The sequence below is a fragment of the Schistocerca piceifrons genome, chromosome 2 (genome assembly GCF_021461385.2).
Source record: "Schistocerca piceifrons isolate TAMUIC-IGC-003096 chromosome 2, iqSchPice1.1, whole genome shotgun sequence".
NCBI lineage: Eukaryota > Metazoa > Arthropoda > Insecta > Orthoptera > Acrididae > Schistocerca > Schistocerca piceifrons.
In genome coordinates, this window is record NC_060139.1 from 472,465,968 (window position 1) to 472,716,960 (window position 250,993).

General features: G+C 40.9%; 2 protein-coding genes across 4 annotated transcripts; both read right to left on the bottom strand.

The window, feature by feature from the left end:
- Positions 1-1,696: 1,696 nt before the first annotated feature.
- LOC124776967 (enoyl-CoA hydratase, mitochondrial-like) lies at positions 1,697-61,945 on the bottom strand. 2 transcript variants are annotated; one of them, XM_047252206.1, is made up of 8 exons: positions 61,757-61,945; positions 40,058-40,258; positions 33,929-34,053; positions 31,131-31,335; positions 23,802-23,921; positions 23,448-23,515; positions 9,979-10,078; positions 1,697-1,994 (listed from the first exon to the last, which is right to left on the bottom strand). In XM_047252206.1, the coding sequence occupies exons 1-7, from the start codon at positions 61,848-61,850 to the stop codon at positions 10,013-10,015; spliced, it is 879 nt and encodes a 292-aa protein (XP_047108162.1). In that variant the 5' UTR covers positions 61,851-61,945; the 3' UTR covers positions 1,697-1,994; positions 9,979-10,012. The 2 variants fall into 2 exon arrangements, with proteins under 2 accessions (XP_047108162.1, XP_047108163.1); XM_047252207.1 differs by lacking the exon at positions 61,757-61,945 and adding an exon at positions 61,611-61,694.
- A 13,143-nt stretch (positions 61,946-75,088) lies between these two features.
- LOC124776893 (probable enoyl-CoA hydratase, mitochondrial) lies at positions 75,089-158,820 on the bottom strand. Of its 2 annotated transcripts, none has more exons than XM_047252080.1 (8): positions 158,710-158,820; positions 156,375-156,575; positions 118,714-118,838; positions 115,734-115,938; positions 101,825-101,944; positions 87,670-87,737; positions 86,404-86,482; positions 75,089-75,223 (listed from the first exon to the last, which is right to left on the bottom strand). In XM_047252080.1, exons 2-7 carry the CDS (start codon positions 156,466-156,468, stop codon positions 86,417-86,419), a joined length of 678 nt encoding a protein of 225 aa, XP_047108036.1. In that variant the 5' UTR covers positions 156,469-156,575; positions 158,710-158,820; the 3' UTR covers positions 75,089-75,223; positions 86,404-86,416. The 2 variants fall into 2 exon arrangements, with proteins under 2 accessions (XP_047108036.1, XP_047108035.1); XM_047252079.1 differs by lacking the exon at positions 158,710-158,820 and adding an exon at positions 158,394-158,595.
- Between the last annotated feature and the right edge of the window lie 92,173 nt (positions 158,821-250,993).

Here is a 250,993-nt window from a genome sequence, read left to right on the forward strand (position 1 = left end):
TTCATAGGAAAGAAGATGGCTCCTGGGTCACAGTGTTTTGTAAAACAACATGTACCAACCTATACATATGAGTTATAATGCTACTCTGTATTATGAACACGCATTCATAGGACTTGATTTGGAGAGACTGCCAGTAAAGTTCAGCCACATCCACTGCATGTTTGTCTAGAACAGACACGCCAGTAGGCAGATTCACAGCGCATTCTGACCACCATGCATTAGATCTCCAGAGCAGCCAGAAAAAAATGGAGAAATCGACTAGGATGGTTTCCCTGCCTTATTTTGGCAGGCTGCCCTTCAAGACTGGAAGGCTTTCCACACACACACACACACACACACACAAAGGCTCAAGAGATGTTGATTAGCTGCTGCCATTTGGCCTCAAGTCATGCAGTTTGGAGGCGCATACGGTCAGCACACCACTTTCCCGGCAGTTCTGACTTTCCAGACCTATGAGCCACTACTTCCCATTCAAGTAACTCCTTAACTAACATCATGAGTCTGAGTGCACTCCATGCCAGTCCCTTCATCAAGCAAAAATCCTGACAGTACCAGGGATTGAATCTGGGTCCTCCGCTTGGCAGCTATCTACGCTGACCACTCGGCTATGAAGGTAGACCACACAAGACTAGGTCAGCCAGAAAATCTAGAGCTGCTGAACACTGTGTTGATAAAGAACAAAGCATGAATTATGGAGAGATCAGGATTCTCTCACCCTCCTTCACACACTGGTTTTGGTGAAACTAATGCATGGTTGACTACAGACAATGGAATACAGTGAGAAAATAATGATGAGGAATCAAAGCCAGGAGAGCTAAGCTGGCACCAACACCTTACCCATGTACATTCACTGATGTTGGCAGCTTGCACCCGAACTTGCCTGTACTGTGTGTGCAGTGTCTGTGGCTCACTTCTCCAACACTGCTCCACCTATAGGCATCTGTGTGTTTCTAATGGACCAGTGTATAATACTGGTGAACCACAACAGCTAGCTGTCACAGCTGCATGATGGAGATATTGTGCACCTTAGACAAAATGGTCCAACAATACTCCTAAGAACCTTTCAAACAGTAATTATATTGGAAGAGTGTCAAACATCTAAGCTAGGATAATGCAGTTTCATGTGTATATGAATGTTTGTTTTTGTTAATCAATTTTGCTGAAAAAGAACATTGTCAGAAAACTCATCAGTGTTTAAAATCTTATTTGTCTGTCTGTTTTTCACTTGATAGGTCAGATACTCAGTGGATTGTTACCTTTACTCTTTCCATTGTTAGTATTCTCAGTTTTTTCGTAAATATAGCTAGCTGCTCAGACAAGGTGGATAAAGTTTCTCATATTACCCATGAGCAGCAAGTTGCAAATGGTTTTTGTATTTCTGGAAGCCTGAAAAGTGTTATACGAAGCATATAGGTACCTATCCTATTCTTCTTTTTTGTCCCATTGTATAATGGGAGTGTCAAGCTTGAGATCTGATGCCTTATACTGCCCCTGGAACAGTGGACCATCTGCTCCATCTGCTGATCACATCAGTGCAATGCTAGTGTTCTTATGGTACCTGCTAATTTTCTTGTTGTGTTAGCTGCTGCCACAGTTTCAAGAACAACGAATCAATGAATACACACAGTTAAGTGCATGCTGCCTCTTTGTTAGATTCCTAGGATTAGGGAATATACAGCACCATCTTCTCTGTGTCTGCACTTGAAAAATATTTTTTTATTGTTATTATGATCAGCCAGTTTGACAGAGCACCTCTCATTACCATTAGATGATGAAGTTGAATGTCAGTAGATGAGGAATTTATGTTTTCAAAACCTCATCTTTTACTTTTTAGAATATTATGAATAATTTTTGTTGTTGTTAAAGGACAGAAAATGGACTCAGTATGCTTCTCATTGAAGATGTAAGAAGACATGAGTGCTATGCCCACTGAACTGTTCTTAATGGCTGACGAATGAAGAAACTCTGCAGTCATGTTTCCCACCATCAGGACACTGCAAAAAGAAAACAGTAAGAGTTATATTCTGCAGAAATACATATTACATGCTACTAAGACTGCAGATTTAAAGCTGTGAAAGAAAACAATTCATTATGTTCTATAAATGTAATAGGCATTTCTAATTATTTTAACAAAAACCCTCTTCTGTTTTTGAGACTCATGTTGGTATCAGAGCTCTTTAAAAAGGGTGTTGAGAGGGTTTACACTCTTGCTAAATGAAACAGTTCACAGGCAATAAACACAAAGTTTCGATAATACACTGTTCCATGACTGATATGTTATTGTATGGTGAAGTATCATGGGCTGTGAAAAACGCTCTAGTATCTAAAGGGATTGTCATAAAAGCTTTCCGTACATGCTCTGCTAGTAATCAAGTGCACATGATTATCAGAGTCTGTAAATTATGATCTATGTGTGAAATAAGAGGATGTCTGTTGGTGCTGATGTGCTGTATAAAATTGGCACTATAACAAGAATATTACAACTAGCAAAGCAATTATCAAACAGTGCATCAAAGTATTTCCTAACATCATGCATAATATGTGTTGCATCGCTGAGATGACACCAGCCTCAGAATTTTTAATCTCACTTAATTTCAAATGTGTAAGAGTACATGTTAAAAAAATCATTCTACAGACAGTTTTATTTAATGTCTTAGGAAATGCAGTTAGTGGAAATAAGCCTTTGAGAACCATAGATATCGTGTTTTGAACCTCAACAGAAACTTTTATGGGCAGCCTCTAAAAGTTAGCGGTACAATTCCAGACCACCTTCTACTGGCCAGTAATGGTACCTCTGCATCACTGCACTGCAAGTTGATAGCTTTAGTAAAAAGTACTGCAACTCCCAATTTACACAGATCATGGATGATTGGCAATAGATAAGTAGCAATCCTCATGTCTTAATGCATGGATTACTGTCTTTTCTTAGTTCAGTGACTAAACTACTGAAGAATATCTCAACACAAACCACAGACATTATAATACATTGTAGTTTATGCAGGTGCATGGTTTGCATATGCAAATGACTCACTGTTATGTTAAGTGTGCATACAGAAATTTAAACTCTTGAAATCATTGATAATACCATGTGGTTGCAGTGGGGGCTCTCTTAAAATATCTATCCATTTTTAATAAAAATGATTCATTCCTTTATTCAGTTCGCTGTGGCAGCTGGTTGAGTGCGGGTCTGTTAGGGCTTGTTGCCAGATTCTGTCTGTGTGAAAATGGACGTAAAAATGGAGCAATGAGTTTGTGTGAAATTTTGTTTTAAAATCAGAAAATCAGCTTCTGATACTTATGAACTATTAAAAACGGCTATTGGAGATAATTGTATGAGCCAGTCAAATGTTTTTGTCTGGTTCAACATATTTAAAAATGGTCGTGAATCATTTGAAGATGAAACACAGACCGGCTGTCTTTCCGCCTCAAAAATGAATGAAAATGATGTGAAAGTTTGCAAATTAGTGCACTTTCATCATAGACTTACAGTTAGGGGGACGACTGATGAACTTAATTTAATTTTCTATGCAGTTCAGTCAATTTTAACTGAAAATCTGAACATGCATCGAGTGTCCACAAAATTCATTCCAAAAGTACTGTCAAGTGAACAGAGACAATACTGACTTGAAGTGTGCCAAGAACTGATTAATCTTACTATAAATGACACAGCCAGCTGCTGTGGCCGAGTGGTTCTAGGTGCTTCAGTCCAGAACCGGGTTGCTGCTACAGTCACAGGTTCGAATGCTGCCACTGGCATGGATGTGTGTGATGTCCTTAGGTTAGTTAGGTTTAAGTAGTTCTAATCTAGGTGACTGACGACCTCAGATGTTAAGTCCCATAGTGCTTACAGCCATTTGAACCATTTTTTTAATAAATGACACAGATTTGTTAAATAGGGTAATTACAGGTGACAAATCATGGGTATATAGATATGATTCTAAAACTAAAGTGCAGTCTTCGCAGTGGAAGACCAAAAAAGGCATGGAAAAGTCAGTCAAAGGTGAAGACAATGTTGGTGATTTTTTTTCCATTTAACCAGTATTGTGGATCATGAATTTACCCCTGGAGGCCAGCCAATTAACCAGGAATACTAAAAACGTGTCCTTTAGCGTTTGCACAAAAAAGTGTGGCAGAAAAGGCCTGCATTGTGGAAAGACAAGAGTTGGGTGCTACACTATGGTAATGATCTAGCTCATCGAGCCTTCTCCATCATAGAGTTTTTCACAAAATTCAAAATTTCTGTGCTTCCACAACCACCATATTCCCATGATCTGGCCCCTGCAGATTTCTACCTTTTTCCTAAACTGAAATTTTCACTGAAAGGGAAGTGATTTTACTTGATTGAAGACATCCAGGCAAATACAGAGAGTGTCCTTAACACACTTCAGGAAAAAAATTCCAGGAATATTTCCAAAAGTGGAAACACCTTTAGAGTCAGAGTGTTCAGTCAGAAGGGGACTATTTTGAATGAGATGCATCACAGTAGCATGTAAGCACCACCATTGTATGATTACAAGCCCATTCTTAAAACTTTCCAATCACATATCATATAGGCAGCAATACAAAGACTTGTTTTATTTATCACCTGGCATTAAATCAAGAAAATCAAATGAAATTAAAAATAAAATATCTTTAGACATAGATGAAAAGCCAGATTGTGAATTTAAAGACTGCTCAGGGTATATACATCCAGACTAAACTAACAAACAATATGTGCCCTTTCACCTCAGATAATTTTTGAGGGAATTATACCTATACCTATACCTACACCAAAGAAAGGGAATGAAGAAAACATGAACTTAAAGGCTAGCATCTTTGCTGTCATCTTTCCAAAAATAAAAAATTAATCCTGACTGCCAGACTAGAGAATTATCTTGAAAAATACAATCTCCTCAAAATGCCACAGTTTGGTTTCCAAAGTAGTGTGTTCTACAAGATTGGTATATGATGGACTTTGTATGTATAACCAGCATCTCCTCCAAAACCCCTGGATTAATATCAACAAAATTTGGTACACACACACACACACACACACACACACACACACACACACATTTGTACATGAACAGGTCAGCCCCTGCTATGTAGGCTACTCTGTACAACAGGTGTACTGTGTGGGAATAGTATCAACCTGCCTTGTTGACCTGCTTTGCGGGGCAGCCTACATGTGTGGGATATGAAAAGCAAAGAGAATAGTCAAAGAGAGTGGGGAAGGAGGAGACAGTCAGATAGAGAGGGTAGGAGAGGATGGTCAGAGAGAGGAACATGTTGTGTGGGTAGTATCAACATTTCTTGCAGGTGTTACATGCGCAGTTGGACAGGTCTGATTGTGAGCCATGAGAGAGGGGCAAGGATACGCATAGCTAGACAGAATAAGGTGAACAGGGGAAGGGAGGAGGAGACAGACTTCAAGAAAAGGGAAATAGGTGATGAAAAGAGAGAGGGGAAGGAGGGGATGAACAGAGAGAGGGGAAGAGGAGATGGACAGAGAAAGAGGCAGAAGGGAGATAGACAGAGAGAGTGTGGAGAAGGATTGGATGGACAGAGAGAGGGGGACAAAGGTGTTGATATGTGGAAGGGAAGGAAGAAAGTATGGTCATAGAGAGGGGGAGGAAGAGATGAACAAAGAGAGGGGGGAGACGGAGAAACAGAGAGAGTGGGGAAGAATAGATGAACAGACAGAGAAGGAAGGATGTAGTAGTCAGAGAGACCAGGGGTGAGGGGACGGGCAAGAAAAGAAGGATACAGAGAGTGGGTAGGAAGAGATGTGTGCAACATATACATTGAACACATTTTTGAATAAAGCTGTGGAGGAAAAGACCAATCCATACAACTATGTAAAAACAAAAAATATTATAGAAGACGCCGACCTAAAAGGAAAAATGCTGCGTAGCAACGACCTTACATTTTGTGTAAGTGGTGCAAATGACATGGGAAGAAATGAAGCTGAATCTGCATTGAAGCCCTGAAGAACTTCCTTGAAGAAAATAAGCAGAAAAATACAATTGTCGCTACTGTTCCGCATTGGCACGATCTGATCTACAACTCGTGCGTAAACAAGGAAATACGAAAAACGAATATTAGAATTAAGGCACTATGTTCAAACTATGGAAATTGTTCTATTCTAGATATAGGAAAGTTGGATAAAGGTCAACACACATCCCACGGATTGCACTTAAATTACGCAGGTAAACGCTATTTGTGTGAAAAATTAAATTTAATCATAAAAGAAAGAATCGAACTGAAAAACTTAATATATAAAAACAGTTTGTCCACAACTGAAAGAAGTTCGACAGAAACGTTTTTAGACCAACTCAGCCTTCACCATATATACGTGAAGGCGAAGTACTTGACAGCATCGCAAATCACAGTAAAATCAAAATAATATTGCAAAATGTCCAATATATTACCAATAAAATTGAACAAATTGATGAATTTCTTAGTGTTAGTAGCTCTCATATTTATCTCGTGAATGAACTAGGGTGCAAAACTGAAGAATTATGCAGCATTAATTTAAGTAATTATAAAATTGTCAGTGTCTATTGTAGGGAACAACATAAAGGTGGTGGTGCTGGTATTTATGTCAAAAATAATGTCCACTGTGAAAAAAATTGATTGGATAGATAAACTTGCATGTGAGATGGTCTTTGAAATAGCTGCCATAAGAATAAAGCTCAGATATAGCAGTTTAACAGTAGCTAGCCTGTACAGATCCCCTAACAGTAACATGGAAGAATTCTTTTGCCATTTAGAGGAACTTATTGATAAACTCTCACCTCATAAAAAACAGATTATAATAGTAGGGGATGTGAACATTGACTCCTTAACTAATAGTGTAAGTTACCTTAGATATACTGATATATTACAGTCCTATAATTACAACCACATGAATTCAACACCAACAAGAATTACAGGTGACTCTCAGACATGTATTGACCATGTTATTACAAACTTAAGTAAGGAGGACCTTGTAGTTGGAACTGTTGAGAACCACATTTCAGATCATAGTGCATTAGTCCTAGAGCTTCACACTGACAAAGAAATAGTATCTCATAAGGAACAATTTACTTATAAAAGAAAGCTTGACTATCATGCATTAAAGAAAAACTGGCACACACAAACTGGTATCAGATAGGCCTATATGCAACAGAAGACATTAATGGAAAGTGGGAAATATTTTATACAACATTAACCCATTGTCTAAATCAAGTATGCCCAAGGGTCAAAATACTAAAGAAAACTGACAGTTCCAGGAATCTTGAACTCCCCCATAATGTGATGAAATTAAAGAATGACATGAATGATCTATATATTCTTTTTAAAGACACCAAACTGCAGTACTTTCAGTCTAAATACAAAGCCTGTAGAAAAACTTATAGGGAAGCACTTAAGACATTAAAGGCACAGAAGTATGCTGAACAGGTGAGTCACTCCTGTAATGTTAGCAAAATAGCATGGAATATAGTAAAGAAGGAAAGTGGGGGGAATGACAAGGCATTGTGTAACGACATAATAATAAGGGGCTATGAAAAATTGGTTAGTGACCCAAAAGAAGTATGCGAGAGATTCATAGATCAATTTAGTAAGATGAGTAAGGAGGATGTGATCAACCCACTGCAGGTGTTAAATCCCAGTAATGTCAGTAATTAGTTCTTCCTGAGGTGTGTTACAGAACAGGAAATCCTGAGAACCATTTCCAACTTAAAAGCAAGTGCATCCAGTGGCTAGGATGACATCTCACCCAAATTTCTGAAAGAATGCAGTAATGAGTTAATAATGCCACTGCAACATTTAATAAACAGCTCTTTCAGACAGGGGTCATTTCCTGACTTGTTAAGTCACTGAAATAAGACCAGTGCATAAAAAGGGAAAAACTACTGATGTACAAAATTATAGGCCTATTTCATTGACATCAGAACTTAGTAAGTTGTTGGAAAGGCTATTTATTGATCAAATGGAATCATTTTTCTCTAAGTACAATATATTAAAAAGTTCTCAACACGATTTCAGGAAGGGCAAGTCTACAATAAGAGCCATAGCCACATTTATTCAAGCAGTATTGAATAAACTTGATGATGGAAACGAAGTTATTCGCACCTTTCTAGACCTGTCTAAGGCTTTTGATACTGTAAATCACTCCATTCTTCTACATAAGTTAGAAACTTATGGGGTCAGAGGAGTGGCATTAGATTTGTTAAGATCGTACCTTGCTGACAGGAGACAATGTGTTAAGTTGTATCATACAACCGGGGGACTTATAAAAAACAGTAAAATCATCTTATAAAATTCTTAACTGTGGAGTCCCTCAGGGAAGTATTATTGGGCCTTTTCTGTTCATTGTGTACATCAATGATATAATAATTCCAAAAAATGCAGACTTTGTGAATTACGCCGATGACACCTCCTTCATAAGCTGGGGCCCTACAAAATAGCTAGCAGTGCAAAATAATATGAAGAACACTAGCCTCATCACGGAATATATGACTGAAAATAAATTGGCATTAACTAAGGAAAAGAGAATTCTAATGGAGTTTATGCTAAATTACAAATCAAGACAAGTGGATACAGAGCCAGAGTTATCAATTGAAACAATTGATAAACATAAATTCCCGGGTATTATAGTTGATGAACATCTTACATGGAAGGAGCACATCAGCTACATGTGTAAAAAAATCTCGTGTAATACCTACCAGCTACATGTGTAAAAAAATCTCGTGTAATACCTAGCTGTTAAAATGCCTTTCTAGCATAATAGCATCACCAGTCTTAAGACAAATCTATTTTGGTATTATACACTCCCACCTACAATATGGTATTGAGATTTGGGGCGGGGCACCAACGGTATACATGGAGAGAGCAATTAGGATAATAGCGAATATTAGTAAACGTCAATCCTGTAGAGAATATTTCATTAAGTATAATATTCTACCAGTGTTCATTATATGTTCTAAGGACTATACTGTTTGTAAAAGAAAATATGGAGCACAGTATAATAAATAGTGATATCCATAGTTATAATACAAGGAAGAAAGAGGATTACCACATAAAATTCAGAAATAAGAAAGCAACCGATCATAATCCATTTTCTGCTGGAAGATTTTTTTTACAACAGACTACCAAATACCATAAAAAGGTTAAAAGGAAACATATTTAAAATAAAATTAAAGCAGCTGTTAATTGCTAAATGTTTGTACTCAAATATTTTTTAATGTTGTATGTACTGTATTTCTACTACTAAACTATTATTATTGTTCATGTATGTACTGACAGACTATGTCCATGACTGTAAAAGTTATTATGGACAAATAAACCATTATTATTATTGTTATTATTATTATTATTATTATTATATAATAAAGCAGACTGTAAGTATGAATGTTCATGATCTGCCCCTCTCCCCTATTCAGTGTTATTAATTAACTTTACATTTCCATCTGGGATATTTCTGCAACACGATTCTATTACATTCATTTTACTTTTGTGAAGCATGTAAATCAATATATAATGCCACTTTTAAAAGTGTGAAATATTTTATTCCTTTGCTATGCTCCAACATAGGTTTACCCAAATGAAAAGAAATTTTTACAATGAAAAAATAATTTAAACAAGGCTTTGTTAGACTTCTAACAATGGCCACAGTTAGATAAACAAGATGTACTTGAAACACTTATTTAAAATAATTTAAATGGGATTATGTTTTCACATTATGAAACAACCAATTTTGGATCTAAGACAGTTGCAAGATTTGAACCATTGTTCAGCATTGATGGTGGTTTATATTATTTTGTGAATAATAAATATTATGAAAACAGTAGATGATAACATAAACCAAAAAAGCCTTGTCATGCCATCACAAGAAGAATCAAATGATTTGCTGCATATTTTAATATTTTTTCTCAATAAATATGGCAATGATCTTTGCCACAAATGCATTTGATATTTATTTACTTTTTATCGATCAATATAACATACACTTACCTTATCTCCGTTGCATACATGTTTTTCGGACACATTAGCTGTTTTTGAAATTTGGTGCTCGTTTCTCAACAAAAGCTGTCATTCCTTCCTTTCGGTCATTCTACAACAAAGAATTTGGTATTCAAATATAATAAGTGATCTTTGATCTATTATTTAAAGTTCAAAATCAATAATAATTACATTTCAGTGAGTCATAACAACAGATTTAAGTTTAATTACTTAATGCTGAAATAAAATATGTAATTTCATGAAGATAGAAAATAATTTGAACAGTTACTTGTCCTGAACCATGAGTACACAAGAAAATTTGAAATTTATGACGCTATATTTACAGCCAACTCATTATAAAACTGAGAGAAAACATTAAAGACAAAACTACTTATGAAAAATAAATTGTTCATTAGAAGGAAAGTATCGTTTGTTGCTCTTTTTGTACTCAGCGGTACACACCTAAACAGCTGCAAAATTATCAATCCATAACAAATGAAGTAAAGTCACCTCTTATTAATTACAACTGCAGTTTTAAAAGTTCAAAATAAGCAGACAGAAAATAGGCATGGACATGTCTTACCCACTAGTATTTGGAATATCCCTATAGACTTTTTACTAGTGGTTAGCTTTGATCTTGGTAGCTATGTATAAATAAGGAGAAGCCATTAGTGTAAATTTTTCTCCCAGATTGATAATTGCAGCCTCTGGCTCCATGTTAAGAATGTTAGAAGAGGTATGTAGATGAAATGTGCCTACATACCATAATAGTTTTTTATTTCATTGTGTTGAAGACTGTTAGCATTGTGAAATGAGATTCCAATCAAATTCTAGTGCCACAATTGTTGTTTATTTTATGTTAGGTTTACAGTAATCTCTGAGTGACAGTGCACCCTTGAAAATAGATTCATATCTGAATTCACAATGTATCTCTCTGTATTAGAGGAATATCAGTTTCTGAACTGTTTATTTGTTATTGCAGACACCCATGCCTTAGAATGATTTTGCTGCACTTTGCAGAATAATTTTAATATTTTTCTTTCTTGTCTAGTTGTCTTGGGTTTTCACAAACTAATCCAGTATGCTCATTTAGCATTAAAAAGTTTTTATTATCTTTTGAGTCGGATTTATTGCTTTACATGCTAGTTTGAATCAGTAACATTGGTAATTTCTGTTGCATCAAACTACCTATAACCAGTGCTTTTTTTTGTTGGGAAAATTGTGGTGATACCCACAAGCAAGATGTCATTCTAGCAACTTCCACAATTTTAGCATGTCCTCTGGTGTACACTTACTGTTTCCAGATCACTTCTTGCTTCTACTGTTGACTCATTCCTCTGCTATTTTTACTGCTGGTGTTTATTTATTAATTCATTTTAGTCCAATATTAGATTGAGCTTGGAGCAGCCATGACTCTACATATTTGTTTTGTTTAAACTGAGTGAGAAGAGGCTCTGCCATCTTGATGAAGTGTGAAAGTTGTTCATACAAGCATGAACGACCTAGATGAAGTAATTAAAAGATTCATTTGGAATAAACCTCTTTCGCATTTACTGGAAGACATGGAAATTGTGCAAAAGTTGTGGACTACTTCCTAATTTTGGCTTCATCAAATATCCAATGCTTTCTCACCAATATTTGCAATTTAAACTCTGGTGTATTCAAGCAAATCAAGGCCATATCCTTGAGCAGATGTTTTCCAACAGCTTCTTTCAGATTTTTATAAAAATCATGATGAACTAAGTACAGGACAGTGACTTTCATTTTTATGAAGCTCATTTCTTTTGAATTTCATTGTCTCCTTACTTGGAAGGGAGATACTGTAGTATGGGCCAGAGTTGTCAGTTCTTCCTTCAAAAATTTAGGTTGTATACGTTGTCCTTCTGTGTGCTTTGCACAAGTCAGTATTTCTCTTTTGTAGACTAGGTCATCCAGGTAAATGAACATTGTGTTGAACAGCTCTTGGAAGGCTGCACTACAATAGTGAGTCATGATACATACAAGTTAGTAGTACTAGAAGGCCAAGAGCAGCAGCAATTACTTCCACAGCATACAATGAATTTACTAGTGACCAATCAAATACAGAGACATTAGATTTATAATGTGGATACAGCATATGCTACCAGCAGACAATAATTTCAAACATTCAATGCCACAATATTTGAAGTAAAAATAATTTCCATGTAGGCTACACATCTCTGACTGGAGTTCACAATAGAGTTTTATGTTGGTTGGTTGCTTTTGGGGAAGGAGACCAGACAGTGAGGTCATCAGTCTCATCGGATTAGGGTAGGATGGGGAAGGAAGTCGGCTGTGCCCTTTGAAAGGAACCATCCCGGCATTTGCCTGGAGCGATTTAGGGAAATCACGGAAAACCTAAATCAGGATGGCCGGACTCGGGATTGAACCATCGTCCTCCCGAATGCGAGTCCAGTGTCTAACAGAGTTTTATGTTCTGGTGGTACAGTCTATAAAGGTTGTTGGCAGACATCATGCATGAAACTGGAAATCCCCTGATATTAAAAAAAAACAAAGCACATATTCTCTCATTTCATAGTCGACGAACAGACTTCTCCCCTTATTACAACAGCATAAGTCGAAAATTTATCCGCTATATTCTCTGTGTTTTTTCTGAAACATTCTGCAACTCCAGCTTCTTTTGAAGTGTGTTGTCCATATAAGTGTTCAATTACAATGTTTGATCCACCTTTAATTTCTGCCGTGAGTCTGACTATTTCAAATACAGAGTCTGCAATAACCCAACTTGATGTTATTGTGTCCTTTACAGCAATAAATACATGATAGCCATTGTATCTAGCTAACCTTCCTATATATATTCCAGTCTGAATTTAAGATTTTGCTACTATTCACTTCCAACTTGGCCAACTTTTATTTTAGTACAAATGGTCTCTGCTAATTTACTTCTTTACCTACTTACATCTTGTTATTTGTCATCTAGTCTCTTAGATATTCCTTTAACCTACATAAAATCCATGTGGATGGTACACATACCCAATTTCACCTGCTAGTGGACTTTAATATGGAGTGTAACCCCCCACCCCCCACCCCTTGGCCTTCTTCTAGCTTGAACTCTGCTGGGATATATCGATATCTTCGGAGGTTAGTATTAGTTTAGGAGCAGGCTGGAATGTACATCGTGAATTGACAGCTGTGAAAGGCCAGCACATTTGGCAGAAATTTCAAGTTTGGCTGTGCAGGCCAAATAAGGGCAATTGGAGTTGGATTAGAGGTATGCTGTGAGTGTAAACAGCTGACCTGTCATGTGACTATTAGTGCAAGACTGTGGCAGTGGATGTCTGTATGTTTGGCTGAGCAGTACTGAGGTGGCAACTGAGACTGGGAACTAAACTGTGTCCTGTAGCTCTCAAATTTGAATTAAGATCTGCTGACTGAATGTGCTAGGGATTCATTCATGACTGTACTTACTGGTGAATGACAGACATGGAGTTTTAGTCACTCTTTAATGATTAACCATTGTGTTCATCAGGAACATTATTGTGTACATTGAATACAGAGGGTGCATAGCCCTTAATGTTGTTGCAATACAATTTTGCTTTCATAATAGGCTCATAATTGTAATGGGTGGTTAGAGTGTGTGCATATGTGTATGGTGTTTACATCAGTTTCAACAGTCAATTTCCACTAGTTTTGCATTGTTTCTTTCATGTGTGTAATTCATCTCATGAGTATCACGCAGTTATGGCATTAATTTCTGAACCTCCAGAACCTTAACTGGCACAATTTATACTTAGACTGCATTTTCTGTGGAGATCTTGAATGAGTAGTTTGGCTGATTGTACATTTGCAGCTATTTATCTGTTGTGGCTACTGCTAGCTCAAAAGGTGAATGTTTCTGTAGCATTTACTATTAGTTAATCTTGTATGTTTAGGGTGGTCCTTAGGTAGGTTTTGAAATAAATTACTAGCTTATTTATGTGACTAAACCATTTTATCTCCAGCGGCTGTGTTTTCATATGCAGGTGCTGTACTAATATTATTATTAAATGTGTTTGCTGTCAATGCCATTAACTGCTTATATTGACACAAGTTTTCCTTCAACTAACTTGTTCATATGCTATTGTACCCCTTTAATTTCAAAGATTGACTTTTTAAATCTTGTGTTGGTGTTGTTATCAACTGAAATCTTACTTACTGTGTCATTAGCAGTAATTTATTACCTTGTGGCTGTAACTGATTCTGTTGTTGCTTTTGATATTGGGTCACTTACTTTTTTTCAAACTTAGAGCTGGCAGTTGGCCGTTACTGTGAATAAGGGGTTACATGACTGAAAATTACCACTAATATCTCTCTGCTTGAAGTAACCAATGTTATGATGCTCATTTAGTTGGTGCCTCCAAAAAATAAAATTTTGAATTGTTCCCATTAAATAGTGTAAATAGATATAAATTTTTGACTGATTGTTTACTTCCTTTTATTAGCAGTTGTTAGGCCATTATTGTTACGTGGCTATGGCACTCACTATTTGAAGTTACTTGCATCACATTTAAACCTCAGTCCTGTTTAGGTTTACATTACATAAGTAAATTTAAGATTTGTTCTAAAGATGGCTATTTGTCCTGAAAGTTCTTTCTTCCGGTTCTGAAATGAGCCACTGGCCATTAAACAATTAACCATTACTTGTGAGATTTTTCTATAACTTGACTATCTTGTAATTGAATTACTTTTTTTTATTTTATTACTGTGATACCTTTGATACAGTTTGGGGGCCCAAAGTAGCAGTGGTGTGGCTGCATTATGCTGACTTGCTTTTCATATTAGCTAGTTTTAAATTTTCCATCTGTATCATTATTGGTCAAGTGTACTTTAATTAATGTTTTAATAAAGGGTGTTAAATTATTTTTTGGATTTAATGTGTCAAATACCCTACCTTTAATCTCACCTGCTTCATACCAGAACTCTCAATGAGGTGTCTGAGTGTCTGTGGAGGAATAGCAGCCCGTTTTTCCTCAAGAGCCAAAACCAGATAAGGTAGTGTTAGTGGATGCTGGGATCTGTAGTATGGTCAGCATTTTAACTCAACTCCAAAGGTGTTCCATTTGGTCAAGGTCGGAACTCTTGACAGACCACTCCATTTCAAAAATGTTATTTTTCACACATCATTACTTCACAAATACTGCTTTATATCAGGCTGTATTGTCATGTTTGTGCAGTCATTGTCTCCATACTGTTTCTATATTGAATACAGTACTCAGTGCTGTAAAATGTTTTCTTATGCTTTTCCATGTATTTTCTGAAGTGTGATAAAGGGACCACAACTTAACCATGAAAAAGTTTCAAGAACTGGCTTTAAATAATGACTCTAGGAATATGCTACAACCCCACACATATCACTTACATAGGGATCATGGGGATGAGAGTAGAGTAATTATTGCATGCACAGAGGCATTCAAACAATCATTATTCCCATGGTCCATATGGCACTGGGACAGGGGGAAACCCTAATAACTAGTACAATGGGATGTACCATCTCACAGTGGTTTGCAGAGCATAGGTGTAGATGTAGATGAAAAACATCCCTGTACTGTAACACCACCTCCTCGTACTTCACTGTTGGCACTACACATGATAGCAGGTAATGATCTTGAGGCATTCATCAAACCCAAACGCTTTCATCAAATTCCTCAAGGGTATAGCATGATTAATTGCTTCAAATCACTTATTTTCTGTCATCCATTGCCCAGTGATGTCATTCTTTACACCATTTCAAGTGCTGCTTAGCACTTACAGAAATGTGTAGCTTATGAGGGCCTACTTGATCACTGTACCTCATTCTTTTCAAGTCTCTTTGCATGGTCACTGTGTTAGTTGGACTGCTGCTAGCACTATGAAACTCACAAGTGATTCCTTTCACAGCACCTTCCACAATGCTGAATGGTCCTTGTTCTTCAGTACGTGATGTCTGCCTTGTCTTGGTTTAGCTTTGGTTGTTCCTTCATGTTTCATTTCACAGTCGCAGTCGACTTAGGCAACTTTAAATTGTTAAAATGTCCCTTATGGATTTGTTGCTAAGATGACTTCCATTGTCTAGTCCACATTCAAAGTCACTTAGCTCTCCTCTCTGACTCATTCAGCTGTTACTGCATCTCTAAAGACAACACAATGCTCACTGCCTCCTTTTATAGTGGTGGATACACCTCTAATGTTATCTAGAGGTCAATTCTGCATTAAATAAGGATGTCTAGATACTTCTGATCAGATAGCATATTCTGATATATGAATAGCCATTTCTTTTGTGTTATATACTCCCAAACTACTGAACAGTGCACTACAATTCTCTGTCCAATCACAGAGATCAAGAAAGCCATATACGAGGTGTGACAATAAAGCAGTGAGACTGAATTTTCTTTGCAATATGTGGCAACCCTGCTGTAGTAGCCACCAGAAAGATCGCGGGAGGCGCACATTGGCACGGCGCGTCACGGACGGTAGTTGCCGCAAGTAGAGTCCCGTCCACCAGAGGGCAAGCGAGAATTCGGACGCGACCTCTGCCGGCATGACAACAACAACTACTCCGGCAGCACGGGCCGTGCCCAGTCAGTTAACATCGGGCATGCCTAGGACACAGTCCCGGTCTACGCTAAGTGCAGTGCGACGTAAACGTGAACAGTGTTACTACACAATTGGCTACGAGTAGGGTCGTTCTTTCGCGTGTTGCGTCGTTGTTCCGGTTTCGCAGCTTCTCCACGGCATGGAGGATTTGGTGCGAGTTTTGGTAGCGCAGCAGACGGAACTCATGGCCACCATGAAACAAGTGCTTCCAGCGTTGCTCTCCACACCGTCTGCTCCGGCACCATTCCCTCCTCCCTTTCCCCCGTATGACGAGACGGCGGAGGATTGGGACGCATATGAACATCGCCTTCAGCAGCATTTCCAGGCGTTTCATGTTTCCGATGCGGAGGTATGTCGTGCTCTCTTCTTGTCTTGGATATCTCCCTCGCTGTATCAAGTTTTGCGGCAGCTAGCGCCGTTGCAGGAACCCTCGTCCTTGTCTTTTGACGCATTGTGTTCATTGCTGTCTTCATATTATCGCCGCCGCACGCATGTTGTGGCGGCTAGGGTCGAGTTCTATCAATGCAAGAAACAGCCCCATCAGTCTTACCGGGCGTGGGCCGCTACCCTGCACAGTCTTTGTCACAAGTGTCATTTTGTCACGGAGCAGTCGCGAGAGTCGTACGCCCACGTTATGGTACGCGATGTCATTGTTCGTTCGGCCCCTGATAGGGAGGTCCGGCAACGGGCCCTGCAGTTAGAAAACCCTTCCCTCGAGGAAGTCCTGTCCATTGCTCAATCGTATGAAGTCTCTCATGCAACAGGTCAACAGCTGGAAGCGTGGTGCGCCGTCGCGGAGGTTCAGGGCGGCGCGGCCGCGTCCACTGTGTCGGGGGTGGATGACATGCGAGCGGTTCAATCCGGCCGTTACGGCCGCTCCCGCATGGCGCGTAAACAGAATTCCGGCCGCCAGCCCCTGTTGCCATCCTGTGCGTTGTGCTATATACATCATGATCGGTCAGAGTGCCCCCAGCATTGGGCCGTTTGTCGCAAATGTAATAGAACAGGTCACATTGCTAAAGTTTGCCGCTCCGCCTCAAAAGAATCGAAGGAAGCAGGTACAGAGGACATAGACGCTGACATTCAGGAAGTTTCATTGGGCCAGGCTCCCGACGCATCGGCACGCAAACTCTTTATCGAGGTGTCGGTTCGGTCGCGCCAGTTACAACTGCAAGTCGATACGGGCGCGGCAGTTTCGTTGTTGAATGCACAAACTTATTCCGACCTTGGATCGCCCCCGTTGGCGCCAGTTTACCGGCGTCTACGTGGTTATGGTAAACAGTTCATTCCCCTACTGGGTCAATTCACTGCCGACGTGACTTACAAATCAGTCACTCGGCCTATTACTTTTATTGTTGTCAGTGATGCGAGCTCCGCTAACCTTTTTGGCCTGTATGCCTTTCAAGCTTTCGGTTTTTCTATCGCTGACACCATACAGTTGGTCTCCGAAGACGTTCCCTATCAATCATTGGAATCTTTGATCTCCGACTTTCCAGATATTTTTGAGGAGGGCCTAGGGCGTGTTTCAGATTTTGAAGCTCACTTAACGTTGAAGGCGTCGGCTCGACCGCGTTTTCTACGTGTGAGGCAGATGCCCTTGGCTCTCCGCCCTCAGGTAAAGGAAGAGCTAGACCAGCTGACAGCCCTAGGGGTCGTTCTTCCCATTTCTTCCAGTGAGTGGGCTTCGCCCCTCGTTATTGTAAGGAAGCCCTCGGGAAAATTACGTCTTTGTGGCGATTTCAAGCCCACCATTAATTCCCAATTGGTGGTGGACACCTATCCTTTGCCTCGTGCTGATGAATTGTTCTCCTCCGTGGCAGGATGCCAATATTTTTCGAAAATCGATCTGTCGGAGGCTTATCATCAGATACCACTTGATGAGGACTCCAAACGGTTGGCGGTCGTCAACACCCCGTTTGGCCTTTACCAATACCAGCGGTTGGCCTTTGGAATATCCAGTGCCTCGGCGATATTCCAGCGTTATCTTGAGCATGTCACGTCGACAATTCCTCATTGTATTAATTACCTGGATGACATAATTGTCACAGGCCGCGGCACGAAGGAACACTTGCACAACCTTCGCACCCTCTTTCTCAAATTCAGGTCTGTGGGCTTGCGTTGCAACCTGGCTAAGTCAACCTTCTTTCAACCATCCATTGAGTATGTGGGCTACACCATCTCTCGGCACGGTATCCAGCCACTAGGAAGTTTGGTCCAAGGTATCGTCAACTTTCCTCGGCCCGCTTCGCTGAAAGAGTTACAAGCTTTTTTTAGGCAAGATAGCCTATTACCACCGGTTCATTCCCAGGGCTTCCACTATAGCCCACCCCCTGTACTGCCTTCTGCACAAGGGTGTTCCTTTTGATTGGTCGCCTGCATGCGAGCGAGGGTTCACCTCGTTGAAGGGCCTCCTCACGTCTGCCCCTTGTTTGGCTACTTTTGATCCCCGTAAGCCGTTGGTCCTGGCTACAGACGCTTCGCAATATGGGGTGGGGGCGGTCCTGGCCCATCGCAACGCAGATGGTTCCAAGCAACCACTGGCGTTTGTGTCTAAAACACTTAGTCCCGCACAGGCCCATTACTCCCAGGTGGAAAAAGAGGCTTTGGCCATCGTCTACGCTGTTACAAAGTTTCACCCTTTCTTGTATGGCACGAAGTTTCAGTTAATCACTGACCATAAGCCGTTAATATCGTTATTTGGCACCGCCTCTCAGATTCCGGATAGGGCGGCCCACAGACTACAGCGCTGGGCCTTGTTCCTCTCTAAGTACCATTATGACATTCATTTTCGCCCTACAGGACAGCATGCCAATGCCGACGCTCTTTCCCGTCTTCCGGTGGGCCTGGATCCTACGTTCGATCGAGAGGAGATTATGTGTTTTCATTTGGATGTGGCGTCCCGCCAAGCGGTTGATGGCTTCCCGATCACTAGTTCTCTAGTCGCCAGGGAAACGGCAGCTGACCCGGTTCTCCGGCAAATAGTTCGCCTCATTCAGCAGGGGTGGTCATCCCGCCCTCCGGGCCGGGCCTCAGACCCTCTTCGTAATTATTTTCTTCTACGGGACCGCCTCTCGGTCTTGGAAGGCGTTCTCCTTGTGGCTACCGATGATACAGCTCCTCACGTGGTTGTTCCTGCAAGTTTACGACGGGAGGTCCTCACGTTATTACATGCGGGGCACTAGGGTATTTCCCGTACTAAAACCTTGGCTCGCAGACATGTGTACTGGCCCGGTATTGACAGAGAAATTGAGCACTTGGTGGCCGCCTGTTCCCAGTGTGCGAGCCAACAAGCATCTCCCAGGGCGGCATTCTCTTCATGGCCACCGGCAACCCAAGCATGGGAACGTGTTCACATCGATTTTGCGGGCCCGTTTCTCAACGGTTTTTGGCTCATTGTCATTGGTGCTTACTCCCGATTCCCATATGTGGTTCGCTGCTCCTCAACCACTTCCGAAGTTGCAATCCAGGCACTAGCAAAAATCTTTTCTGTGGAAGGTCTGCCAATCACCCTGGTCTCGGACAATGGACCGCAGTTTATTTCGCAGACCTTCCAGGATTTTTGTAGGCGCTTCGGTATTCGGCACGTTTGCTCTCCCCCCTTCCATCCACAATCGAATGGGGAAGCTGAGCACATGGTGCGCACATTTAAGACGCAGAAGTATGTGCACGAATTTCCTGCGGAGGAAGCATTGACGTTTTTCTTGACGGCATACCGGACCACACCAATGGGAGACCGCAGCCCCACAGAGCTCCTCCATGGGCGTCAACCTAGGACTCTGCTGCACCTCCTCCGGCCTGGTCCTCGCCAGTCTTCACAAAACGGAGTACCTGGTTTTCCACTGGGTATGTCGGTCTGGGCCCGTGGGTTTGGTCGCAATCCACGTTGGCTACCAGCGGTGGTCCTGTACTGAAATGGCCGCCGGCTCTATACCTTGCAGGCGGGGGACCGGGTGGTACGTCGTCACCAAAATCAGCTACGTCCACATTCGGACACCCACCCTCCGCCCTCTCAGACACCGGCTTCCGCATTGCCGGCACCTGTGTTGGTTTCGCAGGGGACATTGCCTCCTCACCCCGCTGTGCCTCTGCCGCACTGCGATGGTCCTCAGCCTTGGCAGCCTCCAGTAGCTCCAGCACCGGCATCGCCATCGTTCGAGATGCCCCAGCGAGAGCCGGCCCCCCTAGCGGGCCCGGTTTCTCAGGAGGTTGGTTCACCTGTGGTCGTCCCTTCCCCTTCGTCCCCACCCCTGGGTCTTGCCCCTCCCGGGGTGGAACAGGATCTGGAGTTCAACAGCTTGTCGCCCGTTCTGTCCCGGGCACCAGTTGTGGGACGTCGGGGGCCTCTTCGTGTGGGTCACTTCCAGCTGTATTCGAAGGTTCCAGCTCGAGGGTTGGCAGATCGACTCCGGCCATCCAATGGATGTGGAGATCATTGCTCCTGCCCGACGCTCCACCTTCCGATGCAGTGGATCACAGTGGCTTCACCCCCCGAAGGAGGAGGAGTGTAGTAGCCACCAGAAAGATCGCAGGAGGCGCACATTGGCACGGCGCGTCACGGACGGTAGTTGCCGCAAGTAGAGTCCCGTCCACCAGAGGGCACGCGAGAATTCGGACGCGACCTCTGCCGGCATGACAACAACAACAACTCCGGCAGCACGGGCCGTGCCCAGTCAGTTAACATCGGGCATGCCTAGGACACAGTCCCGGTCTACGCTAAGTGCAGTGCGACATAAACGTGAACAGTGTTACTACACCTGCAGGCTTGTGTAGGCACAATATCTTTGACCTTTGTCTATAAGCTGCTTCTAGTCCAAGCGGCACATCGATGCAACTGCTCATTTGTGAGTTGTGCTGCAATAAGTTAACAAGTATTTGTGTCTCTCGTCATGGATATGGAACTGCATAATACTGCACAACGGTATTACTTTTTGCATTAAACTGGGTGAAAACGCGACGAAAACTTATGGTAAGCTTCAGACGGCTTTTGGAGAGGACATTATGTCAAGAGCTCAAGTTTTTCATTGGCATAAAATGTTTAGTGAAGGCAGAATGAATGTTGAAGATGAAGACCGCAGTGGACGGCCATCAACCTCATGGACGGATGTCAGCTTGGCCAGGGTGCGTGAACTCACATGATCTGATCGAAGATTATCCATGAAAATGATTGCAGAAAAATTGAACATCAATCAAGAAACAGTTCATCTAATAATAACTGAAGATCTTGGTATGAGAAAGATTTGTGCAAAAATGGTCCCCAAAAATCTCACACCACAACAACGAGAAACACGGAAAAATGTGGCAGCCGATCTGTTAGAGCAAGTGGAAATCAATCCAAAATTGTTGAGCCATGTTATCACTGGTGATGCAAGTTGTTTTTTTTTTCAGTATGATCAAGGGACAAAATGCCAAAGTTCACAATGTTGCTCAAAGGAATCACTCAGACCAAAAAAAGCTCGCATGTCAAAGTCAAAAGTGAAATGCATGCTTGTGTGCTTCTTTGATTCCAAGGGAATTGTTCATAAAGAGCGGGTGTCTCCTGGACAAACAGTTAACCAATATTACTACAAAGAAATTTTAGAAAGACTTCGTAAAAGAATTCACCAGATATTGCTCCGTACGACTTTTTTCTATTTCCAAGAGACGGCGGTCAAGGGACACCATTTTCAAACAACACAAGATGTCCAAAAAGCTGTGACGAGGGTCTTGGACGATATTACAGAACATGAGTTCCAGAAATGTTACAATCAATGGCAGAAGCACTGGAAAAAGTGTGAGCAATCAGAAGGGAACTACTTTGAAGGAGACAACACTAAACTTGACTAAAAAGGTAAGCAACTTTTTTTTCACATCAGTCTCATTACTTTATTGTCGCACCTCGTATAAGTGCAGTGCAGAGTTGTCTGAGCCTCAGGTTTAAGTCTTCACTTTGGCACCAATTTACAGGGCTGCAACTGGTTCTGGGTATGATGCTGCCTCAGAGATGCTGCCTCAGAGGTGCTACCAAAACTGTACAGAAACTAATACTTGTTGCTGAGGTGACAGTCATTTGAAAAGTTCCTACATTGCCTCCCACAATTATGAGTTCAAAGTGATCAGATGTAGTGCATCAACAGATGCTAATGTCTCAGGGTTTCCAGGGAAGTCCAGAGGCACTAGAGATGTTCAGCTGTTGCCGCCCACTGCAGCAATCCAAAAATTGTTGACTGTGGACTATGCTGGCTGATGATGAACAGGAGTGAATTCATCTTGTTATTGCACAAAATATGCACATTCTCTGTCCGTTTACTACTAGGCAAAACTATACAATAACTGGAAATAATGTACCAATGAATGCAGCCAGAGCCTAATACTAGAAATAAACCACAACTATGACCAAACAAGAAGACTGTTGGTGGCTCTAAGTTACAAAACTGAAATTATGGTCTACTGAGAATCAGAACTATCCATGGCATCTGTTAAATTAGGGGCGAGGGCCATACTACTAAATGCTTTCACGAAACAAAAGTGCATGAGGACTGACTTATTAACCACTATTATTCTCCACATGGTCTGAAAAATAAATTCCCTGTCACAGAACATGAAATAGCCTGCTCACATCTTCCAGATTTGATATTCATGAAATGTTCTCTACAGAGAGAGCTATACTAATTCATATACTGAAATTATATGCGAGTGCAACTCAAACTTTCATAAAGTTTCTTTCACCTCATCCCATCTGCTAGATCATTCAAAGAATAGTTGTAGTCAGGACCAAAGTATGTAGCAATTTATAGTGCTAATGATTGATATAATTTGTTGTGTGTAAATTTGTCTTACTTAATAAAGAGCAAGTTTCTCAAGTTTCCTAAAAGCAGATGACCATAATATCTCTCTTAATTAACTGAACTTACTGTTGCAAATGTTGCATGGAATGTCCTCTTTTCAAAGTGAAGGCCTTCCTGAAGAGTTGTTTCAAGAGCTGAAAAATATCAACATTTTTGTTTACTTGTTACATGTCTCCCTCAAAATTATTTTAAAACTCTATCCAGTTTCTGTTTAAATGAGAATGTATGTAAAGATGATAATGATTTTCATCAGTTACTATTTCAATATGATTACAACTGTGCCTAAATAATAGGAAACATATCTGTATTCTGGTTTTATAAGATCTTCGTATTTCATTTCTCATAATCAAATACTATTTTAATAATGGTCCATTTCATTTTAGTACATTATTATCACACTTCCCAGAAGTGTGTACTTACCAGTGTTTACTGCTTCTTTGCACAGAGACACAATCAAAGGTGAATGTGAAGAGATCTTCTCAGCTAATTTGATGGCTTCACTCATAAGCTGACTGGCAGGGAACACTTTGCTCACAAGTCCTGTAAAAAGTCTCACATTGTGCATTGTGTCCCTGATTCAGTATTTATGATACAAATTATGTCATCTGTAAAAGAGCAGCTGTGCATGTCTCACTTAGGATAATAAATGCACAAAACTATTGAACATACAAATAATGGAAACTCTAGGTTGGAATGCCAACAATATTAGGAAAACGATAGATTGTTACTCACTTTAAAGATGACCCACTGAGTTGCAGACAGGCACAACAAAAAGACTGTTACACATTATAACTTTTGGCAAAAGCCTTCTTTAGCAGAGAAAACACATCCACATCCACACAAGCAACCACACCTCACATACGTGACCACTACCACTGGCACTTTGATGGGAAATACCGGTGAGAGGTGCTTGTGTTTGTGTTCATGTGTGCGTGAGGGGTGCTTGCTTGTGTGAATGTGTGTTTGTTTTCTCTGCTGAAGAAGGCTTTGCTGAAACTTATAATGTGTATTGGCCTTTTTGTTGTGCCTGTCTGCCACTGAATGTGTCATCTTTCCTAATATTGTTAAACATAAACACAAGCTTAACAGTAATTATTCATATGAAAAACAGAGAAACAATTCTCACTCTATCCTTTACATTGTCAAAATGCAAGACATAGGAAAAATATGAAGGAATGGAACAGCTATTCTCTGTCAAAATCAGCACAGCTCATGCAGTTATTTAATTCATGCAGTGAGAAGGACAAGACCAATCTAAAGTCATTGGACACTTGCCACAACATAATCTGCAGAATTTCTTTAATGAACAAAGAAAGTATCAGCTGAATCACAAATTTCAGGCATATAACTGTGGATGAAACTATTAAGGATCTTATATTTAAGACACATGAATTCTGCATTGCAGTGGAATACCAAGTAAGATATTAAAACATCATGCAGGCTTAATTATTATACTAGTTGGTAAAACAAGCTGTACACCATAGTAATTTTCAGTATGCTGTGAGCTTTTTGTATAAAATTTACTTAAACTTATATTTTTTGACCATACATTCGATGTATTACAATTGGTACATGTTGTGTCATTACATATGAGCCTTGACATTTTGATTCTGCTATGACATTTATATAGTGTGCTTTACAATTTAGTTCACATATAGAACATATTACAGGATAATAAATATTTGCTTTTGCAGTGTATTAAGTTCTTGTTTAAAGTTTATGACTAATTCCTTTACATGTAAATTTACATAGGTATTTATTACATATCAAAACTAAATGACAGTTACTTTCATTTTCTTGCTTTGTGTCTATCTTCTTTTTGGATTTACCTTCCAATGATCAGAAAATTCATGTATGGAATAAAATGGATCTTTATGCAATATTTCTCTGACTATGTGCTTGAAGGCTTTAATGCTCATTATTTGGCTGATATTGTTTGAAAGACAAATGAATAGGTCCATCCCCATATATGTTACACATTCCTCATAACAACTTGTCCTATGCTGAGTTGTTTTTAGTTTCCACCAGTTTCTTGTTTCATGTTGGTGCAGTTCCTCATTTTTCTTAAAATGACTAACGTTTTTCTTGGTGTATGCTAGTACTTTATAATGTTTGTTACTGGTAAAACATTTAGCAGTTTGAATTTTGGTCTGCATTTCATCTGACATTTCTCATTGGTCATTATGCCAATAGACCTTTGCTGTATGGTAAGTACCTTCTTTATATTTACTGAGCGTCCCCATGGTTATATTCCATATTACTTAATGGATCAAAGAGTCAAAAGTAAAATATTTTGAGGACTTCAATATTAACAATTTTGGCTAACTCCATTAACATATAGTAGACTGAATTTATTTACTATTTCTGATATGCATGTGCTCTGTCCATGTTAATTTATCATAAAGTCACAAACCTACAAATTTTTCCATGGTACTTGTTCAGATTTGTTCTCATCGATTTTTATAATTTTGTTTATGAAGTCCATAATTTTTTAACTATCAGTTTATTATTTCTAAACTATTTATTTAGTCTACATAAAAGTCTTTCAGCTTCATTGTGGCTCCTTCTAGATTGATCCCTTAGTTAAAGTGTTGGTGTCCTCTGCAAATAGGCTATATTCCTGTTGGATATCATGAGGTAAGTCATTAATATACAATATACTAAAAAATCTCTAGAACACTTCCTTGAAGCTTACTGTTAATGATCTTCCCCACGTCTGAGTAGTGTTGCCTCTCACCCCATAGAATTTTAGCTTTTATAGAAAAATTTTGTGATCATCTAAATCAAAAACTTTTGATAGGTCACTGAATACATCAATTGTTGATTCTTCCATGTCCCTGTAGTACACAGCCAACAAGTTATTGTGTTGCTGAAGCAATGGATTAACCTGTCTGGAATCTCTGTTGGCTTCTGAATAACATATTTTGTGATGTAAAGAAGTTCCTTGATCCATAATACAGAATATGTTTGAAGATTTTTGACATTACTGGTATAATACTAACAGGTCAGTAGTTTTCAGGTTCTATAGAATTGACTTTTTTGTGTAATGGTGGGAACTTAACAATTTTTAAACTCTCAGGATATAGTCCATCCGTGTGAATTCATTAATTCTGTTGATCAATGGTTTAACAATAAATTTAGATGACAGTTGTATTTGAGATATGGTAGATGTTCTGAGTCTTGATGTTTTCTAATTAATCTATTATTCTGCTTACTTCTTCCTCACTTGTTGGAAACAGATATATGGATTTCTTAGTGGACATGAAACATTTATATCATTTGTTCTCGAAATTTGAGATATACTTTGTTAAATATTTGCTTGCATTTACAAACTAACCATTAAATGCTTTGGCTTTGGCTGTAGTTTCTGGGTTTCTCTGTAAAGAATTGCTCCAGCTGATCTCCTTGGGGCTGCTTCTGAACTTATGGTCATTCACATTGTTTTTGGCTTCTTGTCTGAGATGATAATTACCTACCCAATAGCAATTTTCATATATTTTGGGGTTATGGTGTAGATTTTTTTAATTTTTCTTATAGTGCCATAAAAATGTATGCAATTAGTTTTATATTTACTAATGCTGTGTGTCACTTTAAACCTTTCTCTAGTAATAATGATACCCTATGCAATCCAGTTATTTCATCTTTACATCTACTTTTGATGGGAATAGTTCATCAGTATATTCACAATATCTGGTTATGAAGAAACTAAAACTGTTTATTCAGCCTTTGCCATTTTGGATTTCAGTCCAACCTTTATTAGCCAGATTCTGACAGTAGGTATTTATGTTGTTGACATACAGTTTTTGTATTTAATATAGAGTTTCCTAGGCTTCACATTTTGTTCTACAGGGATTACTTATTCTTCCTGATCAGGCAGATAATTTTAGTTGCTGTTGCTATAAAGTTACCTCCTGATTGTTGGTGATAATACAATTCATAACAATACCACTGGCCATAATAATTCTAGTATAGTCATTGGGTATATTGTGCAAATTGTAAGAGATGAGTAGTGAGCAAACATCCTATTTCAGTTTGGATACATTACTATAATCAGTATAATCACCGCAGTATATTATTTTGTAGTTACCTTTGTGACTACTCACCTAATTTAAACAATTTTTTTTCAAAAATTCCTCAGCTCCTGTTACCCTTTCCCAATTCCTGTCCCCTTCAAAGTGTGCTGCTCCCAACTGTCTTCGATATATCATCACATGCCTAGCCTGTCTACCTGCCACCCTTCCCTCCTGCATTCCTAGCCTAGCAAGTACTGTTTCTTTTTGTCTGTGTCTACCAACGACGCAAAACTTCTGCTTTTTGGTAAGACCAAAATTATATAACTTGAATCATGCCATAAACCAGATCTATATCAATTAACTTGGCAATAAATAGTTTAGCAAAAATTGAAAAATAACAAAACTAAAGTTCACATGATTCCAAGACTATAGTGTTGAACTACTCCTTAAACTCAAGTTAATGCTCAAAATAATGATGAAACCTCATGCACTTACGGGCACCATTATTGCCTCTGAACCCTTTGACATCCTTTCACCTACTGTACATCTTTCTCCACTTTTATCACATTTCCTTCCTTCCTTTATTTCTTTATGTTTAACATTGAGAGGTGGAGGTTCAGTCCACTTTTTAAATTTATATTTGTCTACTCTAGTACAATTGCTCCTCTTTTGGGGGCTAGTAAATACAACTATAAGATAAAAAAGAAAAAAAGAGATTCACCATGGAGGAATAATCCAAATGGGATGAAAATCAGCAGATGTGATGCACATGCACACACAAATAAATGATTACGGTATCAGAAAGAATGGATCATTTAATCAAGAAAAAGGGCTTCACAAATCGAGCAACTCAATGACATATTGATCCACCTATGGCCTTTACGCAGCATTGATCTATAGAGTTGCTGGGTGTCTTCCTGAGGGATATGGCACCAAATTCTGTTCATTTGGTGTGTTAGATCATAAAAATACTGAGTGGTTGGAAGCACTGCCCATAATGCTCCAAGCATTCTCAACTGCGGAGAGGTCTGGTGACCTCACTGATGAAGGTAGGGTTTGGGAAGCATGAAAACAAGAAGTAGAAACTCTTGCAATATGCAGATGCATATTGTCTTGCTGAAATGTAAGCCCAGGATAGTTTGTCACGAAGACAATAAAATGGAATGTTGAATATTGTTGACATACCACTGTGCTCTATGGGTTCTGCAGATGACAACCAAAGGGATCTTGCTATGAAATGAAATGGCACCTAAAATCATCACTCGTGGTTTTCAGGCCATATGGTGGGCAACCGTTGTGTTGGTATCCTATCAGGTCCAGGAGGTATCCAAACATGTCTTCTCTGGTCATCAGGGCTCAGTTCGAAGCGGGACTCATCACTGAAGACAATTTTACTCTTGTCAATGAGATTCAAGGCTGAAGATGTATCTGAGATGCTGCACAGCAGTAGAATACCAGTGTGAATGTCAACCACCACATTGCCCATCAGCCAGGAGTGATGACCTGGGGTTACATTTCCTCTCATAGCAGGACCCGATTGGTTGTCATCCACAATACTCTTAAGCATGGCAGTACATCAGTGATATTCTATGCCCTGTTTTGTTGCTTTTCATTGCAAACCATGCTGGGATTACATTTCAGCAAGATAATGATCGCTCCCACACAGTGAGAGCTTCTACTGGTTGTCTTCATGCTTTCCAAATCCTACCTGGGTCAGCAAGTTTGCCATATCTCTCCTCAATTGAGAACTTTTGGAGCATGATGGGCAGTATCCTCCAACTATCTCTGGATTTCAATGATCTAACATGCCAACAGGACAGAATCTGGCACAACATTCCAAGACATCCAACAACTCTATCCATCAATGCCAAGCTGAATAAGTGCTTGCGTAGGGGTCTGAGATGGACCAACATGTTATTGACTTGCTCAATTTGTGAACCTCATCCTCTTGAATTGTTGTTGTTGTGGTCTTTAGTCTTGAGACTGGTTTGATGCAGCTCTCCATGCTACTCTATCCTGTGCAAGCTTCTTCATCTCCCAGTACTTACTGCCACCTATATCCTTCTGAATCTGCTTAGTCTATTCATCTCTTGGTCTCCCTCTACGATTTTTACCCTCCATGCTGCCCTCCAATGCTAAATTTGTGATCCCTTGATGCCTCAGAATGTGTCCTACCAACCGGTCCCTTCTTCTTGTCAAGTTGTGCCACAAACTCCTCTTCTCCCCTATTCTATTCAATACACCCTCATTAGTTATGTGATCTACCCATCTAATCTTCAGCGTTCATCTGTAGCACCACATTTCAAAAGCTTCTATTCTCTTCTTTTCCAAACTATTTATCGTCCATGTTTCACTTCCATACGGGGCTACACTCCATACAAATACTTTCAGAAACGACTTCCTGACACTTAAATCTATACTTGATGTTAACAAATTCCTCTTCTTCAGAAACACTTTCCTTGCCATGTTATATCCTCTCTACTTCGACCATCATCAGTTATTTTGCTCCCCAAATAGCAAAACTCCTTTACTACTTTAAGTGTCTCATTTCCTAATCTAATTCCCTCAGCATCACCCGACCTAATTCGACTACATTCCATTATCCTTGTTTTGCTTTTGTTGATGTTCATCTTATATCCTCCTTTCAAGACACTATCCATTCCGTTCAACTGCTCTTCCAAGCCCTTTGCTGTCTCTGACAGAACTACAATGTCATCGGTGAACCTCAATGTTTTTATTTCTTCTCCATGGATTTTAATCCCTACTCCAAATTTTTCTTTTGTTTCCTTTACTGATTGCTCAATATACAGATTGAATAACATCAGGGAGAGGCTACAACCCTGTCTCACTCCCTTCCCAACCACTGCTTCCCTTTCCTGCCCCTCGACTCTTATAGCTGCCATCTGACTTCTGTACAAATTGTAAATAGCCTTTCGCTCCCTGTATTTTACCCCTGCCACCTTTAGAATTTGAAAGAGAGTATTCCAGTCAACATTGTCAAAAGCTTTCTCTAAGTCCACAAATGCTAGAGACATAGGTTTGCCTTTCCTTAATCTTTCTTCTAAGGTAAGGCGTAAGGTCAGTATTGCCTCACGTGTTCCAACATTCTTGAATTAATCATACATTTTTTCTGAAATTATAATCATATATTTTTCTGTACATGTACATCACATCTACATATTTCTGATCCATTCAGATAATTCCTTCATAGTGCATTTTTTTTCTTTTCTTTTTTTCTTAGAGTGTAGATACTCTTTTATGAATGCATAAGAGAGGGTAAAGACAACAGAATGGCACCTTCTTGTGATTTTAGTTTCTGTCACATTATTATTATGATAAGGTACAACCCAAATGCAAATGAACCTTCTGGTGCTAGATATTTTCAAACAGGAATGGCGACACCATTCTCCAGAATGGAGAGGACAGAAATGATTGTAAATGGGAAATAATTTTTGGAGCAACTCAGGATATACCATATCATTTAACAACATTTGTCATGTGGAAAACTTGATTAGTTAAATTTTTATGCTCATGTAAATCAGTTTATTGTTGTTGACTGATGAAACAGTGCACCAACGTAAAAGTAATAGAAACTCTTAGCTATATTCCTGTTGTTACATAACAATGCTGATGAAACAGCAATACTAAGAAACACATGCAAGAGCACTATTTAGTTTTGTTGCAATAATTATACATCCATTTGTTTCAAATAATAAATTTTTGGTGAGAAATTTACCCATTTTCTCTGCTTCTTCTGCAGAAACTGGAGTTCCAGTTAAGCATATTTCCATAGCTTTTGATTTACCAACGGCTCTTGTTAATCTCTGAGTACCACCAGCTCCAGGTATTGTACCAATTATAATTTCTGGTTGTCCAAAACGAGCTTTATCACCAGCATAAATAATGTCACACATCATTGCCATTTCACATCCTCCACCAAGCTGAAATATTATTTCAATCTGTTTATTTTTTTCTGCGTATGTCCTATAACTACAGTTGTTAAAGAAACATTTGCAATCATTGTAATCTAAACAGAAGGATATAAGATGTTTATCAGTTTGTAAAAGATATAGTATGACATTCTTGATAAGATGTCCATTGAGTTTTTCGTGCACTTTTGATGAAACCCACCAGTGAAAATACAATATTGAGGGTGAAATTTTAATAAAATATTGGAGAGCATAACAAAGTGATATAAACTGATCTCTTCAGTAATTTCTTCGTGCAGCCCTGATAAACTCAATATGACTGATAACCAGGTCTACTCCCTTTATCACCCAACACCGAGTAGACTAATAATTAAATGAAACTCTATGGTTCTGTAGATGTTTTCAAGTCTCAGACATCTATGATGTATATAAACAGACTTAAGCTACTTATGAAAACTTCTACCAAGGCTGGGATTTGAACTCCTGCTCACTAGGCAGATTTGCTAACCACAATGCCACTCTTGATGAAAGCACATATGCCTTGGTTTCAGGCAAGCTGCACCATTTTGTTCAATGCTGAGGTGCTATTCCAATACAGTTGGAGAGCCTCTGCAATGCTGTTTACATTTAGGAGGAGTACTAAGAGGACTGCAGCATGAATGGGAATTTTGATTGAGGAGGTGAGTGTGCTAGGGTAGTCCATGCAGTAGTGCAAAGCCATTGTGCCAGGGTGGCATAGGGATAAGCACATCTGCCTAGTGAACAGGAGACCTGGGTTCAAATCCCAGCCTTGATAAAAATATTCATTCTTCACTTTAGTTTGCATATATGCATTAATAATGTCTAATATATTTAATTTTATTCATGCAAAATTTGAATGGTCAAGTCCTTATATTGCCTCATAAGAAATCTAACATGACATTTATGTATTATGTCATATGCAATTGCTTGTAATAGTGACCTAAGTCATATCAATGATTACTATGCTATAATTACTTATTCAATGTTGAGAATCCAATCTCCTGGTTATTTACAGATCAACTGTTGTAAATATCTGATTTCATTGTGTGAGCTGATCCATAGGATATCACATTGGATAACAAAGTGAAGAGTTCTTATCCCAGCACAAAAATGACAATGATAACAATGATATTTTCTTTTTTCTGGGTAAACTTCAGCTCTCCGCCACTATAAAATTCTGTAGTTTGGAAAGTTTATTCCCAAAGCAAATTCATTAAAAAAAGGAATGAGAGGCACATTTCAAATGTGATAATATTTTTCTTGAATATGATCCAATAAAAGGCCATCCAAAAAATTGCCAGCACAAACAAAAATTCAAACTGGATGATTGACAGTAGAAGCTTTATAAAATAGCTGACTTCATAGGGATGTCCAAAGAAAGGCAGTATATACACTACATTTTACAAAAAGGACTGACTAAACAGATGCACAGTTTGACATTTGTTGAGTGCTGACCAAAGTCAAATGTGGAAAAAATTGCAGCAAAGTTTGGATCATTTTAAAAAGAATCCAACAGAGTTTTTGAACTATTTTGTGATTGTGGATGTGGTGTAGTCCCACTGCACCATGCCACAAATGATATGGCAAGCAAAGCAGCAGGTGGAAGCCAGGGATCCTGCATCAAAAATAAAGTGAAGTCAATTTCATTTGCCAAAAAGTATGTGATCAGTATTTTTTAGGGTGCAGAGGGAATTCTTGTCATTGATCAGCTTGCAAAGCATAAAACAGTAGTTAATGAATAATGCATATGTTTAGTGGCTTAATTGAACGAAAATGTCTAAGAAGAAACCTACACTGAAAAATGGGAGAAAACCAACATTTATTACGATAGTGCACCTGCTAACATAGATCCTTTGGTTGTGAGAAACTGAGGCATTTGAAGTAAATATTATTAGAGCATTTACCCTAGTCTATAGATCTGGCACCTCCCACATCTAAAGAAATTTGCTGGAAAACATTTTGCACCCAGTGAAAAATTTATGGCAGCTGCAGACAAATATTTTACAGATCTTCAAGAATTACTCTTCAGGAGTGAATCTAGTCAATGGAAAGATGGTGGAGGAGTGAATTTACCCAGTAGGGGACTACATTTAAAAAAAAAGGCATTTTTTAATCTAAATTTCCAGGCTTGAGTGACTGTCATAATTTTCACCTCACCATCATAGGAAGGTACTTATTGTTCTCTGTTTCATCTGTCACTGTTGAGCTGCTGGGAACTATTCATTCCATATCCAAATCTGGATTAAAACTAAATTAAGGTGTCAATTGTTTCCAGCATTTTAAGGCAGAACAAGAACAGAACCAAAATTATGAAAAACGTTTGAGTTATGACGTAGTCATTTCTGCTCATCTTTCAAGATTAGAATCAAGTGTAAACATTACTTATACCAACAACATTACAATATATTCCTTACAAATTAGATATATGTGTTAAGGTGTGAAGCATAAACTGCTTTAAGAGAAAGAGACTTTACTAAGTATGACATTATCATCTAAAATTAAAAATGGGGGCTATGATGGTCAGTACACAGCTACTATAAAGACAAACATGGACTTCCAAAACAATGACTCAGAAAAAACTTACCGCATATCCATTTACTGCTGCTATCACAGGTTTGGTACAGTGTGAAATTCTTTTCCACTCCCCAAATAAGCTTCCCCGCATGACAACAGAATATGTTTGGTCCAGCATTTCTTTTATGTCAGCACCTGTTTGAAAGTTCACATAAAATGTTGAGTTGAGAAATAGAAATAATTCTAAAAATATAAAATAACAATTATTTACCTTAACATATATTTCAGACAGTGGAAAATCCAGGAAGGCAGTGTGGTTTCGGTTCTCTGAGACTGCAGACATGTGTGCAACTTGCGTTTGCATGAGTGAGTGTGTGTGTGTGTGTGTGTGTGTGTGTGTGTGTCTACTACTGACAATGGCCTCAATGGACGAAGCTGTAATTGTGTGAATCTTTTTGTTGTGCCTATTGCGACTCAGCAATTCCGCTATATGGTGAGTAGCAACATTCCTTCTTTGGTACTGGTATTGTTAACACATATTTGATCTTTGAAATGGAGTTGTAGGCATCTGGCAATTATCTGTGCTTCTGTATACTACATTAAGTACTATAAGCTACTTTTCAGAAAGAAGATGTGGAAGAAGAGACTTCGTGAGGGACAAATGAATATTAGATGTAGTCTTTACATGTTTGGTTTAGGGCAATAAAAGCAGAAAATACTATAGTAACATTTTTCATTGGTCTTAGGCAAAGATGTAAGAGTATGAGCACAATAGCACTAGTCATAATGTGTTTTTACTATGATTTAGAGAAATTGTCTATGATGGCTGTCTGTCTTTTAATGTATAGTAGTAGTAGTAGTAGTAGTTTATTCATCCAGAGACAATTTACATTGCATGGATTTCGTCAAAAAATACATAGTATATATATACACACATATAGGGTGAACAATCTATACAAAATACAGATGTGCATAGTGGACTACATAACATCAGACCACATTGAAATAGCATGTACAACTTTGATTATTTACATTGATGTATGAGAAAGAATTTTTACATGGAATACACAGTTGACATTTAGATATAACACATACAATTCTAGCACTTTTGTACATATTATTTATTTAGATTATAGCAACAGTCAGATAAAAATTACTATTGGCACAGAGTACATCAAAATAATTGTTTAGTATGAAGCTATTCCAGGTATTCTTTTACACTATAATAGCAGTTGGTCATTAAAAATATGAATACTGCTTCTTTAAATGAAGACAATTTTTTCATTTCTTTTATCTTTACCGGTAGTTTGTTATACAATCTGCTTCCTTGTATGTTTGTTTGTTTCTGCGCCAAAGCCTTGTTAACTCTTTTTATATGAATGTCATTGCACTTTCTTGTGTTGTAAGTATGTAGATCCGAGTTGGATTGGAAATTGTTAATATTTCGTTTTACATTAATTACGCTTTTCTGTATATAGAGGCATGGTAGGGGTAGAATATTCAGCTGTTTAAATAATTGCTTTGAAGGAGTTAGCCTTGAACTGTTGGTAATTATTCTAACAGCTCGTTTTTGTAGAGTGAAGATGGTTTTGAGATTTTTCTTACTATGACCCCAGAATATGAGGCCATAGGTAATAGCAGAATGTATATAAGCAAAGTAAACAGCTGTGCTACATTCCCTACTACATACAGAGCTAATAACGCGTAAAGCAAAGCAAGCAGAGCTTAAATTATGTGAGAGATACAGGATATGGGATTTCCAGTCTAAATTTTCATCTATATGTACACCTAAGAATTTTGTGTTTTTGAAACTCTCACAATTTCCTTATTTTGTATTCTAAGATCTAGATCAGAGTGTGACTTTGCTTTCCTGTAATGGATATAATTAGTTTTAGAGATATTTATGGTTAATTTGTTCACTTCAAACCAATTTTGCAAATATTCTATAACTCTGGTTGCAGATGTTGGCAATACCCGGTTTATGTCAGTTACTACAATGTTTGTGTCATCCGTAAACAGGGTTATATGAGTACCATTTACTGGAATCTTGATATCATTTATGTAAATAAGAAATAGGAGAGGTCCTAGAACACTCCCCTGTGGTACCCTTATTGGCACAGTCTGAATATCCGATCTGTAAACAATACTTTGGTTTTTACTGTTTGTTGTTGCAATTTCTACTACCTGTTTCCTATTATGGAGATATGACTGAAACCACTTTTTAGCTACTCCTCGTATACCGACATATTCTAATTTGTCTACCAGGATATGATGTTGGACAGTATCGAATGCCTTTGAGAGGTCCAAATTTATTCCTATTGTACTGTTGTTCTTATCTACCCCCGTTACAATATTTTCAATGAATTGGGTGATGGCTGACTCTGTACTCATTCCTCTGCGAAAGCCGTGTTGGTTTACAGACAATAGATTGAATTTCTCGAGGTAATTTGTAATTCTGTTTTTCATGACTGTCTCTATTACTTTTGAAAATACCGATAATAAAGCTATTGGTCTATAGTTTCCCACTTCATGTATATTGCCCTTTTTATACAATGGTTTTACTTTTGCAATTTTTAATCGTTGTGGAAAGACACCTTCTGAAAATGATATGTTTATGATGTGTGAGGGTGGGTCTGATATGACACTAGCACATCTCATCATGACTGAGCAAGGTATCTCGTCAATCCCTGAGGACATTTTATTCTTCATTGTTTTTATTATTCGATTAAATTCCAATTTGTTTGTGAGAGGTAACAATAATGAATTAACACTTTGTTCTTCTGGGATTGATGTTCTGCTAATCTTAGAACAATTTTTATGCAGATTGATTGGACTATTTATGAAGTAGTCATTAATGTAATTTGCTAAAGTACGATTTCTGACTAGCACACCTTGATCATCTTTTAAAACAAAGTCCTCTGGATTTCTAATATTTTTGCTTGTGCCAATTTCTTTTTTTACTACATTCCATATAGCTTTTGATTTGTTTGCTGACCCAGCAATTACACTGTCATTGTGCATTGTCTTGGCTTTTTTGATCACCTTCCTGTAAATTTTCTTGTATGTCTTAACATAATCTGTGAAGTGTTCATCTTTGTTATCTTTTTTGAGTTGACTGATATGTTTTAGTGTTTGACTAGATACTCTAATAGCAGGTGTTATCCAGTGGCTTGTGTTCCTAGGCATGACATTGATCTTTGTGAGCTTTTTTGGGAAACACATCTCAAATAGGGACATGAATGTACTAGAAAAAGCATTGAAAGATTCCTCGGTTGTTGTTTGTGCAAAGACATCTTCCCAGGTTTCATTAGCTAACAACTGGATGAAACTATTTACTTTTTCTGTATAGAAGTGCCTTTTGTATCCCCACTTATAATTTACTGCCTTGGGGATAGAGTAATTTATGTATGTTAATAGTGTATTGTGATCCGAAAGACCTAAGTTTACGTTTAGTGGCTCAGTGATACCATTCTCCATATTTGAGAAAATATTGTCTAAAAGAGAAGATGACAGTTCTGTTATTCTGGTGGCATCTGTAAAGAGTGGTTTCATGTGGAAGCTGCTGAGTATACTCAAAAGCTGTCTTTTTTCATCACTTTCAATTAACAGGTTAATATTAAAATCTCCACATAAAAATAATTTCACTTCATTACTATAGAAAGTGGTTAATGCTGCTTCTATTTTTTTGAAGAATATGTTTTTGTCACCCAGTGGAGATCTATATACTGTAATGACAACTAGTTTTTCACTCTTCTCCTCAGTTTTTAACTCTATGGCACATGATTCAAAATGTTTTTCTATATTTAGATGGGCCAATTCTGTTTTCACTTTGAACTGCAGTCCTACTCTAGAGTAATTGCATACCCCACCATTTTTAAAAACACTTCGGCAATAATGTGTTGCTAAATTAAACTTGCTTATATTTATGAGACTTAATTCACTAGCCTTGCACCAGTGTTCAGATAAACAAATACAAGAGACATCAGCAAGATTATTTAAAGCTACTTCTAGATCTAGTACTTTGTTTCTGAGGCACTGAATATTCTGACTCATTATCCTGACTGTTTTGCAAGTATTTTTTCTTTTGTCATTATCTGGTAATGTGCTGCTTTTTCCATAGTATTTGTGACTTATCTGCAAATTTTCTTGCTGATTTGTCACAATCTTTTCCATTTCTTTGTCTGAAGCCATAAAAAATCCTTATTTAATGATGTAGATTTACCTTGTCTTTGACTCCTCCTTAGGCAGTGTTGTGTTGCTGCAACTGTTGTTGATGGTTTTGTTGCTGCTGCTACTGATGTTGTTGGTTCAATTGCTGCTGCTGTTGTTGCTGCTGGTGCTTCTGTGGCCGGAGGTGGTGGTGGTGGTGGTGGTGGTGGTGGTGGTAGTGGTAGTGGATGTGGTGGTGCTGACAGGATTCTTCGTGCTGTTGCTGCCTTTGATTCTTTTATTGGCACTGTTTCTGTTGGTGGTGGATCTGTTGTTGTAGTATCTGTTGGTTTTGCCCTGTAATTACTGACGCCTGTGGTTTCCTTCCTCTTTTCTGCCAGTAACTGTAGTGGAACTGCTACAGTTGTTGACACCATTTCTGCTTCTGTTGCTTGTGCTGCTGCTGTTATTGGTCTTGTTGCTTGAGCTGGTTCAGATGTTGCTGGTTTTGCTGGTGCTGCAGTTGTTACTGAATTTGATCGTGCTGCTGTAGCAATTTGTGGTTCTGCAGGTGCTTTAGTTGTTGTCTCCAAGACAGATTCACTTCCTCCATGGTTGCTTCCAGTAATGTATTGGTAGTTAATTACAATGGCTGGTACTGACTCATAGATACTTTGTTTTTTATATGGTTCTAACGTTTCGTAAATTGCTTTTCACAGAGATGACTTGCCTTTTCTATTCAGGTGCATGCCATGTTTTGTAAAGCTGCATCTATCCAGGAAATCGATTGATAGAAATCTTATGTTTGGGTACACTTTACACGCTGTTTGTATCTGTTTATTTGCTTCCTTAATTTCGGCGCTCACACATGAAGCAGATATGAGGTCATGCCTATGTGGTATACCAATAACAGTTACTTTTTGGTTTTTTATCGAACTGAGGGCACTTTTGAGACTGATAATAGTTTTACTTCTTCCTCGTCCCTGGAGGCTCCCTTCCATTTGGGATTTATGAAACATCACATGCAAATGAATGAAGAAGGAAAACTATTTTCCCTCTTTCTTGAATGTGTCAGATCAGCTCATGCTCTTTAGTAGTAATAGGGAATTAACTATAGCTAATAATAATGTGCATATATGTGAGTGAGAATAGGGGAGGGAGTGGGTGACAAGTAAGAGAATGGGAGATGTGTGGATATGTATGCCCTCTGAGGAACACAAATTCAAAAGAACTACATTATTTCACTCCCTTTTTACATATTCATCAGCTGCTCATTATACAATGAACAGTTGTCTTTACTATTAAACAATGGAAGGGAGTCAAAAGTGAACAAAAAACATCAGTATTTTAACCAAAAAAGCCAAAATTATAAAAACATATAATAATATGTACCAAAATCAAACAACAAAGGAAAATATAAAATATTAGCAAAATCATAAACCAGGATGGCATATAACAATATTATGAAAAGAATAGTTGCTACTCACCATATAGTGGAAATGCCAAGTTGCAGATAGGCACAACAAACAGACTGTCGGAAAATGAGCTTTTGCCCAACACAGCCTTTGTTGAAAATAGAAAACAAACACACACACTCATGCAAATGCAACTGACACACACATGGCCACAGTCTCTGGCAGCTGAAACTGCAGCAAGAATAGACTAGTCTCTTACTACGACATAAGTATTTTTAGGGAATCTGTTTCGAATGTCATGTAAGATTTTTTTGCCTAGAAGCCAATTTGATACATTTATAATCAATAAATTTATACAAGATTCTAAACTGATATTATGTAATCAGTTCACCAACCTCTTACAGCACAGCAGATATTTGTTAGAGGAGTACCCTAAATTTAAGGATGAATAAAAAGTAGCATCATATTTTCCATTTTGCTGTTTTTGATATGAAATAGGCAAATTACTTTTTGTGATTAGCATTAATGAAGCAAACCTTGTCCATTGTAAATAAGAATAAAATATTTGTATTTCATTTATATTCATTAACAACAGAGATAACTATTGTGCTTCATATTGATTCACAGTTACTAACCTGCAGCAAAGGCTTTTTCATTCCCTGTGATGATAATAGCCCCAATTTTATCATCCTTCTCAAATTCAGCAATAGCTTTATCCATTTCCAGTATTAAATCAGTACATAAAGCATTCAGTGCTTTTGGCCTATTCAGCTGGACTAGACCAACATTTTTCTTTTCACCTAAAGTGTCAGTTAATATGTACTGGTATGATGCACCTGAAACAAATGAGAAGAATGTAAATGTTCCACATTTGATTTCATTGCATATTTCAAGCTGATGTAATCTCTTGTTTAATACAACAGAAAACAACATATTCTTTGAAATGTACATAACATTTTCAAAATCTATGGTAGCCAAAGGAGCTTTGAAATAATTTTCTTCACATGTAAATGTGTGTGTGTGTGAGAGAGAGAGAGAGAGAGAGAGAGAGAGAGAAGCTACTTTGGTATGTATCATATATACACATAAAAAAAAAAAAAAAATTCACCACACCAGTTCCCAGAACTCCTGAAGATTGACATTGACTGTGGATATTGTATCAAAGACACAGTCCCTTTGACTGTTCAGAGCTATCACTAAACCCACCCAATGATGTAAACAACCATGCATGAGCATCACCTATTAGATGGAGGGGGTCCGACAGGCAATCAGTTCCAGTCATTCCGCCAGGAAGTACGTACACAGGTCACATTGTCTGTAGTTCAACCATGCCTAGACAGTCAGTCCCGCGGTTCAATTGCATCTGCATTGTTACTTTGTGCAGGAAGGGCTCTCACCAAGGGAAGTGTCCAGGCATCTTGGAGTGAACCAAAGCAATGTTGTTCGGACATGGAGGAGATACAGAGAGAGAGGAACTGTCAATGGCATGCCTCGCTCAGGCCACCCAAGGGCTATTACTTCAGTGGATGACTGCCACCTACAGATTATGACTCAAAAGAACTCTGACAGCAACAGCACCATGTTGAATAATGCTTTTCATCCAGCCACAGGATGTCATGTTATGACTCAAACTGCATGCAATAGGCTGCATGATGTGCAGCTTCACTCCCAATGTCCATGGTGAGGTCCATCTTTGCAACCATGACACCATGCAGCGCAGTACAGATGGGCCCAGCAACATGCCAAATGGTCTGCTCAGGACTGGCATCAAATTCTCTTCAACGATGAGTGTCGCATATGCCTTCAGCCAGACAATTGTCGGAGACGTGTTTGGAGGCAACCTGCTCAGGCTGAACACCTTAGACACACTGTCCAGCGAGTGCAGCAAGATCTACATCTACATCTCCGTAACGCTTTCGTGATTACTAAATGATCCTGTAACAAACCGCACTGCTCTCCGTTGGATCTTCTCTATCTCTTCTATCAACCCCATCTGGTACAGATCCCACACTGCTGAGCAGTACTCAAGCAGTGGGCGAACAAGCGTACTGTAACCTACTTCCTTTGTTTTCGGATTGCATTTCCTTAGGATTCTTCCAATGAATCTCAGTCTGGCGTCTGCTTTACTGACGATCAATTTTATATGATCATTACATTTTAAATCACTCCTAATGCGTACTTCCAGATAATTTATGGAATTAACTGCTTCCAGTTGCTGACCTGCTATTTTGTAGCTAAATGATAAGGGATCTATCTTTCTATGTATTTGCAGCACATTACACTTGTCTACATTGAGATTCAATTGCCATTCCCTGCACTATGCATCAATTCGCTGCAGATCCTCCTGCATTTCAGTACAATTTTCCATTGTTACAACCTCTCGATACACCACAGCATCGTCTGCAAAAAGCCTCAGTGAACTTCTGATGTCATCCACAAGGTCATTTATGTATATTGTGAATAGCAACAGTCCTAAGAACTCCCCTGTGGCACACCTGAAATCACTCTTACTCAGGACTGGCATCAAATTCAAGATCAAGATGGAGGTTCCCTGCTGTTTTTGGGGTGGCATTATGTGGGGCCAACGTACGCCGCTGATGGTTATGGAAGGCGCCGTACCGGTTGTATGATACATGAATGCCATCCTCTGACTGATAGTGCAACTGTATCGGCAACATATTGGTGAGGCATTCATCTTCATGGATGACAATTCACACCCCCATCATGCACATCTTGTGAATGACTTCCTTCAGGATAATGAGATTGCTCGACTAGAGTGGCCAGCATGTTCTCCAGACATGAACCATATCTAATATGCATGGAATAGATTGAAAAGTGCTGTTTATGGACGACATGACCCACCGAGCACTCTGAGGGATCTATACTGAATCACCATTGAGGAGTGGGCAATCTGGACCAACAGTGCCTTGCTGAACTTGTGGATAGTATGCGTTAGTGAATACAGGAATGCATCAATGCAAGAGGACGTGCTAATGGGTATTAGAGATAGCAGTATGTACAGCAATCTGGGCCATCACCTCTGAAGATCTAGCTGTATGGTGGTACAACATGCAATGTGTGGTTTTCATGAGCAATAAAAAGGGTGGAAATTATGTTAATGTTGATCACTATTCCAATTTTCAGTACAGGTTCTGGAACTCTCGGAACTGAGATGATGCAAAACTTTTTTTATGTGTGTATATGGTTATTTTAATGTGTATTTACAATTCATCTCCAAACCCCTCAGGGTGTGCTACTGCTCGTGTTAAGCTCATGACACTGGATCATTGTGGCTCATCTGTGAAGGGTAGAGATGATGTGATATCATCAGCAGGTAGCTATGGGTTGGGGTGGGTTGTTTGGGGAAGGAGACCAGACAGTGAGGTCACTGGTATTAACAGCTCCACTAGATTAGATTAGATTAGATTAATACTAGTTCCATGGATCATGAATACGATATTTCGTAATGATGTGGAACGAGTCGAATTTTCCAATACATGACATAATTAGGATAATTTAACAACATACTTAAGTTAATATAACAACTTTATTTTTTTGTGTTTTTTTGTTTTTCTTTATTTTTTTTTATTTTTTTTTTCTTTTTTTTCTTAATTTATATCTAAAAATTCCTCTATGGAGTAGAAGGAGTTGTCATTCAGAAATTCTTTTAATTTCTTCTTAAATACTAATGCACTGCCCTTTCATACTTGGTGTACACAATACTACCACCATCTGTATATATGCATGTCACTATACCATGACTTTTGTCACCTCAGCCTCTTGGCTTTTGTCTTGAGTTCCTCAGCTGAAGTTTGTTTAGCAGTGTTGTGTTGACCTGGCTGCTTACATTCTGGGTGGCCAATCCTAAATACAGAAAAAACAGTGTGACATCTGGCTAATATGGCACCACACAATTCCTTGATGATGATCACTTATATTGCATCTTGTAGCTTGGGCAGAGTGTCAGCTATCCATATGACCTGATGGCAACATCAACAGTCATTGCATCCTGTGAGCATAATGGATGCAACCCTCAAGAATGTAGGTATCGGCTGTCAATGTAGAGGACTCAGTGTACATCAATGTAGGTAATATGAGGCCAGCTAAAGAGTTCAGAATCCTGTTTCATCTCCTGGAGTGTGTAATGCTACCATTCAATAATTTTTGAAAAATCATAATTTTGAAAAGAACAGGTAATTCAGTTGCTAGTACACATCACCAAGAGACAAAGACATCAAATGGTAAAGTACAATTGAAATAAATTTTTAACTGATTAATATTTTTCTGTGGGAAGTGTAACTGCAATATTTGTCTAGGTACTTTGTATGTATTGTAGTAAACAGAAAACTTTTTGTCCATTCTTATGTTTATTAAATGCAGTTTATGAAAAGAGATCAGTACAACTGATAATGACTAACATAGAGTTACATGGAGTTACAGCAACTGGTGCTACTCACACTCAGAATTGTTGGTCATTACCAACGAACTATAAATAACATACAACAATTACAATATTTCATAGCATTACTATAACAAATGCATAATTCATCTTTTAACTACAAGTTATAAATATTCACAAGTCTTAATACAGAGTTAGGTTTTAAAACACCCCCATGAACGATGGACCTTGCCGTTGGTGGGGAGGCTTGCGTGCCTCAACGATACAGATAGCTGTACCGTAGGTGCAACCACAACAGAGGGGTATCTGTTGAGAGGCCAGACAAACTTGTGGTTCCTGAAGAGGGGCAGCAGCCTTTTCAGTAGTTGCAGGGGCAACAGTCTGGATGATTGACTGATCTGGCCCTGTAACACTAACCAAAACGGCCTTGCTGTTGTGGTACTGCGAACGGCTGAAAGCAAGGGGAAACTACAGCCATAATTTTTCCCGAGGGCATGCAGCTTTACAGTATGATTAAATGATGATGGCATCCTTTGGGTAAAATATTCCGGAGGTAAAATAGTCCCCCATTCAGATCTCCGGCCGGGGACTACTCAAGAGGACGTCATTATCAGGAGAAAGAATATTGGCGTTCTACGGATCGGAGCGGGGAATGTCAGATCCCTTAATCGGGCAGGTAGGTTAGAAAATTTAAAAAGGGAATTGGATAGGCTAAAGTTAGATACAGTGGGAATTAGCAAAGTTCGGTGGCAGGAGGAACAAGACTTTTGGTCAGGTGAATACAGGGTTATAAATACAAAATCAAATAGGGGTAATGCAGGAGTAGGTTTAATAATGAATAAAAAAAATTGGAGTGCAGGTAAGCTACTAAAACAGCATAGTGAACGCATTATTGTGGCCAAGATAGACATGAAGCCCACGCCTGCTACAGTAGTACAAGTTTATATGCCAACTAGCTCTGCAGATGATGAAGAAATTGATGAAATGTATGATGAGATAAAAGAAATTATTCAGGTAGTGAAGGGAGACGAAAATTTAATAGTCATGGGTGACTGGAATTCAACAGTAGGAAAAGGAAGAGAAGGAAACGTAGCAAGTGAATACGGATTGGAGCTAAGAAGTGCAAGAGGAAGCCGCCTGGTAGGATTTTGCACAGAGTATAACTTAATCGTAGCTAACACTTGGTTCAAGAATCATAAAAGAAGGTTGTATACACGGAAGAAGCCTGGAGATACTGACAGATTTCAGATAGATTATACAGGGTGATTCAAAAAGAATACCACAACTTTAAAAATGTGTATTTAATGAAAGAAACATAATATAACCTTCTGTTATACATCATTACAAAGAGTATTTAAAAAGGTTTTTTTTTCACTCAAAAACAAGTTCAGAGATGTTCAAAATGGCCCCCTCCAGACACTCGAGCAATATCAACCCGATACTCTAACTCGTTCCACACTCTCTGTAGCATATCAGGCGTAACAGTTTGGATAGATGCTGTTATTTCTCGTTTCAAATCATCAATGGTGGCTGGGAGAGGTGGCCGTAACATCATATCCTTAACATACCCCCATAAGAAAAAATCGCAGGGGGTAAGATCAGGGCTTCTTGGAGGCCAGTGATGAAGTGCTCTGTCACGGGCTGCCTGGCGGCCGATCCATCGCCTCGGGTAGTTGACGTTCAGGTTTCATAACTAACGTTTTTCGTAGGACTCTCCATACAGTTGATTGTGGAATTTGCAGCTCTCTGCTAGCTCTGCGAGTCGATTTTCCTGGGCTGCGAACAAATGCTTGCTGGATGCGTGCTACATTTTCATCACTCGTTCTCGACCGTCCAGAACTTTTCCCTTTGCACAAACACCCATTCTCTGTAAACTGTTTATACCAACGTTTAATACACAACCTATCAGGAGGTTTAACACCATACTTCGTTCGAAATGCACGCTGAACAACTGTCGTCGATTCACTTCTGCCGTACTCAATAACACAAAAAGCTTTCTGTTGAGCGGTCGCCATCTTAGCATCAACTGACGCTGACGCCTAGTCAACAGCGCCTCAAGCGAACAATTGTACAACTAAATGAAACTTTATAGCTCCCTTAATTCGCTGACAGATAGTGCTTAGCTCTGCCTTTTGTCGTTGCAGAGTTTTAAATTCCTAAAGTTGTGGTATTCTTTTTGAATCACCCTGTATAATGGTAAGACAGAGATTTAGGAACCAGATTTTAAATTGTAAGACATTTCCAGAGGCAGATGTGGACTCTGGCCACAATCTATTGGTTATGAACTGTAGATTAAAACTGAAGAAACTGCAAAAAGGTGGGAATTTAAGGAGATGGGACCTGGATAAACTGAAAGAACCAGAGGTTGTACAGAGTTTCAGGGAGAGCATAAAGGAACAATTGACAGGAATGGGGGAAAGAAATACAGTAGAAGAAGAATGGGTAGCTTTGAGGAATGAAATAGTGAAGGCAGCGGAGGATCAAGTAAGTATAAAGACGAGGGCTAGTAGAAATCCTTGGCTAACAGAAGAGATACTGAATTTAATTGATGAAAGGAGAAAATACAAAAATGCAGTAAGTGAAGCGGGCCAAAAGGAATACAAACTTCTTAAAAATGAGATCAGCAGGAAGTGCAAAATGGCTAAGCAGGGATGGCTAGAGGATAAATGTAAGGATGTAGAGGCTTATCTCATGAGGGGTAAGATAGATACTGCCTACAGGAAAATTAGAGAAACCTTTGGAGAAAAGAGAATCACTTGCATGAATATCAAGAGCTCAGATGGAAACCCAGTTCTAAGCAAAGAAGGGAAAGCAGAAAGGTGGAAGGAGTATATAGAGGGTCTATACAAGGGCGATGTACTTGAGGACAATATTATGGAAATGGACGAGGAGGTAGATGAAGATGAAATGGGAGATATGATACTGCGTGAAGAGTTTGACAGAGCACTGAAAGACCCAAGTCAAAACAAGGCCCTGGGAGTAGACAACATTCCATTAGAACTACTGGTAGCCTTGTGAGAGCCAGTCCTGACAAAAATCTACCATCTGGTGAGCAAGATGTATGAGACAGGCAAAATTCCCTCAGACTTCAAGAAGAATATAATAATTCCAATCCCAAAGAAAGCAGGTGTTGACAGATGTGAAAATTACCGAACTATCAGTTTAATAAGTCACAGCAGCAAAATACTAACGTGAATTCTTTACAGACGAATGGAAAAACTGGTAGAAGCCGACCTCGGGGAAGATCAGTTTGAATTCCGTAGAAATATTGGAACACGTGAGGCAATACTGACCCTACGACTTATGTTAGAAGCTCGATTAAGGAAAAGCAAACCTACATTTCTAGCATTTGTAGACTTAGAGAAAGCTTTTGACAATGTTGACTGGAATACTCTCTTTCAAATTCTGAAGGTGGCAGGGGTAAAATACAGGGAGCAAAATGCTATCTACAATTTGTACAGAATCCAGACGACACGAATGGGAAGCAGTGGGTGGGAAGGGAGTGAGACAGGGTTGTAGACTCTCCCCGATGCTATTCAATCTGTATGTTGAGCAAGCAGTGAAGGAAACAAAAGAAAAATTCGGAGTAGGTATTAAAATCCATGGAGAAGAAATAAAAACTTTGAGGTTCGCCGATGACATTGTAATTCTGGCAGAGACAGCAAAGGACTTGGAAGAGCAATTGAACGGAATGGACAGTGTCTTGAAAGGAGGGTATAAGATGAACATCAACAAAAGCAAAACGAGGATAATGGAATGTAGTCGAATTAAGTCGGGTGCTGCTGAGGGAATTAGATTAGGAAATGAGACACTTAAAGTAGTAAAGGAGTTTTGCTATTTGAGGAGCAAAATAACTGATGATGGTCTAAGTAGAGAGGATATAAAAAGTAGACTGGCAGTGGCAAGGAAAGCGTTTCTAAAGATGAGAAATTTGTTATTATCGAGTATAGATTTAAGTGTCAGGAAGTCGTTTCTGAAAGTATTTGTATGGAGTGTGGCCATGTATGGAAGTGAAACTTGGACAATAAATAGTTTAGACAAGAAGAGAATAGAAGCTTTTGAAATGTGGTGCTACAGAAGAATGCTGAAGATTAGATGGGTAGATCACATAACTAATGGTGAGGTATTGAATAGAATTGGGGAAAAGAGGAGTTTGTGGGACAACTTGACCAGAAGAAGGGATCGGTTAGTAGGACATGTACTGAGGCATCAAGGGATCACCAATTTAGTATTGGAGGGCAGTGTGGAGGGTAAAAATCATGGAGGGAGACCAAGAGATGAACAGACTAAGCAGATTCAGAAGGATGTAGGCTGCAGTAGGTACTGGGAGATGAAGCAGCTTGCACAGGATAGAGTAGCATGGAGAGCTGCATCAAACCAGTCTCAGGACTGAAGACCACAACAACAACAACAACAGGTTTTAAAAAATGAAATAATAGTTTTTACGTTACTGGAAATTAGGTAAAAATAAATTTCAAATATGAAAATTACTGAAATTGTTTTTGTAAACAGTTATGCCAAATTAATTTTAATTTACATTTTAATTACATTATTAGTTTTGGTAAGGTACTAATATTATCACTAAATCTCATACTAATGCTGAGCAGGTTAGTGCTTTGAGATATTTGATAAATGCTTCATACATTTTTCTAAGCAAGTTATAGGTTATGTTGTGTTCTCAGTTGTTCCAAACAGTAATTTTCTGTAAAATAATAATATTATTGGATGCAGCAGTATACTTTTTAAGCATAATAACATTTGTAACCTGATAAAACATTGAAATTATGAATGATAAATAGTTATCATTAATTTCAAATATTGCCATTCCTGTGACCTATGTATCAGGTTGTTCATTAATGTAAGGGACGGTATTGTGCACTAATCTGACATATAAATGCCTCACACATCTGCATCTTGAAAATCAAGGTGTGCCATTTGATGATGGATGGAACAGAATTAATATTCTCTAGTCAATAAAAGTATGTGAATGCACAAACCTGTAAATCTGGCCATGAGTCAGAAACTTTTACCCAATGTGTGTGTGGGTTTTTGAGTAGGATGTGTTGGACATTTGACAAGTGACTTATCTTACAATGGTCTTATTCATTACTGCTAAATAGACTTATTTATTTGCAGTTATTAGCAAGTTATTACGAGGTGCATTCAAGTTCTAAGGCCTCCGATTTTTTTTCTCCGGACTGGAAAGAGATAGAAACATGCGCATTGTTTTAAAATGAGGCCGCGTTCATTGTCAATACATCCCAGAGATGGCAGCACTGTACGGCAGATGGAATTTTACCACCAGCGGCGAGAATGAGAACTGTTTTAATTACTTAAAATGGCGATGTTTTCCTTACTTGAACAGCGTGCAATCATTCGTTTTCTGAATTTGCGTGGTGTGAAACCAATTGAAATTTATCGACAGTTGAAGGAGACATGTGGTGATGGAGTTATGGATGTGTGGAAAGTGCGTTCGTGGGTGTGACAGTTTAATGAAGGCAGAACATTGTGTGACAACAAACCGAAACTACCTCGGGCTCGCACAAGCCGGTCTGACGACATGATTGAGAAAGTGGAGAGAATTGTTTTGGGGGATCGCCGAATGACTGTTGAACAGATCGCCTTCAGAGTTGGCATTTCTGTGGGTTCTGTGCACACAATCCTGCATGATGACCTGAAAATGCGAAAAGTGTCATCCAGGTGGGTGCCACAAATGCTGACGGATGACCACATGGCCGCCCGTGTGGCATGTTGCCAAGCAATGTTGACGCGCAACGACAGCATGAATGGGACTTTCTTTTCATCGGTTGTGACAATGGGTGAGACGTGGATGCCATTTTTCAATCCAGAAACAAAGCGCCAGTCAGCTCAATGGAAGCGCACAGACTCATCGCCACCAAAAAAATTTCGGGTAACCGCCAGTGCTGAAAAAATGATGGTGTCCATGTTCTGGGACAGCGAGGGCGTAATCCTTACCCATTGCGTTCCAAAGGGCACTACAGTAACAGGTGCATCCTACAAAAATGTTTTGAAGAACAAATTCCTTCCTGCACTGCAACAAAAACGTCCGGGAAGGGCTGCGCGTGTGCTGTATCACCAAGACAACGCACCCGCACATCGAGCTAACGTTACGCAACAGTTTTTTCGTGATAACAACTTTGAAGTGATTCCTCATGCTCCCTACTCACCTGACCTGGCTCCTAGTGACTTTTGGCTTTTTCCAACAATGAAAGGCACTCTCTGTGGCCGCACATTCACCAGCCGTGCTGCTATTGCCTCAGCGATTTTCCAGTGGTCAAAACAGACTCCTAAAGAAGCCTTCGCCGCTGCCATGAAATCATGGCGTCAGCGTTGTGAAAAATGTGTATGTCTGCAGGGTGATTACGTCGAGAAGTAACGCCACTTTCATCGATTTTGGGTGAGTACTTAATTAGAAAAAAAATCGGAGGCCTTAGAACTTGAATGCACCTCGAAGTTTCTCCATGTCAAGATGATGCTCATTCCACAACTGTTGTTCAATTAATGAAAAGTCATTCCAGTTGCTATTTTAGAGCTTTATTAAGTTCATATGACACATTATCATGTGTATCTGAAACAGTTTCAGATAGACTTGATAATGGCCTAATATAAAGGCTGAATCTGGTCATGTGCCCTTTATAAACTTCTAAAAAGCAGATGGAGCGGCTTTTTATTAATTATTTACAAGTCTTTTGGTCTGTGACTTTCTCCAGCACCCCTTAGGAGATTAGTAAAAGCCCAGACCAGAGAATTATGGGGATGATAACCTAGTCACTTTTGCCTGACAAGATTGCCTTGATAAATCTTTGAAAATGACGGAGGGAGAAGTTCTTCTGGCCTGGATGCCTTGGGTGGAGCTTGTAAGGCCAGTCTGCTCTCATACAGTTATAAATAGACTATAGGCTGTAGTCCCATGCTGTTTTGTCTGTCAGGTTTTAGTCATTTAATGGAATGTTAACGAGAGCTGGAGGAGGCTGATTCTCTAATTCACAACAGAGGCTGAATGAGGAGTCAAAATTGTCATAAATCTCACTGGAAGGTGAGATTAGGCATCAACATGGGATGTGGAGTCAAAACCCATTCTGCAACATTACAGTAACTCAGTGCCAACACCTGACACTGTTGTCACTGTTTATGTAGACATCTATAAAAGTAAACAAAATGTATTTGTGCTTTGTAACAAGATGTAAGGAAAACACTTAGAGGTAGTCTGGAAAATTATGGGCACTATAAATATGTTGTTGTGATGATTCTTACTCTGCTTAGGAACTATTATTTTGACCTTCAGATATGAGCTTTGTTTTGATCCATGTGCTGCATAGTGCAATGTCACTGCACAGAGGCCATATGTTGATACAACTGTTTGGGTAACCTTGTGTGATGTCTTTGAGGCAATGTTTCAACTGACTGAAGTCCTTTTCACACTATACAGTACAAACAAATTATGCACTAACTTTACAGAACTCATTGAGAAGCTCTGTGTTTGTGACGTCATCCAGGAGCAATTTCAGATAACAGTACATCTTCCTGAGCAGAGATTGTAATCTAATGATGTTGCAAACTATCAGGAGATACTGGATGGCTTTCAGATAAGAAGCTGCTGGTCATACCTTCCTCTCACTGAGTAAATTTACCACATAGTCAGTTTCTGGTTGAATGAGCAGACACTTCTATAGACTTGCAACATAGGCCTGTCTGTTGCAAGTACTGGCAATTTGTGCCACTGTATCACATAAATTCATGTTACAGATGATTGAAATGATTGTATACGTCCCCTTCCACCCACCCCTTCAGCCCTATTTTAAAAATACAGTGGAAGTAACAACTGAAACCACCATCATAATGAACATAATCAGGTCAGTCGCAGTTGTTCACATGCATGGTTTCAGTTGTAATTTCCTTTGGATTTGCAAAGTAGGATATCATATACCATGGTTCTCATCAATTAAAAAGTGAATTTGTATTGTCCTACAGCACAAATTGATGGTGCATAAGACTGACATTTATGTCGAAATTCCATTAACACTTAATAAAGAAAGACATATTGTACTGACTGTGGGCATTTTATCAAGAGGCAACTCATGCAATGGTAAAGGCATATAGAAGCTATAGCAGAGATGACTGAAAAACAATTTCCTCACAAGCCAGTTTAAATGAGAGTCTATAATGTTGATATGATCTAAATGGGGTCTTCATCACCACTGATTTTTGGGATTTGTCAATAGGAATTGGAAAATTTGCTTCTGTAAGATCTGTCTTTGAAAAACAAAGACTACCTGTCAGGTAACTTTTCTCGACATGTTGACAAGCATTTATTGATGACAGAGTAACAATGACTGATTTCAAGAAGCCGTCATGGATTAACAAGTAGCGTTTGGACTCATGAACCACAATGATGGAGCCTTCATAAGTGCCAAGTGCCGAACTACTGTTTTGAATTGGAATGCTGCATGCCAGCCTTGTGTAGTCCAAGAATGATGCTATCTCACTACATTATGGCAATGTTGACACAAGGCAGCCATGATGAAAATGTTTCGCCACCAAGACTAGGTCTGGGCTAAACACAACACTGGCATTTCTGGTGAACTAGGTAGCAGACTCTAGCAGAATATTGTGGGTCAGAGCAGTGAAACAGGGTCATGTTCATTATGTGACAAAAGAAAGGCTAAGGTGAGCATGGAAGAAATAGAACTACTGACGCCTTCATAATAGCTAGCCCTACACAGTCATGACAAATGATGTTGGTAAAAATTAGCCACTAATTGGCTCTTGGCTCCATGAATACCCAGCATTTTAGATTGTAAGGCAATTGGTCAGACGGATCGAAGGCATACATTACATTTGCACTCAATTCCATGACTGCAATGAAGTGATGTCTTGCACAAGTCTGTTGCAGATTCCAGCATGCTACAGACAACAACAGCTGCTAATGGGAGAAATGGATACCTCACCATAATCATCAGTTGCACAGTTCAACACCACAGTCTGCCTCTGTCATAGATGAGAGGATCTAGAGGTTTTTTGTGCCCATCCGGATCAGGACACAAGTATTCCTGACATTCTGATGAACTGGATAGGGTCTGTTTGGATGGTATGCCAATATCGTCAAACTCCATGACTACAAGGCAACCCTCATCACAGTATGATGGATTAGAAAGAAGGGTGGTGAGTGGGAGGGGACAGAGCACGTCCCAAGTCACCATGTGTAAGTTCAATACATGTGACACTGCCACAGCGTCAAGGTACAGCTGGTGCCAGGGTCACCGCAAGCAGCAAACCACCAGTGGAGCAGCTGGCTGGAATGAAATGTGTGTGGTGTCAGCTGTCTTGAACGGGCTGAAGGCCACTTATGGAACAATTCCTCTGCAGGCATTGACAGATGATGCTAAGACGCTACCTGTATTTTTATGGAAATAAATAACTAATTCTGAATCTTCTTTCACTGCACGTACCACCGACCACAGGTCACTACCATCCTTCCAAGGATTATGCCCTCCCAATAGTTACCTCTTGCAAAAGTGGTGTCAGAAGTGCTCATGCTTCTGACACTTGCAGTATCTATATCAGAAGGCCCTACAATGTGTTTTGTACAGAGCCACACTAGCAGTTACAACAATTGTGGAACAAGTCACCGAAAAGCTTTGTTTCTCACACAAGTATGTTATGGAGATGATCATGTCCAGAATAAGACACAGTGAGTTCAGAGTTACTTGTTGCAGAACCTAATATCTCAGTTTAAGAGTAATTATAGTAAAGTGTATTTTTTTCAGGTCGATTGAGAAATTTGTAATTTGTCTAGGCACAGAGCACCTTGAGATAGGTTTACTCCTGTAATATATTCCACTTACAGTATGGTCATGGAAAAGAGAGCTTTATTAAGTGTCATAAGATGAAGTAATAAGTAAATTTTGATATTCATTATAGTGTATATTGTTTGCAGTGTATAAGGCTTACTGTGATAGAAAAGGGAACTGCACAAATATGGCACAAATGGAAGCATCTACTACAGTAGACATGGTACCAGCTCTGACAGAACAGGTTAAATCATTAAAAGGACAGAATGAGCAAACAGCACAACAGCTATTTAGTCAAATGGAAAATTCTATACAATCAGGTCCTAGTGAAGTTAAATCAATACTGGCGGTACCTTCCCCATCAATGTATCCTGTAGAAGCTAGTCTTATTTCCCTTTCTTCTGGCAAAACATCAGGGGATGTCACTATTTTTATCCAGAACATGTTATCTGCAGCCAGCTTGTGCAACTGATCTGAACAAACATGACTGCAGATGGCCAAATTGTACTTGTTGGGTGAGATTAAGATGTACATCACATACTGTGAGGTTTTGAGTAAAGTACCAACATTTACAGAGTTACTAAATGGCTTAAAGCATTGGTTCAGAAAACAAAATAGTGCTTGTTTCTTTCAAGAAAAGTTAAGTAATTTGAGAGAATTGCCAAATGAGACTGTCAAAGCATTTTTGGACAGGATACACAAGATGAATGCCAAAACTTATGAATTGACTAACAAACCAGAGGCTGATGTAGTTTTATTGAGAGAGGCTGAGGACAGTGTTCTGGATGTGCTCCTAAAAGGGTTTCTCCAGAATTTTCTCAAAGAGTGAGAATGGATCATCCACAAGATGTAGCAACTGTGCTGCAAGTAGCCAATTGTCTGCAAGAGATGGATATTGCTACTAAGTCTCAGAATGATCAGATAATGATTGTGTCAAACAAAGAATGTTATTACTGTGGAAGAAAGGATCATTTTAAAGCACTGTGTCACCAACCACAAAGTTTTAATTGTCAACAAATTGGTCATAAGGCACAGGAGTGTAGGTCAAAGGAACAGGGTAACTATAATGAGAAAAAGAAATAGTTAAATGACAATGGGAACCTTTCTTCTGTTGAGAAGCATTGCCATTAAATAGAAGTGCATTCAGTATGGACACAGAAAATGGATTGTTCATTGATGTCTTCCTTGAAAGGGAAACAATATGAATTTTTGGTAGTTGCAGGGGCACACATCTCAGTTACCAGTCTGGACGCTATGGATAAGAGCAGACTACAAGAGTCAAGGTATAGGTTGTGCACAATAGGCAGCAATGCAGTTGATTCAATCAGGACAACAGGGCTCAGGATTAAAAGAGGAAACACACGGTTTCATGAGCAAATGGAAGTGTTGCCAACTGTGGGACAAGGTGTCACTGCGATACCTGGGTTATATTTTCTGGCTAGGCATCATGCTACAATAAACCTTTGGCAATGGACAATTGAACTCAATGGAAAATTATTTCCATTGGGTGCAACAGTTGCAGATGTTTCTATATCACACGATGCACCTACTGCAAAGGTGTCATCAAATAAACCGTGTACAAATGCATTAAAAATTGTTTTGAATGACAGAGTACCAACAGGTACAGGAAAACTAATCTGGGTACCAGTAGATAGTAACATTTCACAGAATGCAGTGTGTTTGGTGGAGCCACTAACGAGTAATAATATGTTGGATGAGTAACATTGTCTTGTGTGTAGGTGTATAATGTGTACAAATGATGTTAATGGTCAGGTTATAGTACCAATAAGCTGGGATAATTTTGGGCAAGATGAAGTGAGTCTTCTAAAGGGATTACTGATGGCCATGTTAGATGTTCTTGAAGATGAGGATATTGAGGATTCTAGGGCACAAGATAGAACAGAGTGAACTGTTGTCATATCTGCACTGCGAGAAAAAGTTAAACACCTTCAGTGTGAAGACAGGTTATAAATGGAATCAGTGTTAATACATTGTAAGGATTTGTTCAGTTCACAATGAGTGTCACCTGCTACACCAATCACACAGAATACCAACAGACAGCCATCTGCCAGTATTTAGAAAACAGTATTGGCTACCTAAGCATTTACAGCCTTTAGTAGAGGAAATGGTGTATCAGCAGTTACCAGATGGGATTATAGAACACAGTAATAGTCCAAGTCAGTGAGTATCAAGATTGTGGGTTAGAACTCACCTGATGGAACAAAGAAATATTGGTTTTGTTGTGACTGCAGGTTCTTAAATGAAAAAACAGTAACAGATGGGTACCCAATCCCTAATGTTACTGACACATTAGACAATTTGGGTCATTGCAAGTTCTTTTCAACTCTAGATTTAAGAAGTGGTTATCATCAAATTGAGGTACACCCTGAGATTAGGCCTAAAACAGCATTTACCATGACTTCTGGTCGCTACCATACTGTATGCCTTTGGGCTGAAAAATGCACCACCTACATTTCAACACTTATTTGATGGAGTCCTCAGAGAATTAAAACAAAAAAATGCATGGTGTATCTCAACAATATAATTATATTTGCAAAAATCCTGGAAGAGAATGTTCAGCATATTTGACAGGTTGAGAAAGGCTTGACTTACACTTAACATTGATAAGTGTCACTTTGCACAACCACAAATAATCTGCCTGGGGCATATAATTAGCCAAGATGGAGTAAGGACATATCCACACTTTTACAGCAGTGGTGTATGACTTTCTGATCCCTCAGACAGTTAAACTATCACAATCTTTCCTTGGATTAGCAAACTGCTATAGAAAATTTGTGAAGAGGTTTGCTGAACTGGCACAACGACTAACAAAATTGTAGCAGTAAGGTATTATGTTTAGCTGGACACCTGAATGTCAGACAGCATTTCAAAATTTAAAAGACATTAACTTCAGATCCAGTGTTGATTTTTCCATGTTTCACAAAAGAATTCATATTTTCATGTGATGCAAATGGTACAGCTCGGGGAGCAGTTTTAGGGCAAATCATTGATGGGAAAGAACACTCAGTTGGATACGCATCTCGTCAGCTTACTGAGGCTGAAAAAAATTATTCTACCACTTAAAAGGAGATGTTAACATTAATATACAATATTTCTTATTTCAGATGTTATCTATATGGACATAAGTTCACAGTGATTACTGATCACACAACTTTAAAAAGCGCCTTCAAATGTCTTAAAAGTTGGTCTTTAAGTGAATTTCAATACAATGTGATTCACAGATCGGGTGTTAAACACACAAATGAAGACACACTTAGTAGGCAGACTGGGCCATTGCAAGTCTCTGGATTTGATCTAAAAGATCTGAAGAAAGCAGAATCACAAACAGCCACAGTTTGTCATACAAGATGGAGTTTTGTGTAGATCAACCAAGGGTGGACCATGTGCTGTAGTTCCAGCAGCTTTGCACACAGGATGTGCAGCACAGAATGTGACAAACAATACATGACACAGTACAATAATGCATTTTCAGCCTAGAGTGACGTAAACACCTATAACAAAGAGAACGGCACTTATCAGATCAAAGAAAAATAAGCAACCCATTCAAACCAGACGAAGCACACCTGACGCATAGCAATGGCTACCTGGTAAAGCTTAACTACTAAGCTTACGACTCGAACCAAACTACTGTAGCTGTATCGTCATTTATTCTACCTAAATTGTGTCTCATATTACAATAGACCAACTTTGTTTAGATTTGGAGGTGCGGCCTAAAACTTTTCTCTCCCCTTGAATTTCGAGTCTCAAATTTCAGGTGCGGCTTAGATTCGGGAAATTTTTTTTTCCTTGATTTCGAGTCTCATTTTTCAGGTGCGGCTTAGATTCGAGTGCGGCTTAGATTCGAGTAAATACGGTATCATTTTGCATTTCAGGCAGGGGACACATTCCTGGGTCAATGAAGGGCTTTCTGCATGCCAAATCATTGCGTCTCCAGTGTCAAAATAGTGTGGATGACTTAATCCATGCAAAGACTCAAATTTGCAATTACATAGCGAACAGATGTGTTTGGCTGCAGCTGACCTGTGGCTTTGTCATTGTTCCATGCTAAATCAGCACCCTGCCATGGTACATACTACATTTGAAGACCATCATGCCACACAATAGGTCCTTGTTCTGTGTTGTTGCCAGATCATTGAATTCTGTTGGCTGAGATATGATGCTAACTCTGGATGGAGCTGCACTATCAATGGCATCAAGTGATTTAGTTGGTGATATTCCCTCTGTTTTAGGCCATGACACTCGCAATGTGCAATGTATTCTAAAATTCCTTAGAGGAATAAAACTTATCCTTAAACTCTAAGGGAGGCAAATATAGTACATTTCAAAACTGGTTGTAACTATCTAAGCAGTATGGTTTGTATGTTTTAGCTATATTCATTTTTTATTTGAAACACTTTTGTGCTGTTAAAATGACTTAATCCTTTTGTTATACTTTACCTTTCTTTGTGATTTTCTGCTGCTTAACTAAGCAAGTTTTATTAATGTTGAATTCCAAGATAAAGATCTTGGTACTGTGTTGTCAGCCTTGCCCAAACTGCTGTTGACTGTTAGCTCCCTTTGGCAAAATCAGCTGTTGCTGTAAAGTGAAGCTATGGGCAATGTTCAACTAGCAACATGCTCCCAAATGCAGTAAGCAAGCAGATGCTGCTAATACCGTCAGGCTGCCTCCTTGCAAGATAATTTCTTTGTTTAGATTGTCTATTTGGATACATCTACGCTACATGCAGTCTCTTCCTTTCTGTCATCTCGAATAGTGTATTCCCCACATAAAGTTTATTTTTTTGATCTGTTGTGCAAAGAGTTTATTAAGCACATGCTAGTATTATTCTCTGAGAAACCTTAAATTGCATTCAGATGACTTGAATACTTCTGTCTGTGTGATGTGTAGCGTTTTTCTGGCTCTTTGTCAAACATTGCATCTGCTTTTTTTCATCTGCTTGCACTAAGTACATTAATTTAAAAGTATGTTATGGAGTCTCATATTTTAAAGGTCATTCAGCTCCCATCTGATTATGAGCCTATGAATATCATGTACCAACAGAGCAAGTAACATAAGTCTGCTTTATATAAACTAGTTGCCCCTTAACATAAATTCACTCTGTTTTATTCAACGATGATACTTCCGCCACTGTTGAAAGCAATGACACACAACAAATTCCCTCAACTGTCAAAAATCCGTGAAGCAGTTTAGAAAACTGATGCCAACTAAATTAATTGAAACTCAATATTGGAAAGATGTATTTACTGCAGTTTAAAAACAAAAACCATAAGATAATTAAAACCCACATTAATCATAGCAACCCAGAACTGACAGAAGCAGACTGTCCTTCATTTTTAGCAACGCAACTGCACCTAAATTTATAATAAATGAAACAGCCTGATCTTTGCAATGGAGGTTCTGTGAAATGAAATGATCGTACGGCATTGTTGGCCGGGAGACCCCATGCGAGGTTTTCAGCCGCCGAAATTGCAAGTCCTTTTTAGCTGACACCACTTCGGCGACTTGCGGGTCAATGATGATGAAATTATGACGAAAGACACACAACACCCAGTCATCACGAGGCAGAGAAAAACCCTGACCCCACCGGGATTCGAACCCGGGACCCGTGCGCGGGAAGTGAGAACGCTACCGCAAGACCACTTTTTTTTTTCTTTCCGTTTTAGATCGTTGTGTTTGGTCATTGCGGACGTCACAAGACATCCTGTTCAAGTTCGTTGGTTGATCCTTCCACTCAGTTTTTTATTACAGAGGCCAACCGGCTCTCAGACCGAACACGCTGAGCTACCGTGCCGGTGTCAACGAGCTGCAGACGGGGGTTCTGTGATAGTCAACTAGCACAAGGACAAGAAAAGGAGTTTACTGCAGGTGTTTTGAGTTAGTTATAAGGAATGGCACTAACTGTTGGGGTAACACAAGCAAAATGACTAGGATATTAAAATTACAGAAATCAGTTGTTACAAATATGTGTAAAGCAAAACCAAAAGAATCCTGTTGCCAAGTGTTAAGAAATTTAAAAATATTAAGTGCCCCCCTTTTGTACGTTTATGAACTGATTACTTTCATATACAGCAATTCTAAGCTGTTCATATGCAACAATTTTAAACATCAGTGCAGCACTAGGAACAAGGAGACGTTCATGCTTCCCACTCATAGATTAAAGTTATTCTTTTTTTTTCCCCTCATAGAACTTATAAACGAAGTTAAAATAGATGTGCCCTTTTTTTTTCCTCGCGTGTCGTCAACAGCGCCATCTAGTAGGAACTTTATCTACCAATTTGTCAGCCTCATCATTCATCTGTGCCGTGAGTTCTGCAGGTATTTTGACGTCTCAGGTTAAATGTCTCACCCAACATTTTGTTCAGTAATTATGGGAATTTTGTAAGGCAATTTTTCGCAAAACGCAAAGCGTGTTAGATAATACAAGCACCGTGATCAACAATGAAACGACTGAGCTGCTGGGTTTTAATCAGAGGTGCCAAACCCACAAGCCGCATAGCGGCCGAGATAGTGTCATTGAGCCCGAAGAAAGGAGCATCTATCACACGATCGGTAAAACAAATAAAAAATTCATAAAATTCCATTTATGTAAAGTCACGATAAACAAAATTTTCCTCCTTTCACACGAAGCTATTCTCTCATTGGTCCATTCTGTTCTTTCTTTTTTGCTCAACGGTTATTGTTAGTGTTTATTATATACTCGCCTTCTTCCAATGTGGCCCAAGTGCACTAAAAGATTGGGCATTCCTGCTTTAAATGTTTTATGTTATGTTAAGTTGAAACGGTGACAATAACAATTGTCTCATAAATGCAGACTAATGACAGTGCGAAGACATATGCAATATTGTGTCGAATGATTGCTAGCAAAAAAAGGAAAAAGGTTTCTCTGGTATACCAGAAGCATCTCGGTTTGCCTACACACACACACACACACACACACACACACACACACACACACACACACACTGATTAGTGACCGGCGTGTTAATCAAACGTGTTTATGGAACTTCAGCCAGACATGAATGCACAGTCTCTCTTCCATCGACAGAAAAATATACGTTTATATTTATGATTATGGTGGCGCGGAAGTTTACAGTTGATTTGCGGGACTGTCCATGCGGCATTTGCTAGATGGAAGGTAAATGTCAAACCAGCGGAATATGAACGGCCAACTCTGTAATATGAACAACCAATTCTGCCAAAGTGCAAGAGTCTTTAGGCTGCTAGAAATGCAGCTCTTATTTTCGTCATCTTAATCAAGGTACCGGTACATCGTAACGACAGTCGTAAAAAATATTTTTTCCTTTCTCCCAGACCCACATAAAAGCAAACTTATCGACAGAGAGATTTTTTAACATAAGCGTTTATATTATAAAAATTATACAGATCTGAGATTAAAGAAGTGCGGATGTTCTGAAAATTAAAAAAAATCATGGATAAATACTGGAGAAATAACAGCAACGCTTTGGTTTCTTTAAAATATTGGATTTCTTTCATTCAGGTGTAGGGATAACGTCAGCAAAATGCACTGGAATATAGTTGGAGAACAGGAACAATTTTAAATTTATACGTTAATGTTTCTATACCATGTACTCGTCAAATTGATGATAATGGTACAAATATTGTAAATGAGAAAGCAAATTTTGAAAATTTGTTTAATAGTCACGTCTGCGAAAGATCTACTGCACGTCTATCTGCAGAAACGCTTCTCTAACATTTTCTGCTTCAAATAATTGGAAATACATATATTGAAGTTACATAATGGAGTAGGCTCCTACTGTGATCGCGTGTGGGCTGACGTAGCGAGTTTTTCTCTGACTGGTTACGCAACTTCCTAGCGACGTTTGCTTTAAGAGCACTCCGCAATGTAATCGTCTGTACTAGCAGACGGGCCTACGTGTGATTGCGCAAGACGATGACAAAACAGTATTGCTTGGGCACATATGTCTGATACTTACTGCTCATACATTTCTGCGCCGTCGCAAGACGATGACAAAACAGTATTGCTTCGGCACATATGTCTGATACTTACTGCTCATACATTTCTGCGCCGTCGCAAGACGATGACAAAACAGTATTGCTTCGGCACATATGTCATACTTACTGCTCATACATTTCTGCGCCGTCAGTAAGGATCCTCTGCTGCTGACATGTCCTGCCTGGAACAAAAGCCGAGATATTTTAAGTGCGAGGACCATTTCGGCTAAGTCCGCTTGTGACCACTGCAAAGTGAAATCTGTGCTCCGCTGTCTTCACTCCGTAAAGATACCTAGTAGTGTTATCACTTTACAGGTTGCTCCGCACGTTCCACGGGCAAAGTCCATATTCTCGCACGTTTTGCAGAAGATCCAGTCATGACTGTGAAAGGATGTCCAAATCTGGTCTTACCGTTTCCCCGACTAGAATGTAGGCCTACGTCTGCTAACTTCCGTGAATATCATCGGTGAAAACGACGGTACCATGAATCACATGCAAGCTAGAAATAACTCATTAGAATAAGTTAATTACGAGCGGAAAAAGAATATAGACAAAAGGCAAGGGCGTACTTTAGCAAATAGTAATATACTGTGGTGCCCGGTCCATATAATAATAATAATAATAATAATAATAATAATAATAATAATAATAATAATAATACTATATTGAACATCGAATGAAACACTGCATATGTACAAACACAGGAAACGTTACAATTCTCGATAAATAATACGTTCTTCTGAACATTAACATAAGATTACAAATAAATGGTTCGTTGCTATTTACATTTTTTTAAAGCACTTCTTATCTATGAGTAATGATCTCGTTGCCGACTGTATGCCGAGGAGAAGGAGGAAAAGCAAGAAAACGGGAGACTCTTTCTGTTAAATGACAACCAGGAACTTAAGCAGATGACTTACACGGATGACAGACGCTATTGTAGGCCGCGAACCGCTCACTGCGACTATTATAAGGACCACAAATCGAAAAATAATGTGTCGTGAGACAACGTATTATTATTCCGAACTGTGATCCCCAACGCCAGTTAGACTCACTAGACTCGGCTCAAAAGACCACATCATTTGTGAAGAACATTCTAGGGAACAGAGATTAGCTTGTTGGTAAAAATCAGGATGCTTCCACAAAAATAGACAGAAGTCGCAACAGCATACAGAACATTCAGGCATAAAAGTAACATAGAAAGATCATTACAGCAGGGATAAAACTTAAAATAAGTCACCTGGCCATATTAAAGCAATACAAAATATTAACCGCTTTACCATATCTCTCAAAGTGTATTTTCTAAACAAGTGCTCTTACACCGTAAATGAATTTTTAATGGCGCACATTGTGGTGTGCTAGAGTCTGTCCAATTGTTACTGATCCCGACATTTTAAATACAGCGCTTTGTACTCACTTTGTGTTTACGTGTAAAGTAGTAACATTTTAGGTCTAAATTTGCTAAGATGTACTGTATATATTTTAAAAAAAGTTTGATTTTCGCAATTCACTATTGCGAACATGCATTCATAAAGTCGTCAGGAAATAAGTACCCACAGTATCATTATCACTTGATTTGTAATACATCTTACTACTCCTGCGTTCATAAAAAGATGAAAGAGGACCATTAAAATAAAATGGTATGCTATACTATAGAGCAGCCTGATCATCCATGAAGCTACAGGAAGTGCTGACTTTGCGTTCATGTGACATTGTTAAAAAATGTGTTTTGCCTGGTTTGATTGCGTCCTCCGTCTGTCCCTACATCATGCCAATATCTCCACCCCTACACATCTACATAAGCAAACACACTGCATAATCTGTTCGATCTTCATTTGACCTCTCAAATCTGCGTATGTTACAGAACGATTTTAAAAAGGAAGAACACATGTAAAGTGTATAATGAAGAGGTACCGGAAGCATTAGACGAGAAAATAAATCACTGCAGTGCCTTTAACAGAAAAAGAGACAGTTTAGTGGAATTTACAGGGTCCAGCAGAATGTGTAGTAGGATCTGAGTCATATAGGACGGCGTCGTTGCTGCGGCATTGATGATTGAGGAAGGACGGCATTTGTAATTATGACCTTCTGGAGTTCATAGTTTCGAGCATTCGCCGTCAAGGCGTCTTTGAAAAATAATGAGTCTGCCAGCACTAATTGGAAGTCTTCATCGTTCTGTTGCCAGAAATGCCTTGGCGTTAACAATGTCAGATCGTTCCCTGCATGGCATCATCCCTGGTAGCCTACATTTCCAATTACAAGTCGTACAGGAACCAAACGAAACCAGATAAAGTTGCTCGGCGAACGTTTGGCTTGCTCTTCCTGAAACTTTTAGCAGCCGACGCAAAGATGCGAAACGACCTACTGATGTTGGATGAGGCCCGTTTTCATCTTGGCGGTGGTGTGAATAAATAGACCTGCACGTACTGGGCGCGTAGTGCGGTGTGGCTTTATTTGGCATCATTAGTCAATTCTCCCTTCCCCCCACCCCCTTTTCCGTTTGCTTTAGGATCGTCATGGCCGTGCAGTAACGATTGCTATGTTAAAATGTTACAAAATTTCCTCCTTCCAAGACTGAACGACTACTTATGGTTGCAACAGCCCATACGGCCCACCAATCCAGGAATGTCTTGCGGCATCAGGCACCATTTCCCTGGTCGAATGGAAAGACGTTCATTGGCCGGCACGGTTGACAACCCCTGACTTCTTCTTATGGGGATACTTGAGGAGTCCATTGTAAGCTACACATCCTCATACCATGCCTAGACTCGCTAAAAGGATATGTACAGCTTTCGAAGAAGATCCTATTGAAAATATTGAATTGGGTGAGCGAAGTTACCGTTCGCCACCTGGGGGAACACTCAGAGCGTCATAGTGACCATGTGTATGGTGTTACATTCAAAACCAAGTAAAGGCCGCAAATGATATGTAATGGCATATATTTTTCTTGATTTTTAGTGTGTGTCTCAATAAATTTGTTTCGAAGTTCTGTCCTTTTTATATCCTACTATTCATTCTGTCACACCCTGTATATTACTACATGGCTAACCCGGTAACAGTTACAGGTTGCTTATATGACGGCTGCCAGGGGCAACAAAAATTTGATTTTCGAAATTTCATATAATTATTGACCGAATTCAAAAATTTAAAATTTTGTTATAATCTACTCATTGAGGGGTGTAATCTTATGTTAAAGGTTTAACACGGTAAGACAAGTATTGCAGTTCGAAACTATGCATGTGTGTTGAGGCTGCGTAGTTCACCATGCACAAATACTCAGACTGTATTTGTACGGTACTTGATGATGAGAACACTTAGCGACTTCCAACAAACTTGACACATAATTTCAAATGTATTATCTTTATGAAATTTTCTCACTGACATCCCCCACAAAATGATGAAAGGAAAAACGCTTACTACATTTTCACCATTCTCGGAATCAGGCATGTCGTTTTAATTTATTGTTTCTTTACTAGGAACCCTATTCGCAACACTTTTTGCAGGCAATGTCCACATAAACCACTGAATGTATGCGCAAAATTATATCATTGTATGACTCCTAGTTAAGGAGATACTTACGTTATAAATATTTAAATGCGTGAAAAATAGATTTTGCTTAAATCAGAGCGCAAAATTACCCGGACTACACACTCATACAGTGTTTGATAAGGACAACAGCACCTAGCAACTTCCAACAAAGTTTATACGTAATTTCAGACCTTTTCTAAACTTTTCCTAGCTTACATATTTCATGTCAAATATTTAAACATTAACTCATTTGCAAAGTAATCGGAAGTTTGAAACTGTTTTATACACGGGTGTTCGATTCCTTACAGTGTCAGGTGTAGAGTTACTAGTATGACTTAAGGTGTTAAGGAATAGTTAATTAGACGTGAAAGGGGCGCCAGACACCGCAGAGAAAATTCGAAATTGTGTGAGCAGAGAAATGTGAGAACATTTAAAACATTACAAACCACAGAGCAGCAGTCATCAAACCGCGGGCCGCTTGTGGCCCAAATAAAGTATTCGTGCAGCCTGCGATTCTCAACCGTATTTTATAACAATTTACATGTAGAAACTAACAGCTATATCTGCTCAATAACAAACAAAAATACTTGAAGAGACTGTAATATTTCAAGATGCGCTCAGTTTTAATTGACGTTGGTGAATTTGGCTCTGAGCTAAGGAAAGTTGGCCGCTCACCTCAGGGGCAGAAAGTAGTGATGCCACTGCGAGATTGGTTGGTTGATTTGGGGGAGGGGACCAAACAGCGAGATCATCGGATTAGTGAAGTATGGGGAAGGTAATCGGCCGTGCCCTTTCAAAGGAACCAACTGTCGTCCTCCCGAATGTGAGTCCCACTGAGCGAGGTGCCGCAGTGCTTACCACACTGGACTCGCATTCGGGAGGACGACGGTTCAAACCCGCGTCTGTCCATCCTGAAATAAGTTTTCCGTGATTTCCCTAAATCGCTTCAGGCAAACGCCAGGATGGATCCTTTGAAAGGGCACGGCCGACTTTCTTCCCCATACTTCCCTAATCCGATGATCTCGCTGTTTGACCCTTCCCCAAACCAACCAACCAACCAATGCGAGTCCGGTGTGCTAACCACGGCGCCACCTCGCTCGGTCAGAGGATGTGAAAGGGGGGTTGTTTTATTATTTGTCTTCTAGTACTGACAACTCACGGGTGTGCGTGATTCGTAGAAATCAGCTGCCATGGTATAAATTTAGACACGGAAAGGACATGTATTCGTGAATGCACGCTACAGATACGATCATGTTGAAGTGCTTACTTGTTTGTAGCAAGGAATATGAAAATAAATTAGGGCTATTGTAATAAAGCGCAATGAGTAGAAGAGAAATGACCTGAAAACATTTTGCGGACTGTACACTGTGGAAGGCGGCCGCGTCCTTAAACAAACGAGAAATTATCTTGTCCGAGGAGAGAGGATTGGTGCGGGGGAATACGCTTCAACGAAAGCAGAACTGGGATAGCGGTCGTTGGTATCGCTGATTCCTTTTCTTGTGGTGAGAGTCTCAGTCGAATTCCTTTATGCACCAGGATTAGTCTCTTCTCTCATTTCAAAATTAGAAAAAGGCAAAGGAAACTGGAGCACACAAAGCACTTGGTAGTGGCTACAGCGCAATTGTTTGCTGTTGTTGGGAATCGTAGTTCAGGCCCGACCTCTACCGGTATCTTACCCAACCATAGCTCAAAACGCTCCCCACCTAGTGCAAATATTTGCGATCGTGTCTCAAATTACTGAATGCGTTTAAATGTAAGTGCAGTACTGTTATTACCCAATTCATCATGCACCTAACCCCCCCCCCCCCCCCCCCCTCACAACAAACGACACAAGAACACTTCGTCAGGCAATTACCCAACTTTGGGTTTGCTGAGGGCGGCAGCAATCTGAAACAGAACAGTCGACGCAAAGTGTTATGACCAACTTGACACGCCCTCACTGTAAGCTATTGGGTTCACGTAGCATATCAATTTATGTGGTTCACCAATTAATAATAATAAAGACCGGTACATACGCGGCCCGATTACCACCACACAATGTCAGCATTAGCTTTTCGGCAAAAGACGTGTGACGATCACTGTTGTAGAGGGTATTGATTGCAGTAGGTATACAAATGTAGGAGGACGTGGAAGAGAGGCAAACATGCACAACACTAATTGTGTATAATCTCAGACTCAGAAAAAGCGTTATAATCAAAGACTGATAAATTATTATTTATTTATTGCTTTCTTTGCATAGAGTCAACAAAGATGATGACTTTTACAAACGTAAGTGTTGTTTTACATCATCTTGAGAATTTCTTTTAAAATACAAACAAAACAGGTAGTTGATACAAATTAACAAAAGTGCAATCCAAGTACACAAAAGAGACTGTAAAGCCTGAAAAGTAGGTATACAAATATGTCTAATTTCCAATAAAAATTGTAAGATCACATGTTTTCAACTGAAAACCCAAAAAGTGAGATAAAAATTTCTTTGTCAGGAATAATTTAAGTTTCCTTTTGAAGCTATTTCCATCAAGTGCATGTAAGTCTTTTGATTTGACCACTGATATATGAGGTAAGGGTTGTTATTTTTTCTTTGCCTAAAGTAGTTATTTTTATTTTTAGTATTGAGGCCATGTATGTCAATCATTTTCTAAAACCTTTTTGACGACATACATAAAAATAAAATTACCTTATATAAATACAAGGAATATACTGTAAAGTACTTATGTTGCACAAAAACCTCTCTACAAGAATCATGATTACCTAAACCATGCATTATTCTAATTGCCTTCTTCTGCACCAACATTTATCGATTAAGGTATCTCCAGCACAGCCCCATAGTTCAGTTCCATAATTTAGTAAGGGATGAACTGTTCCATAGTACACAGTCTTTTTTATAGGATTTGTAATTATTTTTGCTAGGTGACTTAGCAGGAATGTCGCCGAGTGGTTCTAGATGCTACAGTCTGGAACCGCGCGACCGCTATAGTCGCAGGCTCGAATCCTGCCTCGGGCATGGATGTGTGTGTTGTCCTTAGGTTGGTTAGGTTTAAGTAGTTCTAAGTTCTAGGGGACTGATGACCTCAGCAGTTAAGTCCCATAGTGCTCAGAGCCATTTGAACCATTTTTGAGCAGGTATAATCCACCACTAATCTTCCCACATACATAGTTAATATGTTTTGACCATTGCAAGTTTTCATCTAAGTATAGGCCTAAGAATTTGCAGCTATTAGTTCCCTTTGCTTCAACTCCACATATATTATTTGCAGAGTTATGGTTAGATCTGACTAGGCACAATAATTCCACAAATCTTTTATGAATTACACTTTGTTATGACACGTTTCTTACGCAGTTTTCTTGGTAAACTTTAGTTGTCAGGTATTTCATAGCAGAGTATTTCCTTTACATGCTGACATCATGAAGCGGTATGACGTGCTTTCTGGAAATAATGCTGAATTTAAGCATGCATGCATTGTGTTGTACAGCTGCTGGATGTCAGTTTGTGGTATGGAGTTCAATGCCTGTTGCACTTGGTCAGTCAATACAGGGATGATTAATGCTGGTTGTGGATAATGCTGGAATTTTTATAAGATGTCTCATACGTGCTTGACTGGAGACAGTCCTGGTGACTGAGCAGATCAAGACAACATGTTGACACTCTGTAGAGCATGTTGGGTTACAATAGTCGTATGTGGGCGAGAGTTATCCTGTTGTAAAAGCCCCCTTGGAATGCTATTCATGAACGGCAGCACAACAGGTCGAATCATCAGATTGACTCCCAAATTTGCACACAAGGTGTGTGGGATCACCCGAAACTGCTCTTGCTGTTATACAAAATCACACCACAGTCCATAGCTGTGATTAGAGAGATTAATTGCATGAGAAATCCAACATAAATACAGTAGATAATATCTGCCCCTAAGTGTGATTTGAGAGCAGTATTTCATTTGGACAAAATACATCCCTCAATATATGCTCTCAGATAATGTTCATCGAAGTCGATATATTAAAATTCAGAGATTTTTCAGTAGCAGGTCTACTATAATAATACGGTGATTAAAGTGTGATCTAATTTGTTGCCAAGAATCTGGGAAACAGGACTTCCCAATAACTGTTAAAGGATCTGTCTTAAGTTCCTACACAACATAAGATGGTTCCTTTAACAATTACAGGATGTATGTATAGCCAACTCGGTTGCACAAAATTGTCAAATTGACCATGGTTTCAACTGCACTAAGGCAGTCTTCGTCAGAATAATTTTTTTTTTTTTTACATAGGATTGCCTAGAAAATATAATGACATCGCTTGAAATACAATATACCTTGTATTTCATAACAGCCTTGAATACCTTGGCAGGTAGGAATCGTGAAATTTTAAATATTTTTATTGGTTGAGGTCAGCCTGCTGAAGAGATGTAGTGGCATAAGGAGGGCACATTTGGTCATAACAAACCAAGCTCTCTGTCATAGCCTCACACTAGATCCCTTTAAACAGTCCAGCTCTCCAACTCTTGTCGAAAGTTGGTCATTGGGATTGATAGCATTCACAGCAATAGCACTCAATTCCATGATTATGATACTGCAGTGATCTATGTCCTAGATGCTCCAGCACAGTCTATGAACTAGCCGAAGATGTACTCAAGATGATGCTCTTCACCTGACGAAATTCATGCTGCTCGCTGCTTAGTGTCTACTGATGGAGAAACTGACTCATCTGACAACACCACATTGCAGAGTGCTGCCAATACTGCACTTCAATGTGGAAGCCAGCAACAGTGCATCCTGGGATGTTCCTGTTCAATGCTCAGGTACTAAAACCTACCAGTGGCAGAGAGATCAACAGACCACACGACCGCCAACACAAAGTACAGTGGTTGGGTCATCATCAAAGGTCATCACAGAATTCAGAGTGAGACTGAGTACTCCGCAGCCAGTGTGAGAACCCCTTCGTGCTGGGCAGCCGCCGCCCCACCAATGTCACTGACGTCACCTCCTGAGCGTGCAAATATGAAGCAGTTTCCAAAATGCTCATGCTGAGCCTCTGGGCCATCACAATTCACCTGCAGTCAAACTCAGATTGTGCACCTTCCTCATTCTACACAAAGACAGCATGCTACTGATACTACCTGCACCGTGCACGTGTGAGTAGCAGTCATTCCTTTGTCAGGTGGCGCTGTTATTGCCTGGATTGGTTTATATCAATAGGTCGGTGGTCACAATGTTCTGGCTGATCGGTGTAAGTGATTAGCATTTCAGTGCAACCACACAAACTAAGTGGAAGTAATGTTGTTTTCATTCTGAGTATAAGGAAACAGTTACACAATTGGTTTTCAGTCAGGAACCCGATTTGAACATTGGGCATTTGTGAGAAGACCAGGTGATGCCTTGGAGAAGAAGAAGAAAAGTCTACCAACATGGTTCGGTACTGGACAGTGGTAGGATCGTGGCCTATCGAGACTGTACATTACCGTTCTGTGATATGGCCGCTCATGTTGGTCGATACCTCATGACTGTCATGCAAACATAAAACTGATGTGGCCATACTATAGGCGATGCCATGCAGGATTGCAATGGTCCCACGTGGCTAGCTCTCAGGACGACAGTCATATTGTTCATTGTGCTGTGCAGGTTCATACAGTCATGTCACACACCCTGAGTCGAGAAGTGAGCTTGTATATAGCAACAAAAGTACCCACAAGGACAGTGCAACAATGTCTAGAGGAAGGAAGATTAGAGTATAATATACCATTGACAATGGGGTCATAAGCTCCGATTAGGAAATGATGGGGATGGAAATCAACCTCCTGGCACTAGCCTTAAGCGATTTAGGGTAATCATGGAATACTGAAATCTGGATGGCCAGAAGGGGATTGGAACTGTTGTCCTCCCAAATCCAAGTTCAGTATGCCAATCACTGCATCACCTCACTGAGTGAACAGGCCTGGAGCACCACTGACTCTCAGCACACTGGTCACTGTTGTGAATTTCACCGAAGGGACAACAGAGAGAGGTATGCAGACAGTCAAAGTTTCATGATGTCATGAGCGAATGAATCATATGGGCACGGCATCTTGTATGATGGTATGGGCTGCCATTTGGTACACAACACTATCACCTGTGGTTTGCTAAGCAAGTAGTTTGAATGATAGTTGTTACATATCTTGTGTGTTAAAGGCAGTGGCTGTGCCCTATCTTTGAGGTCTCCATTATGTTATTTTTCAACGAGATAACACTAGAGTGCATGTTGTCCACACTGCCATGACCCACCTCGAGACAGATGGTTTTAGACTGTTGTTCTTGTAACCAAGTTCTTCAGATCTTTCACCCACTGAAGACATCTGGTCATAGGTTGCCAATGGACTGACATGTTCAGTCATCAACCTTACAATTGATGACTTCTGAGGTAATGTTGAAGCAGCATAGAATGACATATCCACACCTGCCACCCAAATTCGGTTCAACTCAATGCCCAGCCAAGTCAAGTCATCACTGCTGCCAGAGGTGGCGGTTGTGTGTGCTGTATTTCACACCCTCTACACTCTATAGTTTACACTACATTTGTCCATCCTCTTCTGGAGTATTGTTGCATGGTGTGGGATCCGCATCAGATAGGATTGATGGATGACATCAAAAAATCTCAAAGAACGGCAACTTGTTTTGTGTTATTGTGAAACAAGGGAAAGAGTGCCACAGATATGTAACCTCCATCCAACAATACAGCAAAAATTACATGCCAACACACACACACACACACACACACACACACACACACACACACACACACACACACACGGCAACTTGTCTCCAGCCAAGCTACAATATGCACACCTTGTCCACTGGGAGTAAACTACTCTATACTGGTCTCTAAATTGAAATTGAGACAGGTCCACAGGCTCCTGTGGCTTAATAAATGATACTATCAATTTTATATGACACTCATGACCCTCCAAGGACATAAATTAAAAAGAAAGGCCAACACAAATGACAGTCACTTGCCACATCATACTGCTGACACCAGCTGAAATGCCTGTGATACCAGAGACTACATTGGGTGGTGGTGATATGTCGTTGAGCTCAGGATCTTGAGGGACCACCACTCTGGGCACGAGTTAAAGGCAGCTACGTGTGACATGGTCTGTCTGGCACCCGAAGGTGCCAATGAAACATCATTAACAAAATAAACATGTACTATTCAAATATACACAACTGTCTTGATTCATGTTAGGCTGGCAGCGACAGCAGGGCGGAGATGGCACAAGCCGTGCCGAAATGCGTCGATGCCTTTGTGTGGCATGCTGCATCGGCCATGGCAGCAGAGGGAGTTGCAGAGTCAGTGTCCAGCAGTATCATGGAGTCATTGGCCAGGCTATATTGGTGTTGTCTATGCTCCCTACAGTTGCTGGCAGCTACAGAAAGAGGGTAAGCAAGGCGCACTCGATCACACCATGGACAGTGCCGCAGCTGGCACCTACCATCTCTACTGTAAGTGCAGGACATTGCACTGAGTTATGCTGGGGCCTTCCAATAGGAGAAAGGCCTGCAACATTGAAGTCTGACTGCAGAACAGAGAGAGCAAGAGGCAATGGCATGCCCCCATGGACAACGATCTGCACCATGGAGCCCACTGGCTAGACCCCTGGAAACTCCACTGGAATACAGCACCTACAGCTCCTATCAGTCTTGACTCAAATGGCAGCACTGCAGTTCGTGGCAGCTATGTCCATCTGGTGGGACACATTGTTCCATCAAAGATTGTAGATGGTTAGACAAGCAAGAGTTAGACCAACATCGATCCAACTTCCAGGATGGACGACTGCGAACTTACTAGAAGCCAAACCGAACAGGTCCCTACTCTGGGGTCTTTAACTGCAGACTAGCATACTTTCACTGGAACAGGAGTAATATTTGTACACGGTGGTCTCAGGTGCTTTGCCACTCTGAGGCAGCTATGACATCACCTGGGCAGTTTTTCTTGTCTGGTCAGCTTCTCTGGTCAACCCAGCTGCAGCTGAAAGGTGTCTTAACTTCAGCTTTCCGAAGTGATGGCAGGCATATTTTTGCAGTAATATACTGTACAGTTATTCTTATGTCCGAGTTATGCTTCTTTACTCCACTCTGCATGATCAACACGAAACAGCATCCTCCTCTCTCTGATATTATTCTGCTGAGTTGGTACTCTGGACACAAAGCTTTTACAGTGTGTAGCAATTAACATTATCTTGTGGCTGTATTACAAGCAGTATCATATTACATGCTTACATTCCAGCCAGTTGTTGTGTATTGATCTGCTTTGCTAGCGTCTTCAGTTACCAATTCAAGACTTCAAAATTTTACTCAGCTACAATTCTGTGGCACTTTATAGGACTCAAATCAAGTCAGTAATACATCAAGGTTTTTTTTTTTTGTGAACTAGATTTAGTTCAAAATTAAAAAACCGCATGACACAGGGGCACACTTACTCATTCTACAAAGGCCCAGAAAAGGACATTAGGCACGAATAGCAACTATGTAGCTTTCCTCACAGGCCCTGTCCTTTTCAATTTACTGTCTCCTTGGGCTTTAGGTCAAGTAAGTGTTAAAACAGCATGGTATAGCAGTAGCAGTAGATATATATATATATATATATATATATATATATATATATATATATATATATATATATATATATATATATATATATATATATATATATATATATATATATATATATATATATATATATCAGACTTCACAGCTGCAAGTGATATTTAAGCTCTAAGTTCACAGTCTATTTCCACATGCAAGTAACTAAAGACTGTGGCACTGAACTACAGTGGTACATGTTCAACTAATTCCTGTAGGAAATTTTTTTTAAATTGTTGTAAATTTTCTTCGTCAATGATGACAACAGAAGTGCTTAGACAAACTAACTAGCTAATATTGGCTGTACTAAAAATATTATAGAGATTAACTGAAGAGAGGTATTTCATGATTCTGACACCACTGCTTGGAACACACTTTGATTTTCAGAAATATCTCTGAATCATAATGTTAGTTGCATCAGAAGCAAAACTCATTAGACAAAACAATAAAATTACAAGGAAACAGAAAGCCTGACCAATAGTTGCCTTCAGATGTGTCTCCCTTCATCCTCAAACAGGTGAGCCCCTCTCATAATGTATATCCTTCCCCAATGGGTCCCTCTTTTCTCTGAGAAAGAAATTAATATTTTCAAAACCTAGAATAGTTTTTTGTACTGTTATGTGGGTACTGGCAGAACTGGAAATTCACCTCATAAATGTAAGTACTGGCCAGACATGCTGACACCAAGCATTTTTTAACTGTCATATTACGTCATCTGATAGGCTGCCTATTTATAATTGATTCATAGTTGCTAACATTTGTAATTATATGTAAGGGCAGTATTGGCCTTACAGAACATAGTGCTGGTCTTCTGAAGACAAAATGTGCACTGTAATCCACAACATTTTGTCATGTGGAACATTGGCCACACCTACATATTCTTTGACATGAGTGTTCACAGCAGTCAATTTGTTACAGTTCATTAGAGCAAATTTTTGAGTTAAATGTTGAATGTGTCATCAGAATGTAAATCGACCCATACCACTCTTTATTATTTTTCTGAAGTCGAGAGTGTGTTTCTAAAATTATGCTACAATATTACTCCATAAATCACAAAAAGCTGTGCACTATTCAAAGAGTTTTAAAGAGAACAATAAATTAAATTCAACAATTAAAAGATAAAATTTCTATAACTGGAGAAAGAATAAGAAATATCAAGAAGGAAGACAGAGTACACAAGTGATACCTATTTTCTGTGAACCATGTTCTTCAATGTTAAAAAGCATATTCCAAATTATTTCTGAAAATTAAGGAATTGGTATAACATAAGAAAAATGAGTTGAATTCACGTATGAAGGTACGTATTTGAATTATAAAAGACATCATGGCAAAAGGACTTTATTTCATAACTGACAGTTGATTAATCAATTACAAAAGTATAAAAAATATATTTCTTGCATAAAGTTCCTCATAACCATTCTCAACAGTCTTCAGCAGTCAGGTGACATCAAAAAGCTCTGAAACAATACAAAAAATGTTATTTTAATTAAATGAAGCACATAATGTGGTGGAGTAGTGAAATGAACAAGAATGCAGTAACGAAACAGAGGGCAAGGGCTGAAGGGAAAATGAGGGAGGAATAGAAATAAGGTACACCACAGGAAGGCTGTCCTTGTGCAGGCAGATGGTGGCAATTAATGGTGAAGTATATAATAGTGTAAGACCACTGAGAGAATAGTATGCATGAAAATCTATAGATGCATATGACTATAAACTGAAACAAAAGGAGATAGGAGACGGTAGGAAGTTGGGCAGGATGAAACAGTCTGTCAAGGAGATTGATGATAGGTGGAAACAGGGCCCGAGATTGGTGTGGAGATAAGTGAACAAAGGAGGACTGAAGGATAGCCAGTGTTGCAGAGAGGTTACAGAGGCCATAGTTTGTTGCACTGGGTGGACAATCTCAGTTGGACAGCTGTTTAACAATGACCACTAATATGGATGCACAGGTGGCAGGTATTATGTTATTTGTCTGCTTTCATTGGTATCTTTTCTTCTGATCGGATATGATCTACCAGTGATATGATCTAAACAACATTTGGCAACTGTGGGCATGAAACAGGATTTGGATCCAGGCCTTTCAAACGGACATGACCCAGAGGCAAGATGACAGACAAAACAATCTTGCTGATTGGTTACGTAAGTGTGGTGCTCATGATACAACTTTGCAAGGATATGGTATCAGAGATCTGGTTGGTTGGTTAGCTTAAGGTTTAAAGGAGATGAGGTTTTCAGTCCCTCCTACCTGGAACAGGCAAGTCATTGAAACTGTACATCAAAGAAGGTCCTAGTGTGCAAAGCCAAAGGAAAGAACACGCCAGGGTCTGCTGAAGGTCAACGTCGCCTAAAGAAAAGAACAAGAAAGTAGGAAAGGAAGAAAGGTGGGTGAGATGCCCCATCCAGAGAGCAGCGGGAGGCCCTCAAAGGCAGACAATGCGATGGGGGACACACCCCCGCCACTTACATACACAGTAAAGACTAGTGACATGGACACAGTGGCAACATGGACAGGGTGAGAGAAGTGCAGGAAAACAGAGGCGTAACACCAAGTCAGAAGAGTAAAAGAACAGGCAGGATGAGACAAGCCTCCAAAGCCCAGACAGCCATTGCCTAGTCTGGGCAGAGGAGGCAACAGGGCATCCTGCCAATGTCTAAATGGGCATGGGCAGACAAGGTTGAGGTGCTCTCCCTTATATATATATATATATATATATATATAAATCCCCTTCACAAATAAACTGTAAAACCAGATCAGTCACTGAGGCATCATCTGCTAACACCAGGGGTAGAGTCACAAAGAGTAAGAGTCCACTGTAGGGCCAGTATGTTAGGACATTCCACCAAAATGTGGAACAAACAGCACAATGACCGTGGGGCAGATCCTTGTGAGATACCTGCATGGAAGACCTCCACAAATTCATGGCGCCCCTTAATCACCTGTAGTTTGTTCAGCGACAACAGAGTATGCCATTCTGTATTCCACATACTTAGAACTTGACAGCATAATATCAATTGAAAACCAGTGACAAAACATCAATCTCAAAAGGCAACTTGCCAGTATCCACTTTTGCCAGCCTATCAGTGAGTTCATCCCCAGGATCCCAACATGACCAACAGTCCAAAGACCACCGAATGTTGACGTTGTTTGAGAGCAAAAAGGCAATCCTGGATAGTCAGGATCAAGGGATGGGAAGGGTAACATTGGTCAAGAGCTTGTAAACTGTTCAATGAGTCGCTACAGGTTAGAAAGAACTCATCAGAGCAGGAAAAGATATGCTGAAGAATTTGAGACATGGTTCTAACTTCACAGTGAAACCATTGCAGCCATCCGGCAAGAAGCAGAATTCATTACATACTGCATGAACACATGCAAAGCCAGTGCGACCAGCAACCATCAAGCCGTATGTATAGGAATGGAGGTGAACTGGCAGTGGAGGGCCTCAGGTGGAACTGAGTCTTTCAACCTTGTTATAGGTCAAGACAGAGCTGTGGACGAAGGGTGCGCCAAGGAGGTGTATGTGAGCAGGCCCAGAGAAGAGGTGGTACAGCGGAAAGCTGAAGTTTTGAAAAAAGGGTCCAGCTGTGGATGGAAACTAACCCCAGATCGGGGCTGCCATTGCTGAAGGCAGATCTCTGTATCTGGAAAAAGGGAACAGTAGTTTGGGTGCTCTAGGGAGCAGTAGATGCATTATGTAATGCATAAAAGATCAACTGTTGTTGGCACAGAACCCTCTGTAGTGAAACATCTGCCTCCACTAGGAGGCTGATCACAGGGAAAGTCTGAAAGGTGTAAGTTGCCAGTCATACCCCACAATGGTGTATTGCCTCTAGCATCTGTAACGTCGAAGGTGATGCTGAACCATATGTGAGACTCCCATAATCAAGATGGGACTGGACCATTGCTTTGTAGAGGTGTAATAGAGTAAAGTAGTTTGCATCCCAGTTGGTACTGCTGAGAAAGCGAAGAGCACTGCAGTATGACCAACATGTTTTATTTAGTTGAAGATGGGGAAGCCATGTCAATCGAGCATAAAAAACAATAACAATGAAAGTCCACCACATTGAGGGGCTGGCCTTCAAGGTACAGATATGGAGCAGATGTAGTGTACAGTGATGACAGAAATGCATAACACATGGCTTCCATTTTTTGGCTGCCAAGACATGAGTGACAGCCTTTGGTTGCGTTTGGTGTACTGCCCCCTGCAGTCTGTGTTTAGTGATGTCCATTGCGGACGAACAACAAGAAATGCAAAAATCATCAGCATACAAAGAGGAGGATACCATTGGTCCCACAGCTACCACCAGATCACTGATAGCCACTAAACAGAACAGGACATTCAAAACAGAACTGCGCAGAGCCCCATTTTCTGGCAGAGGAGAAGTGGTATGGGAGGCTATACCTGCAAAGTGTGACAAGAAAGAAAGTTCTGGATAAAAATCTGGAGTGGGCCATGGATGTCGTGGTGCCATGTAGAATCATAGGCTTTATGCAAATCAAATGAGACTGCTACAAGGTGTTGATGCTGGGCAATAGCTGTCTGGATAGCAGACTCCAGATGGTCCAAATTACCTGCAGTAGAATGGCCTCCGCAAAAACCGCCCCAGTCTAAGCCAACAGGTTCTGGCATTCAAGGATCCAGTACAGCCTTCGATTTGCCATACAGTCTAGTAACTTGCAGAGGCCATTGGTTAAACTGATCAGATGATTGCACTCCATCCGAAGAGGCAGTTTACCCGACTGCAAAACTGGAATAATGACACTTTCTCACCACTGGGTAGGGAATTCGCCATGCTTCAGAGATGGTTCATAAGGGCAAGTCTATAAGGTTTGTTAGCCACTGATAAGTACAGAAGGATTTGGTTCCGCACCTAGTCCAGTCCATGAGCCATGTCGGGGCAGGAAGCAAGGGTGTTGGTGAATTACCACTCACTAAACAGGGCGTTATATGCCGCCAGGCGACAGGGAATGCAACATAAAGGGAGTCTTTCCTGATGTGTCTGAGGAGACAGAATGCCGGTGAATGTGGACCAATGCCGAGTTCTGGATGAAATGCCAAGCAAAATGCTCAATCACAGAGTCCGGGCTTGTGAGGATAACACCATTCAGGGAAATTCCCAGGATGTCTGCACGATGATGGCAGCCAGAAATGCACCTGATCTTTGCCCACACCTGCAAAGATGGAGTATATGACTATGACAGGGACATATTGTTCCCAACAAATCCGTTTCTGGCATTTAATAAGATAACGGGCCTGGACACAAAGCTGTTTACAGGTCAGGAGGTTTTTTTGTTTTGGTTTTAGGGCGCAAAACTGCTATGGTCATTAGCGCCCGGTCTGTGAATTAGGGAATGGTAAAAAACGAAAATGGATAGCAGCAGCAATGGGAACGAAACTCAAAAAATTGGAGAAACTAAAAGCAGAAGGAAAGCTAAAAAATCCACTGCAGAAAGGGGTTGGTTGTCCCCAAAAAGAGTTTCAAATGACTGACGTCATCTCACTGGCACTAATAAACTCGAGAACGCGATTGGCTGAGCGCGTGTCATCTGTTAAAATGGACGATATATCAGGCGACAGCTGTAGACGCGCACGTAACGGAGTAAAATAGGGGCACTCAATTAAAAGGTGTCTTACCGTCCACAGCTGAGAGCAGTGGGGACAGAGTGGGGGAGGATCACCACTTAAAAGATGTCGATGGCTAAAAAGACAGTGCCCTATCCGGAGTCTAGTTAAAATTACCTCCTCCCGACAACACGTTCGGGAGGAAGAGGTCCAAGCACAGGGAAGAGCTTTCACGTCCCGCAATTTATTATGGGGAAGTGTCGACCAATGTGCATGCCATAAAAGAACAACACGGCGACATAAAACGCTCCGTAGATCGGTGAAGGGAATCTATCGAATAGCTGGCCGAAGAAGAGAGACTGCAGCCTTGGCCGCTATATCGGCCGCCTCATTGCCACAGATACCAACGTGTCCTGGGAGCCCAGAGGAACGCCACAGAGACGCCCCCCAAATGGAGCAAGCGCAGGCAGTCCTGAATCCGGTGGACCAGAGGGTGGACAGGGTACAGAGCTTGGAGACTGAGGAGAGAGCTGAGAGAATCTGAACAGATAACATACTCTATCAGCTGATGGCGGCGGATGTATTGGACAGCCTGGAGAACAGCGTAAAGCTCCGCAGTATAAAACGAACACTGGTCGGGAAGCCGAAATCAATTTGGGGTGTCACCAACAATATAGGCACTCCCTACACCTAACGATGTTTTCGAGCCATCAGTGTAAATAAATGTGGCTTCCTTCATTTGTGCACATAGAGCAACAAATGCCCGACGATAAACAAGTGAAGGGGTACCATCCTTGGGAAATTGACAAAGGTCACGGAGCAGGCAGATCCGGGGACGGAGCCAAGGCAGTGCTGGAAAGCGGAAGGAAAGAGAATGGAGCAGTTGACGGAAGCGGACTCCCGGTGGTAGTAGGGAGGAAGGGCGGCCTGCATACCCTACATCCAAGGAGGCGTCGAAAAAAATGTCATGGGCCGGATTAGCAGGCATGGAAGACAGATGGCTAGCATAACGACTCAGAAGGACAGCTCGCCGACTGGACAGCGGAGGTTCAGCAGTCTCAGCATAAAGGCTTTCCACAGGGCTGGTGTAAAAAGCTCCCGACACTAAACGTAATCCACGGTGGTGGATAGAGTCGAGACGCCGAAGAATAGACGGCCGAGCAGAGGAGTAAACTATGCTTCCATAGTCCAATTTCGAGCGCACTAAGGCGCGATAGAGGCAGAGAAGGACCACTCGGTCCCCTCCCCAGGAGGTACCATTCAGGAAGAGGGTGTTGAAGGATCGGAGACAGCGAGCCTAAAGATAGGAAACATGGGAGGACCAGCACAGTTTTCTGTCAAACATAAGACAAAAGAATTTAGCGACGTCTGAAAACGGGAGGTTGACAGGTCCTAGATGTAAGGAGGGTGGAAGAAACTCCTTACGTCGCCAAAAATTAACACAAACGGTCTTACTGGGAGAAAAACGGAAGCCGGTTTCAATGCTCCAAGAGTGGAGGCGATCGAGACATCCTTGAAGACGTCGTTCAAGAAGGCTGGTCCGTTGAGAGCTGTAGTAGATCGCAAAATCGTCCACAAAGAGGGAGCCAGAGACATCAGGAAGGAGACAATCCATAATCGGATTTATGGCAATGGCAAACAGTACAACACTCAGCACGGAGCCCTGGGGTACCCCGTTTTCTTGGGAGAAAGTACGGAAGAGTGTTCACCGGCACTCTAAATGTGCGCTCTGCCATAAATTCGTGAAGAAAAAGGGGCAGCCAACCTCTAAATCCCCAAGAGAACAATGTGCGGAGGATGCCTGTCCTCCGACAGGTATCGTATGCTCTCTCCAGATCAAAAAATATTGCTACTGTTTGGCGTTTCCGGAGAAAATTGTTCATGATATAAGTGGAGAGAGCAACAAGATGGTCAACTGCAGAACGATGCTTTCGGAAACCGCATTGGGCAGGTGTTAAAAGACTGCGGGACTCCAGCCACCAAGCTAAACGGCAATTCACCCTACGCTCCAAAACCTTACATACACTACTCGTGAGAGAAATGGGGCGATAGCTAGAGGAGAGATGCTTGTCCTTTCCAGGTTTCGGAACAGGAACGACGATAGCTTCCCGCCATCGTCTGGGGAAAGTACTGTCAGTCCAAATTCGATTATAAAGGTGAAGGAGGAAAAGCAGACTATGGTATGATAAATGCAGCAACATTTGGATGTGGATACCATCCGGTCCTGGGGCGGAGGAGCAAGAAGAAGGGAGTGCATGTTGGAGTTCCCGCATGGAGAAAAAAGTATTGTAGCTGTCGCGATTTTGAGAGGAGAAAGCAAGAGGTCACACTTCCGCTGCACGTTTCTTCGGGAGAAACGCTGGCAGGTAATTTGAAGAGCTCGAAATCTCAGCAAAGTGTTGACCCAATGAGTTAGAAATTGCGACGGGGTCCACTAATGTATCATGCGCGACAATGAGCCCAGAGACCAGGGAGAAACTAGGCGCACCTGAGAACCGTCGAATCCGACTCCAAACTTCCGAGGAGGGAGTGAAGGTGTTAAATGAGCTAGTAAAGAATTTCCAGCTTTCCTTCTTGCTATCGCGGATGACGCGACGGCATCGCGCTCGGAAATGCTTATAGCAGATACAGTTGTCCAAAGTAGGATGGTGGCGGAAAACGCAAAGAGCACGTCGCCACTCACGTATTGCGTCACGGCATGCCGCATTCCACCAAGGAACTGGGGGGCGCCGGGGCAATGTGGAGGTGTGTGGTATTGAACGTTCCGCAGCTGTAAGAATAACGTCTGTAATATGTGTGACGCATCGTCGACGCTAGGAAAGTGACAGTCATCGAATGTCGCTAGAGACGAAAAAAGTGTCCAATCGGCTTGGCCAAACTTCCAGCGTCGCGGGCGCATATATGGCTGTTGGGGCTGCAGTCTAAGGACACATGGAAAGTGGTCACTCGAGTGTATCATCAAGGGCGAACCATTCGAAGTGCCGAGCTAGCGGAACAGTACTGACCGAAAGGTCCAAATGAGAGAAATTTGTCGTGGAAGCAGACAAAAATGTAGGGTCCCCAGTGTTGAGGCAAACTAGATCCGCTTGGTGGAAGACGTCTAGCAATAGTGAGGCACGCGGACAAGGATGTGGAGATCCCCAAAGTGGGTGATGGGCATTGAAGTCCCCAACCAGCAAATAGTGGGGGGGGGGGGGGGGGGGGGGTGGAAGTTGCCCAAGAAGATGGAGATCAGCTCGTGCCATTGGTGTGGACGGTGTAATGTATACAATACAAAGAGAAAAGGTATATCCAGAAAGGGAAAGACTGACAGTGACAGCTTGGAAGGAAGTGTTTAAGGGGATTGGGTGATAATGGAGAGTATCATGGAGAAGAATCATGAGTCCTCCATGTGCTGGAGTGCCTTCAACAGAGGGGAGATCAAATCGGACGGACTGAAAATGGGGGAGAACAAAGCGGTCATGGGGATGCAGCTTTGTTTCCTGAAGACAGAAGATGTCCAGCGAGTAGGATCGTAAGAGGATCGACAATTCATCCCAATTGGCTCGAAGGCCGCAGATATTCTAGTGAATAATGGACATAGGGTGAACAGAAAATGGAGGAATGTGACCAAGGTTGCCGTCAACTCAACGACTGCTCAGAGTTTGCGACCGACAGCATGGAATGGCATTCAGCCGAAGGCAGAAGATCCTGATCCATAGGTTGTTCAGGAGCAGTTCCTGCCACCAGCGATCGGCCGGTTGATCGGCCACCAGCAGTGTGCCTCGGCGACACAGAAGACAGCCGAGGGCGATTACCGCCAGGTGGTGCTGTAGAGGAGACACGCCTTGGCGGAGAAGGAGATGAACTGGGTTTCTTACTAGCCTTCTTGGAAACATGATGTTTAGATGAAGGAGGAACCGATGGTTGTGAAGTTGGGCTACGTAAAAAATCTTCATGAGTATGCTCTTTTTTCGAAGTCTTGGTGTCTGACTTTTGGGCTCGAGATTTAGGAGAACCTGATGTAGGGTGAGCCATAGATTGGGCAGGCGAAAGTGGGGAGGTTGAACGGGCGATCTTTGTGCTGGCCGATCTGACGACCATGGCACTAAAGGTAAGGTCACAAGTCTGCATGGCTGCCTCCTTTGTTGGCCAAGGAGAGGCAAGGACAGTGCTGTATTTTCCTGTCTGAGGCACGGTGGGGCTGTCGACTGGCGAATAATTTTAGAGCAGCAAAGGTCGACACCTTTTCCTACACTCTGATTTCCTGAATGAGCTTTTCGTCTTTAAAAATGGGGCAATCTCGAGAGGAAGCAGCATGGTCACCCATACAATTGATGCAACGAGGGGATGGAGGTGGACAAGCACCCTCATGGGCATCCTTGCCACACTCAACACATTTGGCCGGATTGGAACAGGACTGGCTGGTGTGATTGAACTGCTGACACCGATAGCAACGCGTAGGGCTTGGGATGTAAGGGCGAACGGAAATTATCTCATAGCCTGCTTTGATTTTCGATGGGAGTTGAACTTCATCAAATGTCAAGAAGACAGTACGGGTTGGAATGATGTTAGTGTCAACCCTTTTCATGACTATGAACTGCCGTTACGCCCTGGTCAGAGAGATAGTTTGAATTTCCTCGTCGGTCAATCCATCGAGGTAGCATGTATGAACGACCCCACGTGATGAATTTAAAGTATGGTGCGGTTCCACCCGAACAGGGAAGGTGTGTAGCAGTGAAGTACGCAGCAATTTTTGTGCCTGGAGGGCACTGACTGTTTCTAACAACAAGGTGCCATTTCATAATCTGGAACAAGACTTTAAAGGACCTGCAATTGCGTAGACACCTTTCTGAATAATGAAAGGGTTGACCGTGGAGAAGTCGTGACCTTCGTCAGACCGAGAAACAACAAGGAACTGTGGCAACTATGGAAGGACTGTCTGTGGCTGAGACTCATTGAACTTACGCTTGTGAGCTGACATAGTAGAATATGAGGAAACCACTGCGAAAGTATCCCCCATGATTACCGGCGTCTCCGATGGCGAGCTCCTTCCTTGTGGGGGCCCTCTCTGAGGGCACTCCCGCCTTAGGTGATTGTTCACACCTCAGGTCACACCTCCCGACAAACGGACGGAGGGACCAATCGGCACTTTCGGAAGGTATCAGCTCGGATAATCACCCCTCCCTGGGCCTGGCCGTTACCAGGGGGTACGTACGTGTCCTACCTGTCTACCCGGGGCGGGGAATTACGCGTTACCCCGTCACCGGCTATGCATGGAAATGTGTGGGTCGGCCTTGAGACACGCACAGGGAGGAAAAAAAGAGAAAGGGAAAGGAAAGAAGAGAGGTCTCAAACGCCGCAGTGGAGAAAGCAAAGAATTTGTTACAGTTTCAAGCGTCCGTCTCCGGACGTAGGCACAAAACATACTCCCACAGGGGGAGAAAGGGAAGGAAAGAGGCGGAGGTGGGGGGGGGGGGGGGGGGCGAAGATGGGGGATGGGGAAGGATGCGGAAAGGGAAGGTATGCAGCCCGGAAAGGAAGGAAGGCCACATTAGCTCGGGGTCCCGTGCTCGCTACGCACGTATCCACAAAAGAGTTGTGGACCCCCTGGGGGGAGGTCAGGAGGTGGTCGAGAGATGGGTGCTGTTTGTAGTGCTGGAGGGCATGATGACTGTCTTTAATAGCCAGAGCAATTTCGGAGTTTGACCAGGAGACAGTCTTCCACTGAGGAGAATCTGAGGAAGAGGGACTCGCTGAGGCAGCTGCCGAAAGGATGGCACTGATCAAACATTGTACGGACTTATCAACGCTGCTGTGTGGTGAAGCAGTTGGGATGGCAGTCAAGGAAAAGGCATCCCAAACTGCATTAGTAAAGACCTACCTGGAAGGACATTCAGGTGAGTGACGCTGAAGAAAAGGTAAGACAACACACAAATCGTCGTGAACTCCCCAATGAATGGAGGGGAGAAATCCAGGGCTACAGATGGCTGAGAAAGTACCGCACTAAAGGATGTGGGAGCTCCAGGTTGAGGAGGCAGAGATCAAGCCCTGACAGCAGGTCTACAACAATCCTGCCCCAGTCAGTGGTCGCATTACCACCCCACAGAGCATTACGGGGGTTAAAATCTACTAGGAGATGGAAGGGGGTTGGGGAGGGAGGGAGGGATCTGTCAAAAGAGGTAAAGAAGGGCTGGAGGACAGTCTGGGGGAAGGTAAAGATTCTATATTACCACAGAGTCTAAATGGATCCAGCCACTGCTTCCTGTATGGTTTGAAGAAGACCCCAGGAACTAACACTGTCCATGCAGACCAACATACAGATGCGGAGGCTCCCAAAGGGCTGACCCAGTTTTGGCTGAAGGCTAGGAAGCCATGAAGAGTTGGTGAATGAGTATCCTGAAAATGAAATTTCTGCAATATGACACAAGCTACAGAGTAGAGAAAAACAGGAGACAATAGTAACTATTACAGTTCCATTGGAGGATAGTAGTACAACAGCCCCAAGAAGTGAGAAAAAGGGGAGTCGGAGAGTGGAAATGTGTGACAAGACAGAAAAGGAATAGCAGAACTAAGGGAACAGCCAGGTCGAGAAAGGAGAGTGGGGGGACAGGAAGGAGTTGCAGCTAGAATGGAAAGGAGTGGATATGGCGAAGAGAATGCAGCCTGTAAGAGAAGAGAGGCTGCAATAGCTTGGGCCCCATGCATGCACCACATGTACCACAAAAGAGCTGGGGGGGGGGGGGGGGTATGGTAAATCTGTTTGTGGACAAGGTTTGGAGAGTTGTACCTTCTGTAAAGACTTCGACATGATGTTCAGACTATCTGTGTACTTACTTATGGTTTCTCATGCTTTCAGGCGATCAAGATCAACCACATTAATTTAGTGGTCAGTATATCCACTTAATTCTAGGCAAGAATATTATGAATAAACTGCAGTCTGTACAATTTGGTGTGTGTGTGTGTGTGTGTGTGTGTGTGTGTGTGGTGTGTGTGTGTGTGGTGTGTGTGTGTTAACGGATGACACCAACGGTTTTCCACTGTGTTCCACCCATACTACAAAATAGATATGAAAAGAAATTTGTTAATTTACACACCTTTTATATCACCTTAGTTATTTGTGAACTTTGGAGGGCGCTTTTCAACAAAAGCTGTCATTCCTTCCTTACGGTCAGCCTGCAATGAAAGAAAAACAAGTAAGTTATTTATTTCCGAATTCAGCAATCTTTTGTGTAGTTGCAGAACAACATTTACTCTTATCTCTGATATATCCACACAAAACCAAAGTGTAATATAGTGAATTTAACAAGCCTCAGTATATAATTGTGGACAATGCAAAGCTATTTTGGCCTGCTCCTTTTAAGTGTGTAGCTAATTAAGTTCATATTATTCCATACAAATTAGGCAATTGTTTCACCCTCATGTAGTATCTGGTTCCTACTGCATCTCTCAATTATAGTTTCAACATATATTACAGAAAAGGGGTCCATAAGTAAAATGCTGTCAGGAATTTCTTAACTTACCAAAAATGTAAAACCGATATTAACAGTCACAGGGCTTTGATGTTTAATATTTCTGGTTAACTTCAGGAGCAGCAAAAGGAACATTTTTAGAATATCTCTTACTTAAGTCACTAGAGATGTGTCCTTTGCCCATCTGAGTTAAATAATTTCTATCAAGATTGTTTTAGCTACAAGTTAAAATACACGAGTATCAGTTAACATGAATGAAGCCAATCACACTAACTTTCCAAGTATTGTGTGGTTGTTGATTAATGATTTAACAGTCAAGCTGTTGTTTTACAATATTCTCAAAAACTGAAATTGGCTGATGCTGGCCTTGACCCAACTAATTACCCTCCCTCCACCTTCATGACATTTCATGGAGACTGATTAAGAACACAATCTTCCACACCAGTCCTCAAACAATTAACTCTATTGTCAATGTGCACTCCGACCTTTCCCATGTAACTTCATTTCAAACTAGCAATGCCTTTGTGGAATGTGCTTAGCACTCTAGACAGCCACAACTGTACCTGTTAAGGTTATGAGTCCGACACAAAATTGTACAATCTTTTACCTTGTGGCTCCTATTTTCCTTACCTTCACTTTCTGTAATGTTATATCTAAAAATAAAGTCCTTTAGCTTTTTTTATTTCAGTTTTCCTATGACAACTCACCTCCGTAGTTTATCCTTTTGACTACTATTCTCTCAAAGGACACTACAGAAGTTCATGACATATTTCATTCTGGAGAGCTAATCTTTAGCTCAGAACATTAGTTTCTACTTAGAGGCTGTTCTGTAAGCTGCAGCACGATAGATCATGCATAGTATAGTTTCTGTTCAACATATTTGATACTTACAGTTGCAAATGTTGCATGGAATGTCCTTTTCTCAAAATGAAGTCCTTCCTGGAGGGTAGTTTCATAAGCTAGAAGGAAAAGGAAACTTATTAAAAACTAATAGACTCCTTTGTGAATTACATGATGCATAATACATGACACACACACACACACACACACACACACACACACACACACACTAAAGCGTTCACACCCATTATCAAACTGACAAATAAGAGATGATGTTTGAAGTAATAGCTCAAAACAGATAGTACAATGATGAAAGGTAGTGATGAAAGATACACTCATGACTTTTACAAAGCCAGCATTACCGGTATCATAATAAAATTAATTAGTCCAGAGAAATGTAATCAACTAAGTTTCTCCAATTGCCTACTTTTATTGATCTCGTCATCTTTGTCATAAAACAGTCATATACACAAAACTGCTTTGAACATATATAAAAATCTGCTGTTTCAAAGAGTTACTCAGTGATAATCATTAAGACAAGAAGAAAATGACTATCAAAACTGTATCTGCATTCTCCTATCACAATTATTCAACTTGCAATCAGCTAATGTTATGTCACAATATAATCATGTTGGAGGAAATTATGTATGATGTAATAATGCTATGTGAAATTTGCACAAGATATAAATGCAGAATGTTTTGAAAGTGTAAAAAATGATTACTCCAACACTACCTGGATATGGTGTGTGATGTTTTTGGTCAATTTCAAAGTGCAATAATATGCGAAATTGGTATATTTCAGCATTAAACATGGAAATGTTTGTTAAGAAAGTGGCAAACATACATCTGTTGCTTCAGGTCTGGAAGGGCTGTTTTCCTCTATCTGCTGCTATATTCATTACTCTTTACTTTTTGTAATTATGGAATAAGAGTTTCTAAAATATGAGTAACACTACCATTTTTTCTTTCTTTTTTCTTTTCTTCTATCTATTCCTTTGGGAAAAAATTTTGTCAGATGGATATGGTATCACACTCTTAATTAACTGTAACAGTGTAATGTTTTGTTAATTCGTGAACATTGTTAAGTGGTTGTAGTATGCTAAAAAACAGGTAGCCATAAATTCAATTTGCAATGCCTATCTGAATGAAGAAGGCTTTTCTATTCCAACAAAAATTCTTTTACGTGTTGCTTATGTAAAGTGAAATTCAAATGGGAGGAGGACAATTTGGAAAAATACATTAAAAGTGCTAATCATTCAATTTTTCAGATCATTGGAAAACCAAACTGCTGTTATTGTGCTCATTCTTGATCATTTTAAAAAATGAAGCTGCATCAGATTTAGCCTTCTTACAGTGTAAAATTTGTAAGTGACATGTGCTAGCATTGTCAGTTTCATCACAACACTAGAAGGAATGATTTACCTATTTGTACATTTGTTGGAGGGGAGAGGGGGAGAGGGGCTTTAGAGTATCAAATTCAATTAAAAAGGAATTCTGAAGGTTGTTTTTCAACGGGTACTATAACTTGTTTTGACACATTCCAACAAGAGGCACAGAAAGCATCTGCAAAAAAAATGTCTGATATCTGCTGCTATGAAAAATTTACAAAAGCTATGTAAACACATAACACAAGACCCAGCTAAAACTTTTTGGGCGCCTGTCAATATTGTGGATGCAGAGAGGTACTTCTCAACGTATAATATACACTCCTGGAAATGGAAAAAAGAACACATTGACACCGGTGTGTCAGACCCACCATACTTGCTCCGGACACTGCGAGAGGGCTGTACAAGCAATGATCACACGCACGGCACAGCGGACACATCAGGAACCGCAGTGTTGGCCGTCGAATGGCGCTAGCTGCGCAGCATTTGTGCACTGCCGCCGTCAGTGTCAGCCAGTTTGCCGTGGCATACGGAGCTCCATCGCAGTCTTTTACACTGGTAGCATGCCGCGACAGCGTGGACGTGAACCGTATGTGCAGTTGACGGACTTTGAGCGAGGGCGTATAGTGGGCATGCGGGAGGCCGGGTGGACGTACCGCCGAATTGCTCAACACGTGGGGCGTGAGGTCTCCACAGTACATCGATGTTGTCGCCAGTGGTCGGTGGAAGGTGCACGTGCCCGTCGACCTGGGACGGGACCGCAGCGACTCACGGATGCACGCCAAGACCGTAGGATCCTACGCAGTGCTGTAGGGGACCGCACCGCCACTTCCCAGCAAATTAGGGACACTGTTGCTCCTGGGGTATCGGCGAGGACCATTCGCAACCGTCTTCATGAAGCTGGGCTACGGTCCCGCACACCGTTAGGCCGTCTTCCGCTCACGCCCCAACATCGTGCAGCCCGCCTCCAGTGGTGTCGCGACAGGCGTGAATGGAGGGACGAATGGAGACGTGTCGTCTTCAGCGATGAGAGTCGCTTCTGCCTTGGTGCCAATGATGGTCGTATGCGTGTTTGGCGCCGTGCAGGTGAGCGCCACAATCGGGACTGCATACGACCAAGGCACACAGGGCCAACACCCGGCATCATGGTGTGGGGAGCGATCTCCTATACTGGCCGTACACCACTGGTGATCGGCGAAGGGACACTGAATAGTGCACGGTACATCCAAACCGTCGTCGAACCCATCTTTCTACCATTCCTAGACCGGCAAGGGAACTTGCTGTTCCAACAGGACAATGCACGTCCGCATGTATCCCGTGCCACCCAACATGCTTTAGAAGGTGTAAGTCAACTACCCTGGCCAGCAAGATGTCCGGATCTGTCCCCCATTGAGCATGTTTGGGACTGGATGAAGCGTCATCTCACGCGGTCTGCACGTCCAGCACGAACGCTGGTCCAACTGAGGCGCCAGGTGGAAATGGCATGGCAAGGCGTTCCACAGGACTACATCCAGCATCTCTACGATCATCTCCATGGGAGAATAGCAGCCTGCATTGCTGCGAAAGGTGGATATACACTGTACTAGTGCCGACATTGTGCATGCTCTGTTGCCTGTGTCTATGTGCCTGTGGTTCTGTCAGTGTGATCATGTGATGTATCTGACCCCAGGAATGTGTCAATAAAGTTTCCCCTTCCTGGGACAATGAATTCACGGTGTTATTATTTCAATTTCCAGGAGTGTAGTTAGAAGTGACAGGAGGTGGTCAATGAAGCCAGACACTATTGAGACAACTTCAATGACTGTATTCAATAGATAAACATTTGTATATAAACCTATAATGCATGTTAATTTGAAAAGAAACTAACATTATGGTGTTGTGTTAAAGAAATAATCAGTTTTTTTTACTGAAGAGTGAAATAGGAAATAATCAAACTGCGCACACGCGCGCGCGCGCGCACACACACACACACACACACACACACACACACACACACACACACACACACAGGGTGAAGAAAAATTCACACACACTGACTTTGACTTTGCAGCACAATTCCTCACATACCAGCAATACAAAACTTTGTGTCACAAAATTGTCCTGTGTGTATTTCTGGTAGTAAATGTCTATTAAAGATTGGAAATCCGACAACACTGTAATCATATGAATGGTAACTACATCTGTGCAGTTGGTGCAGTGGATAGCATTTTGGGTTAGCATGCACAAAGTCGAGAGCTTGATTCTGGGTTGAGGTGTATTTGTTTTTATTTGCTAATTTCATTATACACCAATTCTTAAGCCACACTTATCCAACATTTACATAGCACAGTCTTTTGTAATGGTGAACATAAGAAAACCATGGTCAGACAAGTCAGAAATAGATAGTTGAAACAAATGACCTGTCATAGTACAGAGTAACTACAAAAACAATATCAATCAACAGCTAGTCACTTATACTAGATGCAGTACATCAGCTCAGCCAATGGCCTTGCTGCAGTGGTAACACCAGTTCCCGTCATATCACTGAAGTTAAGAACTGTCAAGTTTGACTAGCACTTGGATGGGTCACCGCCCAGGTCTGTCAAGTCGTGTGGGCAAGTGGGGTGCACTTGGCCCTTGTGAGACCAATTGAGGAGCTACTTCACTGAGAAGTAGCGGCACCGGTCATGAAAACTGACAATGGCCAAGAGCTGTGTGCTGACCACATGTCCCTCCGTATCCACATTCGATGATGTGTAAGGGCTGAGGATAACACAGCAGCTGGTCGGCACCTTTGGGCCTTCAAGGCGTGTTCAGATGGTGTTTTGTTCTTCTTCTTCTTCTTCTTCTTCTTCTTCTTCTTCTTCGTGCATCTGCTCAGATGTAACACATTAGCAACCAGTGACAATAATAATGTCAATATTAATTACTTCATGACTTTACAAAAGAATACATTATCCTTTGAGCAGATGCTCAAAGTGACCTCCTGCAGGTCCGAAATAGTGCGACCCGCTGCATGACTAAACACTGTGTGACTCACTGGGCCATACAGCTCAATACTTTTTGCGACATTGCTGCATCCACAGATAGAAGAGCAGCATGAACATGCACTATTAATTCTTCCACACAGTGGTGGAGTAAAATACACATGCTCCTTAAAGTATACCCACAGGAAGAAATCCATGGGATTTAGGTCAGGTGAATGCAGAGGCCATCAACTGGACCTCATCATTCATGCCATTTCCCTGGAAATGTTCTGTCTAAATACCGTCGCACATTAATTCCAAAGTTTAGAGATGCACCATAATGTTGGAACCGTAATCTCTGCCAAACATGAAGTGGAACATCTTTCAAAGTGTCAGGCAAATAGATTGAGAGGAACACCTTTGTGCAGTCACCCAGTCTGGCAACAAGCAGGAACCAAAACTACTACCTCCCAATATTCTGGCCCAGATACGGACGCCAATATTAACTTGATATCCACGGTCATGGGTAACAGGCAGGTTAATGTCACACCAATGGTGGACATTGAGCATACTGAAGACACCCTCAGAAGTGAATAGTGCTTCATTTGACCATATTACAATGTTTATGAAGTTTTTGGTGGGTTCCTGTTGGTGGAACCCTTCACAGAATTGCATCCAGAGATGGCAGTCTACAGGATCCAGTTGTTGTGTTAAAGAATTATGATAGGGGTGCAGCCCATGTCTGTGCAGCACGTCAATGAGCATGCGATGTGAGTCATGCAGCTCTGTTGCTACACTATGTGTATGTTGCTGGGGTTCCTGGTGTATGACCTCCAGAATAGCTTTCACAGTAGATGGAGCATGACGAGGCCAAATAAACAATCTCTGTCACGTGAAGGTGGAAGAAGAAAACTGGTCTCCTGAAGGCAAAGCTCGAGACAACAAACCACATTTTTATCTGGATGACATAAACCAGGATACCTAGGAGCATATTCACAAACAGCAACACTATCCCATTTATTGGACGCACCAAGGACCAGAACCATATCCACATATTTATCGTTTGTGTGTGCTGTACAAGAAACTATGATGTGTGTATGAATGTACATGGAGTTAGTCATGGCCACATTATTCTGCTAGCAACTAGTCACTGTCTGGTGACTAGCACATATTGTATAAACATGTGCTGAGTTACAGTGGGCTGTTCCACCTTCCGCATGTCACCACTATTACAGGTTTTGTTCTTCACAATTCAGCCCGACACTGCTAATTGTGAAATGTTCATTTTCAGATTACACTTTTTCCCGCATGATAATGGACATGATGTTTCAATATTTCCATCAATAATAATAATAATAATAATAATAATAATAATAATTAGTAGTAGTAACACGTGGAGATACAGCATGTGCTTATCAGACTCAATGTTTAAAGTCATAATTAGTGGTTCCAAGGTGATAACACATACAAACGATAATAGAGTTTGGAAATTATTTGCCATACATGTTGCCAGCCCTAATGGGATGTAAGGCCCTAACGAAATTTAATGGACCTGAACTCGGCAAGAATAATAGTTGGCACTAATAGACGGAACTATGGAGGGAGGGTGCACGGAAACAAATTTTGAATCTATTACATGCAGTGGTGCTCATTAGTGCTCACTAGTGACAGTGGGGTAGCAACGTTTGGTGCCGAATCACTGGTACCCATATTGTAGGTCCCTATTTTTATCAGGGAACATTAACAGGACAGTGATATGCATAATTCCTGCAAGACACACTACCCCTTCTCATAGACTGGATTGGAAACACATCAATGTGGTTCCAGAGTGACATGCACTGCATGCATTGTGTAGCTGGAGGCAGCCCGAACACATAGGGCTCATCACATCTTTCATGCGACCCCAGTGTCAATGGAAAGCTTCAGTTTAAAACAAAATTATGTTTAAAGCAGAATTTAATGTCTACATTCAACACAGCAGTCCCAGATTAGTGTGATATTTGTCTTATTGATATATATTAACAGGGACAAAAATCCAGGAATAACCAGTAGTGACAGCACATGCCTGGCCTGCATTGACTGCTACTGCCCAGCATCTAGGGCTATCGAGTTGCTGTTTGATTGCTGTATATTCTTAATGTTTTAGTGTTGTTATTAATACATACTGATAAATTTAATATTGCGGTAGACTAATCTGGGACCATTCTAATAAATGGGCACATAATATTCTACTTTTAAAATTGTTTCGTTTGCAATGGGAAACAAACCTATGCTTTCTGTCGACACTGAGCGTTGCATGAAGGACGTGATGAGCACTATTTTTTTGGACTGAATCCATGTACACTATGCAAAAATGAAATCTCAAATATCTACTGAAACATCACAGAAAAATACACCTGATGACTATATATATCAGCCTTCTATTCAACAAATGCACCCCAAAACACACACACACACACACACACACACACACACACCCCCCAATCTCCCCACACCCTCTACTTCTCTGTCCCCTCCTCTCCTTTGCTGCTCCCCCTCCCCCACCTGTAACTTCCTAACTGCACCTAGCTGCACTACCCTGTCTCTATTATGTTCCTGCATGCTCCCACAAGCAAGATTTTACAATCCCCCACTCCTACCTATCCCCCCCCCCCTCCCCGTCTCAGTCTCAGCCCCATCAGCCAGACTGCTCCCATTATGCACAGTTACTTGCAGTTTGGCCTCTGTGTCAGTAGACACAAGTAGGGCAAAACGAGAGCACTCACCCAGTCCAAGTTGTGATACGATCCGTTCCAAGGGGCTGAATGGCACATGGGGAAATGTGTTGTGAATGAAGCCACAGGGATACTGGACAACCTCCCTGAGTCATAAGACTTGCAGTGGCATGGGGCTTTGGTGGCATCAACCTAATATTCCCAAATTCTCGCAGGACGAAAATGCAGAACACAGAAACTAATTTAAAGAATGAGGGATTTGATGAAACCTCAGATACCAAAACATGAGGTGCTGAATCAATGGAAACTGTTCCCCCCACTGGAATGGAGATGGAACAGTCTCAAGAAGATTGAGATCAAAGTCTTATCTAGGGCACAGAGGAGGAAACTTCTAATTAAAAAAAAAAAAAAAAACCACAGAAAATGAAGGTAAAGAATGGCTTCCAAAGAACAGACAGAGATAATTAAAAAGCCCTCAAGACATCCAAGAAAAGACTACATCTGACCAAAGGGGGGGTAAACAGACCCCTCTCACTTCCAAGACATAGAATAAGAGAATAGTAGAAGAGCCTTTACTCCCAGCTACCAGGATAACTAATCCCAGAGAAAGCTGAGGTAGGAAACAGGGAAACAAAGCTATACAGATAGAACCGCTGTGTCTGCTTTTGGGTAAAGGCTCTCTGAGAAACAACTGGAGAAGAGGCAAGTAAGGGCCTCAAATTCAGGATGGTTTATTTGGAGAAAGGTCCTTTAATCTTTGTATGTGAGGGGATACAAACAGTAGACTGGTTGAAGGAAACCATACCCAAAATACCTCTGTGGGAGGAGGTGAAGTGGCTCATCAAGACAGCACAGGAGCTCTTCAAGACTGCTAAAATATCAATCTAACTACTTAAGGATGTTCCTCCAGACTGTCTGAGAAAGTGTAGGTGCAGAACCAGAAAGTTTCAACAGATGACTAGAGGATAATTTACCAGAAGGTTGGATATGAAAGCCAAATCCTTGTGGTGGAAGTTGGTGAGAAATCTCTGAAGGAAATGCAAGAGTAGGACCTAAAATTATACTTAGGGTTCTCACAGCATACTATTAGCAGGGTTAAGGATATCACGAGCAAACAGCTGTGGAAAGCTGGCGACAAAGTATTGCAGATAAACCTGCAACTCAGTATTGCAGCCTTGAGTTGCCTCCTGGAAAGACAGGAGGTGGATATGGTCCATGTCTAGGAACCCTGTTTATATAAAGGGAATGTATCAGGCCTTTGAGGAACTGGAGATTAACTGATTTATGCTAGAAATCTAAAAAGCACACAGTACATGCATTTATGCAAAAAACGGAATTTCATTCATGCCAATGGTGAACTTATGTTCCACAGACTTAGTGACAATCAAGATGAAATGTGTGAGCGAAAAAGGATTTGTATTGGTCTCACCTTACCTTTCTTACAAGGACAGGGCGTTTCCTTCCCAGAAAGTGACGAGTTGTATACAGTTGCTAGCAGCTGAATAAAAAACTGCTGGATGGCTATGATGACAATGCCCACAACCTGGTGGGGGGAAGCAACGACACCAACAGCAGAGGTGAGCAACCACTTGAATACATACTGGAGAACAATTTAGAGAGATGCTGAATATTGGTAAGAAACCCACCTTCAGGAGCAGAAAAAGAAAAGAAGTAACTCACATAACTTTAGGGTCCATCTTAATGGGTAGTCAAGTCAATGGGTAGTCAAGTTGCGATGGAGCCATCCTTATCTGATGATGTGTGCTTAAGTTTGGACTTGAAATGGGTGTTAAATATGTCATTGATTACACAAATAACAGGAAAACAGACACACTCATATACAGGGTGTATACATAGACAAGGAAAAAAAATTTCCGGATTTTTCCTGGATACCCTATTTAAAAAATATACTTTTTCCCGGGCGAAAATACACTTTTTCCGTGCCAAGTGACAGTAGGTTTTTCCTTCGGAATTGTAAAATTTATCTCTCCTTTGAATGGTTAACATTTTATACATGAATTTTATACATGAATTTGAATTGCACCAAACACAGCACATTAGTTTTCTGGAGTGCTGAAATCGAGATTGCGATGTCCTTTTGCAAACCAGTCATATCCCATGCCACGTGATCTCGCCAGCCGATGACTGCAGATATTCAGAGTGCAGGACACGTGTTATAGTCAGCCAGTAGCAAGATCACTGTTATGTAGCGCGAACACACAAAGAAGAATAGTTAATAGTTTACATTAATATACACAATATAGCTACAAGAAAAGCTACGCTTTCACATGTAATATTGATCTATTTTGCATGTATTATACCCCCTTTAAGATACATCGCACAAATGTGCCAGTAAATTTAAAATAATGACATAAATGTCTGGTCTTCCAGGCTCAAAATTCTTGTAAGTGGCTGGTCCTCAAAGTGTTCAGTTTTAAACACTCTGTGATTCAAGAAATTCATCCCACTTTCTCACACATAACATAATTCATCTTGCGTAAAAAGAAATTTACTTTGGAAGTAACGCTTTTTGAACCACCATTCACAACACTATCCCGAGACTGTTAGAAATAGATTCAATTGAGCAGTTGCCAGGGAGTGCCAGAAAACAGGCATTATTGCATGTGCGCAGCTGCAGTAGTGTAGGATGCCCACATGTTCGAATGTATAAAGCACTAAGAGAGCTTACATTACGCTGTACAAGGAACAGGACATCAGAGGATACTCTGAAAGCATCGGGATTTCGTAAACCACACTAAAATGCATAATTAGGTTTTAAGTGCACATTGGTTTTTTACAGATTCACAACGAAGTAGGTCCCATCTAATATTAAACTTTTCAGTGTGGTTTTAGGGATGTAAATTTTCTTGGAGTACCAGTACTTTACTACCTCATATTTGGTTCTTTATTGAGGCATAATGCCATACTTGGCAGAAGATGAAAACATGCACTCGAAATTCAGCATACGTTGCCAATACTGTGGAACGAAACACTTCGTTTCAAATAATTTGATTGCCCCAGTGGAAAGGTTAATAAAGCCAAATTTCTTTAGGAGAATGACAAAAATAACTTCATTGTTCTGCAAGGTGATTAATGCTTGACTGCTAATAATTTGGAAATAAAATAAAATCAGAAAACTGAAACTAATAATATTTTTGGCCTCTGTAACTATGTGAATGTATTATAATTCACTTGATAGGTCCCAGCCGCAGAAATCTATTTTGTTCTCATTTGACGTGGGAGCTGTAAACTACGAGGAAACAGCGAAATCACTTAACGCAAACAGGGGTCAGGTGGAGACTAATCCAATCCCCACTACAACTCAGAGAACTCTGCACATGCGCAAATCTGACACCTACGGCGTGCAAGAAAAAATTTTCTCATTAGCATCTGGCTGCTTGCTGCTTACTCCCGATATAACTTAACAGCCACACTTCAAGTAGCAGGAAGCAGGAGAAGGTACTGCTCATATGCGAGTCAACTGCGAATGCGAATGAGCCTGCTGACAACTGGTCAAATAGAAACTAATGTAAACAGTTATGACGTCACGCTCATAGAAAACAGTTAATCGTTACGAAACATTACAAAGTCTTTGCCCTAAGGTCTTTGACATATTTTTGCTGTTTGCAGACACTTGTGCATGCACGGCGTTTTGTTGTTGTAAATGGCGCATTTCCTTTGCCACTGAAGTTTTATTTTTTTTCTCTAGTTTATATTTTATTTCTGCAGTATCATTCTCCAGTAGCAGGATACAGTAACATTCTTTGCTAGAGAATCAATTCTTACCAGTCAAAATTACAAAAATTTAATTGAAAGCTGAAGCAATGAAATATTCCTGAAATTCCGAAAAATTCCCAGGTTTTTTCCCCAGTTTTCTCCCGGATGAAAAAATTCCCAAGTTTTTCCCGGTTTTCCTGGTTCGTATACACACTGATAGAGGAACGATCTAAACTCATGCTAACTTGAAGTTATCAATAGCAAATCCAGTAGATTTAGAGGAAATGGCAGATGAAGTGATGTCTGTCATCTTGATCTTGGACTTAGGAGTCCAATTACCAAGAAGTGCACAAACAGGAATGCACCTTGATGGAACAATAATTTAAATTGCCAAGGAAGCAGGTAAGAATTCTGTTCAACTTTGCAAGTAGGAAAGGCCAATGGGTAAAATATCAGGAAGCCCATGCCAAATATATACAAGCACAGCATATGAGACACTGAATGTGCTCTTCAAGACTCACTTCCCTCAATGCACTATTGCAGGTAATACAGACCAAGATTGTTGCAGTGATGTACTGGTTTACAAATGACCAACGAGAGAACTGTGAACCTGCCACAGAATGTTTTGACTTCAAGAAAATCCAGTCAGTGGTAGGAATGTTTCAAATCACAAGATCCAGATGGAATTCTGCCGTCCCTACCTTAACAAGCAGTACAGATATCAATCATACTCCTAAGCTGCTTGTTTAGAGTCAGGTTAGCAGCAGGAGTCATACCTAATGCTTGGAGGAGGTTGAAGTTTGTTTTCAATCTGAAGGCTAGGAGAACTGACTAAAGAGATATTCACTATCACATTGGGAACAGAGGATAATCTGCATAGGCATTATAAGGTGTATAGCACCAACATTCATTCAGACAGCTGAACAACTCTGAAATCTATCAGCCTCTGAATGAGATCAAAGATCATTGCAGAATGCCATGAAACTCTCTTGAGGCTAAGGGAAAGCAACAGAGTAGACATGCTGTGGGACCCTGATCACTCAGAAATAAGTGGTAATGAAGAAGCTGATAGGCTGACCAGGGCAGAGCAAATGACTTAATTTATTGTACTGGCACCTGTCTCAACCAACATTACAGTAACGGTAAAATCTAAACTATGAAGCTGGATTACGAGGCAGCACAAAGAATGTTGTTGGACTAAAATCCAAAGACAATGATGCCAAAATCATGTTTTAAGAAAAGTTCAGCAATCCTGGGCTTGAACAGGAGGCAGATTAAACTCCTAGTAGGACCGATAACTGCCCTTGGAAACTTCAGGTAACAACTGTGCATGATGAGTAAAGAGAAAGAAACCCCCAAATGCAAACTATGTGGTAGGGTGGATGAAACTGCACTACATTCAATATTCCAATGCAAAGCACTAGATGCCAAAAGGCACAAAATATTTGGATTGTTAAGTCCTAAAGAGATTGTGTCTAACAAAGACCTAGCAAAAGGTCTTCTACGATTACTCAAGGGTACTAGCCGCCTTTGCTAGAATGGATAAGCGAGATATCAGTTTCTTTGTGGGAAATGGGGGCAAAGCCAAGTGTTTTTTTGCCTCCCTGATTAAATCAGATAAATTAATTTATGCCAATTAAAGTTTCTGATACCTCTACCTTGCTGTCAACCATGGTTTCACATAGCATTAGTGTCACCAACATATTTATCAAATGGTTACGCTTAACAGAATTCACTATGCTATTTACATCTTCTGTGTACACACAGTACAATGAAATGATTGTGCACGATTCTACTGCCTTGCATCTGTCCTCTAGCCATTCATACTTAACCTGTTTGCACTTTGTTACCCTATTTTTTTTTTTAGGCAGTATTATGAAAAGGATAGATTGCTTCTCAGTATATAGCAGAATGGTTGAGTCGCAGACAGGCACAACAAAAAGACTACTAAACACGTAAGCTTTTGCCGCTCCCCCCCCCCCCCCCCCCTCTCTCTCTCTCTCTCTCTCTCTCTCTCTCTCTCTCTCGTGCACACACACACACACACACACACACACACACACACACACACACACACACACACACACAAACTGCTGTCTCTGCCTGCCTGGGCTAGACTCATTTTTTAGACATTTGTATTCCCTTTTGTCTACTTCATTGAAGCATTTTTGTACTTCTGCTTCCATTAATTTCAATTCTCCTGCTTTATCCAAGGACTTCTTCCTCTGCTGCCTATATTCAGTTTTTTGATAATTTTATGTTTGTAATTTAGGACCAAAACTACGGTGGTAGGCATTTTTCCCACTGTCCTTTTGTGAGCTTTTAGGGATTGTCATTACAAAAGCTTTGCAATTCCCTTGGTGATGCTTAACATCCATAGAAGCTGGCTCCCTGTACGCAGGATTTGACAATCTGGCAATTTCTAGTCATTCTGCCAGTGTACTGATGCACATCAAGTCACTGTAAATGAAGCAATGTTTTCCAACTTCACAGTAGCAATCTCATGACAAATAAAAACTGGCTGTTGTAACAGTTTTAATACTACTGGTACAGCATACTAACACAATATGACAGGCACATACAGAGGTGGTAAGACATATTTCTATGAGTGTAGTAAAGCAATTAAGTCAGTGCTAAGTATGCTTCCCACAATCCACAAAAAGAAATACCAAAAAATTGATAAGTATCTTCCTACATCTGAAAGAAAAACTACTTCTGTGCCAAGCATACTTCTAACTGGCCTTAAATGAAAGTTATTTGTTGGTATGTATACTTCCCATGGCCCCTGAAAGGTGGGAAAAAAATATTTCATGGCAATTAAAAGCTATATTTTGCAACAAACTACAGCTGGTGCAGCAAACTGCCACTAAATGCCAAGAGCATACAATATGGTACAACATATGTCTAAGCATATAGTAAAGAAATATAACTGGTGATAAGTATACTTCATCTGCCTATGAAAGAGTTAAACTAAGTGTTTAACATGGTTAAATTGTGCTCTGAGCAAAATTATACAAGGCAACTTCCCCCTTCATTCCTTTTCCATAGTCCATGTGCTACCATTTTTTCCTTATCTCCCTTTTCCTACTACCTATCTTAAGGCCGCAATTAAAAACTTCCATTTCCCTAAACTGTATGTAAAATGTAGCATTGATGCAAGCTACCCCAACTCTGCAAGGTCCATGGTTCATGGATGGTATCTATAGTTAATAAGAGTATATTTTATTTGCTGAAAATTTTTGTCTCTCCTTGGTCTAAGTGAGGAATACGGAGGTGATCACTCCTGCATTATATTTAAGGCAATAATTCTAATGTAGTCGTGAAAAATTAAATGTTGCATTGCATTTGCATCATTGCTGTACAAAAGTGACGACTCTGGCGGTGATTTTCCACTAAACGTAAACAGATAACTAGTAGAACTCAAAGAACTATTTATTTACTGTACCTCTGTTGACAGCCTCTTTGCACAGAGCCACTATCAATGGTGAGTGAGATGATATTTTCTCTGCTAACTTAATGGCTTCAGGTAGCAACTGATCAGTAGGAAACACTTTGCTGACCAACCCTAAAAGAGAAAGGTTTTGAAAGTCATTAATTTTTGAACCATACATAGATCTCTGTTAAGAGTGAATGACATCGTGAAGAATTCAGTCATTGGTAGTCCATAATCAAATGTTAAGTGTTATATCAATTGGTCATGAGTTAGCAGTACAAGATATGCAGCTGCCATTTCATGTGGCCATGTTGCAACCACAATCAAGTCCAATCTGAAAGCAGGGTCATCAACGAAGTAAAACATTAGGAACTAAAAGCACTTATTACGGGTACCAACATACAGCCAGAACAGAACTTCCTCATGGTTAGAGTATGCTGCTATTTACACAAACACTAAATACTCCAGAATATGGAGGAGAAAAAAAAATTGATTAACTTCTAGAAAGGGCAAATGTCTGCTGGTCATTTGATTTGAACTGACAACCTGCAGCACAGCAGCCAGTGATGTTAACCACTACTCCACCTTCTACACAGCATATCTCATGGCTATATAACTGAGGAAGTGGTAGTTCTTTCAAGACAGCAGATTTCCTGCTGAACTGAGATATGTAAGCATAATTAATAAGTGTAATGACAGTTTATTGTTAATACAGTGTACAGATTTAGTGTCTAATAACAGTTGCAATTTTGCTGATTTACACAGTCAACCTCGAGTGATTCTTATTTTTGATCATTTATAACCTACAGACGGTTAAACAATAAAAATATTAAGAATATTCTTCTGCAATATCGCATAGTTTGCCTTCACTAAACAATGTCATGCTCCAGCCTATAAATATTCACAGTGGTCATGTTTCGAATTGGAACAGTTCAGCCACACATGGAGCATACTCTCCTTCTGCATGTCAATACCAGACAACACACACTAGTGCTGTGACATCTGCAACAATCTGACGCCTGTGGTTCACTGTCATCGATCTGCCTCCATACAATCACAACTTGGTCACATCTGATTTTTCCAATATTTTCAAGGGCCTCACCTTGACATTGATGAAGCAGTACAAGCAGAGGTGAAGTTTTGGCTGCATCAATGAAGTCAAACATTCTACAGTGACAGTATCTCTCATTGGGAGAAATGTTTTTGTTACCGGGTAACTATCATGAGAAATAAATATGTAGACATGAAGAATAAAAGTGTAGAAAGTTAACACCATTTGTTTTATGTAAAAAGGTTTATGAGTTTTAACATAAATTTAGAGGCATTACTTTTCAGCACACACTCAAATATCCAAACTGGTGAGGCTTGAGCATGGGGTTAGATGGGCATGTACAGGTCACATTTTTACATTTTTCTTGTATATCCCAAAAACTGTAGCTTCTAGAAAAAAATGTTTCTCAGTAAAAAAGTTAACATTACAATTTCTACAAAAAAGGTGCTATTCATTTTTTCTCAAAGACTAATTGTTTCCACATAAGAAAAGTTGGAAAAGCCACATGTAATTGAAAATAGTGTTTTAATGATATAAAATTAACATTTATTGTTAAATGTAGTTTGTTAATAGCAAGTGTTAAAAGTGTGTACCACATCTAAGTGCAATCAAACCATATTAAGAAATAAATTGTGTTCTTGGGGTATAAAAGGGTGGAAAGGTGAGATTGCAGGTTATAAGCTTGAGGGAAGATAGGCTGCTGGGTTGTGGTCATTCTCTCTACACCACTATGCCACCGAAAGCAACTACAGGATGTTTCATGAAGTTATACAACCCTTCTGCAGCTTGATTTATGAATCATTCCGCACTGTGTTAATGCACTGCATGTCTGCAGACTGCATCACCAGTGATACATAAGGTAAGCTGCATAAGGGACAGTTTAATTTTGTGAAACATCCTGTAGTTGCTTTTTGTGTTGCAGTACAGTAGAGAGAATGGGAAATCATCTGCTTGATCTTAATTTTGCAGACCTTGGCAGGAGGGAACTCCATGGTCACAATCTGGTGAACTACCTTCCTAAAGATGCTTCCCTCCAGGCTCCCATCCCCAACACTCTGTTACACCCCCAGAACACATTTTATCCCTCAATACAGTTCTACTGCATGTACATGTGGTATGAACATTTATTCTTAACCCACATTATTAAAGAAAATACATTAATTTTATACCATTGCAACACTATTTTTAGTAATCTGCGACTTCCCGATCCCATGCAATATTGAAACTACTAGTTCTACAGAAGAAAAGGATTAGAACCTTTTTTTATTACGTAATTTTATCTAGTTTATATTTTGAAATGGGAAATATTTTCACTAGAAGCCACAGTTTTGGAGACAGTCAAGAGAAACCAAAAAAGTGACCTTGAAACCCTGCATCCTTAGGATTTTAATGTGTTATTAATTACACTTCCCCCTACCACGGTACAATAATTTGTAACTACACGAATTTTTTCCCCTAATGTTCCTTTGTTGACTGGGCTGCACGGCTCTAACAACATCCACATTCAACTCTACTGCCTCATACCACTGTTTCAAAAAGTGGAAAATCCAGAGTGAAGTAACAACGAAGTGGAAATGGTAGATTGCTGCTCATCACATAGAGGAGGCCTTGAGTCACACACAGGCACAATTTAAAAAAGATTGCTACATAATTAGCTGTTGGACCACATCCTCCATCACATGTAGGAAACCCCACACATCCACCCAAGCACAACTCAAACATACATGAACACTACTGTATCTGGGCACTAAGGCCCGACTGCAACTGCGTTTGGGGTAAACAGCAATCTTTGCTTGGGTGGGTAGTTGGGGGTAAGAATAGATATGAGACAGGAAATTGGGGGGGGGGGGGAGTTTGTTAGGGGTGTGGGAAGATGCTAGTGCTGCATGTAATTGCATGCAGAGATACGGTGGGGACAAGATATGGCTGCTAAGGACACAATCAGGACACTGTACTTGGGAGGAGGGGGAAAAGTGGGATGTACAGAATTGGAAGGTGCTGTATAGATGTACTGGCTGAATAGAAGGTATGTGTACTACTGGAGTGGGAGCAGGGAAAGGTATAAGCAGGGGCGGTACAGTAGTTAGCAGAGAATGAGCCCACAAGGGTTAGGAGAACAAAGGATATGTTGCAACAGAAGTTTCCATCTGCAAAATTCAGTAAAGGTGGTACTGGTGCGAAGAACCACGCAGTAGTGGGCTGTGAGGCAAAGTTTGAGCCTGTATTTTTTGCAGCAACACCAGCTTTTCTGAACTGTGCAGTTGGGAACACTCCCTGCAACATATCCTTTGTTCCCATAACCTTGCTGGCCTCAACCTCCACTAGTTCTAAACTCCACCTGCCTATCCCCTTCCCTGCTCGCACTTCAGAATTACAAATGCCTTCTATGCCACCAACACATTCCCGTAGTCCTTTCCAATTCTCTACTTCTCTCTTCTTCCCTTTCCCCTTTACCTGCTACCAGCACAGCCTCCGTATGCTGGACCTAGCAGCCCTATCCTGTCCCCACCATGTAGCTGTATGCTTCCACAAGCAGCACTAGCATATTTCCCCACCTCTTCACTGCTCCCATCCCCGGCACTTTGCTTCCGTCCCTCAACATGTCTTTATGTCTTTATACCCCTAATATCCACCACCAACAAGGATTGTTGCTTACCTCAGAGACAGTCACGGTTCAGCCTTAGCACGAGGAGATGACAGTGGCCATGTGTGTGAGAGTTGTGCGTTTTGTGTTAATGTGCAGGAGTTTTCTAATCTGATGAAGGACTATGTCTGATAGCTAATTATAATCAGTACCCTTTTTGTTATGGCTGACTGATGCAACACCTCCTATATAAGGTGAGTAGCAATCTACCCATTCCTATACATAAAAATGGGATAATATTTACACCATTCTTCCAAATATTACCTAAATAGAATTCCTTCACAGGATTTGTGCTAATCTACCTCATTTTAGTTGATAACATAATCTAACTGACATACAGGGTGATTCAAAAAGAATACCACAACTTTAAAAATGTGTATTTAATGAAAGAAACATAATATAACCTTCTGTTATACATCATTACAAAGAGTATTTAAAAAGGTTTTTTTTCACTCAAAAACAAGTTCAGAGATGTTCAATATGGACCCCTCCAGACACACGAGCAATATCAACCCGATACTCCAACTCTTTCCACACTCTCCGTAGCATATCAGACGTAACAGTTTGGATAGCTGCTGTTATTTCTCGTTTCAAATCATCAATGGTGGCTGGGAGAGGTGGCCGAAACACCATATCCTTAACATACCCCCATAAGAAAAAATCGCAGGGGGTAAGATCAGGGCTTCTTGGAGGCCAGTGATGACGTGCTCTGTCACGGGCTGCCTGGCGGCCGATCCATCGCCTCTGGTAGTTGACATTCAGGTAGTTACGGACAGATAAGTGCCAATGTGGTGGCGCTCCATCCTGCTGAAATATAAATTGTTGTGCTTCTTCTTCGAGCTGAGGGAACAGCCAATTCTCTAACATCTCCAGGTACTGTAGTCCAGTTACAGTAGCACCTTCGAAGAAAAAGGGAGCAAAAACTTTATTGGCTGAAATGGCGAACAAATGTACAACTAAATGAAACTTTATAGCTCCCTTAATTCGCCGACAGATAGTGCTTAGCTCTGCCTTTTGTCGTTGCAGAGTTTTAAATTCCTAAAGTTGTGGTATTCTTTTTGAATCACCCTGTACTTTTTCATTACTCTCTCAGTGTTTGAAAAGCGTTTTTAAACTTTAATTAAGAAGGTCTTACTATTTTTAGCAAAATTTAAGCAGTTTCATTATTAGGGTTTTATACAAACAAGGGAGTCTTTAAAGTGAAATAACTTAAAATTATTGCATATTTAATATGCCCAAACACACATTTGTTATACAGAAAACTTACTTTAAATCAGTATTAGTCATGGTTTTGGAAAACATTTACTATGGGACTCAAAATTTTTAGATCATAAGGCACTACGAATTTTTAGACAAAGTTCTTCTGTAAACTAAAAATTCATTTATAAAACTAACTATACAATAGCTATCAGATAAACAATTACTGTCTGAATAATACAAATTTAGGAAACATAGCCAGTTTACCAAGCCACTGATCTAAAGTAAAATGCAACTATGTTGCAGCTTAGGAAAAGAAAAAAAAATAGTATTTATTTACTGTAGGAGTGATACCAGAGAGAATGACGAAAGCAAGATTAATGTCCTAATGATGAGGTCACTTGAGGTGAAGCACAAACTTGGTTGAGAGGAAGAATATTAGCCATTTCCCTTTTAAAGACACCATCCCACCATTTATTATAAACTCTTTTGGGAAATCATGGAAAAACCTAAATCTGCATGGTCAGATGTGATTTCAGTCAGTGTCTTCCCTAAGATGGAGCAATACCAGAGCAAATGAAGATACTCCACATTGCTACGTTTCAAACACAAGGGATATTTTTTGTAGTGTCCACATACTATCTTCCTCCTCAATCTATTTATCATATGGAAAAATACGTTACCTACAAGAAGAAAACCATGAAGTTTGAACATAGGCACACTGGTTGGTTGGTTGATTCTTTTTTTTATGGTGGGGTGGAGGTGGGGCTCAAAGGGTAAGGGACCAAACAACAAGGTCTTCAGTCTCTAGATCCAAGAGAGGTGTGTCCAAAAGTAGAGACATTCACCAAGAATGTTCGCTGATCCAGTTGGGAGGCTTAACAGTAAAAGAGAGAAGGCTAAAAATTTAATGGACAATAATAAAAGCAAGATGAAGGAAATATAGAAATCATTAAGTGGGCATCCCTGGGGCTCTGTATGCTACAGGAAACATCTGTCCCACCCGTGATCCATTACAGTCAAGCCAGAGCACCCACTATTCAACAGAATGCGGCACCTAGAATAGAAAATAGGGTGTTGCAGAAAGGAAGCAAATAAAACCTAAAAGTGATTAAAATAGAGTAAAAGAGGGATGAAAGAGTAGCCTGGCCATGGAAAAGGGTTGGAGAACCCCCGAGACCTAACACACAGTGGGAGATTCCTCATCCCCAATCACTCTGCCTCTGCTCCAGAGGTAGATTAAAACTTTAGAACAGAAAATAAGAACCACTTTCACTGAGAAAACAGAACCATGTCAGCCATATGTGAATCATCTGGCAATGTTAGAGCCAATGAGTCAAGAAGTCCATATTTAGCATGGAGAGTCAAAAGGAGGGGGCATTCTACCAAGATACAAGCTACTGCCTGTAAAGGCTCCACAGCCAAAATGTGGGCGTGGCTGGTTACACAAAATAAAACTGTGGGTTAACTTGGTATGAGCAATGTGGAAACAACATAGGACTTTGGATTCCTTCTGGGAGAAGCAGAGGAAGAAGACCATGCTGCAGCAGCCTCCTTGATTGTGCTGAGTTTATTAGATGGGGCAGGAGCCCACCAGATATCATTCCATTTCCAAGCGAGCAGAGCCCATTTGCACCTGCAAATCTGCATCTTGGATCAGCAATGTAAACAGGGAGCAAGTAAGTTCTCCTCTAGCCCTACACTTGGCCAATTCTCTCCCCGGGATACCCCCAAGTTGGGACCCACAGAGACAGAACTGTGCAAGCAGCATGATGAACATCAGTGAGAAGGTCATGAATATCAGAGCTCAAAGGGTGGCAAGAATAGCACCAATCAATAGTTTCGATGCTGGTCACTGAGTCTGTATTTATTAAAACATGCTCAAGGGAGCCCCGATTATTAAAATGGAGGGCTCTGCTAATGACTGTAGGCTCTGCTGTAAGCACACTACTTGTTCCTGGCAGTGAATGGCATTCCATACCAACATGAGATATATAAGCATATCCTGTCTGATTCAGTTTTAGAACCATTGTGTAAAAATGGTAGCTATCTGGAACTGTATGTAACAAACACCGAAAGAACATGGACACGATAGACTTTAGCCCCTTGGAAGAGATCAGTCCTAATCCATGGCCTGGGCACCATCCAAGAGGCAATGCTTTAGAGAATATGTGAAGCAGAGCCCAGGGAGAAGAGCTAGAGCTCTTGGTAGAGGGAAGCGTGGAGTTTTCCAACTGGTACTCCAAACCAAGGGCAGGTATCAGGACAACGACCTCCTTCACGTGCAAAGAGAATGCAACACAAGGAATCATCAGGGAATTATTGCATAGGAGACCAAGAGCTGGTAGTGTTCAACCTGAAAGGGAAGATCCCCTGCTTTGGCAAGAAGACTGTATGTAGGACTAGTCCAAAAGACACCAGCAGACAGACGCTTGCCAGATGGTGGACTGGGTATAACAGTTTCAAAGCTGATGGGGCCACAAAGTCAAACCTGGCAACCATAATCCAGTCAGGATAAAACAAGGACCCAGTAAATAGTGATAAGAGTAGCATGATCCACACCCCAAGATGTGTGGCCAAGAAAGCAGAGAGTGTTTTGCTTCTGAATGCAGCTAGCCTTCAAGTGACGAATACAGGGCAGCCAAGTCAGTTTTTTAATAAAAAGGAGGCCCAAGAAATGGGACTGTGCTATAATGTCCAGGTGCTGGGTATCTAAGTAGAGCTTTGTGTCAGGGCAGACTGTGGTTCATGGGAAAAAAATGCATGACCTACATTTTTGTACTAGAGAACTGAAAACTAGAGGAAAGAGCTGTACAGAGGCCCGCACAATGGCAACTTGGAGCAGGCATTCAGCAGAGGCTACCAAGGGGGAGCAGTACCAAAGGCAAAAATTGTCAACATACGATGCAAAGGTGGCCAGCAATCTACCACAGGTCACTAGGCCATGTATTGTGATGAGGAAGTGACATTCAATACAGAACCCTATGTGATGTCATTCTCTTGGACTCATGGGCAGCAAAGTCAAATGCCAACTCTAATCCATAACAACTGGTGGGAGAAAAACTGACGAATTAAAATCTGCAGGCGACCCTGAAAGCCCTAGTCATGGAGGGTAAAAGTCACCTCATCTTTGTTTTTATATATAATTTTTCCCACGTGGAATGTTTCCCTCATATGCTGCTTTTAACCTAAGCAGATGGTTCGTTGTCACTTGTCCAGCCAAGAAACCACACTGATAAGAGGGACAAAAGGCCATAAGATTTGAGAACCCAACATACTCTGCAAGCAACCATTCTTTCAAGCAGCTTACAGAGTATGTAGGCCAGGCTAATCAGCTGGTAACTGTCAAGGGACATTGAGTTCTTACCTCACTTAAGGATTGGGAAACATATGCTATCTAAACATTGTGAGGAGAAGGCAACTTTGAGCCAAATACATGTGAAGATCCTATGGAGGTGTCGCCTTTGCGGAATATTCTGGTGCCGGATAATCTGATTGTGAATTGAATCAGGGCCTGGGGTAATGTCATGGGATGAGGCACGAGCCTGAGGTAGTTCCCAGTCAGTGAAGGGTTCATTATAGGATTCATCTTGGTGGGGAGTGAAACATAAGGGGACGTCTTCAACTTGTTGCTTCTGCAGTAGAAAGGTAGCCAGATAGGAAGAGAACAGCAGTGCTGACACAAAGTGGGTCATGAGATGTTCTGCAAGAACCAATAAATTGGTACAAAGACCACCTTGTAGGACACGACCTGGCATAGTTGTTGACTACTGGAGGCCCACTACACTACAGAGTTTGGTGCACACCTGAGATGAAGATGTATACGTCCCTAGGGATGAGACATAGAACTCTCATCATTCTTTCACATTGCATTTGATTAGACAGAGGGTCTTAGAATGTAGTCAGTTAAGCGTGATAAGGTCGGTATATGAAGGATGTCATTTGTATTGTTGCAAGGCTCTTTGGCAGTCCTGAATAGCTACTGCAATGTCTTTGGTCCACCATGGCACTGGCCAATGGTTGGAGGGAAGCCTGCAGAAAGGAGAATAGCAGTTCAGCAAATGTGGGTTACTGTGTCCGAGATGTTTAGCACAACCTAACAATACAATTCGACAGAGGTGGTGAATGTAACAGGAGAGGCATACAAAGGCCCTGTGAAGTAGTCAGTCAGTCTGACAATGACAAGGAAACCACAGGATCGCTGGAAAGTGGTCGCTGTCACAAAGGTGGTTGTTTAGTGACTATTGTAGAGAAGTGTTGTTTGATTAATTTGGTCAACTCAACATAAAGGGTGGTTGCTGAAGTTGTTTGCACCTACATCACTATTGCTTCCAACGAGGTACAAAGGGGAATCCATTCACTGATGGCATGTACAAAATGAAGAACAGACACCCTATAGGTACCATAAAGGTTCTGACAGAATGCTCAATAACCATGAAGCACTGGAGAGTAGTCATCAGTGAAGTGTGTTTCTTGGAAAGCAATGCAAACTGCAGAAGAAGAAATAAAGTGTAGTTCCAGCAGGTGACAGTACAGCCATTACAATTCCGTTGAATGATCACGTGACCTGTGCCAGGTTAGGCAAAGGGGCCTGAAGGACAGGTCATGCCACAGAATGATTGTTTACCATGTATGGGAATGAAACCACATCCACAAACATTGGTTCATAATCTGACTGCAGGGGAGGGGGGATCTGACACTTAAGCAGTGGACCAGAGGAGCATTCTTCTTCTTCTCCTCCTCCTCCTCCTTTATAACCTTTGTTGAGCAATGTTTGTTGAAGGAGCTATCCGCATTGTGCAAGAGGACAGATTAAAGAGCTGGCAGCCATGGGACACACAGGCCGTGGGTCCTTCAGCCAATGTTTGGTGTCAGATCTCCAATCTGGGGGTTTCCCAGGAGAGGGATGCTGAGAGGAAGCCTTGTCACCAGTAGACACCAAAGGAGGAGAAAGCTTCTCCAGCTGGGCATGGGGGAAAAATGTGGAAAGGCTCCAAAGAATATACCATGGGAGAGATTTGGTTTGGGGAAGGTAGAGGTGTGTGTGTGGGGGGGGGGCGACCGACCAATGGTTGTGATAACATAATTAATCGTCATGTCCACAGAATGTAGGGGTTCATATTTCTTCCATGCCTCAGTATATGACTGGTGCTAAATATATTTGTATTTCTGGATCTTCTGTTCTTTCTTGAAAACTGGGCAAACTGTCAGATGTTCTGCATAGCTGACACACAAGGATGTTCACAAAAGCTACCTTTAAAGTAATGCTCATCCACAGTTGCTGTATTTTGGGTCCATCATGCAGCAGGATGACATATGCCTAGAGCATAAACATCTGAAGTACCCAGCAGGCAGTGGAACAAATGGTTTCACATCAAATCTGTGCAGCATGACCTTAACTTTCTCTGAGAGGTCATTTCCTTTGAAGGCTAAGATATAGGCACCTGTATCCATATGATTATCTTCAAACCTTTTATCTTCACAACTGATAATATGCATGGCTTGCTGCTAGAGATTAGTTTGGAGCTCCTCATCTCTTTGGAGCATAAAATCTCTGAGGGAGATGATTCCTTGGACCATGTTACGAGTTCTGTGTCACCTAGACAATTGCATGCCCAAAGAGCTGTAGATTGGGCACCACAGGAAGTTTTAATTAACAACAACCCATTTCACATTTTCCCCGAGAGACTCCACTTCCCAAAATTTGTCTTCGATGTATTGGACAATAAGTAATGGTTTTGTTGTTGTAGAAGTATCTTCACCAGTTTGAGTACATACCATATATTGGGTCAAACTTTTAGCTCCCAGACATCTGGCTTGTCCCTCCCTCTTCCCACAGTGCAGCCATGGGAGGTGACATCATGGGTCGCATCTCTCTGTATGATCTTTCCCACCTGAAGAGATTGCTGGGGCCTTGCAGCCACCAGCAGGAGTTAGTTTAATGCATTTCATGTGCAAATCTTCTACCATGGTACCACCCATGCCCCAAGTCCCCTGCCCCACCCATAATGACCACAAACTCCTCGACTTGCATGGAGAATTGCCAGCTCAGGCACCAAGAGTGTGATCCCAGCGTGGTTAGGAGGTACCACCACAGTGCCGGTACTTGAGGACCCCCCCCCCCCCCCTTCCCACACACACAACAGAATGGCTACTGTACTAGATTTTGGGTGCAAAGATAGAAAGGCATAAAATGAGGAATATATGCCATGCTGGGTGAGCTTACTTCTGTAAAATTCAAAAAAGGAAATCCAAGTCAAACCCAAGGGAATCAAATAGTTAAAAATTAAAAGTTGCAGAATGCCAGAAGGGAAGAAAATGAGTGTCCAAAATCACAAACCAGATCCAATCACAATTGGTGAGAGTAAAAATAAATAGTAGAATGAAAAATACAAATAAAATAATTCTGCAACATACAGAAAATAAAAATAAAATATTGTATGGTACTTCTGTGTAAACTATGATCAAATTTTGGAATTGGCTTCTTTCAAAAATCTTGTATTGTTTATTTAACTGACTGAGTTAGAAAAGTAATCACATCCGCTTTTTTTTTTTCCTTTTCTTCCAAATTATGTTCACTGGGGAATAACTGATGTCTATATCTGTATGCATCATTTGATTTAACAGGAGGTCATGTACCTTTGACATAAGTGCTCATTAGAAGGATACCGAGTCACAGAAGGGGCTGTTCCGTACACACAAGCATATAGTGGACCTGTTCCAATGAAAAAGAAGAAACTAGATGATGATAGAATATTCTACAATACATAACTAATGAGCAGTAACCACCGTTAACAGCATCTTCCAGTGGCCAGTGAATGGTGGACAACATAAGGATGAAGCATATGCACCATAGTCTGCTTTGCTGTCTTCTGCTTGTGGCTGTATTCTGGGTACATTATGAATAAACCTGTATGCTAACATACTCTTATGTTAATAATGGATATGAATAATATGAATGTGCATAACACAATTCTACCACTGCAGCAGAACAATAGCTGTCTCCAACATCACCAGGTTTGAAAAGCAGTTATCTCCAGTACATTCAAACTCCATTACTGACCACAGTTGAAAAATCCTCAGCCAAAAATACAGGGTTCTTTTATATTTGCAGATTAAACTACTGTTGCCAAGGTCAACATTTTTATGTAGTTAAATAGATTGATGTATGGGTTGTTTTATGTTTAAAGGTGAAGCTTTGGCTACTGAGGTCACATGCAGATTTATTTTGAAGAATTCTAAAGGGTAGATCAGGCAAATTATACTCGCACTTGAACATACTCGAGATTTCCTGATACACTATAGCACTCGATACAGTATCTACCATGCTCAAACAGTCCCATGGCATTTGACTCTCAGGGTGCTAGCACAAGGGTTACACAAGAAAGTATGAACTAACCACCACTACAGTCTATTGCTTTGCTTAAAATTTGATTATTTTGTGAAACAGGAACAACATTAAATTATAGCATCTTATAAACTCTTGCTTTATGTGAACAGGTTTGCAATAAAAGTTCTCATACCTATATGGATACTGTAAACAAACATGTCTGGTGCTTTCAAGTAAAGGTAATACTGAAAGTAGAAAACATTGTCCTCCAAAAAGCAGCACTTGATTCTGAATGCAATTCAGTATTTTATTTGGTTATGAGAAACTGTAATGATTTACCAATTGGGTTGCAAATGAAAAATTCAGTCACTGTTTATATATTAGAATACTGGGTAAAAACATTACCACCTTTTGATCAGCTTTAGAATGAGATGGTGACATTCAGATGAAGCAGAAAGAAAATTAATCCAAATGAAATAAAACATATAAAACTGACTGTAACTGCTGTCACAAGAACAAATTATAATAACAAGACAGGTTGTGGCATAGTACTAACAGACGTCAGTAGATCACGGGACAAGCTAAAGTTTGAGAATTGTACAGAACCATCATTGTGGTATTTTTTTATGTATTAGTTGCTGCTGTTACATATGACCTGCACTATAGAAGATATTGCAGTCTGTGTTTCACAATTGCACAAGCACAGCACTACGGAAGGGCGGTAGGTGCAGGGAGTGGAGTAATGAGCGGGCAGTAAATTTTGTTGTGCTGCCAACCAAGAGAATCTATACCATGTAATTTGGATTTTTACGAACATCTACCGTGTCAGAATCGACTTTTAAAATCGTACAAATACATAACAACAGTATACATTTCTGCAGGAGATGGTAAAAGTCCAGACAGGGGCCAATTATGTGCTTAATGTGTTTCCTGCGTCAATGTTGCCGACACTAAGCTATTGTGGGAACAAAAGGGGGCATGTCAGCTGCTGGTTCCATGAAGCCAAAGAGACAGCACCAGGCTGATGGAGGGGGGAAAAAAAACCTGTGTTCTCAGGTTCCACTGTAACCACAACCACAGAAATCACAACATATTCTGAAGGAAGAGCCAAATATTTGTGACAATGAACATATTTCTTACAACTCTGCTACTACAATGTCAGTGATTACAAATAGTGATACCCCAGATAACAGGTTTAGTAAAGAAAAAAAGGTAATGAAGATAAAAAATACTGTAAACCATTTCTTTTCGTTTATTTTATTTCACCTCTTATTATCAAAATGTATGCAATCAATAAATGGCCTCAGTTTAGAATAGGTATAATGCTTATGTTTTGGGCAGGTACTTCATATCAATAAAACGATTTGTAATTTTGATTAGTTAGAATATGTTAAACAAAGATTTTTCTCAAGGAGTTTCTTAACAGGGAGGGGGGGGGGGGGGGGGCGAGGGAAGTGCAGTTGTCTTACACATGGGTAAATACAGTATGTTGTAATCTTATGTACTGTTTCACCACAGGGCCAATTGCTATATGGCAACTCTATGACATTATGCTTAAAACTGTTTTGTCTCCTGAAAGATTTACTTTCTGCAATATGATCCCTTTTCCAATTCACCAATCTACTAAACTCATTCATTCGGGATAATATACTTCAGCCATGTTTCTGTCTATTCCACTACTTTAAAATTATATACTGACCCATTTTTTCAGCCTCTTGGGCAGTGACTTGGTTCCCGGTAAGACATATTTCCATTGCCTTTGATTTTCCAACCATTCGTGGAAGTCTTTGAGTGCCACCAGCACCAGGAATAGTTCCAATAGCTATTTCAGGCTGCCCAAATTTTGCTTTCTCGCCAGCATATATGATGTCACACATCATGGCAAGTTCACAGCCACCTCCCAACTAAAATATAAAAGTAACTTTCAATTGTAAAATTCAATTCAATTTACTTGATTGGTACATGTAATTAAGTCAAATTTACTTGCCAAAGAATTCTCTCCATAAATACCCAAATAATTTTAAGGAAAATTGAATTTCAAATATTAAAATGAAATTTCTGAATAAAACAAAGAAAATATTGTGATAATAGAACTTTTATGATGTTTACACTAATATTTAAAAAGTTCAATGATTGTGGAGCACAAGTGGGTCTTAAATTTAACCAGTCAGCAATCATGTCTGCTATAACCTTGGCTCTTCTGATGCAATATGCTACTCTCTTTCCCAGTTGAAACACAGAATGCTTTTTATTTACAAAGCCGAAGATTGCACCAGCTCTTATAATGATATTTAGTGATTTCATTCCCAACAAATTATTAGGGCCTGGGCCAATAAGCTAATTTAGTATGCTGTGAGCTGCATGTCACTATACAAAAGGTGTAAAAATATATACTATGACTATTTCTAAAGAGAAAGACTTTTTCATGCATACCATAATATTCATGTAGCAAAAAAAGAAAATCAGACAACAGAACCTATTTGTAATCTGAAAGGGATCTACTAGTATTTACAGTTTTCCCCTGCACCACCTCTATCTTTGCCACTGAATCTCACTAAAATTCAGAACTTTTCAGTGGTTAAGTTGCAATAAGCCTTTACATCTCTAACAGCCAATAATTCATACTAAATATGGAGTTAAAAAAGATAAAAGAATGAATACGTGTATGTTATTTTCTCACACACATTGTTTTTTGTTGATGCTTTACTACCAGCATTTTCTGCATTTTTCTTGCTCTTCCCCTTTTATATAACAGTGCCAGTAATTGTAACCCAAGAACAGACACTATTTTTTCTTCTTCTCAATCACGTAACTTCATATAATGCAGAAAAGTACCACATTTTTTCTTCCATGTTAGCATACACCAACAGAACAAGAACAATGTAAACTTATCCTCATACATTAAGTACCCTGTATTGGAGGCAGTGGCCGAATAACTAAAGACCATGGCAACTTTTTGGCATTTTAGGGCTGCCCTCCACAACAATATCTACCAAAAACTGAAAATACTATGAAAGGATAAGATTGCTACTCACCAGGTGGGAATGACATCAAGTCACAAACAGGCACAACAAAAAGACTTCTATACATTTATGCTTTTCGCCAAAAGGCCTGCTTCAGAAGTAGAAAAACACACACACACACACACACACACACACACACACACACACAATTACTGTCTCTAGCTGCTGTGGCCTGGACTGCAGACAGCAATTGCCCCCGATGGAAACAGCTGTTTGGCATGGGTGGTGACAAGGATGGGGAGCTGGATGGGGAAGGAGAAGGGTAGTAGGGTATTGGTGAGGGAAGTGTTGGGTGCTTATGACAGTGAGCAGGGACAGATAGGACTGCTCAGTGCAATCAGGAAGTTTGGGAGGGGGGTAAAAGAGTGAAAAGGGGAGAGAAATACAGAAGGCGAAGAATACTAATGGGTGTATTAGCAGAATAGAAGGCTGTGTAATGCTGGAATGGGAATAGGGAAGGGGACAGGAAGGTGAAGGATAGATAATAGTGAAGATTGGGTCAGTGGGGTTACAGAGACGTAGAATGTGTTGTAGGGCGAGTTCCCACCTGCGCAATTCAAAAACATTAGTGTTAGTAGGAAGGATCCAGATGGTGCAGGTTTTAAAGCAGTCACTGACGTGAACACACTGTATTGTGCAGCATATTCAGCAATGAAAGTATCCCGACACTTATGCCCTGCTACAACCATCAACCTTTCATTTGCCTGTTACATTTCCAGGGGATGTTTATGCTTTGATGGCCCTTGGCTGTTAAGATTTGCTTTAGGCTGTACAACTGTTGCACAATGGTAAAGTAAGCTACTACAGAATCCAAATAGATAGAATTTTTTCTCATTTCATGTTACATGAAGGGCTTCTCAATTTCATGAACAATGTTACACACATGTAGTGCAACCAGTCACAATGTCTAAAGAGCATCGATTGCAGAAAATACACATTATCTATACAACAACATAATATTAAAAAAAAAAGTCTGCTAATGGTTATTAACAATCTAGCATTTCTAACAGTCCTTGTGCATGTATCTGTGTACTGTTAAGTGGTAGTCCATTCTTACGTAGATACTATTTGACAAGTTACATGTCTCCATTTACTGAAGGGTCATCACCTTTTTCTTGGTGCTAGACATGTGATTACACTCAAATGTTATAAGACAGTTCTTTTCAACAAATTCTCATTGCCCTTGGTATGAATAAAATAAATCTTATGGGATAAATATCTACAACATATGCAACATAAGCAAGCATATATGACCACTTTCAGCTTAACAGCTTCTACTTTGCTTCAGGAGCAGTACCATGAAGTGGCACATGAGCCATGTTAAGTAAGCCTGTATCACATTTTAATGGGCTACTCAAGTCAACTTACACTCGCATGGAAAAATTACCTCTTTTCATATTTGCATGCTTGTGTCTTACCTAAGGTTAGAATTTATGTTTTTTCAAACAACACATGAAGATTATCATATCTTTACAATAAAACCGTTCTCCAATTATTAAAATGTTCTTTCTTTAATGTACAATTTCTGTTGGTATGCACATGATTAGAGAGCCATTAGACATCAGGTGGCATGAACAATATTCAGCTAGTGAATCATGCAGAAAGGGAAACAGAATTGCAGCATAAACAAATAAATGAAAAAGAAGATACACTTACCGCATATCCATGCACTGCGGCAATCACAGGTTTTTTACAGTGAGACACCCTAGTCCAGTGACCCAAGAAGTTGCCCCTCACTGTATCGGAATATGTGTAATCCTTCATTTCCTTAATATCAGCACCTATACAATACAGAAAAATTTACAACGTTTTATGATTCAAACAATATTAAATCATTTGATGATTAACAATCACACAGCAAAAATGTGCAAGGATGGGTTGATAAATCTGGTAAATTTCTACAGAACAGTTGTATTTTTGTTAAGCAACTTGTCTGTTAGTAAGGGTGAATGTTTTTTCTTAAACTTCATAACAAATGCAATGTACACTTATTTGTTAAATTGTAGGTTTCACATTTTTGTAAGAATGATAGATGAGCAGCTTCCAGTGCTAAAACATTGTTATTTGAGAAAGTGAGCTCCACCCCAAATTCAAACTGTGTTGACCAAAGTTCAAGGGGTACTTTGCACCAGAATATCTTTTTTTGACTAAGAGTAGATTGACATGTTACGGAAGCATGGTGGACAAGGGTCATTTGAACCTACAATGGTGGTCACCGGCTTTTGTGCTGTGTGACTTCATATGCAACCACGTGTGTTGTGCTCTTCACAGTCTGAAGACTAGTTTGATGCTGTTCTCCATGCACCTCTGCCATGCACAAACCCCTTCATCTCTGAGCAACACACTTTTTACCTCCACACTTCTCTCCAACACTAAGTTGGTGATCCCTTCAAGTCTCAGAATGTGTCCCAACAATTGATCCCTTCTTCTAGTCAGGTAGTGCCACAAATTTTTCACCCGAATTATATTCAGTACTCTCTTCAATAGTCACGGGATTGACACATCTAATTTTCAGTATTCTTCTGATCTAAACTGTTTTATCATCTCTGTTTCACTTCCATACATAGCTACACATACAAATACTTTCAGAAAATATTTCCTCACACTTAGATCTATGTTCAATGTTAACAAATTTCTCTTCTTTAGAAATGCTTTTCTTGCCATTGCCAGTCTACATTTTATATCCTCTCTACTTTGGCGTCGTCCACTATTTTACTGCCAGAATGACAAAACTCATCTACTACTTTAGATGTCTCACTTCCTAATTTAATTCCCTCAGCTTCGCCTGATTTAATTTGACTACATTCCATTATCCTTGGTTTGCTTTTGTTGATTTTCATCTTGTAGTCTCTTTCCAAGACACTGTCCATTCCATTCATCTGCTCTTCAGAGTCCTTTGCTGTCTGTGACAATTACATCATCGACAAATATCAAAGTTTTTATTTCTTCTCCCTGAACCTTAATTCCTTTTCCAAATTTTTCTTTGGTTTCTTTTAATGCCTGCTTAATATACAGACTGAATAAATCAGGGATACACTACAACCCTGTCTCACTCCCCTCCCTATCACGGCTTCCTTTTCACACCCCTCAATTCTTGTAACTGCCATCTGGTTCCTATACAAGTTGAGAATAGCCTTTCGCTCCCTGTATTTTATCCCAGCTACCCTCAGAATTTCAAAGAGAGTATTCTAGTCAAAGTTGTCAAATGCTTTCTTTAAATTAATATTATAAATGTAGGTTACCTTTGCTTAACTTATCTTCTAAGATATGTTGTAAAATCAGTACTGCCTTGTGTGTTCCTACATTTCTCCAGAATCCAAACTGATATTCCCTGACAACTTCTAGCAGTTTTTTTCCATTCCTCTGTAAGGAATTCGTGTTAGTATTTTGCTACTATGACTTATTATACGGACATCTTTCACCACCACCTTTCTTTGGAATTGGAATGATTATAATCTTCTAGAAGTCTGAGGGTATCTCAACTGTCTCACACATCTTGCACACCATATGCAAGAGTTTTGACATTGTAGACTCTCCCAAAACTATCAGAAGGTCTGATGAAATGTCATCTACTCCTGGGGTCTCGTTTTGACTTAGGTCTTTCAGTGTTCTGTCAAATTCTTCTCACAGTATCATGTCTCTCATGTCATCTTGATTATGTCCTCTTCCATTTCTGTAATATTGCCTGAAAGTTCATCTCCCTTTTATAAGCCCTGTATATACTCCTTCCACCTTTCAGCTTCTTGTTCTTTGCTTAGGACTGGTTTTCAACTGAGCTCTTGATATTCGAGTCACTGCTTCTCTTTTCTCTAAAGGCCTCTCAATTTTCCTGTAGGCAGTATTTATCTTTCCCCTAGGATATGTTTCTAAGTCCTTACATTTGAGCTAAAGTCATTCCTGCTAAGCCATTTTCCTCTTCCCCTCAATCTCATTTTGGGACATTTGTATTCCCTTTCACTAGCTTCATTTGTTGCATTTTTATATAGTCTTGTTTAATCAATTAATTTCAATATCTCCTGTGTTATCCAAGGATTTCTTCAACGCCTTATCTTTTTACCTATTTGATCCTCTGCTGCATTCACTGTTTAATCTATTAAAGCTGTCCGTTCACCTTCCACTGTATTTCTTTTTCTTGTTGTGGTCAACTGTTGCCTAATGTTCCCTCAAACTCTCGACAATCTTTGCTTTTTCAACTTATCCAGGTCCCGTCTCCTTGATTTCCTATCTTTTTGCAACTTCTTTGGTTTTAATTCACAGTTCATAACCAGTAAATTATGGTCTGAGTTCACATCTGGGAAATGTCTTGCAATATAAAACATGTTCCTGAAATCACTGTCTTAACATTGTATAGTCAACCTGAAATTTACCGTCTATCAGGTCACTTCCACATATACAACCTTAAGAACTGTATAACACAATATTTGTTTCGCATCTATATTATTATTATTATTATTATTAGTCGTAAAGCTCCCAACATGGAAGACGCTAAGTAAAGATGGTTCACTTCTGGGGCTTCTTATTCTTCTTGTTTGCCCACTAGGTCTTCATTCTTTGCGAGAATTCAGCTTTTCTTTCTTCGCTCCATTTTGTTCCAGTTCTCGGCGCTTTTGTCTCTGGTTTGACCTCCCATTTGTCAACTTTAAGTTTGAAATTGTTTCTTTTGTTCATGTCTTCAGTAGTAATGTTGGCTAATTCCAGATCTTTCTTTACATTTTTGATCCATTCTCCTCCATTAACAAGGGATGCTACGTATCTTACTATTTTTTTTGTAAGTCTGTGATCGGGAAGTCTCATTATGTGGCCATAGAATTTTAGACGCCTCTTCCTCATGTCTATCTCTATGTTAGAATATTCTTCAATTTTAGAATTTTTCTGTAATCTATACCCCTCTTTGGTCCATCTTGGTCCCAGAATTTTCCTAATGATTTTCCTTTCCTCTTTCTTCAGGTTTTCCATATCTGTTTTCCTTTTAAGTGTCAAGGTTTCGCTGGCATATAGCATTATTGGTTTAATTACCGACTTATAATGTTTAATTTTTGTATTTATAGATAGACATTTTTTATTGTAAATGTTTTGGACCAGCCCTAGACCCCTACGAGCTTTTAATATTCTTTCTTGTTGTGAGTATTTTTCAGAAATTATCTCTCCTAGATATTTAAAGTATGGTACCCTCTTAATTTCTCCATATTTGGTTTGTAACTTAGAAATTTCTAGATTTGTTGTTGTAAACACCGTTTTCTCAAAAGATATTTGTAGGCCAACTTTTCCTGCACACTCTTTTAAGGTTTCTATCTGTTTGACTGCCATTTCACTAGAATCTGCCATTGTTGCAAGATCGTCTGCGTAGGCTAAGTAGGGGATTTGTAGGTCATCTTTTTTGGTTCCCAGTGATATTGGTTTCCAGTACTTTTCTTTTTTGAGTTCTTTTTCCCATTCTGCCATGACTCTATCCAGAACTAAGTTAAATAACAGAGGTGATAATCACCTTGTCTAACCCCAGTTTTTATCTCAAATGATTTTGAAAGTTTTCCCATGAATTTTACTTTGCATTTTGTATTTGTTAATGTCTGCTCTATGATGTTCCGTGTCTTCTTATCCAGTCCTTGTTCTTCAAGAATTTTAAATAGTGTGGGTCTGTGAATTGAATCATATGCCTTTTTAAAGTCGACAAAGACATATACTGTAGGCTTCCTTCGCATTTGTCTCATCCTTGTAATCAATTTCAAGTTTAAAATTTGTTCTGGACATGATCTGTTTGGTCTGAAACCTGCTTGGAAATCTGAGATTTTGGGTTCTAGCAGTTTTTGTGTTCTTTCAAGAAGACAAGCTGATAATATCTTGTATGCGACGGCAAGTAAGGAGATTCCTCTATAGTTGTTCACATCCGATTTATCCCCTTTTTTATGTAACGGATGTATTAGGGCACATTTCCAATCTTCTGGGATTTCTTCAGTAACCCATATGTTTTGAATAATTTTAACTAGCTCATTTCTTGAGTTAGACCCTAGACTTTTGAGAAATTCGGCTACAATTCCATCTTCTCCTGATGCTTTGTTATTTTTGAGTTTGTTTATGTGTTTGATAATTTCTTCTTCAGTTGGCGGTACAGAGTCTTGCTGTTGCGGGGCTTCAGTGCTGGATATTATTATTATCTTCACTTTCTCAGACATTAAGTCCGGTTAAAAATGGAGTGACGCGGACCTTGATCACGCGTCACTTACTTTTAACTGTACGGTACGTGTTATATTGCATTTAGGAACTGTCGGGTAATTGAACATGTATCAATAATTACGGATTTCTGTAGCTGTATATATATGTTTGGATGTAGCTGTATTGCATTGATGTACTGGTGGATATTGTGTGGTATGACTCCTGTAGTTGATAGTATAATTGGTATGATGTCAACTTTATCCTGATGCCACATGTCTTTGACTTCCTCAGCCAGTTGGATGTATTTTTCAATTTTTTCTCCTGTTTTCTTTTGTATATTTGTTGTATTGGGTATGGATATTTCGATTAGTTGTGTTAATTTCTTCTTTTTATTGGTGAGTATGATGTCAGGTTTGTTATGTGGCGTTGTTTTATCTGTTATAATGGTTCTGTTCCAGTATAATTTGTATTCATCATTCTCCAGTACATTTTGTGGTGTATACTTGTATGTAGGAATGTGTTGTTTTAAAAGTTTATGTTGTAAGGCAAGCTGTTGATGTATTATTTTTGCGACATTGTCATGTCTTCTGGGGTATTCTGTATTTGCTAGTATTGTACATCCGCTTGTGATGTGATCTACTGTTTCTATTTGTTGTTTACAAAGTCTGCATTTATCCGTTGTGGTATTGGGATCTTTAATAATATGCTTGCTGTAATACCTGGTGTTTATTGTTTGATCCTGTAGTGCAATCATGAATCCTTCTGTCTCACTGTATATATTGCCTTTTCTTAGCCATGTGTTGGATGCGTCTTGATCGATGTGTGGCTGTATTAGATGATACGGGTGCTTGCCATGTAGTGTTTTCATTTTCCAATTTACTTTCTTCATGTCTGTTGATGTTATGTGATCTAAAGGGTTGTAGGAGTGGTTATGAAATTGCAGTGGTGTAGCCGATGTATTTATATGAGTGATTGCCTTATGTATTTTGCTAGTTTCTGCTCGTTCTAGAAAGAATTTTCTTAAATTGTCTACCTGTCCATAATGTAGGTTTTTTATGTCGATAAATCCCCTTCCTCCTTCCTTTCTGCTTAATGTGAATCTTTCTGTTGCTGAATGTATGTGATGTATTCTATATTTGTGGCATTGTGATCGTGTTAGTGTATTGAGTGCTTCTAGGTCTGTGTTACTCCATTTCACTACTCCAAATGAGTAGGTCAATATTGGTATGGCATAAGTATTTATAGCTTTTGTCTTGTTTCTTGCTGTCAATTCTGTTTTCAGTATTTTTGTTAGTCTTTGTCTATATTTTTCTTTTAGTTCTTCTTTGATATTTGTATTATCTATTCCTATTTTTTGTCTGTATCCTTGATATTCATAGGCATCCGTTTTTTCCATCGCTTCTATGCAGTCGCTGTGGTTAACCAATATGTAATCTTCTTGTTTAGTATGTTTTCCCTTGACTATGCTATTTTTCTTACATTTGTCTGTTCCAAAAGCCATACTTATATCATTGCTGAATCCTTCTGTTATCTTTAGTAATTGGTTGAGTTGTTGTTTTGTTGCTGCCAGTAGTTTTAGATCATCCATGTATAGCAAATGTGTGATTTTGTGTGGGTATGTTCCAGTAATATTGCAACCATAATTTGTATTATTTAGCATGTTGGATAGTGGGTTCAGAGCAAGGCAGAACCAGAAAGGACTTAATGAGTCTCCTTGGTATATTCCACGCTTAATCTGTATTGACTGTGATGTGATATTATTTGAATTTGTTTGGATATTAAGTGTGGTTTTCCAATTTTTCATTACTATGTTTAGGAACTGTATCAATTTAGGATCTACTTTGTATATTTCCAATATTTGTAGTAACCATGAGTGAGGTACACTATCAAAAGCATTTTGGTAATCAATGTATGCGTAGTGTAGCGACCTTTGTTTAGTTTTAGCTTGATATGTCACCTCTCCATCTATTATCAGTTGCTCTTTACATCCTCGTGCTCCTTTGCAACAGCCTTTTTGTTCTTCATTTATAATTTTGTTCTGTGTTGTATGTGTCATTAATTTCTGTTTAATGACTGAAGTTAATATTTTGTATATTGTTGGTAGGCATGTTATGGGGCGATATTTAGCTGGGTTCGCTGTGTCTGCTTGATCTTTAGGTTTCAGATATGTTATTCCGTGTGTAAGTGTATCAGGGAATGTGTATGGGTCTGCAATGTAACTGTTAAATAATTTAGTTAGATGTGAATGTGTTGAGGTGAACTTCTTTAACCAGAAATTTGCTATTTTATCATTTCCAGGGGCTTTCCAATTGTGAGTAGAATTAATTGCTTGGGTGACTTCATGTTGCAAAATTATCACTTCAGGCATTTGTGGTATCATCTTGTATGTGTCTGTTTCTGCTTGTATCCATCGTGCATGCCTGTTATGTTGTACCGGGTTTGACCATATGTGGCTCCAGAAGTGTTCCATGTCTGTTATGTTTGGTGGATTGTTTATTTTAATGTGTGTGTTATCTATTGTCTGGTAAAATTTCTTTTGGTTTGTGTTGAATGTTTGGTTTTGTTTCCTTCTATTTTCACTTTTTTTTGTATCTTCCGAGTCGTTTGGCTAATGCTTGTAATTTCTGCTTCTTTTCGTCCAATTGCTCTGTCGCTTCTTGTTGTGAGATTTTACCTAACCTTTTTCATTTTTTTTCCGAGATTTCATTTCTTATAAATTGTGTTAGCTGTCCGATGTCTTTTCTCAGTTTTTCTATTTTGATCTGTAGCCTGTGTTGCCATGCTGGTTTTGTGGGTTTCTTCTGTGTGTTGGTTGGTTCTGATCTCTGCCTAGTGTGTATATTTAGTGTAGTGAGTCCTCCTATATAAACCAGTAGTTGTAACTCTTCCATAGTTGTATTTTCATTTATTTTGTTGTGTATGACTGTGTTGATAGTTTTTATTGTTGTTTCGACTTGTGGGTTATTTGGTGGTCTACGCAAGAATGGTCTAATGTCTGTATTTGTGTCTTTGTATTCTATATATGTTAGCTGAAATTTTTCTTCTATATCTAACATCTGTGTCACTTCGTGTTCTATTTGTGCTTGTTCTGGTGGCTGTCTTAAGATTTCGTTTTCCTCTGATTGTTTAATTGGTGCATGTTGTTCTTTGTTTGTTTGCTCTGGGATGTTTGAGTCCATTACTGTATTTTCTTCTTCTTCTGATTGCACATTATTTTGTTCCAGTATTTGTTGTACTTGATGTTTGATGTTTTCTAATTCTGACTGGGGTATCCTGTTATTTTTTATTATGACACGGATCTGATCAGCTAATCGTTGTTCTGTTAAAAATTTTAATTCTGGGTATCTGGTAATAAATGTTGTGTATACTTGTGATCTGTATCCAGTTGTGTTGGTTCCTAGGTTTGTTGCTTGGTAATAACAGAACATGAGGTGTCGATTAACTTCATCTGACCATCTCATCCTCTGTCTTTGTTTTCCTTCTAGGGTGGTTGCAGGAAGCATATCCTGCAAAACACCTCTATTTGGATTTAAATCATTTTCCAGTTGGCTAGCAGTGTCGTTACCATTGTGGGCGGGCATAGGGTTCAAGCGTCGTCCCCGACCATGACGGCGCTTGTCCGAGGCTTCTTAAGTTCTGTCCTGAACCAACTAATCACATTAAAAGGGGGGTTAGCCCTATTAGTGGTTTGTTCTTTTCGTCGCCTTTTACGACTGGCAGAACATACCGGAGGCCGATTCTTTTCCCGGGCCTCCACGGGGTTTATTATTATTATTATTATTATTATTATTATTATTATTATTATTATTATTATTATTATTATTATTATTATTATTTCCTTTCTCAGACCTTAGGTCTGGTTAAAAATGGAAAGTGACGCGGACCTTGATCAAGCGTGACTTCCTTTTAACTGTACGCTATATATGTTATATTGCATTTAGGAACTTTCGGGTGATTGAACATGTATCAATAATTACGGATTTCTGTAGCTGTATATATAAGTTTGGATGTAGCCGTATTGCATTGATGTACTGGTGGATATTTTGTGGTATGACTCCTGTTGTTGATAGTATAATTGGTATAATGTCAACTTTATCCTGATGCCACATGTCCTTGACTTCATCAGCCAGTTGGATGTATTTTTCAATTTTTTCTCCTGTTTTCTTTTGTATATTTGTTGTATTGGGTATGGATATTCCGATTAGTTGTGTTAATTTCTTCTTTTTATTGGTGAGTATGATGTCAGGTTTGTTATGTGGTGTTGTTTTATCTGTTATAATGGTTCTTTTCCAGTATAATTTGTATTCATCATTCTCCAGTACATTTTGTGGTGCATACTTGTGTGTGGGAACATGTTGCTTTATAAGTTTATGTTGTAAGGCAAGCTGTTGGTGTATTATTTTTGCTACATTGTCATGTCTTCTGGGGTATTCTGTATTTGCTAGTATTGTACATCTGCTTGTGATGTGATCTACTGTTTCTATTTGTTGTTTGCAAAGTCTGCATTTATCTGTTGTGGTATTGGGATCTTTAATAATATGTTTGCTGTAATATCTGGTGTTTATTGTTTGATCCTGTATTGCAATCATGAATCCTTCCGTCTCACTGTATATATTGCATTTTCTTAGCCATGTGTTGGATGCATCTTGATCGATGTGTGGCTGTGTTAGATGATACGGGTGCTTGCCATGTAGTGTTTTCTTTTTCCAATTTACTTTCTTCGGATCTGTTGATGTTATGTGATCTAGAGGGTTGTAGAAGTGGTTATGAAATTGCAGTGGTGTAGCCGATGTATTTATATGCGTGATTGCTTTGTGTATTTTGCTAGTTTCTGCTCGTTCTAGAAAGAATTTTCTTAAATTGTCTACCTGTCCATAATGTAGTCAATATAATGGAAGGAAACATTCCACGTGGGAAAAATTATATATAAAAACAAAGATGAGTTGACTTACCGAACAAAAGCGCTGGCAGGTCGATAGACACACAAACAAACACAAACATACACACAAAATTCAAGCTTTCGCAACAAACTGTTGCCTCATCAGGAAAGAGGGAAGGAGAGGGGAAGACGAAAGGAAGTGGGTTTTAAGGGAGAGGGTAAGGAGTCATTCCAATCCCGGGAGCGGAAAGACTTACCTTAGGGGGAAAAAAGGACAGGTATACACTCGCACACACGCACATATCCACCCACACATACAGACACAAGCAGACATATTTAAAGACAAAGAGTTTGGGCAGAGATGTCAGTCGGGGCAGAAGTGTAGAGGCAAAGAAGTTGTTGAAAGACAGGTGAGGTATGAGTGGCGGCAACTTGAAATTAGCGGAGATTGAGGCCTGGCGGATGACGAGAAGAGAGGATATACTGAAGGGCAAGTTCCCATCTCCAGAGTTCGGATAGGTTGGTGTTGGTGGGAAGTATCCAGATAACCCGGACGGTGTAACACTGTGCCAAGATGTGCTGGCTGTGCACCAAGGCATGTTTAGCCACAGGGTGATCCTCATTGCCAACAAACACTGTCTGCCTGTGTCCATTCATGCGAATGGACAGTTTGTTGCTGGTCATTCCCACATAGAATGCATCACAGTGTAGGCAGGTCAGTTGGTAAATCACGTGGGTGCTTTCACACGTGGCTCTGCCTCTGATCGTGTACACCTTCCGGGTTACAGGACTGGAGTAGGTGGTGGTGGGAGGGTGCATGGGACAGGTTTTGCATCGGGGGCGGTTACAAGGATAGGAGCCAGAGGGTAGGGAAGGTGGTTTGGGGATTTCATAGGGATGAACTAACAGGTTACGAAGGTTAGGTGGACGGCGGAAAGACACTCTTGGTGGAGTGGGGAGGATTTCATGAAGGATGGATCTCATTTCAGGGCAGGATTTGAGGAAGTCTTATCCCTGCTGGAGAGCCACATTCAGAGTCTGGTCCAGTCCCGGAAAGTATCCTGTCACAAGTGGGGCACTTTTGTGGTTCTTCTGTGGGGGATTCTGGGTTTGAGGGGACGAGGAAGTGGCTCTGGTTATTTGCTTCTGTACCAGGTAGGGAGGGTAGTTGCGGGATGCGAAAGCTGTTTTCAGGTTGTTGGTGTAATGATTCAGGGATTCCGGACTGGAGCAGATTCGTTTGCCACGAAGACCTAGGCTGTAGGGAAGGGACCGTTTGATGTGGAATGGGTGGCAGCTGTCATAATGGAGGTACTGTTGCTTGTTGGCGGGTTTGATGTGGACGGACGTGTGAAGTTGGCCATTGGACAGGTGGAGGTCAACGTCAAGGAAAGTGGCATGGGATTTGGAGTAGGACCAGGTGAAACTGATGGAACCAAAGGAGTTGAGGTTGGAGAGGAAATTCTGGAGTTCTTCTTCACTGTGAGTCCAGATCATAAAGATGTCATCAATAAATCTGTACCAAACTTTGGGTTGGCAGACTTGGGTAACCAAGAAGGCTTCCTCTAAGCGACCCATGAATAGGTTGGCGTACGAGGGGGCCATCCTGGTGCCCATGGCTGTTCCCTTTAATTGTTGATATGTCTGGCCCTCAAAAGTGAAGAAGTTGTGGGTCAGGATGAAGCTGGCTAAGGTGATGAAGAAAGAGGTTTTAGGTAGGGTGGCAGGTGATCGGCGTGAAAGGAAATGCTCCATCGCAGCGAGGCCCTGGATGTGCGGAATATTTGTGTATAAGGACGTGGCATCAATGGTTACAAGGATGGTTTCCGGGGGTAACAGATTGGGTAAGGATTCCAGGCGTTCAAGGAAGTGGTTGGTGTCCTTGATGAAGGATGGGAGACTGCATGTAATGGGTTGAAGGTGTTGATCTACGTAGGCAGAGATACGCTCTGTGGGGGCTTGGTAACCAGCTACAATGGGGCGGCCGGGATGATTGGGTTTGTGGATTTTAGGAAGAAGGTAGAAGGTAGGGGTGCGGGGTGTCGGTGGTTGGTTGGTTGGTTGGTTGTTTGAGGTTAAAGGGACCAAACAGCAAGGTCATCAGTCCCTTGTTTCTAATAGACTCCATTCTACTAACGGGACATCTCAGTATAGTCAGAAAAATAAAACGGATAAAGGGGAAACATAAAAGGGCAGTCACGTTGTCATTAGTAAAAACAAATGAGGGAAGTTGGCAAGAGAACGAACCCAACACTATGCTGAAACAGCATAGGCAAGACCACCTGTGACTTAAAAGGTACAACTGCTATAATGCAGAAAGTATGTATGGGAATAGAAAAACTAACCAAGCCGTAAAAAGAAGGGGTAAAAACAGAGTAAAAGGGAAAGAAAAGAGGATTCCGGTCAGGGAGGTGAATCGGGAATCTCTGAACACTGCCTACAGTGGGAGACACCCAAACACTCACCGCCCTGCCCCAACACCAGAGGGAGATTAAAAACTTTAAAACTGAGAATAAAAACCACTCTCCCGGAGGAAACCTAGAACCAGAGAGACCCTCCGGGAATCGTCAGCCAACATCAAAGGTAAAGTGTGGGGGAGTCTGTACTTAGCACGCAGAGCCAAAAGAAGGGGGCATTCAACCAAAATGTGGGCCACTGACTGGAAGGCTCCACAACCACATAGCGGGGGTGGCTCATCACGCAAAAGGAAACCATGGGTCAGCCTGGTATGGCCAATGCGGATACGACACAGTGTGGTCGAGTCCTTGCGGGAGAGGCTAAAGGAAGAACGCCATGGGCCTGTATTCACCTTAATGGCACGAAGTTTATTAGACAGTGGAGTAGCCTCCCAAGAATTGGCCCATGACTGTGCAAAGTGGGATTTGATGTGAAGCCGTAAATCCGCTGCAGGAGGGGTTACAGAAAACGGGGGGTAAGTAACTGCTCCCCCAGCCAAACGATCAGCGAGCTCATTACCCGGGATACCCACATGGCCCGGGACCCATAGGAAGTCAATGGAACAAGCAGCACGGTGAAGATCAGCGAGATGGTCATGGATGGCAGAGACCAAGGGATGGCGCGAAAAACACCGGTCAATAGCAAGAAGGCCACTCATCGAGTCCGTACATAACAAAACGCGGTTGTGTTGGGATTGTTTAATAAAGGTAAGGGCCCGGGAAATTGCCATCAATTCCGCAGTAAACACCCCACATGAGGGTGGCAGTAGATGATTTTCCGTTCCAACAAAGGACGTGAAGGCATACCCAACATGATCAGCAGATTTAGAGCCATCAGTGTAAAAAACAACAGCATCCCGAAACTCCCATAAAATTTGGCGGAAAAAGGAACGGAACACCACCGGGGGGGATGGAATCTTTCGGACCGCGGCGGAGATCCATCCGAATTCGAGGCCGAGGAACTAACCAAGGAGGGGTGGAGGGGAGGGAGCGAGGAAGACAGGACAAAGAAGGAAGCCGAAAATCACGGGTAAGAGACGCAAGGCGCAGCCCAACCGGTAAACCCGCCCGAGGGCGGGAGTCAGGCGGGCGACGTCCATGGTCTGGGAATAGGATAGAATAGGAAGGATGAGCGGGAGAAGAACGGATAGTAAGGGCATAAGACACCAGAAGCTGGGACCGCCGAACAGAAAGGGGGGGGATCCCAGCTTCAACCAGGAGACTATCAACAGGGCTAGTAGGGAAGGCACCGGTGGCCAAACGGATACCACGATGGTGGACTGGATCCAGCACGTGCAGCGTGGAAGGAGCAGCTGAACCATAAACTTGACAGCCATAGTCCAAACATGACAGAACTAGAGCACGATAAAGACGGAGGAGGAGGGAACGGTCCGCACCCCAGGAGGAGTGGGCAAGGAAGCGAAGGACATTGAGTTTACGGAAACATCCTACCTTCAGGAGTCTGATATGGGGCAGCCAAGTGAGCTTGTTGTCGAAAAGAAGACCTAGGAAACGAAACTGTGGAACCACAGGCAATCTTTGTGCAGCGAGATAGAGCTCTGGATCAGGGTGGACCGTAGTACGGCGACAGAAGTGGACCACCCGCGATTTTAAAGGAGAGAATTGAAACCCGTGGGAGAGGGTCCATGCAGAGGCACGCCGTATAGCCACCTGGAGCTGCCGTTCTGCAGATGGCATCGAGGAGGAACTAACCCAAATGCAGAAATCATCCACATACAGGGCAGGGGCGACCAAGGGACCGACAGAGGCCACAAGTCCATCGATAGCAATGAGGAAAAGAAGGACACTCAAGACAGAACCCTGTGGGATGCCCGTCTCCTGGGTCCGTGGAGAACTGAAAGCAGTACCAACTCGAACTCTGAATGACCAATGGATCAGGAACTGGCGGATAAAAATCGGGAGTGGGCCCCGAAGACCCCACTGATGAAGGGTTAGTAAGATGTGATGGCGCCAGGCCGTGTCATAGGCCTTGCGAAGGTCAAAAAACACTGCAACCAAATGGCGGCGCTGGGAAAAAGCCTGCCGAACTGCGGATTCCAAGCGAAGCAAATGATCGATTGGAGATCGTCCCTCTCGAAAGCCACACTGGTAAGGGGACAATAGATCCCGAGATTCGAGGACCCAAGTGAGCCGACGGGTGGCCAGCCGTTCAAGTAACTTACAACCAACATTGGTCAAACTAATTGGCCGATAGCTGTCAACAGATAGGGGGTTCTGACCAGGCTTAAGGACAGGAACCACAATGCTATCCCTCCACTGAGAAGGGAAGTCACCCTGGACGTAGGACGTCATCAATACAACCCGAAGAAGATGGTGCCGTTGTGGAGCACTGAGATGTTGAAGCAGCTGGTTATGAATGGAATCTGGGCCAGGAGCCGTATCATGAGAAGCAGATAGAGCAGAAAGAAATTCCCATTCAGTGAAAGGTTCGTTGTAAGATTCTGACTCACAAGTGGTGAAACATAAGGTGACAGCTTCAGCCTGCTGTTTTTGATGAAGGAAAGCAGCTGGATAGGAGGCCGACGCTGATGCCACTGCAAAATGGGTCGCAAGATGTTCTGCGAGAACTAATGGGTCCGTACAAATGCCATCTGGGAGGTGAAGGCCTGGGAGGATGGACTGCCGATGGCAACCTTGGAGAGAGCGAAGTGTAGCCCATACCCGTGACAGAGGGACAGTGGAACCAAGGGAAGAAACGAATCGTTCCCAACATATCCGCTTGCTCTGTTTGATTAAATAACGGGCTTTAGCGCGAAGGCGCTTAAAGGTAGAAAGGCTGGCTACAGATGGGTGCCTCTTAAAGTGTTGCAAAGCTCGACGGCGATCACGGATGGCAATGGCAATGGCCGTACTCCACCACGGGACTTGCCGACGACGAAATTGTCCAGATGAGCGCGGGACAGCAAGGTTAGCAGCGCGAACAATCGCGTCAGACACGTCACGTAGGACGTCATCAATACAACCCGACAAAGAGGGAGAAAACTCGACCTGTGCAGTATATAGAGGCCAATCGGCGCGGTGGAAAGACCAACGAGGTAACCTCTCCATCGGGGAGCGGGAAGGGAGCGTGATAATCAACGGGAAATGGTCACTATCACAAAGGTCGTCGTGTGGCGACCAGTGTAATGAAGGGAGGAGAGAGGGAGAAGAAAGAGAAAGATCAATGGCAGAAAAGGTACCATGACCAGCACTGAAATGAGTAGGGGAGCCATCATTAAGAAGGCACAGGTCGTGGTCTGCAATAAATTGGTCGATAAGAAGACCTCGTCTAGATGGAAAGGCACTGCCCCACAAAGGATGATGAGCATTAAAATCCCCAAGGAGGAGGAAGGGAGGAGGAAGTTGCTGAAGAAGGGTGGTTAAGGCAGCAGGTGTAAGAGTCCTGTCAGGAGGGAGATAAAGATTGCATACTGTGACTGCAGAGTCTAAGTGGACCCTAACAGCAACCGCTTCCAATGTAGTTTGGAGAGGAATCCACGTGCTAGCAATGTCTGTACGGACCAACGTACAAACGCCACCAGAAGCCCGCAAGGGTCCGACCCGATTTCGACAGAAAACACGGAACCCACGGAGGGTCGGTGAGTGAGCATCAGTAAAATGAGATTCCTGGAGAACCACACAAGCTGCTGAGTAGGACGAAAGAAGGGATTTCAATTCCAGAAGGTGACGATAGTAGCCATTACAATTCCATTGGAGAACCACAGAACGATGGTTTAAATGAGGGCTGAACACGCTAAATCCAGTCATACCGCCGGGTCCCCACCCGTCACCGACAAGGAGGGGGCGACATCCATAAACGACAGGTCAGAATCCGGTTGTGAAGCCGGGGAAGGGACCTCCGGTGACACCAGAGGCTCTTTGTCCCGGGACTTATGTTTCTTCTTCTTTTCAGGCTGAGATCGAGGAGGGCTGTGTGGCATAATGGAGCCAGCTGCAGCAAGATCAGGAACAGAAAGAGACCGGGCGACCTGGGGGCCGATAGACCGCGGCTCTCGCGGTCGCCGCGCTGCAGCAGACCTTTGACCTGGAAGGTGCCGGGAAGGGGCATCCCGGGAGAGGCGCCCTTGACCGGCAGACGCCGAAGGAGTGGGACACTTCTCCGGCTGGGGAGGGGGAGCGGCGCCCAGAGGAGAAGGTGTGGGAGCCGCAGGGGAGGGGGGAAGGAGAGGGGTCCGGGACGGGGGTAAGGAAGGGGGAGGAAGGGATGAAGATGTAACCAAGGCATAACTAGATGTCATGGACACAGGGTGCAATCGTGCATATTTCTTACGGGCCTCTGTGTAGCTTAAACGATCAAGAGACTTATACTCCTGTATCTTTTTTTCTTTCTTATAAACTGGGCAATCTGCTGAACGTGGAGAATGACTACCATGACAATTTACACATACAGGAGGGGGAACACAGGGACTCCCCTCATGGAGTGGACGTCCACAGTCACCACAGAGAGGGTCCTGGGTACAGCGAGAAGACATGTGGCCAAAACGCAAGCACTTAAAACACCGCATAGGAGGTGGGATGTACGGCTTCACATCACAGCGATAGACCATAATCTTAACTTTCTCAGGAAGGGTATCCCATTCAAAGGCCAGGATAAAGGCACCAGTATCAATACGATTATCTTTAGGACCCTTCTGAACACGCCGAACAAAGTGAACACCCCGCCGTCCGAGATTGTCCCGAAGTTCCTCATCAGTTTGAAGGATGAGGTCTCTGTGAAAAATCACACCTTGTACCATATTTAGAGACTGGTGAGGGGTAATGGACACGGGAATTGTGCCAAGATGGGTACAGGCACGAAGGGCCGCAGATTGGGCAGCCGAAGCAGTTTTTATCAGTAATGAACCCGACCGCATCTTGCTCAGGGAGTCCACTTCGCCGAACTTGTCTTCAATGTGTTCCACAAAGAATAAAGGTTTGACACTGGTGAAAGTATCTCCATCAGTCCTGGTGCAAACTAGATAACGGGGGAAAGGTTTTGCCCCTAGACGACGGGCCTGACCCTCCTCCCAGGGGGTAGCCACGGAAGGGAAGGCCGAAGGGGCAAGAGAAGCAGCACTTGAGGAATCAGTACCACGCAGAGAGACGGCCGCAGAAGAGCGGCCAGAGGTTTGGACCCTTATGCGTTTCATCTGCATAGCGTCCGCCCTGATACCACCCACTCCGATCAGGGGCTCTCCTCACGGGCGCCACCCAGCCACAGCAAGGGCCGTCTGGCACGGCGGCCATTGCCGGGAGTTCCGATGCTCCAGGATGACGAGCAACCACTCCAAGGCATGCATGAGGAGGTCACAGCTCAGGTATCAGAAGTGTGATCCCTGTGTGTTCAGGGGGCTCAACCAAAAGGGTACATAGCGACCCCACCACACGGGCTGGCTACCGTGCTGGCTATGCACCCTAGCATCAGACAACGACGGAGAAGAAAAGGTGGAATATACTAGGAGGGCACACGTCGGAGACACTAGGTAAGGTGCTCTTCCCCAAATGGCTCACACTACGGAAGAGAAATTTTGGAATGGAGGTCAAACCCCAGAGGGGGACCAAGGAATGCCAGAAGGAGGAGATGATTACGCAACAAAGCCAGAGTGTAAAACCAACAGAACCAGGAGGATAGCGGGGGCCAACATAAGCAAGGACACCAATAGAGGGAGAGGAGAGGGCGAGGGGAAAGGGGTATGGAGGGGAAAGGAGGGGAAGGGAAAGGAAATGCAGCCCGGGAGAGAAAGAAGGCTGCAATGGCTCGGGGCCCCGTGCTCGCCACGCACGTATCCACGAAAGAGTTGTGGACCCCCTGGGGGGGGGGGGGGGGGGGGGGTGTCGGTGGGGTCAGGAGGTTGATGGAGTCAGGTGAAAGGTTTTGCAGGGGGCCTAAGGTTCTGAGGATTCCTTGAAGCTCCGCCTGGACATCGGGAATGGGGTTACCTTGGCAAACTTTGTATGTGGTGTTGTCTGAAAGCTGACGCAGTCCCTCAGCCACATACTCCCGACGATCAAGTACCACGGTCGTGGAACCCTTGTCCGCCGGAAGAATGACGATGGATCGGTCAGCCTTCAGATCACGGATAGCCTGGGCTTCAGCAGTGGTGATGTTGGGTGTAGGATTAAGGTTTTTTAAGAAGGATTGAGATGCAAGGCTGGAAGTCAGAAATTCCTGGAAGGTTTGGAGAGGGTGATTTTGAGGAAGAGCAGGTGGGTCCCGCTGTGACGGAGGACGGAACTGTTCCAGGCAGGGTTCAATTTGGAAGGTGTCTTGAGTAGTCGGATCATTAGGAGTAGGATTGGGATCATTTTTCTTCGTGGCAAAGTGATACTTCCAGCAGAGAGTACGAGTGTAGGACAGTAAATCTTTGACGAGGGCTGTTTGGTTGAATCTGGGAGTGGGGCTGAAGGTGAGGCCTTTGGATAGGACAGAGGTTTCGGATTGGGAGAGAGGTTTGGAGGAAAGGTTAACTACTGAATTAGGGTGTTGTGGTTCCAGATTGTGTTGATTGGAATTTTGAGGTTTTGGAGGGAGTGGAGCTGGAAGTGGGAGATTGAGTAGATGGGAGAGACTGGGTTTGTGTGCAATGAGAGGAGGTTGAGGTTTGCTGGAAAGGTTGTGAAGGGTGAGTGAGTTGCCTTTCCGGAGGTGGGAAACCAGGAGATTGGATAGTTTTTTGAGGTGGAGGGTGGCATGCTGTTCTAATTTACGGTTGGCCTGTAGGAGGATGCTCTGAACAGCCGGTGTGGATGTGGGAGAGGAAAGATTAAGAACTTTTATTAAGGATAGGAGTTGACGGGTGTGATCATTGGCTGAGTTGATGTGTAGGTGAAGGATTAGGTGGGTGAGGGCAATGGATTGTTCAGTTTGGAACTGGTATAGGGACTGATGGAAGGAAGGGTTGCAGCCAGAGATGGGAACTTTGAGTGTGAGGCCTTTGGGGGTAATGCCAAATGTCAGACAAGCCTGAGAAAATAAAATATCCTATCCGAACTCCGGAGATGGGAACTTGCCCTTCAGTATATCCTCTCTTCTCGTCATCCGCCAGGCCTCAATCTCCGCTAATTTCAAGTTGCCGCCACTCATACCTCACCTGTCTTTCAACAACTTCTTTGCCTCTACACTTCTGCCCCGACTGACATCTCTGCCCAAACTCTTTGTCTTTAAATATGTCTGCTTGTGTCTGTATGTGTGGATGGATATGTGCGTGTGTGCGAGTGTATACCTGTCCTTTTTTCCCCCTAAGATAAGTCTTTCCGCTCCCGGGATTGGAATGACTCCTTACCCTCTCCCTTAAAACCCACTTCCTTTCGTCTTCCCCTCTCCTTCCCTCTTTCCTGATGAGGCAACAGTTTGTTGCGAAAGCTTGAATTTTGTGTGTATGTTTGTGTTTGTTTGTGTGTCTATCGACCTGCCAGCGCTTTTGTTCGGTAAGTCACCTCATCTTTGTTTTTATATATAATTTGTCCATAATGTAGGTTTTTTTATGTCGATAAATCCCCTTCCTCCTTCCTTTCTGCTTAATTTGAATCTTTCTGTTGCTGAATGTATGTGATGTATTCTATATTTGTGGCGTTGTGATCGTGTAAGTGTATCGAGTGCTTCTAGGTCTGTGTTACTCCATTTCACTACTCCAAATGAGTAGGTCCATATTGGTATAGCGTAAGTATTTATAGCTTTTGTCTTGTTTCTTGCTGTCAATTCTGTTTTCAGTATTTTTGTTAGTCTTTGTCTATATTTTTCTTTTAGTTCTTCTTTAATATTTGTATTATCTATTCCTATTTTTTGTCTGTGTCCTAGATATTTATAGGTATCTGTTTTTTCCATCGCTTCTATGCAGTCGCTGTGGTTATCCAATATGTAATCTTCTTGTTTAGTGCGTTTTCCCTTGACTATGCTATTTTTCTTACATTTGTCTGTTCCAAAAGCCATATTTATATCATTGCTGAATACTTCTGTTATCTTTAGTAATTGGTTGAGTTTTTTATTTGTTGCTACCAGTAGTTTTAGATCATCAATGTATAGCAAATGTGTGATTTTGTGTGGGTATGTTCCAGTAATATTGTGTTCATAATTCGTATTATTTAGCACGTTGGATAGTGGGTTCAAAGCAAGGCAGAACCAGAAAGTACTTAATGAGTGTCCTTGGTATATTCCACACGTAATCTGTATTGGCTGTGATGTGATATTATTTGAATTTGTTTGGATATTAAGTGTGGTTTTCCAATTTTTCATTACTATGTTTAGGAACTGTATCAATTTAGGATCTACTTTCCATATGTCCAATATTTGTAGTAACCATGAGTGGGGTACACTATCAAAAGATTTTTGGTAATCAATGTATGTGTAGTGTAGCGACCTTTGTTTAGTTTTAGCTTGATATGTCACCTCTGGATCTATTATCAGTTGCTCTTTACATCCTCGTGATCCTTTGCAACAGCCTTTCCGTTCTTCATTTATAATTTTGTTCTGTGTTGTACGTGTCATTAATTTCTGTGTAATGACTGAAGTTAATATTTTGTATATTGTTGGTAGGCATGTTATGGGGTGATATTTAGCTGGGTTTGCTGTGTCTGCTTGATCTTTAGGTTTCAGATAAGTTATTCCATGTGTAAGTGTATCAGGGAATGTGTATGGGTCTGCAATGTAACTGTTAAATAATTTAGTTAGATGTGAATGTGTTGAGGTGAACTTCTTTAGCCAGAAATTTGCTATTTTATCTTTTCCAGGGGCTTTCCAATTGTGAGTAGAATTAATTGCTTGGGTGACTTCATGTTGCAAAATTATCACTTCAGGCATCCGCGGTATCATCTTGTATGTGTCTGTTTCTGCTTGTATCCACCGTGCACGCCTGTTATGTTGTACCGGGTTTGACCATATGTTGCTCCAGAAGTGTTCCATGTCTGTTATGCTTGGTGGATTGTCTATTTTAATGTGTGTGTTATCTAATGTCTGGTAAAATTTCTTTTGGTTTGTGTTGAATGTTTGGTTTAGTTTCCTTCTATTTTCACTTTTTTTTGTATCTTCTACATCGTTTGGCCAATGCTTGTAATTTCTGCTTCTTTTCATCCAATTGCTCTATCGCTTCTTGTTGTGTGATTTTACCTAACCTTTTTCGTTTTTTTTCTGACATTTCATTTCTTATAAATTGTAATAATTCTGACTGGAGTATCCTGTTATTTTTTATTATTCCACGGATCTGATCAGCTAGTCGTTGTTCGGTTAAAAATTTTAATTCTGCGTATCTGGTAATAAATGTTGTGTATACTTGTGATCTGTATCCAGTTGTGTTGGTTCTTAGGTTTGTTGCTTGGTAATAACAGACCATGAGGTGTCGATTAACTTCATCTGACCATCTCATCCTCTGTCTTTATTTTCCTTCTAGGGTGGTTGCACGAAGCATATCCTGCGAATCACCTCTATCATTTTCCAGTTGGCTATTATTATTATTATTATTATTATTATTATTATTATTATTATTATTATTATTATTATTATTATTATTATTATAAATGATGGGAAACAGGACAAAGAAATTAGATCAAGAATAAATTCTGGAAAGACGACAATCTCTTTATTGAATGGAATTCTCTGGGACAAACACATAACAACTGATAACAAAATAAGGATTTTTAAAACAATAGTTAGGAGCATTATTACATATGGTTCAGAAGTGTGGACAACAAAATGGCAACTGAAATCAAAATTATTAGCCACAGAAATGGATTTCTGGAGACGTTCAGCAAGAATATCAAGACGAGAAAGAATAAGAAATGAAGTAATCAGAGACAAGATGAAATGTAAAAATTCAATTATTGATTTCATCGAGCACAAACAACTTAAATGGTATGGACACATCAGACGAATGGAACAGGAAAGGCTACCAAAATGCATAATCGACTGGGTACCAATTGGAAGAAGAAAAAGGGGACGACCACCTGATACATGGATACACGGAGTTCAGTCAGCAATGAGGAAGAACAACATTCCTGAAGATTTATGGACAAATAGAGAAGAGTGGAGAACAATAATTAGTGACTTACTGTAATCTAGAATAGGTGCTGGAAAAATGTACTCACATTGTAAATCCAGAATAATAATAATAATAATAATAATAATAATAACAGAATAATAATAATAATAACAGAACAAGCACAAATAGAACACGAAGTGACACAGATGTTAGATATAGAAGAAAAATTTCAGCTAACATATATAGAATACAAAGGCACAAATACAGACATTAGACCATTCTTGCATAGACCACCAAATAACCCACAAGTCGAAACAACAATAAAAACTATCAACACAATCATACACAACAAAATAAATGAAAACACAACTATGGAAGAGTTACAACTACTGGTTTATATAGGAGCACTCACTACACTAAATATACACACTAGGCAGAGATCAGAACCAACCAACACACAGAAGAAACCCACAAAACCAGCATGGCAACACAGGCTACAGATCAAAATAGAAAAACTGAGAAAAGACATCGGACAGCTAACACAATTTATAAGAAATGAAATCCCGGAAAAAACACGAAAAAGGTTGGGTAAAATCTCACAACAAGAAGCGACAGAGCAATTAGACGAAAAGAAGCAGAAATTACAAGCATTAGCCAAACGACTCAGAAGATACAAAAAAAGTGAAAATAGAAGGAAACAAAACCAAACATTCAACACAAACCAAAAGAAATTTTACCAGACAATAGATAACACACACATTAAAATAAACAATCCACCAAACATAACAGACATGGAACACTTCTGGAGCAACATATGGTCAAACCCGGTACAACATAACAGGCATGCACGATGGATACAAGCAGAAACAGACACATACAAGATGATACCACAAATGCCTGAAGTGATAATTTTGCAACATGAAGTCACCCAAGCAATTAATTCTACTCACAATTGGAAAGCCCCTGGAAATGATAAAATAGCAAATTTCTGGTTAAAGAAGTTCACCTCAACACATTCACATCTAACTAAATTATTTAACAGTTACATTGCAGACCCATACACATTCCCTGATACACTTACACACGGAATAACATATCTGAAACCTAAAGATCAAGCAGACACAGCGAACCCAGCTAAATATCGCCCCATAACATGCCTACCAACAATATACAAAATATTAACTTCAGTCATTAAACAGAAATTAATGACACATACAACACAGAACAAAATTATAAATGAAGAACAAAAAGGCTGTTGCAAAGGAGCACGAGGATGTAAAGAGCAACTGATAATAGATCCAGAGGTGACATATCAAGCTAAAACTAAACAAAGGTCGCTACACTACGCATACATTGATTACCAAAAAGCTTTTGATAGTGTACCCCACTCATGGTTACTACAAATATTGGAAATATACAAAGTAGATCGTAAATTGATACAATTCCTAAACATAGTAATGAAAAATTGGAAAACCACACTTAATATCAAAACAAATTCAAATAATACCACATCACAGCCAATACAGATTAAGCGTGGAATATACCAAGGAGACTCATTAAGTCCTTTCTGGTTCTGCCTTGCTCTGAACCCACTATCCAACATGCTAAATAATACAAATTATGGTTGCAATATTACTGGAACATACCCACACAAAATCACACATTTGCTATACATGGATGATCTAAAACTACTGGCAGCAACAAAACAACAACTCAACCAATTACTAAAGATAACAGAAGGATTCAGCAATGATATAAGTATGGCTTTTGGAACAGACAAATGTAAGAAAAATAGCATAGTCAAGGGAAAACACACTAAACAAGAAGATTACATATTGGATAACCACAGCGACTGCATAGAAGCGATGGAAAAAACGGATGCCTATAAATATCTAGGATACAGACAAAAAATAGGAATAGATAATACAAATATTAAAGAAGAACTAAAAGAAAAATATAGACAAAGACTAACAAAAATACTGAAAACAGAATTGACAGCAAGAAACAAGACAAAAGCTATAAATACTTATGCCATACCAATATTGACCTACTCATTTGGAGTAGTGAAATGGAGTAACACAGACCTAGAAGCACTCAATACACTTACACGATCACAATGCCACAAATACAGAATACATCACATACATTCAGCAACAGAAAGATTCACATTAAGCAGAAAGGAAGGAGGAAGGGGATTTATCGACATAAAAAACCTACATTATGGACAGGTAGACAATTTAAGAAAATTCTTTCTAGAACGAGCAGAAACTAGCAAAATACATAAGGCAATCACTCATATAAATACATCGGCTACACCACTGCAATTTCATAACCACTTCTACAACCCTTTAGATCACATAACATCAACAGATACGAAGAAAGTAAATTGGAAAATGAAAACACTTCATGGCAAGCACCCGTATCATCTAACACAGCCACACATCGATCAAGACGCATCCAACACATGGCTAAGAAAAGGCAATATATACAGTGAGACAGAAGGATTCATGATTGCAATACAGGATCAAACAATAAACACCAGGTATTACAGCAAGCATATTATTAAAGATCCCAATACCACAACGGATAAATGCAGACTTTGTAAACTACAAATAGAAACAGTAGATCACATCACAAGCGGATGTACAATACTAGCAAATACAGAATACCCCAGAAGACATGACAATGTCGCAAAAATAATACATCAACAGCTTGCCTTACAACATAAACTTTTAAAACAACACGTTCCTACATACAAGTATACACCACAAAATATACTGGAGAATGATGAATACAAATTATACTGGAACAGAACCATTATAACAGATAAAACAACGCCACATAACAAACCTGACATCATACTCACCAATAAAAAGAAGAAATTAACACAACTAATCGAAATATCCATACCCAATACAACAAATATACAAAAGAAAACAGGAGAAAAAAATTGAAAAATACATCCAACTGGCTGAGGAAGTCAAAGACATGTGGCATCAGGATAAAGTTGACATCATACCAATTATACTATCAACTACAGGAGTCATACCACAAAATATCCACCAGTACATCAATGCAATACAGCTACATCCAAACATATATATACAACTACAGAAATCCATAATTATTGATACATGTTCAATTACCCGAAAGTTCCTAAATGCAATATAACATATACCGTACAGTTAAAAGGGAGTGACGCTTGATCAAGGTCTGCGTCACTCCATTTTTAACCGGACTTAACATCTGACAAAGTGAAGATAATAATAATAATAATAATAATAATAATAATAATAATAATAATTATCATCATCATCATCATTTTAACGTAGACTGTGCTGATAGACTGATCTGTAGTGTAGCCTGAAGTCTCAGTTTGGTTAAAAGGTTACAATTCAGTAGTGTGTTGGCGAAGTGGTATCAAAGGGTTCAACTGACCCAACATTGATTCAGAAAAAATGGTTGATCAAATTCATGGTACAGTGATAAGCCATTGTATTAATATCACTGATTACACACACATCACACATCACACATCACACATCACACATCACACATCACACATCACACATCACACATCACACACACACATCACACACACACACACACACACACACACACACACACACCAATACTCTTGAATGAATGGGCACATTTTCTGAAGAGCTCAAAATGCATCATGTTTAACACTGACCAAAACACTTAAATTTTGAAATTTCTAAAATTTTACAAATAAAAAACAAACATAATCAAGAATATTTACAGCTGCCAAGTGACTCTAGACAAAACATGGATTCACTATCATGCCCTGGGGACAAAATAATGGGCTGGTAAGGCAAAAGAGCCACAACCAAGTTTTATATTTTGTAGGTGGAATAGTTATGGCAACTTTTTGGAACTCATAATCATCATGACATTATTTGGGATATGATAAAACAGTGACTGTCTCTTATCACACAATGCTAGTTGATTGATGCAATGAATTAAAGTAGAAATGACCAACATTTCTAGGTACAAAACAAGGGGAGGGAGGGTTATAGCAACATGACCTTACCTTCCCATATATCGAATGTTGAGATACAAAAGTTGTGATCACAACAGATAGCTACTCATTCCATTCTCTAAATTTTGCCTTATGACACTGTTTGGTCTCCATATCTCAAATGAATGAATTGGAGGTAACAAATTACAATAAAAAATGAAGCAAAGACAATATAAAAACTATCATATGTGGAGAAAATAAAAAAAAAAAAAAAGATATGGTCTTTGCCTGCTGAAACATTGGTGGTTATTAAGGACATTTACCCATCTGCAAGCCAATAAGTTATTTAAACTGTCAGCATGATATTAAGTAATCAATAAGAGTATGACATCTCTTAGCTATGAATTGAATCTATCTTGCCTCAATCACAATATAATCACAGCATTCAGCAACCTATGGCGGCTACAACACAACTGAAAAAAAACGAACTGTACTGGTGGCAAAGTATACTAAGAAAACATTTCCTAATATTATTCCCAAGCAGCACTGCACCATATAGCCCAAGGAATGATAGAGTGAGTGTATGGAACACATTGTAAATAGTATCATAAACTTTCAATTTCAGTAAAACTATTTTTCTGTGTATTGCTGATTACTGCAAACTATCCTACTGGTTATGAAAACAAATCGATGAAGATATCACTACAAATAGAGTAACTTGTTACAAGAAGGTGAGGACTTTAATAATACAAAACCATCTTTTCCACTTAATTTGTTCGTAATAATGAGGAGATGGTATTCGTGTGGTTATCAGATGCTGGGAATGTTTTTTCCCCCCCTTTCTGGTAATTGTTATCTCGCATTGGAGGTATCATGAATACAAACATATTGGCCATAAAAAATGTTTCAGAAAAGACATTTTAATTGCATCAAAATTGGTGATATGCTGAAGATCATGAGGCAACACCTTCACAGTTCCAGCACTGATTGTTTAGTTGAGGAATTTGGGAACCATTTGCTTCCCCTCGTTTGGAGAGCATGTACTGAGTTAATTAATAGCCACTCCAGTTGCTAATATTGTCTCTACTGAAGTCCACAAATGGTTTCAATCTTCTCGCCCAGAGACTATTTTCACGTGGATCTGAAAGTATCATTGTAAATGTGTGATACAATGGATACGCAAACATTTCAAATAATAGGATGGAGAGAAAAAAAAGTATGCCGATATACAGTATCAGTACAGTAGAATCTTACATTCTACACCTGCAGTGAAGCAATGTCAGATGCTTAAAAAAGTAAAAATAGGGTAGATATATCCCTTATGCAACTATTTTAAAATCTTACTGAATTTTGTATACAGGGTGTCTCACCTAACTCTGCCACCTCAAATATCTCGTGAACAACAACAGATATTCACCAGCATGAACATACAGCAGGGGCTTAGGAAACCAAATACTATGCAAAATTTTAAAACATAAACAAACAAACAAACATGGTTTTCAACACACACTTGTGCATTTTTAAATTTTTTTTTTTTTTTTTTTTTTTTTTTGTGGTTTTAGGGCGCACAACTTCAACGGTCATTAGCGCCCAGACTTTGTTAGGAATGCACCGCGAGTCACAAGTTTAAAACAGCAACGAAACGGAAAACACGATAAAAGACAGACTGACAGGCATAGGATTAAAAAAAGAAAACAGCATAATCAAATGTCCTTTGAGAGGGTTGTCAAATTGATAAAATGAAGAACGCGAGCAGCTGCTCGTGGGTCATCCGCTAAAATGGCTTCTACAGTACATGGCATGCCAAGATCAAGACGGAGGGTGTTAAAATCCGGACAGGACGTTAAAATGTGGCGGACCGTCAGCAATTGCCCACATGGGCAGAACGGCGCCGGCGCCGGCGCAGCCGTCAGCAAATGGCGATGGCTGAACCGGCAGTGTCCAATTCGTAACCGGGCCAAAACTACCTACTCCCGCCGAGAAGGGCGTGAGGAGGACGTCCAAGCCACAGGAAGAGGTTTCAAGGCCCGAAGCTTGTTGTCTGTAAGTGCAGCCCAATCGGCATGCCACAGCGATAAAATGCGCCAACAAATGACCCTGCTACAATCTGACGAAGGGACACAACAAGAAGCTGTCCGAGGCTGGAGGACCGCAGCCTTGGCCGCGGCATCTGCAGCTTCGTTCCCAGGGATACCGACATGGCCAGGAACCCACATAAAACTAACCGGAGAACCGACGTCCACCAGCTGCTGAAGAGAGCGTTGGATCCGGTGCACGAAAGGGTGAACCGGGTACGGATCGCTGAGGCTCTGGATAGCGCTCAGGGAATCGGAGCAGATGACATATGCAGAATGTCGGTGGCGGCAGATGTAAAGAACAGCCTGGTAGAGGGCAAAGAGCTCAGCTGTGAAGACCGAACAATGGCCATGGAGCCGGTATTTGAAACTTTGTGCCCCGACAATAAAAGAACACCCGACCCCGTCATTGGTCTTAGAGCCATCTGTATAAATGAAGGTCATATTAATGAACTTCGAACGAAGTTCGACAAAACGGGAGTGGTAGACTGAACCGGGGGTAACCTCCTTCGGGAGCGAGCAGAGGTCAAGGTGGACGCGAACCTGAGCCTGGAGCCAAGGTGGTGTGTGGCTCTCGCCCACTCGAAAGGTTGCAGGGAGTGAAAAATTAAGGTGTTGAAGGAGGCGACGAAAGCGAACTCCAGGGGGTAGCAGGGCAGAGACATACAACCCGTATTGACTGTCGACAGAGTCATCAAAAAAGGAACGATAAGACGGGTGGTCGGGCTTTGCCAGTAGCTGACAGACATACCGACAAAGCAGTATATCGCGGCGGTAGGTGAGTGGCAACTCACCAGCGTCAGCATGAAGACTCTCGACGGGACTAGTATAAAACGCTCCGATCGCAAGTCGTAAACCCCGATGTTGTAAGGAGTTGAGGCGGCGTAAGATGGATGGCCGTGCAGAGGAATATACGAAGCTCCCATAATCCAGCTTGGAGCGGACGATCGACCGATATAGGCGAAGTAGGACGGTTCGATCCGCTCCCCACGACATACCACTGAGAACACGGAGGACATTTAGAGAACGGGTACAACGGGCAGCCAAATATGACACATGTGGAGACCAGCTAAGTTTCCTGTCAAATGTAAGACCTAAAAATTTTGTTGTCTCCACAAATGGGAGAGCAACGGGACCGAGTCGTAAGGACGGTGGGAGAAACTCTTTGTAGCGCCAGAAGTTAATACAGACCGTCTTCTCGGCAGAAAAACGGAAGCCATTGGCGACACTCCAGGAGTAAAGACGGTCAAGAGAACGCTGAAGACAGCGCTCCAGGAAACACGTACGCTGCGCGCTGCAATAGATGGTAAAATTGTCCACGAAAAGGGAGCCTGATACATCAGCTGGGAGGCAATCCATTATTGGATTGATCGCTATGGCGAAGAGAGCGACGCTCAAAACTGAGCCCTGTGGCACCCCATTCTCCTGGTGAAAGGTGTCTGACAGGACAGAACCCACACGTACCCTGAATTGTCGATCCATTAAAAAGGAACGAATAAAAAGAGGGAGGCGACCGCGAAGGCCCCATGTATGCATGGTGCGGAGAATGCCCGCCCTCCAACAGGTGTCGTAAGCCTTCTCCAAATCAAAGAACACAGCCGCAGTCGGGCACTTCCGCAAGAAGTTATTCATAATGAAGGTCGACAAGGTAACCAGATGGTCAACAGCAGAGCGGCGCCTACGAAATCCACATTGTACATTGGTAAGTAGGCGTCGAGACTCGAGCAGCCAAACCAATCGAGAGTTAACCATTCGCTCCATCACTTTACAGACACAGCTGGTAAGCGAGATGGGTCGATAACTGGAAGGCAAGTGCTTGTCCTTCCCTGGCTTAGGAATCGGGACAACAATAGACTCGCGCCAGCATGCGGGAACATGTCCCTCAATCCAGATGCGATTGTAAGTATGAAGAAGAAAACCTTTACCCGCAGGAGAAAGGTTCTTCAGCATCTGAATATGAATAGAATCAGGTCCTGGAGCGGAGGACCGTAATCGGCCAAGTGCGTTTTCGAGTTCCCGCATGGTGAATGGGGCATTATAACTTTCACGATTCGAGGAGCGGAAGTTAGGTGGCCTAGCCTCCTCTGCCTGTTTGCGGGGGAGGAAGGCAGGGTGGTAATGAGCGGAGCTCGAAACCTCTGCGAAAAAGCGGCCGAAGGCATTGGAGACAGCCTCAGGGGCCACAAGGACGTCATTCGCGACCGTCAAGCCAGAAACTGGTGAGTGGACCTTAGTGCCAGATAGCCGGCGCAGGCTACCCCAGACAACAGAAGAAGGAGTAAAACTGTTGAAGGTGCTTGTGAAAGCAGCCCAGCTGGCTTTCTTGCTTTCTTTAATAATACGACGACACTGTGCACGTAATCGTTTATAATTGATACAATTCGCCACTGTAGGGTGGCATTTAAAGGTGCGTAAAGCACGTCGACGAGCACGTAAAGCGTCTCTACATGCTGCGGTCCACCAGGAGACCGGTACGCGACGTGGAGAAGAAGTAGGGTGAGGGATGGCATATTCAGCAGCAGTGAGAATGACTTCCGTGAGGTGTGCGACCTGACTATCGCAGCTTGTGAAGGTTTGATCCGGAAAGGTCGCCATGGAAGAGAAGAGCCCTCAGTCTGCTTTGGAGATGGTCCAACTAGATGAGCACGGAGAGGGGGTATGCTGCAGGAGATGGATAACACACGGGAAGGGGTCGCTCTAATATGTATCAGAAAGTGCATACCACTCAAACCGGCGTGCAAGTTGGGGAGTACATGTAGAGAGGTCTAAATGGGAATAGGTGTGAGATGTGTCCGAAAGGAAAGTAGGGGCGCCAGTATTGAGGCAGACAAGATTGAGCTGGTTGAAAAGGTCTGCTAACAGGGAGCCCCTCGGGCAGGATGCTGGAGAGCCCCAAAGGGTTGGTGGGCATTGAAGTCTCCAGTTAACAAAAATGGTGCAGGTAGCTGAGCAGTAAGTTGCATCATGTCTGCCCTGGTAACGGCAGACAACGATGGAGTGTAAACGGTACAAATGGAAAATGTAAAAGTGGGGAGAGTAATGCGGATGGCAACTGCCTGCAGGCCGGTGTGCAACGTGATGGGATTGTAGTAAATATCATCCCGGACCAGCAACATAACCCCTCCATGAGCTGGGATACCTACCACAGGGGGTAGGTCAAAACGCACAGAGGTGTAGCGTGCCAAGGCAATTTGATCGCATGGGCGTAGCTTCGTTTCCTGGAGGGCTACGACGAGCGGACGGTGCAAGCGGAGCAGCAACTTCAAGTCCTCTCGGTTGGAGCGAATGCTGCGAATATTCCAGTGAATAAGTGCCATCATAAGAAAAAAAAGGAAGATGAAAGAAGGGGTCACCTCGAAGGCCGCGGAGGGCCTGGCTTCGAGCGAGCACTGCCGCCGCTATCAGTAGGCGGACAGTCATCGTCCATTGGGTCTATAGGTTCATCGGCCATCTTGGGAAGATGGCCGGGAGGGGGAGCTTCCTCCGCTGGTGAACGGCCAGATGTTCGGCTACCAGCGGTGCAGCCAGGTGAAATGGATGACGGCCTGGGGCGGCAACCGCTGGGTGGCGCAGGAGAAGAAATGCGCCGTGGCGGAGAAGGAGAACTGTGCTTCCTATGAGCCTTCTTGGAAGGTCGTTTGGTGGTAGTACCGGTCGAAGGCTGGGAGGTCGAGGTACGTAGGAAGTCTGCACGGGACGGTTCCTTCTTGAAGGCCCGTGCCTCTGACTTCTGGGTCTTCGTCTTAGCAGAAGCTGATGAAGGGGCTGGTGTCTGTGGGGTGATGGGAGGAAGAGGAGACGTCGACCGCGCGATCTTAGCACTGGCCGAACGGACGACCGTGGTGCTGAAGGTCAGATCGCATGTCTGGGTTGCCACCTCCCTGGTAGTCCGAGGAGAGGCGAGGACAGTACTGTATTTCCCCGCTGGGAGCAACGTGGGCTTCCTACTAGCCAATAGCTTGCGAGCAGCCGAGGTGGGCACTTTCTCTTTGACCCGAATTTCTTGGATACAGCGTTCTTCCTTATAGACAGGACAGTCGCGGGAGGATGCGGCATGGTCACCCTGACAGTTCACACAATGAGGAGACTGAGGTGGACAGTCACCCTCATGGGCATCCCTGCCACAAGTGACAAATTTAGCCGCATTGGAACAAGACTGTCGAGTGTGATTGAAACGCTGACACTGGTAGCAGCGCGTAGGTGTCGGGACATAGGGGCGAACAGAAATAACCTCGTAGCCCGCCTTTATGCGTGATGGCAGCTTAACACTATCAAAGGTCAAGAAAAGTGTCCGGGTTGGTACAAGGTCATTGTTGACCTTTTTCATGACCCTGCTCAGCGAGGAAAGATTGAATCTCCTCGTCAGTCAAGCCGTCGAGGGATCTAGTATAGACCACACCACGAGACGAATTCAAAGTTCGGTGAGCCTCCACCCGGACAGGGAACGTGTACAGGAGTGTGGCCCGAAGCAGTTTTTGTGCCTGAAAGGCGCTCTCAGTTTCGAGTAATAAGGTACCGTTACGCAACCCGGTACAAGATTTGACAGATCCGGCTATGGCATGTACACCCTTCTGGAAAACGAAAGGGTTGACAGAGGAAAAATCCTTTCCGTCCTCAGATCGAGAAACGACGAGGAACTGTGGGGCAGGCGGTAGTACTTTTGTCACTGGTAGCTGGTCAAGTTTCCGTTTTTGGGCAGAAGTCGAGAGAGGTGGAGTGAAATCCATTGCGGAGGAATCCCCCATGATTGCCAGCGTCTCCGATGGCGCACTCCTTCCTTGTGGAGACCCTCTCAGAGGGCACTCCCGCCTTAGGTGATTGTTTACACCTCAGGTCACACCTCCCGAGAAACAGACGGAGGGACCAATCGGCATGGTCAGAAGGTATCAGCTCAGGCAATCACCCCTCCCCGGGCCTGGCCTTTACCAGGGGGTACGCGCGTGCCTTACATGTCTACCCAGGGCGGGGAATTACGCGTTACCCCGTCACCGGCTACGCGTGCGAACGCGTGGGTCGGCCTTCAGGCGCGCATAGGGAGGAAGGAAGAAGAGGAAAAAGGAGAGAGAGAGAGAGAGAGAGAGAGAGAGAGAGAGAGAGAGAGAGAGAGAGAGAGGACAGACTGTCTCAAATGCCGAGGCGGAGACCAGAGAAGGCAAGGAGAAGACGGCAATGAGAAGGCAAGGAGAAGAAGGCAATGAGACTTTGCAGGGGAAAGAGTAAGGAAGACAGTGAGGTGGAGAAGAGCAAAGAAAGGAACCAACCAAAGGAAGGAAGAAACGAGAAGTGAAAAAGCAAAATGACCGCAAATAAAGGTCGTGGAACCGTCCGTCTCCGGACACAGGCGCTAACTACCCCCTTGAGGGGAAGGGACTCCTTTTAGTCGCCTCTTACGACAGGCAGGAATACCTCGGGCCTATTCTAATCCCCGGACCCGCAGGGGTGGCATTTTTAAATGGACACCCCCTATTATTTCGTATGCAATCAATAGCATGAAAAATCACAAAAATAATGGCATTGGTTGCCTCACAATACGTCAATTACATCCCGAGAAATTGCGAAGCAATGTTGACGCTTTAAATAAATGAAGTGCACATCCTGAGAATCGACTGTGCATCTCATGCTGCCAGTAATAGTGATGTCATTGACGTACTACGTCAGTGCATTAATGTATGGTGTGGTATTGTATGACAACACATCACTGGCCCATATTTCATTGATGGCACTCCTAAAGGGGTGATAGTTTAGCCCCTTCTTGAGCTGTACCTTACTTGAACTGGTCCATCTCTTATAATGTGTCAAATGATGTGGTATCAGAATGATGGATGTCCTGCTTATAATGTTTATGGTTGCAAAATGACAACTAGAGGTACAATTAATGGTAACACACATGGTTTCACGTTTCTTATCATCATCATTTCTGAAATATGTGGCTTGTAAAGGATAGCAATGGTGTCACAGTTTCTGACGTAATGCATCACATGTAGTACTGTGCTCAGAGCAGGGGTTTCCTGCACTGGCGCCTGTGCCCTGCCGTAAACATACCAATATCACCACAGCACACACTACCTTCAGTGATACAAGTATCTCCTAATCTGGTCTCCTGAACTGCTCTCATATTTTAACGTAATTCACACACGTTGCCACGTTAAAATCTGTTTTCTTGTGGCTTGTTTCATTTGCCATCATATAGTCAATATGCCAGCCTTCAGTAATGAAGAACAACTAGATATTATTTTAATTTATGGCGAATGTCACTGAAATGCAACCGCAGCTGTGACACTGTATGCTGAATGCTACCCAGATTGGCGGTGTCCTTCACGTCGAACCATTGACAATATCTGCAAGACACTCACAGAAACAGGAAGCTGGGCTTCCACAAAATGTCGACGTACAATGCCAGCAACTGGCAATGGAAACTAAATTGCTGTTCTGGCTCCCGTAGCACACAATCCTCAGGTGAGTGTACAAGAAATTGCACGAGGTGTAGGAATAAGCCACAGTAGTGTGTGCAGAATCTAGCATTGGCATTGGTTTCATCCGTTATATATCTCACTGCACCAAGAACTGAACAGGAATGACTTTGAATCCCAGATTGCATTACGTTGTTTTGCATTTCAGCAGTTGAAAGGTAATCCAGTATTCCTAAGCAATACGATGTTTACAGACGAGGTGTCATTTATAAATATCACGGTAATGTGATCTGCGGAACATGTACTACTGGTCCACACAAAATCCCCACTGGATTCACAAAGTTGCTCATCAACGACAGTAGAGTGTCAATGTTTGATGTGGTATCACTGCTAACTGTACTGTACGTCCCTATTTTTACCGTGGAACATTAAATGAACAGTGATATGCATTATTTCGTCAACACACACTAGTACTCCTCATGGGGGATCTAGGGTTGGAAACTTGTCTATCAATGTGGTTCCAACATGATGAATGTCCCGCACACAATGCAAATGTTGCCTCAGATAGTCTAGATGTGACATTTCCAAATAGGTAGATGGGATGGGGAGGTACTGTGCGATGGCCAGCACGAACCCCCGACTTGATGCCATTAGACTTCTTTCTCTAGGGCGCAGTGAGTGACAGAGTGCATCAAGAACCCCCAACGACAATAGAGAATATGCAACATTATATTACTGCAGCTTGTGCGGCAATATCTATAGAAACTCTACAATCTGTGCAACACTCTCTCGTTACCCGTCTGCAAACGTGTATTGATGCAAACGGAGGGCACTTCGAACATATGTTGACGTGACACAGTTTCATTGGTCGAGATGTGGGTGTATTTTCTATGCTGGATGTAATGCAGAACAATACAGCTTCTGTGGGCAACAGGGCACTAGTAAATGTGTTTATCAAAGTGAATTCAAGTGTGTTATCTCTAATTGTAGCTCTAGTTGTCATTTCGCTAGAATAAACATACATTTACAATCTGAAAAACATAACTTTGCATTGGATGTGTTACTTGTTTATTTCTGTGGATTGCACATACCTTCACATTGTGTGAGCCCCTGACACAGGCAGCATGACGTGCACACTTGAGTCCCAGGATGTGCGTAAGCTGTGCACTTCATTTATTTCAAGCGTCAACTTCGCTTTGCAATTTCTCGGGATATAATTGACGTATTGTGATACAACCAACACCATTATTTTTGTGATTTTTTTATGCTATTGATTGCATACAAAATAATAGGGGGTACCATTTAAAAATACACAAGTTTGTGTGGAAAATAGTATTTGTTTACGTTTAAAAATTTTGCATAGTATTTGGTTTCTAAAGTCCCTGCCGTACGTTCATGCTGGTGAAAACCAGCTTTTGGAATATCTATTGTTGTTCCAGAGGTGCAGAGGTGGCAGAGTTAGCTGAGAGACCCTGTATATATGTTTGGTCTCCATACCTCAAAAAATGACTCGGAGATATGAAATTTCAACAAAAAATGAAGCAGAAATATATTATACTTGTAGTTTTTCCGTTGGCAAAGCAAGTGTTTAAAATTTTGAACACCTCAAAATACAACTCCTCCTCCTCAAGCATGCCAATTTTTTGTTTAAATGTATCAGACTAAACAGTTTTATAATCATTCACATACACACTTTTCCTGATGTGAAGCATATCACTTTTAAAGTGACATACTTTTTACTTTCTTGATCATTTACCATGGCTTCACCAGACCATAATCTAAGATTCTATATATTCTTTTGGCACTAATTTTGTAAATACATGAACTTAGTTTTTGTGTCCTACTGTGTAAAATGTTCATATATCCATTGTATTACAATAGCAATTTTAGACCCACTTGAAACTGGCCTCTGAATGTGAATGGTCATGTTCTTCAATGAAGGCCATATTAACAGCTGAAGTGGCTATTAACCAACTTTGAAATTATCAAACTGATGCATTTAAACCTAATCACTTTGTCCTAAGTGTTAGCAGAAAGCAGCGTGAGTAGATGCCTGAGAGCACATCACTCAGTCCAAAATATCAAAAGAAAGACCTCACATTGCATTTGACACTGCACAAATATAATCATGTGAAGTATATTTGATAATTAATGTCCATTTTCATACGCCTAACATCAGCTGCTCAGAACAAAGTTTCACAAATTTCACAAAGACAGAACCATCTACTGATTGTCTATGAAGTCACAAGTCATTGTTTTGATTTGGCAGTCTCGGTTACAAGTGAGAACAACAATGGCTTATAAAATTATTGTTTCTGTTATTTGCAAAGTGTGCTGTAATTCAATTTTTACGTGCACAAGGATTTACAGCTTATCATATTCATCATATGTTACACCTAGTTCATGGACCTACAGAAATGAGCAAAGGAATGGTTAGATGAACTGTGTCTAGACACTAAAAGCTGAACTAACGTGCACAATTAACAGCCAAGTGGCACTCAGTATCCAGATTAATCATCAATTTGTCCAACAGGTGTACCATACACTGCTAATAAAGCAACAACAGTTGTTCCAACTAATGAATTTCTTCGTTTCGGATATACCGTTCCTTACGCAGCTGTCTTGGAAAAGCTCAGATATTGCAAATCGTGTAAGGTCAGTTAGTAAAGACAAGCACAGAATGTTAACTAGGCAAGTGTTTTTGGGCCACTACTGACAAGAGTGGAGATGATTTATTTTCCCGTGTTGTTACAGATGCCAATGCAGAATCAAACCAACAGTTGATTCAGTGGTGCCATTCTTCACTTTAAAAAAAATTAGAAGGATCTCCTTTATTCAAAAAATGACGACTATTTATTGCTCTCATTGATGAAATTGTTTTGGATGATTGCATGGAACAAGTGTCAACAATTGCCACTGACCTGAACTTTGGAACTGAAATGCGTCACCAAAAACCAGTGGTATGAGTAACTATTATCTGGGATAGTCGTCCATGAAAATGCACATTCGCCCACTGCTGTCTGTACCAAGGACGCTTTTCAGCATTTCTGTTGGAAACGTTTAAACTGTTGTTGTCAACTGGTTTAATTTCTGGGTGGTGAAATTCTATACAGGAGGGTGGAGACATTACTACAATGTTCTGGAAAGCATGTAGATGTGATTTGATTATATGGAACAGCTAGGCAGGTGTTTAGGAGACTAAAACCACCAATAACAGCTTTTTTTAATGACCACACACACACACTTTTATAATCTGACTTTTTGAGTATGCTCTTACAATTGACTGCAGCTGAGTAGGTAGTTCCAGCAGGGTCCATATTGCAATGAAAATAAAATCTATCAAAAAAATTTATTTGCTAATCTGTCTGGATACACTCTTTGCATACTAACTTACCTGCTGCAAATGCTTTCTCACTTCCAGTAATGATAACAGCACCAATATTGTCATCTTTCTCAAATGCATCAAGAGCACTTCCAACTTCATGCATCAAATCATTGCACAGGGCATTCAAAGCTTTGGGTCGGTTTAATTTTATGATACCAACATTTTTTTTCTCTCCAGCTGTCTCAGTTAGAATGTGTGTGTATGCACCACCTGGAATGATATATGAATAATATACAGAGCATGGAAATCACAACATACTTATGGAAAAAACCATGTACGCACTTCTCATTATAAAAATAAAAACTTTGAAGTACCTAAATTCAGATTACCAACTTTAGATAATAGAAAAGTCTCCAATGTTAATTTTAAAGCACATTACGTGATAAAAATGCAAGACTGGGAGCAGGGCACAAAGTAATTTTCAGTACTCTCTTCAGAGTTATGTTGTCTATCAGCTTTACTCCTCAATAGTGCTTAAAAAATTGTTTTATTACACTACTAATAAAAGATCTTTAATAGTCAATACTGAAGAATTTCAGTTCACTGTGTCTTTACAGCTTGCTTCTTCACTGGTGGCATACACTGAGCAAGCCACTAATAACCAAGATGTAAAAATAACTAAAACATTCAGATTCTGCTTCAACACTCAACAAGAGAATAATTAAGCAAATGTGGACAAATTCTTAATTACAAAAGTGGACTAAAGATATGTATTGGGCCCACTCCCCCCTCTGATACCTTGGTTGTAGTGACAGACTAATCTGTAGTAGGCTACAGCCCGTGGTCTAGGTTAGGCTGGATGGTGCTATTTAGTTGTGAGTTGGTGAAGTCAATGAATATGAAAGAAAATCTGGTTGTGGTAACAAACTGGATTGTAAAGAACCCAATGTTTATGTCTGTGACATATTTAAATGCATTGGGGGTCCAATATGTGTAACTTTCAGCCAAAAAGAACTGGTTTTAATTTTTCCTTAGTGTTTTCAGGGAATCTAAATTCAGTTATCACACAAACAATGTTCCCATCCCGAGTCAAGTGTACACACTTATTATGCACACAACGACTTCAGTCTTACCACACTAATAGACATATCAAGTTCTGTCCACTTGTTTCTTAATCCTGGTGCTATCAAAACAAGCTCCCTCATCATCATGCACTATCCTTTTATGTTCACGTGACTAATTTAATTTATGGTTCTTTTTTTTCCAAAGCAAGAAGGAAACAAGCACAGTCTATCAGGTTTAACTTTTAACAGTTACCAAAACTAAGACTAAGAGCCTAAATCTCAAGACGATTATAACAACAAAAATGAGATCCTGTAACCTCAAGTGAAGAATAGAGAGTTCAAAGTTCACATAAAATTATTCTACACATGGTTTTAATGAGCACTAACTTCCGATCTGGAATTCGTCACTCTCACTACAGAGCAATGTAGGTTAACTGCAAGAAAACTACACAGAAATTGCCAGACCAAGAACTTTACAACTTTAACAATTTTATGTATATATTTTATTACTGACATTCCACATCATTGGGTAGAAGATTGTTTCAGAGAAAGCTGCATTATGTACGTTTTTCATAAATAACATGCTCCACATAGATGGAATAGTTGTGTACAATGATTTTTGAGTTTAATACATTTATATTACGTGGAACTACGCACACACCACACTAATATTAATATTGCTTTCTCCAGCATAACTGCCATCTCTATAAAGATTTTACCTGAATCGCGAATCGATTAATGTAGAAAAATCCATTCAGACTAGGTATGTATAGCACTGTTAGGGGTTAAATGGTGCAAGTTTCGTTCCACGTCACTACTTTCATACATCCTACACACGATCCGTGGAAAATTAACAGGTGTGTAAAATAGCATATTCCGAATAGGCAGCAACATTGAAACGACAGTATTTCTGCCATAACAGCAAACAACACAACACCGACCAGTCGAATAACATTATTTAGTTGCTAAATGCCACAAGGCTTTAAGGCGGCTGAATCGTCATATGAAACACTACAGTACATACTTGTCGCATAATTTTTCGAAGCAACGTATGACCACCTGGAGATCCCAGATACTCGCCCAGTTAATACACGCGTAATGTTGAAAGTTAGTGCCATTTTTGGTCCAGACCAGCACAAATATTTATTCGCCGAGATCGCTTCTCACCAACTGATACTACGGCACAGCCGGCTATTTGTTTAATGCAGCACGTCGATATGCCGCTTGCTCGAAGTCCAAGGCCATTACCAACCCACTTGTAAAGATAAATAGAAGAAAGTCCATCGCGCTGGATATTTCAATCATGTGAAATATCAAGCCATTGCAGATTAAAAACATACCAAATATATTTTCGTCTTGCCCGTTTACTGGTAATATGTGAACACTTCTGTTTACAACTACTTTACATGGCAGATGTTTACAAGGCTAATTGACCTTTGCGATATGCCTTTTAACACTCGGAGTCCATCTCCTAAAAGGATATAACAAAGATACTCTTATCATTACTTCAGCTGTATAAATGTTGTGGATACAGTAATGTATGGACTAACGAAAGTGAATTAACACGGCAGAATTTTGCGAGGCCATTTTCTGAGTTGAGCCCTGCCACATTTGTTCTCGTCAGTCACGGATGTGAAGTGTCGAGATGGTGACTGCTGTTCACACATTCAAATATTCACACATTCAAATATTCACTAAGTGTCCAGAAGAGTATACTCTTAACACTTTTTTTGAGACATCAGTCTTCTGATCGGTTTGAAGCGGCCCGCCACGAATTGCTTTCTATACTAACCTCATAATCGCAGAGTAACACTTGCAACCTAAGTCCTAAATTATTTGTTGAATGTATTCCAGTTTCTGTTTTCCTCTACGGTTTTTACCTTCTACAGCACCCTCTAGTACCTTGGAAGTTATTCCGTGATGTTTTAAAAAATGTCCTACCATATTGTTCCTTCTTCTTGTCAGCGTTTTCCATATCTTCCTTTCCTCGCCGATTCTGCGGAGAATCTACTCATTCCATACCTTAGCATTCCACACATTTTTTGGCATTTTTCTGTTGTACGCCACATTTGTTCCGGTTTTCCCACAGGCCGTGTTCTTAATCATACTTTTTCAGAAATTTCTTCTTCAGACTAAGCCCAATGTTTGAAACTAGTTGACTTCTCTTGGCCAGGAATGCCCATTTTGCCAGTGCTAGTTTGGTTTGATATCCTCATTGCTCCCCCTAGATCGCAGAATTCCTTAATTTCTTCCACTTCCTAATGTTAAGTTTCTCACTGTTTTCATTTCTGCCACTTCTCATTACTCTCATCTTTCTTCAATTTACACCCAGTCCATATTCTGTACTCATTAAAAGTTTATTCCACACATCAGATCCTGTAATTCTTCTTCGCTTTCACTGACAACAGCAATGTCATCAGCGAATCTTAGGGTTGATAACCTTTCAGTCTGAAGTTTAATCCCAGCCTTGAATCTTACTTTTATTTCTGTTACTACTTCTTCAACATATAGATTGAACAGCAGGGACGAAAGACTACAGCTTTTTTAATCCAAGCACTTCATTCTTGGTTTTCCACTTTTATTGTTCCCTCTTGGCTCTTGTAAATACTGTACATTACTCATCTTTCCCTACAGCTTACAGCCCCCACCCCCCACCCCCGTCTTTTTCACAGAATTTCAAATACTTTGCACCATTTTCCAGGTCAACATATCCCATGAACACCGAACACAATACTGTTTTTTTTTTTTTTTTTAATGATGCTGTAATATGAATGAGAATAACAGAAATCCAGGCTAGATGCCGATTTCATAGCCCACAAGAAGTCATTTTCGAGTGAACAAGCTAGCAAAATAACATTTGAAAATGTTATGCTGAAACTGATAGCAGCAATCACTTTATAGCTAGAAGCAGACAAATGACGTCCAGTTAGGTGTATATTGTGGCTGATTTATTACGCGTCAAAAATGTTTCGTTTGTGATAGTATTAGGTCTGTTTATCAACTTGCTTAAAAATCAGGGAGTTCTAACAATTTGTGCTAAGTTCTTAATTAATGGTAAGTCACTAGGTGTCTGGTTAAACATTATGCACTGGAATTTATCAAAATACAAATAATATTGTAGTTTGAAGGCGCTTCATTTATTATTTTATATGACTGAATATAAAACTGGGTCTTGAAAACTTTGCTTCAACACCTACAGGTTATCAAAAGCCTATGATATTTGGGGTAAGGCGGGGCTCACATCTATAACTTACAAAGTACAGTAAGCTGAAGGTAACACATTACAAGGAAATGCCAAAAGCCACATAAAGCTAATAAATTACAGTGTAAAATATATCTTATGCAGGTCCAGAATCACTACACAGTGGCTCCAGGAATACTCTTCTGAGTTTAAACACTTCCGCTGCCCACCAAACTACCCAGATATGAAAATGATTGAGCGTATCTGGGATGCTAGCAACGTCCTGTTCAGAAGAGATCTCCACTCCCTTGTACTCTTACAGATTGATGGACAACCCTGGAGGATCCAACGCGTCAATTCCCTCCAGCACTACTTCAGGCATTAGTCTAGTCCTTGCTATTTTGTGTTGCAGCACTCCTGCATGCTCACAGGGACCCTCCACAATATTAGGTAGGGGTACCAGTTTTTCTGGCTCTTCAGTGTGTAATTTTTATTTACCCAAAATAAGTAATATAATATTGCAACTGTAGTAAACATAACAGAGCAGAAAATAAATTTAAGTAGTTGCTCAATGTACATTTTAAGCATTTAAAGACTTGCGAGTGGATACATAGACATTTTCACTGAAATATTCAAAAACTCTTGCATACCATCCTAAGCTAAAGTTGCCCATTAGGTGATCTAAATATAAATATATCACAAGAGTCCAGTGACAATAGGGAACTTCTTAATAAAATTAGGTGTGCCTTAAACAAGGCAATGTCAAATCCAACACGTACAACTGCAAAATACACCACATATTCACAAACCCATGTGATTTTCAGTACAAAAGTGAAGTTACAGAAACTGCTCTGCCAGACCATGGTGCAATATATACATAAATTATTTCATCACAAAAGGATATGTACACCCAAGTGTAAATAAACAAAGCCTAACAGTCGTTGGCTTAAACTGAGGAATGAAGTATGGGAAGTGCTGGAAAAGGTTTTTCACTGGATCATAAAGTAACATGTTTTATAAATATCTTTTCTTATTTACTTCATATAACATGCTCAATAACAAATACTAATAGCAAAGTCAACAATAAGATAGAAAATGGTTAATAAAATATATTTTGGTGTCTATAAACAATCAAAAACCCTCAGTGAGATGTATAAAACTAGGAATGATGAAAACTTTAAAGTGCATTACAGAAGATTAAAAAAATGCCAATGTACTGCAAGTAGCTAAATAATAAGAGGCAAAACTTTACATAAGTAGTGCTGACAATAAAGGCTGAGGCTTGTTGGATTATAAATGCAAATTGTTTGCAATCTGACTTACAGGACATGGCAAAATACAGCTCATTGTCAGAAAAATAACAATGACAGAAGAGAATACTGTCATGAAGCTCTTGAGTGATCTTTCAGCCACAGGAGACACAATACTAAGAGCAAAAAAACAACTTTCAGATACAGTAACACAAGGGAAACATTTATTAGTCTCCGTGAAAGCACTATGGCGCTATTTTCAGTGAAGAACAAGAAACACCGCAAATAATAAAACACCCAAAGAAACAAAATCATCTGGAATTGATAGACTATCATCTTCCTTTCATGTGTCTTTTATCTGGCCAATGCTAAGTCAGGAGTGGTATGAGACTTCTCCAATTTCATGGATAACTATCCATTATTGTGATGGGATCACCAATCCCAAAGGCACTTGGAAGCACTGTCCAGAATCTGTGTACCCTTTCCATATGCATCCAGTGTAGTTGCATAATCAAAGATATACATCATTTTTCAAAGTGTAAGCCCATGGTGTATCAAAGGCAGGACATGGGAACCAGCCTGGTACATACCTGGATAGTTGTGGAAAACCAACTAAAAACTAAATCCAGACTAACCAACACACTGGCTCCAATCATTAATCTATGAGCCTTGCCTTCCAGTGTCCTGGAAACAGGTAATTTAATGCACTCGGATATGCAGATGGGATTGATGGAATATCATGCATAGAAATTAAATATAACATGCAGGAACTCAAGAAAGCTCATATACAACTAATCAACACACTATTCTCTGAAGGAATATTTCCAAACTGCTTGAAGACAGCACTGATAAAACCAAAACATACAAAGGGAAATTAATATGAATCAATTAATTATAGACCCTTAGCTCTTCTAGCAGTCACATTAAAAATATTTGGATGCATTGATGCACAGAGACTCATTACATTTATGTTGAAATATAAATTAATAATAAGAACAATAGATGCAACCACAGATCTCATCTCATAGATGCAACCTAGACTCTAGAAATAAATGTGTAGGAACACTTCTGCATCTAACAAAGGGATTTATCTGTGTAGACCACAAATCTGTAGTTGAAATATGAGAAGAATATGAGATAAAAGGGAACGCAGGAGATCGAATTGTACCATACCTGACAAATGGGAATCAATATACAGAAATTAGAAAAATGACAAAAGAGAAGAAAAGATCTGAAGCAAGAATTCTAAATTTCTCTGTCCCACAGTGATCCACTTTGGTCCATTGCTTTCATTGTTATATGCAAATCACATCACAAACACTACTGATTATGGCAATATAGTTAGTTATGCAGATGACACAGCTCTTTTGTTTTCGTATAAAGATACAGACCACTTGAGGTGTTGGTGGCTAACTAATGCCATATCCAAAGCTTTGTCACAGAAGTAGTTGCATACTCAATTCAGCTTTCCATAAAGTGGCCAATAGCAATGCACATTGTCCCATTTAATGATTCCCTAGCACCATAATGAAAACTGTATGTCAAATAGCCTTGTTAAAGGCAAATATGGCTTGCTAACATGTCAAACTAATGACATAGCACCTAAACTCAATTTTGATTACTTGTTCAAAATCATCCTGACAAACATTCAGTAATGATCTGAAACCAAACTATCAAGCTGACGTACCCTGCCTCAGTCTGGCAACTCAACTATTCCAAGAACAAAACAGTACTGGTGTCAGTCTAGCAACTTGACTATGCCCAGACCAAAACTGTTCTCTGTCCAGCAATCTGCGTCTGCCCAGATTGAATCTGTTCTGCCATAAGATTCATATTAAATTTCAGGAACCATAAAAATTCTACAAATAGGCAGTGCTACTAGCACTTTTTAACAGTTAATTCATAGTGTCTGACAACCTTCAGCATATTTTCCAGCAGTTGGCTTCTGACCACTGAGCTTCAGCACACTATCTATGCTGTGCCACCCAATTTTTCTGGGAATTAAGATATTACATTTTATAAACATATCATGAGCATAGAAGCCATCTCTAGAGACATGGCAACTAACATGTATGTTTGATATCATGTGTGCTGCTGCTTTTCAGAATGTTCATTGCAACTAATTTTCATTTGCATACTGCCAAATATATTGATGGGCCAGAAACACACCCATCTTCTCTGGCTGTGGCAGCATGTAGTCAACCTTATCATAAAATTATCCAGCTGTTGTTGTTGTTGTTGTCGTCACTGCTGCTGCTGTTGTCTTCTTTCAAAGTGATATGAAATAGAATGAACATATGAGGGTTTGGGGTAGGGAAGGTGAATGGTCAACTTTGATTTATTTGAAGCATTTTAGGAAAATGTGGTTTATCTATTAACAAGACCATATATAGGACACTAGTGTGACCTGTTCTTGAGTACTTCCTGAATGTTTGGAATGCACACCAGGTCGTATTAAAGGAAAAGACTGAAGAAATTAAGAGGCAGGCTGGTAAATTTGCTACCAGTAGGTTTAAACAACATGCAAGTATTACAGAGAAGCTTTGGGAACTCAAATGAGAATCACTGAAGGGAAGGTGACATTCTTTTCAAGGAATGACTGAGAAAATTTAAGAGAACCAGCTTTTGAGCTGACTGCAGAATGATCCAAATGTTGCCAATATACATTTTACAAAAGTATCTTGAACATTAGACACGAGAAATTACTGTTCATTCTGAAGTATGTAGATAGTCATTGCTTTCCTCACTCTGTTTGTTAGTGGAACAGGGAAGGAAATGGTTAGTAGTGATACAGAGTACCCTCTGTCATGTACCATATGGTGGCTTGCTGAGTATGCATGTAAATGTAGATGTAGACATAGATCTTCAGTCCAAAGAATGGTTTGATACAATTCTCCACATTATTGTCTGATATAAATTAGGTGGCATCTCATGTTTAAGAGTTTATCTATTTATTACATTATAGACTAGACATATAATTTAAATGTAGGCGTTATTATTCTTTCACATATTATTACTGTTAACAACTTTTTTTTAGTTCTATACATTGGCAATTAATTGTACAATGTATTTTATTTCATCCTATCTAATACTACTTTTGATGCCCTCTGTCAGTCCTATGACGCAGATCCTACACTGCATAGCAATACTCCGGTAGAGGACAGACAAGCATAGTGCAAGCAGTCTCTTTTGTAGACCTTTTACATTTTCTAAGTATTCTACCAATAAATCACAGTCTTTGATTTACTTTCACTACAACATTAGCTATGTGATCATTCCAGTTTAAGTGGTTCGCAATTGTAAGCCCTAAGTATTTAGTTGAGACAACAGCCTTTAAGTTCACAGGCCACAACATGGCTGTGAGTAGAACAGTGATCCAGAAAGTGCATAATAAATTTCTTTATTTCTGTTTATGATCACAAACTTGTTGGGCTCTCAGACTACTGGTTTTGGTCAGCAATGACCAGCTTCAGTTCTGTTTTAAAAACATGTCCTAATATAATGGGGCCATAGTGGCATCATTAAAAGATAAACACAAAATCAGCTTAGCATCATCACACCTATATAAAATAATGATGCCGCTTTGTCTCCACCATATTAGGACATGTTTTCAAAATAGATCTGAAGATGGTCATTGCTGACTGGAACCAGGAGTCTGAGGACCCAACAAGTTTGTGTTCATAGAGGGAAATAAAAAAAAATACTGTTTTAGATTTGTGTGATTTATTGTGTAACTTAAATTTAGCAGATTCTTTTTAGTGCTCATGTGGATGAATTCACACTTTTCATGATTTAGTGTCCTTTGCCACTTTTTTGCACCACATAGAAATCTGGAAATTGAGAGGACATATTCTGAGTATTACTAGCAATGCCTCAACTGACACAATGTGAAAAGCTTCCATCAACCAAATAAATGTTCTGTATTGCACCCTGTTAACTACTCATACTGGTGTTATGAGCAAAAGTCTGTGCACCGAAGCACTTGCATAGTACATGATCACAGTTAGGACAGCTTTATGATATGTTCTTATTGTTTGCACTGGTGGTTTAAATCATAACTGGCTATGCTAGTAGTTTTATTTATTTGTTTATTTTATTTATTTTGGAGTTCCGTTGATCTTTGACATGAGCGTACCGCTGTGATATAGAGTGTGTCAGATTATTATAGTAATTTTGAATTTAGAATTATCTTTTGACAGACAATTTTATATGGCCTATTCCAAGGGTCAAGATCTAGGTTCTGTGAAATGAATTGATTCCAGCTTTCTATTCTTGCCTGCTACAAGCAGTCTTTAAATTACTGCTTAAATGCCTCAGTATCTGCCCAATCTGCAAGCTCTTTCTTCTACAGTGCAGCATTTCTGGTAGAATCTTTGCCCTTCTGGTTTCTGTACTCAGTCTTTGGAGACCCTCATTCCATGGTACTTGTGGACTCCAACCTATTTGTCTTATGGATAGTGTTCCATTATTCATGGCCTCTTGTATGGCTCTGATGTGTTCTTGAGATTTTGTATCCGAGTTGTCATCTTCTTCCACTAGATATAGACAGTGGAAAATATTCTTCAGATGGTTCCATTCGGCTTTCCATACCTTTAACATATTTCATGCATCGTCATCACTGAGTTCATTTCTGAAGGAATCAACTTTAAAGATTATAACATTGCATTCACTTCTGGTGAGCCAGCTTTCAAGACAGAGGCTGTTCAAATACACTTACTTATGACCCTTATCAGCATCAGCGACTGTCACTTTCAAGGTCACCTTTATCACCACGAAGGCCAAGTGTTAGGGTTCCCCACACCTTTTTGTTCTAGGGCAATTGTGTCTTAAAATGGCGGGAAATTGATAAAATGGCTTCCTACTACCTGAGGGTCCACTTGTCACCTCATCTACATTATTGTTGGCAGTGTCCAAGCCATAAGGTCCATTTCTCTCACACCCTGTGTTCTTGGACAGCTTCACTTGCTTACTCTTCCTACACATACAGAGTGTCAGTGGTATAAGCACAGATATTTTTATTTGTGACTGAGGACAATGTACTGAATAACATTACATCAGTATTTACTTCATCTTCAGGCTAATAATTATAGCTATGAGGAATAGTATGTTCTTAGGTTGGTTAGTATCACCAAGTACATATGGCAAAACTAAGCCATTAATGCTTATTTTCCCCTGGGCAGCAAGTCAGGTGTTGAACTGTAGGTGCATGGATGCAAAATGCTTAGTGTATACAGGCAGATGTAGTTCACTTAGTGGTGAAGTTATAACTGTGCAGAAAAATCAGTTAGTAAATTGGGTAATGTGGTTGGGAAGACTGTTAGATGCAAAGAAAGAACAACTAACACACTGAAGTGGTTACATATTAAGGTACCAATGATCACAATACCTGCACTTCCGCACCTAATGCCCTATATATTGTACATATCTTTTCCTTCCCCTCTCTGTGTTCACCTCTTCCTCCTCCCTCTCCCTACACAGCTCCTTCTCTGTCCATAACCTCATACCCATGTCTCTCTGTCTAACACCTCCTGCCTCCTCTCCCTATACATCTCCTCACACCCCCTCAAACTATCCACCTCCTCCTTCTGACCTCCCTCTGTCCATCCCCTTCTGTCCCTCTTTTTTTTGTCCCTCTTTTTTTTTGTCTATCCTCTCCTTTACCCATTCCGACCTTTCTCCAGCCATACCCTTTTGCATGCGTGGCCCTTGCAAACAGGCTAGTAGTACTCCCACAACAAATCTATTGTACAGAGCAGCCTACAAGGCGGACTTCAAGACCATATCTTGCCCCTGATGTGTACACTGTAATACAAAGCAGGCCATAATACTCCACCATGACACCCCAATCATGTAGTGCAGCCTACACCTCAGGGATGAGAAGAAGCAATTGTTGTCCTTAATGTGTAGGCTGTCGTACATAGCAGGTTGATAAGGCAGGCCGATACTATTCCTGCACAAAACGCATGTTGTGTAGGTCAGCCCATCTGGCAGAGTCTGAGAAAATGTTTTTGCTCATATCTCCACGTCTATAACTTCTGCTCATCACTCTATCTGCCCATCTTCTCCTTCTCTCTCTGACCATCTACTCCACCATCTCTCTGTCTATACTCTTCTCCCCACTCCATTCATCTCCCCCATGCCCGTCTCACTGTCCATCACTACCTTTCCCCCTTTGCCCATCTCCTCCTAACCTACCTTTCTTCCTGTCTCCTCCTCCCCCTCTCTCTGACCATATCTTGCTCCCCACCTCTCTGTGCATCCCCCCTGCCCTATCTCTATGTCAATTTCCTCCTCCTCCTCCTCCTCCTCTCTCTGTTCATCTCCTCTTAACTCCTCTCTCCATCCATCTAGCTCTACTCCTCCACCATATCTTTCTGTTCATATCCTTCTCTTCTTCTCTCTTTCCGTTTCTGCCTCCTCTTCTTCCATTTACAACCACCCACTACCCCTCTACAATTTTCACTTGCCTTCTGAATCACCCCCTCCATGCCTCTTTCTGTCCATTTCCTCCTCCCCCTGCTCTGTCCAGCCTCTCCTCTATCTATCTCAACTGGTCATCAGCCATGCTCATCAACACTTGTAGCCCCTGCGGTATAGTTCAATAAAGCAGACTGATACTGCCCCCACAATGCTCCTGTCATGCAGGGCAGGCTACACATCAGGAGCTTGAAAATCATTTATTTGCCCCTGACATACAGGCCCCCATGCAAAGCAGGAAAATAAAGCAGGCCGATACTACTCTAACACAATACACTTGTCCTGCAGGGAACCTACAAGTTGGGGAAAAAAGAAACAATTTCTTGCCCCTGACATGTAGGCTGCCCTGCAAAGAAGGTCGATTTGAGAGGTGATATTGTTTCCACACAACCTACAGGGCGACCTATTCACCAGTGGCTGGAAAAAACATGTTTCTGTCTGTATCTCCACTCCTATTGGACCTAGGAAGCTATAAACTTAACAATGCTGATACTTGTGACGCCTTCTTTTTCTGTCAAAATTTGGCTGTAATCGATCTAGGTGTTTGGGTGGACATTCTGTACAGACACCCCCACCCCCAACACACACACACACACACACACACACACACACACACACACACACACACACAAGCATGCATGCACACATGTACAGGCGCATGCAAACACACACACACACACACACACACACACACACACACACACACACAGCTGGCCAGTGTGGCCGAGCAGTTGTAGGCGCTACAGTCTGGGACCACGCGACCGCTACGGTCGCAGGTTCGAATCCTGCCTCGGGCATGGATGTGTGTGATGTCCTTAGGTTAGTTAGGTTTAAGTAGTTCTATGTTCTAGGGGACTGATGACCTCAGAAGTTAAATCCCATAGTGCTCAGAGCCATTTGAACCATTTGACACACACACACACACACACACACACACACACACACACACACACACACAGACACACACCACTTTATATGTCTGTACATAACATATAACAAATACATCATCTCTGTGTTCACCTCTTCCTCTCCATCCATCTTCTCCTCCCCTTTTTCTTTTCCACATGCCAACATGGCCTCTACACTTTCCACCTGCCTCCTACAACTCCTTTCTCTGTGCATCTTCTCCTCCCTCTCTTTGCGATCATCTGCTCCTCCCTCTCTTGGATAAACGTTTGGCACACATCTTGCACAAATCTCCTTCTCCCCCTCACTCTGTCCACCTCTTCCTCCCGTTTCCTCTATCCACATCATCCTGCCATTTCTATCAGTCCAGCTGTTCCTCCCACTTTCTCTCTCTCTCCAACCCCTCCTGCCTCCTCTCTTTGTCCAATTCCTTTGCATCCTCTTTCCAGCCATTTCTTGCTCCCCTTGTCCTTTGTCCACATTCTCCCCCCTCATTCTACCAATCTCCTCCTCCCCAATCTCTCTGCACAACATCTATTTCCTCTCCAATGTCTTTGTCCATCCCCTTCCCCCTCCCCCACACTGCCCACCCCCTTTTACCCCTCACTATCTATTTTCTCCTCTCCCCTCTTTCTTTCTCTGTCCATTCCTTCCCCCTACACTGCCCACATCCTTTTACCCCTCTCTCTGTCTATTTTCTCCTCTCCTCCCCTCTCTCTTTGCGTCTCCTCTCCCTTTCTATCAGTCCTTTTCTCTGTCCATCCGTTCCTCTATCCATCTCAGCCTTACACCAGCCATGCCCATACACACATGTAGCCCCTGCACAACAGGTTGATGAAGCAGGTTAATGCTACCATTTTAACATGCATGTCATTTAGGGCAGCATATGTTACAGGCAGGAAGACAGTTTTTTGCCCCATTGTGTAGGCTGATCAGCAAAGCCGGTCAAAAAGGCGGGTCATAACTATTCCTATACAACACATCAGTCATGCAGGCAGGCTATATGACAGGGGCTAAATAAACAAGTTTTTGTCTGTACATCTCTTCCTATTGAAGCTGGGAATTTATTAATCCCATAGTGCTGATACTTGTGAAGTTTGCTGTTTGTACACACAATATGGTTGAAATCGATGAAGCAGTTGGGAGGGTGATCACAGACATACATATGTACAAACATACAAGTAGCCTGTTTTGCATATACACTCACATTTTCCCTGTGGCTTCACCTGCATACATGTGTGTCACATATAATGTGCACATCTCTTGGTCTATCTCCTCCTTTTTTTCTCTCTTTGCCTATTATCTCCTTGCATCCCTGTCTGTCCATCTCATCTTTCACCTCTCTCTGTCCGTACCATCCTCTCTCTCTGTCCATCTCATCCAACCTCTCTCTTTGTCCATCACCTCCTCCTCCCTCCCTGTGTTGAGTCTCCTCCTGCTCCTCTCTCTTTACCTACCCCTTCCTGCCCCCTGTCCCTCCTCTTCTGCCCCCTCTTTCTCCATCCATCCCTTTGTCCATCACTCTCGTCACCCAGGTATGCCCACCTGCACATTTAGCTCCTGCAAAAGAGGACAATAATCCAGGCTTGTGCTTCTTCCACAAGACACCTCTTGGGCAGCACAGCCTATATGCTAAGGGCTTGGATGTATAGGCTGCCATGCAAAGCCAGCTAATAAATCAGACCGAAAAAAAGGTCAATACTACTCCATCACAACATCCCTGTTGTGTTGGGTAGCCTACATGCTGGGGGCTGGAAAACTGTTTCTTGCCCCTGATGTCTAAGCTGTCCAGAAAAGCAGGTCGACATGATTCACACACAACACACCTATTGTGCAAGAGAGCTATACAGCAGCAGCTTAAAAACATGTCTGTATCTCCATAAATATTTAAGATAGAGCACTATAATCAGCCCTATGGTAGTTCTCCAACGGCAAAGAGTTTGTTTGTCCAATTTGGCCCACTTTGGTCAAGGGCTTAGGAGGAGTTGCTAAATCTCTCCATCATCTCCTCTGTTAATCTTGACCTTCTCCTAGACATGCCCATCTGTATGTATAGCCCCCACAAATGAGATCGATAATGGAGGCTTGTATTACTTTCACAAAATGCGTTTCCTGCCCCTCATTGATAAGACAGGCCCAAAGGTCTGGAAGGAATAGTTACAAATTCATACATACACATTTGTACACATATATAGACTAACCCTTTCCTTGCGGCTTCACATGCATATGCATTTGATGCACATACTGAACACATCTCCTCTCCCCCCCATGTTCACTTTTCCTCCCATCTGTCTGTCCACCTCATCCTCCCACCTCTGTCTATCAACTCCACCTCTCCTTTGTTTTCCATCTGTCCACAATCCATCCACAGGATGAAAAGTATTTAAACCGACAAACTCTGGGAGATTGTAGGGGACATCAAATATTTTTCACCAATGTCATTTTGTCCTATGAGGAGTATTTAACCGGTAGAGGAAGATTTCTCACGTGGCAAATTAATTAAACCAACAAAAACTTTTCCATTTTTTTATGATCAAGAGACAACACATTAACACAACCCAATTTCAATTACAGTAGATTTTCAAAAATGCCTCCATTGACACATAAACAAAGGTTACACCATCGGATCATGTTCTGTCTGACACGGTCAGAAACCCCTGCTGTTCCTGCTGTTGCTACTATCCGGGCAACCAGATCCTCTTCTGATGCAACAGGAGTTGCATAAACAAGGTTGCGCATTTCTTCCCACTCAAAAATGTCCAGATGGGACATACATCTACATCTACATTTATACTCCGCAAGCCACCCAACGGAGTGTGGCGGAGGGCTCTTTACGTGCCTCTGTCATTACCTCCCTTTCCTGTTCCAGTCGCGTATGGTTCGTGGGAAGAACGACTGCCGGAAAGCCTCCGTGCGCACTCGAATCTCTCTAATTTTACATTCGTGGTCTCCTCGGGAAGTATAAGTAGGGGGAAGCAATATATTCGATACCTCATCCAGAAACGCACCCTCTCGAAACCTGGACAGCAAGCTACACCGCGATGCAGAGCGCCTCTCTTGCAGAGTCTGCCACTTGAGTTTGCTAAACATCTCTGTAACGCTATCACGGTTACCAAATAAGCCTGTGACGAAACGCGCCGCTCTTCTTTGCTCTTCTTTGGATCTTCTCTATCTCCTCCTTCAACCTGACCCGGTACGGATCCCACACTGATGAGCAATACTCAAGTATAGGTCGAACGAGTGTTTTGTAAGCCACCTCCTTTGTTGATGGACTACATTTTCTAAAGACTCTCCCAATGAATCTCAACCTGGTACCCGCCTTACCAACAATTAATTTTATATGATCATTCCACTTCAAATCGTTCCGCATGCATACTCCCAGATATTTTACAGAAGTAACTGCTACCAGTGTTTGTTGTACAATAAAGGATCCTTCTTTCTATGTATTCGCAATACATTACATTTGTCTATGTTAAGGGTCAGTTGCCACTCCCTGCACCAAGTGCCTATCCGCTGCAGATCTTCCTGCATTTCGCTACAATTTTCTAATGCTGCAACTTCTCTGTATACTACACCATCATCTGCGAAAAGCTGCATGGAACTTCCGACACTATCTACTAGGTCACTTAAATGTATTGTGAAAGGCAATGGTCCCATAACACTCCCCTGTGGTACGCCAGAGGTCACTTTAACGTCTGTAGACGTCTCTCCATTGATAACAACATGCTGTGTTCTGTTTGCTAAAAACTCTTCAATCCAGCCACACAGCTGGTCTGATATTCCGTAGGCTCTTACTTTGTTTATCAGGCGACAGTGCGGAACTGTATCGAACGCCTTCCGGAAGTCAAGGAAAATAGCATCTACCTGGGAGCCTGTATCTAATATTTTCTGGGTCTCTGAACAAATAAAGCGAGTTGGGTCTCACACGATCGCTGATTCCGGAATCCATGTTGATTCCTACAGAGTAGATTCTGGGTTTCCAAAGACGACATGATACTCGAGCAAAAAACATGTTCTAAAATTCTACAACAGATCGACGTCAGAGATGCAGGTCTACAGTTTTGCGCATCTGCTCAACGACCCTTCTTGAAGACTGGGACTACCTGTGCTCTTTTCCAATCATTTGGAACCTTCCGTTCCTCTAGAGACTTGCGGTACACGGCTGTTAGAAGGGAGGCAAGTTCTTTCGCGTACTCTGTGTAGAATCGAATTGGTATCCCATCAGGTCCAGTGGACTTTCCTCTGTTGAGTGATTCCAGTTGCTTTTCTATTCCTTGGACACTTATTTCGATGTCAGCCATTTTTTCGTTTGTGCGAGGATTTAGAGAAGGAACTGCAGTGTGGTCTTCCTCTGTGAAACAGCTTTGGAAAAAGGTGTTTAGTATTTCAGCCTTACGCATGTCATCCTCTGTTTCAATGCCATCATCATCCCGGAGTGTCTGGATATGCTGTTTCGAGCCACTTACTGATTTAAAGTAAGACCAGAACTTCCTAGGATTTTCTGTCAAGTCGGTACACAGAATTTTACTTTCGAATTCACTGAACACTTCACGCATAGTCCTCCTTACCCTAACTTTGACATCGTTTAGCTTCTGTTTGTCTGAGAGGTTTTGGCTGCGTTTAAATTTGGGGTGAAGCTCTCTTTGCTTTCGCAGTAGTTTCCTAACTTTGTTGTTGAACCACGGTGGGTTTTTCCCGTCCTTCACAGTTTTACTCGGCACGTACCTGTCTAAAGCGCATTTTACGATTGCCTTGAACTTTTTCCATAAACACTCAACATTGTCAGCGTCGGAACAGAAATTTTCGTTTTGATCTGTTAGGTAGTCTGAAATCTGCCTTCTATTACTCTTGCTAAACAGATAAACCTTCCTCCCTTTTTTTATATTCCTATTAACTTCCATATTCAGGGATGCTGCAACGGCCTTATGATCACTGATTCCCTGTTCTGCACTCACAGAGTCGAAAAGTTTGGGTCTGTTTGTTATCAGTAGGTCCAAGATGTTATCTCCACGAGTCGGTTCTCTGTTTGATTGCTAGAGGTACATCTGGGGATCGAGCAGGCCACGGTACAGGACCACCTCTGCCAATCCACGTTTCTGGTTACCGTCAGTCCAGGAAACAACGCACACGATGACTGAAATGTGCCAGTGGCCCGTCATGTTGGAACCACATGCATTGTCTTGTAGGGATTGGGACGTCTTCTAGCAATTCTGGCAATGCTCTGACGAGAAAATTGTAATAGTGCCTGCCATTTAAAGGCCTAGATAGCAGATACAGCCCAATTAAATAGTCCCCAACAACACCGACCCACACATTAACGAAGAGGAGGAGGAGGAGGAGTTTAGTGTTTAACGTCCCGTCGACAACGAGGTCATTAGAGACGGAGCGCAAGCTCGGGTGAGGGAAGGATGGGGAAGGAAATCGGCCATGCCCTTTCAAAGGAATCATCCCGGCATTTGCCTGAAGCGAATTAGGGAAATCACGGAAAACCTAAATCAGGATGGCCGGAGACGGGATTGAACCGTCGTCCTCCCGAATGCGAGTCCAGTGTGCTAACCACTGCGCCACCTCGCTCCATTAACGAAGAACCGCACTTGATGAGCACCAGTAACTGTGGCATGTGGGTTATCACAGTCCAAACATGTGAATTGTGCATGTTGAAGACTCCATCATGCCCGAACGTTGCTACATCGGCAAACAACACAGAGGATGGAAATGTAGGATGCATTTCACACTGTTCCAGGTACCATTGCAAAAACTGTGCTCTGGGTGGATAATCAACTGGTTCCAGGTTGTGGACACACTGTAAGTGAAATGGATGTAACAATTACTCTCGATGGACTGTTCTTACATTCGTCTGATTCGTCCCCATGTGCAATTGCATGAGTGCTGATTGAAGGATCCTGCTCCACATGCTGCAAGACAGCTTCCTGAAATTGCAGCATTTTTACCGTGCAACGGCATCCCTGTCCCGGTAATCTGCTAAATGACCTGGTCTCACGCAGACGTTGGTACACAGCAGCAAAGATTGTATGATGTGGGATACGGCGATTAGGATATTGTTGTTGATGAACCCGCTGTGCAGCTCATCTGTTATGGTACGCTACATAGTATGCGCCAACCATATTAGTGTAGTCACTCCAGGTGTATCGCTCCATTAGTAAACAGAGACAATGCGCTACTACACTGGTGGACAGCAGTTGCCTACAACTGAAGAGTATAATACGCCCTCTAACAACTGAAGGTCATAATACAGCCTCAAACAAATGAAGAGCGTAATATGGCCTCCACCGGTTTAAATAATCCTCATAGGAAAAAATGACATTAGGGAAAAATATTTGTTTTGATGTCCCCTACAACCTCCCAGAGTTTGGCGGTTTAAATACTTTTCACCCTGTATACCTTCCATCTCCCTCTTATGAATTCCCCCATCATGCTCTCTCTGTGCCCATTTCCCACTCTCTTTCACTCAGTCCATCGCTTCCTCTATCGATTTCAACCTGTCTCCATCTGCTGCAATACAACAAAGCGTCGATACTGCACCCATAACAAGCCTGTCACACAGTGCAGGCTACATATCAGGGGCCTGAAAATCATTTATTTGTCCCTGACATCCATGCCACGTTGCAAAGCAAATCGATAAAGCCGGCCAAATCTACTATTACAGAACACGCCTGTTGTGCTGGGAAGCCTAAATTGTTTCTTGTCTCTGACATGTAGGCTGTCCTGTAAAGCAACTAGATTTGGCAGGCAGATATTGTTCCCTCCCAACACACCTGTTATTCAGGACTGCATGTATGCTGGAAGCTGGAAAAGACATGCCTCCCTCTGTCCATACCCTCCTCACCACCCTCTCTGACACATCTCTTCCTTGCCTCCTGTTTCTGCCAATTTTATCATTGCACCCTCTCTGTCTGGCAACTTTTCCATCCTCTCTCTATCTCTTAACTACCCACTTCTCTGCCAATCTCCTGCTCCCCTGTCTCTGCTCATTTCCTTCGACCCCCTTCTCTCTGTCAACCTCCTCCTCCTCATCTTTCCGTGCAACTACTCTTTCCTTCCTTCTCTGCCCCTCTTACTCCATTTATCTCTGTCCAACACCTCTTTCCCCTTTTCTTTTTGAGCATCTCATTCTCGCCTTTTCCTTGTCCATCTTGTCATCCCCCTCTGCCTATCCATCCACTGCTCCCCTAGTATCTCTGTATATCACCTCCTGCCCCCCCCCCCCCCCACTTATCTTATCCATCCCTCCTACACCCCCTTTGTATTCATTCTCTGCACTATCTATCTCACACTTCACCCAGCCATGCCCATCCACACTTATAACCCCCACAAAACAGGTCGATAACCATGCAGACACTACTGCCAAAACACACCTGTCATGCCAAGCAGCTTGCGTATCAGGGGCTTGAAAATTGTTTTCTTGCTGCTGACATGCAGGCTGCCCAGTAAAGCAGGTCCATAAAACATGCCAATACTATTTCCACGCAACATACTTGTTGTGCACAGCAGCCTATTTGGGAGTGGCTGAAAAAAAACACACATATTTGCCTGTATTACTGCTCCTATTTGGAGCTAGAGGTTTATAAACCCCACAATACTAATGCTAGTGAAGTTTTCTTTTTATGGGCTAAATTTGGCTGGAATCTATTAAAGGTCTGGGAGAAGATCTCAGACATACATACAGTCTCCTTTTGTACATATATACACATATATAAACACACACATGAATAGCCAGAGTTCATATACATATATAGTGCCATCACAAGACATTATGCAACCACCACACATTGAAAGCTATGCCATTGCATGCCATTCATGGCTGATCAGCTCGTTGATGGTGCTGTGCTATGTGTATTGTGACACAGATGCCACCGAGCAAACCTTTACAGAACACCTAGCAGTAGGATTAGTTTGGTTTTGGATGGTGAGCATGTATCTGCCAGCGCCAGAGTTCAGTAATGGATGCAGCTGTCAGATTTAACTGCGTGATGGACTGTCATGATGGATGACAACAACAAGGAAGTGGTTATTGGCTGGAGACTTACGATATGGCAAGACTGGGCACAGTTTGCTTCAGGGCTTTCTGGCTGGCTGTTGCCAAAGTAGAACCTGGAGACAGTATAATTGTCTGTATGAGTGTGTTACTAGACAGGGTTGTTCCCTTGAGGTGGAGGCCTGAAGATGTTATAAAGTGGCGTGTACTTCTATGTGTACTGAGTGAATTCAGCCTGATAAGAACACGTTTTAAAACCAGTACTTGCCTTTTAACTGTGCTTCAGATCTGTCAATTCTCGATTCCCTAAGTTTTTCAGATGTGTGTTCTTTTGATGTCATTTGAATTTTCATGATATTCTATGCAATCAACCATTCTTTGTTTAACTGTCATGTTGCAGGTGATGGTTATTGGGACTGTATTTTTATTACAAAAATTCTATTAAAGATTTGAACTAGAATTTGCTCCTTGCACAATAGTTTTGTGTGTAATTATTAATATGCATGTATTTCTTTACCCTTGCTGTAACAGTTTTGGTCTGAAAAAAGTAATTGTCTTTTAAATTTCTAAACTGTGCCATTTTTATGAGAAAGTAAATATTCAGAAATTCTTTAAATAAAATAAAAATAATTTTAGCAAGGAGCAAGAACCACTCACATCTCAACCCAGTCCTACAACTGCCTCTGGCAGCATATATAAAGACAGATATGTAAAAAAAATTGCTAATTTGTGGTAAGTTCCTATGGGACCAGACTGCTGAGGTCATGTCTCTAAGCTTACACACTACTTAATCTAACATAAACTTACACTAAGGACAATACACACACACACACACACACACACACACACACACACACACACACACACACACACACACATATACATATGCCTAAGGGAGGACTCATACTTCCAACTTGGGGAGGGGGAGGGGGGCCTTGTGAACCATTGCAAGATGTCTGAGACCATGTGGCTACCCTGTGCGGCAGTATATATGTGGTTTACAACCATCTAGCTCCAGTAGGTGTGGAGATATGGGCAACAAATTCTACTGCCCTGACATGTAGGCTGCTTGCTTGTGTGGGTAGTATTAGCAGCATTCCAAAGTGTATACATGTGGATGGGCACAGGTGAAATGAGAGAGAGGGGGAGGAGATTGATAGTGAGAGGAGGGGATATGAAGTGGACAGAGAAAGAGGAAGGAGGAGATGGACAGAAAGAGGGGGAGGGGGAATGAGGGGATGAACAGAGAGGGAGAGAAGCAGGAGATGCAGGAGGCATGTGGAAGGTATAGACAGGCAGTGAACTGGTGGAAAAGAAGAGGGGGATAGGAGATGGACAGAGTGTGGGGGAGGAAGAGATGGACAGAGACACAGATGAAGAGAAGATGTCTGCAATAAAGGTTTCAAATGATTACATGGGCGAAGACACAGGGAAAAGGCTATACATGTATAGTGAGATACATTTTATTACACTAATACCAGTAACATGAAACATATACACACACACTCACACATAGCATGCAGTCAACTGAGTCACACACCTATTAAGCTATTATAGATGGTTCATACTATTTCACACACACTCAGACACTGATACCCTTTTTATGAATAAACACATCTACTCTGTTACTATCACCCTAGTGAACAATGTGAGTGTGGGAGCATTTTGATCATATACTCACAAATGAACCATTTGCCACGTGATGCAACAGACTTATTTAATATTTTGATACAGTGTTTACCACATGGTTACACGATCAAATGCTTACTTGGCATGCTATATATGGAGGTTGATGTGGAACACTGTCAACACCATGAAGTAGGCACCACTTGTAATAATCACTTGTGAGAGCCTCTGAGACCACGTAACACACACCCTTTACTGACCTTTGGGTGGCACATGGGTCTGTATGCTACATGCACACTTTTCATCTGCGGCAACTATCGATCACCAGTGACGATAGATGAGGAGTGCTCTGTCTTTGGATTTAGTGAGCTTTGGATCTTATTGGGGACTATGTTAGTATCTGCTTTATGTGTGTTATTTTTTGATTCTTGTGCATGAATAAAGAGTGTTGGTTATTTCTATCTAGAGGCTTGTTAGTGTCGATTGAATACCCACATCGGTGATCCTCCAGTCACTTGAATACTTTTCAGTTTGTGTATCTTTTATTACAAGATTTGCACCAGCTCAAAATACGACTCAACTTCCAACTTCCCTGACAGTGCAGCGCACCACTACCGCAGAATTGACTTTTGACAGTGCAGCGCAATGTTTTTTTCATGGTTACTACCAATACAATGAGCATGCTCGTTTCTCCAGTGTTTACTCTGCCATAACAGGTGACTCTAACGTCCTTTGTCACACCACTCCAGGTGCAACACACACCAGCAATGACACCTGCTACTGGATTCTATGTTCGCCAGGACGTTTCTTCTGCACAAGGTTCTGCTTCCTCTCTCCAGACTTTCTACCTCACTTCACTATGGATCACTCGGCTTTACAATTTTTCAGCCCACATGCACAGCTTCCCCCTTTCCAGTATGACCCGCCATTACAAACATCACACACATTCGACGTCGACTTTCTCGCAGATCATCTGATGCCATTTAATGTGCTCATTTCTGCACTGGAAAAGAGGACACCTGAGTCAACCGCGCCATGATACCCTGCATCTTCTCGACCTACCACGGCATGTAGACCTCAGGCGACGCACCAGCCATGGTTCAGCACCAACACTTGGCACTCAGTCGCGAATTCCCGCCTTCCTTTGAGAATCCATCTGAGTCGGTCATCGATGCTTCTTCTAGGCTTTACTTGGTGTCATGTGCTGGCCCCTCCTGCACAGAACACGGACGATGGATCACCAGCAATACACCTCAGCACTGCTGCTTTTATTTCACCCATCTGGCTTCACAATTCTTCCATGCCGGCTGTGGTGTGTTTGTCATGTGGCCATACAGGCCCTTCTCCACATGATCTGTGAGTGCTGGGGATTATATAGCGCCGGCTGGAGTGGCCGAGCGGTTCTAGGTGCTACAGTCTGGAGCCGCGCGACTGCTATGGTCGCAGGTTCGAATCCTGCTTCGGGCATGGATGTGTGTGATGTCCTTAGGTTAGTTAGGTTTAAGTAGTTCTAAGTTGTAGGGGACTGATGACCTCAGAAGGTAAGTCCCATAGTGCTCAGAGCCATTTGATTATATAGCGGCAGCACAAGTACCAGACTTTCACCAAAACATCGCTCCTGTCACTGCTGCATAGCCAACGCCAGCAGATGCTACTTCTCCAAAGTCTCATGCCGTCCGCACCCTACCGACGCTGCCACAAGCTCTCCCTCCTCGCCTTTTACTGGAGCTTCCACTGATACAGATGAACAACCCCGTGATGTGGTATACCTCGGTGGACAACTTGTTGGACATACACAGATTCGTAGATGACTTCACTCATTTTGTTTGTTTGGTGAGCCATTTGCATGACCACACTGATCTTTTAGTGACTTGTTGCTAAACCTATGCAAATGTAATAAATATGCTTTTGCTCATGTACTCCTCATCAAACGTTTTTCATGTAGAGCAGCTGATACAAACCATGGAATCATTTACGACGAAAGTTTAGGTGACAGAAATGGTTCTAATGGCTCTGAGCACTATGCGACTTAACTTCTGAGGTCATCAGACGCCTAGAACTTAGAACTAATTAAACCTAACTAACCTAAGGACATCACACACATCCATGCCCGAGGCAGGATTTAGGTGACAGAATCCGCTGCAGCTGTGGCGATGCCACCATGTTCAAGTCACGGGAGAGGTCATGCTGGACTCAGTGCTCTGGGCGTTGCTGCTAGTTAAACTGCCGCAGGAATTACTAATACAGTTGCTTTCTCATATCTCACCATCAAGCAAAGATAAACTACAGTTGGCTGACCAGGCATACGCCATTCGACACCGCTGCCTACATCCCTCATGGAGTGCAGCATCTCTTACTGAGTTTGATATGCCAGAACCTATACTTTCTCCAACTGGTGGTAGAGTTTGGCGCGGGCTCATCAAACTGCAGCCGAGCCAGCACGCCGCCACCCCCCTCCCCCCTCTCCTCCCTTCCACTCACCTCGCCAGCTGCCAAGGGAAGAGTAGCGGTCCCAGCTGACTTAAGTGCAGCCCCACAGCCAGTATATCCGCTACTCTGGTTCCATACAACTTTCAGGGACGCCTCCCACAACAGCCGACCGCCTCGTGCGTTCTCAAACACTTCACGCAGGCGACAGTAGGCGCCACGGCTCTTGAGGATGACAAAGGGCGCTTACAGACGTTTCATTCTACTCGATCCTCTTCTCCCTGAGGCCGTCTGTATACCTTGGATTTAAGCTCGCATCGTCATTTCCTCGTCGACATGGGAGCTAATGTTTGTGTTCTTCCACTCTCATTCACTGTAGCACATTAACGCCAACCAAACTTGTCCTTCAAGCGGCCAATAAATCGACACTTCGCGTCGACGACATGGTCGTGTTACCTATTAAACTCATTCCCCCGCGAACCGTTCACATGGGCCTTCCATATGGCCGACGTTGAAGACCTGGTACTCGGTATTGATTTCCTGATTCACTTCGGCCTGTCACCTGACCTCCTGTCACTTGGTTTAGTGCACCATACTTCAGGTACACACAGTGCACGCTCAGTCGCTCCCTCAGCTCCCCCTCCCCCTCAGCCCTCCGACGATACTGACACAGCTCTCGTGGAAGGCTCTTCTCTGGCAAACTGCCTCACTGCTTACATCCCTCGGCCCCAAACCGAGCGCTCTGCAGTCGACGATCTCCGCGCTTACAATGCAGAACTGAATCACACCATCTCGACAGCTAAGTAGGTGCTTGCGGATACGCAACATCTCAATGCCAAGTGTCTACACCGCCGTATTTCGATAGACGCGATGCGCCTCTTATGACTCTGGCGCGCCTGCCCTCCGCCACTCCGATGGCATCTCAAGTTAGTGACCCTTGTGTGCTTCTGACTTCTACTCGAGACGTTCTCTTGCTGTGTTCGTCGGGTGAATGGAATGCTACTAGGGGTGGGACTACATATGAAGTTCTCATGACAGATTCCCCCCCCCCCCCCTCTCCCACGTCCCCAGTGCGTCACTGCCTCCCTCCACACAAAATAAGCCTTGTTAAGGCTACGATGGATGAACTTCTGAGGGCAGGAATTGTTCAAACATTGGACAGTAACTGGTCTTTCCCTAACACTTAGTCCCCAAAAATGACAGAACGGTGCGCCTCTGCAGCGACTATCGTCGTCTTAATGCGCACACCATAATAGACAATCATCTAATCGCACATATTGAGGACTTGGCCCAGCTACTTGTTGAGCAAGCATTTTCTGTGTTTTCGACCGCCGCAAAGCATATTTACAAATACCGAGGGAACAGAGTGATGTACCCAAAACACTGTTGATCATCCCCTTCAACCTTTACGAATTTTGTTGCTCGCAGTAAGGCCTCAAAAACGCGGCTCAAACTTTACAACGTTTCATTGACTCACTTCTCTTTAACTGCTCTTACTGCTGTGCATAGCTAGATGGCATTCTCATTTTCTCCTCCTCTGACAAGGCACATGAGCTATACCTGGCCATGTTACAGGACTTGCTGGCAATTAACAGAGTCAAGATTATTCACGATAATTCACAGCTTCGACACATCTTTGTTACCTTTCTTGGGTACAGTGCCTCCTGTAAGGGTATATGTCCTCCACAAGATTGGATCAACTGCCTTCACAGTCTACCACTCCCTGTGAATTTCCGCGAATTGCGCTAGTTTTTGGAGACCATCAGCTTTATCAGACACAACTCACTGTTGGCGGCAGCTACCCAGCCCTCGTTACAGATGCTCTAGCTGCAAACAAACTTCCGGTAATCACTGTGTACAGCGCTCTGAGAATCTCAAGACAGCAGTAGAACATGCTGTCACTCTTGCCCACTCCTTGCCAGATGCTCGCATCTCTACTATGGTGGTTACAAGTGATTTTGCAATTGGTGCGGTTCTATAACAACACATGGGTGACATAACTCAGCCATTCAATTTTTTTTTACAAAAAACTATCTGCAAGTGGTCCCCTTCCGACAGAGAACTTCTCACAGTGTAGCAGGGCTTTAAATACTTACGCACAGACATACAAGCAAGGGATACAACAATTTTCCTGGACCATCGTCCCCTTGTGAACGCCATTCACAGTCCTGCCATTGACCCTCCTCATCCAGGTTTTCGCAAATGGATCTCATCTCTCGGTACGTGGCAGACATCCAATATATCCGTGGCTCAGAAAATGTTGTGGCTGATTATCTGTCATGTGTCAATGTCATTTCATCTCCTGTCAATTTTGGCTCACTGGCCCACTTACAGGACAACGATATTGAACTGCAGAACCTATGTCAGGACTCTACCCCTTCCCTGCAGACAGTTTCTTGCACCCTACCGGGCTGAGACAGGCCGTTATCGTGTGACACATCTATGGGCATCACTCGGCCTATTGTCCTGGCTGCTTTAACCGCCAGGTTTTCGCTGCTTTGCCAAATACTTCGTGTGGCCAGGACTGCCATATGTGGGCTCATGTCTGCATGCCATGTCAGCGCAACACATTCGACAGACATACACATCGTCCGCTAGGCAAATTTGATGTCCCTAGAGACCGCTTCCGACATGTGCACCTAGACCTCATGGGGCTGTTACTGGTATCTAATAGTATCAATTACAGGGTGTACATAAAGTCCAGGAACACTGTCAATTATTTATTGCACATGAACTAAACATTTGTACAGATGTCATACATACTGCATTTTGAAGAGAAACTCTGAAAGTTTTTTTTTAGAAACATTCGATATGCGAGCCATGAGTGACCCAGCAGACATCAATAAGGTAATCGAATTCTTGCTATACCCGTTCCAGTATGGCATCGTCCACTGTGATAGTTGCTTCCCGTATTCTCTCCCAGTGCTCTGCTACGTCATGTGGTGGAGGCGGTACCCACACCAGATCTTTAATGTGTCCCCACAGAAAAAAGTCACATGGAGTGAGATCTGGTGATCAGGAAGGCCATTTCATGAAACAGCTGTCCCCTTCTGTAAGTATAGCCGATCCATCAATTCGGCCAATCCGTGTTCAGGTACCCACGAACTTCACGATGAAAATGGGGTGGAGCCCCATCCTGCTGAAAGATAAACGGAGAGTCCGATTGCATTTTAGGCGTCAACCATTGCTGCAACATGTCCAAGTAGGAATATCCAGTGACAGTGCTCTTGGTGAAGAAGAATGGCCTGCGCAGTTTTTGACGTGACAAGGCACAAAAAACATTTACCTTTGGGGAATCATGCTCAAATTCATTACATTCGTGTGGATGCTTTGTGCCCCATATTCGCCAATTATGCCTGTTCACTTTCCCATTAGTGTGAAAAGTTGCTTCGTCGCTAAAAATTAAGCCATCAACAATGCCATCCCCATCCTCACTCAATGTTGCAACTGCAAACAAAATTCAAAACGCTTGTCTTTGTGGTCGTCATTGAGCTTCTGCACTAGCTCCAATGTGAATGGTTTCATAGACAGCTTCTGTCACAGGACTTTCCACACTGTCTTTGGAGCCATTTCAAGTTCACGGGATGCATGATGCATCAATTTCTTTGGACTCCTTATGAATGTCTCTTGTACGTGCTCCACATTCACTTCACTCACGCTGGGATGTCCGCTTCTCTTTGCCGGGCTCAAGCAACCCATCGCAACGAATTTGTTGTGACAGAGGTAATTGGCCTTCCTTGTTGGTGGCTTCTTACTGTACTTGGTTCCAAAAATCCGTTGAACAGCTATAGCACACTTGTTTTTGTCGAGCCCCGCACCTGAACTCGCCATGTTTGCAACTAGCACTGACTATTGGCAAATTACCAAACTACGCTGTCTCGGTATACATGAAAAAAAAAAAAACTTTCAGGGTTTCTCTTCAAAATGACATGTGTATGATATTTGTACAATGTTTCGTTCTTGTGCAATAAATAATTGAAAGTGTTCCCAGACTTTACGTACATCCTGTATATCTTGCCAATCATTGACCACATTACATGATTACATGGTGCATGGATGTGATCCCTCTTGCGATCATTACGGTGGATTCAGTAACGTGAGCATTTCTATTTTCCTGGATAGCTATATTTGGGTGCCCTACTTCCATCATCACTTATCAGTGTAGACAGTTTGAATCACTGTTATTTAACAAACACTGCCTGCTCTGTGGCATGGATGAATTTCACACTACAGCATACCAGCCTCAGAGTAACAGGCTTGTCGAGTATTGGCACAGGACTCTGAACGTGGCCCTTACGTGCCAGGGAGGTGAATGATTTGACATCCTCCTCTGGGTCGTGTTAGGAATCCGCACGACTTATAAGGCAGACTTTAGGCATCACTTGCCGAGGTCCTGCATGATGAAGCACTAGTCCTCTCGACTGCGTTTGTCGACGATGTTGCAGCCATTGACCTATCTGATCTTCCCACTCTTGTCATGCATATCCAGTCGCACATAGCTGCCATCGGTATACCCCTTACGACTGCATACCTACCCTTCCAGTTTTCTTGCAATTGGCCTTGAACTTTTCTTCAAATCCAAGCTGAGTTCTTGTTTCGTATCTTTGAGATTTTTTGTCAGATCTGTGTTCATGTTTTAATTATTATCATCAAGTTTTTGTTCAAATCTGCACTCAATTTTTGATTATCTGCACTTATTTTTTGATTATTACTATCAAGTTTTTTGAATAAACCTGTCTACATTTTGTTGCAAAAATTGCATAGGTACATCTGCATTTCCTACAGCATCAATATGATTATCTATTCCTGCCTCACGCAATTCAACATTCATGTTCAATTTAGAAACTTCAGTTGCCTGTGCATCTACATAATGAATTCTGCTAATTGGTTCCAATTCATTAATGATATCCATAGCAGCACTCTCTTGCTTAACACTCTCTTTTGCAATGATTATGTCACTATTCTCAGTTTGACTAGTCATCATTATTCAAATGTATACTGTACACGCAATTTATAATCAAAGCAGTGTCAATAATTTTTTTCTCATCCAATGTTGCTTGGAAAATCGAGGTGACGCTGAAAAATCGATATTCACTCACCACAGAATAATGATTATCATTAACCTCCAGATCAGAAGATTGTTACAGGAAATAATGCCCTTGTCACCAGCCTCCATATCTAACCCGACTGCTATGTATGTTACATTACGACAGTTCTATTTCTTAATTTTAATTTTAATAACGAACAGCCTCAATGGCACTGTTTACCTAGAATTTACCTCGGCCCCACTTCACAGCCGCGATGCGGCAGCCACTGCTGTACTGGGACTGCAGTGCCAGATAAGTTTACCAATCTGACGATAATTTATGGATTTGTAGTTTTAGCTTGACGATGTCCACTATGGACAAACGGTAGATATTGTAATTCTGAAGAAGGATGGGTTAACCCGACTGAAACCTAGGTAAATTCTAGGTAAACGGTGCAACTGAGGCTATTCATTATTAAAATTAAAATTAATATATATGCAGTTGCTGAGAGGGCCGCGAAATGTGGAAGATATTTAAGTTCTATTTCTCCATGAATTTAATGACATTAATTTCAATTATTGACTGTTTAAGGAAGTGGATAATGATGAGTTTGATTCAGAAAAGTTCTTGTTAGTGAATCACCAACAGAACAATTTATCTGCTTAAAACATTACTCATTCGAAACACCTTTAAATATGAACAGTTTAGCAATATTCCGCATGCTGCCACACAACACTGATCAGTTCACAATGAAACTCTAAGCCGACAATCGTTGTTGTTGTCTTCAGTCGTGAGACTGGTCTGATGCAGCTCTCCATGCTACTCTATCCTGTGCAAGCTTTTTCATCTCCCAGTACCTACTGCAGCCTACATCCTTCTGAATCTGCTTAGTGTATGCATCTCTTGGTCTCCTTCTACGATTTTTACCCTCCACGCTGCCCTCCAATGCTAAATTTGTGATCCCTTGATACCTCAGAATATGTCCTACCAACCGGTCCCTTCTTTTTGTCAAGTTGTGCCACAAACTCCTCTTCTCCCCAATTCTATTCAGTACCTCCTCATTAGTTATGTGATCTACCCATCTAATTTTCAGCATTCTTCTGTAGCACCAAATTTAGAAAGGTTCTATTCTCTTCTTGTCCAATATATTTATCGTCCATGTTTCACTTCCATACATGGCTAAACTCCATACAAATGCTTTCAGAAACGACTTCCTCACACTTAAATCTATACCCGATGTTAACAAATTTCTCTTCTTCAGAAACGCTTTCCTTGCCATTGCCAGTCTACATTTTATATCCTCTCTACTTCGACCATCATCAGTTATTTTGCTCCCCAAACAGCAAAACTCCTTTACTGCTTTAAGTGTCCCATTTCCTAATCTAATTCCCTCAGCATCACCCGACTTAATTCGACTACATTCCATTATCCTCGTTTTGCTTTTGCTGATGTTCCTCTTATATCCTCCTTTCAAGACACTGTCCATTCCGTTCAATAGCTCTTCCAAGTGGTTTGCTGTCACTGACATAATTACAATGTCATCGGCGAACCTCAACGTTTTTATTTCTTCTCCATGGACTTTAATACCTACTCCGAATTTTTCTTTTGTTTCCTTTACTGCTTGCTCAATATACAGATTGAATAACATCGGGGACAGACTACAACCCTGTCTGACTCCCTTCCCAACCACTGCTTCCCTTTCATGCCCCTCGACTCTTATAACTGCCATCTGGTTTCTGAACAAGTTTTAAATAGCCTTTCACTCCCTGTATTTTACCCTACCACCTTTAGAATTTGAAAGAGAGTATTCCATTCAACATTGTCAAAAGCTTTCTCTAAGTCTACAAATGCTAGAAACGTAGGTTTGCCTTTCCTTAATCTAGCTTCTAAGATAACTCGTAGGGTCAGTATTGCCTCACGTGTTCCAACATTTCTGCGGAATCCAAACTGATCTTCCCCGAGGTCGACTTCTACCAGTTTTTCCATTCGTCTGTAAAGAATTCGCGTTAGTATTTTGCAGCTGTGACTTATTAAACTGATAGTTCGGTAATTTTCACATCTGTCAACACCTGCTTTCTTTGGGATTGGAATTATTATATTCTTCTTGAAGTCTGAGGGTATTTCGCCTGTCTCATGCATCTTGCTCACCAGATGGTAGAGTTTTGTCAGGACTGGCTCTCCCAAGGCTGTCAGTAGTTCTAATGGAACGTTGCCTACTCCCGGGGCCTTGTTTCGACTCAGGTCTTTCAGTGCTCTGTCAAACTCTTCACGCAGTATCGTATCTCCCATTTCATCTTCATCTACATACTCTTCCATTTCCATAATATCGTCCTCAAGTACATCCCCCTTGTATAGACCCTCTATATACTTCTTCCACCTTTTCTGCTTTCCCTTCTTTGCTTATAACTGAATTTACATCTGAGCTCTTGATATTCATACAAGTGGTTCTCTTTTCTCCAAAGGTCTCTCTAATTTTCCTGTAGGCAGTATCTATCTTACCCCTAGTGAGATAAGCCTCTATGTCCTTACATTTGTCCTCTAGCCATCCCTGCTTAACCATTTTACATTTCCTGTCGATCTCATTTTTGAGACGTTTGTATTCCTTTTTGCCTGCTTCACTTACTGCATTTTTGTATTTTCTCCTTTCATCAGTTAAATTCAGTATCTCTTCTGTTACCCAAGGATTTCTACTAGCCCTCGTCTTTTTACCTACTTGATCCTCTGCTGCCTTCACTATTTCATCCCTCAGAGCTACCCATTCTTCTTCTACTGTATTTCTTTCCCCCATTCCTGTCAATTGTTCACTTATGCTCTCCCTGAAACTCTGTACAACCTCTGGTTTAGTCAGTTTATCCAGGTCCCATCTCCTTAAATTCCCACCTTTTTGCAGTTTATTCAGTTTTAATCTACAGTTCATAACCAATAGATTGTGGTCAGAGTCCACATCCGCCCCTGGAAATGTCTTACAATTTAAAACCTGGTTCCTAAATCTCTGTCTTACCATTATATAATCTATCTGATACCTTCTAGTATCTCCAGGATTCTTCCATGTATACAACCTTCTTTTATGGTTCTTGAACTAAGTGTTAAGGGAGTGGATAATGATGAGTTTGATTCAGAACAATTCTTGTTAGTGGATCACCAACAGTACAATTTATCTGCTTAAAACATTACTCATTCGAAACACCTTTAAATATGGACAGTTTAGCAATATTCCGCATGCTGCCCCACACACTGATCAGCCGACCATCATGGTGTGGATTATTGCACCGAAAGTGAATTAAGCACTTCACCTGAACAATACCAGTAAGCACAATCTCTGAGCTTCTCTTGATTCAACCATGGAATTCAGACTCTACTCCCACCAATCGACTGCCACACAGGATGCTCTTGTCCAGCAACAGAAAGCTTGCGTTATTCAACGCACTGTCAGCATGCAGTGATTAGTTGGAATTATACCTCAGCAAAACCGGATGTAGCTGCAATATACACTCTGTGATGAACTAGATAAATTTACGATCGAATGTTACACATGATAGTTTCAACAAAGGGGTGGCTCATTTCGAGGAGGAGGAGGAGAAGATTACTGTTTAACGTCCCGTCGACAACGAGGTCATTAGAGACGGAGCGCAAGCTCGGGGTGAGGGAAGGATGGGGAAGGAAATCGGCCGTGCCCTTTCAAAGGAACCATCCCGGCATTTGCCTGAAGCGATTTAGGGAAATCACGGAAAACCTAAATCAGGATGGCCGGAGACGGGATTGAACCGTCGTCCTCCCGAATGCGAGTCCAGTGTGCTAACCACTGCGCCACCTCGCTCGGTGCTCATTTCGAAGCAGAGAGCAGAGTGCTAGATCTCTGAATCTCCGATTTTATCCTACGAACGTGAGAACACTTTGTGATTCTCATCCACACAGGGTGAGAAGGCAAATGCCGGCCGCAGTGGCCGAGCGGTTCTAGGCGCTTCAGTCTGGAACCGTGCGACGCTACGGGCAAAGGTTTGAATCCTGCCTCGGGCATGGATGTGTGTGATGTCCTTAGGTTAGTTAGGTTTAGGTAGTTCTAAGTTCTAGGGGACTGACGACCTCAGATATTAAGTCCCATAGTGGTGAGAGCCATTTAGATGGCAAATAGTAATAAAATCTTATGGAATTTATGAAGTGGTTCAGACGGATTACGTTTTCCAGGCTGTAGCAGCCACGTCTTTGAGACGCCAGCTATGGTCACTTCCCAGCCCGCTGTAGGATCACATCGATTCGTCTTCTTCCTGCTGGTAATGTAACTGAGATTTGGTAACAAGGCAACGTATGTTTGGCAACTCTGTGATCGACGAGTTACTTCCTGGTGTGCACGGAATCAAGCCTCGAAGTTCACTTGATTTTTCCTGTCATTTCGATTGAATAATCTGAGTTATTATCGCTTGAGGTGTAGCAAAAGATTGTAAATTTACGGCTTTCAGCCCAGGAAAGCCGTTGCACGTGAAAATCGCAACCAATCTCGTCCTTTAAATAGCGGTTTACGAGTTCTAGCCACAATTGGCCTTGTAAAAAAAAGTGTAAAACACATGCATCTTCCCTAGCCCTGTGGTAATGTGCTGAGCTGTAAAAAAGCGGCTGTTAATTGTTTGCGGTTCCAGTTTTGCTGACTCTAACGTTTTTATCCCTTCTGTGAAAGAGCTACAAGCAGTCAGATCAAACATCGATAAGGAAATCGCAAGGAAATACTTTCTGCTCATAGTGCAATGGTGAAAAACCTACAATTCTGCACAACAGGTAACGCCTTCCAATGCTGACTAGCAAATTTTGGGTTTCTAGGAATACATAACTGTATTTATGAAATGCCACATTTGCATACCACTTGAGTATGACACAGCATACCAATCAAACACAATCCCAATCTAAATCTAAGTGAATAGTATTTTACTAATTCGTGCCGATAGAGGCACACTTGCGTACAGGAACTCAGTTTTATTGAAACAAGAGTTTCGTCGTAAGGTTATCATGGGTAGTTTTATTTCATTTCTTATAATACAATGCACAATTTTCGTAAGGTTTCTTTTAGTGTTCTTAAAACAATAGTAAACATGAGATAGAAATTAATCAACGATATATGCGAATTCTCTGATGTTATCTGTAACAGTCTGACAATGCACATGCAGTTTATTGATAACATGCATGTAGAAAACTTGTTGTGAATTAAAGCTGTCAAACAAGGTTTGATGAAGAATATAATGCCACTACCACACGACAGTTGGTGTAGAAAATACCTTTCTGACGTATTTTGGCACGATGCGCTCTTCCCATACATAATACAAAAGTTTCGAGATGCATCTAATGCCTGGCCGTCTATTAAACCTGAAAAGAACAAAACGTCGCAGAAGTTAGCTCTTTTTCCACATGCGACTATTTTGGGTTGAGAAGTGAAGGGAATTATGTCCAAAGTTCCATTAGACTGATAACTTCTGAGAGACAGACAGTTACAGCTTTTCTTTTGCACTGCAAGACGTTTTCAATAAACAGATAGCGCAATAGAGTAGCTCAAGTGTAAAGGAATACTTCCTATTTAAATTTCTGCATCCTACACTGTTGGCAGTTTTGTGTACGTGGCAGTTACGTGATTTTATTTCGATGATTACAAAATAGAGTCGAATGTATGCACTGGGTAGCCAAGGCAGCTAGTTCATGGCGATTCGGTCAACCAAGTAAAGGAATATACTGAACATGCTTCAAACCACTACAGGGAGCCTTTGTGTCAGAATTCTCATCCAGTGTGGAACACCGTTTTACGATAGAAAAATGTGTCACAGAGAAGAGGATTTGGTGGTCTATTGGATTATTGATAAGTTCATATACCTATGGCCTGGGTTCGATTCCAACTTCTGCTGATGATTTTTGATAAGGAGAGACAGATCCTGTTCTCTTCTGGCTACGCCAAGTGAAGAAGGTATAATGGCATTGTGGTCTGAAATTCACGTTAAACATAATATTCTTTCTCTAACAAGTAGACGTTAAATTGAACCACAATAAAGTCAGGAGTCGCGTCACGTAGAAACTCAGTCATCAGTAGTAATCTTTCTTATACTAATTATTTATTTCTAGTGACGAAACAAACGCCATGTAGGGTCACAAGACACTTATTCCATCTTTTGTTTGAGCTTCTGTATGTCGATAAAATTGGTTCTGAACTGGGAATGCAACTCAGACCGCCCTTAACACGGAATTTGATCCCTTCGTGACAATATAGCTCGACTACAATTTGTTGTTTGTTCAAAACTGCAGATTCCTCAACATCTCCGCATATTGCGCGTAAATGGGTTCGAATCCTGGCCCGGCACTATAAGTTTTCATTATGTATTATCAAGCTCTAGCATGAGAACACCTATCTGCTGGTGGATAATAATTTAGATTGTGAATGTATTTTCATTCGTTGTCAACACTAACGATGTTTGACGTTTTTGATGCCCAGTGAGACACAGAACTATTTGCGAGATCACTGTTAAGTTCAAGGATGTTATTCCGAGTTGCAGGTGGAGAAAAATTCAGTAGCTGATGTCTCTTTGTGTGCAGTCAACAACGATATGTGTGGGGTTCGATTCCCAGTCAGCACTGTACTCTTCGTCATATTATTTCTAGTTCAAACGTGCTCACATGTTGCTGCTGGTGTAACAAACCCATATTTAACGTTCGTTTTCTGTAGAATATAACAGCGATAGGCGCCAGGTTGGAGTCCTGGGAGGGAAAAAATTAATGTTTCGTCTCGTCAGTTCATTTAAAACATCTAGCTACTGCAGAGAAAATCCGATATGTCACAGTTGATTGTGCTTCGATAACAATCCGATTAGGTTCTGGGTTCGAATCCCTGCCCAACACAAAGCTTTACCTCACGGCATTTCAAGTAAGTTACTTGTGAGGAAGCAATATTTAACATCTCTCGTAGTTCGTTAAAAAGGACAATAGATGCCGGGTAGGAATTCGCGTCCGTTAAAAATGTTATGTAATTTAAAGTTGATATTTGCTAACTGATACTGTCTAAAATCGAGGTATATCACTCTCTGTATGCCTAGTCAGGAATGACTGTTAGTTTCCGTCAGTCACGAAGTCTTTGCTCAGTCTGCATGACCTGGGTTTGAATCCATATGCAGAACGAGACGGTTCGTCGTGTCATTTGAAGTTCATACATATTCTCAACTAGCTGCTCGTGAATATCTTAAATTTTTAATGTCATTTTGTGTTAAACAATAAGTACGGTATGTTACTTTGAAGAGGAAATCATGAATACGACGAACTTACTACGTGCATTACCTATCTGACGTAATAATGAGAGTGGTAACATTTCAGGTATGTCATTTATTGTAATAAATGTGAGCTTACAGGCCTTAAGGACAGTCTTATCTGTGATAAGGAGTTCTCTGATATTTGAAGTATCTTGGTATTACTTTACATCTTGAGTTATTGCGATACAGAGCAGTGTTTTCTAGTGGTGACTTGTTGGAGACATTTTCAATAGTCACACGACTGTACCGAGGAGCGATTAGAGGACCTGCTAAACAGCTGCGTTATGTGGGTTGCATGCGAAATGCAATTCAGGCCGTTCGGATACTTTTGAGCACGACTGTACATGACCTTCACAAAGTAATGGAGGAGTTGATTTAGCGATGATATAGATTTTGAGAACCGTGCTGCAGTGTCACTGGCTGATAGCGTCATGAGATCGACGCGATGAAACGTTTAGTTGACATGACAGCTCGTTGACAGTAGTAGTTTGGACCTCATATAATTAAGTAAAATGAGTTGAAATTTCGGAAAATCTAATAAAATTACAAAAAGTGATGAAAGATGCGTAAAACTGATGAAAATACGACAAAAATCTTGAGGGAGGAGGGAACTTACATGCTCGCCTGGCTGTATGAAAATCATGTCATTCCTCCATTGGTCGAATTGGCAACATGGTGCATATTATCCGTGCTCTGTGGGTTTAAGTCTTGCAGAATACTCTCTTGTTACACACGCAAATATGCGAAACGAAAATGGAAGACCGAGACATCTGCTACCTCGTTACTGTGGAAGATGAGATTAAATGTGGAAGATGAGATTAAATGTAGCTATCTTCAGATAGCTGTTTGGAAACGCTCCACAATGACACAAACTCTTCCAGTTTCCATATACTGAGATGTCATCCACATTTTTTTCAATAACAAACACTGCCTCTTTCATTTATTTCAACTGACCTGTGTGTTGTAGGAGCAGCTTAGTTTACACCAAGTAATGTTCAGCTTCCTGTGAGAGTCAGTGGACTGAAACATGTTATTAGTACCTAACACAGACCTCAAAGGAATGGTAGGAAAACAAAATGTATGGATGTGTACACAGCTGTAGTCATACACTGCTTCAATGTGCTACAGCAAAAAGCAGTGTATCAAACTGCTTATGAAACAACAACACAGTAACCTTCTTTTATGATTGATACTTTGTGGGAAATGGTCTTCCACCAGTACAGGTGACAAAACTTTACACAGGTCCTTGGTAGCGACGTTGATCACTGGCCGCCTGTTCCAATGGAACCATACATATGTATTTAGTGGAGTCACCATATATGGTCAATGTCAACCCTCAGACGGTATTGGTTTCCAATATATTGGAAGAGCGAGACGTGGTAATATCTTACTGAGTTATCTATTAAGTGATTTAGTGAAGTTTTTATAGCTTGTAGTTTTACTTGGTTGTATGTTACAAAACTAACAAGGAGAGAGAGAAAGGGACTGTGCATCAGTGAAGACTCTGACACCATTACACTGTTGTATTTCTAGCGTGGTTATCATAGGAATTCAGTAAAGGGAACTTGCACATGTACTGGGGGATATTTATAGCCTTTCATTCAGTATGGACGAATTGTAGGTGTTATGCTTCTGAATTTCATTATACAGTCCGTGTATACTCTGCATGAGTTTGAATTTCCTCCTGTAAGTTACTGTGATTTTTTTTTTCTCGTTGTGATAACTCTCTACCTTGGCGGTGACGGATGGAGGACTGGACAACTTTCTAAAAATGAAACAGTGCTGTCATATCATGAAAGGATTTCGAGAGAATTAGCAGTGGTCTGAGACTTGGCTGGAGGTATCAGTTCTTCCTGTTCTGCCAATCGCTGGCTATTGTGCAAGAACGTACATAACATAAATAAATGATGCGACGGTTTGTTAATTGTAATTACGCCCTTTATTCCTCAACAAATATGTGGTAATGACGATGTGGTGGTGGAGTTTTGATTCTGGGTAGTTATGGCAGGCCATGTGAAACGACACCCAGCTGGTGTAAGTGTGGATATACCATAATTTTTCGGACGCTATACACCTATAAATGATAATCAGGAATATTATGCTGTTGGAACATAACATAACTGTGGACAGTGTTCCGACATGAGCAAGAAAATGGCTATGTCCGTTGGTAAGGGAGGTATAAACCTGGTGTGGAAAATTATGATTTCAGTGCATCGATAGCCATAAGGGGAATGAAAGATTTTACATGGACAGTTATGTGTAGTCATAAGAATAATATAGATTTATGTGGAAAATTGATATTTCCAGAGCCACAATCGTCAGGAGAAGGTATTTATGATAATTCACTCATTGTCGAGTGCCTCCAAATTGGCGTTATGATCACAATCTTTAATTATGATTACTCTGAGAAATATGTGGCTGATGTCCTAGGAGGGCTCTACCTGACTTGCAGGTGCATAGTGGAGATAACTGGTAGCCGGAACTAATGGACATTTCCAGCTTAAGGCACGAGACACCACTGAGCCTCCTGAACAGGTGAGGTGGGATACGGGGATGCAGTTGACGTTACTGTGCCTCCCTCTGGGCGGGTGAATAGCGAACTAATACTCAGTATGTGTTGGGCAGCCTGCTGTGTTGCCAGAACTCTCCGATTTTTACGTGAGTATTTGAGAAGATTCAGTATCGTTCACTGACAACTGTTGGTGCTGGATGTATTGATAACAAGCGAACTCTTACCACTCCAGTCATCCTTGATACCCTCCACAGCCAGCTGGTCCTCTCAAGGCAGAGTTCAGCTGCAGACTTGGTACGATCACTGAGACATGTGTCCATGACGGAAACTAGTGCTGTATGATCTCTGGCCTGGGACGCTGCATGTGGACACGGACATGCGGGATGTATGAGTATTTCAGTGGTCTCTGACATCTACCTGTGACAACTACTAATGGAATGGAATGTGGTTTAAGTGTGTGATGTTGATTGCTTCTCAGTACAGTCCAGTGGACTCTTTTATGCAGCAAGAAGGTGAGAGTGGTTCATTGTTGTTACTATCTTACTACATGGTAGACCCTTCCTCTTCCTCCTAATTCTTTGTTCTGGTGTAGTTGAGAGAACAAACTTAGCGATTATATAGTGCTTCAGAAAAACCTTTTGCAATGTCAATTCCCGACTGATAAATTTATTGTTTCCGATAGTGTTACTGCAAGCACACATACCAGTCCGACCCCATGCCATCAGCCACAAGTTGTTTAAGGACATTGCTTACAATTGAGCTGAAATTTGAAATTTTCAGCTACCTCCAGCATAATGGATTTCCTGCCAAACGACCTAGCTGTGCCAGTATCCACCAACAGGATGCAAGGAAAATCCAGAAGGGATGAAGAGTAGGGTCTGAAAACCAGGCAGTTGCGGGATTGAATCCTGGAATATGTAAGGGGTCAACCACCCCTTACGTACTGCGTACGATACATTTTTGCCTCAAGCAGGTCTCAGTAAGTACTATCGATAGTCGAGTGCCCAGTTCACGAAGTAGTCACTGTTGAGACTCTGAACAAGTAAGTTGTTGACTGCCAAACAAACAGGGCGGATTTCGGAGGGACGGCCGACCGCATTTACAAGGGTTTAATGGCTGGGTTTATCACCCAACGCTGTGGGCCTGTCACCTAGCAAATACGGAAATGGCATTACTTGAGTGATTTGCTGATGTGTTTTATGTGTTCATTTGTGCACCGTGATTGATAATACGACAACCGCGCCAGGCACCAACGATTTGGATTGCTGTGAGGAATGTGCATTCATTGCTATATGAAGAATATTGGCATGCGACGGTATTAATAGGTGATGTGTGATGAGTTGACCGTTGTTATCTTGTCAAACGGAGGGAGTAACTACCTCATTCATGCTGTTTTGACAATATATGTATAGAACCTTAACAACAAAGTATGTACCGATTATTGCTACCTGACATCCTAATTAGCTTTGTTGGATTTGATATGAAACAACTCCTGTGCAAATATTAACCAATCAGAATTTACTAGTTTCATATGGTCAAACTATTCTAAACTGTTAGGCTATAATCCACTAGTTAATAACGGTGAGTTGACACCAGGAGTATTTCAAATACTAGTCCTAGTATCCACCAATAGGAAGCAAGAAAAAACTATCCCACATAAAGTGTATCGATTTAATTAATTATTCAGTCAGTCTGATAGAGTGGAGATAGCACGAATGGACTATTTCCAAAAAATCCACAGCTGAGGATTTACCAGGTTCCCACTACTTTGTTCAGGACAAACGAGAGGTTAGTGTGGTACATGACACATGCTTACTGGATGGAAGTAGCCACTAGAGAGAGAGAAACGAGGCGGAGGGAGGGGGGGGGGGGAAAGTGAAGGCATGTGTTTAAACAGGGATTTCCCAGGTATCAGTATCAAAGAGCTGGCACCACCTGTATCAAAGGATTGCCACCACCTGATGCTTTGTTTGACAGGAAGTAACTGGAGGGATGAGGGGCAAGGGAAGAGGGGATTGGAGGGAGGATAGGTGGGGAGGTCGCTTCTCCCAGCGTCCTCAGGTGGTGGTATTGTGAACTAACTCAGTGAGTAGGTGCACAGCAGGACAAGCACGTAGAGTAGCTGCTTCCACTGACCTGTTGTAGAAGTTGCGCGTTTGGGAGCAGACTGTGCATGTCCTGCAAACGGAAGTGGTCACTTCATGTGGGATTTTCCAAACAAACGGGGCCCCTCCAAATGAAGATAAAGGGGACCGTAGCTATGGGGTGACGTGGCTGCCAGATGCTCACAAAAAATGTAGCTCGTGTCCACTGTCACAGGCAGTGGAGCACTTTGGCGTTGAGTATGTATTGTGTAATTTCAATATTGATCGACAGATTCTGTACGTTCAGTGTACTAGTACTAGGAGATGTGCGCTTAATATCAGCCAGCTTCGAACTCTGTGGTGGAGACCACTGTGTGGCGCAGCCAAGCAGACAGTGTGTGTGTATGTTTGTGAAGATGTGATCGGGAGGTCTTTAACGTGCAATTACATGCAGTGAATTATGTTGATGTCAATTTCATGAGAGAATTCCTCAATCTATTTACATTCTTTTACTTGTTTTTGATGTATTTTACAAGACCTGCATCTTCCAAGATTAAATAAACAGCAGATAATGATGAGCTATTCCCACCAATTGAAGAGATGCAGCCTCTGAAAAATGAATTTTATAAACAAATAATATATCTTGTGCTGTGTAATCGAAATTGACTTCCATTTTGTATTGTGAGATCCTTCTTCTCTCATCATTTTTTTCCTTGAGGGGCAGGGATGGAGGAGGCATGGGGTGGGAGGTGGGGTGTCCTCTGGTGGTGGCATTGTGCGCTAGCTCAGTCGATCCCTGCATACCAAGGGGAGCAGACACACGAAAATTTTCCAACAAGACGACACTTCCAATTTTCAACAGTGTAATTACTTAATTAGTACATGTAGGTGCTGGACAGAGTAATGACCAACAGCTCTGCCAATTTCTTTGTGGGTAGGGACGGGAGAAGTGGGAGAGGGTAGGGGAGGGCTGGGGGATTTTCCAGAAGCAGGAGGGAGTAATGAATTGGTCCACTTAATTAATAAGTCAATTAATTTGACATCAAAAGTGTGTTTACATCAGCGAGGGGCAGGGGGAAGAGATAGGTGATTTCTGAGAGGGGTGGGGGAAGAGTGAGAGGGGGGTTTCTCAGAGGGACTGATTATCCCCAGGGTGTCATAAGTGGGTTAATCCCCAGGGGGTGTTTAATCAATCAATTTAGCCCCTGACTGTATGCAACACACACAAACAAAACGATGCAGAACAAACATTGTCCTACTATTACTAGCTTCGGACACAGAATAGACATTATATGAACGGAAATTAATAAATTTTCGCATGACTTCTTCACATGAAACTATTCATTACCATAATATGGAAATTCGTGAGGAGGGAGGCAGTGCTCCGCTTGTCCCTATCACACATGTGCCACTTTGACAGAAGAGGAAGCACGTCTGTGAAGCGAACAACACACAGCTGTGATTCAATTTAGAAAGTTTCCAGTTCATGCTGGCACCTAAAGTATGGCGTTTAGATTTAATCTGACTTAAACAGAAAATCATAGAAAAATCAGAACAGGTTTCAACATCACACAAAGGACCACTGATCATTCCCTAGTTAGTTTAGTATTAATAGCAACAAATTAGTTCCCATTGACAAGTACAAGCTACAAATGTGAAACAATTTTCACTACACGAGTAGGATATGGCAGCACTTACATAAGCTCGGATTGTGGTGTGCTCTCTGTGGAATATTATCATATGAAAACTTTTATTAAAAATGTATTGAAATTTCATCTACAGTCCTTTGTAGAATGTGCATTGGTCGAACAGCAAGTGAAACACTTTACAAGAACCAGGTCTAACCTCGATTCTGGGAGCTAAAGATTCTTCATAATTTTTAGATATCTACGTTAGAAGTTATCATCAGTAACCTTAGTATCCCTTTCCAGTTATGTTCAACAGCAACATCAACCTACTGTTGTGGCAGCAGTTCATCACATCTCCTTGATGTGTTGCTAATTTGAGGAGGAAAGAGTTGACTGGATTCGATCCCAGGTCGTTCCGAGACGGTTCGGCGAACAAGTCTGTGTGTGGACATAAAAGTTTTCTGGGTATGTTACCGCGTCATAATGAATAATGCTGGAGAAAAACCAACGTTTCGTCCACGATTGCAGCGGCCTTCTTCCAGGTCTAATGGTGCGTTTTTGCTATGCAGTGTCCTTTATATTTTGTTGTTACTGTTCACTGCGCATGCCATTGCGTCATAATTTTAAAAAGCTAGTTAATTTCATTGGTCACTTAAAGAAGAAGGAGAGGGAACTTTATTTTAATAGGTTATTGCAGTGGAGGGAGAACGTAACCTCTGTTGTCTATTGGCTCTTGTGTTATGTGCCATGATTGGTGGTCACGGTTGAATGATAGGTTGGCTGCTGTTTACTAACTGCTCGACGTCGGCCACGCGGCGGCAGTTGCTCGCCGGTAGCGCTCGTGCATCGTGTTGACAGTGCGGTCTGTTGGGCTCTGCTGGCAGCCAAGATGAGGCAAGCCTGAGTCCATCCTCCCTGTTCATTCGGGTATTTAAGTAATTCGATGGCCTTTCTGATTTTGCGTTTTGTCATAACCGGCTACATGGCCAACACACAGGCTTCGCTGAATTTTATTTCTTTTCCGCAGTCTTGCTAATGTTCTGCCTCTGCAGATTTGTTGTGTTGTCCAAGGCGAATACAGCGCTCGTGTTCCCGAATGCACGTTGCTATTGGCCTACCAATCTCGCCGATGTATGCCTCTCCACATTCGCATTCCACCTTGTAAACGCCTGCAGTGTATAATGCATCCGCCTTTGTCCTTAGTGGAGCCTAGCACGTCCTGGACCCTACGACCACTATACAAGACAGGCTGCACCCAAACGGGGCGAAGGTGTTTGCCTATTCAGACAGTAACATTTTTCACATAAGGTAAGCGCACTGTTGGCTGCAGTTTGTCTGTTTCTTGCTTATCTTTCTTACTTGTGTTTGTCGACAAGGCTGTGTGGTTCGACTTATGGCTGTAGCCATTGGCTAAAACGTTGTGCGTAGCCTTTTAAGCTCACGTGTAATGTTTTGAGCATCACTTTGGCGCTGTGCACGGATTGCCAAAGAATGGATGACAGTTCTTCTGCGCTGGGTGGTGGTAGGATTGGGCGTGCAGATACCTGTCTGTATAGGTAGGCTTGCGATATACTCTGTGCCCCAGTGTGCCCTCCGTTCTCGTGTATACTTAGACGTCTAGAAATGGAATTCCACCATTCTTTTCTACTTCGAGTGTGAACTGTATCTTCCCGTGCATGTTGTTCAACTATTCGTGAAACTTGTGTAGCTCCGTTTCACCATGAGGCCATATAGCGAGCGTGTCGTCCACGTATCTGGACCAGCAACGTGGGCGTAAAGGAGCTGAACCGAGGGCCGTTGCTTCAAAGGCTTCCATGAATATGTAGGCTGCCAGCGGAGATAGGGGAGACCTCATTGCTATGCCGTCTGTCTCCTCGTAGTATCATCCTTGCTATTTGAAGTACGTTGCAGTCAGGTACAACTCAACCAGGTCGCATTTGTCTGGCGGGACACGCTCCTGAAGGATGCGGATAGCTTCATCTACTGGCACGTTCGTAAATACTGAAAAAATGATTCAAATGGCTCTGAGCACTATGGGACTAAACTGCTGAGGTAATCAGTCCCCTAGAACTTAGAACTACTTAAATCTAACTAACCTAAGGACATCACACACATCCATGCCCGAGGCAGGATTCGAACCTGCGACCGTAGCGGTCGCGCGGTTCCAGACTGTAGCGCCTAGAACCGCTCGGCCACCGTAAATGCTGACTTTACGTCAAAGCTGACCAAGATGTCCACAGGTAAAATTGTTTCTCCCTTTAGGCGTTCTACAAAGCGCGTCGAGTTCTTCACATAAGACTCTGTCTTGCCAACTAGACGTCTTAATTTGCAGGCTAGATACTTTGCCAATTTATAAGTAGGTGAATTGATCCCATTCGCTATTGGCCTCAAAGGATAACTTCCGTTATGTATATTTGGAACACCGTAAATTTTGGGAGAGACTAGTACTCTGGGAATACGACCCTTGGCTGTGTCAGCATCAATTATTTTGTTCAGAGATAAATTCAGAAGATGACCATTGTCAAAGAAATATGATAGTGTAATTCCAGCGTAACTTTAAAGTCATAAGGCCAACAAATACGTTTTTAGGCACACAGCCCCACACAACATTATTGAAGGACTCATTCACTTTCTGGGTCTTCCATGTAAACATTTCTTTAGTAGCTCAGGATTTGCCAAATCTCTGTAAATAGGTTTGATTGCCTCCATTACTGCCAAAGGAACAGAATGTTTGTATGTAAATTCATGCAGGGTGCCAGAAAATTCAGCTTGTCTATATTTACATCAAGTGTTTGGTGGAGGTGGACACAATGCATGACATGGCTTTTTATCGGTTGATATTCGATGAAATAAAGTGCTCCACACAGCTCTTTTCGTCTTCTCTAAATTGTCACAGTTACTGTAATGGCCTTCCCATAATATTCCTGTAATTCATCAATTGCTTTGTCCATTAGGCTTCCAGAACATTTTATTGTCTTGCCAACAGACAGTTTTGTGTTACCTAGCTTGATTTTTCGGTTACGCGGACGTGTTCCCATACTTTTTTTGACGTGTCCTACCAGGCCCCCACAACTGCACGAGTGGTCGACTGTGACGAGCGGACAAATTGAATAGCTGGCCGGCGGCCATTAGAGTGGTAAACTGACGGGCGGAGTTCGAATGTTTATACATCACTTTTGGTTATAAAACGCCTTCCCTTGAGTTAGGTCACAAACATAATGCCTCATTTAAATACGTTACTACAATATACTTTTTAGTTTATGAGCAAACAGCAACTAGTCACTGTTTATGAATTTATCTTACGTACACATGAGATCTGCCGTAGCTAAAAGTCATGGACTGGACCCCTAGCATTTTTCGTAGTTCATTTACGATAGATGTACGCAAAATGCATCAAAATACTCCAAGATTTGCCCACTATATAGATATGTTCTGACTATCTTGCTTCAGATTTTATGACGAGAAGTGCGTTATATATGGCATAGTGCTTTGGCAACTCACGACCAAATTATCATGATCAAATAACTTCCGGGAATTCAGCCAGGTAACACCTTCAATGACCGCCGATATTTCGGCGGGAGAACACCCCGCCATTTTCAGCTACTGGGACAGTGTGATTCGGGAGGCAGTTGACATTAAATTAGCGAGCAACCTTGTTAACAGGGATGGAGGTTTCTGTTTAAACTCTGTTTGGAATCCGGCTCTCTCCCTTGTCAAGAATTCATAGTCTCACTATCGATAGCTCTGACTTGGGCCATCTTTGGTGGCACTAGTGTTCAGTGTGTGTGTGTTATCTTTCCTGCTTGGGTCCGAGAACCGAGGTATTAAATATGCATGTACGCCGCCTGTCCGTTGCAGTTTGCCTTGAAAATGGCGGGGTGTTCTCCCGCCGAAATATCGGCGGTCGCTGAAAGTGTTACCTGGCTGAATTCCCGGAAGTTATTTGAAAGTTGTATACGCCAGGAGAAACTCAGGTCTCACATTGTTTACCTCTACGGGGAGGAAATGTATCGGTGTTTACGTAAGTTGGATAAACTTCGTAGCTGTCGAGTTAGACTGCAATGTGCTTTGTCGTTTTTATTGAGGTGTCGTGATGAAAATCATGTCCCAACATTTGCTAAGGTTGTGCACCATATTAATTCTCCTGCCGCCAATCGAATTAAGCAACGTGCTGGCTTGGCTCTTGTTCGCGAAAGGATTCGTTTTACTCGTCGACGTTTGGATTCTGTTTCCAAAGAATTGTATCGTTTTCATTTAATGGTTGCATCTGAAGTGTCTGATTTCACTTGGGATTGGTTGGACGGTGCCTCATGGACCCAAGCTGACTGGGAGTACAACTCCGTTACTGCCCGGCATTTGGCAAAGTTTGAACGTTTTCATCGCGCGGAGTCGGATGTTATATCTCGACGTTCTGTGATAAATCTCACAGAGAAATCTTTTGACGACGCAACCTTATCCGTGCTAGGGAAGGGATTAAATTTTGCCCCCACTCTGAAGAATTTGCCGGTAGTTGATTTTATTAGTTCAATTGAACAGGCAGTTTGCAAACTACCTCCTGACGCTGCAGAGGAAGTTAGGAGGGAGGCATGCCGTGTTTTGACTAGGGCTCGTCCACCCAAGAGTAATGTAACAGCAGCAGAGAGGGCTGCTTTACGCTCTCTCAAAGTTGATCCCAGTATTGTTATTTTACCTGCTGACAAGGGCAATGCCACCGTTGTTTTAAATAAACATGATTATGTACAAAAGATGCAACGTTTACTATCTGATTCAACGTATCGCAGAATCGATGCAGACCCCACGAAAAGTGTTGAGAGAAAGACCAACAGCCTCCTGAAGAAAAGTGGTTTGTCGCAGGACACAATCAAGAGGCTTAACACCTATAGTGCGGTTCCCCCTAGGTTATATGGCCTTCCAAAGGTTCATAAGGAAGGGGTTCCTTTCCGTCCTATAGTGAGTAACATCGGCGCCCCGACATATTGTGTATCCAAGCATCTTGCTTCTCTGTTGAGTCCACAAGTAGGACGGTGTGAACATCATATCAGGAACTCAGCTGATTTTTTACGTCGTTTGGAGGGACTGAGGCTGAATGACTCTGATATTTTAGTGAGTTTCGATGTGGTCTCTCTCTTCACTCGTGTTCCTCTGTCTGATTCGTTGCGGTTAATTGAAGCCAGGTTTGGTGCTGATTTAACTAATCTCTTTAGGCATGTATTGACATCCACTTACTTTTTATTTAATGACCAGTATTATGAGCGGACAGATGGAGTTGCGATGGGTAGTCCGTTGTCTCCTGTGATCGCAAATTTGTTTATGGAAGACTTCGAGGAACGTGCATTGGAGTCGGCGCCTTTAAAACCCGCCTGTTTCTATAGATACGTTGACGATACCTTCGTTGTTTGGCCTCACGGTAGGGAGAATTTGAATGTCTTTCTAGAACATCTGAACTCGATCCACCCGAACATTCGTTTTACGATGGAGGTGGAAAAGGATGGTTGCCTTCCCTTTCTCGACGTGTTGATTAGGAGGAAGGATGATGGATCATTGGGACATGCAGTCTACAGGAAACGTACTCACACCGACTTGTACTTACAAGCTAATAGTTGTCACCATTCGGCTCAGCGTGAAGGGGTACTTCGTACCTTGGTACACAGGGCACATATCGTTTCTGACGCTGAGACTTTGCCAGCTGAGCTGTCCCATCTTGAAGTTACATTTCGTCAAAATGGTTACAGTGATGGACAGATTGAACGTGCGTTGCGCTATCGACCAACTGTACAGCAGGTGATTGATGATATTTCTGAGTCAACACCTAAGTCTACTGCCTTCTTGCCTTACGTAGGAAACACGTCCAATAAGATCGGTCGTATTTTACGGAAATACGATGTGAAATGTGTTTTCCGACCTCCATCTAAATATAGAGCACTTTTGAGTTCCATTAAGGATGATCTTGGACTGCATAAGGCGGGTGTATATCGTGTCCCTTGTAGCTGCGGCATGGCATATATTGGTCAAACTATCAGGACCGTGGAGGACAGATGTACTGAGCATAAACGGCACACACGATTACAGCAGCCAAATAGATCTGCTATTGCCAAACATTGCTTGGATACTGGTCACCCCATGTTATATAATAACACCGAGATATTGGCATGCACGTCCAGCTACTGGGACAGTGTGATTCGGGAGGCAGTTGAGATTAAATTAGCGAGCAACCTTGTTAACAGGGATGGAGGTTTCTGTTTAAACTCTGTTTGGAATCCGGCTCTCTTCCTTGTCAAGAAACAGAGGGACAGACTCAATGCTACCTCACCTGCGAATTCATAGTCTCACTATCGATAGCTCTGACTTTGGCCATCTTTGGTGGCACTAGTGTTCAGTGTGTGTGTGTTATCTTTCCTGCTTGGGTCCGAGAACCGAGGTATTAAATTTGCATGTACGCCGCCTGTCCGTTGCAGTTTGCCTTGAAAATGGCGGGGTGTTCTCCCGCCGAAATATCGGCGGTCGCTGAAAGTGTTACCTGGCTGAATTCCCGGAAGTTATTTGAAAGTTGTATACGCCAGGAGAAACTCAGGTCTCAAATTATCATGTTTCAACCTAACCTAGACCATGAAAACACTACCGATCAGCCAACTTTCTTCAAAATGATCAGAACATATAAAATGGTTTTCTGTCGGTCGGAAATGTTGCCTCCTGACAGCGTGTAACCATTTTTGTAACAGCTGTGGTTTTGAGAAAGGAAACCTGCAAATAGATGCACAGACATTATGCTAATACCGTGTTACAAAAACATTTATTAAGCAAGTGCACTGGCATACAAAACAACTTAAAATATCCACATACCTGTGAAATGTAATATTCGTTCCTTTCTCGAATTTATTTGCACAATTAATCGCTGCACAACTCTTCACCATTGTACATCTTATGATTGGAATGTACAGACAGTAGAATTACGAGTAACAAATACTGTATGTACGCCCCAACAAATATACAACGTTGAATCAGGGTCTTCATAAACAACAATACTACACAACACATCAGACTACAACCACTATAATGGCGTCCAGCCGAAGGTTCAAATTATCCCGCGACTGCAGCGCCATCAGTGGGTCTAGTTATTTTTTACAACGTCTTTGTGTCCTACACAAAACAAAGCAATTCACAGCCTTCTAGACTGAGTAGTTCCCAATATATGACTCCTCAACTGCAGCAGTATATGCGTAGCTGTGAAATTTGATGGTCACATGTCAACATTCAGAATATTATTTGAAGGTCTCACAATTGTCTGATTTTAATGTATTTCACACCAAAATGTTCAGGAAAGCTCATAGTACATTATGGAGCAGAAGACAGAAAATGTCAAATTTCAATTAATTTCATGTACGATGTCCCCTTAAGTACTTAAATGCATCACCATCTTTGTTAATTCCCTTAACAAAGTTTTTCATGAGACCCAACTTGCTGTGCAAGGGCGGGAGCAGAATCTTTTTAGGGTCTACTAGAGATTCACTCTTAATATTCTTTATACCTGGTTGAAGAGATTTTCTGGTCAGCCATTTATGTTTACTGCAATGAGATGCACGAGCTCGGCTATCCTGTTCACAGAGAAAGCAGCAATATTTAATATACCCTAACTGCATACCGAATACCAGTGCAACCACTTTAAAGTCACCACAAATCTGCCATTGAGAATCATTATACTTGATGGTTTCTAGTAAAATTTTCATATTTTGGTATGACTCTTTCATATGCACGCTATGCCCAACTGGAATAGAAGGAAGCTCATTACCAATATGTAAAAGCACTGCTTTTAAGCTCAACTTTGACGAATCAATAAAGAATTTCCACTCATCAAGGTTGTTATTAATTCTGAGACCCTTCATTAGACCATTTATGTCTACACATGCCACAAGACTATCTGGCATGTTAAAGAAATGAGTGATTTGTTGCCCTCTTCTGCAATAGAATGAAACATTTACATTGCTTTCCAGAAAACTGTGCTGCTGCAATCTTGATGTTAAAATCTCAGTCTTACCTTTAGAGAGCTCCAAATCTCTAATGAGATCACTTAACTCATTTTGAGAAAAATTTTGTGGATCATCAGTTGATGATATATTTGGAACAAACAATGGATCTTGTGACGTACATGATTCAGGACATTTAGAATCCTCATCAAAAATAATCTCATACTCTGTCAGTGGTTCAGGTATTGGCAATCCTTCCCCATGTGGAACTGGACGTATGGCAGATTGTATGTTAGGATAGGTCACTGTCCGTTTCTTCTTCTTAGATATTCCTTCTTGGTAGGAGGAACCATACAAAAGTAGCAGTCACTGACATGGTTAGTTGGCTCACTCCAGATCATGGGCACTGCAAAGGCCATTGAACGTCCTTTCCCATGCATCGAGTTCCTGAGGTTACTGGCACAAGTGCTGCAGATCACATGTGGAGCCCAGGGTTTATCCTGATCACCTATTTTGCACACAAAATAGTAACTGTACCTTTTTTAATCAATGGAATTATTTGCTGTTTTTGTGAAGCAAACATCACTTCTCCACATGCCTAGCAAAATGTGTCAGCACTGTTAACACAAACTCGTGGCATTTTTGTTCACTTCAATAGCAGTCAACTTGAACAACATCTGGCAACAAATGTGCAAAAATTATTACAGGCATTAAAAAAGTCACTGAAGTTGAAGAGGAGGGAGACAGAAAGATCACTAAAACTAGTATCAAAATGTTTGTATCCAAATATAATATTTGATTTTAAACTTAACATAAAAATCCGTATGTAATTATCTCACCATAATAAAACTGTGTAAAATGAAAACTAGAGCTAATTCTGAATTGTCTTTGTGATATCCGCTACGGCAAATTCGAATTGTTAGGAATTGGCTATTATGATTCGATTTACATTTTCATTGTTGCACTGTGTTCTTTTCTTGGCTCGTAGAAGGCATGAAACACAACTGCATTTATGACAATTTCTTTCATTAAATATATTTTCGTTATTTTTGTAACTTGTTGATTTCAGTGAATAGTTATTTTAAAAATCCGCGCAGTATCACAGTTGCAGAATGTATCGATCGTCCTTGTGCTTATCACTCAGGATATAAATGGTGTGTATCATATAGAAAATTCTGACTTATTCCCGAAACTGACAGCGAAACCTTTTGCACCTCATATATCAGCATAATATTTCTGGTCTACGACGATAAACTGTAATCGCCAGCGACTCTGACATTTAGGTTACATAACTTTTACGAGATTACGTACCTCTTTTGTTCGAAGTGTTCTGCTATATCCCCTTCTGGACACGCTAAAAAAATCGTCTGCAATACCCATTACTGAAGACGCTGGCAGATACCGCGTTGCTAAAACAAATAGTTACAGTCTTATTGTTTTCGCTGTTTATACATCACACTTTCTTTCAGTCTTACGTTCAGGCTGTTATCTCGTCTACAGATATAAATAATGAATTAATAAATAATAAAGCCAGCATGCAATCTTGACATTCAAACAATATGTCGCTGATGTGACGTATTTAACATATAATTTTTTCCAGAACGTTGCTACTGGCCATAGCTTTCGCGTTTAATGTATTCCACATTCAACAGAATATAAACGGCTCTGAGCACTATGGGACTTAACATCTGAGGTCATCAGACCTCTAGACTTAGAACTACTTAAACCTAACTATCCGAAGAACAGCACTCACATACATGCCCGAGGCAGGATTCGAACCTGGGACCGTAGCAGCAGCGCGGTTCCGGACTGAGGCGCCTATAACCGCTCGGTCAATACGGCAGGCGACAGAATAGAATTTTAGTGCACCACACACAACGTTTTTAAAGCATAATGACTTGTTACTTATGCCACCATGTTAAAGAGGTTATTAAAAACATGTCGTTTAGCAACGAAATAATTATCGCGAAATATGACAACTAATAAGCCTGCTGTCTGAAAATAACCAGACTTACAATTTCCGTTTCGTTCGTTGCATTAGGTTCATTACATAATAATATATAATAAGAGCAGAGTTAATTAGTAAATTGTTATTATGGAAACAGGCCTAATAAAGCAAACTGTGCAGTGCGCCAGAGTTTAATTTCGCGTACTTCCTACGGATTTGGAATCCCTCTGGCGGCAAGAGCGCATGGAGCGTTACTGTCGCCGGTAGAGGACAGGTCGGAGAAGAAGGTAGTTACGGGTTGCGGCGACCTGGAGAAAAGGAGAGTCTGACACGTACGGTGAAGAGCCCAAGAGAGGTGGCGTGTTGTGGCCAAGCATCTGCCGTGGCCCGTTGGCGAGAGTGGTGCCTCTATTCACTGCGGGTTTGGCGGGGCCGAGTGTTGGTCGCAAGCGTGAACATTGCTCGCCAATGTGAACTGGCCATTACCAAGCAAACTGATGGATGTCTCTTCGGTCTCGCTACCGTGATCCTTTGCGTGTCCAGGGTGCCCATTTCTGCTGCTCACACCTGAGTCTTCAGTGATCTTTTGTATCACTAGTAATACAGGGGAGACTTAATGACAAGAAAAGATCTGCACATCGTCATTTAGCTGTACAATTTAAACAACGAAGGTGTGCTATACCGTGAAGATTGTGTTAGTGTCGATTCACAGGTGATACATATGAAGGCAACTTCAAATTTTATGAAGCTATATAAGGAACAAGGCAGTGTACTGCTTGAGTGTCCCAAACTAGACCAACATGATTTTTGTTTGATTGATCCAAATGAAGCATGTTGTAAATTCATTAATATCCACAATGTAAATAAGTTGCAACATAGTATCCTCACACCCTCTCACTACGGATGCAACCGTAACAGGTCACAGTTGTTAGTAGCTTATCTGCAACACAATAAATAGATATGAACGCCTGCCTTCTGCCAAACATGGATGCATAATGCTCTTTGTCAGTAATGAAATTCAGCACATTCTCTGATGACAGTGAAATCATATCTAAGGGTAAAATACGAAGTTACAAGTCCTCACGCGATACATTACACTTCTCACAAATCAGCCGATTGTTAATTGCATATTAACGTGCACAGTCAAGAGGAATGTTCGGTACAGATCGTCGGCTTTGGCCAGTGACGTAATAGTAAAGGCTGATGTCACATTGCCTTTTGGTGTGTGTATTAATAGCGTTGTTAGCTGGTGAAGCCAACGAATGTAACAGTTAAAAAAAACTAATTTGATCAAAAATGTTCAAATGTGTGTGAAATCTTATGGGACTTAACTGCTAAGGTCATCAGTCCCTAAGATTACACACTACTTAACCTAAATTATCCTAAGGACAAACACACACAGCCATGCCCGAGGGAGGACTCAAAGCTCTGCCGTGACCAGCCACACAGTCCGTGACTGCAGCGCCGAGACCGCTCGGCTAATCCCGCGGGGCATTTTCGCCGTTCCAGATGCTGCAGTTAGTCTAGCGAAATGAAAAACATTTAATCTGTGAGAATTACAAGGACGTATCTATTCAGGCTGCATGTGGAAGGCATCAATACAAAATACCGAAACAAAATTCCCAGAAGGAAGAAGATTCAACACAGCAGGATACCGCCAACAATTATGTATGTTTTAAAAAAATTGTGTTTATAAGTGAATATCGGGGTTTTAAAACTTCATAATATTTATTATATTAAACTTACAGTTATAAATGATATGTCAAATGAAAGAGCAACTCAAACAGTTTTACCAAGAACCTTATAAATGTTCAATGTGAGCACCATTTGTCACATGGCACACATCAAGTCCGTAGCCGCGTTCTTCCCAAACGTTGATAAGTGTGTCTTCAGTGATTGTAGCAACAGCTGCTTCAATCCGGTTTCTCAATTCATTGAGGTCTGCTGGTAGCGGAGGCACGTACACACGATCCTTGATGAAGCCCCAAGGGAAAAAAATTGCATGGCGTTAGGTCAGGTGAACGTGGAGGCCATGCAAAGCAAGCCCTGTCATTGGGCCCTTGCGGACTATCCAGCACTTGGGTACAGTGAAGTTCAACCAATCGTGTACTATGCTATGCCGGTGAGGTGGCGCACCATCTTGCTGGAAAATCAAGTTCTCTGGCTCATCTTCTTCCAACTGAAGGAAGAGCCATTGCTCTAGTGTATCAAGGTAAGAAGTGCCAGTTACAGTAGTTTCACCAAAAAAGAAAGGCCCATAAACTTTCCGCTGGGATACGGCACAAAATCTCGTTGCATTTGTACCACCTTGTCGGGATTTTCTGAGCCCCAGATGCACAAATTGTGAGTGTTAACATGTCCACTATGGTGAAAGGTGGATTCATCACTGAAGACAACTTGATCCAGAAAATCTCCATCGTCATGAAATAATATTTCGTTTGCGAAGTCGGCAAGTAATCCATGGTCTGCCGGCTTTAGAGCGTGTAATAACTATAAACTGTGAGGACATAGTTGTATGCGCTTTCTTAAAACTTTCCAAACAGTCGTCACAAGAACTTGCACTTCACAACTAGCCTTCCGGACTAATGTCTTTGGGCTATGAGTGAACGACTCTCTCACTCCTTCAACAGTCTCTTCACTAACTCTTGGTCGTCCTGTGCTTTTCCCTTTAGAAAGGCAGCCGGTATCTTCAAATTGATGATACCATCTACGAATGTTATTAACATTTGGAGGATCACAACCGAACTTCAGCCAGAATGCACGTTGCACAGTAACTACAGATTCGGTCTTTGCAAATTGCAAAACACAAAACGCTTTCTGTTCACTAGTAGCCCGCCATCTTTGCTACTACCGCTGTCTAGCAGATTGTGGCGGAAACATTGCTCACTGCACATGCGCACTGGTGCCAAATACAGCTGTTCGAGTTGCTATTTCATTTGATATATCATTTATAACTGTAAGTTTAATGTAATAAATATTATAAAGCGTTAAAACCCTGATATTCTTTTTTAAACACCCTGTATTTGAAGGCACAGAGATCATCATTCGGACGTTTGGATCAGAATTTAATCTGAATTTCTTTCAGTCAGTAATCAAGTTATGAAGCAGCATACACAATCTCGAAACAAATCAAAGCAACGTTCTCAAAACATGCTCCTATTACGAACTGCAAAACATATTTGCAGTCACTATTGTTCCGGCTTAAAGACAAGCGACGACACGATTTTGAAGTACGCAAGAGCAGAGAAGGCTGTGAGACGACGCCAGGTAATAGTCCGCTGACGAGGACGGCACCACAACAGGAGCGGCCCCTATCCGAAGAGAAGATAAGCGCTGCTCCTGCCAGCCTCGGCCGGAGAGTAGAAGTCGGATGCTACTAAAAGCTGCGCCTTAGAAGAGAGTACTACGACAGCCTGTGTGACAAACTTGCATGAACATTGTATGTAGTGAAGGACACTGACTGTTTGCATGTCGCCCATCGCTTGCGACAACTCGTTGTAAATACAAAGTTAAGTATTTTCAATCTCTTTATTGTAATAAAAACTATTAATGTGATTTGCTTGAATTGTTGTATAGTTAATCGAGAAAGCAGCATCCTTTAAGCACCCTATAAGATGTGGGAAGGACTCTACAACTACCACCTGCCCCCCTTGCATTTTTCGCAGTTCAAATAACATATATGTACATAATATGCATTAGAACACTCACCTATGATATGTCCATAATCTAATATAGTTACTCAGAATTTACCTCGTAATTTCGGTTTTTATGATGACAGGTTCGTCACATATACCAAAATACGTTAGACACAGTGCGAACCTAAACATTAACACTTAAGCCAGTCGTTTAGAATAGCAGTATGGCAGCGACTGCAAAGGACTTGTAAACAGCTGTTTATTTGCTGATAAAATATCCATAAGAAATGGGAATAAACTGATACAACTATTTTACCTTTAGAGTTTTGACATAACGGTCAGTACATGCGTCGCATTTGGGGGTAATTTTTCGTACAGCAGACGGGAGATAACAAGGAGAGGAACACGTCTCAATGCAAACATAACTAGAAACATCTTGTGTATTTTTGCTTTTGTACTGTATATAAGCCTAAATAATTACATTACAGTTTATCTCATCCTAAATAACAGCAGTATTTAAATAGTTTATATCTATTTTAGGGGATTTCATAAGCTGGTATTAACAGACGCATCTTAGTAATGTGCTTTTAACCAGTTTTGATCAACGTCGGCTTTTCTTCGAATAGTAGGCTCATTATGAAAGTGCTCCTATAAGCAGAACGTTCTATTTGTCATTGAAAACAAATGTCTTTATTCATCTGAGTATTGTTACAAAAACTACAGTCTGCTTTAAACATGCTTATATGTAAACAGATGCTCTTCTCTTAACACGATTCTACATTGTAAGTTTTAAACTCAACTAGTACGCAAATATTTGCGCATCTCTAGAAATTCTTTATACTACCTTGTGAAACTTACGTCATTTCTTTTCAGAAAATCGTGTTAGTACCACACAGTAAACTCCTAACGCCGCCATCTTCTCTCACCAAACGTCAGGCTTCAGTGAAAGCTACGTCTCTGCCAGTCATGTAATGTATGCAGTGTCGCCAAAACTTTTCAATTAAATGACCCACCCAGGATCGTCAAATTATCTGATTTTACCTCAAAAATCCTCTGTTTCAAAAATAGTTGCAGAAATGTCTCCTGGCGCTGTGTGATGCCACACCCTGTTTCTCATCATGTCTCTCGTCGGCTCGAAAAAAACGTATGTCCTTTGCTTTCTATCACCTCTCTTGCAGCCATCAGTGCCACTATTGTTTCAGTTTTCAGTCTGTTCCTAAGACCGCTTTTCCAGTTTTTAAGGGTACAAAACACTCGTTTCACCGAGGTATTGCAAAAGGGAAGATAGGGGAGAGGACATGAATACCAAATACGCCAAAGTAAATGCGTTATCCGCAGCTGAAAGTACAGTTTTGAAATTGAAGATGGTTCTTCCAAGTGCGTTATACTGTTCCAGTACCCTATCCGTACATTATTTGACAGAAAACCATCAAGTTGCACAAGGAAATAGATCACTGTGTATTTCAGTGCGAAAAAAACAATAGCAATTCTTGAAATGTCTCTCTGCTACCAAAACTTTTACTGAAATGAGAATCTAAGTTTCTCAGCAGATCCTCGACGCCTCTTTGAGCCTCTAAGCATGCTTTTGAAACACAAAGGTGAGTCATACAACAGAGTATTCAATATATGCTACACGTGAGAAGTCTCTTTTTAGGCTCGAAAAAAATGAATGATGCTCTCCAAGCATTTGCTGTGTATGATCTAAATCAAGATAAATGCTCTTTGATTCTAAAGAATCTGTCATTGCCTTGAATAAGACGTCAGCAGTACCCAATGAAACTTCAAACATATCAAAGAAACTAGCTTTAATCTGGCCTGCATCCATATCAAAATAAATACACGACTGTTATATTAGTTAGGTTAGGTTAGTGTTTAACGTCCCGTCGACAACGAGGTCATTAGAGACGGAGCGCAAGCTCGGGTTAGGGAAGGATTGGGAGGGAAATCGGCCGTGCCCTTTCAAAGGAACCATTTGCCTGAAACGATTTAGGGAAATCACGGAAAACCTAAATCAGGATGGCTGGAGACGGGATTGAACCGTCGTCCTCCCAAATGCGAGTCCAGTGTGCTACCACTGCGCCACCTCGCTCGGTACGACTGTTATACCAGTAGTTTCATCCACGATCCGTGAAAAACAAACGTACCTGGATGTCTCACATTGTCAGTTCATCACACAAGGACTCTCAAAATGATTTCCTAACGCAGTCTTAATAACACTTGAAGATTTTGTACACTTTAAAGCAATATTCTGAGAGATGGTTGGATCAGAAAACACATTCTTATGAAGAGGAATAATGTACCCAAGGTACTGAATGGTAAATTATTAGCAGCGACAAGTGCTGTTAATTTCATTTCTGTTATTCTTACGTCGTCGGTATAGCTATTTAGCACTGAAGATATATTAGAAATAGTTACAACAGTTTTGATTTGATCAGTGTGTTTGGAAGACTTTGTGTATTTCAAAATTTCAGATTTAAGCTTGTTAAAACACTGTCACATTCATTGCAGTATGCCAAATCATGTCTGTTCCTCCGTTTGTTGCTCTTCTGTCACCAACCAGTTCACTCAGTCAAGCTTAGCCAGGAATCACAAACTCTATTTATTTTGAATTTCTTTGATTTCCCACTGGAACACGATGTTGAGGTAGAGGTAGCATTATGGTCCTTTTCAGTAACCTCACTTTGTAAAGTAAGAGTGTCAGGTAAATTAGGTGAGACGGGAAATTCAGGAGGAGCATGCAAATCGTTTACAGATTTCACACTGGCACTTGCTTTATGCAGCCATTTATCCATTTTAGTGCAATAAAAGTACTACAGTTTAATAACTGTACCAGGACATTCAATCTAGTAGTCTCACATAAAACTGTGAGATACTGCTATTACAATAACAACAAGCTGACTAGTAGGCTTACGCGTTAGGATACATACCAGTTGAAACCAACAGTGGAAACAAGAGCAGAGAAAGCGGAGAATTCCTTAGCTCGTTGCACAATGTAACATGTATCAAAATTCTGATATTTTCATACCAAGTCTGTACACAGCTTTTAAAAAGTTAAAGAACGATTTGAACGTAAACAAAAATGTTTGGTGTCAAAATTATCAAATAACTCGTAAAATACCCGCCAATTCCAATTATCCTCTAAAATACACTTCGACCAAGGTTTTTCCCGACAATCGGGTAACTACCCCCCAATTGGAAACACTGAATGTATGTCTGTGCAGAAATGCAAGAAAAATGTGGCAAAGAGGGTACTAGAGCCGACATTTTGCTGACAAGTGGTATGTCAGCTGATTGAACTTAATAAGTATCCTTATCTTTTAGCAAAACTCGGTGCTTGGAGTTTACGTTTGAAATAATCGTGTGTGTTAGCATTAGACCCCAATAGATGATCGTTGATTATTTTTATAAGACGCCGACTTTGAATAAATTAGCTGGAGATTTAAAGGTTAACAATCTATTGTAGACATTTTGGAATTATAAATATGTGCACTTACATTTGACAGTGTATTTCGAGTAATCTTCTATAATATGTGCACTTACGACACGCTATTCATAATATTAATAACCACTCTACCCTGCAAGTTGGTGATTTAATTTTCTTTGGGTATCGTTCGAACGCTTGTTTCGAGGTCGAACCGTGACACCTGATAGCTTATTATATTAACTGCGTTTCTATAGAGAGAGCTGTCGCTTGCGCTAACACAGCTTGCATATATTTGCTGGATTTACACAAATATTTTAGTTGCAACGTCAGTAGGATATACTGAAACCATTGGACGAGACCATTAAATGAAATCTACTCTCTCGAGAAAACCACCAGCGATCCGACACGCCAAACAACTGTCACCAGTATATTGATTACCGAAGCTAGTGGGCGGAAACTGGCACAAGGCCTGCCGGAACATCATGGTGATGTGTGGTTCCTAGTGATTCGTAACAAAGCGTATAGAGAAAGATCTCCTTTGGCTGTCCGTCAACGAATAAGTGTCGTTAACATGGCTCAAGCATGTGTGCCCATGTAGCTCCCACTAAACGCCTGTCGACTCGCTCTAGTGTAAGCAAGGCTACTTTAAGTAATCCGTAATTCCATTCCGTCGTCTAATTTGCGATGTAACGTGGTATATAAGCACCTTTTCCATTCTAAAGTGTCACAAATGTCAGAATAATGTTGCACAAAGTGTTGCATCTTAGCTTTTATTACGGTCAATCTACGACAAATGGATAGATAAAAGAAAGTGCCCATCGTGAATAGCTTAGCGAATAACACCATCATAAAACAAGCAAAGTAGTCTAAAAATCCGTTTGCGATGGCTACTGCAGAAAACAATGCTTCAGTAGTTTTTTCTGGCTGTGAATGTCGTAGATAAGTGTTTTCTTCTCAGTTTTCATTTCATGTAAGCTTTATTAGTTACACAAGTGACTGTATGTTGGTAGCAGTGTGACTCGTAGCTGTTGCGCAGTTACCAAACAGCAAAGTTTTGCAGTTGAGCATAACGAATAAGCGAGAAGTCTCCCGAATTCTGTAACCTACTATACACTTTTGATAATTTTTCGGAAGGTACCATTGTCGAGCACAAAAGCTATTTTGTAGTAAACTGGCGTTCGTGATTTAGTTATTTGAGCAAACATGATAACCAACATATCGCTTTACACCAAGTTTTCCCTTCTACAGTAAAGTGAAGGCAAATTCACAATGGTTGTTAAGTCACATCACCTACCGTCAAAACATTCTGAAAAGCATTTCAAATGGCAGCATCCACACTGGCCATCCCATTGTGCCACATTACGTCACAGCACTGCAAGGATTCTCGCGAAGACAGTTTTGACTGCTCACTTTATCCGTCTGTTGTTGATCACGTAACCCCAAAAGCGCATTTGCTTACAATACATTGCCATGTACAAATCTCTACATCTCGTTTAGTCATGGTTTTCACGGTTGATTTCAGCTGTTTGTGGATCATTATTTGTTATAAATTGTTTCGTTTCGTCATTTATTTTGTTAAAATTTGTTATAAATGACGAGATATTAATAGAAGTACTGAGGAAGCAGTCTGACTTGTACCACACGAGGGTATTGAATTTCTTGCTATTTACTACATTTATAAAGTTTACTTTTATTCATACCAGTACTGTATTTGATATTTTACTATGAAATAGATTACAATATGAGTGAAACAAGTATTGGGGGTACAATCAAATTGATTAGTGAGTGGAATTTATTTCATGTAGTCAGGCATTTGTAGTGTCTCATAAATAAATGGACTAAAACCTTCAGACAGCGCAAGTTCTTTGTTTAAATATGTGTTTGTGGCAGGCTTATTTATTGTTAAATAACTCTTTGGATTGCGTGTGAAACTGTTTTGCCAGCATCAGTGGGCAATATTTATGTGGTTTCACTAGCAGACTCCAGTACAAATAAGGTGTTGTGTCTAGACAAGACAGCCTAGACACAATGAGAGGAAGCCGAAAGGCACGCTCTAAGCTAAAGCAGGATGGCGTGAGGTCTGAAACAGGATACGTAATGAATGCTATAAAGAAAAGTACGTAGCTTCTGGAATACTTAACTTTAATCCATCCTTTTGATACATCTGGAGATTGTGGTGATACAAGTGAGACTGTAGATACATGCAATGTTACTAATGGCGCCTTGCTAGGTCGTAGCCATTGACTTAGCTGAAGGCTATTCTAACTATCGGCTCGGCAAAGGAGCGAGGCTTCGTCAGTGTAGTCGCTACCTACGTCGTCCGTACAACTGGGGCGAGTGCTAGTCAGTCTCTCGAGACCTGCCTTGTGGTGGCGCTCGGTCTGCGATCCCTGACAGTGGCGACACGCGGGTCCGACATGTACTAATGGACCGCGGCCGATTTAAAGCTACCACCTAGCAAGTGTGGTGTCTGGCGGTGACACCACATAAGGCACTTGAACTATTACAAGCCAAATATGAGATGTAAAGAAATCTATAAATCTTGCAGGGAAAGGTATTGAGGGAGATAATGACTATTGCACAAAAATTCGTACTGGACTAGCAACTAAACTTAACCTTCCAAAAAACACTTTTCACGGGATGTGATGGAAACTCATTTCGTTTAGTAATTTTAGATGCAATTAGAGGTAATCAATGACAAAAATTATGCTTCAACTTTCTAAAATATAAAATTCAGATTCTTCCTCGAGCTACTGCATTGTGCTTGTGTACTTCATGCACATCTCACCCTCCTCCCAAAAAAATAAAAAAAAAACAGTTGAGGCCAGCCATGCGAGTTGAGATCATTTGACTTGAATTGACTTGACATGCTATGACGTGGCAGACATTGTGAATACTCACTGATGTGACAGTGCAATGATGTGATGGTACTACGACTTGTCAGTGTTAATGGGCCTCGACTGTCAGTTTTAAGAAGCATGTATCGCCTGCTGACATTTGTCTTCCTCTTTCAATCTGCCTGAATATAACCACATTTTTCTGTACTCTTGCTGTTGTTGTTGTTGTGGTCTTCAGTCCTGAGACTGATTTGATGCAGCACTTCATGCTACTCTATCCTGTGCAAGCTGCATCACCTCCCAGTACGTACTGCAGCCTACATCCTTCTGAATTTGCTTAGTGTATTCATCTCTTGGTCTCCCTCTACGATTTTTACCCTCCACACTGCCCTGCAATACTAAATTGGTGGTCCCTTGATGCCTCAGAACATGTCCTACCAACCGATCCCTTCTTCTAGTCAAGTTGTGCCACAAACTCCTCTTCCTTGCAGATCTATTCAATACCTCCTCATTAGTTATGTGATCTACCCATCTAATCTGCAGCATTCTTGTGTAGCACCACATTTCAAAAGCTTCTATTCTCTTCTTGCCCAAACTATTTATCGTCCATGTTTCACTTCCATACATGGCTACACTCCGTACAAATACTTTCAGAAACGACTTCCGGACACTTAAGTCTATACTCGATGTTAACAAATTTCTCTTCTTCAGAAACGCTTTCCTTGCCATTGTCAGTCTACATTTTATATGCTCTCTACTTCGGCCATCAACAGTATTTTGCTCCCCAAATAGCAAAATTCCTTTACTACTTTAAGTGTCTCATTTCCTAATCTAATTCCCTCAGCATCACCCAACTTAATTCGACTACATTCCATTATCCTCGTTTTGCTTTTGTTGATGTTCATCTTATATGCTCCTTTCAAGACACTGTCCATTCCATTCAACTGCTCTTCCAAGTCCTTTGCTGTCTCTGAAGGAATTACAATGTCATCAGCGAACCTTAAAGTTTTTATTTCTTCTCCATGAATTTTAATACCTACTCCGAATTTTTCTTTCGTTTCCTTCACTGCTTGCTCAATATACAGATTGAATAACATCGGGGAGAGGCTACAACCCCGTCTGACTCCCTTCCCAACCACTGCTTCCCTTTCATGCCCCTCAACTCTTATAACAGCCATTTGGTTTCTGTACAAATTGTAAATAGCCTTTCGCTCCCTGTATTTTTACCCCTGCCACCTTTAGAATTTGAAAGAGAGTATTCCAGCCAACATTGTCAAAAGCTTTCTCCAAGTCTACAAATGATAGAAATGTAGGTTTGCCTTCTCTTAATCTGGCTTCTAAGATAAGCCACAGGGTCAGTATTGCCTCACGTGTTCCAACATTTCTATGGAGTCCAAACTGATCTTCCCCGAGGTCGGCTTCTACCAGTTTTTCCATTTGTCTGTAAAGAATTCGTGTTAGTATTTTGCAGCTGTGACTTATTAAACTGATAGTTCAGTAATTTTCACATCTGTCAACACCTGCTTTCTTTGGGATTGGAATTATTATATTCTTCTTGAAGTCTGAGAGTATTTCGCCTGTCTCATACATTTTGCTCACCAGACGGTAGAGTTTTGTCAGGACTGGCTCTCCCAAGGCTGTTAGTAGTTCTAATGGAATGTTGTCTACTCCCAGGGCCTTGTTTTGACTCAGGTCTTTCAGTGCTCTGTCAAACTCTTCACGCAGTATCGTATCTCCCATTTCATCTTCATCTACATCCTCTTCCATTTCCATAACATTGTCCTCAAGTACATCGCCCTTGTATAGACCCTCTATATACTCCTTCCACCTTTCTGCTTTCCCTTGTTTGCTTAGAACTGTGTTTCCATCTGAGCTCTTGATATTCATTCAAGTGGTTCTCTTTTCTCCGAAGGTCTCTTTAGTTTTTCTGTAGGCAATATCTATCTTACCCCTAGTGAGATAAGCCTCTACATCCTTACATTTGTCCTCTAGCCATCCTTGCTAGACATTTTGCACTTCCTGTCGATCTCATTTTTGAGACGTTTGTATTCCTTTTTGCCTGCTTCATTTACTGCATTTTTATGTTTTCTCCTTTCATCAGTTAAATTCAATATTTCTTCTGTTACCCACGGATTTCTACTAGTCTTCATCTTTTTACCTACTTGATCCTCTGCTGCCTTCACTACTTCATCCCTCAAATCTACCCATTCTTCTTCTACTGTATTTCTTTCCACCATTCTTGTCAATTGTTCCCTTATGTTCTCCCTGAAACTCTGTACAACCTCTGGTTTAGTCAGTTTATCCAGGTCCCATCTCCTTAAATTACCACCTTTTTGCAGTTCCTTCAATTTTAATTTACAGTTCATGACCAATAGATTGTGGTCAGAGTCCACATCCGCCCCTGGAAATGTCTTACAATTTAAAACCTGGTTCTTAAATCTCTGTCTTACCATTATATAATCTATATGAAACCTGTCAGTGTCTCCAGGTTTCTTCCATGTATACAACCTTCTTTTAGTATTCTTGAACCAAGTGTTAGCTATGATTAAGTTATGCTCTGTGCAAAATTCTACCAGGTGGCTTCCTCTTTTATTTCTTATCCCCAATCCATTTTAACCTACTACGTTTCCTTCTCTTCCTTTTCCTACTACGGGATTCCAGTCACCCATGACTATTGAATTTTCGTCTCCCTTCACTATCTGAATAATTTCTTTTATCTCGTCATACATTTCTTCGGTTTCTTCGTCATCTGCAGAGCTAGTTGGCATGTAAACTTGTACCACTGTAGTAAGTGTGGGCTTCGTGTCTATCTAGGCCACAATAAGGCGTTCACTATGCTGTTTTAGTAGCTTACCCGCACTCCTATTTTTTATTCATTATTAAACCTACTCCTGCATTACCCCTATTTGATTTTGTATTTATAACCCTGTATTCACCTGACCAGAAGTCTTGTTCCTCCTGCCACTGAACTTCGCTAATTCCCACTGTATCTAACTTTAGCCTATCCACTTCCCTTTTTAAATTTTTTACCCTACCTGCCCGATTAAGGGATCTGACATTCCACACTCTGATCCGTAGAATGCCAGTTTTCTTTCTCCTGATACCGACGTCCTCTTGAGTAGGCCCCACTCAGAGATCCAAATGGGGGACTAATTTACCTCCGGAATATTTTACCCAAGAGGACGCCATCATCACTTAACCATACAGTAAAGCTGCATGCCCTTGGGAGAAATTATGGCCGTAGTTTCCCCTTGCTTTCAGCCGTTCACAGTACCAGCACAGCAAGGCCGTTTTGGTTAGTGTTACAAGGCCAAATCAGTCAATCATCCAGACTGTTGCCCCTGCAATTACTGAAAAGGCTGCTGCCCCTCTTCAGGAACCACACGTTTGTCTGGCCTCTCAACAGATACCCCTCCGTTGTGGTGGCACCTACGGTACGGCTGTCTGTATCGCTGAGGCACACAAGCCTCCCCACCGACGGCAAGGTCTATGGTTCATTGGTGTGTGTGGGGGGGGGGGGGGGGGGGGCGGGGTACTCTTGCTATTACAAATGATAAGCGTCGTATTTAGAGAGATTTTAGAATTTATATCATTGTAGGCGATAGACTTCCTGTCACTAATGATATGTCCAGACTTTTTTTCTATGTTTTAATTATGTTGGGAAATGATTGGTTTAGTGACGTGTCAATCTGCTCACTGTTATGTGCAGATTTGCACCTTATAAATAATCGAACCTTGCAGTCTAATTTGTTGTCATAAAGTCTGATCAATGTTTTTAGCATAATGCAAATCATTCTATTGCATAATTAAATTTTCCCTATTTAACACGTTATAACAGGGAAACTAATTATCATACAAGTACCAAACTTGGTAGCATTAACGCCCAGAGTTTGGGATGCTTGATTTGCATGTGTCACACCACCACCATCCAGTTCCAACTATGGCCCCCAGGTGCCATGATCAGACACCGTGGTTCATAGTATCACACACCTGACCAGTTGCAGTCAACTTGTCAACACGAACTTAGACAAAAGTAGCATAGCTGAAAGTATTACAGAAAGGTCCTCTTTCTCCACCTGCTGTGCAGATCACAATGAAGAAGTTCCAAGCAGCTAGAGAACTGGGAAGAGGCTGATGACTGGTAGCACCACAGATAGTTGATGAAATTGCTGTTGCTATGGGAGACAACACTGCTTGCAACTGCCGATCGTCAGGCAGTTCGCGTGCTGTGTCATGACAGTTGAACATCCCACGATCCACTGTTGAACCATTCCCAAATGGTATCCATACAAGATCCATATGGTACAGCAATTTGCACAACAGAATGCACAATGACAGGTTGACTTTGCTCTCATGTTTGGTGAACGTGTCACCGTACAGTGTGGCTTCGTGGCTACTTTCGTCATGGTTCCATTCGTTTTTGAACAGGTTGGCGCTTAAGGACTAATGTTGTGCAGTGTGACTGGCCTGCGCTACTGTGATATGCTTCGCCAGCATGTCATGCCTGCCCTACAGGAGAGAGAGACTCGTTGAACTCAACAGTTTTCATTTAAGATGAGGCCCCGCCACACATTGCTCGTGAAGTTCACCTACTTCGAAATACATTTGGAAATGATCGGATTATCAGCCGATCGTTTCCAAATGCTTGGCTCACATGATCATCTGATGTTACTCCCTGTGATTTATGGTTTTCAAGTTATCTGAGGGACAGGGTTTACCAGAGTAACATTCATACATGTGCTGATCTGAAGCGCAGCATATCAAGAGAGTTAGCCAGCATACCTACGGACATGCCTCGTCTGCTGTGCAGAATACAATCACGTGCTTTCAGACTCTTCTGGACACTGATGGGCGCCATGCTGAGCCGCTTTTGTTGACGTAATGGCGCCGGTATGTAATGGTATGATGTACCATACCAGCACATTAAAAATGTTTCAATTGAACTGCTTCTGCATTATTTCTCTTCCCCATGTCCTTAACATTTATGCTACTCATACGGTAATTAGCTTCAGAGTTATAATGTTTGAAATAGGGAAAGATTAATTATAAGCACCCGGTACTTCATAATATCATTGTCCACTGTCACCAAATGTACCTGCTCCCAGCAAAAGCTCTGGACCTGATGACTACGAAATCGGGTAATGTAAGAATTTAATTTGACCAGCAGTAGGGAGATTAATTAAGAATTCAACTTATTATAGTTCCAAGAGGAGTATATATTTCTACATTAATCGTTTATTTACGCTATTACCAATTAGTTAGCGACTATAAATTCAAAAAGTTTTAGAAAACTAGTAATTTTTACCACAGGTTTTTCTGTAGTTCTAACTGCTTCAGCTCTTAGGAATATTTTAGCTCAACAAATTAAAAGATAATCAGCTGGGTTAGTTTAATGTTATTTGTTCACTGTTGTATAAAATATTGCACCAGTCACAATGCAGCTCCACTGTGAATGCTGTTCTCAAACACCTAATTTTATGCTTGTAAGCAGCTAGAAATCGTCAAGATTACTGTCACAGTTGGCAGCTGCTGTGAAGTGGTGTATTGGGGGAGCTTCTGAGAGTCGTGTACTAAGAGTACCAAAGCTAATTCAAGTACTATACCCATCTGTGAACCCTGTCTCCTTTGTGGGAAATAGAGTGTTAGACCAACCCCCTTGATCAACAAGTTTGAGGTGCTGTCTTTCACTGAAACTGAACCTGAGCCACTGGGGCTTTATACTTTTGTTGGGAAACCTGCTTTGTCCTGTGTCAAGATGAGGCAAATGCAAAAGGGTAGGGGGTCTATTAATCGTCTGCCGTTCAAATGTATGGTGAATAATGGTACCCCATAAGCCCGTATTACAAGACGCGCGAAAGCGTACACCTATGTACCAGCACCCCTAGCGTGCATACCTGTAACTACATACTAGTTCACGTCCAACCTATTACACTGTGGCGCAGATGAAATCGACACCAACATTGATATGCATTCATCGTTGGACTCTAAGCATTATCTTTGACTCTTCCGCCATGTTCAGTTGTTTGTGATCTATGTGTTAAGGTTAATAAATGAACTACTGCTAAAGGGGTGTTATTACTGGTGCAACCAACCTGGTAATCCTTCTCACTGATGACCCCAAGTTGTAACATCTTCCGTTTTTGCCATTTTACTGTGTCCGCGTTGGTTATTTTCGCATGTATTACATTGACACAAAATTCAAACAATGACTTCGGCCCAGCACCTAACGCCAGATTTTGTGGCCGACATGCATCGTGTTGCGGGCGATATACACCCACCAGGACTGCAACACGAAAACTGGGGAGAGGTTCTAACATCCCTTGATAATAGATCACTACTCATACTGCCTTGGAGGCTGTAGTCTGCCAGTTGGAACAGGCCTAAGCTTTAATCTAAAGAAGAGGTACTAAAGTGAATTAGGCACAAAATATCTTTAAGGCACAATTTGACTAAAAGAAGAGTTGATAGGATACACCCTTAAGCACCAAGAAATGCCTCCAGCTGCCATAATCCTTTGCAATATGAGGCTCTGCTACATGCACTGGTCCACAGGGCCTGTGCAATTTCAGATGAAGAAAGCCTGCCAAGGGAACTCAGCCACTTTAAGGATGTATTCAAGAACAAATACAGTGGGAGACAAATCCAACTTGCTGCCAGGCAGAAATAAACAGAACACAAAAAAAGTGCGAGTGATGAAAATTATAGCATCCCCGGTAGGGGTTGGACGCAGGGTTGACAGCCTGCTTTGTAACGCAAACCTTCTGAATAGGGGAACGATCTTCTATAAATCAGTGCAGATACTGGCCTAAGCAGATGACATAGATATAATAGCAAGAATCCAAAAAGCACTGGGAGAGACATTTACAGCTCTTGAACAGGATAGTAGGAAGATGGGGTTAATTATTAATGAACAAAAAACAAAATATATGGCAGCTGGAAAAGCACATATAGAAAATATGCCAAATGCAATAACAATGGGCAATTATACGTTTGAGAGACTTGAACTTTCCAAGTACTTGGGCTCAACAATTATGCATCTAAATGATACCTCCTATGAAATTAAGCAGAGATTAATACTAGCCAATAGACCCTATACTGCCCTAACAAGACTTCCACCCTCAAGGCTCCTGACTTGTACCATGAAATTAACTATGTATAAATCACTTATACAACCAGTGCTTACATATGCCTCTTAAGTCTGGACATTAACAATGAAAGATATTGAAGCACTGGATGCATTTGAAAGAAAGGTACTTAGGCGAATTATCAGCCCAATCTGTGAGAGGGGAAGATGGAGGAGGAGATACAACCATGAGCTGAATACCATATACAAAGACCAACCCATCAGAAGGATAGTGCAATCATCCAGACTGAGGTCGGCAGGATATGTGGCTCGCATGAATGATACAGAAGTACCAAAAAGAATATCACAAGGAAAGCCAGGAGGGCAGAGAGGACGTGGTCGACTGAGAGCCAGATGGGAAGATGGAGTAATCGAAGATCTTAGGAAGATGGGAGAGCATTGGCAAAGAACCAAGAGCAATGGAAGGAAATTGTAGAAGAGGCCAAGGCTCATCATGAGCTGTAGAGCCAAGAAAGAAGAAAAAGATGAAAATTATAGAGGTTGAAAGGGATGAAAGTTAAAACAGTTATGCAGAGATGAGACTAGAACAGGATAGATTAGTGTGGAGAGCTGCATCAAACCTGTCTTCCGACTGAAGACCACCACCACCACCACCACCCAGCAGAATCTTTCTCATTACAGTAAGTACAGCTGCCACCAATTTGAAGGATGGTTTGAACACCACTGTGCTTTATTACGCATGGTCCTATTGGTGGTGTTATGCTATTGGCTTACTCCAATCTTCAAACTAACATATCTAGGGGGACCTACAGTTTAACGCAAACTCCAGACCATGGTGCAACTTTGCATTTTTCACATTAACAAAGATTGTCAGAGGTGAAAGAAGTCATAAATTTATGGACAGACCAAGGATCGAACCAGAGACCTTTGGATCCTTAGTCTGACACTTTGCCACTGAGCCCCTACCACCACTTGGAAATTCATCATTTTGTTAGCTGTGTGGTGGAGAAACTGCAGGAAGGATGACACAAACAGTGAAACATTACATAAAAGTAGATGCTAGAAAGTCTCCAGATCAATGGGGAACAAACACTTTAAAAAGACAAGGGTTGAATCGGTTCTTTATTCCAGACCAATCACACTATAATGCAAGGAGGAGAAACTGGAGCAACTTTATTTCTTGACTAAAGGCAGATTAACTGCAATACCTTATATATAAACAACACAACAACTAACCACATGTCTAAACTGTAAATAAATATTCATGAGAGACATCTGGAGATATTGGAAGAAAGGATATGCCTTAGACCTGAGTGATATCCTGTTCCGGCATAAGCTTCAGGCAGCCTTTGAAACCAGCCACAGAATCTGTGGGCCAGCCACCAGTTGGACTTTGGAACAATGCTGATGCAGCACTCCGCAATGTTGTTGGTGGTGTTACACAATACAACATTTCCACAGTTGGCTACATAATGGGTGCCACCCTCCACCAATGCACTCAGCCAGATGGAGTATAAATGCTTCCACAGTTCAGCTGGTAGCAGCACTCCTTCAATCAATGGTTGAGTGTGTGGCTAGTTCACTCTTGTATCATTCAGCAGTGCCAACATAGGTGAAGCCACTGATCTATGAGCCATCACTGGGCTTTGAAATGGGTCAGATCTAGCCTTCCTTCATTGCAGAGGACACACAATTGGATCGCCAAGGTCTCTGCTCATCACACGCCGCCACTGTTTTGGCTTAGGTTGTGCGCTGCCCACTAGCTGTGACCGGCTCCAGTGTTGCTATCAGTGAAATACTATATGGAAGGCATCACATAAAGAAGAATGTTCTTGTTGGGTAAAAATGACTGTTCACCCACCACAGTTATTATTTTTATTTATTTATCACAGTTCACTTTATTGATTACAACAATGGATCATTACACACAGAATACATGTGCTTGAATTTTCACTATAATCTACTATTTTCTCATCCTTTTTTTTGTTTTGTTTTGAACATCAATTAAGTTTACACTGTCTATAATATTATTTTTCCTTGTCTTTATTTTTTTTCTACTACTGTCACTCTAACATTTACATGGCTACCAATTGTTTCCCTATGGCACCTCTGTCCACCCTCCTCCTTTACTGTGACAGAAACAGAGCCATAGGTTTTTGTTATTTCAAATTATCTTACCTAATTTACAGTTATCATTAAATCTACTGCTAGTACTATTGTTACCACACCATATACTACTTCTGCAATGACATATAACTATTACAAAGACAAAAAAGCCACTAGTACTACTACCATTGTCTAGATTTTTGAGCAAATGCTACTAGTACAGTAGAATTCCAATTATCTGAATTAATTAGGAATGGATCCATTGTATAATCAAAAATTTGGATAACAGGGTGTTTTTTCAAAAAGAAAAGGGGGTCGATGCATTTTATTACAGTAATTACGTACTGTATATTGGAAATGGGAGAAAAAAACCATTTTTAAAGAAAAAGAAAATGCAGCACTTTTACATACATGTTATATAATAAACTGTATGGTACCGATGCTAAATGTCATTGATTGCTGAACATCTTGGTCAAAGTAAGCTATCTGACTATTCATCCACTTTTGGTCAGCCATGTTGCGCATGTGCTTGACAGTGAGAAGTTGCATGGGGTCACACTTGGGCTGACTCTCCATCCACTTCAATGTAGTTTCAAGACTGCCAAACACTTCACTTCACTAGTTGATGGTCCCATATCTGCTTCAGTTTGGACATTAAGGTCACCTTCTTGCTCAGCACTTTCTTCTTTCAGACTTTAAGTAAGTTCACCATCATTTAGAATTTGAAACTGGGGGTCTGACGAATCACACATCATCCATTCTGCTGTATCTTCAGCACTAACTTCAGAACATCCAGGAATTTTCAAACGAATATTTCTTAGTTCCTCAAGTGACACATCATCCTCATCTTCTCCTTTCTCTTCCATTTCCTTTTCTTGAGCTTATTTTTCCATTTCCCTCTCTTTTTCAGATGATACAGCTTTCAACTTGTTCCATGCACATTTTAATGTGACTGCCTTAATCAGACTCCAAGCTTCTGACACCATGTAAGCACAATCTTTCAAATTTATTTCTTTGTGGTTACCCAAAGCACTTTCTTTGTCTTTGCTCTGTACCAAAAGTTTCCTTTTAAATTGCCTTCTGTAATGGCATTTCACAGTTTCGATAACAGATTGGCCCAGTAGTTGCAAAAAACTTGTGGTGGTTTTCAGAAAAAAGGGGAAGCTTTTTCACAGTTTGAAATGCTCTTCAGCTTTTGGACTTTCCTATCAACAGAACAGATATTTTATGGTGTCCAGTAGATGCTAAAGTAGTTTTAGGCAGAGCTTTCCAAACAATACTGGTTTCATCAGTGTTGTACAAAAACTCAGGATGGTAGGAGTCTGCTACAAATTTAAATTTTTCAATAGAAACTTCTGTAGCTTTGGAGTCTGCTGATAACTTCTCGGCACATAAATCTAATTTACAGACACCATGCACGACACTTAAAATTTCTTAGCCACTGGTTACTTGCTTTAAAGGATGAACAACGAAGCTTCTGAGCTAAGATCTTAGCTTTTTTAACACAGAATCGGACCCGAAACTGCGTTTCCCATAGAACAATGGTGCAAAACCCACTTGAGAATGCATCTTCTAAATTTTTGTTTGTTGCTGCCTTCATTGTTTTCCATCTTCATTTTCAAGTACTGACATAAAGTTTAACAGTGTAGGTTTGCTCTTCTTAAAGTCTGAAATTGTTTCTTGTCCAACACTGAATATCTCAGCCAACTATTTATCTGTAACTCCTTTACCTGATTGCTCTATAATTTTTAGCTTATCCACTAATGATGACACAACATGTTTCTTTTGGAAGCCATGGTGAACAAAGAAACACACCCACAAACAAAACAATGCATATGGTCAGCAGCTCCACAACACACAAACTGACTAGTACCTGTAATCAAAAGGAAAAGTAACAGTTGGGCTATGCCGGCCACCTGGTGACGGTGACTCATCACCCCAATAACGTTCACACTGCGCCTCCACTATCTCCATGGAGGGAAGGACAATAGCACACGTAGACAGAATCATTATTTCACAATTCAGATAGACAGAGTTTGGATAGTTGGAGTTCTACTGTACTAATGACAATTATGTTATTAATACTAATAATTCAATATTTTTACTACAATTACAAATGAACACTATTTGTCTTTATCATAGTCTGAGATGGAGACACATACAATTTAGTACTATGGAAATATATCCAGTTTCTCTCTACATTCTGTACAAAATCAGCCACCCTGTCGGGTCCACAATATTTTGCTGCCAGCAGAACAAAGCAAATAATTTATATTTCACTGATTACTCTCTGTCTTCTTGTGTATCCCATTACAGAGCCATGTGACTCTAAAGCATTCAGGCTAAGTTCACATTTCCTAGAATCGTACACATTTCTTACTCATCTCAGCTGCAGTTACACATTGCTTTTTCCACGACAGCATCAGCTACAAAATTTAAGGTATCAAAGTCTTCATTTACTCTAATATGTCATAAATAGTTTTACCTCTACAAAGCTTGCCTAGAAGTCCTTGCTGTATGTTCAACTGAGGGATATTCACATAGGACTTGATCAGGTGTGCTGATTTCACTAGTCACTGCTGGTCGTTGCCCTTTTACCAGTTCTATTCACATATGCAGATACGGTCCACATCCAGGTAAAGGAGTAATTCCCTAATTGGGTTAAAATGAGTCATCTGAAGCCTTCCAGTTGCATCAGGAAGTAATTGGAACATTCTCCTTCCTGTGTCTGATGATATCTGTTGCCATTCTGCAAATATTAAATTCTTTATTCCTACTGGATTTATTGCTGGTTCTCGGAGAATTCCACGTATGTTTTTATATTGCTTTTTCTTCAACCAATAGATGACAATCTATATTATTATCTGTAGGTTCAGAGGTCTTATGCCCAGTAACACAGTTATACTCTGATTGACTGTAATTTGTGATTGACAGATGGTAGTGGTGGGGAGAAGAACTGCTGACTTGTACACAACATACCACACACTCATGGGATTGACAGTTGTGTATGCACAAAAGAGAAACAAGTTGTTTACCGACTGACTGTTTGGCAACACTCGGCCAGTAAACAACTTGTTTCTTTTTTGTGTATGCGCAACTATCGATCCCCAGAGTGGATGGTATGTTGTGTACAAGCCAGCAACTCAGCTCTTATTTATACATAAGGGGGAGGGCAGAGGTGGGGGCCATTGCTTCTGTAGGTACAGCAATGTGTTAAGATGTTGTAATCACGTTACAGGCAGCTAACAGTAATAAGCTGAGTATTCAGTCACACACATGTAGCAAAGTAACAAATTTCCAAATAATTGGAGAAAATCGTAAAAGGTGAACACAACTGAATTCTTGGCAACACACTATGCTACTAATATATGTAGACTGGTTAAATATGAACCATGTTTGCTTTCATTATTACCTCCTTCATGCTTTGACAACATGATACCAATCTGTGACAATGTTCAGTTTGTACCATATTTTTGTCAATATTCCCACTTTTGCCAATGCACATTTCTTTCTTGTGTTTTGCCATATTAAGTTGAGCCCATATGAGTTTAACAGAATTGAAATGGTAGTAATATGAGGGTAGCTTGAGGACCCTTTGGCCATTTTTTTTTTTACCAGTTCGTCTATGACATATCTAGGTAAAAGTGGTTTATTCTGAGTCTATGAAATCCACTATTCACCCTTTCTACAGTTGTCTGGTATGGAAATGTTCTTTTGTTGTTTTCTGAAAGTTATTATCAGGGATAGTCAAATGGTAACTATTACTGAAGGTATGCCCAAATTTTGATGTCTTTTTGATGTCAGCAAGAGCTACAGAAAAATTGTGATTCCAATTCTGTAGGCCTTTAGCCAACACAAATTTTCATTGCATTCTAATACACTGATCAACTATTAAAACCAAGGAATAATGACTTGTATAAATTCTCAGCTTTTGTGGATATAGAAATAAAATAACAGAACAGTTTGTTACATTAATAAAAGCACTAGACAAACTAAACTAACAGTTATTAACTTTATCACTGCATTACTAGAACACAGGATCTTTTTCCAATGCTTTGCTTTCATGATAATGTGCCAGAGAGACAATTTAATTTCCTTTAATCTTGTCACAGTACACTGTAACTGTAATGCCAGCTTAGATTGTAGGTATAATTGATATGACGAAGTGCATAAGAAACAGAAACATGAATTTGACATGGTACATGGGGGCAACTTCGACTGAGGTGCATAGTGGTATATTGCGAGTATATAAATTATATTTTCTCCACAGTGAAGTGAGATATATGTCCCTCCTTCCACCCTTGAAAGCAATTCGGCTATGATGGACACATTTGGTATATAGTAACACTTGATCAAAAGTCCACTGAATGTAAAGTGACTATATTTTTCACTGCACACTCTCTGTATTAAATGCTGTACATTTCTTAATTTTAAAACATGTTAATAACTATGCCCATTGAATGCAAGCTATAATGTCAGGCTATAAGATGTGAAAGAATTAATGCTTTTAACCAAATAGTTTATTTATGATCGTGTAATGAAGATTGTGAATCTGACATTTTTCTTTTCAACATCTTTGTGCAGAAATTAAAACTTTACCAGACTAACCTCAGCAGCATATATATTTTTGCCTTATTTCCATAAAAATATTTTTACAAAGGTGCAATATGGAAAGCACTGCATATTGGGTACTCCTTCCCATCCCATCCCCTCCCTTGTGGCTGGCTACACCTGGCTTCCTTCCAAATCCAGCACGTCCATGCCACCTAGCAAGCAAGGCCTGTGCCTGCAGGACAGGCAACACACCAAGCACGTGAGCCCAAGAAACAGCAATCACCTCTACCACTCAACTCACTGAAATGTCAATCACAAAGTAATTTTAATCAGAGTACAGGAAATCCGAAGATGTGGTGCTGAAGGCTCTGCAATGTCACAGCAGAATTTTTCGCTGTACTTTTCTAACTGCTGTAGTAGATCTGAACAGTCATGACCTCTGTGCCCAAACGCTGGCAAACTAGGAAGGTCGCAGTTCGTAGTAATAGACGGCAAATCATCGAGTAAAACTGAAGTGATATCAGGTGTTCCCCAGGGAAGCGTCCTGGGACCTCTGCTGTTCCTGATCTATATAAATGACCTGGGTGACAATCTGAGCAGTTCTCTTAGGTTTTTCGCAGATGATGCTGTAATTTACCATCTAGTAAGGTCATCCGAAGACCAGTATCAGTTGTAAAGCGATTTAGAAAAGATTGCTGTATGGTGTGGCAGGTGGCAGTTGATGTTGAATAACGAAAAGTGTGAGGTGATCCATATGAGTTCCAAAAGAAATCCGTTGGAATTCGATTACTCGATAAATAGTACAATTCTCAAGGCAGTCAATTTAACTAAGTACCTGGATATTAAAATTACGAACAACTTCAGTTGGAAAGACCATATAGATAATATTGTGGGGAAGGCGAGCCAAAGATTGCATTTCATTGGCAGGACACTTAGAAGATGCAACAAGTCCACTAAAGACACAGCTTACACTACACTCGTTCGTCCTCTGTTAGAATATTGCTGCGTGGTGTGGGATCCTTACCAGGTGGGATTGATGGAGGACATCGAAAGGGTGCAAAAAAAGGGCAGCTCGTTTTGTATTATCACGTAATAGGGGAGAGAGTGTGGCAGATATGATACACGAGTTGGGATGGAAGTCATTAAAGCAAAGATGTTTTTCGTCACAGAGAGATCTATTTACGAAATTTCAGTCACCAACTTTCTCTTCCGAATGTGAAAATATTTTGTTGAGCCCAACCTTCATAGGTAAGAATGATCATCAAAATAAAATAAGAGAAATCAGAGCTCAAACAGAAAGGTTTAGGCGTTCGTTTTTCCCGTGCGCTGTTCGGGAGTGGAATGGTAGAGAGATAGTATGATTGTGGTTCGATGAACCCTCTGCCAAGCACTTAAATGTGAATTGCAGAGTAGTCATGTAGATGTAGATGTAGAATATAGATTCTTGGTACAGTCTAATTACACTCAGGGGCAAATGGAACCTACTCTGTCCCACATCATTTTATTCTTTATGAATTCTCTTTCCTTGCTACAATTCCTGCAGGGGCATTGAATGTTCTGTGTTTGTCCAAGTGTAAATCTAAATACTGGTTGAAGATATGCCTTTGAATCTCCTCCTGATTTATTTTAATCGATAGATCCCTGATAAGTCTTCCCTTAACCCTCTGTTACTTGTGCGAAAATTTGTGACATGGTCACGCGCGGATGACAGGTGTCATACACAATACAAGCAGTCTATTTATATACTTTGAACGGTCTTTATGACTAATTTTATGATTTTCTTATTAAATCTATATATAACACATTTAGTATTTGTACACAGTATAATATATTCCAACGTTTGAAACAGGTGTATGTAACAGTGCAACTACTTATCAAAGGAACATGAAAATGTTTATTTCAAAACAATGATCTAACTAATAAGCATATACAAATAGTAATTTAGTGACAAAGTCTAAATAAAATTGAAATAAAGAACACATATTTGACATCGACTTCAAATGTGATAGTAGCGAATTTACCTCCGAGATTTGATCTGGAGGACTGGTCTTGTGTAAATAGTGAAATTCGACAAACAAATAAAAAATTACAACATTTCTTCTCCAAGTTTAGAAATGTAAGACTTCTTGACGTCAACAGCTACAAAAACACTAGTTTCACAACGCATGGTCAACACGTAAATCTATCTGGTAAAAAGAGACTTGCATCAAACATGAACAAAGCTGTTGACGTAATAATTCGTGAAAATAGCTGTGAAAACAGATGGGCTACTGCCATAAATCCCAACATGCAGGGAAACTAGTGGAAAGGGCCAACTCCAACCGGATTTGGCCCAATACAAACAATCCAGAACAGGAGGAAATTCAAAGAGACAACCTAAAAATATCATTATGGCTCATGCACTTAAATATACAATATCTTAGAAATAAGCTCAATGTTCTGCAGACATTTGTAAATGATCATTCACCTCATGTAGCTGTGTTAACTGAGCATGGACTGAAATCTGAGGACATTATTTACTTTAAACTAGATGGCTATTTCCTAGGAAATAGCTACTGTAAACAGCATCATAAAGGTGGAGGTGTAGCAGTATTTGTTAAAGAGCAGCTCAAGTAAATAAATTAAACCATCTAGATCTGTATAATAATGAAGACTTGACTAAAGTAACGGGCATTGAACTCCGTATCAGAGGTTGCGGAAAGGGGAAGGTGAAACAGAAAATTATCGGGATTTATTGTCCGCCAAAATCAGAGGTAGGGCATTTCATAGATATTTTTACTAGAATAGTGGGACACTGTGACCCAAACGAGGTAACAATACTTGGTGACTTGAATATAGAGGCAACATCTTGCAATAACCATAACAGCAGGCTAATAGATACCCTTATTCCTATAATCTTATGAATGCAGTAAATTCAGATACAAGAGTAACTCAGCCTACTACTAGTAGAATAGAGTACATAACACTAAGTAAAGAGGTAAAAGATAGTATTAGATGCCGGAATGTGGAATTCCACTACTCAGACCACAAATGTCAATTTGTAGACTATGAACACACAAGCACCCAAGAAAGGACTCAGGTTGTAGAACATAAAAGAATACTAAAAGAGAAAACCATCAATGCTTTTAAAATTAAACTAGCATCTGAGGAATGGCAACAAGTTCTTCAGCAAAAAGGGTCCGAATACAAATGGGCTAAATTTTATGATATTATTTTACAATATCTTAATTTTTGCTGCCCAGTGAAAGAAATTAAGAAAGTAGTAACAACCAAAATGAAAAAAATACCAGACTGACTCTTCCAGCTTACATGATTAAACTCAGGCAAAATATCAAGGATCTAAGTGTGCTACATAAGTCAACTAAATTGCAAATATTTAAGAATCAGTACAATCAAGCTAAAAAACAATTCCAGGAACAGCTCTCAAATTTAAGAAAACAGATCACAGATAAGGAAATAGCTCAGTCAACAAATACAGGAAAGACTTCAAGGAATACAATAAACAGATATCACAGGCCACCCATAAGTTAGATGCTCAAATTGACAGAACCCAACATGAAGGAAACCTTATTAATGATCCAGATAAAATCTGCAATATATTTAATGAATATTTTATATCTTCAGCTGTGAATCCAGTTAATAACACAGGTCTGACTTGGATGGTAAAGCCTTACCCTAGGCCGGAAACTTGTCTTAGAATTTAAGGAAGTGAGTATGGAGGAAACAGGAAAAATAATAAATAACTTAAAGAATAAGACCTCATCTGGCTGGGATGGACTGAGTGGTATTATAATTAAAAAATGAAATAAGAAATTAGTTGGAATATTTACCTAGTAGTATCAGGGAGCACACATTTCCAAATGTATTGAAGAAAAGTACAGTTAAACCTGTGCATAAAAGAGGATCGAAAGAAGAGCTATCAAACATCAGGCCCATATCACTAATACCAATTTTTGGTAAAATATTTGAAATTGTTTTGTTGACACAACTAATTGATTATATCACAAAGAACAATTTACTAGCAGAAACACAGCATGGCTTCAGAAAGCATCACAGTACCATTATGGCAATTACTGAATTTCCCCACAAGATGTATGATGTCCTGGATGAGGGAATCCAGACAGCATGGATATTTCTAGACCTTGCTACAGCATTTGACTCAGTGAACCATGAGCTACTACTAAGCAAACTGGAAACTTACAATATAAATGCCACATCCATACAACTACTGATCACTTATGTAACCAATCTTAAGCAGTATACAAAGTTGAGTTATGAAGTTATTGGTCAGATCAAGCATTTCCAATCCAGCTATGAAACAGTAAAACTAGGTGTACCTCAGGGCTCCGTATTGGGACCATTCCTTTTCCTGATCTACATGAATGATTTAGAGGCACCTGTGTACTCCCAATTAGTAAGTTATGCATATGATACCTCATTTCGGTTCTTTTGCAGACAAATGACTTGACATTGGCTGCAACTGATGGCTTAAGTCAAGTAACTTCTTACTTCCATGATCAAGGTCTAAAAGTCAATATTAGCAAATCCCAGCTATTACCACTTAAACCTGTATTCTTAATATACAAGTGGGATCAAAAAAGTAGACACTGACAAATGTAAATTTTTAGGGATATACCTAGACGAAAATCTTAGATGGGTAGATCATATCAATTTTGTATGCAATAAAATCAGCAGTTCACTGCACTTAATTAGCAAACTATCAATATTAGTCTCTTAACAAACATTAAAAACTGTTTATTATGGGACAATATTTGCATATATTAATCATGGAATAGAGGTATGGGGATGTGCTGCTAATAGACACATGAACAGAATCCTAACACTGCAGAAAAGAGCAATCAGGACCATGCATTGACTAGGATACAGAGATTCATGTAGGGAAACCTTTGTACAACATAAATATCTAAGAGTATGTTCCTTGTATCTGTACAAATTAATAACATTCTTTGTGGACCATAAAAATAATGAAACTAAGTACTCTGATGTGCATACCCATAATACAAGACAAAAAGATTGCTTCTTCAGAAACAGAACTAAACTAAAGACAACAGATCATAGTCCTTGGATTAATGGCCAGAAATGGTTTAACAAACTGCCAAGTGCTATAAGATGCCACACAGGTAAAGTATTCAAAAGGGAATTAAAATCATTCTTAACTCTCAAATGTTTGTACTCACTGAATGAATACTGATATTAAAATGTAGCTACTCTTAAATTTAGGCCTAACTGCTGGCACTAAAACGTTAAAAACGATTTTCTTGCATTATGTGGAACATGCATTTCACCTCATTCAGGAGAAGAAATAAAACATGTATTAAGACAAATTACACCTGATGATGGACTCACAGGGTCCAAAATGCATCGTGTATATACGATATACAATTCTGAGGTGACTGTAATATATATCATTTTTGTAACAACATGCTGTAAATTCAAATACCTACTCTACGTAACAACGGTATGTTGCATTATGAAGTACTGTACCATACATTGCCACGTGCATCACCCGTAAGAGGCTTCTTGTATATGTGAATTACAAATTCCTACTGCTTGTACAAAAATTGTATAAAAATGCTATCAAATTCCTACTGCTTGTACAAAAATTGTATAAAAATGCTATGATGTTTGCAAAAGTCACCAGTTGGTGACTATATGCAAAAAAAGATAATAAATAAATAAATAAAAAAGACAACACAGTTTACACATACGTCTTTCAGATGATCTACACATGTCCAGTTGTTGCATCTTCTAGAAATTGTTTTATTTCGTGCCCTTCCACATATATAACACCTGCCACGTGATCCAGTTGATTTTTCTGGCTGTTCCACAATTTCTTGAGTGCCTAACAGTAATTTAGTCCTCCTCTGAATTTCACGTGGAAGGCTTTCAACAAGGGAACAGCTCTCTATTTGAGGCTTTATTAGTCCCCAGCTGATTTTTTCTAAAAAATCAACCCTTTTTACAACCTGATTTGGAGCCACGCAGTGGTATTCATATATGGAAAAAGAATTTATGGCTGCACTGTTCAAAATAATGTAAAACAGTACCATAGGCCACCTTCTTGTATTATGTGACACATTATTCTTCTGTCAAAGCTGATCTAAAAGGTCTATCCCACTTTTGACATGATACAGAAAGTATCACGAATGAAGTGACATGCACGAAAATGACGGAGAAAAGACAGTTTGCTGGCGCTAAAATGTTAAAAACAAAATGCATAGTGTATTTAATAAAACATGAAAGTTGTGACTGAAGGTGTTTTTTTTTTTAATTCATACCTCCAGTGTATTGAATACAGTCACATTTGAAGCTGCAAAATATGGATAAAATTAAAATGTAATCATTTCAGGTTTATTTTGTTCCCTTGTTGAACAATCTACAGTGTCATCGAAATGCATGTTTGACAACACCAACACTGTTCTATTTTTCTTTGGACGGTATGAGACCAATGTACAATCCTGTTGAAATCCAAAGATTGATTATTTTGGCTCCCTTTTTCTTTTTGGTAGAAATTCCTTCAGCACATCTCTCTTGTTTTTTCGTACTGTTCCGACGAATGTCAGTTTCTTCGCCTGAAGTTTCGTGACTAAAGACAAACTGGTGAACCAGTTATCACTAGTAATATTTCTGTTTGTACCTTGTACTGGTTTTACCATTCCAAGAACAATATCTTCAGCTGAAGTACTGGCATTTTATGGTCCCTCTGGTTGCTTACTGACATACGGTTCTAAATTCAAAGTTTAATCTGTTTTTACATCAACCAAAGCAAACACTTTTAAACCATACTTTGTAGGTTTGCTAGAAATATATTGCCTGAATCGGCAGTTTCCTCTAAATGTCAAAAGCTGTTCGTCAACAGTAAGATATTCACTAGGGGAAATATATGTTTGGCAATTGTTCATGAATACTTCAAGTACCTCTCTGATAGCAGCCACCTTGTCAATCTCTCTGCGAACACCTCTATCATGGATATTATCAAACCTCGGACATCTCAACAGAAACCTGAATCAAGTTCATTCCCTTTGAGTTATCCCATAATTTTGATATACTCTTCCTAGAACATCTCAAAGATCCACACAGATATATCAAACCAATGAAAGCTCTGATCTTTAGCATCCCTTTCCCTAGAGAAATTACCATGAACTTCATTGATGTATATATTAGTGCATGTTGTGATAATGCTTATTATGTTTTCATCTAAGAACAAATTCTGAATTTATTTTCTTTTTTTTTAATATAAGTTTGATTTTTTTGGTCTAGGCAAATGCGTAATTTTATTACGAGATCTGCTTCCAACATTGGTAGGATATTTATTTTTCCTCCATTTAGTTATTCCATCTTTCCCTAACATAATGCATCCTTTTGAGTTACTTCTTCCTGTGACTCATATTCATCATTTTCTGCCACTTCTTGTTCTGTTCCTGAATCACGACCGCTTTCATGAACGGAATCCTTAGTCTCTGAGTCAGTGTTATCACCGTGAGCATCTTCATCACAGCTCATTGAACCATCCCGGCCATACATTATTAGGATCTCTACTAAACTCTGTCTGAGGTTTTTTGCCTTTGATATCTCTTTCACAGTCCAAAAATAAAGAGAATAGTAAGTAACAAGGAAGGTAACAGCAATCAGTTTCAATACATCTAAATTTACGCACATGAAAGATCGATTGAATCTAGGAAAGTAATATAGATTTACTTTGTTCCAGATTGTGGCAGCAGAGCTAGCACAGATGACCAGTGTCCTACAGAATATAATAATATTTCATAAATAATGTATCGCTCGTAACTGAAAGCCAACGACTGGAGCTAACAGCTGGAGAGTTAACAGAAAGGTACTGAAAATAACGCTAACTCAATCCAGCCCTGTCAGACAGAATTGAGCAGGAAAGTCATGTGGATGATGAGTGTCATCCACATGAGCAACGGAGGGTTAAGTAACATATATGTTGATTTTTGGGGACCTATCATGAGTCACACCACTCATGCAAGATTCCAAGGAGTTGGCCACATTTATTTTGTAGCATATCTCAACTGTTAGCATGCACTAACACTAATAAAACATTAGCATAGGCGACAGCTTCTAATAATTCCTGATTGCTTTGTAATCTATCAAGTATGGTTCTAAGTGAATGTCGCAGAATTCGGGATAACAAACAGAGCCCAGACGCCACACTTTCATAACATGTTTCATAACTGTAGATGTGGAACTGGACAGCATCACATATTGGTCTTTACAGTAATCCAGTAAGCAATAGTATAACATTCTTGGGCATTCCTGTTTCCCTCGGTTATTTAATACCATTAGAATCCTATAGTGTTTTAATCTATTGAGTAGTACTTTTTCCAAAATCATACTGAGTATGTTCGTCAAATAGACCAATATGATTTGAGAAAGTGCCCTTCTTTTCATTGTCATCTGGGGAAGAACAGCTCAGTGGACTTCGTTTTTTCTCATCTGGCCTTCTGTCTGGAATGTGGGTAGAACAGTGAGGGACCTTATGTTTTTTATAATTTTATAGGGTGTGCCCCAGGGATATACCGCCAGGTTTTCAAGAATAAATCTCTTCCAGCTAGCTTGTCTGACAGACCTTACCTCAGATTTATACCTCTCTTTTAGTTATCTATACTGCATCAGTCTAAACTCTGTCCCACAAACTTCTTTGATTGCCTCTTCTTGTCTTTCAAACTTGTCTTCGACGTACAGTAAGTTCTGAGCTCCAATATATATGCTGCACTTAATCAACATGTTTTTTTTGGGGGCACAGCCTTTTCTGATGTTTCCTGAATAGCATTTGATAATTCAACAGTTTCTGTCAACAGTGTATACTAGCTCCATTTAGCACGGGGGAAACATACTCTGTGAGCAGGAGCATCCAATTTGCTTTCCCGAAATTTCTTACCATCTTAGTGAGACAATTCGATGTTGCTCTCTGAGCCTCGCTAGTGACGCACTATTTCATCAGATTATGATCACTAGTTGTCTCTCCTGAGGCAACCTCCCAGTGTTGAATGTATCTCCAAGCTGATGTTCTTATAAGTGTAACATCTATATTGCACCTTGATCCTACCCTGTTTAGGTAGGTAGGAGGGTGGCCAGGAAGATTACGCACATAAAACTGCAACTCCAGGATCGCTTCTTCCAATTCACTACATGTATTGCTTCAATGTGCCACAAAACAGATTTAGTGTTTGTGTTGATACTAATTACAACAAGCTTGCCATACAGCAGAACAAATGTGCTTTAAATTTTCGTTGTTTATGTATATTTCATCACTGCACTGGAAGTACATACTGACAATAATCCAACTCATATCCATGACTATGGCATGCTCATCACATAGTTGAGTGATTTTAATCTACTGTTGAGTACAGTTACTGCCACCACTGGGCATCGTCATTCTGTTATGACTTGCACTGCCATAGGCATGTTAAGAGATTCTTCCTTGTATTGAGTATGTGGTTCCTGCACACAGATTACATTGAATTTCTGCTTTTCCGACAGCTTATGTAATTCATATAGCAACATCTCACTGTGCATTGCATTCAACTGTGCTATTCGTAATGACTGAATGATGTGTAATAGGTATGAAAGTAACAATGTGGGCATGACTTTGTGCGATCAAACAGCACACTGTCATTACGAATTGCTTGTAAAATTGTTGTAAATCAAATTCTCCTTCTCTTCATTTGCATACTATTTTAATTAAGTCACTATGCTTATTTGCACATGTTGGAAGGTTCACTGCTGCTTATTTGCACATGTTGGAAGGTTCACTGATGCTTATTTGCACATGTTGGAAGGTTCACTGCTTTTAGCTGAATTCTGTCTACTAATTCGGAAAAAGAGTACATAATTAAATTTGCCAAGGGATGTCCCACATGCATTGTATGTCAAAGGCTGTGTTTAGAGTAACCAATTATAGTCGAGACAACCTGAGCATATCCTCATAGCTGTTATACAACTTTCGAGGGTCTACAGGTGTTTCCTACTTATGGAACAGAACACTATTATCGTATTGAGTACTAGCATCCTACATCTGCTTTCTGTAGACAGCAAAATGGTTGGTGCTTCAACCGAGTTGTCTGTCTGAGTGGCAACACTAAACATCTGTCTTTTGCTAAGCAAGCAAAAGGTCATTTTAAATTTTACAGCACACAATTCCTCTGTTAATTGTTTTGAAGGAGATTTATGCTTTCTAGGTTTCAGGGGAGTGATTTCAGTATCTGCTAGGTTATTCATAGGTTTGAAGTAGTGAGTTTTGCACTTATCCAAAATCTGCCCTTTCAATAGAATTTGGTAAGTGGAACAATCCCTCTTTTGAGATGCATTTTTCCTCACTTCTTGCAGGGTATACAAACTGCTGGACTCATTTTCCTGGGACTTATTCTTTCATAATCTTTTTCCCTACAATGCTCAAATTTTACCTTATCTGAATCACAGAACTTATACATGTGTTCATAATCAAAGCACTTGGGACATTTAGTTGGTATTGGATAATCTTCAACAGATACTGCCGAGAATCCAATGTAGGTACTGCCTCCATAGCTGTTCTACCAGTTTCCTTCTTATGGAAGGAGACACGTCTGCCACATGGGGTAACATGGCTTTTCCCCTAGGTCCTTTCTTAAATTTAAGAGTTAATTCCTTACTAAAATCTTCTCGACTATTTCTCTGTCAAGGATTTTTCTTGTAGATGTTTAAAAAAAACAAAAAAACAAAAAAAAAAAACGGGTGTTTCTTTTTTGGTGGCTCACAGTAGACCTGTTTTCAATTTCTCTCATTTGATTAATTTTTTGCCACCTACTACACTATTAAGATGTTCTTAGATGAACAAACGCTGTTTATTTTTAATTTCCCTTTCTCTGGATACACAACTTTTGAGAAATACTGTCTTGCCTTGCATACTCACTTGCTTTTTCTCTATTTTCCTTAACGGTCTGAGGTCACAAGATAATTGTTGTTGCCACTGAGGCATACATTTTTGAATTTTTTTCACATTCTCTACCCTGACAAGAAGCCTCTCTTGCACTGTAGCCCACCATGATAGGAGTTCTTTACATGATAGTGTCTTAGCTGTGGTTATCTTCCATCTGGCAATAAAGTTCCCATCCAGGATGTGGGAAAGCTCCTGGTACCTCGCCTCAATACTCATGTCATTTGACCCAGGGGCATGTGAACTGTCCCAATGCCCCAGCATCCTTGTCTTTAGAAGCCAGTCCAATTCAACACCCACAGTATCACAGCTATAATTCTTGAATCATTCCCATTTTGGGAATTTCTGATGCGTTGGCAGTTCACATTTCAGCTCTCTTTGGTGTTATTTGTAGCTGTACTGTAATGGCAGCTGTCTTGAACGAAGCCTATTCCTTTGTAAGACAGGTTCATCATGGTGACTGGGTAGTTCCTTATTCTCTTGTATATGATGGTCTCTATAAAAGTTGTCAAGAGTCAGTACTCACTTGTTTTATTGGAATGTGCTCTAAAATGCACCCACTAATTCTATTGCACATAAGTCTGTCCGAGAGCTTATACGTGCAACTAAGCAGTGAAATACGCTGAAAGTTCTGGGGCAGCTCTTGTGATTTGTTAGGTTTAAAATTGTCACAATGTTTGTTTTTTTCAGTTTCTTGTCTTCAAAATAATAGAGGAGAAGCAAGTCAGCCAGTGTTTGTCATTTTTCCCAAAATGGCACAAAAATTCTAGATGTTTATATTATCAGATCCTCAAGTCTTATCAGTTATAACCTCTGTTAAAGTTACCTATGTATCACTCAAACTGTGCATTAGAGGTAAGGACAATTAATAGTTGGGAAATGTAAACTACCATAGATATTATGTTCTCTTCAAGTATCAGCTGCTTAATATTGCATACTCATACCTTGACGGTCTCAATCACCATTATTCTGTTTTAATATCTTCATTTTCTTTGCATGATTCAGTCTTTATTAATCTCAGAGATCCGAGTACCGTAGCCCACTTGTTTTCTTTCCAAAGCATGACCACTTTTTTCCTCCTTCACTCCACTTCTGAAGCATTTCATTACTCCTCGATTACAAGAATGATACATTGCACAGCTACAGATTATTTAGTAACTACAAATTTTGTTTTTCCACTTTCTTTGTCCCCCCACCCCACATCACCTCCTTGAACTTGGATTGGACATCAGTGTGGTTTAGTAGCTAAAATATTCATTGAATGGTGTACTAATTGTTACAAAAAATTTTGGACCCTCATGATTTTAGATCATATGTTTCAGTTATTTTTTGTGACAAAACACAAATATTACATTTCATCATCTTGTTCTTATCTTCTTGTTGCCATTCTTCTCCCTGCAGCTACAAGCATAATCCAATAGAGATATCCATCTAGCCCCTTATTATATGTTGTATTTGCTGATTTATGTACATTGTATGGTGGTATTTGTCACAGCCACTTCCTTCATACTGATCTTCTGAAGATTTACTTGTGGCCAAAACAAAGCTCTTAATTTCCAATGGACAGGATTTGCTGGGGGCATACTGGGATAGTGTAGAGCACCCAGTGAAAGCTATCACTTGCTCATCAAAGGAAATCTCAACCAAGTACTACAGTACCAATCTGCATGAGAACAGGAAGTGAAGAGCCTTTTCCTCCAAATAGATTTCCAATTTACTAAAGGTATTTGTAGGATTCTTCCCACTGTGTTGACTGGGAAAGTTGTCCTGAATTCCTGTAGCAGCTGGTATTGTTACAGATGCTAACATTGAAATTTTCCTCTTCTGATGAAGATTTAAGGCTTTCTCACACTCAGCTAGCATTTGACAATTTGTCATCTTCACTGAAGTTTTCCACTTTGGATTCATCTAATAATGTTAAAATTTCCTCGATGTTAGTTTCCCATATTGTAACAATAATGTTTAAAGCCAAGGCAATATGATTTTTCCATAATCTACTCTGAAGCCTAACCTCCGACATCAATTAAAAACAGCATGTACCGGTGACATAGGCCCAATATCTACAATTGTGCATATGGAGTTACACCCATTATAGCTATGAATATACCGGGTGATCAAAAAGTCAGTATAAATTTGAAAACTGAATAAATCATGGAATAATGTAGATAGAGGGGTACAAATTGACACACATACTTGGAATGACATGGGGTTTTATTAGAACCAAAAAAATACAAACGTTAAAAAAATGCCCGACAGATGGTGCTTCATCTGATCAGAATAGCAATAATTAGCGTAACAAAGTAAGACAAAGCAAAGGTGATGTTCTATACAGGAAATGCACAATATGTCCACCATCATTTCTCAACAATAGCTGTAGTCAAGGAATAATGTTGTGAACAGCACTGTAAAGCATGTCCGGAGTTATGGTGAGGCATTGGCGTCGGATGTTGTCTTTCAGCGTCCCTAGAGATGTCAGTCGATCACGATACACTAGTGACTTCAGGTAACCCCAAAGCCAATAATCACACGGACTGAGCTCTGGGGACCTGGGAGGCCAAGCATGATGCAAGTGGCGGCTGAGCACATGATCATCACCAAATGAGATCTTTCACGTGTCCAGCAATACTTTTTTTTTTTTTTTTTTTTTTTTTTCTTTCTTTCTTTCTAATTAAACCCCATGTCATTCCAAGCATGTGTGTCAATTTTTACCTCTGTATCTACATTATTCCGTGGTTTATTAAGTTTTCAAATTTATACTGACTTTCTGATCACCCGGTATTTAAAATTTGTCAAATGAGTAATTTAAAAATCTCAACCTTGAAAATTTCCAAAGTTTATGACACGATATCTCATGTATCTAACAAGATATCGCTATTACTTTCTTGTGATATGGATCCATAGCTTCTATAATTTTTTTTTCTAAAATGGTAGCATCTTGCTTTCAGCTGGCAGTGTTTTATTTTACAATTGCAATTTCGGCATTAAACCATTTTCAAGCACCTACAATACATAAAACAACATAATAACTAGAGACTGGACTATATGCATAATAAAAACCTTAAAATACGTATGAAAAATGCTTAAAAAAGAAAGGAAAGTGTTAAAGTATGCAAGATCAAATAATAAAAAACATGATAGTTACTGTGTGCATTATATCTCAAAGTCAAACCTGTGCATATCAATTACGAGGAAGAGTGCCAACCATGCGAAAAATTGGTACATTTAGAATGATGATATCATTTTCTGAACACTTTCTGGTAGAAATTAGGACGGGGGCTTTTCTGGGATTATTTTATAAAAATTTGCAAAATAGACACATATACCACATTTCAAGAATTGTTTCTTCTTTGCTATTGTTGTCTGTAACAAGCGGATGCGATGCAAGTGAGTTGTAGTGAAACAATCGATATGTACATGTCCAACTTCGAGATATACCACATGCAGAGGGGCATGCTCAAAAGCTCCATAATATTTTATTAAAATAAAACAACATACAATCATGAATTTTTTTGAACAGCATTACCTTTTAATTAATACTATTAGACCAAAGCGTCTTTTACAATTTATTTTACATTTTTCTACTATTGTAAACTTAAACAGCCAAGTACTGCTCCAATTGTCGGTAGTGCAATTTTGTCTTCAGTCAACAAAAATATTTTTATAAGCAAAAAAGGACCGTTCTACATCAACTGAGATAACTGGGCAGTATTTCAATTTGGATGCTACCTTGGCAATTATTATTTCTGGTAAAAGTTCACCCATCCTATTAATAAAACTATCAATTTGGCACAAGGGTTCAAAGCCTGGGTTATTGTTTAAAATGTTTTCAAATTTTTCTTCAAGTTTTCTTGGGAATACCTCCAGCAATGAAGAGTTCACTAGAATAACTTTAGTTATTAACTGAATAAATTTATTCAACGCCAAACTTCAAGTTTCAGGCTTTTTAATACTTGCAGGTATGTGGGAAAAATTAGTTCTAATCACAGCAATGTCTTTTTTTAATACTACAATCATTAAAAGCTTCCTTGCACTGGCAAACTGTCCGCTCCCGGTAGCTGAGTGGTCAGCGCGACAGACTGTCAATCCTAAGGGCCCGGGTTCGATTCCCGGCTGGGTCGGAGATTTTCTCCGCTCAGGGACAGGGTGTTGTGTTGTCCTAATCATCATTTCATCTCCATCGATGCGCAAGTGGCCGAAGTGGCGTCAAATCGAAAGACTTGCACCAGGCGAGTGGTCTACCCGACAGGAGGCCCTCGTCACACGACATTTTCACTGGCAAACTGCCAAAGCCTCTGCACTATCGAAGTCGTTTACTACCCCTCTACTGGCCTGGAAACATTCATTGTAATACAACACAGCTTCGACCCACGTACCCCAACGAGTTACCACTGGTTCGGGAGGTATTGGCACCTTTGGTAGTTTTTCTTTGTAGGTCTTGATGCGAGCAGGAGCCTTTAGAAACACTTTCTTTCTGAATGAAATCAGTTTATTTACATTCACAAATGCAGAATGTACTTCTTCAGCAAGGTGGTGTAATCCATGAGCAAAGCACGTCACATGAATCAAATTGGGAAAAAATACTAGGAGAGCTTTTCCTGTTTTGATCAGATAAGGAGCAGCATCTGAAATAAACACAAACACCCTTTCATCTGCAGAAGATTCTGGAAATATTTTTCCAATACGCTCATTCACAAAACTGGCAACCGTAGAATGATTTACAAGTTCTTTGCAGGTCATGAAATACGAAGAAGAAGGCTCTTCTTTTAAAGCACCCACAATTAAATTTGCAACATAACGGCGACAAGTGTCTGTAGTTTTGTCAACTGAAATCCAGATGATGCTGTCCTTGAGTTCATTGCGTATTTCTTCCAGAAAGTTTACATAAATTGTTGGTATGTAATTTTTACACAATGTTGATTCACCTGATATACTTTGATTTAAGCAATATTTGTCCAGGAAGCCTCTGAGGATAGGGTTTGTAAGTTTGTGAAGAGGAATATTGCTTGCAGTGAATGCTTCATGTCGATCCATATTAAACTGACTTTTTTGTTTGCTGTTGTCAGAAGTTGTCGTTGTGGTCCTTTCTTCTGCTTTCCTGTGATATGAAGACTTGTCTTGATATGCTGGTCTATTTGAAACTTTTTTTTGCACGAAACGTTTTTCTCACAAATTCGACAATATAAAACGATTCTGTCATGTGTAATTGTTCGTGGATGATCAGCTATCCACGAAACGACGTTTTTTAGGCAGCATGGTGCACAACACGTTACACACTACATGTCAAAAACATGTTCAACTGTGTACAAGTAAACAGAAAGCTAAACTGAAGCAACGGACGTGCGACTAAAAGCTTGCATAGTTTAATTTAATTGTTGCCGACGCTTAAGAGTATGACAAGGGAGGGGATTAACTGGGGGCATGGGCGCAAGAGCACTGACGCTGTCTGCCTGTTCCTGTTCCTCTTCTGTAGCGATTTCGCTAGGCAGTGGCTCTTGGTTAGTGATTGCAAGCAGTTCTAGGTCATGGTCAATCTGTGAGACATCAAAGCTAGATCGAGCTAGAGACCGCCTATCTAATCTTTTAAAATATTGTAAACAGAGCAAAAATATGCATTGTCACTAGTTTTTAGTTAAAATATGTAATAACTGGTGAAAAGGAGCCAATAATGCGAACGCATATGCAACATGCAAATGCATGTAATCCGGTCTCTAGTGGCAACAATGTAAAGTAGCCAACAAAATTCTTCTGGGACTGCAGCTGCAACTTTTTTTTAAGTGTCTGTTTCACCAGTACGCGAGCTTCTTGAAATCGTATCTGTTTGCTGCACTCACCCTGGTGTTCTGCCCAGCTGGCTTAGTGTGTTGTCTTAGTCGGATATATCTTTCATGTTTTGTTGACTTTCATATACTTACAAAGATTTTGATGTATAGGTTTACATTAGGCAGAAATTACAACATAACATGCACATCAAAGAGCAACTAGTTAGCAATATTATAACAGAACAAAATTACCAAAGAGTTGTATATACTAAAACATACAGCAATGGCTACAATGTGAATATGATTGACAAAAAGTATACTATAAAATTATATAGCAAAAGTGCCAATATAGATAAGGAAATAACACAATCACGAGAAGTGGAACCAGGAAAAATGAAATACATTGCTTTACCGTATTACTGTTCCATATTTTTGTAAAAATACTGTATGAATCAGGTTTCACATGACAGTCAGACACACTAGCCACAAAACCAAACCATTTACACTATAAAGATTTATAAAATCAAATAGGGTTAATGTGAATATTGCTAAGTGCGACAAATGGATAAATGTTTGTTCACCAGGTTCAGAGCTCACATAAACATAAGCCAGAATTATAAATCTTCATTTAATGCACTTCTATGAAACTGCAGTCATAAAACCAGCAGGATTGGGAATCTTTAATGGTGTAATTACATAAGGCAAAAAAGGTTGATTAATGGAAATACTACAAGAAACTGCAGTTTATAGTGCCTTCAAAGAACAACCACACCATATACTGAATGAACCAACAGACATCAAAGAGCAACTAGTTAGCAATATTATAACAGAACAAAATTACTAAAGAGTTGTATACAGTAAAACATACATATGATTGCCCGCAACATTTATTCTAATGTATTAAGTGCACACTTTTAGGTATGTGATACACACAATCCACTGAAAACTGCAGAATATAAAACGGAATATTGACT

Bases quoted from the DNA above. Each gene is read 5' to 3' on its own strand.
- LOC124776967 (XM_047252206.1), bottom strand. From the start codon at position 61,850: ATGGTCCTCGCACTTAAAATATCTCGGCTTTTGTTCCAGGCAGGACAT. The intron at 40,259-61,756 runs GTAAGTATGACA...CATTTGTTTCAG, and splicing joins GGCGCAGAAATGTATGAGCA to GTGCATCATACCAGTACATA. The intron at 23,922-31,130 runs GTAAATTTCTCA...GACTTTTTACAG, and splicing joins AGAAGAAGCAGAGAAAATGG to GACTTGTGAGCAAAGTGTTC.
- LOC124776893 (XM_047252079.1), bottom strand. From the start codon at position 158,487: ATGGCACTAACTTTCAACATTACGCGTGTATTAACTGGGCGAGTATCT. The intron at 118,839-156,374 runs GTAAGTTAGTAT...TGTATTGTATAG, and splicing joins TGAGAAAGCATTTGCAGCAG to GTGCTGATATTAAGGAAATG. The intron at 87,738-101,824 runs GTACAGTAAATA...TTTTCCTTCTAG, and splicing joins CAAAGAGGCTGTCAACAGAG to CTTATGAAACTACCCTCCAG.